General features: G+C 49.9%; 1 protein-coding gene across 3 annotated transcripts; it reads left to right on the top strand.

Moving 5' to 3' along the window:
• Positions 1-23,742: 23,742 nt before the first annotated feature.
• Positions 23,743-253,824, top strand: GLIS1 (GLIS family zinc finger 1). Of its 3 annotated transcripts, none has more exons than XM_060083707.1 (12): positions 23,743-23,810; positions 24,817-25,105; positions 140,845-140,925; positions 163,165-163,342; positions 167,630-168,512; positions 230,398-230,559; positions 235,629-235,739; positions 240,009-240,141; positions 245,064-245,220; positions 250,045-250,223; positions 250,729-250,896; positions 253,353-253,824. In XM_060083707.1, exons 2-12 carry the CDS (start codon positions 24,859-24,861, stop codon positions 253,508-253,510), a joined length of 2,457 nt encoding a protein of 818 aa, XP_059939690.1. In that variant the 5' UTR covers positions 23,743-23,810; positions 24,817-24,858; the 3' UTR covers positions 253,511-253,824. The 3 variants fall into 3 exon arrangements, with proteins under 3 accessions (XP_059939690.1, XP_059939681.1, XP_059939700.1); XM_060083698.1 differs by having other exon boundaries at positions 23,783-23,824; XM_060083717.1 differs by lacking the exon at positions 140,845-140,925 and having other exon boundaries at positions 23,783-23,824.
• The last annotated feature ends 2,765 nt before the right edge of the window (positions 253,825-256,589 follow it).

Genomic DNA, 256,589 nt, shown 5'->3' with positions numbered 1-256,589 from the left:
AGACTGACCATCCGTTTCTGAATGCCAACCAAATTCCTGTTTGAAAGAAATTAGCCTAAATGGATTAAGTGTCCAAGGGTCTAATTAGGCTTCAGGGACAAGGTCATGTAGTGCCAGCATGGCTTCTGAGAACTTACCTTTGTTGATCAGGATAAAGTGTCAGGTAGGGGCAGTTTCCAGAGTTTTCCAACATAGGGGACAGAATTTGGGATTCAGGGCCTGCAAAGAGGGGCTGGTAAGTCCCCTTGCTTTGGGTTGGAACCCCAAAGGGCTGCAACTTAGAAGGAAGGGTGAAGAGGAAGTCGATTGCATGAGCTGTAGTTGAGTTAGAATCCTAATTAAATTGAATTGCAGTAGTCTCTATTTGCCAGTGTTTCTAGCTCCTGGGAGAAGCTATCATAAATCATCTCTGGAGGAAAACAACATCCTGGGTCTCAATTATTTCTGCAAATGATTTTTCAGATATAATGTCTGCAGACAATTGAAAATAACCAGGCACAGGAAGAGACAACATGAATGAGAATAAAAAGCAATAGACAATAGAATAGACCCATAGGGACTCCAGGTATTAGAGTTATCAGACAAAGATTTTGAAAGAATTATGATTACTGTGTTCAATAAGATTAAAAAATGAAATTTTAATTCATTAGAGAACTGGAAACTACGTATGTATGTAGTAGAAACTACACACACATACACACAGATAATTTGAAAAAGTACCACAGAGAAATTCTAGAACAGAAAAATGGAATAAAACTAAGTCAATGGATAGGTTTACCTGCAGATAGACATAGCTGAAAAAGATTGACTTAGAAGATCGGTCAGAAGAAATTATTCAGAATAAAACATGGAAAGTAAAAAATATCAAAATACAGACGACAGATTAAGACAGAGATAATATAATGAGAAAGTTTGTAAATGTAATTGGAATCCTGGAAAGAGATGGTGATCTGATGGAACAGAAACGATTTTGAAGACTTAATAACAAAGAACTTTCTAAAATTGTTAAAACGTCAAGGCACAGATTGAGAAACCTCTCTGACCCCTAAACAGATAAATAGAAAGAGTGCACACTGAGGTACATCAGTGCTAAAAATCAAAGTGTTCAGAGTAGCCAGAAGTGAAAAAAAGACCATGTTTAAATGAGCAACAACTAGACAGCTAACATTTCAACGAAAACAATTGAAGAGAATGGAATGGAAATTTTAAAGTGCTGGAAGAAATTTACTAACCTAGAACTCCATATCCAGCATTAATCTACAAAAATAGTGGGAAATTCAAAACATTTTCAGACAAAAGCTGAGAAATTTCATCAACAGGTCACACTAAAAGGAACTTAATTTGTAAATATAGGGTTTTTTTGTTTTTTTGTTTTTTCAGGGATAAGAAAGAATAGAGAAGCAGGAAGAAATTAACAACAAAAAGGATAAATACGAATATTGACTTATGAGACATAGTAATGTCTGATGGGGTTTTAAATATAGAGAGAATTAAAGTACACAACATAATGACATATACGTTAGTATTTGGGATGTAAAATATCTTAAGGTCTTCATGTTGTCTGGGAATATAGAGAAAGTGCCAATAGACTAAAAGTAGACTTTGATATATTAAAGGTGTACATTGTAACTTAAGGATAACCTCTAAAAGAATAGTAAAAGTTTCAAATGAAGACAGGGAAAGAATGAAATAACAAAAAATGAATGAAAGGAGGAGGAAAAAAGAAATCTGAAATAGGCAGGACGAAGAAAATGCACATAATAAGTTGTAGATTTAAACCCAAGATATCAGGACTTCCCTGGCGGTCCAGTGGTTAAGACTGCACGCTCCCAATGCAGGGGGCATGGGTTCGAGCCCTGGTCAGGGAACTAAGATTCCATATGCTGTGTGGCCACCAAAAAATAAATAAATAAACCCAAGATATCAGTAATTACATTAATATAAGTAAACTAATATTCCACTCAAAAAGCAAAGATCATCAAACAAAAAACCAAAATTGAACTGTTAGCTGTCAACAACAGCCACAGTTAAAGAAAGATATATTGAAAATAAAAAAATAGGAAAGAAACATGCAGACACAAAAAGAAAGCCGGTATACTTGCATTAATTTTTGATAATGTATAAGGCAAAAACCCCTACTAGAGATAAAGAGGGGCACTTCAAAATAAAAGATTCAATTCTTGAGAAAGTTAACAGTTCTAAATGTTAATGCACCTAATAACGTAGCCTTAAAGTATATTAAAAAATATGGGCAAAAGATTAACAGGCACTTCAAAAATGAGGATATAGAAATGGCTTATAAAAGAAGATAGGTATTCAGCACCATCAGTTACTAGGGAAATACAAATTTATACTGAGATACCACTCAAAAAATAAGTGTGTGTGCACACCAAAAGTCATGTTTACAAGGATGCTTACAGCAGGGTTTTTCACAAAACCCCAAATTGGAGACAATTGTCTGTCCATAGTAGAATGGATAAATAAATTGTGCTACACTTTTACAATGCAATTTTACATAGCAAGCAAAAGAATGGACTACTGCTATGTATAACAACATGAATGAAGCTCATAGACATGGTATTAAGCAAAAGAAGCCAGACATAAAGGAATATATACTGTACGATTACGTTTTTATGCATTTCAAGAACAGGTAAAGCTTCATGTTATCATCCTCAGTCAGAATAGTAATGGAGAGAGGGGCAGCATATTGACTTAGAAGGGCATGAGGAAACCTGAGGCGCTGGAAATGTTCTAGATCTTGATTTGAATTATGTGGGTGTATACAGAAAAGACTTGTTGAACTGGATATGTAAGATTTGTGTGCTTTATATATTGGTATGTTATACCTTAATAAAAAATGCACAAAACAAAAACTGACAGAACCACTTACAAGGAGAAATAGATAAATCCACAATTACAACAAGATTCTTTACACACCTCTCTCAGTAACTGATAGAACAAGTAGATTTTAGCAATCAGTAAGGATGTAGAATATTTGAATGACACAATCAGCAAACTTGACCTAATGGACACATATGAAACACTGCACCTGACAACTAAAAAACAGGCATTCTCTTCAAGCTCACATTGAACATTTACAAATCTGGCCATATGTTGATCCATAAAGCAAGTTTCAACAAATTTCAAAGGATTTAAATGATTTAGAGTATATTTGTAAGGCAGTTAAGGTAGAAATCCATTAAAAATGATAATTAGAATATTCCATATGTTTGGAAATTAAGAAATAACACTTCAAAATCTCCCACAGAAAATGACACAGGTGGGAATTAGAAAAATGATTCTAAAGGAGTGGTAATAAGAATACATGTTGAAACTTGTGAGATATAGCTAATGCCATGCTTAGGGGGAAATTTATACCCTTATAATGCATTTATTAGGCTACTTCCCTGGTGGCGAAGTGGTTAAGAATCCACCTGCCAATGCAGGGGACACGGGTTCAAGCCCTGGTCTGCGCGGATCCCACATGCCGCGGAGAAACTAAGCCCGTGCGCCACAACTACTGAGCCTGCGCTCTAGAGCCCGCGAGCCACAACTACTGAGCCTGCATGCCACAGCTGCAGCCCTTGTGCCTTGAGCCTGTGCTCTGCATAAAGAGAAGCCACCACAATGAGAAGCCTGCACACCGTAACAAAGAGTAGCCCCCGCTCGCCGCAACTAGAGAAAGCCTGTGCACAGCAACGAAGACCCAGTGCAGCCAAAAAATAAATTAATTAATTAATTTTTAAAAATGCATCTATTAGGAAAGAAGAAAGGCTGAACATCAGTGGGCTGAGTAGCATCTCAAAAAGCAAGAAAGTGAATTTTATCACTTTTGTCTTTACCACCTCTATATCTTTTCAATGAACATGTCATAATGTATTATAATTAACCAGTTTACTTGGTCTTACTGGAAATGGTGATATATGAGTTCAAGGATCATGTCTTTTTATAAACCCAGTGCTTGTTGATAATTGTTTTAACTGAATTCAGTTCATCCTCAGTGTCTTAGGTTGGTCAGAAACCCAGGGTCTCGGGACTTCCCTGGTGGTGCAGTGGTTAAGACTCTGCACTCCCAATGCAGCAGGCCAGGGTTCAATCCCTGGTCAAGGAACTAGATCCCACGTGCATGCCTCACGCCACAACTAAGGAGCCCGCCTGGCACAACTAAGGAGCCCATGTGCTGCAACTAAGGAGCCCCCCCCCCCCGCTGCAACTAAGACCCGATGCAACCAAATAAATAAATAAATGTTAAAAAAAAAAAAAGTAAAAGAAACCCAGGGTCTCAATCTCGAGCTTACAAAAGCCAAACAGGTGATGTGATGAGTAAGGCTGTCAGGATGGGGAACGCAGCAAACCGGAGAGCACGTGCCCCATCTAAAGGAGCGACTGCTGAGTACTATTCCATTGTGTATACGAACCACGTCTTCTTTATCCATTCCTCTGTCGATGGACATTTAGGTTGCTTCCATGTCCTGGCTGTTGTAAATAGTGCTGCATTGGGGTGCATGCATCCTTTCGAATCATGGTTTTCTCCGGATATATGCCCAGGAGTGAGATTATACTCAGCCATAAGAAGGAACAAAATAATGCCATTTGCAGCGACATGGATGGACCTAGAAACTGTTATACAGAGTGAAGTAAGGGACTTTCCTGGCGGTCCAGTGGTTAAGACTCTGCGCTTCTACTGCATGGGGCATAGGTTCGATCCCTGGTCGGGAACTAAGATCCTGCATGCCACGCGGCGTGGCCAAAAACAAACAAACAAAAAAGAGTGAAGAAAGTCAGAAAGAGAAAGTCAAATATCATATAATATTGCTTATATGTGGAATCTAGAAAAATGGTACAGATGAACTTATTTGCAACGCAGAAATAGAGTCACAGATGTAGAAAACAAACTTATGGTTACCAAGGAGGGAAGGGGAGGTGGGATGAATTGGGAGATTGGGTTTGACATATATACACTACTTTATATAAAATAGATAACTAATAAGAACCTACTGTATAGCACAGGGAACTCAATGCTCTGTGGTGACCTAAATGGGAAGGAAATCTAAAAAAGAGTGGATATATGTATATGTATAGCTGATTCACTTTGCTGTACAGCAGAAACTAACACAGCATTGTAAATCAACTATACTTCAATAAAAATTAATTAAAAAATAAAATAAAGGAACCACTGCTGTTTGGCCCTGGTTGATTGTTGCTATCGGAGAGTGCTTGCCTGGTATGTCTAGATCTCCCCATTGGTTTTTAAGAAGGCAGAAATTCAGATTTTTGTGAAATCTCCATTTTAAAAATGTTGGAAACTAATTAATTAAAAAAAGATACAGTAAGTGCCAAATCAAACCACACAGTCCTGTGGTTGCCAGTTTGCAACCTCTGTTTTATTTCATACCTTAAGAGGTGGGAATATGTTTCATGTCTAAATATCTCAGCCAATAGACTCTTGGGCAGCCTATTCCATCAAGCTTATTTCTGCCTGAAGAAAAGGGTCGTGACTGCTTCCTAACTGGATTTCTGGGTCATATCTGTAAAAGGTTTGTAGGGTTTTTTAAAGCCTTCTTTGTAGTTGGCTGTTTACGCCAGCTGAATCATACATGTGTTCCCAAAGATTCTTTTCCTCCTTTTGTTGTAATATTCTTAATGATGCCTTCTGACTTTTTCACTCTGTTTTCTACACATTTGTCACCACTTCTGCTTTTGGATCATCATGTTGGAAAATCTGAGACTTACATGGAAGATTGATTTTTAATGCCCCTTGCATTGTTTTTCGACTGTAACATTTGCATGTAATTATGACATTTTAAAAATAGGAGACCATGGAGTTTGAAAAAAGAATCTTCTGGGCGGATAAGCAAATGGAAAGGCCAGCCTTTAATTTTGTTAACATCCCAATTACATTGTGGTAACCCTTGTGATGATTTCTGTACCTTGTAATGCAACACCTGGTTTTTGTTTCTGGGACACGGACCAAGCCTGGCTGACTCAACCCTTGCTCAGTCGCGAGAGTGGATTGGAAAGCTCATGTTTTCCACTGGCCAGCAGAGGTCACTATTTCAAAGTTGTCAGAGGAAAAATGATAGTCCACACCACTTCTCTTTTGTTTGGGGGAGGCATTATTCATAGAGTACTGGTGGGAGGTTTTCTATTCATACTTTTCTGTATTTTCCAAATGTTCTAAAAATCAATTTTGTAATCTATTACGTTTAAAAGTGCTGATGGCTTGCGTGGACTTCTGTAGACAGTTGTTTATGTAGGGATAACATTTATTGAGCACCTACTAGGTACCGGACCCTGTGCTCCACACTATCCACTCTCTTATCTTTAATAGCCATCTATCTTCTGGAGTGGTTGTGATGCTTACCTCAGTTTTCCAGAAGGGGAGCCTGAGGTGAGGAGAGGTCCAAGGGCACACAGTTAATGGAGATGGGATTCAGATGCAGGGAGCTCTGTCTTCAAAGCTCGGCTCTTCATTTTCTTGAGAGCTATACTTTTTCTTCAAAGAAGGAATATTTTAGCAGTCATCTGAAGCAAAGCCTCAGAAATAGCTTGCTGTTTTTCCTTGCAAATGTTCTTGAAGAAGCTAAACTTGGCTTCTTGGTCCTCTTTGAAGATGGGAACTGTGATGTTCTGTCAGCCTTTGCTCCTTCTCCACAGGAAAACAAATGTTAGTAATACATTGTCTCCAAAAATGTCTCAAGCTTAAGACCTATTTGGTGAGTAGTTTACTAAAAAGATTTCTAATTTCAATTTATAAATCCAATGGAAAAACTTCCTAACTTTGACAAGAAATAAGCTGTTTGTGAATGAAAAGATAAATCTGTTTTTAGTGGACTTTTATTTATTCACGTTTTAAAAAACATTAATAAATTATCAGGATTTTCCATAAAGCTGGAGAGTTATGAGAAGACAGCTGTGTTCATCACCAAATAACGAGTGGTCAATTTGACCCCGCCCTGTTCTCACTGCAGAGGTCATATGAGAACAGTAAAAAAAGGCTTTGTATCTCTTGGGCTGCTATAAAAGGACATTTGGTTCTGGAGTCAGTCTTACAAATTGGTCTGATGTACTGCTGTCCATCATTCTTATTTCAAAATTTTTAATGTTTTGTGGTTGCTGTTAACTGTAATAATAATACTTATTATTATTAGAACAGAAAACCATATTACCCTTATAGATCTTCTTAATTAACGAATAAGATGGAGCTGGCTTATTTTTGTTGGGAGCAAATATTTAACAAGTTTCCATGTGGATGGCAAGTTGCTCAGAGTAGCAACACTAAGGCTGTAGTGGGGGAGATAGACAATGAATATAAACAAGCATCGTGTGGTGGCAAGTACACAGGGGAACAATTAGACAGTAGATAGTTGGGGTGGGATTCTATTTTAGATAGGGTGGTCAGGGAACGCCATCCTGATAAAGTGATGTTTGGCCAGAGGCCTGAATGAGGTAAGAGTGGTGATATGTGGGTAACTGGGGGAAGAGTTCCTAAAAGCAGTGGACCTGGAGACCAGAGCATGCCTGATAAGTTCAAGGGATAGCAAAGAGGGCAGGGTGGTGGGGTTCAGTGGGTGAGGGGAAGAGCGGTAGCGGTGGTCAGAGACTGAGGAGGGGACCAGATCATGTCAGGCCTGGTAGACAACAACAAGGACTTTGCTCTTACTCTGAGTCAGGGGCAGCCACTGGAAAGTTCTGAGTGAAGGAGTAACGTGGACCAACTTATGTTTAAAAAAATTAAATCTGGGGCTTCCCTGGTGGCGCGATGGTTGAGAGTCCGCCTGCCGATGCAGGGGACACGGGTTCATGCCCCGGTCCGGGAAGATCCCGCATGCTGCGGAGTGGCTGGGCCCATGAGCCATGGCCGCTGAGCCTGCGAATCCGGAGCCTGTGCTCTGCAACGGGAGAGGCCACAACAGTGAGAGGCCCGCGTACCGCAAAAAAAAAAAAAAAAAATTAAATCTGGCTGTTCTATGGAAAACAGGTAAGAATGAAAGCAGGGAGATTGGGACTTCCCTGTCGGTCCAGTGGTTAAGACTTCGCCTTCCAATGCAGGGGGTGTGGGTTTGATCCCTGGTCGGGGAACAAAGATCCTACATGCCTCGCAGCCAAAGATCCTACATGCCTCGCAGCCAAAAAACCAAAACATAAAACAGAAGCAGTATTGTAACAAATTCAATAAAGACTTTAAAAATGGTCTACATCAAAAAAATCTTAAAAAAGAAAAAGAAAGCAGGGAGACTAGTTAGGAGGCTACTGCTGTAAAGCAGGTGAGAGAAGATGCAGTTAACCCTTGAAAAATGGGTTCAAACTTTGTGGGTCCTCTTTTTTTTTTTTTTTACTCCTTTTAAAAATTTATTTTATTGAAGTAGAGTTGATTTACAATGTGTTAATTTCTGCTGTACAGCAAAATGACTCAGTTATATATATATATATTCTTTTTCACATTCTAACTTTGGAATTCTTAATGATGATCCTCTAGATGATGGTGACAGCTCTGGGGATATGGATGGATGACCTTGCCTTTGAGAATATGTAGAGCCGGAGAGGGAAGAAGATCTAAGCCAGCATTTAAGGCTGAATAGAAGATGAAGAAAGACGAAGGGGCAGGAGTTTCCAGAGAAGCAAGAGAAAAACCAAGGGAGTGCGTGGGTCCTCTTACACGCAGCTATTTTTCACTAAATCTGTACTACAGTACTACACAATCAGTGGTTGGATGAATCCATGCACGTGGAACTGCGAATATGGAGGGCTGACTGTAAAGTACTATGCAGATTTCCCTACTGCACAGAGGGTTGGTGCCCCTGAGCCCTATGTTGTTCAAGGGTCACCTGCAGTGACTGGGACCAGAGCGATAGTGAAAGCAATGAGAAGCAGACAGGTCTGGGTCTATTACATAGAAAGAGTTGATGAGAATTGCTGGTGGAATGGTTGTGGAGTATGAAAGAAAACGAGTCAGTAATATGGACTCTGAGGTTTTTGGCCTGAGCAGTTGGTAGACTGAAATTGCCATTTGCCGAGATGGGAGAGGAATGGGTTTACGGTGGGGTAAGTATGATGGGTTAGTTAAGTTTGGCTGCATATAACTGAAAAACTCAAAATAATGGTGGCTTAAGTAACAGAAATTTATACTTTTTTTTTTCACATGAAAGGAGATCCAGAAATAGGCTGTCTCAGGATTGCCTCCTGAAGTTATCAGGGATTCAGGCTCATTCTAGCTCTCTACTTAGCTAGCCCCAAGGTGTGCTCCTCATCCTCATGGTCCCATATGGCTGCTAGAACTACAGCCATTATATCTGTACTCCAGGAAACAAGAATGAAGAAGAGAAGAGAGAATGGTGAATCCCCTCCCTTTCAAGGAGACTTCCTAAAAGTCCACACCCTTATCCTTGCATCTTATTGGCTGAAGCATAGTCATGAGGCCATATCTGGCTGCAAGGGAGCCTGGGAAATGTCTTTTAGAGGTTGTATGTAACTCCTAAATAAATTGGGATTCTGTTACTGGGGCTCTAAATGAATATTAACATAGGCTGTGAGCAGTCTCTTCTCTAGAGTTTGAAGTTTGATTTTGGAAGAAGCAAGTTCTAGTCTGGCATCATCTAGCTGTGTGACTTTGAACTAAGATTTCATCACTAAACCTCTATTTCAACTGCAAAATAAAAGAATTGGACTGAATGATTTTTAAGTTCCCTTCTCACTAATTTTGCATGAGTCTTTGAGTTTGTCACATAGTAAGGTAAGTATAGTTTTCACAAAAGAGATAAGAAGTCTTAGAAGAAAATACTATGGTAAGAAGATGTCTATCAAATGTCTTAAAATTGATTTTTGTAATTGAAAGATTCATTTAAAACTTAGTCACTAATACCATCCCATTCTTCTATTTTTCAGAATGCTTTCTGCCTATAGATATCGATGATTTTAATACTCAAAAAGAAGCATATGAATTACATAATACTAGTGTATACCGGATGAACTTGATATTTACTTTACCAAATTAAAATATTAATTAATAAAAATGTGAATAATCAACTATCTCATTCCTTACTCCATATATACATTTGTCATAGCCTCATTTGCCAATTTTTTGACCTCTTCAAACAATTTAGTACATGTGTTTAAATCCACACACCACTGATTATCTCTCATACACATAGAAAGTCTGTGCCTTCAAGGGGTCTATATAACTGGGTATGTAATAAGGCAGAAAATAAATGCTCTGAGAGGGGCTTTTTGTGCTAGTGTTTGGTTGGGAGGGGAAGCAGGTTATGTGGAGAAGGGGCCATTTGAGGTGAACCTTGGAGATCTGGATGGATCCAGGTAGGAATGGTCAGCCACAAAGGCACTCTGGATATTTTCAGAACAGATCTGATCATGTCAGTCTCCAACCCAAAGTCCTTCACTGATTTTGTACCCAGCTCTTTCCCTTTCCCAGTCTCACCTGATGCCTTCCCTCCTCTCACTCTGTGGCTCCAATCACACTGCCTCTCTTTTGCTGCCTGGAAGGAATATTATTCCTCTCATTTCAAAACATTTGCACCTTTTGCACGTACTCCTCCATCTTCTGGAAAGCTTTTCCTCAACTCTACGACAAGTAACTTCATATCTTCTTAGATTCTAGTTTAATCATCACCTCTCAGGGAAGACTTCCTTGACCCTTTAGACTCCGTCAAGCCTCCGAACCCCCTCCCCACTTCACATCCTCTCATAGCATGGGGCATTTCTCCTGGTTTGTAAGTATGCATTCATTTGTATGATTAGTTGAATACTTTTTTAAATTTTTATTTTATTTATTGGTTTTTGGCTGCATTGGGTCTTCGTTGCTGTGCGCAGGCTTTCTCTAGTTGCGGCGAGCGGGGGCTACTCTTCGTTGTGGTGCGTGGGCTTCTCATCGCAGTGGCTTCTCTTGTTGTGGAGCACGGGCTCTAGGTGCGGGAGCTTCAGAGTTGTGGCACATGGACTTAGTTGCTCCGCGGCACGTGGGATCTTCCCAGACCAGGGCTTGAACCCATGTCCCCTGCATTGGCAGGCGGATTCTTAACCACTGCACCACCAGGGAAGTCCTAGTTGATTACTTTTTGTCCTCCACCAGTCGGAACCTCCATGAATCTCTGGCCCCTAGGACAGTGCCTGGGACATTGTAGGTACTCAATCAATATTGTTGGACAAGGAAAGAGATTGGGATACAAACGGTGCTTCCTCCTTGCACTCTTAGCCATTGTCTTCTGACTTCTCTGAATGAGTTTCTTGAGGGCCTGCACATCCTTTAACTCCTTCATTAACTTATGCATTTATTCAACCATCATTCACTGAGTGTGCATGGATGGTAGGCCCTGTGCTTCGTACTAGAGCTACAGAGGCAAATGAAACAATTCCTGCCCCCAAAGAGCCAGGGGCACTCAGAAGGCTTTAAGCTAGGTGAGCAATATGGTTGGATCAGTGATTTAGAAAGACCACTCTGGTTGCAGGGAGGAGGATGGATTGGAAGGGCCAGGCTGGAAGCAGGGAGACCCAGATGAGAAGCTGGTCCAGTGGTTCAGGCTAGAGACGATGAGGCTTGCAAGGGCCACACATGTGGACATGGAGAGAAGGAGCACTTACAGAAGGTACATTGGAGGTAGGAATCAGAGGCCTTGGAGTCTGAACGTAGGTGAACAGAGAGAAAGGAGCCTAGGATAACTCCCAGGGTCCCAGCTTGGTGGTGTCATCATTCACATAAGAGAAAACACAGGATGAGGAGGGGAGAAAGGAGAGTGAGACAGGGAGAAAATGAGTTTAGTAGAACTTGGCTTCTCAAGCCGTTTAACAGTTTCTATTTCTAGAGAGAGTCTGATTAAACTGAAGCTTCATTCAGAAGAGACTACTTTTAGGAATAATCAACTTGACTTTTTTGTTTTAAATTTACATACAGTAAAATTCGATGTACATATCTACAAGTTTTGACAAAAGCATAGAATCATGTAAACACCAAGATAAAGAACAATTCTCTCACTGACCCTTCCTCCCTCCTTATTCCTTTGTAGTGAAATAGATAGCTAGTGGGAAGCAGCCGCATAACACAGGGAGATCAGCTTGATGCTTTGTGACCACCTGGATGGGTGGGATAGGGAGGGTGGGAGGGAGGGAGACGCAAGAGGGAGGAGATATAGGAACATATGTATATGTATAACTGATTCACTTTGTTGTAAAGCAGAAACTAACACACCATTGTAAAGCAATTATACTCCAATAAAGATGAAAAAAATTAAAAAATTTAAAAAAATATCTCAATTCTTAATTCCTAGCAACCATTGATCTGTTCTCTGTAATTTTGCCTTTTCCAGAATGTCACAGAAATGGAATCCATACAGTCTGTAGTCTTTTGAGCCTGGCTTCTTGTACTTAGCATAATGCATTTGAGATTCATCCACATTGTTATGAGTACCAATAGTTAATTCCATATTATTGCTGAGTAATATTCCATTCTGTGGATTTACCACAGTTTGTTCTTTCTGCAGTTGAGGACATTTGGTTTCCCATTTTTGAGGATTACAAATAAAGCTGCTAAAAATCTTCATGTACAGGTTTTCGTGTAAACATAGGTTTTCATTTCACTTGGGTAAATATTGGGAATGGAATTGCTGGATTATATCTGAGTTATATGACAAGTATTAAGTTTAACTTTATAAGAAAATATCAAACTGTTTTCCAGAGTGGTTGTGCCTTTTGCATTTCTACCAGCAAGGTATGAGAGTTCCAGTTGTTCCATACCCTTGCCAGCATTTGATATTGTTAGTTTTTTGTTTTATTTTTAAATTTTAGTCATTCTGAAGGTGTGTAGTGGTATCTCAATATGCTTATACTCTGCATTCCCTAATGATGAGCATCTTTTCATCTTTCCATCTTCATATTTTTTTGGTGAAATGTTTGTTTAAATCTTTTGCACATTTAGAAAATTTGTTTGTTTTCTTTTTATTAAGTTGTAAGAGGTCTTTATATATTCCGAATACAAGTCATTTGTTGGATAAATAATTTACAAATATTTTCTCCCAGTCTGTGGCTTGTCTTTTCATTCTCTTAACAGCCAGTATCTTTTACAGAGCAAAAATTTTAGATTTTTGATGAAGTCCCATTTAATAACTTTTTATTTTCTGGATTGTGCTTTTGGCATCATTATCTAACGACTTTTTAACCTAACCTGAGATCACAAAGATTTTCTCTATGCTTTTTCTAGAAGTGATAGCTTTGCATTTTGGTCCATTTGGGATTAATTTTTACATAATGTGTGAAGTATAGGTTGAGGTTCGTCTTTTTACATATGTATGTGCAGCCTTTCCAGCGTTGTTTGTTAGAGGACTATTATTTCTCCACTGAATTGCTTTTGTACCTTTGACAAAAGCATATGGCCATATGTGGGTTCCATAGAATAGGAGTATTCTGTTCCATTGATCTATGTGTATAGATTTTTTGCCACTATCACAGTCTTGATTACTGTAGCCTTATAGTGAGTTTTAGAATCAAATAGTGAGTCCTCCAATTTTGTTCTTCTTTTTCAAAATTGTTTTGGCTATTCTAGCTCCTTTCCAAATAAATTTTAGAATTAGTTTGTTGATTTCTATTTAAAAAATCCAGCTAGGATCTTGGTTGAAGTTATGTTGAATCTACAGATTAATTTGGGGAGAGTTGACATCTTAACAATATTGAATCTTTCAAACCATGAACACAATATACCTCTTCATTCATTTACATATTTTCTGTGATTTCTTTCATCAGTTTCATGGTTTTCAGCATATGGATTTTGCATGTTTTGTTAGATTAATGTCTAAGTATATACTTTTCAGTGTTATTATAAATAGTATTTTAAAAATTTCATTTCTAATTGTTTATTACTAGTATATGTAAATACAATGGATTTTTGTATATTAATCTTATATCCTGCAACCTCAATAAACTCATTTATTAGTTCTAGGAGGAACCTGTTTTTGTAGATCCCATGGAATTTTCTACATAGATGATCAGGTTGCCTGCCAACAGTTTTATTTTTTCCTTTCCAACCTGTACGCCTTCTTTTTTTTTTAAAAAAAAAAAACACCTTTATTGGAGTATAATTGCTTTACAATGTTGTGTTAGTTTCTGCTGTATAACAAAGTGAATCACCTATACGTACACATATATCCCCATATCCCCTCCCTCTTGTGTCTCCTTCCCACCCTCCCTATCCCACCCCTATAGATGGTCACAAAGCACCAAGCTGATCTCCTGTGCTATGCGGCTGCTTCTCCTAAGCTATCTATTTTACATTTGGTAGTGTATATATGTCCACGCCACTCTCTCACTTCGTCCCCGCTTACACTTCCCCCTCCCCATGTCCTCAAGTCCATTCTCTACGTCTGCATCTTTATTCCTGTCCTGGCCCTAGGTTCTTCAGAACCTTTTTTTTTTTAGATTCCATATATGTGTTAGCATACAGTATTTGTCTTTCTCTTTCTGACTTACTTCACTCTGTATGACAGACTCTAGTTCCATCCACCTCACTACAAGTAACTCAATTTTGTTTCTTTTTCTTTTTTTTTTCTTTTGTGGTACGCAGCCCTCTCACTGTTGTGGCTTCTCCTGTTGCGGAGCACAGGCTCCGGTTGCGCAGGCTCAGCGGCCATGGCTCACGGGCCCAGCTGCTCCGTGGCATGTGGGATCCTCCCAGACTGCGGCACGAACCCGTGTCCCCTGCATCGGCAGGCGGACTCTCAACCACTGCGCCACCAGGGAAGCCCTCAATTTCGTTTCTTTTTATGGCTGAGTAATATTCCATTGTATATATGTAGTACATCTTCTTTATCCGTTCATCTGTTGATGGACACTTAGGTTGCTTTCATGTCCTGGCTATTGTAAATAGTGCTGCAATGAACATTGTGGTACATGACTCTTTTTGAGTTATGGTTTTCTCAGGGTATATGCCCAGTAGTGGGATTGCTGGGTCATATGGTAGTTCTATTTTTAGTTTTTTAAGGAACCTCCATACTGTTCTCCATAGTGTCTCTATGAGTTTACTTTCCCACCAACAGTGCAAGAGGGTTCCCTTTTCTCCACACCCTCTTCAGCATTTATTGTTTGTAGATTTTCTATAATGGCCATTCTGACCAGGGTGAGGTGATACCTCATTGTAGTTTTTAAAAATAAATTTATTTATTTATTTATGTATTTATGGCCGCGTTGGGTCTTTGTTGCTGAATGCGAGTTTTCTCTAGTTGCGGCCAGTAGGGGCTACTCTTTGTTGCAGTGTGTGGGTTTCTCATTGTGGTGGCTTCTCTTGTTGTGGAGCACGGGCTCTAGCCACGTGGGCTTCAGTAGTTGTGACACGCAGTCTCAGTAGTTGTGGCACCCAGGCTTAGTAGCTCTGTGGCATGTGGGATCTTCCCAGACCAGAGCTCAAACTCGTGTCCCCTGCATTGGCAGGTGGACTTTCAACCACTGTGCCACCAGGGAATTCCCCTCCTTGTAATTTTGATTTGCATTTCTCTAATGATTAGTGATGTTTAGCATCCATTCATGTGTTTGTTGACAATCTGTATATCTTCTTTGGAGAAATGTCTATTTAGGTCTTCTGCCCATTTTTGGATTGGGTTGTTTGTTTTTTTGGTATTGAGCTGCATGAGCTGCTTGTATATTTTGGAGATTAATCCTTTGTCAGTTACTTTGCAAATATTTTCTCCCATTCTGAGGGTTGTCTTTTTGTCTTGTTTATGGTTTCCTTTGCTGTACAAAAGCTTTTAAGTTTCATTAGGTTCCATTTGTTTATTTTTGTTTTTATTTCCCTTACTCTAAGAGGTGCGTCAAAAAGGATCTCGCTGTGATTTATGTCATAGAGTGTTCTGCCTATGTCTTCCTCTAAGAGTTTTATAGTGTCTGGCCTTACATTTAGGTCTTTAATCCATTTTGAGTTTATTTTTGTGTGTGGTGGAAGGGAGTGTTCTAATTTCATTCTTCTACCTGTAGCTGTACAGTTTTCCCAGCACCACTTATTGAAGAGACTGTCTTTTCTCCATTGTATATTCTTGCCTCCTTTATCAAAGATAAGGTGACCATATGTGCATGGGTTTATCTCTGGGCTTTCTATCTTGTTCCATTGATCTATACTTCTGTTTTTGTGCCAGTACCATGCTGTCTTGATTACTGTAGCTTTGTAGTGTAGTCTGAAGTCCAGGAGCCTGATTCCTCCAGCTCCATTTTTCTTTCTCAAGATTGCTTTGGCTATTCAGGGTCTTTTGTGTTTCCATACAAAGTGTGAAATTTCTTGTTCTAGTTCTGTGAAAAATTCCATTGATAGTTTGATAGAGATTGCATTGAATCTGTAGATTGCTTTGGATAATATAGTCATTTTCATAATGTTGATTCTTCCAGTCCAAGAACATGGTATATCTCTCCATCTGTTTGTATCATCTTTAATTTCTTTCAACAGTGTCTTATAGTTTTCTGCTGTATGCCTTTTTATTTAATTATTTTCTTGCCTTACTGCACTTGCTAGGACTTCCAGTATGATGTTGAATAGGAATAGTGAAGGTAGATATCCTTACCATGTTCTGGATCTCAGGGGGAAAGCATTCAGTCTCTATCACTAAGTGTAGTGTAAGTGTGTGATGTTAGCTGTAGGTTTTGTTTTGTTTTTGTTGCTGCCCTTATCTAGTTAAGAAAGTTTCTTTCTATTCCTAAATTGGTTCTTATTCTCTAATCATATATGAGTTTACAAATAAAACATCATGTTTGGCCTCTTATGACTGTGTTCCGTATTGGGATTCTCCAGGTTTTTGTTTGTTTGTTTGATTTGGTTTTTATTTATTTTATTTTTTAAATAAAAAATTAAAAAAATTTTTTTGGCTGCATTGGGTCTTCATTGCCATGCATGGGCTTGTCATTGCAGTGGCTTTTCTTGCTGTGGAGCACAGGCTCTCGGCACGTGGGCTTCAGTAGTTGCAGCATGTGGGCTCAGTAGTCGTGGCACTCAGGCTCAGTAGTTGTGGCTTGTGGGCTCTAGAGCTCAGGCTCTGTAGTTGTGATGCACAGGTTTAGTGGCTCCATGGCAGATGGGATCTTCCTGGACCAGGGATTGAACCTGTGTCCCCTGCACTGGCAGGCGGGTTCTCAACCGCTGCAACACCAGGGAAGTTGCTGATTTGTTTTTTAAAAGAGCATCTTCAAGTTATAAGATGAATTCTAGAAATGGTAGGAGAAGTAAGTTGGGTATTTCATTAATCATCATCATTACCTCTCATTTTCCAATTGATTTTACCTTTTTCCACCTTCTCATTGAGTCTCCATGGAAGCCTGGTGGGTCAGGTACTATCACCTTTATTTAACAGGTGTAGTATTGAGGAACCAGGGATGGTGACTTGCTCGTGTCCCTCAGCTTGATAGCACCAGAGCCACAACCATTATAGAAGCTCTTCTATGGACTGACCCCAGTGAGAGCCCTGAAATGCAGTGAAAAGCCCAGGCTTTGGACTCAGGTAGATAATCTTTTAAATTTTAATTACATTAGAAGTTTTTACTGCAGTGAAATTCATATAACATAAAAGTAGCCATTTAAAAGTGAACAATTCAGTGTCATTTAGTACATTCACAATGTTGTATAATGACTACCTCTACCTAGTGCCAGCATTTTTTCGTTACCTCAAAAGGAAACCTATACCCATTAAGCAGATACTTCCCATTGGTCCCTCTCCCAAGCCCCTGTCAACCACTAATCTGCTTTCTATCTCCTATGAATTTACCTATTCTGGATATTTCATATAAGTGGACTCATACAATACATGGCCTTTTGTGTCTGGCTTCTTTCACTTAGCGTAAAGTTTTTGAGGTTTATCCATGTTGTAGCATGTGTCAGTACTTTATTCCTTTACCTATATTTTTTCACAATTTGTTTATCCATTCATCCATTCATTCTTTGAAGGACATTTGGATTGTTTTCACAACAATGTTCTTTTGGGCATATACCTAGACGTAGAATTGCTGGGTCATATGGTAATTCCATGTTTAACTTTTTGAGGAATTGTCAAACTGTTTTCCAGTTGTGGCTAAACCATTTTACATTCCCACCAGCAATGTATGAGGGCTCAGCTTTCTCCACATCCTTGCCAATATTTGTTATTTCCTGTTCTTTTGATTTTTTAAAAATAAATTTATTTATTTATTTATTTATTTATTTATTTACTTTTGGTTGTGTTGGGTCTTTGTTGCTGTGCGTGGACTTTCTCTAGTTGTGGCAAGCGGGGGCTGCTCTTCGTTGTGGTGCACAGGCTTCTCATTGCAGTGGCTTCTCTTGTTGTGGAGCACAGTCTCTATGAGCATGGGCTTCAGTAGTTGTGGCATGCAGGCTCAGTAGTTGTGGTTCCTGGGCTCTAGAGTGTAGGCTCAGTAGTTGTGGCACATGGGCTTAGTTGCCCTGCGGCATGTGGGATCTTCCCCAACCAGGGCTCGAACCCGTGTCCCCTGCATTGGCAGGTGGATTCTTAACCCCTGCGCCACCAGGGAAGTCCCTGTTCTTTTGATTTTTAATTTTTAAAATTATAGCCATCCTAATAGGTGTGAAGTGATATCTCATTGTGGTTTTGATTTGCATTTCCCTAATTACTAATAATGTTGAGCATCTTTTCATGTACATACTTTTTGGCCGTTTGTGTATCTTCTTTGGAGAGATGTCTATTCAAGTCCTCTGCCCATTTTTTTTAACATCTTTATTGGAGTATAATTGCTTTACAATGTTGTGTTAGTGTCTGCTGTATGACAAAGTGAATCAGCTATATGTATACATACATCCCCATATCCCCTCCCTCTTGTGCCTCCCTCCCACCCTCCCTATCGGTGCCACCCCTCTAGGTAGTCACAAAGCACTGAGCTGATCTCCCTGTGCTATGCGGCTGCTTCCCACTAGCTATCTATTTGACACTTGGTAGTTTATATATGTCCATGCTACTCTCTCACTTCATCCCAGCTTACCCTTCCCCCCTCCCCATGTCCTCAAGTCCATTCTCTATGTCTTTTGCTCATCTTTTTGATTGGGTTGTTTTTGTTGTTGAGTTGTAAGAGTTCTTTTTATATTATGGATACTAGACTCTTATCAGTTGCATGTTTTGCAAATATTTTTCTCCCATTCTCTAAGTTGTTTTTTCACTATCTTCATAATGTTCTTTGATGCACAAACGTTTTTAATTTTGGTGAAGTCAATTTATCTATTTTTTTCTTTTATGCTTGTGTTTTTGGTGTCACATCTAAGGATCCATTGCCAAATCCAAGGTCACATAGATTATCCCTATGCTTTCTTCTATGTGTTTTATGGTTTTAGCTCTTATATTTAGGAAGTTGATGCATTTTGAGTCACTTTTTGTATATGGTTTTGAGTCACTTTTTGTATATGGGATCCAACTTCATTCTTTTGTACATAGATATCCAGTTGTCCTAGCACCATTTGTTGAAAAGATTATTCTTTCCTCAATGAGCGATCTTGGCACTCTTATCAAATATAAGTTGGCCATAGATGTATGGGAGGCAGACACTTTTGACCGTGAGAACTTTGGCAAATCAATTTTGAGCTTTTATTTTTTTCATCTATAAGATAGGAAAGATATCCTCTTTTTCTCAGAGTTGTCAGAATTAAATGAGATTACATATGGAGACTATCAGCCATAGTACCCGGCACATAGTAGTTTCCCCAGTGAATGTTAATTCTTCCCTTGCTGCAAGAAATAGAGGTAGGGTAAGCACCATAACATCTATCACCTCTATTCCTTCTCCTTCCTCATGTCTCTAGGACACAGGAGACCCTAGACATACAAATGTCTATTTTTTCTGAGTATATGCTTATAAAGGTGGTGAGGGGGGAGGTCACAATAGGATGAAGATGCACTTAGCCAGAAATTCAGGCAAGCAAAGGAAGTAGTGGTCATTCTTTAATAATTCAATCAACATTCAATAAACACTTACCTAGTGCTGACTTTGTGCCTGAATCAGTTCTAGGCTCTGGAGTTACAAAGGCAAAAGGTGCTCCTGCTCTCAGAGAGCTCTCAGTCTAGAGGGAGAGACAGATAGGTCATTATAAATCAGTGTAACAAGTTCTGAGATAGAATGAAGCAGAAATTGCTGTGAGAATATGCAGGAAGAAAATAATTCTAGCCAGAGGATTCAGGGAAGTCTTCTGGGAAAAAGTGACGCTTGAGCTGGGTATTAAATGATTCTTAGGAAGGAGTGAACCAAAGGGAAAGTGTTAGCATAGCAAACATCATATACAAGGCTATGAAGGCATGAATATATGTTCCAGGTTCTAGGAGATGAAAAATATTCTAAGGTACTTGGAACAGAGGATAGAGCTAAGAAGTGCGGTGAGAAAATGGTTTGACTATATTTAGATGGCCATTGGAAGTTGTTAATGAGGCTTAAACAGGGAAGTGACATGGTCAGATCTATATTTTAGAGATTTATAGGGAGACCAGTACGGAAAATGAATGATTGGGAAGAAGATGAAGCTGGAGGCAGGAAGGAGAGTTGGGAAGAGATGTAGCAGTGAGGAGTGAGGATGGAGTGGAGGAGGACTATTAGGTGTATTCATGGCAAATCAGATACGGGAGTATGGGAGAGGAGGAGGAACAAAGTCAGAGAAGAAATAATGATGTTTGTTTTGGCAGATGGATACAGATGGAGACCATATGTGGGACCAGAGGGCAAAAATAAAAACCAAAGAGGGCTTCCCTGGTGGCGTGGTGGTTAAGAATCCGCCTGCCAATGCAGGGGACATGGGTTTGAACCCTGGTCCGGGAAGATCCCATATGCCGTGGAGCAACTAAGCCCATGTGCCACAACTACCGAGCCTGAGCTCTAGACCCCGCGAGCCACAACTACTGAGCCCATGTGCCACAACTACTGAAGCTCGCGCAACTAGAGCCCGTGCTCCACAACAAGAGAAGCCACCGCAATGAGAAGCCTGCGCACCTCAACGAAGAGTAGCCCCCGCTCACCGCAACTAGAGAAAGCCAGCGCACAGCAATGAATACCCAATGCAGCCAAAAATAAATAAATAAAATAAATAAATTAAAAAAAAAAAACACCCAACCCAAAGAAACCTCAAAACAAGATGGACTGTGTTGAGCAGGCACATTGGTTAGTGTAAAAAAGCACACATTATTGCCTGGCCTGCTAAAGGGAGAAGTGGATTTTATTTGTTTTGCTTTGTTTTGTTCTTGACAATTAAAATATTAATGAATTTTATTTTCATACTAAAAGTATAAAGAAAAAAATTACAGTCCGTAATCCTACTACTCTTAAATAACCCTTGTTGAAAGGGAGAGAGGAAAATATATATTGTTAGAAAATACAAACAGTTCAGAGAAGATAAAATGAAAAGTACAGGCTTCCCCCCAGTTCTCCATTCCCTTAACCACTGTTAACACTTCTTGTGTTTCCTTCTAGGAAAAAAAAAATGTATATACCCACTGGATTCTGTATATCTGCAAAGAGGTCCTGCCACATACTACGTTTAAGAGGTCTGTTCTATTGAGTAGATTAACCTTCTCATTGCTTTGCCAGGCTTCACAAACCCATCCGTCCTGGTAGGGTGGAGCTGTGAGTTCACTGAGGGAAAGGCAGGAACTCCATGTCCCTAGCTCAGGCATGGGACTTGGATCAGGGTAGGTGCTCAGCAAAGAATAACTAAATGAGCTGTTGCTGCAACTTGGAAATTTGGAGAATCTTTGCCTGCAGTTCCAGTTTGTTAAGTGACTTCTACAGCAAATGTTTCCTGAGTTCTGACTAAGTGTGCAGTGCTGTGTGTGTGGGTATGTGTGTGTACGTGTGGTGGGGAGGGAAGGCAGAGGACTTGGTGCCTGGCCTCACCGAAGAGCAGAACTGGAAAGGTCAGTGATCTCCCAGTCCTCTTGTTTGTTGAGGGGGAAACTTAGGTGCAGAATGAGGTCCTGATTTACCTAAAGCCGCAAGGCTTATTAGTGCCAGAACCAGCCCTAGAGCTTCAGAAGAGCAAGGGGCCGGGGGAGGAGCACCTGGTGGTGGGCTGGAGGCGTTGGTGAGCTACTCTTACTCCTTCCAACCCTTCCCCTCCTGCCATATAAGTAGCAGTAATCCCCAACTCCAGATCCTCGGGCAGAGGCAAGACCTTTGTGTTGTCTTATGCAGTCCATGGCCCTTGGCCTGTGTGCGATGGGTGGGATTGGCTGACATCCTGTACCTATTAGAGGCATCAGGCTGGTATAGAGGAAGAGTGCTGGACAGGAGTCAGGAAGCCTGGATTCCAGTGCCAGCTGTACCACGCCCCACCATATTGTGGGCCGGTCACATCCTCTCTCCTCTGAACGTGGGCGTGGGTCTAACGAAATCTCCAAGGTCCTTCCTACCTTTATTGCTCTCTAATTGTAAGATGCTATATTTAACCAATGATAGGAAATCAGATTTTAGGATTCTGTGATTCTGAAATCCTGGTTTTCCAAGAATCCGGGGATGCTGCCTGAGGTCTCTTACTCTGTGTGGACTCCTATGTTGTGAGGCCTGACTTGTTGAGTAGTAGGGAGGGGCTCCATATCCATTTTTCAATTTGAGACCAAGGCCAAAGAGACCAGACCCCTCTCTTCAAAGAGGGCGGAGCCAGGCAGGGTCCTTGGAGTGGACCCAGATCACCAGTAAACAGTGCGGAGCGGGGCAGGCCGACATGAAACGCAGAGACCATCTCAAGGACCTGGGTGGAAACTCCAGTAGCCTTGGCAAATAGACCTGGCCTGGGTGAATAACCCCATTTTACACAGGAGGAAACTGAGGCTCAGAAAAGGGAACTGAGCTACCTCTTCCAGTCGCCCTGAGGTCTTGTTCTTGGTCCAGGGTTCTTTGTACACATTGGGCCCGACTCACTGGGACACTGCTGTCTGTGAGGGGAGCCAGAATGCAGGGGAACCAGGTTGCAGGTCCTGGAGGAACTTAGAGGAGTGGGTCTCAACCCCCAGGGCTGTAAGCACCTCCTGGGGGCTCGCTAAAATTCGAGGTGCTGGGACCCTGCTCCCAGATAGATTCACAGATTCACTTGGGGTGTTTTCTAGTTGGGATCCGGGTATCTATTTTTGTTTAACTTCGGAATGAGGCCCTCTAGTCTGTTTCCTTTTTGGTGAAAAACACCACAGAAACAAAAACTTAAGACAAGTGGTCTGAGAGCCGTGGGTTCGGTCCCAACCTCGCCGCTGACCCTCTGCGAAAGCTGTGGGAGCTCTGGAGTGAGTGGGTTGGATTCTGCAAGAAAACTTTGAAAGCACTTTCACATCCATTGTCTCCGCGGTAGCAGGGTTGGCCGGTCCCATTTGACCAGAAGAAAACTGATGCTGGACAGGGCAAGAAGGGTCTTGTCTCAGCCACCGGGAAAGGTGGAGAAGAGCCAGGTTGAGCCCGGCTTTCCTGATACCCAAGGCGTGCGGCGCCCTGGCCAGCCCAGCCCCGACGACAGAGCCCAGGCCCTGCAGCCCGCGGCGCCACCCCGCGGGCCTGCCCTCATCGGCAGCCTGAGGAGGGAGGGGCCGCGCAGCACCGGGCGCCGCCGGCCGCCGCCTGTCAAACCCTCCGCCCAGCCTTGCGCCCGGCTGGCCCTGGCCCGAGGGCGGAGGCCCCGCCCTCGCGCCGCGATTGGCCTCGGCGCGGCGGCCGCAGCGAGCCAGTGGCTGGAGAGGCTGTCAGGCCGGCCGCGGCCCCGCCCCCGCCCCGGGGTGCCGCCCCGCTGGACTCTGCTGCTGCTGGGGCTGCGGCGCCAGTGGAGGCGCGCCTAGCCTCGCGCCCCGGGAGCAAGCTGCTGCGGCCGCCGCGAGGTGAGCTGGGCGAGGTGAGAGGGGGCGCGGCCCGCGGCCCGGGAAGCGGGCGGGCGCCCGGCCAGACATCCGAGGCTGGCGTCCCAGGGAAGGTGGAATTGGGGAGCTTTGGGATGGCGCGGGGAGCGCGAGGGGAAAGGAGAGTTTGGGGGCCCGGGGCCCTTTTCCAGGAGGGACGATGGAAGGCCCAAGGCTCTGTGGAAGGGCACGCAGCGCGCGCGCGCGGAGAGTGTGAGACCGTGCGGCTGCTAGTGTTGCTGAGAGTCTGAGCGGGTGAATGAGGGTAGTGTGTATGGCACGTCGTGTCCCCGAGTGTGCATTTGCGGGGTGTTTGGTGTGTGTGGGAGCGGGCGTGCATGGGCTACCGACTTTTTGCAGGTTTGCACGCGCGATAGGTTCGTTTTCTCAGCTGCGCGTGGGAGTGTGCGTGTGATGGGTTCGCGTCGCGGGAGTGAGCGCCCATCCTCCGACTCCCATTTTCGCAGCTTGGGTGGTGGTGGTGAGATCTCAGAGGGTCTGTCCCCCGGCCTGTGGGTGCTCAGTCCGCGGTCCCTGCGCGCAGCCGGCTCCCAGAGCGCCCACGAGGCGAGGAGTGCAGCGGCTGACCTACCCCGAGCAGTCTCCGCGGCTTCGCCAGAGCCCTGCCCCGGGAATCCCTGGTTGCCGCCCGCTCTGTATCTCACTGGGTGACGCGCACAGGCGCTGTCCCTTCTCCAGGCCTCAGTTTCCCCATTCGTCCAAAGAGGGCTTGGTGGGGGCGGATTGGGTGGCCGGGCCCTCCACAAGCCAGGGAAGGACGGCCAGCCGCTCCTGCGCCCTGGAACGGGCCTTTTACGCGGATCAGGTAGGTTAGGGTGAGTGTCACGTTAGGGTGTGTGGTGGCGCGAACCCATTTCAAAAAGGAGGAATAAACGGAGGGATGGTGACCTGCCCAAACCTTGGCCTCCGGACGAGAAGGGGACCTCTCCGCTCGTTCTAACGCGCCTGTGCTTTCTCCCCTCCGCAGGAGCCCGGCGCGACCTCCAGCGGTGCGCCCCGCCCCGGCGCCATGCACTGCGAGGTGGCCGAGGCGCACTCAGACAAGAGGCCGAAGGAGGCTCCCGGCACTCCGGGTCCCGGCCGGGGGCCCGCTGGCCTCGGCCCGCACATGGCCTTCAGGGTCACGGTGAGCAGCGGGGGCTGCGGGGATGGGGGTCCGCGTGACTTGCTGCCCGCGCCACTGCGCGCCCATGACCTCCTCGAGCCCCGGAGCCCGCGAGACTACGGTCCGTCCAAGGCTTCTGCCGCCTGTAAGGGTAAGTCTGGCCCCGCCGACGTGCCTGAGCGTGGGTGTGGAGAGATTTGGGCTCTCTGACGTTTCCACCGCAGGCCTTTGTAGGAATCCTCCGGAGAAAACTTGGTAGAACTTTCTCCGGAGTTCATCAGTTTCTCTCGAGTTGTTTGGGACTCGCTTGTCATTCTGAAACAATGATTGTTTAGGAAGCATCTAATTTAAACTCAGTAGCTTATACTGGGGGAGATGGGTGTATAGACAGCTCAGATTACATAATTTTGCTTCTGTATGTTTCTGATAAAAGTTGTGTGAAACTTGTCAAAATCTTATTATAAATTAGGATGAGTAGCAACTTGAGTATGTCTATCTCTGAGGCTGCTAAAGGCATCCTTTGAAGTATTCCAGTCTCCCTCAATAACAAAAACCAGAAGCCTTCAGCAAGACCCCTCGCCTGTTGGGACCTCAGTTTCCCCATCTGTCAAGTAAGGAATTAATTATACCAGATGATTTCTGGATTCCTGATGGAAAATTTTATGAATCTATAATCTAGCCTGAGTCAAGTCCCGACTTTAACAATGGCTGTTCTGTATTTGATGCTTCAGAAGAATAGTTTTGGGTCAAAAGTTAGTTTGCAATACCCTTCCTCTACCCAGTGAGGCTGGTGGGTATAAGGTGCAGGCTCCAGTATAATTAATGGGTCAAAGTCAGCGATGAGGCTGGATTCTCATGAACATGTTCTTCTCATCACAGTTAATTATTATTGAGCCATTATTTATAAGTTTCATGCTGACAGATAATTAACCAGAAATTGGGGAAATTGTTAAGGCACCGTGTCCTCCCCCCTGCCCCCACCGTTTTTTCCCTGGGAGAAACCAAAGCTTTGGGGTTTCATTATTTCAGTGTTTGGGACCTCTTGGTTCTATTTCCAGCCAATTCTTAAGGAAGGACAAAAAGTGTGTTTTATGGCTCTGTAGGCATCACTACTTTAGCATCAGCCAGCCCCAGCAACTTAGAAAAGGTAGGGTGGCTTGCTTTTAGAGATGAGAGCTCCTTTTAGGTTAAAAAACAAAACAAAACAAAAAAACCCAACTCCCCAATGCAAAGACTGGTAAAATGAAATAAATATAAACACTTTTTTCTTTTTAATGAAAACACCTGACTTTGTAGGAGAGCACTACTTCTTGTCTCGTTGTTTTAAATGTCAGTCTCTTCTCCAAGAGAGAGAGGTCATTTTTTAGAGGGTAGATATAGAAAAAAACGCCTTTAGTGTATTATTACTGGAATACACACATGAGGTTCTCTTTTACTAGGGAGAGAGAGGGCTGTGCAGCAAGACATGAGTAATATTTGCTGCCCTGAGCTCCCTCCCTTGCCCCCCTCCATACACAATCCTCCCTTAAATAGATGCCCTCCTGAAACATTTTGTGTTTAAAAAAAATAGCTGTCAATTGAAGATCGAGTTCCCTGCAGACCTAATAAATGGCTCTCCCAAACATAGCCTTTGTTCCAAGCCGTAGTTAGAGACCTTTCGTCTGGATGCATTGTGTACACCTTCTGACTTCCATTCCCCCAAATCCCAATTATTTTTATCCACACACTCTCAATGTCTAAAACATGAGATCTTTAAATCAGGATTATATTTGGAAGGGGCAGAGGAGGATAAAAGAATGCGAGGAAGCACCTCTTTCTTTGTACCTTAAGATGGTGGTACTGATTAAACTTTTTAAAGATGCTTCTGTTTGCTTCATAGCCCCCAGCAAGGCTGGTGGGGTAGGATTTGTCCCACCCATTTAAAAGATGAGGAAACTGAGACCTACTGGGTGCGGGGTTTCTGGCCAGCCCATTGCTTATGGACCTGGGCTTGAAGAGGTTTCCGACCTGGCCTCTGTCTCTCTATGCGAATTTTTCCCCATAGTCAAGCCAGGCAGTGGCCTGACACAAAACCAGAGCTGAGCAGCCCTCTTGAAAATGCCGTAAAGGAAACCTTCTTACGGCCGCCATTCCCACCCAAATATTCCCTAGACATCGCAACCCTTTGAATATTTGGTGTCTAGCTCCAAGTCTCAGGCTTATTGGAAACAGACAGGTAAGAATGCCAACTGAAAAATATTTATTGACCGTGCTGGAAATTGTAAGACTCTGCCATCCAGGACCTGTGGGACCCGGGGAAGTTATTTCCCCTCTCTGAGCCTTAGTTTCCTCATTTGTAAATCTACCCTGAGACTTACTTGGGAAGACTGAAGAGAGCATTAGTGATACGAGTGTGAAAGGGCCGCCTCAGTGCCTGGTTATTTTGGAGATTACTCTTGTAATGTGTTTAACGTTCTCAACTTCTGGTTTTCCATTTGCACAAGAGGTAATAATGCTTCCTCCCAAGGGAAAATGAAACAGTTGTTGTAAGAATACTTTATAAAGTAAGAAGGAAAAAGGGGTCACTTTTATTAATTCATGTAGGGCACCGTGTTATGGTCAGCGATACTTGAGATAAAGAGGGTAGGGTGAGGAGGGAGAGAGGTGTGATTTTTTTAAATGTTGACTTTAACGACTTTAACTCTGGTGCCCTAGCCAGAGGAAGCTGAGAGGAGCCAAGCTGCAGGTCTTTTGTGGCCACTGCTGCCTGGTGACTGGAGAGAAGACAGTATTGCTTGGTTTGGAATCAGGTTTCAAATGATCGGCCTTCCGTTTCGGACAGACCCTAAGCCGAGGAAGGGAGTGAGCTCTTGAATCCAGCAGCTTGTCCGTAAATGTTGGGGTCCTCTGCGTTTCCAGGTCTGGAGTTAGGAGGCACTGGGGATGGTGCGTCGTCATGGACTAACATTGTCATCATTTACAATAAGAATCACGATCTGTTTATGACAGAGTCCTGTTTATCCAGATTCCAAACAGCTGAAAAGGCCAAATTACCAGATGCTACGTTTTTTCTTTCTTATTATTAAATACCCGACACTCTGCTTTTGGAAGTCCTGACAAGGAAAGAAAGTAAACATCTGGACTTTATGGAGGCGGTCAGCTTTGTGGCGATGGCCCGATGATGCTCGCTCCCTGTGCACAGTGCTTTACAGTTTTCAGCGTGTGTCCCCCACACGTTCCCTCATCTGTCCTCATGCCAGCTGCACTCTGCCTACCTTGCGGGCTGTTCCGAGGGGACACATGTAGAAGCGCTGGCTTCTTATTACTGTGATTCCCATTTTATGGATGAAGACATTAAGGTTCAAGGATGTGCTCAAGGCTACTGACAGTAAGTGGCAGTTTCTAAGGCTTCCTGTTCCAAAGTTCGATTCTGGTTCCACAACTTGTACCTTCTGTGTGTGTGTGTTGGGGGCCGAGAGCTGGGTGTTCAGGACGGCCTCCCGAATGTTCCCAGAGAATTTAAAATATTTTTGCTTTTGGTATTTCTTCTGTCTTGAATCTTTGGAAGTTGGTAACTAGTATCTATGCCATCATTAGATAACTTCGTAGTTTACCAGAAGATTCCGTTTGACCAGAATTGCTGCTCTCAGACCAAACCAGATAATGAGCTCACTGTTTAATTCTCAGCGACTCAGTGGGCCGTTTTCATTGTGCTCTGAGACTAGACACGTCCTAGCAATAAAAAGGAGGCTGATGGTCATGACAAATGTGGACTCTGCCATTAGTAAAAGGCCATCATAACGTGGCTGAAAATTCCAAAAAGTAGTTAATCTTGTAACTTAAAAAAAAGTTAGTATATATATTTTCTTTAAAAATGAAAACAAAAAAGGAAAGCAGTTGTAGATTGCATTAGGGGCATTAGGGGCTGGTGGTGGAAAGTGAGACATGACAGTTTTGGTTGGCATTACCTGGTAGAGTTTCTTCATCTGAATCAGAAGCCACTGTGATGTTCTGGGGAGGCTTTTGAGGGGCCAGCACATCCATAATAGAAAGGTATGAGTTATTTTGAAAGCATTTACCCCCTCCGGCTCTAGTGGGCAATTTGCTTGCATTTCATCCATTTTAAAGTGCTGGTCCTGTGATCCAGAAATAATCAGATCCAAATTTTTTCAGTGCTTGAGGTTTCAAATAAGGGGGAGAAAAACCTGCTGGCCAAATGTCAGGCTCAGTGAGACAAAGAGAAACATGTATGTGTGTGGGTACACAAATAAGATAGAAACATGTTGCGTCTACAGTCCTAAGAATTATGTACCCGACAAATCTTTTATAGACATGTAGCGGAAATATAATTCCCAAAGATTCCCTAAGAACCTTGTGTGGCTAGAATTCCTCTTCCCTTCCTGCCTCCTAAGCTCTCTAGAAGCTGCTAAGACTTGGCGTGCAAAATGGAAAGGGGACCAGCACATGAGATCGTAACTTAATTTAGGCTTAGCTGTTTCTGAGTCGTTTACCTGAAGTGCTCAGCTGGCCTGAGGTCTCAGGACTGTCTTGGCTGCAGACTCATATCCATAGGCTGTGTTGCTCCATCTGTGATGAAAATACATGTTTCTTTATATGCCATGGTTATACGCCGTGGTTTTCCTTCACACTTCTCCTCCTTCTGAAAAGAAACAAAACCTCACCCCATCTTTGAGTTCTTCATCTCCCTGCGTTACAGTTGCATGAGAAGCGAAGTGAGCCAGCGCACTTATTTTTACAGTGTGTTAAACTCCCATTACAGGCATAAGTGCACAATGAATCATTTAAAAAAATATATTCTTATGTTCTTTGTTCTGAATGTTGCATAATTATCATCATTTTCTTTGGTTTTATTTTGTGGAGTTTGGCCAGCATCCTAGAAAAGGGGAGAAACTAAAGTTTGGAATGGGGTTTTCAACCCTTTTTTTGGATAGGAATAGGGAAAAAACAACAACAAACAAATAAATACCAACTTTATTTGTAAATTGACCAGTGACTGTTGCTAACGGTGACTTTTGCATAAAGAGGATAATCTCCCTTCTTTCTCTCAATTTTCTTAGAAAAGCAATTCCTTGCTTTGAAGCGGATATGGTAGTATTTCAACAACCTCACCTTGTATCTGTGATTATACTCAAAGTCAAATTACAGTGTGTGGTTTGCTATTTTTTTTTTCCTAATACAGATTTTAGTTGCAGTTAGTTTAGACCTAGAGACTTGCAGTTGTTTCTTCTGGTAGGGGGTAGTCTATTTTTGTGTTTAAAGAAACAAAGACATTCAGTTCAAGGGAGAGAAGAAATGAAACAAACTCTACCCTGGGCTTTGAAAAATTCAGCTGCAACATGCAGAAAGCCCAGCTGCGATACCAGGGCCAGGAAAAAAGAGCAACCTCCTGAAATATTTCTGCTGCTCGCCTTCCCTGTGCTAATGATTCTAGCAGTTTAAAAACGGACTTCTTGTTTATCAACAGCCGCTGCCTGAATTAATAGTTTACAATGAAAAAAAAAAATGCTTTGGCGTTAGAAGCAAAGTCCGGGACTGATAGCTGAGTTACTGAGTTAAGGGAAGCAGAAAAGAGAGGGGAAACGTTTTGTGGCTGCTTTGGTCTCCTAAAGCCTTATTTATAAGAAACTGAAAGAAAACAGAGACCTGGGGTGGGGTGGGGTGGAGAAAATACAACCCTAACCCAGTGTCTTTTAGTTTAAAGTCACTTGAAGCATCTGTTTTCTCCTTTTCCCCCGTCTTTCCCTAAACTCCAAAGGGTTATTCCTTCAGAAGGTTTCCGGTGGATTGAGGCGGATTGTGTTAGCATTACGAGCTGTGTTTTTAAAGTCAGCATTTGAGTCAGATGCACTGAGAGGAGCCCTTCAGTCCGCTCACTGAATAATGCATTTCCTGCATGGCCTGAATTTTTTTGGTGGTTATGGTTGGGACTGTCTGGAGCGAACACACGCGCCATTGTACAGCCTCAATGCATGTGGGCCATGCCCTTGGCTTTGAGTCTCGGTTTCCCCATCTGTAAAATGGGAAGCAGTTCCATAGGATGACCCATAGTCTCTTCCTACTCTGTTGCTCCGGGATTCTACATGAACTTGGCTGGGGCAGTTGGGAAGGATCTAGGGTATGGAAAGAGGTCAGGTTCTAGATTTGATCTCTCCTTGGAACTCTTCACTCCTGAAGTAGAGTACAGAAGGAACCGGAAGAGGGAGGGAGGTCAACTAATCTTTATTGAGCACCTACTCATTGCCAGACCGAGCAGTTTATAGCTGTCATTGCACTTAATAAAGCCCAACAACCCTATGAGGAAAGGAGGCATTATTCTAAATTTACAGATGGGGGAAATGAAGCTTGGAAAGGTTAACTGATTTGTCCAAATAATGAGCTTACGATTTAATTCACAGTGACTCACTGTATAGGTAGCAGGTAATAGAGGCTGGAATTTGAACCCAGCTCTGTCTGACTGCAAAGCCTGTGCTTTCCCCCTAAAGCACAGAGCTCTCACGGACAGCCCTTAAAACCCAAGTAGTAGCAAGGAGTCGCTGTGGCTGCAGAGTGTGCCCCGAACCCTGGGGGAAGGCAGCAGAAGGCCACAGGCCGGTCCGGATGACCAGTCCCCGGAGCAGACTTCTGAGTCTCAGCTAACAGGCCGAGGTGTGATTTTAGGGGGGGCTCTGCCTCCATTGGGCTCTGCCCACTGCTCTGCTGCAGAAGTGGCAGAAGGACAGTGGTTCCCGGTTGTGACATGGGGTCCTCAGGCAAGGAGTCCGAGACCGGAGGGCCCCTAGAAGCAGCCCCTTCTCGGAAGCAGCGCATACACGCATCCCGCTGGTTACTGCAGGTTCAGGGCCCTCTTTGAGCCTGTCATGCAGCTTGGGGAGCTTCATTGCCCAAGCCCTGGCTGCAGTCGCCCTTCTACCAGTTCTGAAGACATCTGTTTGAAGAGAATTCCTCATGATCGCATCACACGTCGTGTGTAGAATGCATGCTTCACTGGGCTTGATGGCTTGAGATCTATTAAATAATTATTTCTTATTAAACGCTTGGTGGGATGAAGAAAGGCTTGTGGGGAGAACAGGCCAGGGATCAGAGTGAACTTGAGAGTTTGTGGGAAATGGGTCTTTTGTGTCAAATGATGAATGAGTCAAATGACCCTCTATGGAAGGAAGAGGTCCCACGGCTGGGTTGTGTCTGTGGTCTGGCATGGGGGTGTGTGCATTCATGAGAATGTATGTGAGTGTGGACATTCTCAAGGGATCATACTTCTTCTGAAGTGGAAATTGCAGGAGGCTTTATTGCCCAAAGCTTCTTTGCCTTTGGATGTTGACCCTGGGTCTGAAAGGGAGAGTATGAAGGGATATCAGGGATGGCCTGCTTGCATTGTGGCCCAGTCTCTTCCTATTTGTGTCTTTTCTAACAGCCAGATTACTCTTTTAGATGTTGTTGCTTTTGTTTTTAAATAACAGGTTTGATGGCAAATAAGGCTTTAGCAAGAAACCAGGGCGTATTATAAACCCAGCTTTAAAAATACAGATCCCATTTGCTGTTTTAAGCTCTCCGGAGGGCCTGGAGATTAGGTTTATTTTGGAACGTTGGTGGACTATATGAATTACTTCTCTGAGGCTTGGGTATTTAATACCTAATAGAAGTTTGTATAAGAGTTGATGATGTATTTTGCCGACTTTCCAACCCTGTAAATAAATTACACGTGCCGGCAGAGGCTGCCAGGATCCACTGTGTCAATTGAAGCTTAATTTTTATCCCAAACCACTTAATACTTTTGTCCTAGTGAGCAGAGAAAATTCCCGGATTTCGCCCAGCAGCGGGCCCATTCCGAGATGTAGACGGTTTCACGAGCCTACGAACAGGCCTCCGTGGATCCACCAATCTTGACACAGTTTTCAGTGGTTAAGTAGCTTCAGCCCTCTCAAGTCCAACCCCCAAGGCAGAGAATGATAATATAATTTTAAGTGTATCGTAAAAATGAAACTCAATCGCTTCCACTCCCCAAACCTGTCTCGCTCCCCTTCTCTCTGGAGAAAACAGCCGTAATTGTGTGTTTAATCTCAAGACCGCCTGTGCATTTTATCTTATTTGAGTGCAAAGCCCAGGTAATAACGTTGGCATTTCCAGTGCGAAACAAAATCGGGTTTCTAATTTGGAGACACTATTAAATATTTCATGCTTCAACCAAACTCAATTCTTTTTTCCTATAATAAGTTTAAATATTAATTCTCTGGAATGTCAGATGCCTAAAGCTAGGCATTTAGTGATCTGCAGTTTCAAGTATCTCGAAGAAGGTTTATGAAACAGGATATTTCACTGGGAGGGATGAGTAGTGTGTTTCAGAGATATCTGAATTCAAGGCAGCGTCTTCTGATTTACTTTTTAAAGGGAAAAGGTCATAAAATAAGTTGCTTTATGTGCTGAAGTATTAAGTGGCTTAGGCTGAAATAACAGCAGAGACTTTACTGTTTTTCCCCGTTATATTTTAACAATGCTTTTTGGGGGAGGGGGTGGGTCATTTTCCCGCCTGCTTGTCTCCTCCCCCAGCCACCCCCCCCCCCCCCCCCCACCAACCAGATGGCTTTAATTCTAACGAAATCCCACGCTGAGGCCAAATGATTGATCAAACAGTCATTTGTACTTACGTAGCTCTCTTTGTGAGAATATCTCTGCATCGGAGCTTTTCGCCGGGCTCGGCTCATCTTTGGGACTTCAGATGGTTGATTTCCAGCCTGGAGAGGTGGAGGTATAGGGGTAGGTGGAGGGCAAAAATCCCAGACCTTCAATCCAGAGAATTCCTTGCTTAAAACCTTTTTGTTACTTCCCATCCCTGACAGCAGGGGTATCCAAGTTTTCTAAATACAAGGACAAAAATCGATCCCCTGTCCAGATAGCTGTTATATTTTTAGTATCTGTTGATGGAGAAAATACCTGGAGGTTACTAGTTTTAAGGGATCTTTTAAATAGATTTGTATTTTATCAACCACTCACATATCTGTAGAGACATCGGTTTGTTCTATAGACAGTCTTTGCCCTCAAGCTCTCCCCTGAAATTACAACTGGGCATGTAGACTCACAACCAGTTGACTGATGGAAGAAATCTGAGCCCCTTGGTCTGGCGTTCAAGGCCTTCCCACCAATCCAGTTCCACCTCTTCTAATGTCTGCTTTGCTTGTCCTCCAGCAGCGTTGGATTTTTCTTTTTCTTTTTTTTTCCTTATAAATTTACGTATTTATTTTTATCTTTGGCTGTGTTGGGTCTTCGCTGCTGTGCACGGGCTTTTTTAGTTGTGGTGAGCGGGGGCTACTCTTCGTCGCGGTGTGTGGGCTTCTCGTTGCAGTGGCTTCTCTTGTTGTGGAGCACGGGCTTAGTTGCTCCACGGCATGTGGGATCTTCCTGGACCAGGGCTCGAACCCGTGTCCCCTGCATTGACAGGAGGATTCTTAACCATTGAGCCACCAGGGAAGTCCCAGCATCGGACTTTTCCTTGTGCAGCTTCAGACCTGGAATCTTCTCTTGTCCTTCTGTCCTTACACACTTTGAGCTTCTTTTTATTCATTTTTGTGCCGTTTTAAATCATTTTTGGGACATAAAATAGTTCATATTCAAATATTCATCTTTGTAGCCTTATGTCCAGTACCAGGTCTGGCAAAGTATATATCTGAGAAGCAAATAGTGTGCTGGTTGGGGCTGTAGGTGTGGAACCAAACCACTATATTTGAACTCTGGTTCCGGGTACAAACTTCGGGATCTTGGGCAAGTTATTAAGCTCTTTGGGCCTCAATCTTCTTACCTGTAAAATGGGGATAATAATAGTAATAGTCTCAAAAGACTGTTATGAGGATGAAACGAGTTAATACATGTATAAGTGCTTAAATACAGAGATTGGCACATGGTAAGATGCTCAATTAATGTTGGGGTTATTATTGTTATTGTTATTGCTACCATGTAAATGTTTGGTAAACAGAGTCTCTTAGAAGGGCCTTTCTTCCCTTCCTTTTCACCAGTCTGACTCCTACTTATTCTTTAAGACCCAGCTCAGGTGCCACCTCTTCCTGGAAGCCTTCCCTTTCTCCCTTGGCCTGGTTATGCTAGAGCTCTGGCACCCACACCTTTATCCTTCCTTCTACAGTAGCACAGGTCATACTCTGTGGCGATTTTCCATTTACATATGTGTCCTTGAGGACAGGGGCAGAGTCTCATTATTCCTGCATCCCAGTGCCCAGCACAGGGCCTGGCTCAAGGTGGGCGTCAAGGAAGGTTGGGAATGGACTCCAACCCAGTCTCTGCCCTCAAGGAGCTTGTAGCCTAGAAAGGAGAAGCTGAGTTTTATGTCTTTGTTTTTCCTACAAGGTTAATCACATGGTAAGGTCTCAGCACATGTGAGACTCCAGTGAATGCACAAGGAGTTCTCAAATACAGACACAGCCCTATTCTCCTTCCCACACCGTCTTGGGGCACTTCACAACGAGGTCTGTCCTACTTTTCTAGGTGACATTGGGCAAGTCTTCTCACCTGTCTGGGCCTCCCTTTCCTCTCCTTTCTGGGAGGAGTTGGCTTCAGTGATCACAGATCTTTCTTGGTGGCTGCCAGGCCGTGGGCCAGGTGGAGGAGCTAGGGGCCTGACGGCCGTCCCGAGTGACTGGCCTGGATCATAGGCACACTTTGCCACACACCTGCCCCCCGTCTAGGCAAAGTCCCAGGTGCTTTAAAGTGTGTCTCATCTTATGGTTTAAAGAGCCGGTATTGGTGGTTGCAACACATCAGACCCAGATTTCTCTAAGATGAAGAAGAACCCTGGAAATGAGAGTGAGGAGCCAGCTCTTGGTCACCCTGCTGGGGTGGAGAGTGATGTATACACCCTGGATCCCCACTTCAGGACAGGCTTAGACAGACCCTGGGGGGATTGTGTTGGCCTCCTGGCCCCTCTCTGGGTACTGTTGTGGTTTGAGCTTTGTTAACTGTAGAGCTCTGCCCAAATCACTATTATTCATTCAATCCCCCTATGAACAGATGGGAAAACTAAGGTTCAGAGAGGTCATGTTACTGTGCAAAGGTGGCCACATGGCTTTTGGAGTCAGAACTGAGTTCAGATCCTGATTATACCATTTGCTGGAACTTGCTTGGGCAAGTTCATTGGACTCTGAGCCCCAATCTTTTTCATTTGTAGAATGGAGATAATGCCTACCTCATAGAGTTGATGAGGGGCTTAAGGTGAGGACTCTGTAGAGCACCTAGCTCAGGGGCTGGCACATAGGAGGTATGTGACACAGGTAAGCTGCTGTTACTGCTCTTACTGAGTGGCAGAGCTGGGCCTAGGTCCCCAAGCCTGACTTGGTCTGATGCTGTTTCTCCTCTACACTGTGGTATCCCATCCCCTTACTCTGGTGTTTTGTTTTGTTTTGTTCTTTCTTTCTTTTTTTTTTTTTGGAGAAATTAGAAGAATAAGGACTTTGGGGTTTCAGAGACTGAGGTCCTAACCCCAGCACTGGAGGACACAGATCTGAAGCACCTTGGCTTCACTTAGGGTTAGGGGAAGGTTAGGAGCTGTCTATGTCCCTTGCCCAGGTTGGCATGGGCTACCTCAGCACAACTGTCTGACAGGTCCTGGCCCTGGGGTCAGTCCAAGACATTCACTCAACCTGTGTTGGCTCTGGTGTCTGGCAGGAGGGGGCTGTTTCTGGGGTGGGTCAGGAGGTACAGACCTCCCTCCCCCTGTTCCTGGTTTATTGGGTTGGGAGTTGCCTTCGGACTCTAATATCCAGGTGAATTACCTTGCTTCTGCCTCCCAAACTCATGATGCTGTTCCTGTTCTGCTCCCACATCCCTGTGCTTGCGGGTCTCTGCAGCACTGTGGAGGCTTCCATTTGTTGGGCCCTGCTGTGAGCAGATATCCCCTGAAGCCATTCACTCCTCGTGAGGTATCATCACCCCCATTCTACAGATAAGAAATACTGAGGCCCAGAGAGACCAAATGACTTGCCCAAGGTTCTAGAGCTGGTAGGTGGTAGCTGTAGGCCTGACTCTAAGACCCCGCCCTTTCTCACACCTTGCCACCGCTCTGGGCCTTTCCCCAGGCCCTCTGAACTCTGCTGCCTTGGGTCCAATCTTCCTCATTCGTCTCGGTTGAGAAACTGCCTCCTCCAGCCAGAATTACCGTTGGCCTCCTTCATCTTCCACTGCCCTTTGTTACTTCCCTCCCGTTGAACAGTTGGGTATTGTAGATGCTTCCTCCCTGACGAGACTGTGAGCTCCATGGAGCAGGGTCTGTAATGACTGCATCTCTGACTTGCAGAAGGAGTGTGGACCAGAGAAGAGAATGAATGCAGGATCCCAGCAGAATTAATCTGTCCCTCTGCAGTCCAGGTGTGGCTTCCTGGGGAGTTCCCCAAGCAGAGTTTCAGGACAGCAACCCAGAGTGGCTCTCTATGTCTGAGCCTCAGACAGTGATCTCTGCCTGGCCAATTGTCAGGAGCATATGGGATGAAGTGTGGGGAAGTATCTTGAAAACGGAAGGGCTGCATCCGGGTTTGGTTGTTGCTTGCTTCGTTCATCAGTGTTTTGAATGGCTGCTATGTCCCAAGTATTGGGTTGGGCCCTGGGACACTGTGGTGGGCTAACAGATAGAGCCCGTGCCTGCATGGAGCTCTCAGTCAGGAGGGCTGGGGGACAGTGGGCAAGTGTGTGCAGGTTCCCTCCCAGCCTGGCCGGGTCCCCAGTCCTCACCTGTGCAGCTTCACCACCTCATCACCTGGCTTGCTGTCCTAAGCAGACTCCTGAGCTCCAGACAGTCTGAGACCCATGACCTCAGCCAGTCTCACGGATCCTTGGTTTGCCAGCTTATAAAATGGAAATATTTACTAGCTAGCTCCCCTTGTGAGGCCAGCGTGAGAATCAGTGATGTCGGCAGGGAAAGGGCTGACTGTGGGGCCTCTGAGGGCGGGCGGGAACAGGGGTGTGTAGAGCAGCCCTCTGCAAGGACACTGGTTGTGGAGCCACACAGATCACCCAGTCCTGGGGGGTGGGGACACCTTTGCCAGCCCTTTTCCTGCACCTGTTGCCACTTCCTGCTTGCGTAAGCCTTCCTCTTGGAGGGAATATCCTTTCTCCCTACCTGTGGCAATAAAAAAAGGCCAGAGGGGGCTTCCCTGGTGGCGCAGTGGTTGAGAGTCCGCCTGCCGATGCAGGCGACACGGGTTCCTGCCCCAGTCCGGGAAGATCCCACATGCCGCAGAGCGGCTGGGCCTGTGAACCATGGCCGCTGAGCCTGCGCATCCGGAGCCTGTGCTCCGCAATGGGAGAGGCCACAACATTGAGAGGCCCGCGTACCACACACACACACCAAAAAAAGGCCAGAGTTTTCCTTTTGCAACATGTTCAGAGTCTCTCCTGTCTCAGCCTCACACCCCTCCCTTCTTCTCACTCATCCCAGTCTTTCATTCTCCCAATGGCTCTGGCTGTTGGGTACTCAGAATACAGCAGAGCTACTTGCTAGGGAGTCATGGAGACAAGTAAATTCCCATTGTGTGATATTGGCCAGGTAGGTGGGGGCTTGGGGGCTGTTGGGGACCTTCCTTCTCTTCCCCCTCCTCCTCCTCATTTTCAGTATCCTGCCGTGATCATCTTTTGAGTATGGTAAGACATTGGATCATCTCTTTTTTTTTAATGGATCATCTTATAATTATCCTGTGATGTAAATGTTCTTGTGGAAGAACTTATGGTGATTTACATTTAGATTAGTTACAATTAAATAAAATTAAAAATTCAGTCGCTGAGTCTACTAGCCACATTTTAGTGCTCAGTAGACCCATGTGGCTAGTGGCTACCATATTGGGCAGCAAATATAGAACATTTCCATCACCAGAGAAAGTTCAGTTAGATGGTGCTAGTCTAGAGTATCTTTCTTTAGTTTATTCATTTGTTCGGCAAACATTTCCTGGAGCCCTATCATATACTAGACTCTCTGTTAGGCTCTAGAGAAGTAGGTATAACCCAAGCGCGGCCTCTGCTTTGGGGAGCATCTAGTCTAGAGGGCAGGCAGATAGACATACCAGCTTGGAGGTGGGGCCAGCTTACTGGTCACTGGGCTCCTGCTGGGGATGCAGACGTGAGTCTTAGGGTCTGCCTCAGAGAGCTCACAGGCTACCACTGACAAGACAGAGATCAGAGCAGCCTTCCTGGAAAGGTAGCATTTGAATGGCTGGGCCCTAGTGGCTGTGTTCTGCTGATTCTCCAGGAAGCAGTCCAGAGAGGGCAGATGGTTCATGCAAGTACATCTCTGAAGCTGGAATCACGCACAGGGTCTCCTGACGGCATCCTGCATAGCTACTTAGATAGGAATGGGTTCCTGCCCTCCAACAAATTACTTGATCTTACTCCTAATCCTTCTTTGGGAAGTGGCTGACCCTTTAAAGATAATTTAATAATCGTTATTTTCCCCACTTATATCAGTAGTATATACTTATTGTAGAAAATTTGGAAACTCTAAAAACATTTAAAGATGGAAATAATTTCACCCCCTGAAGTGATCACCATTTACATTTTAGTATATTTCTTTTCAGTCTTTTTTCTATGCTTATCTGTATATTAATAGTTTTCATTATCATTGGTATCATTCTGAATATAAAGCCTTGTGTACTTAAACTTAACATTCTAACATAATAAATCTTTTCCATGCTGTTAAATTTTTTGTAAACATTCAAAAACATATTGCATTTTACTACATTTGTTAAATTATTTTGAATAGGTAATACATTTAAAATTGTTCAAAATTCAGAAGACCCAAAAAAGGGTTCTTAGGAAGAGCCTTCCTTTTCTCCCCCCAACCCCCAGTTCCCCTTGCTGGAGGCAACTAGTAACACCCCCTCTTCCTTCCCCCATTTTTGTTTAGCCTCTCAGATAGTTGATGTGAGTACAAGCAAATATGTATATGTATTACTTGCGTGTGCATGATGCTTAGAGTTTTTCACCTTTTCCCTTAGTATAGATAATGCTGCAGTGACTATCTTTCTGCAGTAATCATCATTTGCATCTATGATTGTTTTCTTAGGCTAGATTACCAGAATTGAAAATTACTGGGCCAAAGGCTAGTGGCATTTGACACACATATTACCAAATTGTTCTTTAGAAGGTTGCACGAATTTTCACAACTGCAAGCAGTGTCTTAAAGAACTTACTTCCCTGAATCTTCACCAGTGTTTCCAAAGTAATTTCCTAATTGGAAGGTGGAAGTGACAACTGGTTATTGTTTTATCTTACGTTTATTTGATCCTTAGTGTAGTGGAATATATACTGTGTATTGATTCACAGTTCATAGCTCCTCTTTTGCAAGTTGGTGTCTGTGTTGGGGTCTGAACATTTTACGTATAAAATGTAAAACTTTACATATTTTAAAGTGTTCAGCAAGTTAGGAATGTTAATATTTTGTTCATATTTGTTGCTAATATTTTTATGAGTCTGCTGTTTAAATGTTTTTTATGATGATTTTGAAACAAAAATTCAAAATTTTTATATAGTCTTAATTCCAAGATTTTCTTTTGTCATTTCCTCCATTGCTTTTCTTTTTGTCATTGGCCAAGTCCTATTGTTTGCTATTATTACTATTTTGGGGAGCTTGTTTTATTAACATTCTAAAAATATTTTTATTTTCAGCAAAATAATGCTAAACATAGTTTTAAAATCATCTAATACTGTAAGACTTTACAGGGAGTTAGTCCCTTGCCTTCATTGTCACTCTGCTGAGAGGCAGCTGCCTTCAGCCAGGGCTGCTGGGATGCTCACTTCCAGTGGGCATCACTTAACCCCATCTATGTGGATAGTGCTCCCTGGACTTGCGCAACACAGGGGTCCTGCCTTCAACTCATTTTGTTGTCATTTTCTAGTGTTTTCTTCCATTTGTCTCAGTTACAAAAATAAAAGCGATAATAGCTAAACATTGTGCTTACTACCGTGGTCCAGTCATGCTCTAAGAGCATTCCGAACATAATGCCTTTGATTCTCCCAACAACCCCATGAAGGAGTTGCTGTTATTATCCCTGACTTGCAGATGAAGCAACAGACCCAGAGGAGGGAGCCATGTGTCCAAGGTTACACAGCTGGTGAGTTGTGAAGCCTGAACCGCTAGGCTGCACAGCCTCTAAGTAAGACTTAGGCTGCTGTTTCTGGATCGGCTGTATTCATTGGCTGCTGGCTTCTTGTATGATGGGTGAGGATTTAGTTCTCTTGAACTACCCCCCCTCCACCCAGTTCTTATACCGCTCGTGCTGGCCCTCTCCTCCCTCCTGCTCTGGTTGTAGCAGTTCAGCCTGTGCACAGGTGCGACTGTGGGTAGCAGGATGCCAGTGTGCGGATTTTGCTTGCTTGGTTCTGGCTGAGCCCCAAGACGATGGGTATTGATAATAGGCATTGGCTGCGACCTTCTAGAGCAGGATTTCAGGTGCCTAAACTTAACTCTGGTTTTGAGATCCTTAACTGGCACACACTTTGAGGGTGTCAAAGGGTTGAGATGGAAGAGACGAGGGAGGGCATTTCCTTAGAGAGAGCTGTTGAGGAAGCTGTGCCACTTGTTCCCCCGTGCCAGGTGGGCGGGGGGGGGGTTGCTTTCTCCTCACCCGGGACTCAAGTGAGAGGGGCTCTGAGAGCCCCACTCAGAGGAACGACGTGTTTTTCCATGCCTGAAGGTATTGAAGATGAAAGCTGTAGTTGGAGCCCCTGCCTGGTAGCAGAGTGAAGGGGGTGGCTGCACTGTGGTTGTGATGGACAGAGGGTTCTGTTCCACGGGTCCTGCCTGGTGGTCATTTTCAGACCCACCCACCCTGCCAGAGAGGACCTCTTGCCAGGCAGAGGGGAGAGAAACTGGAGGTGTCCCATGGGACACAGTGGGGTTCTCTCCTGGGAACCCACGGAAGTGGGCACTGAACACGCAAGTCCAGAGAGCTCCCCTGGTACCTGGCAAGTGAGTCCCTTCTTGCCACTCCAGTAGACAGAATAAGGGCGCTGGAGACATTGCCCCTCCACCCCTGCTCAGGGGCCCCAGCAGGAGGCAGGCCCGAGCTGGGGGAGGGGAGGAATTTGGCTGTAAATGAAGCTCAGAGTCAAGATTATTAATCTGGACGGGACATCTTAATAACTAAGATGAGACTGTTCTTAGGACTAAAAGTGTCTGGAAGATGTTTTATGATCCAAGAATGGTTCAAAGAGTTAAGGGAACTTCTAGAGACTTCACAGGGCTGGGGAGTGGGGATGGGGAACAAGTCTTCAGATTGGGTTTTAAATAAGGGCCGGTGCGGTCGGGTGGCACGGGGTAATGACATTGTTTCTGGAGCACCCTCTGGGGTCCACTTTTTCAGTGTAGGGTTGGTTACGTTTGAAACAGGATGTTGAATTAAGTCATGCACTGTGGGAACTTTCCCTTTGGGGTATAGCATTTTGTTTTCCTGGGGTTAAATAGGGTCTCTTTTTTCATTTGCTTAGTTTTATATTTATGTATCTATTACCACTTTCCCCTAAATACCCCATCAGTTTTGTCAAACATCTGTCAGTCATACTTTCTTAAATGCTCAAATGCATCAGTTTATCTTAGTTCCATTTCTCATGCACCCCAAAGAAGTGGGGGGCACTTCTATTGCACCTCCTGGGATTGTCACTGATGCTCTCCTATGTAGGATTCCCTAATCCTTGCCTCACACATGTATCACATTATCTGGCTGATTCAAGCAGAAAAGAGATTTTATTAAAAGGATGCTGGGTGGCTCTCAGAATTACTTACTAAGGTTTGGAAGGTACGTAGCTGAGAACTGTACCCCAAAGTCCGCCACAGGGCTGTGAAGCAAAAACAGTGGGTGCCAGACATTGGCAGCAGAGCCCCATCCCTGGTCACTGGCTGTCACTGACTCCTTGGTTTTGCTTGTGTAGACGGATTTGAGCCATGCCCCTAGGTTTATGCTTCTAATTGGCAGAGCCTGGGCCATGTGCCCATGCCTCATCTCCAAGGGAGGCTGGGGAAAGCACAATCTTTTCATGCAACATAGTTTTACTGCGCACCTGCTAGGCACCCTTCTAGATGCTGGGAAAACAAGCAAACAGGCAAGAATCTCTGCACTTACATTTTAGAGGGGGAAGATACAATGATCAAATAAACAATCAAATATAATGTTTACCAAATGATGGTACATACTTTGGAGAAGAAGCAGGGAAGAGGGCCGGGGACTTCTGCTGAGCAAAGACAAAGTACATGAGGGATCTGACACTTTCAGCTTCTGTGTGCATTTTCAGTGTGCGTGCGTGTGTGTGTGCGCACATGCGTGTGTGTGTGTGTATGTATGTGTGTGTTGGGGTGGAGTGGGGGTTTTTTGCCTTGGAAGGTGAGTGATTTTCCCAGTAGAAGAAAGGTGTTCAGATGCTGAGCACCCAAAAGAAAGTCAAATGTCCTTCGCATTGTATTTTCCTTTTTCTTAGTTTAACCCTATAATTTGCTGGAGCCCATCCTCCAATGACTTTGTAAGAAAGGTAAGTAAGGGTGTTTGTCTGAAAAGTGTCTCATTCCTGATTCATAGTTTGGCTGGGGAACTTTAATAAGAAGAAGAACTAATCTTTAAATGCTTATTACCATGTGCCAGGCATAGTTCTGAGTGCCTTACATCAGTTAATTCATACTCACAACAGACCATTGACTGTTATGCCCATTTTACAGATGAGGAAACTGAGATCCAGTGAGGTTAAGTAACTTGGCCATGGTCACACAGCTAGTAAGTGTCAGGGCCAGGATTTGAACTCAGGCTGTCTGGCTTCAGAGCTGATCCTGTTAAGAATTTTGATGATAGTGTCCCATTGTCTCCCAGCTTCCCTCATTGCTGTTGAGAAGTCAATGCCATGGTGATTCCTGAAACTCCACGTAGGTCCCCTTCCCCTCCAATCTATTTTCTAGCTTTCGGGTTATTCTTTTCATCCCTGATGTTCTGAAGTTTTCTAGTGATGTGCCTTGATGTGGGTTTTTTTTTCTATTAATTGGACGGAGTACTTGTTGTGCCCTTTGTTTCTGAAGATCCATGACCTTCAGTTCTAGATGTTTTTATGTAGCAGGTCTTAGAAGTTTTTTTCCATGCCATTTGTCTATTTCTTTTGCTGGAAATTCCACTAGTTGCATGTTTTGCTTTCTGTATCAATTCTCTCCTTTTCTTATCTTTCTTTAATATGTAGCTCTTTGTCTTTTTGACCTGCTTTCTGAGAACTTCCTTGACTTTCTTTCCCATTTTATTTAAAAATTGTAGTTATTTTTGGTTTGCAGAAGTACTTGCTTGGTCTCCAACAGTTCCTTTTCATGCATTTTATCTCTGGTTATGGATGCAATATCTTATACCTCTGTAAGGAGATTTTAGGATTTAAAACCATCTTTTCTCATATCCCCTGTGGATTTCCATTTGTTACTGTTTGGTCTCATTCTTTCAGGTTGGGGATTTCCTCCCATGCTGGTGACAATGACCTGATCTTATGAAGACATCTTGTCTACTAACCCTATCTCTTTTTTGCTGCCCATTGCCCCTTGTGTCTGCCCTCCTTGCCCAGCTTAGAGTCCATCCTTATACTTATTCCTTTCCAAGCAGCTCTTCTCACGTCAGGCCCCAACCCTGGTTCAGACTTGACCACCTGAGCCTGCCTGTTGATGGGTGCTGGTGGAGACAGCCGTGCTGAGCGGTCGGGTCTGCATCCGTGAGCTCAGCTGCAGAGGGCCTCTCCGCAGCCCGGCCACCCGCTCCTCCTCTCTGTGTGCCTGCAGGGCCCCTGCTTTGGTCAAGGCCAAACTGTCCTTACTTGTTCTTCTCATCCTGTTCTCTCTCATTTTCCTCACAGACTTTGCTTCTTCACTTCCCTTTCCTGCAGTGTGAATTTTGCCCTCTCTAGAGGTCATTCCCATCAGCATACAACCTGCTCCAGAACCTTCCAGCCTGAAAAGCAGAAGAGCTTCCTTGAGCTCACACTCCCTCCTGCTACAGCTCCTTTCTCTGCTTCTGCTGAGGCTGAAACTTCCAGAAGGAGTCACCTCGGTTTACAGCCCTCCTTCGGTCACGTCCCAGTTTCTGTCCTCCCCTGTCTGCAGACTGCTCGTGTCAAGGTTCACGTGGCCGGAGCTATCCATTGTGCCCATCTCCATCTCACTGCTCACGCAGCAGCATCAGTGCAGTGACCGCTCCCGGTTCTCCCTGGCTGCCCCCCTGCTCTGGCTGCCCCTTCTCACTGCCTTTGCCGGCGTCTCCACCTGCAGTGCCCAAGTTCTAGAGTCTCTGGGCTCCGGGCTCAGCCTTGCGGCTCCACCACCTGGTCTGTGCCGCTCCCTGGCACCCTCTCCTGGGAGTTGCAGCAGTCACCTCGCTGGCCCCCTGCTGCCACCCTCACCTCTCTGGCATCCAGTGCAGGTATGAGTTAAAATGCGAGTCACGCCACGACACTGCTCTGTTTAAAGCCCCCATCGGTTTTCTGTTCTGTCCAGGCCCATGAGGCTGACGTGATGTCGCCCTCATCCTCTACATCCTCTCTGCCTCCCTCACTGCACTCTAGCCACACTGACCTTTCTGTCCTGTGAGCACGGTAAGCTTGTCCTCTCGTGAGGGCCTTAGCACGGCCTGTTCCCACTACCTGGCTCGCTTTTCTAGTTCTTCGCACGGCAGACCCAGGCGTCTGCTTAAGGGTCACCTCCCAGAGAGGCCTTCCCTGACCACCCAGTTTCTTTGTGTTATTTTACTCGTGGGTTTTCATTGGAGCACTTGTTATTACTCCATGTTTTCTTTTTTTTTTTTTTTTGGGGGTGGGGCAGTGTTGGGTCTTCGTTGCTGCACGTGGGCTTTCTCTAGTGGCGAGCGGGGGCTACTCTTTGTTGTGGTGTGTGGGCTTCTCATTATGGTGGCTCCTCTTGTTGCGGAGCACGGGCTCTAGGTGCGCGGGCTTCAGTAGTTGTGGCACTTGGGCTCAGTAGGTGTGGCTCGCAGATTCAGTAGTTGTGGCTTGCGGGCTCTAGAGCGCAGGCTCAGTAGTTGTGGCACACGGGCTTAGTTGCTCCGCAGCATGTGGGATCTTCCCGGACCAGGGCTCGAACCTGTGTCGCCGGCATTGGCAGGTGGATTCTTAACCACTGAGCCACCAGGGAAGCCCCTACTCCATGTTTTCTTGTTCATGGTCATCCTTCACTCCCAAGAAGGAAAACTCCACGAGATGCAAGGACCCCACAGGGCCTAGAACAGGTGGGCAGAATTCCCTCCCACTGCTCCTGTCTGTCTCGGCAGCGGTCACACTGTGATGTCCGTCTCCCAGGGAGGCAGGGCCACGCTTCATCTACCTCTGGGCCCATCTTTGCACGGGGCCTGTGGCTTCCACAGAGGCGTGGCCACTTTTTGTAGGAAAAAAATGCATTTCTTGTTAATCCTGTGTGGGCCTTAGTTTTGATGCTGCCTGCAGCTGGTAGAGTAGAAAAGGTGGGGGCCATTGTGGACCTGAACATCCATACTGTCTTGAGCACTGGGGGCTGCCATGGAAGATCTCTCAGTTTTCTCTTCTGTGAAATGGGGCAATAATCCATGCCTGGGCTCCCGTGAGGCTCAGGGGAGAAACAGGATAGGAAAGGACTTAAAAAAAAAAAACAAACCTAAAAAGAAGGCGTTTGTGTAACCCATTTTGCAGTTCAAATGCAGTGACCATTTATGAAGCACCTACTGCGTGCTGTACTAAGGGGCTGTTCTCGTGTTTACATAATTCATTTAATCTTTCAACACTCTTGTGAGGCTCCTGGTGATTTTGCACCTGAAGAAGCCGAGACTCCGAGAGGATGAATGACTTGCTGATCATTTGTAGAGCTTGTGATACCTGTGTTTTTTTAGGCTCAGCTCAGTTTCCTACTAGTTTTGGACTTTGTCTTTAGACCAAAAAAAAAAAAAAATTCTAATTGCTGTTTCCAGTTTCTTTCTTCATTTAGTAACTTTACGGGGAAGGGGGAGGATTGGGGAAGGTAGAGGGAAATGGAGAGATCTCAGGACTTTCCCTGTCCAGCCACATACCCCAAATCCCATCCCAGCATGAAGAGGCTAAGGCCCTCAGGGGACCAGACATCCTTTTGTGAGGAAGCTGTCATACCCCCTCTGGATTCATGTCCTTTCGGGATGAATTAGCTATAATCTTAGGGGCTGTCCCCTCCCCCTCCCTTTTCAAAATTCTCTTCTCCCCTGTTTCTCTTCTCTCCTGCTCCTGAGCATGTGCTCTCTGTCTATGTACTTGGTCCCCTCTTCTTTCTGTGGCCGTCCCTATTTCCTTCCTTTTTGGTGTCTCTCTTTATACTATCTCTATTTCTGACTTTCCCTTTTTTTCCTTCTGCATCCTTCTATGTCCTTCTATCCAGGCTTCTTTATGGCTCACTTTCTGTGTTTTTTCCTTCCTTCTCTCTGGTGCTGCCTTTCTGGGTCCATATCAACATTTAGGCTCCTGCTACCTGCTATTGCTGAAAAGTGCCCCTTTGGAGTTGTGTTACAAAGAATCCACGTGGTGGCCCACGGCCATGGCAGCTCTTCTCTGCACCTGAACTGCCTGGAAACCGGCCCCAGTGGGTAGGTCTGAGAACGACCCTGCTGCCCATGACCATAGTCAGCTGGGGGACGCTCCTGCCCCTCCCTCTGTGCAAGTCCTGTGCTGGACACCGGGACGTGCCCCACCCTCAAGGGGCCCTTGCTGGGGACACGGACGGGGAAGCTGCTTGTTGTCAGCATCGCTGGGCGGTGATCATCAGTTCCACACACAGGAGTCCTGCTGGGGCTTTATGAATCCTGCTTTGGGTGCAGGTGTCTGAACAGAAGGGTTGCTTGAGCCAGGCTTTGAAGGGTGAGGAGGCCCTTTACTAGGTGGTGAGCAGGGAGAAGGCATTCTAGGCCCTCACTACTCAAAGTGTGATTTGCGGACCAGCAGCATGGGCACCACTAGGAGCTCCTTAGAAACGCAGAATCTCAGCCCTACCCCAGACCTGCTGAACCAGAATCTGCTTTCTAACAAGATTCCCAGGTGATTCATGTGCGCAAAATCTGGAGAAGCACTGCACCAGCCAAGACTGTGTAAAGGTCTGGTGGGAGAGAGCCCATGTGTTGGGCAATGGGGAGGAATTTGGTGTTGCAGGACATTGGCTGAAAGGGGCCAGAATGCAGCTAGAAACAGAAGATGGACTCAGGTTGTGCTGGGCCTTAAATAATCCACTCAAGATGAGGACAGAGCTGGAGCCATGCTTGCTGCTTCACAGTACCTGCCAGACCCACAGACCCACAGGCCACCGTTTCAGTGAAGCCCTTTAGGGCAGGGGTCCCCAACCACCGGGCTGAGGACTGGTGCTGGTCCCCGGGCTGCTAGGAACAGGGCTGCACAGTAGGAGGTGAGTGGAGGGTGAGCGAGGGAAAATTCATCTGCTGCACCCCATCGCTTGCATTACTGCCTGAACCATCCCCTCTCCCTCCACCTCGGGCCATGGAAAAATCATCTTCCACGAAATTGGTCCCCGGTGCCAAAAAGGTTGGGGACCACTGCTTTACGGATCATCAGGTCCTGTCTTCTCACGAGATGAATGGGGAGACTGAAGCCCAGAGATACCAAGTGACTAGCTTAAGATCACACAGCAAATAAAGATGAGGGATGGGATGAAAAATCATGGCTCCCAGACTCCACAGTTCTCTGACTCTTTTGGGAATGTGTTTGCTCGTAATAAGAATGACTACTGCTGGGACTTCCCTGGTGGCGCAGTGGTTAAGACCCCACGCTTCCAATGCCCAGGCGGCCCAGGTTTGATCCCTGGTCAGGGAATTAGATCCCACATGCATGCCACAACTAAGAGCCCGCATGCCACAACTAAGGAGCCCGCCTGCCGCAACTAAGACCCAGTGCAACCAAAATAAATAATAAATAAATAACTATTAAAAAATAAATGCATAAATATGATAAAAAATGACTACTGCTTATTAAGGTCATGCTATGGGCCAGGCGTGGAACTAAGTGCTTCCCATTGGGTTAATGAAATAGTTCATTTCCCTATTGTGATCTACATTTAACACGCAAGAAACTAAGGCTCTGAGAGGTAAAGTCATTTGCCTAACGACAAGTGACGTAAGAGACAGAGCTGGGCTCTGAAATGATGTGTGGCTGATTCCAGGGCCTGCTGCTCTACCCACCTGGAGGACAGGCAGAGAAATGTGAGCTTTATCCTAGAGGGGATGGGAAGTCATAGAGGCTTTTGAGCAGGGGAAGGTGCTGGTCAGACCCGGTTTTGGGGAGGCTCATACCAGTGTGGCAGTCCCTGAGCTCTTTGGATGGCCTTGGGTGAGCAAGTCCCTTCTTAGTTTCTTCACCTGTTGGGTTCTAGTAGAGGCTCTGGAAGGTCCATCCTGAGTCTGGCTTCGGGTGTGTCATGCTGTGACTGAGAGCTGCTGGTGGGTGGCGTGGCCCTGGACCTACCAGCGTGTGGGTCGTTTCAGTCCTGGGGTGGGAGGTGGGGGGAATGTCGTCAGAGAAACGCAGAAGGGGTGGTGGTTGTGCCCGGGGGAGACTGACCAGCTTCCCCTCCAGCTCAGCCACCATCGCCAACTCCGACCCACATGTGATTCTGATTAGGGGGCCTGTGTAAAAGTTACCTAAACACCACTCTAATTACCCTGTTTAGGAACATTCACATGCGTGGGAGGGTTCCTGGCCCTGGCTTCCCACATGTGCTGGGGGTCTGCGAGGAGGCACCACGTCTGCACGAGCATGAAGGTGCTGTGTTGGAGCTCCGCAGCCGCCCGGGCACAGGGACCCTGCAGGACCCGCTCAGGGAGTTCTCCCGGGCCCTGGCAGGCGGAATGGTGGGAGTGACTGGTCTAGGCAGCCGGTTGTAGAGGAGAGCTTGTTTAGAATCTCTCATCCTCCCGTGAAATAGGTGGTGTTGTCCCCGTGAGGAGTGAGAGACAGCCTCGGAGGAAGGTATCGCGACAGCACGGGACTCGGAGTCGGCGAGACAGCCCTCTCACTGTACGACCTTGGGCAAGTGCCCTCACCTCTTTGAATCTCGGTTTCTTGGTTTGTCTAAGACCACCTGTCTTTCAGGCTTGTTGTGAAGATGAGATGAAGCACGTGAGAGGACTTGAACTGTTGTCTGACCGGGGCTGCCGTAGCTCACAGCTTCCCCGGGCTCCACTTGCAGTGAGAGTGCACAGGCTCTGCGGCCACACACAGCTCCTGCGTGTGACGTGTAAAAGGCCGTGGGGCTGTTTATTTCATTTACAGCCTGGTCGGGGAGACAAGACACCTTCCGGCCGAGTATGCTTTAGAGCGCCCCCTGGAGGCGGAGAGGCATGGCATTTGGGGGCCTTGGGTGAGCAGAGAGCTGCACCCAGGACTCTTTGGAGCTTCAGGAAGAAGGAGCCCCCCTCCGAGCTGAATGGGTGGTCCCAGCGGGGGTTTGCAGCTAGTGGGCTGTCAGTGTTTCCCTATTCCTGTAGGGTTGGATGAAGGGGTGTGGGCAGCATGAAAAATGATGACATAGAAAAAGGTTTCTTGTACCTTGTGCTTCCCTTGCCCAACCTCCCTGTTCTTCTGTCCAAGGATTCCCCTCCCATCCTTCTGTACATCTGTGGGTACTCCCCTGTGCCTCCACATCTGTCCACCCACCATTCCCCCAACAATAAAGCTTCCAGATACCCACTGTTCTTTTGCCCACCCAGCTCCATATCCATCTTCATGCCTCTTTGTGTGAACACCCATCAGTATTTGTATCCATCTTGCTAGTCACCCATCAGCCAACATTCACCAGGCCCCAATCATGAGCCCTGCCCTTGCTCTGTACTAGGTTATATGAGCTGAATCAGATTTGCCTCTGTGAGGAATCATTGGAGGTGGTGGTGTCTTTTTGTCTTTGACATCAAAGAAGACCATAAACTCCTTGACCTTCCTTTAAAGATGAATCAGATCAGACAGTAAATCTGAATGAGTCTTTCCCTTCCACCTTTCCTTTCCCTTCCACCTACTTGTCCATTTACTCATTCATGTATCCATCCATCTTGCCATCTATCCACCCACCTACCCACTCACCCATCCATCTATATAACCCACCATGAAGCCATCTAACTGCCACGAACTACCCAACTATCCTGCGATCCATTCAGCCACCCAGCTACCTATCAACTCATTCACCTTTACACCATCAACAAATCTATTTTCAAGATCCCAATAGGTATGTATGAGGTACTGTATTAGATTCTGGAATACTAGCCTGATATATGCCCTGGGTCAGTTGAGTTACTGGGATTTGCTTTTAAAGTCCCTTCCAGCTCTGACATTCTGAAATACATAGAAGCACAAGACATACTCCCATTTATTCAGCAAATCCACATATTCAGCAGTTGTTGAGTGCCTACTGTGTACCTGATACTTTTCTAGACACTTGGGATACTGTGGTGAACAAGACAGATAGTCCTCAACCTTGCTGAGTTTACATTTTAGTGGGGGAGACAGACAGTAAAGGAGTAAATAAATTGCAGTAAGTGCCTCTGTGTGCCAGCTGTGGGTGAGGCTCCCTCAGGGAGCTTCTAGTCTAGTTGGCAGTGAGACAAGTTTGGACAAAGATAAAACTCCCAGACTCTGTCTGTGTGTGCTGTGTTCCAAAGTGGGGTGCACCTGTACAGCAGGGACTCCAGGTGGTCAGAGGGGTAGCTGAGGAGGACCTCCCGGGGAAGGGAAGCCAGAGTTCAGCCTAGGACGTTACAGTACCTGGGGACCTGCCGAAACATGCAGATGAAGTCCCTCAGTGCCGTCCGATTCCCGGATCCAGTGTTCAGTTCACTAAACTTGCTGGATGAAGCCAGAGCCTCGCCCACTCTGAGCCCCCAGCCCAGAACCACAAAATGAAGGGGTGGGATGAGATGAACTGTAAAGTCTTCTGGACCATGACTCTGAGATCTATGAATTTAATTAGTAGGGGAGACATAGTTATGCCACGTTTTATGGTGGCATTCTTTTTTTTTTTTTTTTTTTTTGCGGTACGTGGGCCTCTCACTGTCGTGGCCTCTCCCGTTGCGGACGGAGCACAGGCTCCGGACGCGCAGGCTCAGTGGCCATGGCTCACGGGCCCAGCCGCTCCGTGGCATGTGGGATCTTCCCGGACCGGTGCACGAACCTGTGTCCCCTGCATCGGCAGGTGGACTCTCAACCACTGCGCCACCAGGGAAGCCCTATGGTGGCATTCTTGAATATACCATTTCGAGTAATAATCCTTGTAACAATCTTGTGAGGGAGGAAGCGCTACCCCCATTTTGCATATGAGAAACTTGAGTCTTCCCCCTCTATCGAGCCGCCTTTTAGCCTTTGATTTCCTTTCAAAGCTTCAGGGAGAGCTTCACTGCTGGGTGGATGGACATGTGTGTCTGGAAGCACCTGCCCTGAGTAGGGCACGTGTTAAGGGGTACAAGAGCTCTGCCTTCATCTATAGGTATCATCTTTGAAGATGGCAAATGCTTTTTCATTTCTTTTTGAGGGAAGAAGTCAATAAATGGTTTCGATGTCTTTAATAGCAGGAACACTGGAAAAGAACATATTGTAATTAACTGCTTTCCTATTAGATGAGGGTCACACAAGATGCTGGCAGTGGTCACTTGGTCCAAAGTGGCAGAACTCGGACTCAAACCCAAGGCTGTTTGACTCCCCAAGCCTCATCCTCTTTCCCTGTCTCCATTTCAGGGCTTTCTGAAGAGCCTGGGAGAGTGCCAGGGAGGAAGAGGATTGAAAGGGAAGAGGGAGGGTTTTTATCCTATCACCCTCCCCTGTATTTTCCCTATGAGGAAAATGGGGAGTAACACTCCTTCTTTTACAAATGAAGCTTCTTGGGCCCTCAGAGTCTTTTTGCAGTGGAGATAGCCAGTTTTTGGTCCAGCTAGGAATGCTTTGGAATGATTTAACAGGTGCTGCTGATGCAGAATCTTTTGTTGAAGGGCTCTGCGTGCACTTTCATTATGCACGGGACCAGCTCCAGTCTCTCTATTAATTATGAACATTTAGAAATGTTCCTCACTATACCCAGAGTTCCCGCTTGTGAAACTCCACACAGGTCAGAGGCCACACATGTTTTGATTTTCTTATTTGAGGTATTATGTGTTCAAGGTAGATTTATGCTGCAACCTTTGTTTATTGACTTGTACTTTTCCCTGTGAACCTAATGGAACATGACAGATGATATTTACAAGGCACGTGTTTCCGATTAAATCATGTGAGACATTAAAGCCCGATAAATGAAAGCCCCTTTGAAAGACCAGGTTCAGAGAGAAGGAGGCAGCCCCTGATGGGGCCTGGATGGTGGAGTCGCCCCTCAGCTGGCTGCAGGAAATGCGGAAGGTGGCAGGCAGTCCCTTTGCTAGGGTGGGACCCATTTGTCGCGATTTCCCACATAGGGATCTAGGCTTCACAGAGGTCTGGAAAAAATGGTCACAGAGAGCCCCTCTTACTCTCAGCCGCCTGAGGAGGAAGGAAGGGAAAGAGTGCTCCTTTCTGGAGCGCTTACTGTGTGCCAGGCTCTCTTGCAGAATGCTTTCCTGCAGAGTCTAGCTGAACCTCGCGACAACTCTGAGGTTGTTACCTTCCTGAAAGGGAATCTGAAAGGCATAGGGTTGAGAATGTTGACTGCAGCCCACAGGGACTGCTTTCAGGTCCTGGCTCTGCCAATTCACTGTCACTAAGCCTTGGTTGCTTTACCTATCAAGTGGAGACAGTAATACCAGTATTGTCTGTGCTCCATGGTACATGAGCCAGTGTTATCAAATGGAGGCACCGAGAGGCTAACTTGTCAAGGTCACTGTCAGTAGGAGATTACAGCCAGAACCCAGACCTTCAGGTTCCAAAGCCTTTCCTGATGCTGCCCAGGCTGCTCTGACGGGGCTGTGCCGGGCAGCAGATGGCCAGCAAGGGCCTGCCTGCTGACTCCTGCACTGGGATGTAGGGTATTCCCTTGGCCTTCCTGAGACTTCCCAGGAGCATTAATGGGAAAGCTTGGTAGGCAGGATTAGCCTAATCGGGAGTCTTTCCATGGAAGTCAATTAAAGGATTTGGGTAAATATAAAAAGTGGAAACAGCTTGGGATGGGAGGCTTTCCCTGCCCCCATCTCCCTCCCTCTCTCTCCCTCCCTTCCACTTCCTCCCTACTTCTGCCTCAGGAGGGATGGGGTGGGAGTGGGGGGGTGGCTGCTGACCTGTGGGACTGAGCACAGCCAGAAGACTCACCTTGTTTTCCTTTTCTGGACACCTGGTGGCAAGTGACCTGAGAACTAATGAGAACAGGATTGGATATTTTTCATATTTAAAATTTCTTTTTAGGACCTCTAACTAGCTTAGCTGCTTTATAGGAGCAGAGACTGACAAAGAGGAGAGAAGGAAAGATGCCAACCCCCCTCCACTTCCCATAATAGAAAAGCTTGCTTTTGGAAACATTGATTTCCTTTCTGTGTAAGAGCCTTTATGGACTGTCATTGGCCATTTCCCTGGAGATTAGACATCTGATTTTCATCGCGATGCAGGCGTAAGGCAGGGATCTGTGAAGTAGTGGGGAGGCTGGATCTGGAACCTGCCCGCTTGGATTTACCCCCCTGGCCTTGCCACTTGCCAATTGAGCATCTTGGGCAGGTTGCTTTCTCCCTCTGGGCCTTGGTGTCCTCATATGATAAATAGTTGTTATGGGAGTCAGATGCCATAGTAGATGTGAAGGTTCTGGACTGGGGCTGACACCACGTTAGAATTTGCCAGATCTTCCCGGGAAGCAGCAGGGACCTAGGAGAAGCCCTGAGGAGCCAAAGCCTCCTTCATTCACTGCTCAGTGCCGTAGGTGTGTGCAGGGAGCTGGTGTGAGTGCAAGCTCCCCTGCTCATTTCCCCTCCCCTGGCCTCCCTTTACTCATCTGCAAAATGAGGATGAGAATCCCTCTTCTGCCTCCCAAGAGGTAGCTCTTATGAAAGTACTTGGAAAACTGCAGACCCTACAAATAAAATAATGATAGCAATGATCATGCTTCCCATGGAAGGTTATAAAGAACAACCTCCTTTAACTTCCCTGCACTCCCCTGGGGTGGCTGTCATCTCTCTCACTATGAGGCAGTGCTGGGAGGGGAAGTGATTTGGGGACTACGAGGTCCCACAGAGCCAGGAGCTAACCTGAGGTCTGTCCTACTGCAGGTCAGGCCTGCTTTGTCCCCTCTTGCAGAGACCCTGGATGCCTGGAGTTGGAAGGACTCATTAAGCAGGAGGTTCCTCTAGTTCCCTTTATCCTAAATGAGCTCTCCTCTTCCCCCTCCCCCTCTTCTCTCATCCTTTCCCCTCCCCCTTCTTCTCCACAGTCCATCTACTGACCCAGGCTTAGGGTGGTGTGGCTGAGTGGTGCAAGACGGGGAGTCCACTGAATTAAAACGTCTGTGTATGAACAGGTGAATGACCCTGCCCCTAACTCTATGTGTCTTTGGGCAAGTTACTGTCTCTCTCTGTGCCTTGATTTCTCCAATAGTAAAATAGGATTGATAACATCTGCTTTATTCCTTCCACAAACTTGTTACAGTGGATTAAAAGTAGTGCCCACAACGTGAGCATGTGGGACCCAGTTAAAGGAGTTGTCGCACAAGGTGCCCTTATGGCACGTTGATCCTGGGAGAAGACCCTGTGTCTGCAGCCTCGGCTGTGACCAGACATTTCTAAGTGGAGAGAGAAGGATTTTTAAAGGCCACGTATGGTCTTTTTTTTTTTTTTAATTTATTTATTTTATTTATTTATTTTTGGCTTCATTGGGTCTTCGTTGCTGCACGCGGGCTTTCTCTAGTTGCGGCAAGCAGGGACTCCTCTTCGTTGTGGTGCGCGGGCTTCTCACTGCAGTGGCTTCTCTTGTTGCGGAGCATGGGCACTAGGACGCGTGGCCTTCAGTAGTTGTGGCACACGGGCTCAGTAGTTGTGGCTTGCAGGCTCTAGAGTGCAGGCTCAGTAGTTGTGGCGCACGGGCTTAGTTGCTCCACGGCATGTGGGATCTTCCCGGACCAGGGCTCGAACCCGTGTCCCCTGCATTGGCAGGCGGATTCTTAACCACTGCGAGACCAGGGAAGCCCCCACGTATGGTCTTAAATGCGCAAGTGGGACCGGGAGGGGGGAGAAGAGTTTTATTTCTTTAGTAGGTAACACTGATTCTCGGAACAAGCTAAATGAATCCCCCCTTACTGAAGAATGTTGCTCGAGGCTAGGCTTGATTAGAATCGGAAAATCTAAGAGGCTTAAACATGTGCGGTTTGGAGGGATCCGGAGTGCTTTCCCTGCCCTGCGTCTCCCTGGCCATGGTTATAGGATCAGGAGGCCGCAGAGGGTCTGTGGCAGTGATCAGCCCATCCAGCACCACAGTGGGGAACTGGAGAGCCTTCTCCCTGGGCAGGCAGAATCCATAGCACCTCCCCTGGCTCTGGATGCCCCGGGTCGGGAGGTTTGTGTTGAGGGCTGCATGGCAACCAGTTTGCTCTGTGGACTCTTTGGAACAAGGGCAGTCCCGTTACTCTCAGGAACCCCAAGCCCTGCCCCCATCCACTCAAGGAGAGAGGGCTCATGCTTTGAGCAGCTCTAGATGCCAGGCGTCCTGCATACGTGTCTCCTGTACACCTCTCTCTGTCTTGTTTCTTCCTCTGTAAAGTGGGGATCCTGACAGTGTCTACTTCCTAGGGTGGTGGTGAAGGTAAAGTGAGTTAATACATAGAAAGAGCTTAGAGCAGGGCAGGGCACAGGGTAAATGCACAGTAACATCAGCTCCCGTGAGGACCCTGCCAGGAGGTTTGAAATTACTTTTTTTTCTCTTGCATTATGGTTTATTTCAAGATATTAAATGTAGTTTCCTGTGTTATACAGTAGGACCTTGTTGTTTATCTATTTTATATATAGTTGTTTGCATCTGCTAATCCCAAACTCCTAATTTATCCCTCCCCCATCCCCTTTCTCCTGTGGTAACTGTAAGTTTGTTTTCTATGTTGGTGAGTCTGTTTCTGTTTCATGACTAAGTTCATTTGTGTCATATCTTAGATTCCACATATAAGTGGTATCATATGGCATCTGTCTTTCTCTTTCTGACCTACTTCACTTAGTATGATAATCTCCAGGTCCATCCATGTTGCTGCAAATGACATTATTTCATTCTTTTTAATGGCTGAGTAATATTCCATCATATATATATCTATATATATAGAGAGATATATATATATGTCACATCTTCTTTATCCATTCATCTTATGATGGACATTTAGGTTGCTTCTATGTCTTGGTTATTGTAAATAGTGCTGCTGTGAACATTGGGGTGCACGTATCTTTTCGAATTACAGTTTTCTCTGGATATATGCCCAGGAGTGGGATTGCTGGATCTACTTTTAGGTTTTTTAAGGAACCTCCATACTGTTTTCCATAGTGGCTGCACCAGTTTACGTGGAATTACTTTTTATGTTGAATGTGGATGAAGCTGACAGAGGTGAAGTCATTTGTCCACGCTGGTGAGTGGCAGAGCAGGAGTTCAAGCCTGGGTCTGGCCGATTTCCAAGCCAGAGAAGGTCTGTTGGCAGACTAGAGCTTTGACGCCACGAGGCATCTCTGGCTGCAGGGACATCCCCACAAGGGACGCGCTGTGTCCAGTGCCACTTCCCCCGCGAGCCCTGTGGGCAGGCTGGGCTTCTGAGGACAGGATCCCGAGCGTGTGGGAGGGCTTTAGCAGACTAGTCAGGGCTGGCGCTTTGCTTAGAGTTTTATGGCCACGCAGAGAATGCGGCCAGAATCTTCTGTGGCTGAAGTCCTAAGGCAGATGATCCCTTGCTGACAATTGTTCCTCATTACTTGTTCAGGGCAGACTGCCAAGTGGAGAGCAGCCCGCACCCTTGCACTTCTGCTACCTGGGGTTGCCAGCAGGGGTGCCCTGATCTGGGCTGTGAGTGTGAATCGGGTTGGGGGTCGGTGAGAAGAAAGCTGGCCCGTGGCCGGGTGGCTCAGGGTCGGCATCTCTCTCTCCTCTGTTCCTACCACAGCCAGGAGGCCCTGCCACCCACTCCCCCGGGCTGAAGATCTGTGCTCCCCACACTTTGGAGAGGGGGCAGATGCACGGGAAGCCTCCCTTGTGGGAGCCGATGGTTACTGTACATTCGTCCCGAGCCTGGCTCTTTTCTAAGCTCTTTCTCTGTGTCAACTCACTTAATCTTCACCGTAACAATGTGAAGTAGCTGCTATTGTTACCCCATTTTACAGGTGAGGAGAGAGCCTTGGCATCCTCCTGGAGAGGCTGCCTGGCGAGGGGAAGGAGTACTGACCTTGGAGCCAGGACGGAGGTCTAGCGCACGTCCTGTCTTGACCCTGTAGCCCTTGATGGAAGGGAGTGGGAAGGAATTTGAGGTAGAAGCAAAGCTCCGGGAGCAAATGCAGGGAGGGAGGAATGTGTGAAGTCTGCCTGTCTCCTATAAACATTTACTAAATGCCTACTGTTTGTTGGGCATTGTGTTGGTGGCTGGGGCACTGGGCTGACTGCAGAGGAAGCTGGGCTTTATGGTAGCAGTGATTGCAAGTGGTGGTGCAGTCCTTTAGTTTCCAAACCAAGTGTGTTCCCAGCATTGTCTTTCTTGACTCAGGAGGCAGAAGATCCCAGTGGTTAAGAGCCAGCCAGGTCTCTGGAGCCAGACTCCTAGCTTTGAACCCCGATTCTACCACTTACCAGCTTGGGTAATCACTTCTTTCTGTGCCTCAGTTTCTGTATCTGTACAATGGGGATAACAGCAGGGCTTAGGACAGTACCTGGCACATTGTGAGCACTCTCGGTAAGTGTGCCTTTTTGCAGGAGAGGAGGGTGTGGAACAGGAGGGAGAGGAGGTGGAGCAGATTCTGGGAGCCTCTAAACCCCAAAGTTATTCTTAAGCGGGGAAGAGGACTATCCCTGAGTCAGGAGTTCACAGCCCTGCCTAACCACAAAGAGGTGCCGTGGCATACCCACTAGCATGGCTCTGGTAAAAAAGGCAGATGCCAGCGAGTGTCAGGCAGGACGTGGAGAAACCGGAATCCCGTACCCTGGTGGTGGGAATGGAAAATGGTGCTGCAGAAAACAGTCTGCAGTTCCTCCAGAATTTAAACATAGAGAGACCATAGGACCCAGCAGAATGGAAAACATGCATCTACACAAAACTTGTACATGAATGTTAATAGCAATATTATTCATCGTAGCCCAAAAGTGGAAACAACCCAGAATGTCCATCGGCTGATGGATGGACAAACAAAATGACGTCTATCCATACAAAGGAATGCTATTCAGCCATAAAAAGGATTGAAGTACTGATTATGCTACAGCATGGATGAACCTTGAAAACGTTCTGTTAAGTGAAAGAAGCCAGACACAGAAGGCCCCATATTATGTGGTTCTATTTATAGGAAATGCCCACAGTAGGCCAATCTATAGAGATAGAAATTAGATTAGTGGTTGCCAGGGGCTGGAGGGGAAAATAGGGAGTGACTCTTAACAGGTATGAGTTTCTTTTTGGGCTGATGGAAATGTTTTGGAATTAGACAGAGGTGATAGGTGTACAGCTCTGCAAATATACTAAAACCACCAATAGTACACGTTAAAAGTGTTAATAATAACACTTTAAAAATAAAAGATATCTCAATTTTTAAAAAGCAAGAAAAACAAAACCCCTCCCTGACTTGACCCCTTCACTCGCTCTGGGGACACATCTCGCTCTGCGCTCCAGGCAGTAAGATCTGGTACAGCCAGGCCTGTGCTCATCTGGTTCTCCATCCCATTCCCCCTTGGCAGGCTGTCTGGGCCAGAAGTAAACACTTCATAGATGATATCTTGGGAAGAAACCCACGGCTTTGGAGCCACCGAGCCTTGCATTTTCCCATTCACGCCCCTTCTTCTGAGTCTCAGTTTCCTTACCTGAAAGCGAGGAGGATAGAATCTCTGGCGTAGGACTCTTGTGAGGGGGGAAATGAGGGCAGTCAGCGGCTTGGGGTAGGTATCAAGAGCAGGAGCATCTGAATTCTCCATCGTGCATTAGTTCCTCCAGGTCAAGTGCCTTGTGCATGGTAAGTGTTCCAGAATGTTTGGTGTAAGGTAGGACAGTGGCCGAGGCCCTGGGTGAGCAGATAGCTGGGCTCTGCCATCACCTGATAGAGGCAGCCCCAGCTCTGAGTCCCAGCTGTGGGTCAGGAAGACCTCGATTTGAATCCCAGCTCTTCTCTTCCTAGCTGAGTGACCCTTTGCAGATGGCTCAACCTTTCTGTGCTTCAGTGTCCTCTGTAGTAGACACGGGTTGTGGTAGGCATGCTTTGGACTGAATTGTGTCTTCTCTCCAATTCATATGTTGAAGCCCTAACCCACTAATGTGGTGATATTTAGAGACAGGGCCTCATCTAAATCAGGTTTAGATGAGGTCATGAGGATGGGGTCTTCATGATGGGATTAGTGCCCTTATAAGAAGAGACACCAGAGAGCTTTCTCTCCTTCTCTCTCTTTCATCTTTCTCTGCCATGTGAGGACCCATCCAGGAGGTGGCCATCTACAAACCAGGAGGAGAACTCTCACTAGAAATTGACTGACCATGTGCCAACCTGATCTCAGACTTCCAGCCTCCAGACTGTGAGAAATAAATGTCTGTTGTTTAAACCCCCCAGCCTGTGGTAACTTGTTATGGCAGCCCGAGCAGACTACAAGAAGACATTAGAAACAGTAGTGGATGTACAGTGCGGAGTGCAGTGCTTGGCATGTGGCAAGCATGTCTGCTATTACTCTCAGGTGTCTCCATTTATGACTGTGATGGTCACTAGTAGCTGTGGGGCCTTGGGCGAGTCACTTGACTCTCTGAAATGTTGTCACTTCCTCCTCTGTAGAATGAGGTCAAGACGCTGCCCGCTCAGGGCTGCGGCATGGTCAGATAAGATAATCTAGGTCGAGGGGCTCGTAAACTGTGAGATGGCATGCCTGTCGAAGGGGCTGGGTGTTTATGGAATGGAGCTTGGCAGACAAACGTGGGTTGGAGTGTTGAGCAGCACCGTGATGCAGTGGGTCTGGCAGGCACTCCTGGCTGGGAAGCTCTCCGTGTGGTCCTTTCAGGAAGTCTCTGTTTTGGCAGCAGCATCTGTCTCTACCTGTACCCAGGTGGCTAAGCAGAAGTCCCTAGGCTTGGTGTTCTGGGCTCAGTGTCTCGTCACTGAATGGGGAGCCAGGTGGAAGGGAAGAGGGGCCCGTGCCCAGAGGCAGTGGTGTGTGCTCAGGACTCGGGGTGGAGGAAGACCTGCAAACAGCTCATGACCTTGCCGCTTGGCAGTGTCAGACCCTGAGTAGGGGAGAACCCTGGATAACAGGGAAACCTCACAGGCTGAGTCCAAAAGCTGCCTTTGGGGAGCTGAGGAGACCTAGAAGCACCAGCCGAGCTGGCTCCTGATCCTGCTCTGTGACATCAGGAACTCGGAAGTCTTCGGATGGAAAAGCACTGTCTGGAACTCCTTCTGCGTCATCCTCTGGAGCGCGTCCCGAGGGGCCCTAGTCCATTGCATTTGTCTTCAGAGCTGTGGGCTGAGGTCGTTCCCCAGCTCAGACGTCCCACACCGGGCGGCGGGAGGGGCGTGTTCCCGGGAGAGTTTATAGGATTTTCTGGTTGGTTCTTTAATCATGTCCTGTTTGTTTGCTGTCTGGTCTGGGGCTGTGGGGTGGGGAGTCCTCGGAATGTTGGCCTGGGCAGTACAGAAGGCCTCTCTGGGGCAGAGGAGGGCAGACGTCAGAAAACGGATGTGGAGACAGGGAGGTTTTCAGACATAAGGGGTAGGGGGTTTGGTTGCTAGAATAGCTCTGGTCCAGCCACACCCCATAGGTCCTTGTATTTCAGAGAGGCGTTGGCTGTAGTGGTTAGAACCACTGGCGCTGAACCCAGTTCCACCGCTGATGGGCTCTGTGACCTCGGCAAGTTTCTTAACCTCTCTGTGCCTCCATTCCCTCATCTGTAAAATAACAATAGTAGCACCTATCTCATAGGTTGTTGTTAAGATGAAGTGAGGTGATACAGGCAAAGCATTTAGAACAGTGTCTGGTACAGAATAATGCTAAGTAAACCTTCACTGGACTGTGCAAGAGGCATGGAGGACAGGGTGGTCCTTCCAGAAGAACTGTTTCTCCTTCTTCCTCTGAGTTCCTGTTTAGTTCAGCTCCACTGATGCTCATTGAGCCCTTTGCAGGGGTAAGCACTCTGCTGGGAGTGGATTCAATCCTTTGAGCCTATCTGAGAATGCTCACAGCTTGGGTAAAGGGAGGCTCAAGAACAGACAGTGGCCCCCCAGGGGAGGGAGGGATTAGGGAGGCGATAGTGGGCTCTGTTTTGAAGGATGGGTAGGAGTTTCCTAGGCAGAGTGGAGGGGAGCAATTGCACTTGTAAGGCAACTAGGTTCGGAAGTGCAAGTGGAGAATTGGGTGACGAGGCTGGTAATCTGTTCACAGAGGGCCTTGAATGCCAAGGTAAGGAAATCCAAACTCTGCCCAATAGGCAGGGGAGCCATTGAGGGATTTCTGGTGTTGTCTTCCCCTTATTTTGCTTAGTGAGCCATTGCATCTTTCTCAGGGTTGTACGCATGTGGCTGTCTCCCCCACTACCTGGTTAGTGTCCCGAGGGTCCTTGTCCTGCCTCCTCCCTTCCTGGTCTTGAGGGGTATAGGCCTCAGTGGTTATGGAGTCCACCTCTTAGTTCATGCAGTGGAATTGGATGCACCTCCTGTAACATTCTGGGCACCATGCCAGGCACAGTGGAGGGGTGTGCAAAGATGAGTCAGTTGCAGGGTGGTACCATGTTGAAGGTGTTCGGTTCTAGTCAAGGTGGCTCTCCCAGGAGGCTATCACCCGAGGCCAAAAGGAGAAGGTCTTCATGAGACAGAGAATGCTGCTGGAGTTCCATGAGTGGACGACCTGCTCCAGCTCAGGAATCGGGCATTGGTGGGAAGGGAATTCCAGGCAGAGCCGTTGGTACGGGCAAAGTCACGGAGGTGGGAAAGCAGAGGGCGTGCCTGAGGAGCAGCCCTGGGTTCTGCTTGGCTGGAGAGAAGGGTCTATGGAGGGAACAGAGAGAAATGAGGTTGGAGGGCCTTGTGTGCCAGGGCAAGAGGAGGGGTGAGGGGTAAGGGAGTTTTGTTTGTTTGTTTGGAGAGCTTTTTGCTCTGGTACCCTTAATTTTTATAGACTATGATTCTTTGGAGAAAGGGCAAGGAGTGAATTTATCGGTCTTTAAGATGGGGGTGGGTAGAAGGGTAACTTGTAATGAAACCATTATAAAAATCCTCAGAGATTTCTGCCTTAATGAAGGAGGCAGGTCGTCTCCCACAGATTCTTTAAAACTTTGGTTTCAAGGGGGGAGTAGCGATACATAATTTATTTCTCCTGGTGCTTGATCTGAGATCCCATGGGAAAGAATAGGAAGGAATTAGTGAGCTCTATATTACAATTTAATTGCTTGGAGAAAAAATATTATTTTTTATTGTTAGCCATTAGCTGCTTCTAGTTTTATTAAATTCAACCCTCTGCTGAGCAGAGCATTAGCCATTTGGAGCTTGCCAGGAGGAAAACCCCCAGAATGGTCCCACCTTGTAAAGCAAGGGTTACTGCTGGGATCCAAGTGGCCCCGGGGATTCTGGCGTTTCAGGCATCTCTGTACTTGGAGTGCAGCCTCCTGACAGTGGGTTCAGCCCTCGTACTGTCCCCTGATACCGCGAACAGAGGTCGAGGAGGGCTGAGAAAAGGATCCTGGTGCCTGGGTCGGGTCTGGGTCTCTCTTAAGAGGGGTGAACTTGGCTGCGTTGCTTAAGCTCACATTTTACAAATGGGGAGTTTTCATTTCTAGGGGTAATTGATAGGGATAAATGAGACACTCTATGTAGACAGAATACTCTAGTATTCAGTGGTGCTCAATAAATGCCAGTTAATAGGTCCTAGTACGGCACACTTCTCCAGGCTGTTTCCCCTCCTTTGTTCTGACTCCAGGCTCCAAGCTCTTGCCTACCAGAGCTCTGCTCCAAGGGCCAGTTCCCACCCCACTCCCCATGCACAGGGCAGAGGGGAGAGGCCCTGGCTCAGTTTGACCCCTCCACCGTGCTGGGCAGTTCACTCCCTGATGCCTGCTTTAGACAGGCCCCTGCCCTAGACAGGCCCCTGCCCTAGACAGGCCCCTGCCCTCAGGGAGCCCCCAGCTGGATGGATGAAGACAGGTGAGTGAACCACCGTGATGTGCGGAGTGGCCAGGCGGGACCTTATCCTGCCTGAGGGACGGTGGAAGGTTTCCCGCTCTGAGGGACCAGGAGGAATGAGCTCGCTGCGGGAGACTGCCTTCTTGGCTGTCACAGCCCTGTGGCGGCCACCTTCTGGCTGGAAGGTGTCTGCTCACCCAGCCCTGAAGGCCTCTCCCTGACCTCCACTTCGTCCCTCACCCAGCTCCTTCACTCTTCACCTACACCTCCTCCGCATTCACACACATCTTCTCGGTGGACTTTCACCTCGACCTTGGAGGCTTCTCACCCACCCTTTACGGGCGGGAGGTCACCTAGATGGGCATCTGGCCGCAGTCTGGCAGAGGGCAGCAGAGCCTGGGGCTTTCCTAGGCCCCAGCGACCCTAGCAGACCACTCAGTGGGCTTTTTAACAGATATGGGCCTACTGTGGATTGTCACGTTTTCACTGACTTACCTTCCCCATTTACTAGGAACCACTTGCTCCCTGGCCTTGGTCCCTCCCATAGGGGGTGGGAGAGAGCCAGCTTTTTTTTGCAGAGTGGCCCTGAGCAGCCTTCCACTGTGGTTGCCCTCTCCTTCGTCCCTGCCCCATGACTGTGGCTGCCCTCTGCATTAGAGCTGCTGCCCGCACAGCATCTCATATTTATCGAATGACCCTATGCCTGGAGTTTTGGAGAGAGCCTCAATTTACTCAGATAGTGAGAATTTACCTCCCACTCCCAGACACTTATGGTGCGTGCAGGACTATGCTGGATCCTTGTGTAACCTTGTCCACAGCAGCTCCCTTTACCGCAAGTCCGGGGTCTGAGCCTGGGAGCGACTTGCCCGAGGTCACACAGCCGCTACGAGGCACAGCCGGGGTCCCCACAGCATCTGTCCAGCCTGGGCTTTCTCCCTGGGTGGCATTCCTGCCTCATCCGTCTCCCTTTGGCATCATCTTAATTAATGGGCGGGTCCCAGTTTGGAGCCCAGAAGACCGTGTCAGCAGGGCTCTCCTGGAACACTGGGTCCCAGCCCAGGGAGCAGAGAAGGCAGATGGGGTCCAGGCCACAGGGAGACAGCTTGTAGAGAAGGAGTGCGGAGCCCTGCGCTTGGACCTGAGTCCATGGGGGCATGCGGGGTTGGGAGCATACTGTGTGCCTTGCCCTTTGCTGCGTCATTCCTCCTTGTCACCTCTCCAGCACCCCAGCTCTCCTTACTGTGAAACCACCACACTGCCTCCATCTCCATGTTTTTCCCCACACCCTGCTCTGCCTGGAGGGCCCTCCCCTCCTTCTTGATTTGGCTAACTCCCTCTGGTCTTTTAAGACGCATTGCAAGACCCGAGGAGACCTGCCCTGACCCCCAGGCTGGGTTGGAGCTCTTTCTCGGGGCGCCCACAGTCCCCGGCCCATCCTTTCGCAAAACACTGACTCACCTGTGTGGTGATTGCTTGTTCACGGTCCGTCTCCCCCACCAGGCAGCAGATCTTGGGGGCTAAGACTGTGTTTATTCCTCTCTGGCACCCCCACCCCAGTGCCCTTCATTAGGCCTGGCACACTGGGGGAAGGCTTGTCCAACTTGATTAGTAATGATAGTCCCCTCGTGTTTGGACTGTATTGTCTTATTTTCCAAAGCATGTTCACGTCCATGGTCCCTTTGAGCCACACAACTGTTGGAGAAGAGTTAGGTGAGGCAGCGGTGATAAGGTTCGGAAGCAGAAGCTCAGGAAGCTGCCCACGGTGATGGTGGTAGAGCCTGGCCTCCACGTGCAAGGCTCGCTGCACTGTCTCCCCCCACCGCATGCGTGTGCCGCGATGGCGCCCACACCCTTGGCAACCCTGAGTCCAGGACTGCTTGTAATCAGATTGCCTTCCTCCCCACTGAGCTCATGCTGCTGAGGGAATGGAAATTTGCACCAGAGGGCGGGGGTGGCTTTGGCTCAGGTGCTGGGGGACCAGGATGAGTGGGGGGTTCTGGGTGAACACACCAGAACCAGACTTAGTGGTTCTGGCCTTCGGCCCTGGGGGCTGGTGAAAACCATCCTAAGTGGTTGGCCAGAGACCTGCTGCATGCATCTGGGTATCCAGAAGGTTCTGGTTGGTCAATGGCAGCAGGGAGGTGGATCAGACTTCTCTGGTCTTTTGAGGTTAGGTTGGCTATGGTGGTGGCCTTCAGGCACTAACTGCACCAGGGAGACCTGGTTCAAGTTCTACCTGGTCGGTAATGCCACTGACTTGACCTGAGGCTATGCAAGTCACTTCCCTTCTCTGTGCCTCAGTTTTCTTACATATGACGGGGATAGTAGTAATCTCAGAGGGAGGATTAAATGATTAAACAGTGCCTGGAACATACTGAGTGGCACAGTTATTTCCTTTTCTGGGTAATGGCCTTTTACCCTACTCTGGTCATCTCCCTGGGTTGTTGTGAGGTCCACATGAAGCGATCTGTACCCTGTGAACTGCTGTGCACCTGTCTTTTCTTAGAAAGAAGCAGGGTGGATGTGGAGGACAGACCCCTGGGAGCCAACCCAGGGCCAGGCTGACAAATGGGCCAGTCCAGCCAGCAAAGACTGGGCATCTCTGGCCAGAGTGCAGGCAGGCAGTTGGTGGGTTCCAGGAAGAGCTGGGGGGTTTCTCAGGGTGGCAGTGTCCGTCCGTCCAGAGAACTGGGCCTGCAGGGATTCCCGGGCCAGAGTGTGCTTCCAGCCCAGTGAGGAGAAAGGAGCCTGCAACTGGGGTGGCCTGGATTTCTCTAACTTCCCCTCTCAGCCCTGCTCCTGACTGCGGCCTCTAACCCTAAAGCAAGGACAAGAATAGCACCCACCTGGCAGGGTTGTTGTACCAGTTACTATAACCCTGTGAGGTCATGGAAGTAATATGTGTGGAGCACACAGTAAGTGCTCAATAATTGTTAGATTATATATTTTTTGTTATTGTTACATTCTTCACATTATTGCTCCATTCTTTCCACGCACATCCCAAGTACATTGGATACCACTTGCTGTTTTATGGTTGGGCTGAGTACTTTTTTTTTTTTTTAAAAGAAGATGTTGGGGGTAGGAGTTTATTAATTCATTAATTTATTTTTGCTGTGTTGGGTCTTCGTTTCTGTGCGAGGGCTTTCTCTAGTTGTGGCAAGCAGGGGCCACTCTTCATCGTGGTGTGCGGGCCTCTCACCATCGTGGCCTCTCTTGTTGCGGAGCACAGGCCCCAGATGTGCAGGCTCAGCAGCTGTGGCTCACGGGCCCAGTTGCTCCGCGACATGTGGGATCCTCCCAGACCAGGGCTTAAACCCGTGTCCCCTGCATTAACAGGCAGACTCTCAACCACTTCACCACCAGGGAAGCCCCAAGGGCTGAGTACTTTTATCCTTCAGGCAATGGAGAGCCATGGAGGGCTTTTGAGCAAGGCTGTGACATAGAGCTGGGCTCCAGGATGATTAACCTGGCAGTGGGTTTAAGCCTCATTATGAGGTGTGGTTAGCTCAAAAAGGGACTTCTTGTTTTATGGTATTTTAAAAATGACTTTTCAAATCCTCTCCTATTTAGTTGAGGGGAAAAGAGAGGTTGGAGGAAAAGGAAAAGAAGGTTTGTGTTAAGAAAAGAGAAAACAGTTGGAGGAGGTCAGGTATTTAGCAGAGAAGGGAAGACCTGTCGAGTGGGCTGCAAGACTGGGCCTGGGGTTGCCAGTGTCCTCAGGTCAGACTGTGGTATGGAATCTCCCCACCCCATCACCCCCATACATGTGGGACTTGAGAATAATCAGAATGTAAATCATCTCTGTGCCTTCAGGGATGCAGACAGCTGGGGTGGGGCTGCTTTGAATTCGGAACCTCGTATTGCTCATGGGTGTGACTCTGGATTGGGGTGGGAGGAGGAGGGAGGTTGGGATTGACCATGAAAGGAATATAGAGGCCATTTAGAGAAACTGGAAGTTCGATAAGGTGGGGCTGTGTGGAAATGACGAACCCCCCTTTTTTTTTTTTTAGCAACCCTAGAGCCGGGCTAGTGTATGATTTGAGGCTGGCTGAGCAGGCTGCAGGGAGTGGGCTTTGGAAAAGGCAGAGGGGAGGCTGGAGGGTTGTGAGTGGAGGGGTGAGGGAGGAGGAGCTGAAGAGGGAGGGAGGGAGATTTGGGAGGTTTGGGAGGTGGGGGTGGGGGTGAGCAGGGCACTCAGCTCCTCTGAATGTGTGTGCATTTGGGACCCTGGGCCTAGGGGTCTTCCCAGGCTCCTTTCTTGGTGGTTCTGACTCAGGGAGTCCAGGGTGGACCCAGAAATCTGCATTTTCAACATGATTCTGTGGACAGAGGCAAAGACCAGACTCTGAGGAACGCTGATTTAGGTCCACCTCCGGCCCCCGTGGTGGGTAGAGGGATGATGTGGCAGGCAGCAGATGTTGAGAGGGGCTGAGTCTGGGCATGAGGGGCTCCCAGTGGAGGGATGGAAGGGGTGGACCTAGCCTGGGTGGAGGAGAGGGACCCTGGCCTGGGTGGCTGGGAGTGAGCCTTTAGAAGGCTTTGATTAGAAGCTGGTCGTGAGAGATGGTAAAACGGGTGTGTGTGTGTGTGGATCCATGAGTTGGATGGGGACTGGAGGGGGGTCAGACCAGGGAATCAGATTTCAGGGGGGTGTCGAGGAGCAGGGGTGCACAGTTAGGGAGACAGAGGCAGGACCAGAGCCAGCCTGAGGATGGTGTGGATGGTGAGGACACAGTGGTCTTTCCCAGAGAGATGGGCTGAGGTCAGAGCAGGACCAGTAAGTCGCCCTGGGCTCCTTACTCTGGGTCCCTTAAAACCGTCACCAGCAACTGGTTGGATCCCAGAGCCTGGGAGGGGATGAGTGTGCTGGGCTGGGCCAGTAAGTAGTCCCAGCCAGTGGTGAGGGCTGCCGGCGGGGAGCTAATGTTACAGATAGGGGGAAATGCCGAGCCTCTCCATTCGTTCATCCACGTGTTTGCTCATCAAATATGAATTAAGGGCCAGGCGCTGAATAGAGTGCTTTCACATGCTCCTGTACTTCTCAAGAGGCTTCTGGAGCCTGGGTTTGCTTCGTTCTTGCTCCTTCCCCTGCCAGCTGCCTTGGGAAAGGTACTTGATCTTTGTGTTTCATCTGTAAAAAGGGGGAAGTAATTGCCTCCACCTCAAGGGGCTGTCATGAGGGTGAAAGGTCTAAAGCCATGCAGGGTAGTGAGAGTGGTACCCGGTTTTGATTGTTCTTGCGCCAGGCGCACCCTTGGACAGCCCAGGCATCGTCACCGGTGTCTCTTCCTGCTGATGCCGGTCCCTCTGCCGCAGCGCCCTCTCTTCCCAGCTCTGCCTGTTAAGGCCCAGGTCGAGTGTGCTGCCTTCTGACTCATTTCCTTAGCTGTCAAAAGGGGCTAATCATCCCTGTCCTGCTGCCTTGGCGGGTGACAAAGGGAAAAGACAGCCTTGGCACACTGCACGGTGCTGGACGACGGAAGCTGCTCTGCAGTCTCTGACTTGTTTTCCCACGTCCCTTTCAAGGTGAGAAGTTGAGCCTGAGAGGTGCTTACTGTGTTAGAGTCCCCTCCATCCAGGGGTTTGGCAGGTCAGTTCAGGCAGAGGGCACTTTGGTATTTGGTTCTGGGAGGACACCCTGCCGTGTCCCTATGAGACCTGCTGAAGCTGTCCCAGCTGCGTCCCGCATTACAGACCTTCGGTGGGCCTTGGACATCACACCTTCCCAATCATGGTGCTGTCGGGGGGACTGGAGTCAGGGGTGTGAGATGACAGACACAGCCCATCCCTGCCTGTGGCGCTGGAGATGCTCCACCATGGTGCTGAGTGGGGGAGGCTCACTTGCCCGATGCCTTTATTACAGCACATGACTCAGGCCTCAGCTGGACCTGCCTCTCTCTTTTTTTTTTAGATGTTGAGGGTAGGAGTTTATCAATTAATTTATTTATTTTTGGCTGTGTTGGGTCCTCGTTTCTGTGCGAGGGCTCTCTCCAGTTGTGGCGAGCGGGGGCCACTCTTCATTGCAGTCCGCGGGCCTCTCACCGTCACGGCCTCTCCCGTTGCAGAACACAGGCTCCAGATGCGCAGGCTCAGCAGCCGTGGCCCATGGGCCCAGTCGTTCCGCGGCATGTGGGATCCTCCCAGACCAGGGCTCGAACCCGTGTCCCCTGCACCAGCAGGCAGACTCAACCACTGCGCCACCAGGCAAGTCCGACCTGCCTCTTCTTGATGCCTGTTCTCTGCCCCTTCTGGCTACTGCTGGATGCTGGGGACTCAGAGACAAATCAGATCCAGGCCTGTCTCGGGGAGCTCACAGCTGAGGGGTCAGACAGCCGGGTGTGAAACGATGACCACACAGAGTGACTCAGGGTCGGTGAGCCCAGAGGGAGCCAGGCCCAGGGCAGGACACGAGAAAGCTTCGTTCCAGAAGAGGTGTGCTGCCTGGCGGGCCAGGAGCCTGCTGTCTTCCCTCCCTCGCTCCCGCTAATGTCTGCACCTCCCGGCCTGGCCTGCCTCTGCAGGTGGGCTCCTTCTGCCCTCTCCCCGGGGGGCGAGGACCCGGCCGGGCACACCGTGCCTGCTGCACTCTGCCTCGTTTGTCTTGCTGCCTTTACTCCAGTCACACTGAATGGCGTGCTCTTCCCTCACATGGCTGTGCCTTTGCCTGTGCTGTTCCCTCTGCCTGGGCTGCCCTTCTTTATGTTGTTGCCTGTTTCCTACCTGCTTTTCAATATCCAGCTTAGCTGTCACCTCGGTGGGGCCTTCCTTCTAACTGGGCCAGTGGCCCCCCGGTGCTCCCACCAGCCCCCTCCTTTCTCGGTGTCTGTCTGTCTAATTCACTCTCTTGAATTAGACAAGTGGATAAACTGTGACTTTGGGCTGGTCTCTTAACCTCCCTCATCTCACAAGGGTGGCGACTTATGGAGACAATGAAATAACCCGAGAGACGGCACTCAGTGTCACACAGAGTGCTGTTAGAGCCCAAGGCAGTGCTACTGTTCCTGACATTCGTGTTTTATGCCCCCTCCATGCCTGGCATCGAGTTGGCCCCTGACCTGGGGGTGTGGATGGTGCCATGTGGACCCAACTCCTGTGCCTTTGAGGGCTCTGCCAGCAGGTGCCCCTCCAGAGTCCTCCAGGTGCTCACCGAGTGAATTCTCTACCATTCAGTAACAACGGGAAAACTGTCAGAGAGAACATTTATTTATTGACTTACTCATGAACAGGGTTTTCCTTACTGTGGTACGTGATACTTTATGGGAGCTGTGGGCCTGCTGTTGAGGAGCTTGTGGTCTCGGGGGGAAAGCAAGCGTCAGAGAAAGGAGGAAGCTCAGGGCAGGAGGGCGTCATTCCCAGTGGGGGTGAACCCGGGAAGACTTCGTGGAGGAGGGGGCATGTGCGCATGGCATTAAAGAATGGGAAGGGTTTTAGGGTTGGTGATGGGAGGGAGAGCAGAGGGCTAGGGGGAGGCAGGCACAAAGGTGTGAGGAGGACTGGGGGCTGCTTGGCAGCCCCAGCAGGAGCACCTCCTCTCCTCCCACCTCTTCCCTCTTCCCCACCTTTCCCTTGCTAAGAGCTCAGAGCACGTGTTGTAGGGACTAGTCAAAATACAGACTCAGACGGACTTATCCCCCGTGAGCCCATGGTCGCATTCCTGGGCACAGGAGGGGCGGCGGGCCCGTGGAGATGTTTGCAGAGAAAACAGAGCCTAATGAGAGTCTGATGAGGGGGCTCGCCGTGAACCAGGGGTGGGGCAGGCATCTCCTGCCACACACAGGGCCGAGCTGGCTGTGCAGGAAACTCTGCTTATCTGGCAGTAGGACCACTCTGGCCTCCGGTGGGGCGGCCCACAGTTCCGCAGCCTTGACAGTGTCCTGATGGCACGAGGGAGGGCGGGAGGCTGGGGTTCTCCAGGCTTGAGATGGGGCTGTGTGGCCCCAGGTGGTCTAGTTTACCTCTGTGACTGTTTCCTCACCTGTAACTTGATGGAAGCGCTGGCCTCCCCGAGTCAGGGTGAGAGTTAGATACAGCGAGGTAAGCCCCTGGCCCAGAGCCTGCACCTGGGAGGCTGTCAGTGTCTCCTGCCAGTGGAGACTGATCACCATCACCTGGTGATGTGGGGCTGCCATCAGGGCCTGGGGCTGCCCACCTGGTTAACTGTAACCCCCATTAGCCAGCACCCCTGCCTCACCGTCGTCGCCATGCAGAGGAGGTGACCAGATGGTGTAGAAAAGACCCCTGGGCTGGTGGTGGGAGGTGGGGGCTTTGGTCCAGCGCCGTTACTTCTTCTCTGGGTGGATCCATCATTTGTTGAGCAAACCTTGTGGATTGAGGAAGAGAATAAACAAACACATTCTCTAGCTGGGCGACCTTGGCTTGTCATTGGGGTATGGGTAACAGGGATATAGTGGTATCTCCCACGAGGCGTTCCTGTGGGGATTAAACCATACAAGGGCTGACACAGGGGCCTTGAATTTTGGTAAAAGCAGGGTCGATGGTTGGACCAGGTGGTAGATGTTGCCTCCAAGTCTCCTTGGAATGGCTGGGGATGAGTAATTAGTGAAAGAACCCTAAGGGAAGGCCTTAGGAGATCCTCACTTTCTTTCCTCCTGCCTGAGAGAGTCTGAGAGATAAGGCGGGTGGGCTTTGGAGGGTGTGAGAGGTGATTCGAGCTGGGCCCACCCCCTCCGACGTCTGTCGAAGAGGCCGCCTTGCAAGTCCAGCTCTCCTGCCTGGCTCTGGTTCTGGCTCCCACCTCCCCTTGCTCATCTGCCTCCATCCTGGGAACTTCTGCCCTTAACTCTGGAAATGATGGGTTCCAGCCCAGGCTCTGCCCCTTGCAGGCTGTGTGACCTGGGCTAAGTCACTTGGCTTCTCTGAGCCTGTATCCTCACAGGAAGGATCCTGGCATTGGGAGAGCTCTCAGGAGTTCTGTATACACAGCTCTGGAATCCTTTGCATACAAAGGCAAGGGAAAGGCTCAACACTGTCAGGAAGTTCAGTTCGTGGCAGACATAGTGATCCTGCAGGACATGGTGCAAGCTCCCGCAGGCCCTTCATGATCTGGCCCCAGTAAACTTACCGCTCCGCCGCTGCTCCATTCAGGCCACCCTGAACTTTTTCCATTCTCTGAACATACCATGTGCTCTCGTACTTCTGGGCCTTTGCACGGTCGCTCTTCCCTTGGCTGGAGAGCTCCTATTTATTGCTCAAAACCCAGATCTGATGTCCCCTCTGAATCCTTCCCATCTCTTTCAGGCAGTCCGTTACCCTGACTAGGTACAAGCAGTATTTCCCCCATGTTCTAGTTTATCTGCTCCTCTCTCTGGTTCCCTCAATAGGCTTTGAGCTTCCCAGGGAGAGGAAGAGGGCCTGGTCCAGACCCCTTCTGCACCCAGCTCAGGGTCCGGCACAGACCAAGCAGGACCATATTCTTCTGCTCATGAGGAGTTTTGCTCCATTCCCACCTGCTCTTCTTTTTCCCTTTGGAGGAAGTAGCACTGTAGGCGAGAACAGTGTCCTCTGTCTGGGAGGCATAGGAGCTGGTGGAAAGTAGAATGGGGCTGAGCCAGGGAGGGGAGAAGTGTGCTTTGTGGAACTGAAAGGTGAGAAGGGGCCAGGCTTTGACCACCAGTGTGCTGCCTCCATAGTGGGCTGCAAGGGGTCTCCATTCATTCATTCAGTGAGCATTTTGTGAGTACCTGACTTCATGTCCAGCATTACTCTAGTTCCCAGGGAAACAGTGGAGAACAGGAGAGAGACCCTGCCTAGAGGGGCTCACAATCTGGTGGGAGAGATGGAGGAAACAGTGACCATAGGCGGGGCGACTGGGAGGCGGAGGGAAGCCCCCAGGACCCGGAAGCTGAGAGGAGCCAGCCGGCAGCCTGGTGTGAGAGCGAGGCAGAGCCAGGCGTGTGAATGATGGGGAGATGTGGACCAGACCAAGGGTCCGGTGGAGGGGAGGGTGCGTTTCCGACAGAACCTGTGGATGAGAGTTGGTGGGAGGTCGCAGGTCAGGCTGGAGGGGTCAGCAGGGAGCCGTTCCTGAGGCCGGACGGCTGGGAAGGGGGGTGGCTCTGGTGTGGCTGTGGTGTGGGTTGGAGGGGCAAGGCAGGGCCTGAGGTGCAGACTGGGACAACCTGGTTAACCATGACCAAGGCCAAGGCCACCGGAGAGAAGGGGATGGGTCAGGGCCCGCTATTAGAGACTTGGTGACTGACTGGATGTGAAAGATGAGGGTGAGGGAGACAGTCACGGGCAAGTGGGGAAGTGACAGTTGTCTCAGGAAATAACTCGTTGGAAGAGAGGGGAAAAACACAAAGAACTCAGCAGGGATCTCTGCAACTCAGGGTAATTCTGGCTTTGGAGAGCCAGCCCTGCTAATCAGATTGTAAAAATCAGGTACTGGGGTTTTTGCAGAAAATGAAGCAGATCAAAGCCAGGGTCGATTAGGCTCTGATTAAACATGGCTGAGGAGGGTCAGACTCATTACGGAGGAATGTACACAGGCCGGCAGCGCTGACGGGGGATAATAACAGATCGCACCCGGCAGCTCAGACACCACGGCGCTCTGGGGACACAGCGCTCCGTGGCGGGGCGGCCACAAGGAATGGTATGTCCGCAGGCTCCAAGGGGAATGAAGGTGACAGGGGTCGCGTGTGCAAGTCTCATCCCCTCTCTGTGGCCTGTCTCTTTCCGCAGCCTCTGCGTGGGGACTGCTCCATCGGCACAGGTCAGAGCGCTCGCCTTGCTGTTTTCCACCTCTGTGAGCTTGCTCATGCCCCTCCTGCTGTGTCGAATGCCTCCCTCACCCTTTCCTGTCTTCTGTTTCCCTCCAGGACACCGCTTGCTTGCACCTCCTCCAGGAAGCCTTTCCTGACCCCCAGCCAGGTCAGGTGTCTCCTCTGGGTCCCCACAGCCCCCATCACTCAGGGTTGTCATCATCTGTGTCCACATGTGTCCCCCAGTCCCCTCCTGACTGTGAATCCCTCGATGGCAGCATGCCTCTCCATGTCCTATGTGTCCAGCTCAGTGCCAGGCACAGAGCAGATGTCAGGATGTGTTCACTGGTGTGGGCAGAGCCGAATCTGTGACACCGCACAGCAGGGCAAGAGCAAAGCAGGGTCAGGCTCCACCTGCCTGCCGTGGGAGTAGTCCCAGGACTCCTGCCCAGAGGTGCTCATGGGGTGGGGACGGGCTGCAGGCCAGGGGAAGGTGTCCCCTGGATCTCCCTTACCTGCTGCCCAGCCGAGGAGAGGCAGGTGGCTCCACCAGGCTGAAGTGCATGAAGGAGACGCGCTGGAAGGGATGATGGGAATGTGGGTGCCAGGCTGAAGAGCATGGACTTGACCCTCTGGATACTGGGGAGCCATTGAAGATTCTTGATTTGGGGCAGTGACAGAAACTGAGCTTCAGGAGAAGCCCAAGTTTCTTCTGCTGTCAGATGGGATCCCTCTGCACACCTAGCTGCCCTGGTGGATCTGACCCCCACTAGCTGCTTCACCTCGCAGTGCAAACTGAGGCACACCTGCACTGGTCTCCATGCATGGCCTCAAGGGGCCTGGCCTGGTCCTGATCACAGAGAGGCCACTTCAGCCCAGGAGTGAGAGGGAGCAGGGCTGGACTAGCCTGAAATCAGGCTGAGCTTGGTTTACACACTCCAGAAACACTCACCTACTGTGTGCCACACCTACTGTGTGAGTCCTGGGGATGCTCTGAGGTTCTGGCAGCCTGGCTCCCTCCGGAGATGGGAGGAGGAGCTGGACTACAGAGGTCTGGGAGGGGGACGCCCATCTGAGGGAGACACGGATGCCCCCAGGCCTGGCTGGAAACGTTTGGGGTTTAGAAGGAAGGAACACAAAAGCCCTTAACCTCCCAGCTGGAATGTGGACACTTCATCCATCCTGCTCTTCCGTCCCTCCTCCAGCCCCATAAACGTCCAATTTGGGGAAAGGATTCAACTCTAAGCCCTGGCAGAATAAGGTTGATTAAGAAACTGAGCTCCATAAAATTGTCCTTGCTCTGGCAGGCTGGTGGGTGGGGAGAATCACTGGAGCTCAGGCCTGGAAAGGACGGTACAAAGCCCTCCTCCTTCTAATTCAGGCCCTCCCAGTGCCCGAATCCTTTCTGTAGCAGCCCCAGCAAGTGACCACCCGTGTGTGCTTGAGGATCTCCGCCCACCCCCACATGGTGTGCCCACTTCAGGACTGTAACACTCATTACTGGACAAGCATTTACTGGGCACCTGGGGCGTTCCTGTGTTCCACATACCTGCCCTGTGCCAGGCCTTCCCAGCGTTGGAAACACAGATTTGCTCTGGCCAGGACTGGCTTAGATCCTTTGCACACCGTGAGCCAGACACGGTGCTGACTGACTTGTGCGATGCTCTCGTTTGATCTATGTGGGGACTCTCTGTGGTAGGTGGTACCATCGTATCCCCATTTCACAGATGGGGTCCACAGAGGTAGAGTAACTCACCTCAGGTCATGCAGGAAATGAGAAGCAGAGATGGAGCTTGAGCCCAGGATTCTGACCCACAGTCTCTGCTCTCGGTCACTCTGTACCATGGCTTGTTGAGAGGGGGGGCCTTTGGTGAGGGGCTCAGGCTCCGGAGACTTTCTGTCTGGGTTACGGTCATATCCACCAGATTCGAGGGCTGTAGAAAGGGAGTTATGGGTGTAAGTGCTTAGAAGAGGCCCCGCACTTGGTAGATGCTTGCAGGTGTTAGTGGCGTCTACCAGCAGTGCAGGTAGAGGAGCAAGGATTCGGACCCCAGACTCCACGTGCCAGGACTGAGCTCGTCTGATCTTCGCCTGGTGTTTCTGGCTCAGTGGAGGGCGCTGCCACCAATACCTCAGAATTGTTCTTGAGGGCAGCTCCCTACTCCCTATTCCCAGTTCCTCTGCAGGCTCTATCCTGTAACCTCCTGGGTCTCTCTTGAGTGTGTCCACTTGTCTCCATCCCCACTGTCACCACCCTAGTCCAAGCCTCCCAGCTGGACTCCCTGTCTCCCCTCTAGGTTGTTTCCCTCCCTGTAGTTAGGGTGACCTTTTATTTTATGACACAAATGTGATCGTGTCACATACCCTCAACCTGCTTAAGACTTCACCTGTTTGCTGCTGTTTTCAGAACAGCCTCCACGTTTTGCACTTTGACCCACAGGTCCTGCACAGTCTGGCCCGACTGCCCCCGTGGCTTCATTCCTCCCTCGCTGCCCCCTCACTGTCTGTACTCCAGCCACACTAGTTCCCTTTCCTTCCCTCCCAACGCACTGTTATCACTGCCTTGGGGTCTTTGCACAGGCTATTCCCATGGGCTGGAATGCTCTTCCTTCCTCTTCTGAAACCTTTGCTCACTTAATATTTACTCATAATTCATGTCTTGGTTCAAATGCCACTTCTGCAGGGAAGCCTTCCCTGATTTTTCTCCTGTGTTCTCATTGCCCTGTCCACGCACTTCGTGCCACTAACAGGGTTTATTCTGCATCTGTTTGTGCGATTCTTGGTTACTTTAGCATCCTCCCTAAGTGCTAAGCTCAAGGCAGGGACATGTGTTTGGCCCATCATTTTGTCCATAGTGTCCCATACATAGTAGGCCCGCAACCAATACTTGTTGAATATAAGTTCAAAGAAAAGAAATCAGAGTACCTGGGACCTTTGGGAGGAGAGGAAGAGGCTCCAGTGAAGCTGGCCCGGGTCTCAAGGTGGTCAGCGTTTCCAGGGACCCTCCCTGTGACAACTCCACTTCTTCTTGGCACCTTACTGGGGAGCTCGTGGGCTGTGGACCAACATCCTCCTCCAGCTGCTGGGACCTTTCTGTGGCGGGCAGGGGCAGTGTGGACTAATGAAGCTGGCTTCAGCCTTTTTGCTGGACATCACACCTGGCCTCCTGTCCAGGTCCTGTCCCTGCCTCTCTGTGAGGCCTGGGGTAGCCCCTCTTCTTTTCTGGGCCTCAGTCTTACCATCTGTAAAATGGCAGGGTTGTCTGAGACAGTCTTTGAGGTCCCTTCCTACTCTTTCATCGTATGATTTAATGCATTACTCCTGCACTTTTTTCGGGGTAGAAGACAGGTCCTCATAGATTAACCATTGGTAAAAAGGCCTCTCCTAATTCTTGTCCTCCTTGCCTGCCTTCCTTGGCTCTGTGGTTATTGCTTATGAAGAACCAGTTCACAGGAGGTAGATGTATTCTAATAAGTGATGCCATATCCACCCTGGTGAAAAGTTACCAACCCGCAGCACCAGCACTCGGGGTCACCGCTAGGGCTCTTGGCATCTGCTTGTGCCCCGACATTCCTTATGGGGACACATGTGGAAAGGTAACCCACAGAGGAAGGCCCTGTTCTGATTACGTGAAGTTTATTTTAGCCACATCTATAGGGTGAGAGGTGCATAGCCCTAGGCCATCCCCCCCAGAGCACACTCTGAGCTCCTTGTGCAGGGACTTGGGGACCGTGCCCAACTCACCTTGCATCCCCGGCCTAGCCCAGGGCCTGCCGCCAGGTGTCAGCTCTACGGACGACTGTTAGCTGCGCGGCTCAAGGAGAGAACGAATGGTTGCAGAGTGGGTCCCGCCGTGGGGCTTGTTGAAGGGGTTGCAGAGAAGGAGAGAGTCTCCCCACCTTTACAACAGGAAGCATCTGTGCAGAGTTGGTGCCGAAGCTGCCTGGAATGGCCCCCCGCCGGCCAGATGCCAAGAGTTTATTGCAGGCAGCCTAGCAATTTCAAATTTCCTTTATTCTTCAAGAGCTGATGAATTAGTTGAAAGATTAAGAACACTTGCAAAGTAGCCGACAAAGTGGTTTAAGTTAGTGTAGAATAAACTCAGCACAGGAGAGTGTGTGTGTGTGTGTGTATGTGTGTGTGTGTGTGTGTGTGTGTGTGTGTGTGTGTGTGTGGAGGGGGGTGACAGTCAGGGAAGGACCCCGAGAGGAGGAACAAATGGCTGACTGGGTGCTTGTGGTTCTATGGAAAGAGATGATGGGAGATCGGAAAACAGGGTTTTGAGTCCCAGTTCCACCACCTACCAGCCATGTGACCTGGGGCACTTCTCTTACCTCTGAGCAGTTTGGGAGGAGGTGGGACGTCTGTCGTAAGTTCCCTGAGGGCAGGGCCATGTCGGGGCAGAGCGGGCGCTCCACATGTGTATGTGGGACGGCGGTGGGCCCAGGCCCTTCTACCTGCTCCTGCTTGGTAGTCCTTGAAAAGCAGTCAGCCTCCCAGAGCTCTGGAGGTTTTGGGAAGTTCAGCCTCTCACTTGGTCAGCAGAGACAATGTGAATGTTCTCTTTCTTGGCCGCCTTTGATTGGAGACATTGGTCCAGGCGGGCGGCATCCATTTCTCTTACTTTGCTCACGGTTTTACAAGAATTCTCCCAAGTCTCTTTCTGGGTCCCAGTCCCTCCTCCCGCCCCGGCTCTGATCAGCATATTCCACCCCACTTGGTGTCATCCCTGGAGCAGTGAGGGGACCATCTCAACAGCCCAGACAAGAGGCAGCGAGGCTGTGCAGCTCTGCCTCACTGGTCTTTGCCCCACGGCTGCATTCCTGGTTCTGATGCAGTTTGTGCCATGTGCCCATCCTAGTCCATTCACAGCCAGAACACATCATGCAGCCATGAACTTGGAAGAGAGCCCTGCTCTCCTGGTGCAAGTGTAGATCCCAGGGCAGCTGGAAGAGTGCTTTAGTTTTCTTCTTTGACTTAATTTAGGAGACTTGGGGCTTGGGTGGCCCCAAGGCCGGGAAAGAGGGGTGTGCACGCCTCCCTCTGACACCGACAGATGCTATCAGTGCAGTCAGGCCCCAGGCCCAGGAATCATTTACCCAGCTGTGTCCAGTCTTGAGACGATTGGGCCAGTGTCCGCTGCAGGGTGAAAGTGTCAGATGGTGGCGATGTGTGTGCCAACTTTTGGAGAACTTCACCTTGGGTATGGAAGGGGTGAGGCTCTTGCCCACAGTCAAATCCAAGTCCTCAGGCATCTCACCCTGCTCTTTAAATGCAGCATGTATGTGGGGGTGGGGTGGGGGGGATTTCCTGGTGGTCCAGTGGTTAGGACTCGGAGCTTTCACTGCTGAGGGCCTGGGTTCAATCCCTGGTCGGGGAGCTAAGATCCCACAAGCTGTGCAGTGCGGCCAAAAAAAAAAAAAAAAAAAAAAGGCAGTGGGATTGGATATTTTATTCCTACTGCTATTAGGGCTAGTTAGTCTTGGCATGCATTCAGATGGCCTGAGGAGCTTTGCCTTTGGAATATCATTTATTTATTCATTCACTCAGCCTGTATGAGGAGCATCACACACACTTGCCTATATCTAACCCTTCCCCGAATAAGATTGATTTGTTTTCTGATCATGTGAGTTTTTTTTTTTTTTTTTTTTTGCTGTACGTGGGCCTCTCACTGCTGTGGCCTCTCCCGTTGCGGAGCACAGGCTCCGGACACACAGGCTCCGCGGCCATGGCTCGCGGGCCCAGCCGCTCCGCGGCATGTGGGATCTTCCGGGATCGGGGCACGAACCCGTGTCCCCTGCATCGGCAGGCGGACTCTCAACCACTGCGCCACCAGGGAGGCCCTGATCATGTGAGTTTTAAAACTTTCTCTGATCATAACAGGATGGTGGCCCCTCACGTTTCCATGCTGTTTACATTTCATGGGGCATCTTCCCTTCCATTATTTCATTTAATGTTCACGAGGAGAGGGTGATTTATTGTCTCTATTTTGTAAGAGAAGGAAACCAAGGCTCAGAGAGGTTAAGTGTCTTGCCCAGGGTTATGTAGCTCGGTCAGTAGCAGAGCTCTGTGGCTGTCCCCTCTCTCTGCACTGTCCCTGTCTGGTACTGGTGCCACTGGGTGAGCAGTTCCCATGCTCACGACACAGGTAGCATTCACTTCCTGCCAAAGAACAGGGATTTGTGGACAGGGAAGTAAGTTCCTAATCTGTTTGGGCCTCAGTGTTCCCATGATGATACCTGTGTGATGGAAATCTCTCTCCTTGCCTTTCCTTATGAGGACATTAAGGGCAAATGTTGTAATTGACAGGAAAAGGTTTAAAGCTATTAGCTGAGACTTGATGGACAGTCAGACCCTTCCTGGAGTGAGTGGAGGCTCCCTCCCTCCCTGCCGTCTCCCTCCTTCATTCAACAGAATGTCTGGGGACCACTGCTCTGTGTCCAGCTCTGGGCTAGGACTGGGGACCAAGAGAATCCAACCTGTACCTGACCTTGAGGAGTTCATAGAATATGGCAGTGGCCCTTCTCAGGCCAGGCTGCCTCAGGTGGGTAGCCTGGGGGTCGCTCTTTACAAGAAAAGACCAACAGGCTGGAGGGAGAAGTAGGGAAGTGGGCTTGTGTTGCTGTCCTGGAGCCCCCTGTGGCCAGCCCTGGGCCAGGGCCTTTCTAGATCTCCCCGACATGCAGGAAGTGGGCGTGTGCTTTCCAGCTGAGGAGGTAGGCTCAGAGCAGCACAGTGACTTGTCCAGGGCTGCACAGCTGGCATTTGAACTTTCATCTCTGAGATTCTGAAAGCCAGACTTCTTTCTGGGACACCTTGCCTCTGAGTAACCCTCTGCATCAGTGGAGGACGCTGACAAACGGAGCTGGAACGCTGGCTTTCTGGGCCCTGGACGGCCTGTGGTTTGGGGCAGGGGCCTGGGTCTCTGGGTCTTCACTGTCTTGTTCTGGGCAGCCCCTACTCCCCAGGCGTTGCAGGGCTCCTGCCGGAGCAGCAGATGCTGCAGGTCAGACGTTCAGCCTCACATCTGGTCTCCCTCCTACTTTCATCTGAAACCCAACTCAGATTGTCTCAGTAAACAAACAGTAAATTCAACAATACAGTCTTCTTGAAATGCCTTGTAGTTATTTTAAGGCTGTTTGGGGGTTACTTTAATTGCGGGCCCAGCTCCCACAGTCATCCAGCTGCTGCTGGGGGCATTCATGGCTGCCGCCTCCCTCCCCCGTCCTTGTGGGCCCCTCACCTTCCCACCAGGGGCCCAGGGTGGCCTGGAGGTAGTGGTGGGAGATAAAATGAGGTGTCAGGCCGCTCCCTCCCAGGTCGCTGATGCATCTAAGAACTCGAGGGGCTGCAGTGGCCAAGAGGGCAGCTTTGGACCTGGGCCTGTGGGAGGAAGACACAGCGGAGGGGGGATGACCTCCCAGGCTGAGGAGGGGTCGCTAGGGAAGGAGCAGTCCGGCCGGTTGTAGGCTTACACTCTGGTTACCAGGACCACAGTCACACCCCACTTTATAGCAGAAATGGGCTGGAGAGTTGGGTCTAAATAAGTCAGTTTCTGGCTAGGGTAGGGCCCTGGGGGTTATCTTGTCCAGTGCTTTCCTTTTACAGTTCAGGAGACTGAGGTTCAGAGAGCGAGGGGCTCACTTCCCCAGGCCCAGAGGTTTCACTCTTACTCTGCTCCCAGCTACCTCTGTCTGTGTCCCGGCTGATAGCACCAGGAATGACTGACCCCATGCACACCCTCAGTGATGTTCCATTCAAGTGAGTGGCTCTGGAAGCCAGAGCCTTTAAGTCCCAAGGGAACTGGGCACTCAGGGTGGATGTTAGTACTTGGACAGGCTGTGAGCCAATGTGCCATCAGCGCGTCCTGCGTTGACCTCCCCATCATGACTTGGGGTGGCAGGTGCCAGCTCTTTCTCATTGGTGTGAACTGGAAACTATTGGGACTGGGAGTCTAGAGACCTGGCTTTCTCTGTGATGCCAGGCAAGTGATCTCACCTCTCTGGGCCTCTTTTTCTTCTTCCGTGTGGTGGGGAACAGCCCGAGCTGCCAGACCTGATGGGCAGTCTTTGTGTTTGACGACAACTCCACAGCAAGTTTCCTGACAACAAGGCCAGCTCCCTCAGGGGTGTAGCGTGGGGTACGCGGTGTGGATCCCCAGGAAGGGGCGCAGACTGTCTCCAGGGCCTGGTCTGGTGGGGAGCACAGGAGTGATGGGGGTGCTCACTGCCCCAGGAACTTGGGAGGACAGGCTTGGCTGAGCTTCCGGTGATCCACAGCCAGTATGTTTCCCAAGGACCTGAGGGTGCTGGGGAACAGTGGGGCCGTCTCCTAAGTGCCAGGCTCTATGAGCAGGGACTTCAGGTGCTTTTGTTCTTGTAACACCTCTGGCAGGAAGACATCATTTCCCCCATTTTACACATGAGGAGACTGAGGCCCCCCTGAACCTCATAGCAGGGAGGTGGGAGGCAACCACCAGAGACCTTGCTTCCCCCCTGGGGCAGGGGGAGAGGGACTGCGCAGTTCTTGAGGTGACAGCAGAGAAGAGGGTGGGGAGGGGAGGGGTGCAGCAGACCCCAGGGATGGCGCGAGAACGAGCGAGAAGTGAGGGTACTCCATGTGGCGCCCTGTGCCAGAGCCAATCAGAGCGGGGCCCAGGCCCTCGGAGACGTCTGGTCTGGGCCTGGCCGAGTCCCCTCTATTTATTTGTACATCACCAGATGTAAACTAATTTGTTTAGCAAGAAAAAACACATTTTTATTGCCTTCTAAACTGGGCTGTTTTTCCTCCGGTCGGCTGTCGCACGTTGAATGGCCGAGCTGGGAGCAGAACTTCTGGGAACACGCTGAGGTGTTGGTGAGGAGGCCAGGCTGTCATTTGTGGGGTGTTTCTCCACGGTGGACCCCGGAGCCAGCACCCGGATTCCAGCCCCAGCTCGGTTGCCGCTGGCTGTGAGACTTTGGCAAGTTGCTCGGCCGCTTTGTGCCCTCATTTTCTCACCTGGGAGATGGGGATGACTGCATGTCCTGTGCAGAAAGGGACTCTGGTACCACCAATCTTGTTCATTGGTGAAAAGCCGTTTCAGCTATCATTAACTCCCATTACAACTAATCCACGCTCTGCACCCTGTAAATGGAACCATCAGCCCCAGAGTGAAGCCTGCTCTACCCCCATGTGCATTTGTAATTACGAGCTGTGGGTAGCGGCGTGCCCTGTCCTCACATGCAGAAACAAGGGACTGCGCCCTGGGATGGAGGAGGGGAGGAAGGAGAACTGGGGTTTCCGGGGTACCTACTATGTGCCAGTTGCTCTGCTGGGTGTAATCATTAAGTGTTTGTTTGTTTGTTTGTTTTTGTTTTGGCTGCACCGTGCGGCTTGTGGGACCTTAGTTCCCTGGCTAGGGATCGAACCCTGGGCAGTGAAAGCCCAAAGCACAAGTCTTAACCGCTGGACCGCCACTGAATTCCCAATCATTAAGTGTTTTGGAGACAACTCCACAGCAAGGTTCCTGACGACAGATAGGCTCCCTCGGGGGTGTAGTGCTGGTACGCGGTGTGGATTCCCAGGAAGGGGTGCAGAGTGTCTCCGGGCCTGGTCTGGTGGGGAGCACAGCTGGGAACGATGGGGGCACTCACCACTCCAGGAGCAAACTAGGTATTATTGATATTGAGACCCTGCCAAATCCGTATTATTGATATTCAGATTTTGCAGATAAGGCTCAGGGAGGCCAGAGGGCCTGCTCAGGGTTGCATGACTGGCAAGTGAGATTTGGAGGCATGTTTGTCCAAAGCCCATACCCCTTCTGGTGTGAGGCGGGGGGGAGAGAGAAATTTTAATAACTTCAAGCTCCTCAATGAGGCCAAGGAAGGGGTTACAGCCCTGGACGGCTCAGCCTGAGGGCTGGAGAAGGACTGGGCACCTTGCTTGTTTCAGCTTGATTTTTCTTAAGGAATGTGTCTGTGACAGGCCCAATGGGTAGGTGATTTCTGACTGAGAGCCTGATGTGGCCAGGCCTGGGCCTGGCACGGGGACCTGCTCGCAGGGGCCCCCAGTGCAGGTGGGAGGTGGAAGGATCGTTGAGAAGACCAGGGCAGGCCGAGGGGGGGACGTAGTTGGAACCCTCAGGCTCAGAGGTTCCAAATCGGGTGGCTGTACCAGCGTCGTCAGGGGCAACGCTGGGCTCTCCTGCGAGCGGCCAGGAGGCTGGTCCAGCACCCTCCTTGGCTGGAGGAGGAGATGGAGCTGGGCAAGGAGGGATGCTTCTCAGTCCAGGCCTGGACTGCCTGCTCTTAGAACTTTAAGGAGAACCGGGACTCCTGCCTGAATGGTCTTTTTTTTTATTCCCTGTCCCTCAAATAGAGCCATTGAGGCTGGTGCCTTTGGGGCCTGTGGAATGAGGTATCCCCAATTGTTGCTTCCCTCAGACTTGACCAAAACTTCAAACCCCAAACTGGAGCAAACGGTGCTAATGTGCTGGATCCCACACCAAACCCAAAGATGAATTTTTTTTCCTTGAACTGTGAACCAAGTCTCCAGTTTCTTCCTCACAATAAAAGAAGGTTCTGTTCAGGAAGTTTTGCCTCTTAACTGTGCCTCTTTTTGCCCTTCTGCTTTGGTCTGGGGTTCCTTGGCCAGGGTCTTGGTAGCTGCTGGCTCCAGGCTGGATTCCCTGGGCCAGGTAGGGAGAGGAGGTGGAATGGGTAGGGTGGGAGGGCCCTGTGCCAGCAGTGGTTATGGGAGGAGGTTTGGTGAAAGAGGCGTCAGGACAGTGACAGCCCCGGTGGAAGGAAGGCGCCCGGCCCAGGAGGTCAAGTGCGGGCTTTGCTGTGGCACGTCTATCTGAGAGCTGTGCGTCTCAAAGCCTCTGTTGGAATGGGGGAACTATCCCTTGCAGGGTGGTGAGGAGAGATCCCCTGCAGGTGTCTGTCCTTGCAGCCAGGGTGAGAGGTGACCAGGCAAGGACTCCGCATGTTTTCACATCTCCTTGTTTCCGTCTTCTCGTTAGATTTCTCCAGACAGGCCCGGGAGATAGATGATATTTTCCCTGCTGGCTTTGGGGCATCTGGGCTCACTAAGATGGAACTGTGATTTGCCTAATCTGGAACCTAATGTGGGGCTAAGCCAGGCACAAACCCAAGCTTCTAATTCGGGGAAGCAGCAAGAGCACGGGTGGAGCACGAGCTTTGGTGTCAGACCACCCTACTCCGCCTCTCTTGAGCTGTGTGACCACAGGCACGTCATGTAACCTCTCTGAGCCTCATCTCTAAAAGCACAGTGATAATCCCACATGAATGATTTTCTTGTGCTTGCTGGGATTAGAGCCACCTGCACAGAGCCTGCCGTAGGAGGTGCTCAGAAAGTAATTGTCAAATGACTAAATGAATGAATGTGAACTTAAGAGTCAGAGTTGGGAAAAGAGGCTGCTTTGAGGAGGAATTCCAGGTTGCTGGAGTTATCTGGACCCCCACTTTTAACCCCAATCCAGCAAAGCTGGGATGCTGTGGCTCCTCAACTTGAATGTCAGCTCATGTGAGGCTCCTGGCCAAGAGCAAGTTGGCCCCTACTGTATGCAGGTAGCCTGTCCCCACTGCTCTTGGGCTGAGGTGAGTGAGGGGGTCCTGCAGTGGGCACTTCCGCTTGAAATCTGCTGCAAATAGAAGCCTGCATCCCAGGCTGGGTGACCTCAGACCAGTCTTGCCCCTCTCTGACCTCAGTTTCCTCCTGTACAAAATGGAACCTGCAGGTTCCTGTAGGTTCGTAGTATCCTTTATGGGGACAGCTTCAGCTCAATCCTGGGGGCATCTGGGTCAGCTGGGAGGTTTCACTCACGTGACCCCAGCCACACTGCCAAGCACGTCATTACACCCGCCTCGGTGTTACGTGCCTTTATCCCGAGGCTGAGCTCTGGCGCACAGAACTCCGGAGAGCAGGCTGGGCTGTGTCCCTCCCAGGGCCTCCCGCGGGCTGTCGCCAATTAGTAACAACAGCCTGCCTGCGACTCTCCTGAGCACATTTACATGTATTGTACCCGCATTGCAGAGGTCAAAACGGCAACAGAGAACTTCAGTAACATAGACCTATGATCGAAACTAGTGTTTCTCAAACTTTCCTATGCAGTAAAATCAGCTGACAGGCTTGTTAACATCCAGACTCCTGGGCCCCATGTCCATAGAATCTGTTTCAGTAGGTCTGGGGTGGGGCCTGGGAATTTGCATTTTTAGCAAGTTCCCAGGTGATGCTGATGCCGATGGACTTTGGCCCACACTTTGGGTGGCCCCAGTCCAAACCACCCTCACACTGGTATTTGCAGTGTTCTCACTCGCATCTCCGCTGATCTTTACCACCGTAGGAGTCAGGCCACTCAGCTTTCCATTCATTCCTGCCTTCAATCAGCCGTTAGCATCCACCTTGCACCAACCATTGTGCTTGGCACTAAGGGTATAGTGGAGGGAGGCTCAGTTCTTGTTCTAAAGATGAAAACTAGGCCCAAAGAGTTGAACTTTGTTTGTTCTTTGTTTTTCTATCCGTCTATCCATCCACCCATCCGACAAGAGCCCACTGCTCTGCCCCAGGCCCTGAGCTGAGTGTCCCTGACTGGGAAGGAAATCCCAGTGAAGTAGGAGATGCATGGGAAGCTCAAGGAATTGTTGGTGCCCATAAATAGGGGCTGGTCAGGGGCAGGGGGTGGATCAGGGAAGGCTCCCTGGAGGAGGTGACTTGCCTAAGACCACACGGTTGATAAACATCGAGTCAAGGCTTGAAGCCAGGTCTCCCCTGCACTGTGCTGCCTCTCTATAAAACCCTTTTGGCTCATTTTCTCAACATAGTCTAACTGGAGGCATGGATTTATTTTGTTTTTCCTCTGTGTCTGGGGCTGGGTTTTTTTCCCTGGGCAAGTGGCCCCAGTGTTAATCCAGGCCCTTTTTAGAGTAATTTTATCACCACTATCTCTCGAGACTACTCCAGTGTTCCACTAATAAAAAAAATTCTGTAGGGATGGTGTGGACAGGAGGTTAAAGACATCAACACTTACGGTCCTAAACTGAGCATGGGCTCAGGGAGCTGGACCTCAGTCTGGGGACCCAGACTGGAACGAGGCTTCCATGACCACTGGCGCCTCTCTGGCCTTTATAGGCTTGAGATTGTGGGGAACATGGCGTGCTTGCCAGCTCAGGAAATAATGCACCCAAACTGGAGTGACCTGGCTGGGCAAAGACCTGGGGACAGTCTGGCCTGGCTGGGCCTGGGGGAGGGCCCTGTGCTGCTACAGCCTGGTGGGTGGGGTAAGGAGTGGCCAAGAGCCAGGCGGCCAGTCCCAGTGGAGAGGAAGGGTAGGGCCACAGCAGCTCCAGGGCACTCTCGCTGCTGTGCACAGATAGATTTTGGGAGGTGTGGTCCTATTACGTGCCCGTCCCTGAGCTAGGTACTGGGGGGCATAGAAAGGAGAGAGAAAACAGCGTTTGTGTGGGGGAGGCGGGGTGAAAGGAGCAGGAGGAAAAGCTGCTCTCAGAGGCTGCAGGGAGTTTCCACAGAGATCTGCAAATGCCATGCTGGTTCTGGGTTGGCAGAGAGGACTTGTTGTCAATCCAGCTTATCAGTCTGTGCAGCTGGAGACACACAGCACCTGCTCCAAGGCCCACAGTCACATAAGTAATCCAGGGATAAGGGATGTTCTGAGTACTAGAGAAGAGCAGAGTAACTCACTCTGGGCCCAGGGATAGGAAGTGATCAGGGAAGTCTTCACAGAGTAGGTGACTTTGGGGCTGGGCCTTAAAGGACGTGTAGCAGTTCACGGACAGGATAGTGAGAGGAGGTTCGGGCAGAACTGCGTGCAGCTTTGAGTTGGGCCAGGTAGATGGAAAGGTTCCATTTTGCACAAAGGAAAGCAGGGCTCAGGAAGATGGAGTGGCTTGCCCAGGGTGATGGAGGCCAGACCTCCTCCTGATTCCTCATCCGATGTTCTGCCCACTGCCCCACACTGTTTCCTAGGTCCACTCTCAGGCACTGCAGCAGCCCTGGGAAGGCTTAGGATGTGCCCTGGGTGTCTGTTCCACTTTAACTCCTGGACTAGGGGGAATGGCTGGGCAGGGTGGCTTCAGGGCTGCTTGGAGGCAGGGCCTGACCCCATTGGCCTTGGCCCTTCTACCCTGCAGGTGGGCCGCTGCCAGCTTGGCCAGGGCCTGCTGTGTTCCCGCCACCACAGCTCATAGATGGAGAAGTTGAGAATTGCCTCATCTTACAGGAGGAGGAAGTCTGAATGAAGACTAGAGTGTATTTTTTTTTTTTTTTTTGCGGTACACGGGCCTCTCACTATTGTGGCCTCTCCTGTTGCAGAGCACATGCTCCGGGCGCGCAGGCTCAGCGGCCATGGCTCACGGGCCCAGCCGCTCCGCGGCATGTGGGATCTTCCCGGACCGGGGCACGAACCCATGTCCCCTGCATCGGCAGGTGGACTCTCAACCACTGCGTTACCAGGGAAGCCCTAGAGTTTATTCTTGATTATGAAGGAAATATTTAAGAAGTTAAAGGTCAGAGTGAAGGGAAGGAGCTTTGGAGTTGGGCGGATCTGGGTTCTAATTTTTGCTCTGCCTTGGCTGGCTTTAAAAGCTTGAGCAAACCATTTTACCTTCCAAAACCTCAGTTTCCTCATCTGTAAAAATCTATGAAGATCCCATGAAATAATATGTATTTAAAGTGTATTCCAATTTATACAGGTGCTGAATAAATATAAGTTCTATTTCCCACAGCCTGCATGAAATTCATCTGCTTATCTCCCTAAAATATTCCCAGACTGGAAAATATTCTCCAGTCTGCCCTGAATACCCCTAGTGATGGGGGAGCTTTCTACTTTCAAGACAGTATTGAGCAAAATCTGACCCCTGTAGCTTCCCCCACTGATCCTGGTTCTGCTCTGTGAGGCCTCAGGCACTGGAGGCCAGTGAGCCTTCCCTTATCCAGGAGCCATATCCTTGGGGCCATCAGCTCTGGGCATCCTTCTCAGAAGGCAGGGTTACCCACGCTGCTTTTAGAATTTGTTGCCAGAAGCTGAGCCTGGTTCCCCAGGTAACCTAGCTGGGCCTGGGAGTAGAGTTTTACACCTGAATATTTGCAGCAAATGCAGCTTGAGATCTCAATTTGTAAACTCAGTGTATACAAGCATCTCCATCCCTCAAAACCCTCTATCCTTTAAAGACATCCTCTGCTATTAAGACAGCTTTCCACCTTCTTGTTCTTCTGTAAGTGATTTTTTAAAAAAAATTCTTCACTGATAACACTATAGCAATAACTAATTCCAAATGAGATGCATTTTCCCATCTGAGCCCAAGGCACTTCTAGAGTTTGCCCAGAATTACTCTTTTCATCCTCATGTAATTATTAAAAGAGTCCCCTTTCACTGTCAGAAGTGTTCCTGGCGGGAACAAGTTACAGTAACTTCCTAGTGTGAGTCCTTTTGGTTTGAGATAGGGAGGAGGTGGGAGGGAGAAGGAAGCAGCAGATTGCGGCTTGGGGGAGCAGTCTCACTTTGGGGGGATTTACAGTCAAAAGGTTTGTTGCCTTGTTTGATATACCTCATGCTGCCCAAGTTGCTCCGTCTGTTTGGCCCTGCACTGTGTGACTTGGGAAGCCATCTGCCCTCACTGGAGATGTGGGTTTGGGCTAGGAGAGAACTCAGTTCTTGTCAGCTGAGCCATTCTTGGCCAGAGCTGGTTGAGTATTGAATCCAGAAAGAGATCCAGTCCAGAACTAGGATTCCCGCCTGGGCTGTGACTGCTGAGCAGCTTTGGTTTTATGCTTTGGGTCACTTAGATAAAAGCAGGTAGGGACTTCCCTGGTCATCCAGTGGTTAAGACTCTGTACTTCCACTGCAGGGGGCACAGGTTTGATCCCTGGTCAGGGAACTAAGATCTCACCTATTGTGTGGCACAGCAAAAAAAAAAAAAAAGCAGGTAAAAAGCTTCAAGTGTCTGCTGCTGGTCTGACAAAGCAGCGCTGGGCTGCAGGCTGCCCTGGTCAGGAAGTCCTCTCTGGAGCAGACAACGCCCCTCACCTCAATCCTTGGATGCACTGTTTGTTCATTTCAACCAGCAAGTTGTCCTTCAGAGCCAGGCTGGTGCTGGGTGCTGGGTGTGGGCACACAGGGAGGAGGTAGACCCCACCTCTGCTTTCAGGGAGCTCTTGGTTCATGTGGGGCAGATACTTACCAGGCAGTGACCAGGTGGTGGGAGGAGCTGGGACGGAGGGAAGTATGGGGGCTGTGGAGCTGGACATCCTGCCAGCCCGTAGGGTCCATGAGGGCTTGTTCTCCACAGTACCTTCGGCCCTCCATGCTGCCTGGCACAGAGTAGATGCCCAGTAGATATCTGTGAAATGAATAACTAGGTAGCGCCTAACCCAGCCCAGGTATGCTTGTTAGGGGGGAATCAGTCATCAACCCAGTCTTACCTGGTAGGAAACAATCTTCCCTCCCTCTCTTTGTCTTTCCTTTCTCCCTTTCTTCCATCTATCCCTTACTGAGCTCCTGCTGGGATCCAGGCCCTGTGCTGGTAACTGGGTATACAGAGGGCACCCCCAGGCAGGAGAACATGGAGCCCTGCTCTCACCCCACCCCATTCCTGTGGGTCCTCCATCATAGCCCCCATGACACTTCAGTGTACTTCTCGGTGTCTATGCCTCCCACCTCGAGCTCCTCCAGGATGGGCAAGGGCTTGAGCCCAGGACCAGCAGTGGAGAAGGGATTTGGGAAAGTGCTCTCGATGGCATGGGGGTGGGTGTACATGATTATTGCCACCATCCAGGGGCTTGCCTGGGCTCCGTGCCTCTCTGTGCTGGGCTTTAAGTCTGCCGGACCAGGGTTTGGATCCCCAGGAATGACAGCAGATGGGTGGGAGGTGGGGCAAAAGATGAAGCTGGAGAGGAAGCAGGCAAGACTCTGCAGGGACCCCAAGAGCCGCCCACAGTGCTCGGACTCTGTCAACCAGTGGGATTTGTGGGCCCCAAGTCAGGGGTTGGCCCTGTCCCTGCCTGAACAGAGTGTCCAATCCAGTGGGAGCCGGGATGCCATCCTGGAAGCTATCAATTAAGGGCACAGGCATTGGAGTCACCCTGACCTGGGTTCGAACTCCGGCCTCACCTCTTGCTAACTCTGAGCCCAGGTTTCCTCATTCGCGAGGTGGGAAATCACAACTGACCTGAAGCTGGTGGAGGGAGGTGCAGTGCCGTCTGGGCGTTGTAGTGAAGAGCTAGCCCTGGCACGTGGCAGGTGCTCAATAAACAGGCGGCTGTATGTCTGTAGGAGCGAAGGATAGCAAAGCAGAGTGGGTGAGACCAGAGGCCCTCGGGCCACCTTGCCCAGCTTCAAAGCCTGGCTGTGTGACCTTGGGCACTCTGGTTAGCCCTCCCTGAGTCTCTTTTGTTTTTGTTGTTTTTAATTTATAATGATGAGAAAAATCGTACTGACCTCCTGGAATTGTTGTATCAAATGAGTTAATGCCAGCTTTCTCTCTTCCCATTCTTTTTTTTTTTTTTTCCTTTACGCGGGTGTCTCACTGTTGTGGCCTCTTCCGTTGCGGAGCACAGGCTCCAGACGCGCAGGCTCAGCGGCCATGGCTCACGGGGCCAGCCGCTCCGTGGCATGTGGGATCCTCCCGGACCGGGGCACGAACCCACGTCCCCTGCATTGGCAGGCGGACTCTCAACCACTGCACCACCAGGGCAGCCCTCTCTCATCCCATTCTCTTTGAATCCTCTTCACTCAGGCTCTCGCCGCCATCACAGGAGTCACCCAGTCAGGGTCAGCAGTGCCCTCCGTGTTGCTGGATCTGGGAGTGGTTCATCGTAGTTGACCTTTCTGCAGCATCCGACACAGTTGCTCACTCCCTCCTCCTTGAAATACTTTCTTTGTCTGCTTCCAGGACACCTCTTGGCTCTCCCTCCTCCTCCCTCCCTGGCAGCTCCTCACTTACCTCTGCTGGTTCCTCCTCCTGATGTCTGAATGTCCCTGTGCCCCAAGCTTCTCATCTCTGCATTCACCCTTGGTAATCTCCTCCACGCTCATGGCTTTAAATATCATTGGGTGAATTCCACATTTATACTTCCAGCTTGGATCTCACCTCCGAACTCCAGACTGCCCTGCGTTTCAACTGGATGTGTCTAATCGATATCTCAAACTTAGCACATCCAGAGCTGAACTCCTGATAACACCCCAGCCTCCCCCATTTTCCTGCTAGTTGCTCAGGCCCAAAGCCTTGGAGTCCCTTCTCTCACCAACATCCTACGTCAAATTCCTCCTCCTCTCTTGTTGGCTCTGCCTTCACTGCACAGGCAGACTCTGACCCTTGGCATCCCGTCCTTTCCTTGCTGCCATCCTGGCTCACACCACCATTGTTCTCACCTGGATTATTGTCGTTGCCTTCTCTCTGGCTTCCTTGCTTCCACCCTGTCCCCCTGTGGCCAGGGTCCTGTTCTGACAGGAGCCCAGTGATGTCACTTCTCTGCTCAGAACCCCCCAGTGACTGCACACCAGAATCTCCAGTGAGCTGGGCTCTTCCAGCTACTGGGTGGACTCTGTCAGGATATTTCAGACTCTGGCTGGGGCCTGACTGAGTGAAGAGCACATTCCAGTTGTCCCTCTTTTTCTGAGCTGGCTTTCCTGCCCCCTCCCAGTCAATGCGCTAGGGGAAGGGAGGGGGAAGGGAGGGCAGGCTTGGGATGGGGCCACCCGGGCTAGTCTTGTGCTGCCCTCCCGGCTGCTTTAATAGGTGTCTGGAGCCACATCAGAGGAGGCTTTCCTTATGACCTGAGCCCATAAATCATGACTCCTTGTAAAGGCCAGTGCCTGGGGCTGCCCGGCCGCTGGCCCAGAGGGAGCCACAGCTCCGCCTTGGAACATTTTGTCCTCCTGACCCCTGGCTCCGGCACCCTTCCCCAAGAGAGACCTCTGTGGAGTAGGGGCAGCCAGCGTTGCTCCAGCTCTAGCTCCATGACAGAGCTGCGCCAGCAGCCCATTGATGTGCACTCCTCCAGCTGCTCCGACCACCCTTCAGGAAGGCATGGCTCGCCCCGCCGGACAGACGAGGAAACTGAGGCACAGCACAGCGAAGGGCCGTGAGGTGGGGCTCAGAGGTCAGCCTCATCTCCCATCTGAAATCATGCTCGTCGCTCACCTCTGCCGTCCAGAAGAGAACTCTCCAGCTGGTGGAAAGGAAGGAGCCTGGATCTGCCCAGTGGCACAGTTGTACCTGGAGGGGTCCTCACGTGAATGAAATGGGGTGAGGCGTGGAAAGCACTCAGTCCATTCCTGGCACCCACAAGCCATCCATTTGCTGCCTGTGGCCCCCGCCCCAGCCTTAGCAGCCCCCAGGCTGCCCGAGTGGGTTTGGCTTGGTTCAGTGTACTTGGTGCTCCTTGATGCCAGCCTGCTTTGGGCCCAGCCTTGGGCTGGGCCCAAATTTGGAAGCCTAGAAAAGAGCCAGACAGGTCCAAACGCTTGAGTTACTCACCCTGGGTGTGGCAGACAGGTGGTCATACGGGCTGAGGTGAGAGGTGCTGGTGGCCTGGACTAGGGTGATGGCTGTGGTCACAGAGTGGAGATGTGAAATGCATTTAGGAGACGGGAGAGGCAGTTTGTTGGCTGCATATTGCCTCAGTTCAAACCCTGGCTCCATTATTTACCAGCTGTGTGACCTTGGGCAGGTTACTTACCCTTTTTGTGACTCTGTTTCCTCAGCTATAAAATGGGGGTGTTAACAGTGCTTTATGAGCTAGGGGAGATGGCCTTCAAAAAGGCTTAGAGGGGGCTTCCCTGGTGGCGCAGTGGTTGAGAGTCCGCCTGCCGATACAGGGGACACGGGTTCGTGCCCTGGTCCGGGAAGATCCCACATGCCGCGGAGCGGCTGGGCCCTTGAGCCATGGCCGCTGAGCCTGCGCATCCGGAGCCTGTGCTCCGCAACGGGGGAGGCCACAACAGTGAGAGGCCTGCGTACCGCACAAAAAAAAAAAAAAAAAAAAGGGCTTAGAGGATCCCCACATATGTGGTGCTCACATTAGCTGTCATTATTACTGGTGGCTGATCAGATGGGGGACTGGGGCAGAGGGAGGCATCTAGGATGATGCCTTGGGTATCCGGAGGTGGGAAAGGAGGAGCAGGTCGGGGGTGGGGTCAGAGGGAGCTTGGCTGAATCCGGGGTACCTGTGGGGCATCCCATGGAGATGCGCAGGCCCTTCTGGGCTTGGCCAGGGCTGCTGAAAATTGCTTCTCAGCCACGTCCAAACCAGGAGGCTGATGGCCCCATAGGTGACAGGTCTGCTTTCAGAATCTGTGGGTTGATTATTTTTGGCCGCTTGGGGTCCCTGTGGCTGGAGATGGGAGAACAGTGATCATCATCACCATCACCACCAGCATCATCATGATAATGGCAATGATAACAACTACCATTTGTATGGGGATTTACATTTTACAAAGTGCTTTCTCCTCCATTACCTCATTGGGAACACATGGTTCCAATAGAAGGCAAGGATGCATTTCTCTTGGGTCCTGTGGGGCCCACTCCTCTGAAAGTCTGTTTCAAATGATAATAATGCCGTGCATTTTTATAGTGCTTTGTACTTTGCCAAGTGCCCTCACATCCATGCTCACATTTGGCTCTCACTATGGCTCCTCACAAGGCCCATCAACCAGGAATGAACATCCTGTTTGACAAGAAAATCTGAGGCCCTGAGAGTTCCAGTGACTTGCTTGAGGTGACCCAGCTTATGAGGCTGGGACTTAAGTGGTAAAATGAGGGATTTGTGGGGTCTTCATTTTCAGTTTAGCCTTCCATACAGGGCAGGCCTCCCTTCTGTAGCAGCAGCTCAGCCACTTGATTACATACTTCTAGGGATGGGAAGCTCACTACCTGAGTCAAGCAGAGGTCTGTCCCCCAACCCATGATTCTCCATCCCTCCCACTGGTCCTAGCTGGTCTGGCGATGCACAGCCTGGCTGAGACATCAGGACAGGAGGTTTGTCTCTCCTGATATGCAGCCCTGGGCTGAATGCCCTTTCAAATGACCAGATGTTATCTAGGTGTTCCCCGCCTCCCCCCGCCGTGTCCCACTATCCCTGCCTATCTTGCCCCCTATTAGGACACATCCTGGGGCTGTCCCAGAAAGGGGGCAGGATAAAGACCACGTGGGGAGTGGTGTGCAAAGGAGCCTTGGGCTGGGCATCTGGGGATCTGAGCTCCGCTTGATCCTGGCACGTCAGTATCTTCCTAGTCCTCCTTGAATCAGAAGGTCTTTAAGGTCCCTCCAGAGCCCAAAAACTCAGTCGTGTCCTCTCTAGCCCCTCCCCTTTAAGGGCCTTCCACCTGTGTGGGCCTGTGTGGAATAGTCTAGGGGAGCTTGGAAGACCAGGCATTTGGAGGGGGGTTCAGTGTTGAGGGATTGTTTTTGATAAGAGCAAATTAGGCTTTTTGGGGAATTTTGTTTCAGGAGAGAGCTCAAATGTGTAGTCAAGCAAACAAGCCATCGTGGTGGGGCTGGCCTGCCTTTTCAACCCTTCCTTTGTCTCTCTGCCCCAGCTCGCTGCCCTCAGTCTCCCCACCTCCATGCTCCTGTGCAGCTGAAATACCGCCTCCTCCAGGAAGCCTTCTCTGACTTCCTTGACTGGGTGAGAGGCCTCTTTTGGGCTCCTGCAGTCCTCAGTCATCTCTCTGTCACCAACCATTTGCTTTCCTATCTTCTCAAAAGTCAGGGACACCAGCCTTGTCCCTGACTCCCAAAAAGTGTTAGTATTTCTCACTTGGTGCCTCTCCCAATATCCCATGAGCCAGGCAGCACTGAAGTATATATACATGTTCGCCCACATATGCATTTATCTCCTTGCTCAATCCTACAACCTGTGGAGTGGGTATTGCCCACGTCCCCTCAGTGGGCAGGTCACAGAGCCACATTCAAACATGGCTCTGCACGTTCCACCCAGCCCAGCCACCTCCCCGGGGAATTGCCCTGTGGCTGCTGAGTGCGGTTCACTCTGCCCGGCTGGGAGAGTGGGCTCGCTGGTGGACTGAGCTTTGATTTGCAGTGACCCACTGCTCGCTTTGTAGTTGATCCTCCCCACTGAGCCCTGGGGGGACACATTCCTGTAAACTTGAGCATCATAGGGAGCCCCTACCTCCCCCAACCAGCCAGATGAGAAGATGAGAGGGAGGAATGTCCAGGCTGGGCTCAGCTCAGGGGTCCAAATCTGCATGCATCCCCTGGGGCCCCGCTTTCCCCTCTCCCTGCCCCACTCCAGGCTGGCCCAGGATCTCCCCTTTTCTCCACTCCTGGCCAGCGGTCAGGTTCAAGGGGACTGTGGTCTAAGCTCTCTCCCTCTTCCTGGGGTCCTGACTCAGCCTGGGGTCCCAGGAAGGTACCTGAGGGTGGAGTGTGTGCTTGAGGTCCAGTCCCTCTCCTGCCACCTTACCAGAGTGGCCAGGGTCAATGTGACCAGGGGCCAGTCAGTTCCCCTCTCTGAGCTGGCTTTCTCAGGGTCAGACGGGGTACGCTATCCCCATCCAGGAGTGGCTGTGACAGTTAGGTGAAATTACATAGGTGAAGGGCCTGGTGCCCAAAGTGCAACATAGTCGATGCTGAATAAATGTTAGCTCTTTTTACTGCATTCATTAGAAACCAGCCTCTTTCTTGCTGAGAATGGGGGACGGCGGGGTGAGAGAGGCATGGGGGCGGGGTGCACGTGAAGTGAGCCAAGAAAGACCTTGCCAGAGGTCTGGAAAATGGGAACAAGGCAGTGGCTCCCTGGCCTCCTAAGGAAGGCCCTAATGCTTTTCGGATGTTTCCCCAACCTGAGGTGTCTGGAAGAGGGGCCAGGCTTCTCCTATGCTAGTGAGATGGCTCCCCAGCTCAGAGAATGTCTGGGAAAACCTGAAGTAGATGTGAAGAATTTTTGAGCTGGCTAGGACCTTTGTGATCGCTTACACAAATTGCTCACTTTAGATGAGGCAAAGGGACTCAGAGAGGGAAAGAGGCCTTCCTAAGGCCACCCAGCCAGAAGGGAGCCGAGCTGGGTCCTTTCCATTCCAGTGCCTCAAATGGTTTAAAAAAAAAAAAAAAAGGCAACAACTGACATTTATTGAGACTTTGCAACATACTGGGCCTGTTCTGAGTGCTTTTTATCTTTTATTTTGTTAGTCCTCACACAAACCCTTTGAGGTGGGACCTGTTATTATTTCCATTTTACAGGTGAGCGAACAAACTGAGGCTCAAAGTCACTGAACAGCTTTCCCAGGGTGGCACAACCCTCTGGGTGCTGCAGAGCCTTGGGGTTAGGATTTGGCATCAGTGGGAAGGGGCCTGGGGGTGGAGTTTGCCTATAGGCCCCCTCATAAGCATCCCTGGCTCTCTGGGTCAGCTGAGGAGGGTCTATGGGGAGTGCTGTCTTGATTGGGAGTAGGGAGGACAGAGTGCAAGTCTTGCCCTGTCACTAACTCACTGTGTAACCTTGAGTGAGGTCTTTTGCTTCTCTGGGCCTCAGTGTCTCCATGTGCATAATGAGGAAAATTGGAAGACTCTCCAGACGTGAGATTCTGAGGTTACCTGATTGCTAAATGTCTTGTGATGGGCAGCTCACTACCTGTCCAGTCAGCCCACCCCAGTGCTGGACAGCTCTCCTCCATGTGGAACCAAACTCTGAGTGCTCCAGAGTTTCTCTGCTGCCTGTTGCCCTCCTGGTTCCCCTCAAATCTCCCCGAGTGTGACAGCCAAGCCTGGGGCCTGACCCTTGGCTGCGGCTTTGGAAATGTTTCCATCCCTTTCCTGGGCCTTCCTTGTCCAGAGGCCTTCTCCAAGGGGCCTTCAGGGCCCAGGCTCATCCCCTAGCAACCCAAGAAGCTCAGACTCGTGTCTAGTGGGCATCAGTGTGCACTACTCTGTACCAGGCGCTTATGCACTAACCTGCCACCATCCCTGGTCCCAGAGGGGTAGCTGTGGGCTTGCAGGTCAGTGCCCTGTGGCTCCTTGGTGCGTTCTTCAGGCCTCTCTGACCCTCCTCCTCCCCCAGTGCCTCCCTAACCTCCCCCTCATTCATTCAGCAACTAGCCTCTTCCTGCTTGCTCTGGGTGGGTCCCCCTGCTGGTCCCTGTCTCTGAGAGGGAGGAGAGACAAGCAACCGAGTTATGATGCCCTGGTGGAGGTCAGCTTGTCCCTAATCCCCCAGGCTGGGCGCTGTGGATGCAGCAGTGAGTGGGGAGCAGGGTGCATGAGCAGTACCCATGATGCAGTCAGGCGAGTGCAGCTAGTGGGAGTGCAGAGGGCAGCCTCATCACGGAGGAGGACTCTCTGGAGGAGCTTCTGGAGGAGGAGACTGTGACATCAGCATGGTCTTCCTCTTCCAGGAAGTCCTCTCTGGCTACTTGGGCCCCAGTGTCCTCTGCCTTCTCTGACTTGAACCCTTAATCTCTGCTGTTCTGCTTGTTGGCATTCTTTGTTGGAATTCAACTTATCATGTTTTCCTTTCCTCTAGACAGGTTGGGCCAGGACATGTACTGAACTTCCTGCATCATGCATTTATTTTATTAACTTATTCAATAAAACTCTATTGGATTCTATGTCAGGTGCCATGTTAACACTGGGCAGAGAGGAACCCAAGAGTGTCTTCCTTTTCTCAAGTTGCTTTTATAATGAGAGTCAAGCGTATAATGACACTACAGGATGGTGAAGGCTAAAAATTCCCAGGGGAGGGAGCTAACAAATGCCCTGGATTTGAGCTGGGCATTGAGGGATGAGTAAGAGTTTGCCAAGAGACAACAGGGAGCCGGGCATGAGGCAGAGGGGACAGCATGTGCAGCAGCAAGAGGGGCTTTCAAGAGTGTGCTCCCTCTGTGGAATGATGAGTCTACAGGTGGGAAAGGGAGTAGTAGGCAGGGTGTTGGAGAGGTGGTCAGGACCTCACAGGGCTTTGGGCACCAGTGAAGAGGGTGGATGTGATCAGAGCCTCAGCTTATTTAGCAAGGTCACTGGAGCCAGAGGGATCTAACTAGTAGGAGACCAGATAGGAGGCTGGGAAGCCAGGCCAGGGCAGCTCTCCAGGCTGAGATGATGAGGATGAAAGGGAGGGAACAGTGAGTCTGGGGAGGAAGGGGGCAAGGGTGGATGACTCACATAACGAGCCACCCCAAAATATAGTGGTTTAAATCACCAAACATTTCACTGTGTCTCACAGTTTTGTGGGTCAGGAATTTGGGGTCAAGGCTCTTCTGGGTGAACTTTCCCACATGACATCGACTGGGGTCACTTTGGTGGTATTCAGTTGGCATCTGGTCTGATTGGAGGGTCCAGGACAGATTGGTCGTGTGCTGATGCATGGATGAGGGTGGCTGGGAGGCTGGGCTCAGCTGGGCTCTTCTGTCTCTCTGTGCAGTCTCCATGGGGTGCCTCCAGCAGGGTAGCCAGACTTCTTATGTGGCGGCTCAGGGCTCCAGGAGACCAAGAGGGAAGCCACTAGTCCTTAGAAAGGCAGGCTCAGGAACAGGCTCACTTCCACCAGGCTCCATTGGTCAAGGCAGTCACAGGCCAGCCCACATTCAGAGAGGGGACACAGCCCAACTCTTAGTGGGAGGACTAGCAAAGAATTTCGGCCACCTTCAATCCACATGCAAGCCCTCTCCTCCATGTCCATCAGAGAGACTTGAGTCCCTCTGAGGACTGGGGAGGTGAAATCTTCCAAATGCTGGGTGTCAGGCACTTGGTAAAGAAGCTTAACTCTGTAGCACAGATTTGAATCTCTGACCTGTTAGCACACACCTCAACTCCTGAACCATTCCACACACTTGAACCTGGAGCTTATTAGCATATATCGAGATCATTAGGAGTTTAAAGCACACCTGTTTCCTTCAATGCCCGAGCAACACACCACTGGTGCTCCAGCCTCAGCACACACCCTGAGGCCCCCCAGTGCTTGAGCCCAGGGCTGGCAAACAGGTTTCCACTCTTAGCTCAGCTTCAGTCACTTGCTAGTGCTGCCTGGAGAACTGTGTTGAGCAGGATTCTGAACTTAGCAGGAAAGAGATGGTGTGAATTAGTGACGTCTGCTTTGTGCAAGACAAGGGGAGAAGCAGTATCACTGTCCCTCAGCTCACTGATTCTGTTGGCCTCTTTCCCCTTAGCACCTCCAGGACCACTGCCATTGTAAGGATCCCTCTAGTCTAGCCAAGTATACCCAGAGGGTCAGCAGATTTGCAAATGCCTGTCCCTTCGAAAGCCTGTCAGCACCCCTCTGCCCCCAACCCATCACCACAAGCTGGACCTCCAACCCGATGGCACGTGCCTGGGTTTCGGATGCACCAGCGCACCTAGACCCTCCCCTGCCAGCTGGTACCTGAGCAGGGCAGACGCCCAGCTTGACAGTTGCTAACACCAGCCTTTATCAGCCTCACACCACATTCCTTAACTTCACCATCTCCCTCTAGCCCCCTCCGACCTCTTTCTCAACCACGGAAGGTTTAATTGTTGCAAATGGAATCCGTGTTCTACAGAAGTCCAATAAATCTGCAGTCTGTCTTCCTGGTAATCAATCACAGATTGCAAATCGCACGAGGAGAAGTCTATAAGATATGTTCTTCATGTCTAGTATGTTGGGTTATTTTCATGTCTTGTGGTTTGAATTTGGCCACTGTCATTTTAGAGGAATTTCCTGCCATCTGCGTTCAATTGAATTTTCTCACAGATTTGTGCTTGCTTGTAAATACTAGGGGCTGGCAGAAAGGGGAGCTTTGTTCTTGGTGACATTTCAGAAATCCGTTAATGCAGGCTTGCCAGCTGATCTGTAGCTCGGCCGGGAGGGAGGCGTGAGATGAAGGGAAGGTGCAGATTCCCTGATGGCAGCGACACGTCTCTGGCTCCGGCCAGGAGGCTGGGTGGAGGGGGGCGGGACGGCCAGGTTAGGGTCTCTGTCCCCTCCAGTCTTTCCTGCCTACAGCCAGGCTCCATTTTCCTCTGTGCTTCTTCTAATTATGAGGGGTGTGTGCATTTGCCCAGCTAATCCTTCCTCTTCTGCTGGGGGGCTGGGGGACAATCAAGCTAAGAGCCAACCCTTGCCCCCCAAAGAGCCAGCATTCGGGCAGTATATTCTGGCTGCATCTCTGTGATGGGGAGAGGCCTCTACTAGCCAGGGCACTAGGCATCCGGCTGCCCCAGCGTGGCCCCAGCTCTGCTCTAACTTGCTCTGTGACCTTAGACCAATCGCCTTACCCCTCAGAGCCTCAGTCCCTCCCATTGTAAGTGGAATATCAGTCCCCACCTCAGTGGTTGGTGCAGGGATTAAGTGATGTGCGGCTCACGGTTGGGCCTCAACAATGGTGAGTCTTAATTCCAGCAACAGTTTGTTGCCCACTTGCTGTGTGCCAGGCCCTCTGCAAGGCATTGGCGTTAAAAGGATGACTAGATGCATGGTCCTGGTCCTTGGGGACCTCGTGGTGCGGCCCGGTGATCACTAAGGTGGGACACCAAGACCATGAAGAAATATTAGAGAGTGATTTATGTTTATGACATAGCTCATTTCTGGTATAGTGATGTTGATGATCTTACATGTCAGGCACCGTTCTGAGCACTGTTTGTGTTTTTGACTCATGTGGTCTTCACAACGAACATATGAGGTGGAGCTCTTATAATCTCCCATTTTATGGATGGGGAAACTGAGGCACAGAGAGGTTACTTGGGCCACGTGCCCAAGGCTGCACACCTAGCATGTGGTAGAGTGTTTTTGATAATACATATAAGAATAGTAGTTTATGTCTATGATTTAGAAATGAATACATTTTCTCCTGATAGGGATATGAGATAAAAAAAAGTCTGATGCCTGCTGGCCTAGAGCAGTGATTGTCATACTTCTTTGTGGGTGAGAAACATCTAAGGAGAAGGCTCAGATGCAGATTCCTGCCCCACTTCAGTGGGTAGAGGAGGTTTTTGAGCAGGGCGCAGGTGAGGAAGGAAGGAAACTCCTGGGTGACTGTTCTGGAGGTGCAGGTTAGCCATTTCCCCTCAGTGTCCTCATCTGAAAAATGAGGACAGGTCCCCCTGCCCACCAGCCTGTGGGATGTGTGGGCGTCAGACAGACTGTGCACTATAGCCCTTCACCTGCTCAAGGACGTGGCCCCAGCAGGCCTCTTGCTCCTGCCATGTCAGCTCTTCCTTTCTGCTGAGTCATTCCCAACCCCACGTAAGCAAGCTGTTTTTTCTACCATATTACAAACAAAACAAACCTCTGGACCCACTTGTCTCTTCAGATACCACCTCAATTCTTTCCTTCGGAGCAAAGCTCTTTGAAAGAGTCGGCTGTGCTCTTTGTCCCGTTTCTCTTCTCTTCTCTCTGGGCCTGTGCTAGGCTTTCACATCCACAGCTGTACTGCTGCTGCTCCTGTCGAGGTCCCTGTGACCTCCGTGTTGCCCAGGCCACCATCATCTCTCAGTCCCTCTGCCCATCAGCAGTGTTTGCCTGTGCTCACTCCCCCTCCTCACTGACCCCATGCTCTCCTGATCTCCCCACCTCTCTGCTGCTTCTGGCCCCCTTCCCTGGGTCCTCATCTTCTCACTGACCTTTCTCCCTCTCTCAGTGACCTCATCCAGGCTGTGGCTCTGAAGAATATCCATCTGTTGATGACTCCCCATTGTATATGCCCAGCCCAGACCTTCCCCTGGAGCTCAGACGTGTACATCTGGCCGCCTTCCCTGCATCTCCATGTGGTTGCCAGTGGTTGATTATGTATGTTGCTTGTTGTCCATCTCCTCCACTACACTGTCCATTCCACATGGGCAGGGGTTTTTGTCCATCTTGTTCCCACTCTATCTAGGTTCAGGACCCAGAACCATGCCTGGCACAGAGGAGTGCTTAGTAAGTAACTGTTGAATGGATGGGTGGAGTGTCAGGACCTTGGACATTATGAAGTGCTGGCCTATGTGTGCAGGTGACCAACACTGCTGTTGTGCTGAGGGGTTCTCAGCCCCAAGCCGGGTGGGTTTGGTGCTGTCCCTCACAGAAGGAGCCCCCTGCTTCTGGCCAGGGTGGTGGTACTTTGTCTGGGAGCCCCTTAGTGAAAACTAAGCCCAGTGGTCCCATGGTACCCATTCATTAGGTTCTGGTCCAGGTGGCACCCTCTCCTTTGTGTGCCCCCCTTCCTCCTCACCCACTGCTGGCAGCCAGGAGGGCTGGGCCAAGGAAGTGACAGGGGTGGGGTGGAGGTGTGATGCGTGGGTAGGGTGGGGCGTGGCAGGGACGCTGGTCTCCCCCTGCTTTGACCTGGATCACAGCTGGGCTTCAGGTCATGCCCCCTTTCAACAGGGATGTCTGCCTTGCCCTTATCCTCTCTCACTGCTTACAAGCAGTGTCTCCCTGGATAAAACATCTGCAGACACACCTGTGCCGGCTGGAAGCTAGGCTTTCACAGGGGGACTGGGAAGACAGATGGGCAATGGGGTGGAGGGAAGGAGAGAAGAAAAGAGAAGACAGAGAGAGGCCGAAAAGAGAGGCAGACGCCAAGAAAGATGGATAAAGATACAAACCTACTGAGAAAAACAGAATGAGACAGAAAGTCAGAGAGTGAAGGAACCGAGAGATGTCCAGGAAGAGACAAATAGGGACAGAGTGGGAGGCAGACACGTGGGCTGGGTCTTTGGGCTGTGATGCACGCTGTTTACAGGCCTTATCATGGGGTCACCAGAAGAATGTGGGCCTGGGTGTGGGTTTTTGAGGACAGGGCATAGCAGACTGCCTCCATGGGAGCAGGAGGGACCGAAAACTAGAGGTTTGAGTTGCCCACTCCTTCGTTCATTCCTTCGTCCCCAGCCATATGTCCATCCCTCCGTCTATTTATCAGTCCGCCATTTACTAAGCTCCCATTCGAGCCACGCACTGTGTCCACTGCCACCTTTTCTTTCCCTCCACCTTTTCCAGGCTTGGTGATGCTCAGGACCCCCAGTGGCCTCTAGGCTAGCCTCCAGCCTGGGCTCATCCCCCAGGCCACAGAGCCTTGCCCACAGTAGGTGCGCAGTCGAAATCGGTTGTGAGATAGAGACAGAGAGAGCTGGAGAGAGACGGGAGCCTCCTGTGTGCCCAGCCCTCCTCATTCCCTTCTGTTAGGTCATTTGGTCCTCTCGGCAGCCCTGGCAGGCAGAATGGCTGCTTCATCATCCCCACTTACCCGTGAGGAAGTGGAGGCTCAGCCCCCTCCTCCTTTTTGGTGGCCTTAGCCAGTCCTTGTGTCTCCTAGGACTGGCCCCAGCGTCGTGGTTCTTCTGCGACACCTCAGTTTTAAGAGGCCTGGGAGGCCTGTATCGCACGGGGATAAATGCTTCCACCCAGGATGCCCTCCGTCCTGAACCACAGGAAACATAGGGAAGATGTCGTTGGGGGCTCCTTTGTTTGTCAAGAACCATCACTGAGTTTCTGTCTTTTCCCGGCCTGGCTGGGCACCGAGGACTCAGAGATGAGTCAGACACTGTCTTCGCCCTCAGGGGGCTGATGGTCACAGGGCCTGAGGGACATGGACATATCAACCATCCATCTCAGGATGGCCTGGGGTTCCTGGAGGGTCCTTGGTTGTGTCTTCCTGGCCTGGCTTCCTCAACTGTCCTGCCAGCCCCATTCCTGATCAGCACTGGTCTGAGTGGCCAGCAGGTGAGGACACCCCTTCAGGAATGGCACACGTGGGACTCACCCCTGAGCCTCAGATCCCAGCCTCCTCTGCCCCTGAGCTCCCATGACATGCCATGCTTCCCGCTCCAGCGAGCTGGCTCTCCACCGGGAGCAGTGACCGATACTTGTCTCTGCATCCTCAGCACAGAGTTGGCTCAGAAGGCGAGAAAGGGCCCAACATCAGATGACACCCTGCTGCATGCCGAGTGTGTGCTGGATTCTGTATTGACAAGGACACATCAAGTTCATAGAACAGCCCCATGTTACAGATGAAGGCATTGAGACCACGGAGCTAGGACGTGGCATAGCTGAGATTTAATCCATCTGTCTGACTTCTGGTCCTGCAGTCTTTCCCCTTGACCAGCTGCCCCACCGCGGGTGCACCGTCAACGCTTGCTGACCGCATGTCCCTGGAGAGGCCTTGGGGACTTGTGTTTGTCTCATCCACTCCTCGCTACTCGGGTGGAGCCCGGGACCTCGTGTGCCTCGCTCATTCACAGATGGTTGAACAAAGAGAACAGCACCCCATTCACCAGTCCGTGGCACCACGAGGCCGCTGCCCTGCCCAAACCACCTGAAGGCAGCATCATGGGGACTTGGGTCTCAGTTTTGAGTGGATCTGCCTGCTCCTCTGGGCTACGTGTTTCAGAACAAGAACAACAAGGCTGGGAAAATGTTCTTGGAAATTACGTGGTTAATTTCGTGTTTTTGTTTAGGCAGGGCTGGGAGTGGGAGCCCATAATTATTAGTATAAGTTTGGAAAAAATACTGAGGCATTCACGGCCAACTGCTTAATAGTTTTTACTGAATTAATTTTAAAATGAGAACCTTGTTTCCCTTATTTAATAGTGGAAAACGACTTCCACATTCTGCCCAGTAACAGCCTGGGTTACGGGCTCTCCACAAACAATATGCACATTAAAGGCATCACTCTGCCCATATGTGGAATGAATAATTTTGTGCAAACTATTTATTATAAGCACACAATGCACTTAAACTTTTTTTTTTTTTGATTTTGATTTTTTACTGTCGTGGTGACAGATCTAGCCCAGAACTGGACCGTTAAAAAAGACTCTTGACTCTTTCAGGCTGTGAAAAAATGGACTAACATTTGAGAAACGCCATAGGGTTGAAAGGAAATTGTTAACTCACTTGGCCCAACGTCCAGGGCTCCCTGGGCTGGTGTGTGATGCTGGAGAGAGGGTGGCGAGGGGGTTTGAATAGAGGCTGCACTAATTAGGCCAGTGCTAGCTGAAATGAAACATAAGTGTGGGGAGAGGATGCTGGTGGATGGATGGGGTGAGACGCTCACTGAGGGTCATGTCCTGCTTCACCTGTGGATTTGTCCATCTGTCTTTCTTTTTTCCAGTTTTATTGAGATACTATTGACATATAACCCTGTGTAAGTTTGTGTGCAACATGATGATTTGATATATGTATATATTGCAAAATGATTACCACAATAAGCTTAGTTAAAATCATCACCTCACATAGTTACAGACTTATTTTTCCTGTGATGAGAATTTTTAAGTTCTGCTCTCTTAGCGACTTTCATATGTACAATGCGGTATTGTTAACTGTAGTCACCATGCTGTACGTTACATGCCTAGGACTTATTTATCTTAAGAGAACATCCATCTCTTCATGCAGAAATTATTTATTGGAGATCTGTCTTGTTCTACATGCTGAATACAAATTTAAAAAATAATATTTATTCCAGCTTTAACAGAGCACGACATCACTTACTTGTCTCATGACCCCATGAGGTAGGTGGTGGTGTTCTGATTCCAATGATTTCCTCCTGGAGTGTGGTCCTTTTTAGGTATTTATGTTTTAAATTTTAAATGCATAGAATTGGATTAAAGCCCATTATTAGTTTGTGTCACTGTCTTCTTCGGTCCGTTAATGTGCTCACCTCTCTCTCTTCCCCTTTCCCTCCTCCTCACTGTCCTTTCTCCTCCCCCTTCATTCGACCACTAATAAGAAAATACATTTACCTGTGTGCTCTCAGTCACTTTACTGAATTCTGTTCCTGTTATTCCATTTTAATTGTGTTTTCATTGAAGTAAATCTTAGCTGTAGAAAAGTGCACAGCTGTGTACAGTTTGATGAATATCACAATGCGGACATAACTGTGAGACCAGTACTTACTTAAGTCAAGAAATGGAATATCACCATCACCCCAGAAAGCTTGGCTCCTCCCAGTATCTACTCCCTGCCTCCTGCCCAGGTGAATACAGGCCTGCTTTCCAACACCACAGCCTGGTTTTCCTTGCTTCTGAACTTTATATAGCTAGGGTCGTATCGTACATTCTCATGTTTAGCTTCCTTCACCCAAAGACATGTTTCTGAAATCTGTTCATGTTGTTGTGTAGCTATGGTTTACTTGTTTTTATAGATGTATAGTATTATAGTTTATTGATCTTTTCTTTTTTAAAAAAAATTTTTATTGGAATATAGTTGATTTACAGTGTTGGGTTACTTTCAGGTGTACAGCAAAGTGAATCAGTTATACATATACATCTATCCACTCTTTTTTAGATTCTTTTTCCATACAGGCCATTACAGAGTATTGAGTAGAGTTCCCTGTGCTATACAGTAGATCCTTGTTAGTTATCTATTTCATATATAGTAGTGTGTATATGTCAATCCCCATCTTCCAATTTATTCCCCCCCGCTCCTTACCCCCGGTAACCATAAGTTTGTTTTCTACATCTGTAACTCTATTTCTGTTTTGTGGATAAGTTCATTTGTACCCTTTTTTTTAAGATTCCACATATAAGCGATACCATATGATGTTTGTCTTTCTCTGTCTGACTTACTTTACTTAGTATGGCAATCTCTAGGTCCATTCGTGTTGCTGCAAATGGCATTATTTTGTGCTTTTCATGGCTGAGTAATATTCCATTGTATATATGTATGCATCCTTTTTATCCATTCCTCTGTCGATGGACATTTAGGTTGCTTCCATGTCCTGGCTATTATAAATAGTGCTGCAGTGAACATTGGGGTGCATGTCTCTTTTCGAATTACAGTCAATCTTGGGCCTCCCTGGTGGCGCAGTGGTTAAGAGTCCGCCTGCCGATGCAGGGGATACGGGTTCGTGCCCTGGTCTGGGAGGATCCCATATGCCGCGGAGCAGCTGGGCCCGTGAGCCATGGCCGCTGGGCCTGTGCATCCGGAGCCTGTGCTCCGCAACGGGAGAGGCCACAACAGTGAGAGGCCTGCATACCGCAAAAAGAAAAAAAAAAAAAAAAAATTACAGTCAGTCTTTTTATCTGCTGGCAAACATTTGGGTTGTGTGTGGTTTGTGACTGAGTAACATTACTATGAATACAGGTGTACATGTGTTATGATGCACATACACTTGTGCCTCTGTTGGGTATATACCTAGGAATGGAATTGCTGAGCTATAGGGTTCAGATGTGTTCACTTTTAGTGTGTAATGCCATGTGGTTTTCCATAGTGACCACACCATTTTAACTCTCCCGTCAGCAGCAAAACAGAGTTCCCATATCTCAACATCCTTGCTAACACTTGGTGTTGCCTGTCTTAAGTTGTAGCCATTCTGATGGGTGTGTGGTGGTGTCTTACTGTGGTTTTGATTTGCATTTTCCTGATGACAAATTATACACTCAGCACTATTTCATATGTTTTTTGACCATTGAATATTCTCTTTTGTGAAGTGTCTATCCAAGTCCTTAAAATTTTTTTTCAGGGGTGATAATTTACCTTTTTCTATGTAGAAGATCTTCATTCTATTTTTTTTTTTTTTTGCGGTATGTGGGCCTCTCATTGTTGTGGCCTCTCCCGTTGAGAAGCACAGGCTCTGGACGCACAGGCTCAGCAGCCATGGCTCACGGGCCCAGCCAGTCCACGGCATGTGGGATCTTCCCGGACCGGGGCACGAACCCGTGTCCCCTGCATCGGCAGGCGGACTCTCAACCACTGCGCCACCAGGGAAGCCCAAGATCTTCATTCTAGATCTAAGCCCTCTGTTAGTCAAGTGGGCTACAGATATCTTTTCCCACTCTGGCTTGTCCTTTTCCTCTCTTCATGGTGCCTTTTGAAGAGTAGAAGCTCTTAATTTTAAAACAGTCTGCTTTATCAGTTGTTATTTTTATGGTTAGTGCTTGAGTCCTAATTAAGAAATCTTTGCCTACCTCAAATTGTGAAAATAGTCTCTCGTATTTTCTTCTTGAAGCTTGGATGTTTTACACCTCATATTTAGATCTATAATCTATCTGGATTTTATTTTTGTGTACGGTGTGTGGTAGGGGTCAAATTTCATTTTTTTAAAAATATGGAGTATAATTGGAGTATAATTGCTTCACAATTATATAATTATTGGAGTATAATTGCTTCACAATACCATGTTAGTTTCTGTTGCACACCAAAAAATCAGCCATATGCATACACATGTCCCCATATCCCCTCCCTCTTGAGCCTCCCTCCCGTCCTCCCTATCCCACCCCTCCAGGTCATCACAGAGCACTGAGCTGATCTCCCTGTGCTATGCTGCTGCTTCCCAACAGCCAACTATTTTACATTCGGTAGTGTATATATGTCGATGCTACTCTCACTTTGCCCCAGCTTCACCCTCCCACCCTGTGTCATCAAGTCCATTCTCTATGTCTACTTCTTTATTCCTGCCCTGCAACTACGTTCATCAGTACCATCCTTTTTTTTTTTTTTTTAAGATTCCATATATGAAATATATGGTATTAGCACATGGTGTTTGTTTTTCTCTTTCTGACTTACTTCACTCTGTATAACAGACTCTAGGTCCATCCACCTCACTACAAATAACTCAATTTCATTTCTTTTTATGGCTGAGTAATATTCCATTGTATATATATGCCACATCTTTATCTGTTCCTCTGTCAGTGGACATTTAGGTTGGTTCTAGGTCCTGGGTATTGTAAATAGTGCTGCAATGAACATTGTGGTGCATGTCTCTTTTTGAATTATGGCTTTCTCAGGGTATATGCCCAGTAGTGGGATTGCTGGGTCATATGGTAATTCTATTTTTAGTTTTTTAAGGAACCTCCATACTGTTTTCCATAGTGGTTGTATCAATTTACATTCCCACCAACAGTGTAGGGGGGTTCCCTTTTCACCACACCCTTTCCAGCATTTATTGTTTCTAGCTTTTTTGATGATGGCCATTCTGACCGGTGTGAGGTGAATACCTCACTGTAGTTTTGATTTGCATTTCTCTAATAATTAGTGATGTTGAACATCTTTTCATGTACCTCCTGGCCATCTGTATGTCTTCCTTGGTGAAATGTCTATTTAGGTCTTCCGCCCATTTTTTAACTGGATTGTTTGGTTTTTTGATTTTTTTAAAAACATTTATTTATTTTATTTATTTTTATTTTTGGCTGTGTTGTATCTTCGTTGCTGCGTGCAGGCTTTCTCTAGTTGCGGCACATGGGGACTACTCTTTGTTGCGGTGCGTGGACTTCTCATTGCGGTGGCTTCTCTTGTGGCGGAGCACGGGCTCTAGGCGTGCGGGCTCAGTAGTTGTGGCGCACAGGCTCAGTAGTTGTGGTGCATGGGGTTAGTTGCTCCGTGGCATGTGGTATCTTCCCAGACCAGGGCTTGAACCCGTGTCCCCTCCATTGGCAGGTGGATTCTTAACCACTGAGCCACCAGGGAAGGCCCTGTTTTTTTGATATTGAGCTGCATGAGCTGTTCGTATATTTTGGAGATTAATCCTTTGTTGTTTCATTTGCAAATATTTTCTCACATTCTGAGAGTTGTCTTTTTGTCTTGTTTATGGTTTCCTTTGCTGTGCAAAAGCTTTTAAGTTTAATTAAGCCCCAATTGTTATTTTTGTTTCTATTTCCATTACTCTAGGAGGTGGGTCAAAAAAGATCTTGCTGTGGTTTATGTCAAAGAGTGTTTTTCCTGTGTTTTCCTCTAAGAGTTTTATAGTGTCTGGTCTTATATTTAAGTCTTTAATCCTTTTGGAGTTTATTTTTGTGTACGGTGTTAGGTAGTGTTCTAATTTCATTCTTTCACATGTAACTGTCCAGTTTTCCCAGAACCACTTATTGAAGAGGCTCTCTTTTCTCCATTGTATGTTCTTGCCTCCTTTGTCATATAAATTAGGTGCCCGTATGTGCATGGGTTTATCTCTGGGCATTCTATCCTTGATCTATACCATTGATCTATAGTTCTGTTTTTGTGCCAGTACCATACTGTCTTGATTACTGTAGCTTTGTGGTATAATTTGAAGTTGAGGAGCCTGATTCCTCCAACTCCATTTTTCTTTCTCAAGATTGCTTTGGCTACCTGGGGTCTTTTGTGTTTCCATACAAATTGTAATATTTTTTGTTCTAATTCTGTGAAGAATGCCATTGGTAGTTTGATAGGGATTGCATTGAATCTGTAGATTGCTTTGAAGTTTCATTTTTTTAAGTATAGAAATTGAGGGAGCCAGCAGTTTTTATGAAATACCATGTCCTTTCTCCACTCTCCCTTAAATCAATTCAGTGAGTGGGTCTATTTCTGCATTTTCTGTTCTGTTCCATTGGTCTGTTTCTTTTTTTGCCAATTTCACAGTCTTAGTGCAGTTTTCCAATGAGGCTTGATATCTAATAGTGGATGCCACTTCATTTTTCTTCACGATTACCCTGGCTGTTCTTGGATGTTTGGATTTTAATAAAAATTTTAGAATTAGCTTGGTGATTTCCACACATGAAAAGACCCTGCTGGGATTTTGATTTAGATTGCATTGACTCTCTAGATAAATTTGAGAAGATAAATGTAGAATTTGCAAATTCATGTTTGGGATCTTTTGGTGCATGAATATGATATATCCCTCTTAAGTCTTAATTTCTCTCAATAATGTTTTGTAATTTTCTATGTGGCAGTCTTGCACATATTACATTAGATTTATCCATAGCTTTTTGATGTTATTGTAAATGCTATCTAAAAAATTTCTTTTTCTGTTTATTGCAGATTGACACCCAATTGATTTTTGAGGATTCAACCTATGTGTACTGACTTTGTCAAGTTCACTTATTAATGTTGATCATTTGTTTCTAGATTCTTCTTGTCATCTGTGAATGCTAACAATTTTCTTTCTTTCTTTTTAATTCTTACATATTTTGTTTCTTTTATCCCTACCTAATGTAATTTTATGTTTGTTATTCTATTTCCTTAAAATAGTTTTATCCAAAAAATAATTTTCATCACATACATATGTGTACCTAAACAACATATTGTTTAGTTTAGTTGAATATGAACTTTAATCTATATGCTGGGACTCATTTTTTAAAATCCAGTGTTACGTTACTGGTCATGGCAGGTGCCTCTAGTTCATTCATTTTCACTGCTGTGTAATGTTTCATTGTATGAATATACCATTGTTATTATCCACTCCAGTTGATGAGTATTTGGATTGTTTCCAGTATTTAGGCTGTTTTCCAGTCTTGACTTGAGTTTCCTTCTAGTCCCAGCTTCCTAACTCACGAAGAAGGCCTTATGTCATCTGACTCCTAGACTGAAGCATTCACCTCCGGGCCTTTGCACCTGCTGTTCCATGCATGAAATACTCCTCTTCACCTTGCTCTCCCGCCATCTCCCTTGTTCACTGCTGAATTCCTCAGGACCAAGCACAGGGTCAGGCATGGCCTGGCAGGTCAATAAGACTTGGACTGAATAAAAACTGGAAGGATTAAATAGTCTCGGGTTCAAATCCCAGCTCTGCCATCTCCTAAATTCTGTGATTATGGGAAAATTACTTAGCTTCTCTGAGCTTCAGTTTTTCCTCTTGAGTAGAACAGAGATGATGATACTTAGTTTGTGTGGTTACCATGAGATAACTTTATTAAACCACTTACCATGGGATGGCACGGCCCTTCATTCTGCTCTGGCCTCTGTCTCCAGGCTTATGGTTAACAGGGGGTCTTGCTGTTGGACAGGGGTTCCTCACCATCGCTTGTTGCCCTGGCCTACCATCCTGCTCACTGAGGTTAGACGAGGGAGCAGGCAGGAGGGATCACTCCCTCATTCAGCAAACATTTCCTGGGCTCCTGCTGTGTGTTAGCAACTGTCCTAGATGCTGCAGCTCGATCAGTGAGTAATATAGACAAAAGTCTCTAACTTCCAGGAGCGTATTTTCTAGTGGGTGGAGACAGTAAGAAAGGAAAATAGAGAGTATGTCATTTGGTAACAAGTGCAACAGAGAAAAAAATGAGCAGGGAAGAGAGATGGAAGTGCTGGAGGGGGTATTTGGCATACCTGAGGAAAGGCCTCAGGGTCCATGTGATGTTTGAGCAAAGGTCCGAATTGTGGGAATAAGCCATGAAGATATCTGGGGAAGAGCATTCTGGGAAAAGTGCACAGTAAATGCAAAGACCCTGAGGCTAGAGCGTGTTTGGCATGTGTGAGGGCTAGCCGGGAGGCAGGTGTGGCTGGAGCACTTGTTTGCTTGTTTGGTCAGTCATTTCACAGACATTTAATGAGCACCCGTATGTGCCAAGCTTTGTTCTCGGCACTGAGGAGATAATGGTGACCAACTCAGGTCAAGTGCTGCCCTCAATGATCTCATATTTTTGTGGAGGAGACGAACAATAAACTAACAAACAGGCGAGACAGTCTGCTGTCAACACAGCAGCCCGAGTGATCCTTTTATTCTGTGAGTCAAATCTGTCTCTCCTCTGTCATTGATCCTTGCTCTTGTGAGATGACTCCCCGTTTCACTCAGAGCAGGAGCCCGAGTCCTCACGGTGGCCTGCAGTATGATTCTGGAGCCCTCTGACCACAGCATCGTTTACTTCTCTCCTTTTTACTTCCTCCACTCCAGCCAAGCACACTGCAGTGTGCCCTCGCACTGTCTGTTCCCCTGGTGGGGCATGCCCTTCCCCCAGATATCTGTGGGACCAACTCCTCCTCTTCTCTGTGGCGCCCACCTCAACACCCTATTTTAAAATGCCCCCCTCGACCCACCCTGTCATGCCTAATCTCATTACTCTGCTCAGTTACTTTTCAAATAACTTCACATTCTAACAGCCTATACAGTTAACTTATTTATCCTGTTTATGATGTATTATTTGTCTCCCCTTCTGGTATGTAAGCTCCAGGAGGGAAAGGGTTTTTGTTTGTTTTGTTCATTTCCCAAACATCTACTACAGCTTCTATGTACATAATAGGTACTTAGTAAGTATTTGTTGAATGAGAAAAAAATTGATGTTGTGTCTGGTAGTATGATATATGGTGATTTATAGAAAAGGCAGGGTGAGAGCCTGGGGACTGACAGGGTGGAGGTGCTATTTTGGCTGGGTGGTGATGGGCTCTCTGGGGCAGTGGCATCTGAGCACAGGCCTCAGTAGAGTGAGGGAGGGGCCCAGTGCTCTTCAGGGAACAGGCAGCCTGACCGTAGTGGGAGCTAGCGACTAGGGTGGGACAGAAAGAAACAGAGGCAGGTCTGCTGACCCTAAGTGGTGTCTTTTAGGCACATCTTCCAGTATATTTGAGTCGACCTTAACATGGATCCTTGGCCCCTCCTCCACTTTGCCTCTTTTTTCAAAACACGTTGGCCTGGAACATTCTGTGTCAGGGGAAGAACATGGGGCTTGGCATTGGGAGTCCAGGGCTGGGCCCCCAGCTCACTGGATTATAAGCGAGTTAGACCCCTCTTAGGCCTTGTTTCTCTCATCTCTTAACATGGAGATAACATCATGTACCTCCTAGCTTACTTGAGGGATACACTTGGACAATAGATTTGGAAGGGCCTCGTGTCCACTTGTCAGCATCTGTCGGCTGAGGACGGTGGGAGAAGACCCACGGGAGCAGAATGTGGGGCTCCCTGTGTGCAGAGCGCTGGTCTGCACCCTTCTCCAGCACAAACCCCCGTAGTGCTCATGGCAGCTCTTGACACAGTTCCTGGTGCCGTCCTGACACTGTTCCCCCATATTAGAGATGTGCAGAGTGAGGCAGAGAGCCTCAATAGCTTGTCCAGATCACATAGCTAGTGAGATTCGAACCCACGGCTGCTGTTATACTGCACCCTTGAACATTAGTGGTAGATCTGGCCTAACTTCCTCCTTCCCTAAGGCCATTGTACAGATGGGGAGACTGAGACCCAGACTGGGGAGTAGCCTGTAAAGCCACACCCATGGGCATAGCAGAGTCTGTACTAGAACCCGGGTCTCTGGGCCCCCAGCCCTCTCCGGGCCCCATCCATTGCACCTGGTTCAGGTGACTCGACCTACAGGGTTACCGGGAGGGCAGGAGCATCTGGGAGCCCCTTCTCCTCCTGAGTCATAATGGGCCGTTTCCTGTTGCTCTGAAGGGTTGTTCCAAGGGCTTGCTGGGGCAAAGGTAAAACTTTACAGAGCTTCTGGAAAGAAGAAACCTGAGTGTAAATCAGGTTTATGGCCTGGATAATAAAGTGTCTATTCCAACTGATACTTTATTCCTCAGTCCTCTTGATTCCTTCCATATGAAGCCTTCTGTGCTTGGGTCATGGCAGCCCTCGGTGGTTTCATTTGTCAGTTATTAGGAGCCGGGGCTTGTCAGTCGGAGAAGACAGAATTCAGGGGATTCAGACCACAGTCTGTGGGCCTCAGATTGTCCTGCCCGTTGACGGTTTGATAGCGAGTGAATGCACGTCTTCAGCACACATTCTCTGAGCTCCTGCTGGGTTCCAGGCTGGGCACTGGGGACAGAGAGCTTCTAGGTTAGGATGGGACACAAATGTGCAAACTGACAATTACAACACAGTAGGCAAGTGTAGGTAGCTGGGGGGGAGGGTGGGGCAGCACCCAAGGCAGCCTGGCAGCAGATCAGGGAGGGCTTCCAGAGGAGATGACGTCTAATCTGAGGCAAGAGAGGTGAGCTGGAGTTACAGCTGCAGGCAGAGGAACCGGCATACGCAAAGACAGGAGAAAAGATGGAGTTTAGCTCATGTGAGGCTGGAGAGACAGGTCTTACAGCAAGAGAAGGGAGTACTTTACTGTATGGAGTGCTCAGAAGGCTTCCGGGAAGAGGTGGCATTTGAGCTGGGTGTTAGAGAATGGAAAGGACTTCATCAGCACGCAGATAACCTTCGCAAAGGCCGAGAACTGTGAAGTGACGTGGTGAGTGTGGATAGCAACGAGCAGTTCCAGTTCTAGCGGGGTGTTGCGAAGGCAGGGGTGGAGGTGAGGAAGTCGGCGGGATCCCACGGTGAAAGGCCTCGTGTGCCATGAAGCAGCTTGAAACTCCCTAGCAGTGTGCTGGGAAGTCGGAGCAGAGGACCCTGGCTCCTCCTGCCTCCGATGTCCAGAACAATCTAAATTGAGCCGTGCTGCTGCTTGCCCCCCATCAAAGCAAGGTGGCTCCCCTGTTCCCAGATTGCTGAGCTGCTGATGTTTATAATTACAGCATCCCACCGTCAGAATCTTTGTTCATCAGGCTTCATGAGCCTGATTTGTTTGACGGGCACTGGTCCTCGCTTATAATGGGGAACAGAAGCAGGGCGGCACGCTGCCCGGGGATTCATCAGGGTGGGTGTGGCCTGGCCCAAGGGGCTCCGCTGGGCCCCTGAGGTGTCCTGGCCCTGGCCAGGTAGCCCCAGGAGCAGCCTGTGAGGCCCCATGCCTGGCAGTGCCTAAGGGGAGGCTAGACACGTGGTCAAGGAGAGCTTTGGACGCAGCCTAGAGTGGGAGACGCAGAAAAGAGAGGCTCTGGGGTGGGAGCGCCCTGAGCGTGAGACCTGGGCCAAGCATCTCACTTCTTGGCATCAGTGGCTGATGCTTCCTGGGGCTGGGGGATTAGCTGAGGTGCTATCTGTGGCAGTTCCCAGCACAGAACAAGTGCTCAGTGATCATTCATTCCCCTACTTTTTTCTAGCACAGGTGAGCAGACTGACTATTCCGTCCCGGGAAGCTAGAGGTGAGGTAGACGTGTGTCAGGAGGGCGTGTTAGGAACATCACCCTCACTCCACCACTGAGGTGGTGCCTGTCCCATCATCATTCCTAGCCCCGCGCATTGTCCTTATCTATTTAAAGCTCCATAATTCACAAAGTGCCTCTGTACTCTCAATCTCATTTGACCTGTATGACAACCCCACAGGGCAGAATTTGTCACTCATGTTTTTTTCAGGTGAGGTGCCCAAGGCCCCAGAGAGGGGAATAAAGTTTCCCAAGGTCACACAGTTGGCAAGTGATGGAGTCAGGACTCACCCCCAGGACCTTTCCCAGAGTGCTTGGGCTCCTCTGACCTTCTCTGCCCTCCTCCTTCCCCAGACACCGCTGGAGCACCTACTGTGGGAGCTGGGACATTCTTGCCTTAGAGGAGCTAATGCATGGGTGTCAACAGGTGGGCAGAGTTGTTTCACACTCTTCCACGCAGGGCATGAGAGAGAGGACACACAGGAGCACAGGAGAGGGGTCAAGAAGTGTGTCTTGGAGGACGTGCACACTAGAGCAAGACTCCTAGTAAGAGAGGGGCTTCTCTGAGGGGAAGGGCTTTCCTGGCAGAGGAAACAGCATGTACAAAAGCAGGAGGCCAGCTTTTGCTGAAGGACCTTGGCCCTTTTCGTTCATGGGAGGAAAACTGACATTTTCAGGACATTCTGGTTTTGCTGCTCATAGATCCCTTTGGGGTAATGGCTCAGGAAGGCAAGTAAGGCTCTTTGTCCTGATGGATGGGGTGGACCAGGGCAAAGGCAGCAGGGTTCATACCAGGTCTGGGTTCAGATTGTGCCAGCTCCACGACTGACCTGTGTCTTTGGGCAAGTCTTCCTGCCCCTCTAGACCTCTCTGTGAGACATGAGGTCGAAGAGTCTCATGCGGGAGGGAGTTATGGTCCGAGCTGCCATCAGGTGAGGCTCCTGGATTTTCCCAGGGCTGGGTTGCTGGGATTCTTGGGCCTTTGGTTTTAGATTTCTCCAAGTACAAAGTGTTTCTGAGCTGCTCCAAAGGGAAATGGTTGGCCAGATGCTCCCAGGTCAGGCAAGGGAACAGGCAGGAGGGTTAACAGGGCTTGAGTTGGGAGGCATTTCTGACTTTGTCGGGAGGAGAATAGAGAACACGACAGTTTCTCTGGTTGAGTGGGGAGGGAGTGCTGGGTGTGTGTGTGATGGAGTGGGCACCTGACCCCCTGAGGATTTTCATTCTCAGAGCCCTGAGGATGTTGGATCGGGCAGTTTGCTTCTCCTGTCAGAAAACCTACCCTCCAGGAGTTTTGTGCTTGAACCTGCTGTGGCTCCCTATTGCCACCGATAAGCCATAAGCACCTTGAGAGGCAGGCAGCAAAACGGCAAAATGACAGGCACTGGGGTCAGACAGACCTGGGTTTGAGTCCTGGCCTGACCTCTTTATGTGGAAAGCACTTCACACAGGAACTGGCTCTGAGTGTTCATTTTGAGGGTCCATCTGTTTGTCCAGAGCTCACACAACCACAGCGACCCTCTGGAGCCAGGAGGCCTTGATGCCGCTGGTTGTCGAGTCCCAGCTGGGCCGTTGATTGTTCAGAAGAGCTGGGGGCTCTTTCAAAGGAAACTGCAGTCAATTAGTGGAGAGTGGAATTTGAAAGGCCCAAATCCCTTTTTTCCCCCAAACTTCAAATCTGGTTTTCGTCAGTGGCTTTGAAAACAAATACTGAAAGAACCCTTTTTTTGATTATTTTTTTCCATCTCCCCTTTTCCCTACCCTCCTTTGCATGTTCTTGTTTCCCAGGCTTTTATCTCTTTGCAGAGTCAGCTCTGGCAGCTCAGCCCGCCTGCCTGCCTTGGCCACACTATGGTGGCCAAGCAGGTGGCCACTGGGGTGGCACAGCCCCCTCCCTCCCAGTGCTGGTGGTTGCTGGGAGAACCCCGTGTGACACTTTTACCTGTGAGTTGCAGTCCCTCCTGAGCCCCTCTGGTGCATCTCCATGTTCCCTGGGCCCAGTCCAGAGAAGGGGTCAGTACGGGTGTCCTAAAGGAGCAGTGGGAAGGAGGTGGATGGACAGAATGCCATCAGGGAGCAGAGAGGACTTCACAGCGGGAGAGGCACAGAGCTGGGTCTTCAGGGAGGTGTTCTGGCCACCCATCACTGCCTCATCCATCTGCTGAGTTACTGACTCATTCATGCCACAAACATCCACTAAACATCCACTGAACATCCACTGACCTGGGCCAGCCCCTGTGCTGGGGACCCCAGGTGAACAGACACAGCATTAGCCCTAAATGAGCCAGAGCCTGCTGGAGGAGAGTATGTAACAGCTGTGTCCACCCAGGGTGAGCAGGGCTGGGATGGAGAGAGGAGAAGCCAGAGCTAGAAGAGGCACCAGCCTAACCTGTAGTAGTCAGAAAAGGCCTCCTGGAGGAAGTGGCTGATGAACTGAGTCCTGAAGGATGAGTTAGGAGTTTGCCAAGGAAAAGGGTGAGGAAGGACATTCCGGGCAGATAGGTTCAGAGAGCAGAGGCCCAGAGTCAGTAAAGAGCCAGACTGCTCTGTGGGAGGTTGGGGGTAGCTGTACCCTGAGAGCAGGTCATGGTGAGAGGTGGGCAGAGGCCAGGCTGAGGCCTGTGTTGTCTGCATCTTGTTGTAATTCTCTATGCTTGACTGTCCCATTAACTCCTAAGGGCAGGGAGGCTGTGTCAGGTTCGCCTCTGAAACCGTATGTCATCTGGTGTAGTTTAATCTATAGGACAGCCTTGTGAGGTAGTTGTTATCCCCATTTCACAGATGAGGAAACTGAGGCTCAAAGATAATAAGGTCACAGTCCTGCTCTGAATCTCAGCTGAGCCTAGACTCTGGGAGCTGCCTCAACATAGGCGGTGTGTGTGTGTGTGTGTGTGTGTGTGTGTGTGTGTGTAGGTCTGTTGTATAATGGGACAGGGTAAGGGTAGGGGCAGCAGAGTGGCTGAGGGGCCAGACTGCCTGGGTTTCAAATCCTGCCATTACTTCTTTGGTGACTTTGGGTCAGTTACTTAACTTTTCTGCCTGATAACGTTCCTCCTCTGTGTAGTGGGCACAGTGCTGGTGCTCCCCACCTTATCAGGCTGTGGAGAGAAGGGAGGGAGACAGCATGATGCCCACACATAGCGAGTGCTCAGTAAACCCTGTGGTGGTTAGACTCTACATACCCATCCGACAGGCAGGCTCAGATCCAGGCCCCTCAGACAGATGGGCAGAGCCCTGGGGATCTCAGAAACCTGCCATCAGATGAAAAGCTGAGATCCAGGGAGGAGCAGGTCGGGATTTTAGCCAGAAAAGGTGTGTGGGGACTGGCCTGTTTTTAAACCAGATGCGTAGCTTTTTTATATTCCTTCTCTTTGGTTACAACAAAAAGTAGTTGAGTCATTAACTTGTTCTGGATGCAGACTCAGATATTTTCCCTATTTACTGGACATTCTTCATGAAGGGAGTTGGTGTTTGCCTGGCCTGAAGCCTGGCTGCCCGAGGAATGGGCTGAGTTGTGCTGGGTAGGCACCTCAACTCCAGCTTCCGGGTATCACATCCCTGCCTCATGGGATGGGGCCCAGCACAAAGGCACACCCATTGTGGTGTATCTTCTTTTCCTTTTCTTCTCCTTGACTGGCTGCCCTGGTGCCCCCTGTACAGTGGGCTGCAGAGAAAGCCATGGAACCAGCTGGAGCAGGCGGCTGACCTCCTCCACACGACGACGACATGGTGTATGACATAGGATAACAGGGTCTACAGTATGACCTTGTCATAGGGCTAGCTATCCCTTCTCTGAGCACTCAGAATATTATTAACACTAACAGTGACAGTCTATTGAATATCTAAAATGTGCTGGTCCTGGGTAAGCTATTAACGTATATTATTTTAATTTAAATCTCACCTTTCTATGATTTGTCAAGTGTATTATCCCTATTTACAAAATAAAAATGTAAACTGAGGCTTGGTGAAGTGTCAGACCTGGGGCTCGAATCTGGGACCATCAGGAGCAAAGCCTCAGCTTTTAGCCACAGCTACCCTCTGCTGGTTTCCTCAGGCAGAGCCTGGTAGGGAGCTTGAGGAAAATGGAGTCCTATGGGGGAGGGCGTCTGCACACTGGGAAGCCCGACAGCAATGCTGGCCATCCTTGCTACTGGCTTCCCCAAGCCTGGGGGTCTATAAATATGCACTGAGTAAACCTGGGTTTGCTGTCAGCCCAGGATAGAGGGCTGGAAAAAAAACCGCACCCTGTCTCCGAGGTAAGACAGGAAAGAAAATATTATCGTCACCCTCTGGTGGATCCAGGCTCGGCCCCGTCAAATTGTGAATCACCTGAGAGTCTGGTTTCATGGCAACCGTAGGAAAGAGCCAAGGTTCCAAGCAAAACAACGTGTGTGCATCTGCTTGGAATTTATTGATTGATTTATAGGGAGCCTCCTGCCAGCCCTGAGGAGATGGACAGGCCTTCTCAGAGTTGCCACCCTGTGGGCCAAGGGGAGAGGGAAGGAGATAACCCACCGGGACCAAGGAAAACGCCTCCAAATGTGGTGAGAAAGCCCAGCTGTGGGCTGGAGAGGCTTCCCCAGAAGCCTGGCCGGATGGCCGCAGACCTGGTGCAGCTCAGAGGGGCAGCAGGGGCCTGGCAGAGCCCACAGACCACATCCTCCCTTAGCCTCCCCTGGGGTCATGCTGGAGAGTGTGGTCATTGTCAGGTAGCTACTCTGCGTCACCTGGTGTAGTTCAATCTCTAGAACAACCCTATGGGGGTATTATCCCCATTTTACAGATGAGGAAACTGAGGCTTAGAGAGAATAAGGACTTGCTTGAAGTCACATAGTTCCCAGTGGCAGATCCTGGTTTCAGTCCTTTGTTATTCAGGCTTGTGCTGTCAGTGTGAAGCTGAAAGACCCTGGACGCAACCGGTCCAGCTCACTCCTGCTGACCCCAGTTTGTGGATGAGGAAGTCCAGGCGCCAAGGTGGGACGTGACTTGCCTGAGCTCTTCTGGTGAGTCAAGGCAGCCCCTAACCACAGCAGCCACCTTCCCATTGCTGCCTCTGTTTTCTAGCTGCCTGGACCGGCCCTGCCTCTTCCAGTGGCCTTCCTGACCGGTTCCTCCATGGTCACTTCTGGTTTTATGTCCGTTGGCTCCTTCTGCCTTTTGGCTTCTGGGTGTGTGAAATTTTAGGGGTGGAAAGGAACTTATTGACTGCCGTCTGGCCTGAGGCTGCAGTGAGAGGAGCTGGCTAGGGCCACACGATGGTGGCAGTTGGGACGTGGACACGGGACTCCCGGCTCCCAGGCTCTGTGCTGCTTCAGTGGCCCACTGGGGTTCGGAGGCAGCCAGGCTGGGGAAAGAGGGAGGACAGACCAGGTTTAGGACTGCCGTGGCCACTTATAGACTCTGTGACTCTGCAGTGGCCCCTGGTTAACCCTGTGCAGGTCTTGGCCTTATGTGTCTGCTGAGGGAGGGACCTGGACTCCTGACCAGCTGGGCCTTTGCTGACATGGAGGAAACCTGTCCTTTTAGGCCAATATCTGTTTCGCTCAGTCTTTCCTTCCTGCAGCCAATGCCCAGTGTAGTTGCTGTGATGGTTAACAAGCCGGCAGGCACTCTTTCCTTTGGATCTTTGGTGTCCATCACCAAGCAGGCCTGTAGTTGTTATCTGTCAAAATGAAAAGAAACACAGAAACCCCCCTTTCCTCAGTGATGCTCTCCCTGGTTCCCCTGCCATGTACACTGCCATGTACACATGCCATGTACAAGGGGTCGGGCACCCCCTTGGACATAGCATGGCAGTTACCACCACGGTTACGGATCCTTCTTCACACCCAACCAGAGTGCGCTCTCTAAGCCTAAACTGGATGCTGGCTCTCTCCTGCCCTCAGGACAGCATCTAAGCTCTGGGGTCTGGCCCACAGGGGCCAACTTCTCTCACACATGTCCAGTCAGCATCCTGGCATTGGATCCTCCAGCCAGGCCCCCCTGAAGCACGAGGTTCTTTCATGCCCATGTCCTCTGCTCACACGTGTCCTGTTTTAGGAACTTTCTTCTCTTTCCTGTCTGCTTGGCACACGCCTGTCCATGCCTGCTTGAGTGCTCAGCAATCTTGGTGGTTATGGTGCCGCTCACGAGGGGGATGGTGACATTTCCTTCCCAGTGATGGGGTCACTGCAAGGCCTCTGTCCGGCATGCTCTGCCCAGTGCTGGCGAGACCCTCGCGTATTGGATTGAGTGTCTGTTCCAGCCAGGAGGTCAAGCTTGGCCCTGGGGGGATTATTTTGGATCTTGGCCAAGGTCATGGGTGAAAGGGGACAGCAGTGGAAGCTCACTTGTATCTTTCTTCCACTAAATCTGGAACAGTTCGATTTTGCCATCCTCAGGATATAGCCCAGATTCTTAGAACCCTGGGGTCCAGGGTGGGCTTCAGTGTATGTGCACAATCTTATGATGCATTCATGCATTTTTCTAGCAGGAGGGTTCACAGTTCCACACATTCTAGGAGCGACGTCTCTGGTCTCACTGTTCCCTGCTGACTCTCACTGTGCTCTACCCGCAGGGACCCACTTGTAGCTCTTCAGCCCCAAACATCCTCCCACCTCCAACCTCCTTTACACAATAACACCTCTCATATTCTGTAGCTCAGTTTAGAAGCCCCCTCCTCCTGGAAGCCTCTCCTGATCTTACAGGCTGGGTCAGGCACCTTCTTGCTCCCAGTGCTTTGTGTGGCCTTTGTCAGCACACCAGGGAAGGGCTGGGTCTCGGCGTGCCCCTTTATGTCCCCAGTGCCCCCAGCAGAGGACCAGTACAGAGTAGCTGCTCAGTGCAGGGCAGCGGGAAGGAAGGAAGAAAGGAAGCAGCTGAGAAGCCCTGCCTGGGAGACAGTCTCGCGGCTGCTGTCACCTTCCATCTGCTCACTCGTCGTGTAGTAAGTGGGCTGGGGCATGCTGTGTGTGAGGGGCTAGGAGCCCAGGTGGATCAGAACTGGTCCTGCCCACAAGGAGCTGAAGAAGCTGAGGTCGGGACAGTGCAGCTCACAGAAGAATCCAAGAGTGGTCCTGGCCCCCCGCATGCAGTCTGTGAGGAAGCGTCTTCAGAAACACACCACAGGGCAGAGCAGGGAGAAGCAGAAAATGTCAGGTGACCAGTGGGTTCACAGAAGGCCCAGCAGGCATTCGCTGAGGGAGTAGGGGGAGGATTGAAGACTGGTGAAATGGAAAAAAAAAAGAAAAGACAGGTAAAGCGCAGGTTGGAATCAGAGATGGGAGTCCTCTGTGTGAGCTGGAATCAGAGAAACCTGGGTGTGGATTTCAGCTGTATTCATACATCCTAAATCTTTTTATTTCTTTTTTCTGCCTTTCCATTCTGGCTAGGACCTCCAGAATATAATATGTAAAATTTTTATATAGCACATACTATGTAATATAGTTGGACTGGAGGCTGGAGGATGGAAGTCAAGGATGGAGGGCACCGCTTCTGCTTCCAGTGTCAACGGGAGGTCTTTCAATAGCTTATCACTAACTGTGAAATTGACTGTTAACTTTTTCTAAATACTCTTTATCATAGTAAGGAAGTTCCTTTCTTTTCCAGATTGACTAACAGTTTTCTTTTAAAATCATGAATGGGTGTTGAATTTTATCAAATGCTTTTTCTGCAATTATTGAGATGCTCATTTTGTTTTTAAATCTGTTAATGTGATGAATAACATTAAATGATAAACCAACTTTGAATTCCTTGAATATACCCAACCTGGTCATCATGTAGTTTTCCTATTTATGTACTGTTAGATTCAGTTTATTAATATGTTATTTAGAATTTTCCCATCTATGTTCATGATTGAAATTAACTTATAGTTTTCCTTCCTCATACTGTCTTTTTTTGAGGCTTGATATCAGGGTTTTCCTAGTCTTATACAGTGAATTGTGGAGTATTCCCTCTTCTAGTTTCTGGAAGAGTGAGTATAAGATTAGAAGTATTTCTTCCTTGAACGTTTGGTAGAAATCACTGGAAAAGGGATCTGGGCCTGGAGTTTTCTTTGTGGGAAGATTTCAGACCATTTATTTAATTACTTGAATGCCTATAGGACTAATCAGGTTTTCTATTCCTTCTTTAAAGTTTTGTTAAATTATATTTTCCTAGGAATTTGTCCATTTTGACTACGTTTCAAAATTATTGGCATAAAGACATTTAAAATATTGTCTAAGTATCTTTATGTTTCCTGTAGCATCAAGTGTTGTCTTGTTTTTCATGCCTGGTATTACTTATTTGTTCCTCCTACTTTTTTCTTGTGATCTGTCTTGTCTGTTGTTTGTCAATCTTACTTTTGTTTTCAAAGAACCAACTTTAGGCTAATTTATTGATCCTCTCTATTGTGTATGTGCACATCTGTGTATATTTTCTGTATTATTGATTTCTGCTTATATCTTTATTATTTCTCTCATCCTGCTTTATTTTGCTCTTTCAAAAAAAATCTTGAAATGAACATTTAAGTCATTAAATCTCAACATTTCTCTTCTGATAAATGTGTTTAAGACATTAAAAACCATAAAGTTTTCTTAAGTACTGCTTTAACAGTATCCCACAGGTTTGATATGTAGATTTCTTATTATCAATTACTTCAAAATATTTTCTAATTTCCATTCTATTTTTTGACCCACAGTTCCGGGGCATCTTTTCAATTTGCAAACTTATGAGATTTCGAGTTACCTTTTACATTGTGGTCAGAGAATATGTTCTATTCATTTCAGTCCTTTCGAATGTGTTCAGACTCGCTTTGTGGCCCAGTTTTGTAAATATGACTGTGGAACCTCCTCTCACTTACTCAAGGACAGCACTGCTCCAATGATTCTCCACTCTTTCCTGCATCAAGTTTTGCCTTCCCCCTGGATCATTCCCATCAGCATACATGCCTGCTGTTATTTCTAACGTCTTTAAAAAAAACAAAACCCAAACCCTCTCGTGACTCCATATCCACCTCCAGCCTCCTTCTCCTCTCTCTCCTTCCCATTTGTCTTAGCCTGGTTTCCCCCGACAGCAGAGAGTTTCATGCTCTGGGGCAGGTAGTTTCCTTGGGAGGTGATCCCAGGGAACAGGTATGAGAGCTGAGGGAATGAAACAGAGCGGGGAGGGGACGTGGGGAGAGCCAGTGCAAGAGTTCATTCCTGCAAACTGGTACAGCCACTATGGAGAACAGTATGGAGGTTCCTTAAAAAACTAAAAATAGAGCTACCATATGATCCAGCAATCCCACTCCTGGTCATATATCCAGAGAAAATCATAATTCGAAAAGATACATGCACCCCAGTGTTCATTACAGCACTGTTTACAATAGCCCGGACATGGAAGCAACTTAAATGTCCATCAACAGAGGAAGGGATAAAGAAGATGTGGCACATATATACAGTGGAATATTACTCAGCCATAAAAAGAAATGAAATTGAGTTATTTGTAGTGAGGTGGATGGACCTAGAGTCTGTCATACAGAGTGAAGTAAGTCAGAAAGAGAAAAACAAATACCGTATGCTAACACATATAAATGGAATCTAAAAAAAAAAAAAAGGTTCTGAAGAACCTAGGGGCAGGACAGGGATAAAGACTCAGACGTAGAGAATGGACTTGAGGACATGGGGAGGGGGAAGGGTAAGCTGGGACGAAGTGAGAGAGTGGCGTGGACATATATACACTACCAAATGTAAAATAGATAGCTAGTGGGAAGCAGCTGCATAGTAGCACAGGAGATCAGCTCGGTGCTTTGTGACCACCTAGAGGGGTGGGATAGGGAGGGTGGGAGGGAGACGCAAGAGGGAGGGGATATGGGGATACATGTATACATATAGCTGACTCACTTTGTTATACAGCAGAAACTAACACACCATTGTAAAGCAATTATACTCCAATAAAGATGTTAAAAAAAAACGATGTGGTATATATATACAGTGGAATATTATTCAGCCATAAAAAAGAACAAAATAATGCCATTTGCAGCAACATGGATGGACCTAGAGATTGTCATACTGAGTGAAATAAGTCAGACAGAGAAAGACAAATGTCATATGATATTGCTTATATGTAGAACCTAAAGATAAGGTACAAATGAACTTATCTACAAAACAGAAATAGAGTTACAGATGTAGAAAGCAATCTTATGGTTACTGGGGGGTAAGGAAAGGGGGAAGGATAAACTGGAAAATTGGGGTTGACATATACACACTACTATATATAAAATAGATAACTAATAAGGACCTACTGTATAGTAGCGGTCCCCAACATTTTTGGCACCAGGGACTTGTTTCGTGGAAGACAATTTTCCCACGGACTGGGTTGGGGGTGTGAGGGGTGGGGGGGATGGTTCAGGGGGTAATGGGAGCGATGGGGGGCGGCAGATGAAACTTCGCTTGCTCACCTGCCGCTCACCTCCTTCTGTGCAGCCGGTTCCTCACAGGCTGTGGACCAGTACTGGTCAGCGGGCCCGGGTTTGGGGACCGCTGCTGTATAGCACTGGGAACTCTACTCAATACTCTGTAATGGCCTATAGGGGAAAAGAATCTAAAAAAGAGTGGATATATGTGTATGTATCAATATAACTGATTCACTTTGCTGTATACCTAAAACTAATACAACATTGTAAATCAACCATACTCCAATAAAAAAAAAAAAAAGAGTGCCTTCCTGAGCTGCCTCACCTTCCAAGGGGTCTTTAAAATTCCTCTCAGGGACTTCCCTGGTGGCACAGTGGATAAACTCCATGCTCCCAATGCGGGGGGCCCGGGTTTCATCCCTGGTCAGGGAACTAGATCCCACATGTATGCCTCAGCTGAGGAGCCCGCGTGCCGCAACTGAGATCCCGCACAACCAAATAAATAAATAAATATTTAAAAAATAAAAATAAAAAAATAAAATTCCTCTCAGAGCACTGTCTAGGGGACAGTATTTATTCATGGGCATCCATACCCACTGGTCAGGGGCACAGCAGAAGCATTAACCAACCCGCCACCCACTTTAGGGTCGTTGTCTGAGGTTGCCTGGCATGCGTGTGTTTTGTAGGAGACGCCGTCAGCCTGCCCCTGCCTGAAGCCGGGAAGCATGCCTGCGCCCGGCTGCTGTGGCAGTGAGAGCAGTAAGACGCATGGCCGAGAGGGGTCTGGGACGTCATTTCAGCAAAATGAAAGAGCTGCCTTTGCTCAGCGTCTTACATTGCTCTCCTCCAGTCAAGCCCTCACTCCACACTCACCTCCAAACTGCTCTTGGCTCTAGCCAAGTTTTCTAGTGCCTTCCATGGGGCCCAATGGACAACGCTCAGCCTTGGATGCAGTGGACCACTCTCTACTCCTTGCAGCACCGCCCTCTCACAGCTTCAGGACACGGCTCTTGCTCTTCTACTACTCAGGCCGCTGCTCGTCAGCTCCCTGACTTCTAGCACTGGCGGCCCCGGGCTTAGTCCTTGGACCGCTTGCTTTTCTGTTTATGCTGTCTCCCTTGGTGGGCTCATCTTGAGTCACTTCGTGTCAAACACCATCGACTTGCTGCTGATCCGGAGTCATGTCTTGGGCTCTGATCTGGGCTCTGAACTCCAGACTTGTCAATCTAGTTGCTCTTCAGGGTCTCCATTGGCATGTCTCAAACATACATGACCAAAACAGCTCCTGGAGTGTCCCCAAACCTGGTTCTTCTTCTGTCGTCATCTTGGTAAATGGCAACTCCATCCTTACATATCTTCAGGATCAAGCCCTGGTGTCATCCTTGACTCTTCCCTTTCACTCCCTATAGCTGATCTGTCAATAAATCCTGGTGCCTCTACACTCACAGTATATCCAGTCCAGCCACTCCTCACCACCCTGGCTGAAGCTACTACCATCATCTCTCACTGATTGATTGCAGTAGCTGCTCAGTTGGGTTCTGTGTCTCTGCCTTTGCCCCCATCAGCACAGTAGTCAGAGTGATCTTGTTAAAGCAGTGGTTCTCAACTGGGGACATTTTGCCCCCTGAGGAACAATTTGGCAGTGACATTTTTAACTGTCACAACAGGGTGTGTGTGTGTGTGTGTGTGTGTGTGTGTGTGTGCACGTACATGCACACATGTGAGCTACTAGGGATGCTGCTAAACATCCTGCAATGTACAAGACAGCCTCCCAGAGCAAAAAATTATCCAGCCTCAAATGTCAGCAGTGCTGAGGTTGACAAACCCTGTGTTAAAATATTAGTGATGTTGCTCTTCTGTTTAAAATTCACCAGAACTCTCATCTCATCCAGATGTGGGGGTAAAGCACAAAGGCCTGGGAGGTCCTACATGATACACACACACACACACACCCTTATTCCTCTGGCCTCAGCTCTTCCTTCATGCCTTCAAGCCTGCTCCACCTCAGCCACGCTGGCTTCTTGCTGATCCTGGAACATGTTAGGTCTCCTGCTGCCTCAGCGCCTTGGCACTGGCTGTTTCCTTTGCCTGGATGTCCTCCCCCTACAGCCAGACATCATATGGCTCAGCCCCCCACCCAGGTCTTTATCCAAGTGATACTTCTCAGTGAGGCCTTCCCTGAGCATCCTATGTAGAAGTGCGTCCTCCCCTCAAATACTTTCAATCCCCCTTCCTTTATATTTTTCTCATTATCACGAACATCCTGTATAATTTACTTACTTATTTTACTTCCCCCATTAGAAGGTGTGCTCCATGAGAGCAGAGATTATTATCTGTTTTATTCACTGCTGGATTCCTAGCACTTAGAATAGTCCCTGGTGCATAACAGGCACTCAGCAAAAATGTGATGAATGAATGATAAATGAATAATGCTTTGTAAAGTGTAAGTGATACATGTGATATTTGTGATTATTATTACACTGTGGTGCTACTAAGGGAGATGGTAGAAACCCTGCCATAAGGGTCTTGAAAAAAATAACACAGATGGGGACAATTGGTTAACTATTTGAGGAAAAAAATAAAGTTAAATCCTCACCTACATTATCCTGCAAAATACATTCCAGATGGATTAAGGAGTTAAGTGTGAAAAATGAAACCACACAAAAAATTAGAAGGTATTATAGGGAAATATTTATCTTATGTCTGGTTGGAAAAGAACTAGCTTTACTTAAAGCCCATGGAAGTGATCTCAACTAAAGACTGTTGGATTAGACTACTTGAAAATTTAGAACATTTTTATGTGTAAAAATTTATAAACAATAATGAAAGGCAATAAGCAAAATGAGAAAAGTATGTAAGCCTGATGTATTTAATACCTAAGAAAAGCTCCCCCAAAATGATAAGAAAAATGCAGAAAGGACGGGAACAGGCATTTGACAGAAGAAATATGGATAGCCAAAGATATTTTCAAATATTTGCCCCCACTAGTAATAAAATCCAAATAAAAATGAAGTCTGACTTCAGTCTCACAAATTAGCAAAGCTAAAGGAAATCCTGTTGCTTATTGTTGCAACGTGCAGTGAAGTTGGCCCCCTCACCAGTCACTGGTGGGAATGTAAATGGGGACAGTCTTTCTGGATGGCAATTTGACAATACGTTCTGTGAGCCTGGAAAATATTCAGTCCCTTTGACCCAGGAATTCCTCTTCTTGGAAGTTGTCCTGAGGAAGCATTCAGAGATACAGACAGTGATTTATGTTCAAGGGTGCTCATAACAGCATTATTTATAATAGCAAAAAATTGGAAACACCCTACCTAAATGTCTAACAATGAGGAATAACTAAATAAGTTATGGTGAATTCCATGATGGAATACTATGCAGCTGTTCAAAGGGGGCTTTTGAAGAATCCTTAGTGACAAGGGAAAAAATGCTCATGATTTGATAGTTAGTGTTAGAAATACTAAACAAGTGTCAATATGTAGTAAAATGTTAAATATGTGTGTGTATGTGTATATGCACAGATACAATCACACACATAGGTGTAGTGGAAAAAAATGAACATTTTAAAACCTAAGCAGTCTGAGGAAGCAACTCAAGTGTCCATCGACCAATGAATGGATTACCGAAATGTGGTATATACATACAATGGAATATAATTCAGCCTTAAATAGGAAGGAAATTCTGTAATATTCTACGAGGTAGATGAACCTTGAGGACATTATACTAAGCGAAATAAGCTAGTCACAAAAAGACAAATACTGTATGATTCTACTTATATGAGTGGTCAAAACCATAGAGCCAGAAAGCAGAATGGTGGTTGCCAGGGGCTGGCGGGGAGGGGAGAATAGGGAGTTCTTGTTTAATGGGTACGGAGTTTCATATTTATAAGATGAAAAGAGTTAGGGTGATGGATGGTGGTGATGGCTGCACAACAACGTGAATGTATTTAATACCATGAATTGCACACTTAAAAATGGTTAAGATGGTAAATTTTATGTTCTGTGTATTTTAACACAATTTTTTAAAAAAGAAAGAAATCTAAGCTGTCTGAGAGATAGGGTTATGGAATTTAAAACAATTTTTTTTTTTTTTTTGCGGTACGCGGGCCTCTCACTGCTGTGGCCTCTCCTGTTGTGGAGCACAGGCTCCGGACGCGCAGGCTCAGCGGCCATGGCTCACGGGCCCAGCCGCTCCGCGGCATGTGGGATCTTCCCGGACCAGAGCACGAACCCGTGTCCCCTGCATCGGCAGGCGGACTCTCAACCACTGCGCCACCAGGGAAGCCCTAAAACAATTTTTGAAGATATTTTGTCCCTTAAAATTCATGACACATGAACATGGTGAGTCAGATAAGAGAGGAAAACCCAAGGCTCACATAGGAATGGTCTAGGATGGCTTTCTCAGGCCTGTGTGTGTGTACGGGAATGATCAGGAAGGCTCTCCAGGCTTTCCAGAAACCACTTGATTTAGCAAATATTAGTCCCTGCCCCATGGAGCTTGTGTTCAAATGGGGCAGACAGATGTGAGCAGCCAGAATACTATGTAGGCAGTGGTATGTGCTAAGAAGGGAGATGAAGCAGATGGGGGGTTAGTGAGTGGTGGGGCCTGGGGGCGGTCAGGCAAGGCCTCTCGTAGGAAGGGAGGTCTGAATGACAGGAAGCAGGCATCCTTGAACCTGGGGCAGAGGAGACAGCTGGTGCAAAGGCCCAGAAGGAGGAGCAACCTCCCCGAGTGGGACGAGGCCAGCGTGTCTGCAGTGGGGCTGGGACAGTGGAACAAGGAGCCCGGTGATGCCTCCCCTTCTCCTCTGTATCTTTGGGTCATGGCCTGTTCTCCGAGACCATCTCATGCCTTGTTCATTTCTAGGACACTGTTCTGAGCCAGGTGCTGGGCCAGGGAGTCAGGCTGGCCGGAGAACTGGAGAGAGGCCCTGAGGAGCCAACCGTCCAGTGATGGGGATAGCAGGGGCCCAGTGGGGGCTAATTCATGAGGCTGTGAGGCACAGAGGAGATCCGGGAGGGCTTCAGGGAGGAAATGTTTGAGCTGGACCTTGAAAGATAAGTAGGAATGAATTCCCCAGGTGGAACTGGGTGAAAGGCATTTCGGGAGAGGGAACGGCATGAAGCATGGGGTGTTGAGGGCTTGCACATTCAGGGCTTATCAGGGGAACGGTAAATAGCTGTTAGGCCTGGACTATATGGGGTGTGTGTGTGTGTGTGTGTGTGTGTGTGTGTGTGTGTGTGTGTATAGTCTTGGAAGATAGACCAGAGGAGTGGTTTGGAGCCAGGCTGTGAAGGGCCTTGAGTGTGCCAGGCCAAAGAGGGAGACTTTCTTTTAAAGTTTGGTGGTGGCCAAACACTAGGCTGGCAGCAGGATCAGCTCAGCAGGATCCGCTGGAGCACTCATACAAGGCAGCTTCCCTGGCCATATCCCACATGATTCGCATTTGCTATGTCTAGGGCAGGGCCCAGATATATTTTTCATAAGTCCCCCAGGTGATTCTGATGTGCCACAGAGTGTGGGGCTCACCGCTGTGGACGAAGAGTCATTGAATTGTAAAAGGGAGATCCGGGACCCTGTTTTGTTCTCTGCCCTGGGAGCCTTCCCTGATGGCCGTCCCTTCTGACCTCTCAGGGTGTTGCTTGTCCCCCTAGGTCGATAGGGTTAAATTAGTTTATAAGGTGCCTGGTACTCAGATGTAAGTTCCATGTGGGCACTATGTTTGGTTCACGATTCTATCCCTGGTGCTGGTACAGAGAGGGCACCAAAAATGTGTGAGGTGCTTCGTGAATATTAGCGTCTTGCCTTGGCCATCCCCCTGCCCTTGGTAGATGTGATGCTCATATTCAAGGTGCTGGGGCATCAGGGAATGATAAAAACAGCATTGAGCATCTCCTGGGTGGCCATGGGAGGATACAGGAGTGGATACGGTCATATTTATTTGAGGGAAGCCTTCTAGGGATATATAACACAAATATAAAACTGCTATAATTCAGGGCACTCTCTTGAGGGCAGAGACCCAGGCTGGGTCCTGACATGATTGTGAGCTCAGGACGTGACCACTGAAGGCACCCCAGGCAGAGGGCACAGCAAGACTGAAGGACCAGCAGTGGAAAAGGGCACTGATCCTTGGGGCACTGGCCCCTTGGGGTGCAGAAGCTCATACACTTGCTGTCTGTCTGTCTGTCTCTCAGGTGCTCTGTGCTGTCACGTTGGGCCATCTGTTTTCCTGCATTCTTTCGGGTGGAAGGAGTAGAGCTTTGGTGTCAGGGAGGCCAGGCTGTGTGGCCTGGAACAAGTTATCTTGGAGTATCTTAGAGTCTTCATCCATAAAATGGGAACAATATTATCTTCTTCACATGGTTGGCTTAAACCAAACAAGTCACTCCAAGCCCAGCGCCTGGCACACAGCAGGTACATAATTAATGTCGGTTCTTATGTCCCTCCTCCCTTCCTGTCCCACCTCTTCTCTGGTTGATAATCAGCCATAGGAAGTCCCGGTGGATTTCCCAGCCAGGCGCGTTGGCCCGGCATTCTGCTATCTCTTCGAGATAATAAATATACGAATAAAACCGAAATCCATTATTAGCTTCTTCTAGACTGTCTGCATGATTTATGGCTTCAAAGTGTCTCTAGTTAATCTGTCGAAAGGGATTTTAAATTTCATCTGTCTTCCCTGCTGGCAGCCTCCTCTACCTTGAATTCAGCTGTTTGACATGTCTAGTACCGGGGTCCCATTTTAAAAACATTTACAGTGGGCCGGCAGGAAAAAAAATCAGAGATGGAGCAGCAAGCAGGAGGCTCAATTTGGCACATCTGCTTTTAATTCTACGCATCTCCAAAAGTGCAAATAACTTGAAAGTTCTCCCAGGGAAGAAGTCCGCTGTGCCCACGAGGGCTACCTTAGGTGACTTTAAAGGAGAGAGGGATAATTACTGAAAATGAATTGTCACTGAAATGGAACCCTCCCGATTGGCCAGGCTGACCATCTGCTGCTCACATGTGCAGGCAGCTCTCCACACCCCCTCCAGGACTGCGGAGCACTCAGCTCTGTGGTTTTCTTAACCTCTGCCTCCTGGCCGCTCAGATAATGAGTTGTCCGACTCACACCAACTGAGGTGGGGGCTGCACAGGGCCCATGTGTGGCTGTGACTATTGGCCTTGGAGTTAGGGCGCAGGCAGAACTGCCCAGAATTCAGTTCAACAGACCGTGCGGTAAGGCCCTGTGACTGTCAGGCCCTGGAGTATGTGTGTGTGTGCGTGTGCGTGCATGTACATGAGTGCCCGCTGCACTCTACTGTTGACAAAGCCCTTTTACATTTATCACAGGTGGGGAAGCTGAATTGCATTCATTTATTTATTCAGAGAAAATGTGTTCATTCAACCCCTGAGGCGTACCGGTCCCTACGTTAGGTGCTGGACACAGAGATGGATCAGCCACAGCCCGGCCTCTGGGCACGAGTGGGAGAGATTTGGGAGGGGTTGGTGAGGTCTGCACCTCTGAGAGATCTGAGCAGAGGTGTCCAGGAAGGTTGCACTGAGGCGACGTCACTTCAGCTGGGCCTTGTGGGATTCATGCACGTGACAGTTGAATTGTTGAATTCCTATTATTCTGAGGCAGTGCTCTCAGATCTAGGTGGTGATCAAAACAGACCAAGTTTATGAGAGCAGAAAATAAATAGGTGAGTAAAGAAACAAGATGCTTTTAAATAATGATGAGTGCTATAAAGATGGTCAAACTGGATGAGGTGAGGTTCCCAGAGCATCAGTCAGGGAAGCCCTCCCAGATGAGGTGGCTTTTGCTCCAAGATGTGAATGGGGACAAGGAGCTGCACAGACATGAGAGAAGAGAGGCCAGAGAGACTAGAAAAGCAAAGCCCCTGAGGTATGTTTGGGGACAGGGCATGTGTCTTAGCCGTTCAGGCTGCTGTAACAAAAATACAACAAACATTTAATTCTCAGTTCTGGAGGCTAGGAATTCTGAGGTCAAGGTACTGGCAGATTGAGTGACTGGCGAGGACCCGATTCCTGGTTTGTGGGTGGCCATCTTCTCACTGTGCTCTCATATAGGGGAAAGTAGAGGGAAGTACGCTCTCTTCTGACTCTTAGAAGGGCACTAATCCCATACGTGAGGGCTCCACCCTTGTGACCTCATCTAATCCTAATCACTTTCCAAAGGCCCCACCTCTAGCACCATCACACAGCAGGTAGGGTTTCAACATGTGAATCTGGGGGGACATAAACATTCAGTCCGTCACAGTGGGTGTGGCAGGAGCAGAACAGTGAGGGGCTGATAGGCAGAGAAGTTAGCCCGGCTAGCCCGGGGATCCTCTGGACACAGGCTGGTGACCATCAGGCCTGGGGAATGAGGGCCACTGAAAAGGGTTTGGAGCAGAAATGGGGGTCCCTGGGGTGAGGTGGCAGTGTGTAGAGCCTGTGGCTGCCAGGCTGTGGAGGACAGACTTGGCGGGATCTCCAGAGAGAGGTGTGGGGAGCTGTCTCCTGGGGAAGCTATGGGTTGTGTCTGCTGTTTGTTTGACTTACTTCTAGATGGATTAACAACTAGCTGCAGTACTGGGAACTTCAGTATTTGGCCAGGGTCTGGTCACACCAAAGGGAGATGTGGGCTAGGCATGGAAGAGGCTGGACCTTGGCACCATGCCTCCTTTGCACTCTGGGCCTGGTGTTTCCACCAGGAGGCAAAGGGACAGAGCATCTGTTGTCATGAGTGGCTAGAGAGGGGAGTCCGTAAGACCAAGCTGGTGCCCTCCCTACAGCTCCATGGTCACTCAACCTGGGCATGTTGGGGCTGGCCTGGACCTCTGTGAGGGAAGGTGGCTCCCCCTCTGATGGGAGAGGCAAGTCATGGGCAGACAGGTGTGAGCACTCAAGGACAGCACTGGGAACACCTGTGCCCCTGTGCTGGTTACAGGGCCTGGCCTGCAGCCTGTACTTGGGTATTGTTTCTGCACAGATGGATGGATCAATCTGAATGGGGGTTTAGGAATCAGATAGGCCAAGGTTTGAACCAGTTTCTTCTCTGAGCCTCTCATTTCTTCATCTGCAAAATGGAGAAAACATGAAAATTAAATAAGATTTTGCTTATATAGTATTGGGCCCAGCACCTGGCACCTAATAGGAGTTCACTCTGTAGTGGCTGTATATCCCAGAGAAAGAGCCAGGGCTGAGAATGCAGTGTGCTCTCTAGGCTGGGGAGACAAGAATGTCAACAGCAGGTGCCCAGTAAATGTTTGTTGAATGAATACTTGAGTCAATGAAGAACGAATGGATAATACAGTTTTCATGTTGGGACTTGGTCCAGAACTGGACCAAGTGATAGAATCTGTGACTCCATCATGATAGAGGATAAAGTCCAAGGTTACTGAAGTGGCCCACCGGGCCCCACCTGCTCCAGCCCCTGCTCATCTTAACTCTTGGGCTTCCAAATCCCAGCTCTGAAATACTCAAAGCTCCTGATACCTCCTGATCTTGCATGTCTGGTCCTTGCATTTTTGATGCTCTTCATGCCCTGTCTTCCTGGCAAGTAATCTTTCAGTATTTAGCTTGAGTCATCTCCTCTAGGAGGTTTTTCTGACTTTTTCCTGCTCGGAGGAAAAGGAGGTCCATACAAATGAAGCCAGGTGTGTCATCCAGACCCGGAGCTGCAGGAAGCTGGACTTGCATTTTGTTTTCTCTTCAGAACTGGCCAGCAGGAAGACAGTCCTTCATTATAGCAGCAATCATTAGCCCTTCAGTGAGTGTCCAGTTACCCACATTCCAATAAGCCAGTGTTGCTATTGTCCCCTGGTTTTACTTTAATTTCCCTGATGATTAGAGATGCAAAGCATCCTTGGATCTTCCTATGTGCATATCTTCTTTTGAGAAATCTATTCAAGTCCTTTGTCCATCTTTCAACTGGGTTATTTATCCTTTTATTATTGAGTTGTGAGAGTTCTTTATATATTCAGGATACATGTCTTGTTAGGTATATGTGTAGGGAATATTTTCTCCCATTATCTGCCTTGCCTTTTCATTTTCTAAATGGTGTTTCTTAAAGAACAAAGATTTTAAATTTTGAATCAGTCTAGTTAATTGACTTTTTCTTTTGTTTCCTGCATTTTTAAAGAAACTTTTGCCTGTCTTGAGGTATACTCTATTCTAGAAGTTTTATGGTTTTAGCTTTAAATTTAGGTTGATGATGCACTGTGAATTAATTTTTGGGTACAGTGTGAGATAAGGGTCAAGGTTCATCTTTTCCATACAGGTATCCAGTTATTCTAGCAACATGTGTTGAAGAGACTTCTTTCCCTTATTGGTTTGTCTTGGCATTTTAGGGAAAAATCAGTTGACCATATTAGTGTGGGTTTATTTGTGGGCTTTCTGTTTTTTCCACTGATCTATGTGTATTCGTCTATTCTTATAACAACATCACGCTATCTTGATGACTGTAGCTTTATAGAATGTCTTGAATTGGATAGTGTGAGCCCCCAACTTTGTACTTGATTTTCAATATTGTTTTGGCTATTCTAGGTCCTTAATATTTTCATATATATTTTAGAATTAACTAGTCAAGCTTTACCAAAAAACCAGCTAGAACTTGGATTAGGATGACATTAAATGTATAGATTGACTTGGTTAGAATTGACATCTTGACAATATTGAGTCTTCCATCCATGAACATAGTATCTCTCCTCATTTATTTAGTTGTTGATTACTTTCTCTCAGAGGTGTTAATAGTTTTCAGTGTAAAGGTCTTACAAAACTTTAACTTTGTTCCTAAGAATTTTATGTTTTTTTGATGTTATTATATGTGAGATTGCTTTTTTTTTTTTTTTTGCGGTACGCAGGCCTCTCACTGCTGTGGCCTCTCCCGTTGCGGAGCACAGGCTCCGGACGCGCAGGCTCAGCGGCCATGGCTCACGGGCCCAGCCGCTCCGCGGCATGTGGGATCTTCCCGGACCGGGGCACACACCCGTGTCCCCTGCATCGGCAGGCGGACTCTCAACCACTGCGCCACCAGGGAAGCCCCGAGATTGCTTTTTAAATTCTATTTCCCCATTAATTCCTCTAGTATGTAGAATTATAATTGTTTTTACATGTTGACTTTGTATCCTGTGACACTGCTAAATTAATTTATTCTTTCCATGTTTTTCTTTTTGGAGTTTTCTTAGGAATTTCCATGTAAGTAATCATATCATGTGACAGTAAAGAGTTATGCTTCTTTTTCTATTTTCATGCCATCTTCTTTCCTTCCCTATTTGTACTAGCTGTGGGACCTCTAATATGTTGAATAGAAGTGGTGAGTATGGACATCCTTATTTTGTTCCCAATCTTAGGAGAAAGCATTCAGTGTTTCACTGTTAAGCTTGATGTTAGCTGTAGTTTATCATTGATATACTTTATTATATTGAGGAAATTCTTTTCTATTCCTAGTGTGCTGAGAATTTTTATCGTGAATTTTTTTTCTGCATCAGTTGAGCTGATCATAAGGCTCTTCTCCTTCATTTTTTTGATTTAGTGAATTATGCTGATTAATCTAGAACCTTACATTCTGAGGATAAACCTCACTTGGTCATGATGAATCATCCTTTTCATATATTGCTGGATTTGATTCATTAGTTTTTTTAAAAGAGTTGGTATCAAATTTGATACTTTAACCATAAATGTGAAATTGTAAAGAGTAAAAGAAGTTGGCTGTAAACCATAAAAAGTACTAAAAGATACTTAAAGTAATAAATAAACTAAGAAGTAGCGAAAGCAGCCCTATCACTATTGTGTGTTAATTGCTAGAAACAGACAAGCTAAAGTTAACAAGTTTCTTGAGAAATTAGCAAAAGAATCCCCCCCCTCCAAAAAAAGTAAGAATAGGCAAAACAGAAAATGACATTAAATAATGATGAAAGAAATGTGTATTAGTTTCCTGAGGCTGCCGTAACAAATTACCACAAACTTGGTGCTTAAAAAACAACGGAAGTTTATTCTCACAGCTGTGGAAGATTCTGGCATCAAGGTGCTGGCTCTGGAGGCTTGTGGGGAGCATGCATTCTTTGCTGTTCCAGCTTCTGGTGGCTGTTGCCATTCCATGACTTGTGGCTGCGTTGCTCCCGTCTCTGCCCCTGTGGTCATGTCGTCTCCTCTCTGTGTCGCTCCTCATATGGATCCTTCTCACTGGATTTAGGGCCCACCCGGATAATCTCTTCAGCTCAAAATCTTTCATTTCATTACATCTGCAAAGACCCTTTTTCCAAATAAGATCACATTCCTGGTTCCAGAAATTTGAAATGGACATGTCTTTTCAGGACCCACCATTCAACCTACTGCACAATGTAACTTCAAGATTTCCTGTATGAAACACTGAAATTTGATAACTGATAATGAAATACACTGAATAGTAAATACTAAATAAGAGGACTATATCAACCCATGATCCTTGATTTTGACCAGCTTAATCTTCTTTAAAATGCTGCTCTGAACACAAAATCAAAACTTATTAACTAAAACTAAAACCATCTCCTCCAACACAAATGGTTGTCATCTTTATAAATGGCTAAAATAAATAAGTTTGGGGTAACTGTTGAGGTAATTTGGGAATGTAGCCACTTGGCGAAGTAATTTGTGGCTAATTGGCTTTTGATGAATTGGTCATTTGACACATTGATTTTCGGCCAGCTGGCACTTGAGAATTGATGTTCGTCAAGTTGGACAGCCTCCCACATGGGCCTGGGGCTTGATGTCTGGGGCCAGGCTGTGAGGCCCACATGGGCGCCTGGCAGGCTGAGCGCTTGGTCAGGGATCCAGAGATCATCTTGGACCGGGAGGGGAGAATCCAGAAGACCTGGCCACTCCCCAGCCTTGGCCACCCGCTTCATCCTGAGAGCCTGCTCCGGGCAAGGCTCTGTGAGATTTGGGGCATACAAATCCTAACAGAATGAGAGTGACCTTTTATTACTGCATTATAAAACACCTGTGAGCATTGTCTCATTTGCCCCTCACCACTGCCGGTGCAACAGGTATGATCATTTGTATCTTACAGATAAGGGAAGTTCAGAGAGGTTGGGTTACCTGGCCAAGAACACGTCAGTGGGTGAACGGCAGAGTTCGGATTCCAGACCAGGTAAGTTGTCTGTCTCTAAAGCCCATGCTGTTAATCACTGGGCCAAAATGGATCGGATGTAGTTCTTGTCCTCAAGCAGCTGCTGGTGCAGTCAGCTCCTTCATCAAGTATTTCTGAGGGCCTCCTTGCAGCCGACAGTGGAGCCCTTTCCTGTTTCTCCAGATGAGGAGGCTGAGGCCTGGACAAGGTGTGAATTTTGTCAAAACAAAAGTCACCCGGTATCTGCGTCAGAGCGAAGATTGGAACCAGGCGGGGCCTCGTTCCTCCCCACCCGGCTGCCTCCACCTCCAGCCTGGCTCCTGGATTTCTGTCTTTGTGTTCTTGTCTCCGAAAGTGGGACAGACCCCAGCGGCCTCCTGCCTTCCATCCCCCAGCCCTCCTTGTTTATGTCCATGTTAATGGGCCTTTGCAGGCTGGCCCAGCTGCCGAGCGCGAGCCAGCGAGCCACCTGGAGCTGCGTCTGCCACAGAATGTTTACGGTGCACGGAGCCGAACCGAAACAACATCCATCTTGTTGACTGGTCCCAAACACTGCACTCATTCACGGCCTGTCCGCTGACGGGGTCCCTGTGCTTGGCAGTAAGCTGCCGCGGCTCACCAGGCAAAACCTGGCAGTGCGATGGTGAGAAGAAAGCAGGAGAGCTTTGGGGAAATCACGCCCTGAGCCCCAGGAGGCCCTCTGGCCCATTTTCTGTTCACCCCATACTTTAACCAGATTCATCCGTCAGGATGGTACACTGTGATGTCAGGGTTGGTCTGAAGAAAAGATGCTGGGCACTGAGCTGGCATCAGGAATGCAGGTCAGTGCTAGCCACAGGCCTCGGTGAGGACGGATGAGATCATCTGTGTACACGCGAAGTGCCACGTTGTGGAGGCCAGCAGCCCAGCACCCTGGAGATGGCCGGGGCTTTACCCCAGACAGACCTGGCTTGAATCCGAGCATGGCTCTCATCACCTCCCAGACTCAGTTTCCTTATCTCTCGATGATCCCTACCTGGCAGAGCTTATGGGAGAAGCTTTAAGATACACTCATAAACCAAGTTGTCCCGTGAATGTCCCATCTCTGCCAGAACACTAGGGAGAGTGTTACCCTCTCCAGCTGCCTTTAAGAGGTAGCAGTGAGGTGCCATGGAGTGAATGCCTGATGGAGACTCTGGAGAACTGGGTCTGATCCTGACTTGGCCACTGGCTGTATAAATGTGGACAAGCCCCTTGCTCTCTGTGGGTCTCAGTATCCCTTTTCTGTAAAATAGGAGGCTGAGATTAGATTATCTTCCAGGGCCATTTTAGCCCTGACATCTTACAATAGAGTAACTGAGGGATGCTCCTCAGGGAGTGTGCACTTCCTTCCCCCTTGGAATGGCCTCTCTGGGCCTCTGGGCAACCCTGTGGGTGGGGTGTGGGATAATCACTGCAGCCCTTGCTGAGGACTGTAGTCTGGAATCACCAGCCCTGTGATTGAATCCTAGGTCCGTTTCTTTCTAAGTGTGATACTCAGGAGAAGTCATTTTGCCTTCCTGGGCTCAGTTTCATCATCTGTAAAATGGGATAATAGATCTATCTAGCAAGACTGCGGAGAGGCTTGGATGAAACATTTAGCTCTACCCTCCAAGGTATGGACACATCACTTACATCGTATGGTAAGGGCTGCAGGGGAGTGATTCCCAGAGTGCCTGGGAGCAGCCAACCACGTGAGGAGAGAGTGGCAGAATCAGGGAAGGCTTCATGGAGGCAGTGGCCATGCTAGAGGAAGGATAAGAGGAGGCAGGTATGCTCCTTCATCCTTGTAGAGGGAAGAGGAGTGTGGACTTCAGTTCTGGCACGGATCCATCCCAGAGTCTTTTTCTGTTTAAGGGTTCATGTCACTCACGAGACTATGGGCTCCTGAGGGAAGCACCAGTGTCTGGCTCACCTCTGTGTCCCAGTGCCCAGGCCTGGCACACATAGGAGCTCAGAGTCGGGGGGTGGATGGGTGCTGACTTCAGCCCATTCCAGAGAAAGCCGTGGGAAGTGGCAGGCCTGTCAGGTAGTAAGGAGTCCCGAATGCTAGGGCTGGCGGGAGGGAGAAGTCAGGGTCTTGTTCAAGACCGGCCCCCACTCTGGGTCATGAGGCCTCTTGACAGGGCATTCATGATGGCTCTTTGGGGTGAGAAGAGAACAGGAACATTTAGAGACACCTCCAGTCCACTCCCCTTGTTTTACAGCAAAGGAAACTGAGACCCAGGAGCTGGGGGCTGCCCAAGACATGTAGTGAGTCCTCTGGGAAGCCCAGAACACTGGGCTCAGCTTCCCTGCCCAGGGGACCTTTCCCTGGACTCTTAACCTGAAGTGTGAAAAAGGGGCTTGGGGGGCTTCCCTGGTGGCGCAGTGGTTGAGAGTCCGCCTGCTGATGCAGGGGACACGGGTGTGTGCCCCGGTCCGGGAAGATCCCACATGCCACGGAGCGGCTGGGCCCGTGAGCCATGGCTGCTGAGCCTGCGCATCCAGAGCCTGTGCTCCGCAACGGAAGAGGCCACAGCAGTGAGAGGCCCGCGTACAAAAAAAAAAAAAACAAAGAGGGGGGGCTTGGGACTGAAGTCGGGGGCTACTGCACCAAACACACGAGCACTGATTCATTTATTTTGGATTGAGAACCCAGCTCCCTTCTCGTGGAGTGAAGTGTGACCTCATGGACCTTTCTCCTCTGTGACATGTGTTGATGGTATGTGCCTGAATAGGCTGCCCCGTCAGCTGTATCTTCCTAGACACCCTCCCTTGCAGTCTCAGAAGTCAGGGCAGTGTGGTCCTGTTTGGGCCGGGCAGTCCAGAGTAGAGCCCAGGCTGGGCCAGGGCTGGACCTGCAGTCTCCCCACTCCTCACCGGGGCCTGCTCCTGTTTGGAATGAAAACACTTCTAGGTGCTGCTTCAAGTTCCCTCAATCATGTTTTTGGAAATGTTCCTTATGTTTCCATCCCCCACCTTTCCAGGGAAATCAGTGAGTTTCAGCCAGTAAAGCTGTAATGGCTGGAGTGGAGTCTGCAGCCTGACCGGCACCCCCTTCCCCTCCCTGCCCCCACTAGGAGCCTGTGTCTTTGAGGAAAGGCTTCTGTCTGTCTTGTGTTTCTAGGTCTCTCTTTCCTGGTAGCAGAGGTTCGAGTGTCATTCAAGGCCTTTCTCAGCTCTCCCCTGATGTATTCTTCTCTGCATTTGTCCTTCCAACTGTCATTTAATGCACTTATACATGGGCCACACACACAGTGCAAAGGGAGCTGTGACGGGGGCCGCATGGGGCTGGCGTAGCGCAGAGGGAGTAGTGAAGGCTGCTCCACAGGGAGATGGCAAGGGCAAGGGCAGTACTTACAGGGCAGGTCTGGGGGGCTGTGAGCAGCCGGGTGCAGCTGTAGGCTGGCGGTGTTGGGAACCTGCAGGAAAGGGACTGGACAGTGGGAACAAATAGAAGGTACAGGGTTTTGTTTGCCTGGCTTAGGCATTCAGAGGGTATCTTGTGGGTAGTGGGAGCCACGGAGGGTTAGGAACAGGGGTAAAACCGGACAGATTTTTGAGCTTTGGAAAGATCACGCTGGCTGCAGTGGAGTGACTATGTCACGTCTAGGTGAAAGATGGTGGCGGTTTGAACTGAGGCAAAGATGGTGAGGACGGGGAGGGAGGGATGGATTGAGAGCTGTCAAGTGTCGGGCATGGGGGCTGAAGGTGAGGAGAGAGCTGGGTCAGGGGGCACAGCAGGAGAAGGGGAAGGTATAGGGTGGGGGGAAAGGGAGTGGGGAGGTGAGCTTGGTCCCAAAGTCTCAAGCCTCAGACTCTGCTCCCAGGCCTGGGAGACTCACCTGCCTGAGGCCCTCTGTCTGGCCTGCCTCTCCCAGGGCTTCCAGAGTCAGCCTGGCACACCCACACCTCCTGTCCCTGGCACGGGGCCTGGGCTGCCCACTCGTCTTCTCTGGGGAGCCCGCATGGGAATCGTGTGCCTGCCTTCCTGGGGGTCCTTATGGGCCCAGGGCTCTCTGTGTGTCACTGAATCCAGAAACAGGTCCTGGGAGTCAAAGACATCATACCAGGCCTATCCTCGGAGTGTCTCAGGGCTGCAGAGTCAGACACACCTGGCTGAATCCCAACCCCCCCATGCTCACCTCACTATGTGACTTTGGAGGACACCTCCCTTTCCCCATCTGGAAAACGAGGAGTTGGCCTGGTCAGTGGTTCTCAGCACTTCCTTTTTCTAACAGGACCCTCTTTTACTGCCTCCTGTACACTCTTGAAATGAAATTGGTAGATAATGGAACCCGTCGGCACCATAGTTCTTAAAGATTCCATATAATATTTCAACTGTATTATAGAGAAGAAATGAAAGGGAAGAAACCCTTAAGTCATGTGTGCTTCCCCATATAAGCGCCTAGAGAAGTTGCCAGTTGTTCACACCTGTGACCGGCATCCCTGACCAAACCTGCCAGCTACAGACGCATAGACGTCACAAACGGAGGGACTGAGGGTGACCTCATTTTCTGAAATGGTGAGCAACTGGTCAAGTTCCAAACAAAACATGGTACCATCTTTCCTCCATGTACATTGTAAGTAGTTCCATTCCTGGAAAATTCAGTGTATGTTAAAACCATGAAAAAAATACTTTGTGTTTATGTTTTACATAACATATGGGGCTATGTTCTAGACTTAGATGACCCTCTTTATGGGGCTATGTTCTAGACTTAGATGACCAGGTTGCTTGCTTACAGATATCTTGAATATCTGGCAACATATTCAAAAGTTACTGTAGGGCTGACCCACCCTGGGCAGTGAGTTGGCCATCCCTGGCTCTTCCCCACTAAAAGACAGTGACTCCCAGTCATTGTGACACCAGATATCCCCCCAGGGATTTTCAGTGTGCCCCCTGGAGCAGAACCTCCACTCTGGGGAATCCCTGTTGCAATGATGGCTGAGGGAGGGTGCCTTGTGCCCTGGTGAGTAAAAGGGTGCAGCCTGGAGCACTGGCTGTGGGTCCTTGAGTAGGGCAGAGGAGGAGAGCAGAAAGCCCTATGGGATATGGCTGATCAGGGAGGGCTTCCTGGAGGAGGGGCGCTGGGAGCTGAGTGATTTCAGCTCTGGGGCCCAGGAGGGGGGATTTTTCATAAGCCAAATCAACATCTATGACTTCCTCAGTAAGCTTTGCCAGCCTTTCTGGCCACACTGTGGAACAAATGATCTTTTCCAAGAGTCTAGAAACTCTGAGCCTCTCTGAGGTACAAGGAACCATTCTCACTGCCTGCTCCGTGCTGCATCTCTGGATGCACCCTTTTATTTTGTTGCGGTACGCAGGCCTGTCACTGTTGTGGCCTTTCCCGTTGCGGAGCACAGGCTCTGGACGCGCAGGCTCAGCGGCCATGGCTCACGGGCCCAGCCTCTCTGCCGCATGTGGGGTCTTCCCGGACCGGGGCACGAACCCGTGTCCCCTGCATCGGCAGGCGGACTCTCAACCACTGCACCACCAGGGAAGCCCTGGATGTACCCTTTTCTGAAGGTTGGGACATCTTCCTTGGGATGGTGGTATTTTTTCAGTCGTAACAACTGATCCTTCCCCAAGGACCCGAGATGGAGGGAGGGGATTTTAAGGTGTTGGCATCTTGTGTGCCCAGACCTGCCTGAAGCTGCCTGGAGCTGGGCATTTCTCCTCATTGCCTGTATGTCTTCCTTCTTGCTTTATAGATATTTTTAGCAGTTTGAGGGGATGTTTCATCAGTTAGGGGGAAAAAAACTGACATGGGCATAGGAGTTAACTAATTAGCTTGATTTAAGGGGAGGGAGTTAAGAAAAAGGCCAAACATGAAATGTTAAATATATGCCTGACATAAATATTTATGGTCCTGTATTTACTGAAAAAACACAGATGGAATATGTTTGTCTTTGAGAAGTTTTTATAGATTTTAACAGCCATTTCCTCTGGATTTCTTGTCATCCCATTACTTTCTTGTTTTCGTCTTGGACAAAAACAAAGGGGTTTTGGTGACCATAATTATTGCTCCCTGATGATTTAGGCCAGGCAGGGACTGATGTGGGGTTCAGGGCACCCTAGGAAGTAGCAGGCTTTCCGATCCCAGGAGCATGGGTTTTTACACCCTTGGAATCAGAGAATTTCCTTATGTCTGATCCATAACATCATAGACTCTTAGAACCATAGTAATTTAAATGCTTAGCTTTATAAAATTACATCATCTCAGAATGAGAGAGGCATGGAATTTTAGAATCCCAGATGCATGGAAATCTCTAATCTTAAATTTTAGAACCATGATGACTCAGTATGATGAAATGTAGAATCTGAGAATTTTAAGGGCTATCAGAGTTTATTTACTAGACCCCGCTTCCCTTACCCCTGGGAAATACATAAATATGCTGAATATGTGCAGTGCTTTGTTCTGGCAGCCCTGGGGCCCCTGCTTTGTGTTGCTCCCTCCTCACTAACTTACTCACTCAACCTGGAATCTGGTGTGTGTGTGTATGTGTGTGTGTGTGTGTGTATCTTCCTGGGCACTCCAGCAGTCATTTACACCTAGTGTAGGTGCAACCTTTCCAGGGAAAGATCTGAGAGGAGGGGGAGGAGGGGGAGGAGGAGGGAGACTGTGAGGAACTGCAGTAGGAACAGAGAGAGGACAGAGGCTCCGGCAGAGCAGCCTGAGGAGGGGAAGCCCTGGGTCCTGAAGACTCACTGGGCTGTGCATCTCTCCTGTCCACCGTCTTATCTCATGTGAAGGCGCCTGTCTCCTTAGGGCTGTCCTCTTCTGTGAGCCTTCAAGAGGAAGGGTACCCAGGGGTCCTCTGGTCCAGTGTGGGGAGTACCCACACTCCCCCTGTCTGGAATTGCTGGTGATGGGCTGGGAAGGACGGGGCCTGTTCACAGATCCATGTGCTGGACGATGGTCCATGCCGAGTTAGGGGCAACAGTCTATCCCAGCTCTATCTTTGGTCTATTCTCAAGGACGGATTTTGGCACATTTTTTAAAATTATTGAAACAATATGAAATATTTTGAAATATGTAATACAGAGATTTTTAAATCTTTTAAAATTTATGTACAGTAAAAATCACTAAAACAGTGTGTGTATGAACAGTTCTGTGAGTTTTGATAAATGCAGTCATGTTATCACCATTACAATCAGGAATCAGAATAATGCACTCAATCCAAAAAAGGAATGGAGGTTTTAGGAAGCACTCTGATAATAAAGCCACCACTCTCCCCGCAGCTACTGTTTTTCTTCTAAAGTCTTTTTTCAACACAAACTCAGACATCCTTCCACACCATAAATCAAGTCTAGTCTCTCACCCTTCCACGACTTTCTGCTACGTTGGTACAAAACCCAGAGCTTCGGGAATTCCCTGGTGGTCCAATGGTTAGGACTCTGTGCTTCCATGCAGGGGACACAGGTTTGATCCCTGGTTGGGGAACTAAGATCCCACATGCCGCGCGTGGCATGGCCCAAACAAACAAACAAACAAAAAACAAAACAAAAACCACCAACAACAAAAAGCATAGTGAAAAAAAAACCCTGAAGCCTCAACAGGACTCTCAAGACCCTGCTGGTCAGACCCAGCTGGGTCTCATCACCTGCTTCTCTCATCCTTGCTCACTAGGCTCCAGCCACACCTAGCCTTCTTGTGTTCCTACCCTGGAGAACAGTCCTACCTCGGGGTCTTTGTACTTGCTGCTCCCTGTGTGAAAACTCTTTCCCCAGGTGTCCACATAGCTCCCTTCTTCCCTTCACTAGGGCCTTTGTGTAGATGTCCACCCCTCGGAGAGACCTGCCCCGACTGTCCCCATCTCTCTGCACTTTCTAGCTTCTTACCTTTAATTTAATTCACATTTATCCCTACTTGATATTATAGTATATGTTTATGTGTTTACTTTTGAAATTGTCTTCTCTCTGATCAGAATGTCAACACCATGAGAATAGAGGTTTTTCTTTCTTGTTCATCATTGCATTCCTGTGCCTGGTGCCTGGTCCTCGCACAAAGTAGGTATTCAATAGACATACGTTAAATGAATGAATGAGTGATTAATGTTTTTTTTTAATTTATTTTATTATATTTTATTTTTGGCTGTGTTGGGTCTTTGTTGCTGTGTGCAGGCTTTCTCTAGTTGTGGCGAGCAGGGTCTACTCTTTGTTGTGGTGCGTGGGCTTCTCATTGTAGTGACTTCTCTTGTTGCAGAGCATGGGCTCTAGGCGCGCGGGCTTCAGTAGTTGCAGCGCACAGGCTCTAGGGCACACAGGCTTCAGTAGTTGTGGCGCGTGGGCTCAGTAGTTGTGGTACACGGGCTTAGTTGCTCCGTGGCATGTGAGATCTTCCCAGACCAGGGATCGAACCCGTGTCTGCATTGGCAGGCAGATTCTTAACCACTGCGCCACCAGGGAAGTCCGTGATTAATATTTGATGTATTGATTTTCCTTTTTTTTTCTATTCAAGTTAGTTTCATGCATGTGGAATTTTGAATCTTCTTTTTATTTAATTCTTATAAATATTTTCCCTTGTAATTAAAACCTTTAGTAAATCCAATAAAACTCATGATAAGATACCTTGTGATAAGATGTCTTCATATAAGACATGGCAGTAGCTCCTGTCCCCTGTCCAGCCTCTTCACAAAAGAGTTCTTCTTTTCTCTGGAGGTTGCAGGGGATTATGGGTTAGAAAGTGACTGCATCATAACCATTTGAGGTTTTCTTAGTTCCTTGTGTAGTGTGTACTTTGTGATAAGTGGGCTGTTTCTGACATATCTAATAAATGAAAACATCTTTTTCCCATATATTAACTGGAAAAAACACAAAAATACCATTTAAACTCTGCATTTTAAAGGAATTGAAGATTTTGGACCACAGTTAATTGCATTATGATGGAATTCTACTATATTTAATGGCTACACAAAATTTCTGCTGAGTAACTTTATGTAATCATTTTTCTATTATTCAATATACAGACTATCTCCTATTCTTTTCTATTATAAATCACCCTGAACTGTTAAAGTAACAGATTTTTTAAAAAATGAGAATACCTAGAGTGGTGAGAGTGTAAGGAAACAGGGGCTTTCCTGCACTGCTGATGGTATAGATTGATATATTCCTTTTGGAGAGCAGTTTGAATAGCAGGTAGTAAAATTCTTTAAAATCTTGCATGTCCTTTGACTCAGCCATCCGTCTCACATCTAGGAATTTATTCTAAGGCTATAAATATGGATGGACATGAAGACAGGTCTGTAAGGACATTCATTACATGATAGTTTCTAGTTTTAATCTTTTTAAACAATATAAATCCTAACTATGGAGGATGGATTAAATAAAGTATGTACAAGCATATTATAGAATACTATGCAGTCATTAAAATTATATGTTGGAAGGGGCTTTTTGCATCTGTTTTTAGCAAATAAGCTTATATCAGACTAACCTGCCCTCTGAATAAAATATAAAACCCAACTGTTTGAAAGCATCATGAACTACCAAGACAACCAGGACTTGAGGCACCAACACCCTGAAGAGAAGGGAAATACACTGACATGAATCTGACACTCTGCACAACTTCTTCCTTTCAGGCATTTGCCAGATTGCAAGTTGTATAGGACCAAGAGTTGGAGAAATGAACAGAGCTTTCTGAAGCCTTACCATGCTGGAGATACAAAAACTGGAGTTTAGGGCCACCAAAATAGGCAGATTTTGAGGGGCCAAGATTCCATGGAGATAGGAAGTGCCAAAAAGTGAACTGAACATTAAGTGTTGCGTTTCCTTCCAAGATATTTGTTGATTCTTAAGTGGCATAGGCTATATGGCTGAGAAATCAATAGTGTGGCAGTTAAGAGGTTGAGGAACTAAGCGAAGCTTTCAACAGCCTCAAGTTCTGGGAACTTATATTGAAGTTCAGTATCAACCAGGGAGGAGTCCGGGCATCCCAAGCTTTCACCTGGGGACCCTGAAGGGCAGCATCCTAGGAGAAAGGATGAACCAGAAAGAGAGCAACCTTTACAAAGCCTAAAACTGAAATCCTAGAGTGGATAACGATCATCTTCCCCTCTTTTAACTGCCTTTGAGAAGCAAAAGAAAATCCTCTCTGGAGGAAGATATCATCTGGAGCCTGTACAGACTTCATACACAATGTTGGGCATTCAGTCAGAAAGTACCAGGGATACGACGAGGCAGGACCAATTGGGGGGGAAAACATACAAAAACAGACTCACAGGTGGTCCACGTGTTGGATTTATCGGGTACAAGATTTAAAATAACTGATTAATGTGTTCAAGAACATAGATTACCAAATGGGGTATTTCAACAGATATCTCTGAAAGCTATAAAAATTAATCAAATGGAAAATTTTAAACTAAAAAATAGAAAAATTTAAGAACTCAAAAGATGGATTTAATAGATTTTTAAAAAATTTTTATTGGAGCATAGTTGATTTACAACATTGTGCTAGTTTTAGGTGTACAGCAAAGTGAATCAGTTATACATATACATATATCCACTCTTTTTTAGATTCTTTTCCCATATAGGTCATTACAGAGTATTGAGTAGAGTTCCCTGTGCTATACAGTAGGTCCTTATTAGTTATCTATTTTATATACAGTAGTGTATATATGTCAATCCCACTCTCCCAATTTATCCCTCCCCCTTTCCCCCTGGTAACCATAAGATTGTTTTCGACATCTGTGACTCTATTTCTGCTTTGTAAATAAGTTCATTTGTACCATTTTAAAAAGATTCCACATATAAGCAATATCATATGATATTTGTCCTTCTCTGTCTGACTTACTTCACTCAGTATGACAGTCTCTGAGTCCATCCATGTTGCTGCAAATGGCATTATTTCATCCTTTTTTATGGCCAAGTAATATTCCATTGTATATGTGTACCATGTCTTCTTTATCAATTCCTCTGTTGATAGACATTTAGGTTGTTTCCATGTCCTGGATATTGTAAATAGTACTGCAGTGAACATTGGGGTGCATGTATCTTTGCAAATTAGGGTTTTCTCAGGGTACATGCCCAGGAGTGGGATTGCTTTATCATATGGTAGCTCTATTTTTAGTTTTTTAAGCAACCTCCATACTGTTCTCCATAGTGGCTGTACCAATTTACAGTCCCACAAACAGTGTAGAAGGGTTCCCTTTTCTCCCCACCCTCTCCAGCGTTTATTGTTTGTTTTTTGATGATCACCATTCTGACTGGTGTGAGGTGATACCTCATTGTAGTTTTGATTTGCATTTCTCTAATAATTAGTGATGTTGAACATCTTTTCCTGTGCTTTTTAGCCATCTGTATGTCTTCTTTGAAGAAATGTCTATTTTTAAAATTTTTATTTATTTATTTTTGGCTACATTGGGTCTTCGTTGCTGCACACAGGCTTTCTCTAGTTCTGACGAGTGGGGACTACTCCTCATTGTGGTGCACGGGCTTCTCATCGCGGTGGCTCCTCTGATTGTGGAGCACAGGCTCTAGGTGCGCAGGCTTCAGTAGTTGTGTCTCACAGGCTCTAGAGTGCAAACTCAGTAGTTGTGGTGCGTGGGCTGAGTTGCTCCACGACATGTGGGATCTTCCCGGACCAGGGCTCAAACCTGTGTCCCCTGCATTGGCAGACAGATTCTTAACCACCGCACCACCAGGGAAGTCCTGAGAAATGTTTATTTAGATCTGCCCATTTTTTTGATTGGGTTGTTTGTTTTTGTTATTGAGCTGCGTTAGCTGTTTGTGTATTTTGGAGATTAATCCTTTGTCAGTTGCTTCGTTTGCAAATATTTTCTCCCATTCTATGGGTTGTCTTTTTGTGCAAAAGCTTTTAAATTTAATTAAGTCCTATTTGTTTATTTTTATTTTTATTTTCATTACTCTAAGAGATGGATCAAAAAAGATCTTGCTTCAATTTATGTCAGAGAGTGTTCTGCCTATGTTTTCCTCTAAGAGTTTAATAGTATCCAGCCTTACATTTAGATCTTTAATCCATTTTGAGTTTATTTTTGTGTATGGTATTAGGAAGTGTTCCAGTTTCATTCTTTTACATATAGCTGTCCAGTTTTCTCAGCACCACTTATTGAAGAGACTGTCTTTTCTCCGTTGTATATTCTTGCCTCCTTTGTCATAGATTAAACTATAGATGTGTGGGTTTATCTCTAGACTTTCCATCCTATTCCACTGAACTATATTTCTGTTTTTATGCTAGCACCATACTGTTTTGATTACTGTAGCTTTGTAGTATAGTCTGAAGCCAAGGAGCCTGATTCCTCCCGCTCCATTTTTCTTTCTCAAGATTGCTTTGGCTATTTGGGGTCTTTTGTGTTTCCATACAAATTATAAAATTTTTTGTTCTAATTCTGTGAAAAATGCCATTGGTAATTTGATAGGAATTGCATTGAATCTGTAGATTGCTTTGGGTAGTATAGTCATTTTCACAATATTGATTTGTCCATTCCAAGAACATGGTATATCTCTCCATCTGTTTATGTCATCTTTGATTTTTCATCAGTATCTTATAGTTTTCTGGGTACAGGTGTTTTGCCTCCCTAGGTAGGTTTATTCCTAGGTATTTTATTCTTTTGGATGCAATGGTAAATGGGATTACTTCCTTAATGTCTCTTTCTGATCTTTTGTTGCTAGTGTATAGGAATGCAAGAGATTTCTGTGTATTAATTTTGTATCCTGCAACTTTACTGAATTCACTGATGAGCTCCAGTAGTTTTCTGGTAGCATCGTTAGGATTTTCTATGTATAGTACTATGTCATCTGCAAACAGTGACAGTTTTTCTTCTTATTTTCCAATTTAAATTCCTTTTATTTCTTTTTCTTCTCTGACTGCCATGGCTAGGACTTCCAAAACTATGTTGAATAAAAGTGGTGAGAGTGGACGTCCTTGTCTTGTTCCTGATCTTAGAGGAAATGCTATCAGTTTTCCACCATCAAGAATGATGTTTGCTGTGGGTTTGTTGTATATGGCCCTTATTATGTTGAGATAGGGTCCCTCTATACCCACTTCCTGGAGAGTTTTTATCATAGGGACTTAATAGATTAGATGCAGTTAAAGAGAAGATTGATAAATTGGAAAATAAGTTAGTAAACAATATCTAGACAGAAGCATCAAAGTTAAAAAAAAGATGAAAAATTAAGAAAAGAGCATAAGAGAGATATAGAACATGGTGAAAAGTTCTAACATACATTGTTGCCCCAGAAAGATAGATAACGGGCAAAAGTAATATCTGAAGTGATCATGGCTAGTAATTTTTCAAAACAGACAGTTTTGCATGTAGGGGAGTGGAGGCTGCTCTTTCTTTAGTGTCAGAGAAGTTCCAGGCCTCTGTCTAATTAACCCAACTTGCATTACATGCCTATCTCTGAGCCCGTCACTGTGGCACTGTGGCTGGGGAGATGAGACCATGCTGATGGTCTAAACTACCCTGGAAAATGAATAAGAACAACAGAGAGAGCAGACACTTATATAGTGCCTACTGTGTGCCAAGTGTACTGTTCTATGTACTTTACATTTGGTATATAAACCCATTTTAACTTCATAAACTGTGGCACAAAGAAGTTAAGCCACTTGACTTAGACAAGGTCACAGCTGGTAAATGGCAAAACCAGGATTCAAACCTAGTCAGTTAGGCCCCAGAATCTGCATTCTTATCTGCTGTGCTATACTGTCTCTGCTTCTCAAGCCCCATAGATAGATATGGAAATATGGGACCCTATTAAGGTGAGGAAAGGAGGGAATGAATATTAGGTGTTATGGACTGGATGTTTGTGTCCCTCCCCAAATTGAAGCCCTAACCTATGTTGAAGCCCTAACCTATAGTGTGGCTGTATTTGGAGATGGGGCCTCTAAGGAAGTAATGAAGGTTAAATGAGGTCATAGTGGTGGGGCCCTGATCCAATAGGATTAATGTCCTTATAAGAAGAGATACAGCACATGTGTGCTCTCCCTCTCCTCCCCCCCCCACCTCCATGCATGCACTGGGAAAGGGCATATGAGGGACATAGTGAGAAGGTGGCTGTCTGCAAGCCAGGAAGAGAGCCCTCACCAGAAACCAAATCATCAGGGACCTTGATCATGGACTTCTAGTGTCCAGATCTGTTAGAAAATACATTTCTGTTGTTTAAACCACCCAGTCTATGGCCTTGTGTAATGTCAGTCCAAGCAGACGAATACAAGCAATCAGCTGCACTGACCCTAAATTTCTTAATGATGTGGAGCAATGTCTGGGTCACCACTGCCTTCCAAGTCTGAGAGAGCTGAACTTACATTTTGATTCCACCATTCAACAGATGCATGACCTTGGGCAAGTCACTTACTCTTCCTCTGGGAAATGGCATTAGTAATTCTGGCATGGAAAGAGCCTAGTACTGTGCATGGCACATAATCAGCACTCTATAAACTTTAATATTCATGATATATTACTAAATGAAAAAAGCAGAATACAAGAAAATAAGTATATCATCCTTCTTTTTGTCAAAAAATTATATGGATGCTTAGGGAAATACCATAGAGGTTTATGTGTCATCATGTCTGCTGTGGCTCTCTGGTTTGTGGTCTTACACATGATGTCTATTTTCTAATTGTTGCCTCAATACATTTTCTAATTTTTTCTACAGCAAATGTGGGCTAATTGGATAGCAATAAGAGAGTCTGAGGGAAAACTAGGCCCACATATGTGTTTATATACTTACCTGCATCTCCACGTGCAGCCAGCCTTGGGCTGCTCACTTCCTGGCCCTGGATGGGACAGAGTTGCAGGCTCACTCTGGTTTCTCTGTGGCGCCTCCATGCTGCTCAGGTTTTAGTGAGCCTGAGGTGAGCCTGCTCAGGTTTTACTGGCCTGAGTCCCCGTAAATCTAGCTTAGCTTTAAAGGGGAATTTATGGAGTTTTTTGTGACCTGGGATAAGAGACGCCGGGCGGCCATAAGCCCGGCGTGAGGCCTCGAGCATCAGGCTCTATAGCTCCAGAGACCCTGCCAAGGTTACAGACCCCCTGATGGGGCCTGGGACACCCCAAGACAGCTCTGCATTGAGCAGCCCATCTCGCTGGACTGTGGAGACTGGAGAAAAAGCTCCACCTTCCTGCTTCTCCTCTTTCAGAAGCCCCCACTTCCTGCTGATTGCCAGGCCTTTGGGTTTGATGAGGAGGGAAGAGAGGGGATGACGAGGAAGCACGGAGGCGGAAGGGGCCCTGGAGTGTGGATGCAGCACAGGCTTGGCATCTGCTGAGCATCCTTAGAGAGCCAGCGCTCACCTCCCTGGGCCTGAGAATGGAGCCTGATATTCCCTGCTGTTTGGGGTCTCTAGTGCCCCTCCTGCTCGGGCCTGGCACTCCCACTACTCAGAGGGGAAAGCTAAGGCTCAGAGAGGGGGCCTGCAGAGCCCAGGCTCAGACTCAAGACCCCGTTGGCCTGAGGCTGCCCTCTGTGGCCCCTGGGGCTCACTGCCTGGGAAAGTGGGCCACTGTTGCTGGAGAAACACTACCTCAGGGTGCTGTGACCGTGTGTCTCCTGCCTGTCAAGAAGGCAGTAGAGGGACTTTTACTAAAGTGCTGACTGTACCAGGCACCACACTGCTACATGTATTATCTCATTTACCCCTCACAGCCACCCCTTGGAGCTGAGATTCTTATCTCTGTTTTACAGATGAAGGAACTGAGGCTCAGAAGAGTAAGGTAGCTCATCTAGGTTGAAGCAGCCAGAAAGTTAATAGTGGAGCTAGGGCTTCAACCTAGGTGTGTGTGTGCAAAAGCTTGTTTTGTTTCCCCAAGTCACGGTGTCTGATGTAGAGGAAGCACGAAAGTGAACTTTGGACAATCCTCCCAGCCACCCCGCCCCCTTCCCAGTGTTTCCAAGCACCTACTGTAGTTCTAACCATGTGCTAGGAATGAGGGGAATATCCCCAGTGGGGCCCAGGTGTTGAGAGAACCTGCTTGCTGTGTGACTAGGACCAGCCTCTCCCCCATCTGGGCCCCTGTTTTCTCTTCTGTATGTGAAGTAAGTTGAACAAAATCATGTGTCAGAATGCACTGACATTCAGCCGCTCTGGAGCTCCAAGACCTTGTCCTGAAGGATTTCACAGACTCTAGATGAGGCGGGACTTTAACTGCACTTACAAGCGTCAATGTGGCCATACAGAGTATTATAGTCCTCACCTTGTGGTGATGTTGTGGAGATTTAGAGATCAAACATGTCGAGTATTTGGGACTTCCCTGGTGGTACAGTGGCAAGTTAAGAATCCGCCTGCCAAGGCAGGGGACACGGATTCGATCCCTGTTCTGGGAAGATCCCACATGCCACAGAGCAAGTAAGCCCGTGCGACACAACCACTGAGCCTGCGCTCTAGAGCCCAGGAGCCACAACTACTGAGCCTGTGTGCCACAACTACTGAAGCCCGTGTGCCTAGAGCCTGTGCTCCACAATAAGAGAAGCCACTGCAATGAGAAGCCTGCGCACCGCAGCAAAGAGTAGCCCCCGCTCACTACAGCTAGAGAAAGCCTGCGCACAGCAACGAAGACCCAACACAGCAAGCAAGCAAGCAAGCAAGCAAGAAAGAAAGAAAGAAAGAGAAAGAAAGAGGGAGGGAGGGAGGGAGAGAGAGAAAGGAAAGGAAGGAAGGAAGAAAGGGAGGAAGAAAGAAAAAGAAAGAAAAAAAGAAAAAGAAACGAAGGAAGGAAGGAAGAAGAAAGGAAAGGAAGAAAGAGGGAGGGAGGGGGAGGGAGGGAGGGAGGGAGAGAGAAAGAAAGGAAAGAAAGGAAGGAAGAAAGGAAGGAAGGAACGAAGAAAGGAAGAAAGAAGGAAAGAAAGAAAGAAACCACATGTCAGATGCTGGGTTAGGTGCACCCTAACAGGCAGCTATTCGCAGGGGCTGCTGTGTGCAGAGGTGGGGAAGCTTGGGGGAGGGCGGGAGAGACCAAGGAGCGTTCCAGAAGGAGATGCACTTCTGCTGAGCTCTGAGGGCCCAGAGAGATTTGGGAGGTGTCAGGCACCCTGACTGGAGGGCTGGGGTGTGTACAGTGCAGCAGCAAAGCACTGTGGGAGTGGGAGGTAATGCCCAGATAGGGGGTGAGCCCAGGCTGTGGGGACCCCTGAGCCAGGCTGATATCACCTCCATTTATCAGGTGCCACCAGGGGCTGGCCCTGCAGTCAGAGTCGACAGTGGTTTTCATGTCGTCAACACCCATAAAATGCTCCTTGTTTTATAGATGCAGGAAAGTCTTTCTAACTGCAAAGCCCACCTCTAACTGCTGCACTAGATTGGGGTCAGCATGTTACAGCCCAAGAGCCAGTGAGCTCTTTTTCTCAATAAAGTTTTATTAGAACACAGCCCAATCTTCTGTTTACATGCTGTCTATGGCTGCCTTTCATGTTACAACAACAGAGCTGAGTAGTTGTGGCAGAGAATGTATGGCCTGTAAAGCTTAAAATATGTGTTATCTTGCCTGTTACAGAGAAAGTTTGCTCTCTGAGCCCTACACTTGCCATGTGAGCTTGGGTAAATTGCTTGCCCCCTCTGAGCCTGTCTGGCCAATTTCTGACGGTTGTAGCAAAGCTTATAGGTGATGGCTATGAAATGTTTTGTGGACTGTAAAGTGCAGTACCCTATCACCAGCCTGGCACCTGGCAAGCACTAAAAGTCTGCTTGTCCATGAATGAGGAGCAGTCATCATGTAGGCCTTCCTGGACCCAGCCAATGGCTGCTTCTGGGACAGCAAGGAGGCGGCATCTGGGCCCGAGATGCTGAATGCATCATTGTCCCTCTCATGCAGACTTGGCAGTTTTCAGTGTAAATTAAAATTCCTGTGGGGAGTCACCTTATATGTGGTACCACTTTATAGCCAAGTCATTACGGTAATTTGCAAAGCTCTGTGGTGTGTAACTGGAGCCATTTGCTTTGGATTTGCTGGCTGTGACCTCATTCAGGCTGCCTAGTTCTGCATTTGGTGACCCCTGAGACTTGGGGGCTTGTCCTCCTGAGCCTGGCCTCAGGGTCATCCAGACCTGACCTTCTTGGGGATAGAATACTTCTCATACAGGGCCCTGCCTCCCAGCCCCATCCTGAATTCAAGGATAAATAGAAGAAGTAATTAGCATTATGATCATCATAACTTTTTGAGTGCTTGCTGTGAGATAGGCACCATGCCAAATGCATTGTGTTTGTAATTTTACTTAATTGTCACCACAACCTTGTGAGGTAGGTGTTAGCACCATTTTACAAATGAGAAAACTGAGGCTTGAAGAGGAAACTAAACCAAACTCTTATTACCTAGCCCTGGGGGTGCCAGTCCAGGTTCTGCTATGGATTTGCTGTGTGATTAAAGCAGTGTCTTTCCCTCTCTGAGCCTCAGTTTCTTCATCTATTAATGAAATAGTCACTCAGTCCCAGCCCTGACATTCTAGGTTTTCTCATCAATCTGTAAAAATGAACAGAGGACCTTCTCATCCTCCAAGCCTCCAAAGAAGCTTAATGTATGTGGGTAGAGTCAGGTCCAGGGTCTGCTCTTGGCCCCCTGTGGCACAGAGGGAGGCATGGCTGCTGGGTGCCAGTCCCTTTTCAGGGCACCCCCAGCCTGCCTCAGGGCAGCAGGGCTGACATGCCCCTCTCATTCCCCTGCCTTCCCAGAGAAAGACTCTATCCCTGCTCCCTGGAGATAGAGAGTAAGCCAGGGTGGGTCCTGTGATGCCCTTGGGGACAGAGAGGCAAGATGTCAATGGGCAGGAAGGCAGTGGGAGGGCCCAGGGTTGAAGAGTGACTGTAGCCACATCTTTCCAGTGGTGACAGCACCGCTGGGACAAAGCCTCTGGTTTAATTTCCAGGCGTTAAGAAAGCAGGTGGCCTGGAGCAGAGTCCAGCATGGGTTTGGGGAGACCTGGGTTTGGACTCAGCTATGCCAGCAATTGCCATGTGACCTTGGGTGGCCACTTGCCAGCTCTGGTGCTCATGTCCTTCCCTCTGTGAGGCGGGGAGGGCGATGCTTTCATCAGGGTGCTGTGAGAGTCACATAAGACAAGGGCTTGAATGGGCTTGGATCCCCGAGCAGTGCCAAACTGTGACCTAAGGGGCTCCTTCCTCCCTCCTTCCCAAAGCTGTGTGTTTATTTTTTGTAGGAAGACTTCTTACTGTATCCAGTGGAAAAGAAGCCAATAGTCCCCAATTGTTTGTCTGGTAATGACTGTTTCTTCCCCCAGAGGTGATGAGTTTGCATTCCAACTGAGCCCTTACTCCCTGTTTGACCTTGGGTAACCCACTAAAGTTCTCTGAGCCTTTGTATGCTCATCTGAGATGGAGTGGTCTTACCGCCTGGCAGAGTTGTTGCAAAGATTGAAGTTTAGCAGTCATTGTAATGGCTGCACTTTGACTTCCCCAAAGGCTCCCCAACATGATCTTATTGGAGTCAAAGGTGGGGATGCTTGTTTGGGGGTCCCCAGTCGTTCATCAGTTGGCTGAGAGGCAGCGGGACAGGACTTGAGCTTTGAAGTGTGAGAGATCTGAGTTTGCACTGTGGCCCCGCGTCTTACAGACCCCAGAGCCTGGTGGGAGGCACCTCATCTCTCCAAACTTCAACTTCTCTCATCTGGAAAGTGGCTGTAATGAGCCCACCTCACAGGGATGGACACTTAAAAGAATCAAATGTTCCTGTTGATCAAACAGGAAGGGCTGATGAATAGGGCTTGATACATGCTGGGCTCCCTGGCGCCTTTCTGGGGCCCCGCCTTCCATCTCTCCATACATCCTCCTGTGGGAAGGAGGGGTAGGTAACCCAGAGGTCCCCAACGGGCCTCATGGGTCCTTGAAAGAAGCTTGGAACCATGTCCCTGACCCAAAGACGCTGGAAGAAAGACGCTGGCAGAACAGCCCCATGTGGTGATGAAGCTCTCTTTGCGCCAAATGCTATTAACGGTCATAAAATCATCCACAGTTTTCTCAGGCCCAGTCCCAGGGTTTGCCTCAATGGGACAATAAAATCACAAGCAGAAACAATTTGGAAAAGGCAGAGACCGCCTTGCAGAGGAGGAGTTAAATGAGCGGCAGCCGGCTCTCATTAACTCAGGCCATTCACATTTGTTACCAGGGATTTCTTTTTAATTAAAAAACAACCAAGTTATTAAAAAATAAGCTTGTGAGGGGCTGGCCAAGCAGCAGCCAAAGCCAGCAGGAGTGAGCGTTCCTCACAGCAGGACATTGGCCCAGTGCTTGGCCTGGGAAGGTGACCAGAGGTCCGCTTCTGAGGAAATACTTCTCTGGAGACTTCTCACCTGCCCCGGGACCTTGAGAGCATGGCATTCTCATCTGCAAACTGTAAAGTGCTCGGCAGGTGAATGCCTAGTGCCTGTTCAGAGCTTTGGGCACTTGGCGAGTAAGCACTGAGCGTCTGGCCTTCTGTGAAGGGGCTGCCTGGGGGTGGGGTCCAGCTGGAATTAGGGTTGGGGGAGGTGGATCCTTGAGGATGAGGTTGGACTTCTGTCTTCCTAAGAGGCCACTTTTTATTACATAGTGATTAAGACATGGGTTTGGGTCTGATGGACCTGAGCCAGAGATCCAGCCCAGACTCTTACTAGCTGTGTGATCTTGGGTGAGTAGTTTAGCCTTCCTGAGCCTCTGCTCTCTCCTCTGTACAATGGGCATAATACTGACCTCTTCCTCCGAGGGCTGCAGGGGGCCCCAGTGAGGCAGTGGGGTCAGGGCCGCACATCCTGCTTAGCTTCAGGGCTGATCGTGTGCTGGTGTCAGCCCTTTTCTCATCTTAATGGTTTATCTCGCTCAGTGTTGACAGTCCCTGGACAATCCTTGGGCCTGTTAATAATGTTTTATTGCATCTGTCAGACACTTTATACTTTTCAAAGTGCCCTTTGACAATACAAGCACTTTCCACTCTGGGTGCACCACCTACTAGGCACCCGCGCTTGGCTAGGGCTCTGCACCTCAGCTCTCAACACCTCACAGCATCTCTGGAGAGCTGGTGTGGCTGTCCCCCTTTGACACAGGGGGACTCAGCCTCCGGAAGGGACCTGTCCGAGTCACAGACTTGGTTGGGGGCAGTAGGGGCTCACACTGGGCCCATCAGGCCCCAAAGCCCTTTCCTCCTTAGCATAATAACCCTGCCAAGTGACTGGGCAGAAAGCCCAAGAAGATAGCCTTCAGATTAACCCTCCTCACACTATAGATGAGAAAACTGAGGCCCAGAGAGGGCAAGTGGCTTATAACAACCATGTCTAACATGTTTGTTATACTTTATATAGGTTTTAAGGGCTTTCAAGGGCTTTATGTAGATTTCAAGACTAATTGAGGCACGTCTGCCTCAGTTTGTCTTCCTAAAAATCCCAGGAGTGGGGCACGGCAGGGCATCTGATAGGCTGTCAAATATGTATGACTGATTCACTTTGTTATAAAGCAGAAACTAATAAAAAAAATAGATTGGAGGAAAGAAAAAAAAAAAAAAAACAACCGTGGAGGGTAAGCTGTGACAGAGCGAAAGAGCGGCATGGACATATATACACTACCAAACGTAAGGTAGATAGATAGTGGGAAGCAGCCGCAGAGCACAGGGAGATCAGCTCGGTGCTTTGTGACCACCTGGAGGGGTGGGATGGGGAGGGTGGGAGGGAGGGAGATGCATGAGGGAAGGGATGTGGGAACAGATGTATATGTATGACTGATTCACTTTGTTATAAAGCAGAAACTAATAAAAAAATAAATTAAAAAAAAAAAAAAAGAACCGTGGAGGATACAGAGGCGTGAATGACTGTATACGGTGCTTCTATGGGGTAATGCAATTTGGAAAACAATGTGGATTCAGCTTCAGTGATAAGAAGGACTCATGCTGTTTGGTGAGCACCTCCTCCTTGACCTACAGATGTTAGTGATGCTCACTCGGCCTGCTGGGCAGCCAGCCCCAGCCATGGCCTTGCATCTTGTCAAATGAGCGCCAGGATCATAGCTTGTAAGCTCCAAGAGGCAGGAGTGTGTGTCTAGCTCACCATGTTTCCTGCACCCGGATAGTGTCTGGTACGTTGTAAGTGCTCTGTTTGTGTAAAGATCAGTTACCCACTGGAACTCAGCATCTGCATCTGAGAACTGGGGATTTTATTATTGATCCTGCTGGTGATTATGGGAATTAATAGGTGTCCCCAGTGCCTGGAATGCAGCAAGGGTTCAGTTAGTGTTTCTCAAGGGCACTCTGTCCCACCCGGTACCCCAGTGACTGCCCTCTGCAGGCCATCCCCACTCACTTTGTCTCCTTTTCCTGTCTCTCTCTGCATAGTGAACGGGAGCTACGGCCACTGCACTCCGGGCTCGGAGAAGAGTCTACTGGACCTGGACCTTGCTGAAGGCCCTGGCCCCCCCTGCCGCCAGGGCCTGTTTCTCCCTGCAGGAAGCCCACCACCCCGGGGCCACCCCTCAGCCTGTGAGAGGCTGCTGCATTTCCCCCACCCCAGCAGGTATGTGCTCCAACCCCATGCATCAGCTGCCTTCTGTGGACGGTAGCTGGGAGCCACAGATCTAGGGGCTCCAGACCTCACCTGGTCTGCCTGGCTTGTGGGACACACAGGGAAACTGAGGCACAGGAGGGCCAGAGACCAGCCGGAGCCCAGTAGCACGTGGATGGCTGCCTGGTCTAGGCTCTGGACCTCAGCATTGCAAGGCCCCATGAGAGACAGGAGTGGCTTTATTGAGGTGTGTTTCCCTGTTGCAGAAGCTGAGCTGACTTTACAGAGAATCAGTCATTTCAGAAGAAGAAAAAGATTCAGAGGATGGGGGGAGAGGTTGGGGAGGGAAGACCCAGCTCAGGGTTCACGCATGCTGTAGTGATGAACCCTGGACTGCTCCGAGAGCCGAGGGGGGTCCCTCCACCCAGGCGTCTCCTGCCCCAGGAAGCCATCACCCCATAGAACTCTGCCAGGTAACCATCATTCAGTGCTGGTGCATTACCAGTGATGTTCACCTCTGGACAGATGTTCTGCCAGATTGCATATGGGGCTGAACTCTGCCTCCTGTGGCTTCTCCCAGGATCCAAGCCATGCCTCTGTGCCCTCTGGTTTGCGGACAGGCAGAGGCCAACCACAGACAGGCCTCTGCACCCACCTGCTCAGCCCTAGGGCCCTGAGCCAGTGCCTGGGGCTGCTGGCCTGGGGCCTGTCTCACAGATCACAGAGTCTAAAAACTGGCCCAGTTGCCTGTTTGCAATTGGTTCCTTCACCAGTCATTTATCGGGGGTGGGTGCCTTGGTGAAGGAAGCAGAGATCTCCCCGACAGAGTTTACTTTCCAGTGGGAGCTCCATGGTGGGAGATATTACTGATTAGCAGGATGCTTATTCTTCCCACATGGAACCATTTTTCTCTGAGAATGTAGATTCCCTGTGGCTTTCTTTGGTATTAGTGAGACTTCTGATTTACAGGAGTGTGTTAGTCTGCTTGGGCTGCCATAACAAAACACCTCAGGTTGGGGGGCTTAAACAACAGACATGTATTTCCTCACAGTTAGGGAAGTTGGAAGTCCAAGATCAAGGTGTCTGCAGGTTTGGTGTCTCCTGAGAGCTCTCTCCTTGGCTTGCAGATGGCCACCTTCTCACTTGCTGTGTCCTCACATGGTCTTTTCTCGGTGTGCACACCCCTGGTGTCTTTTCTTCTTACAAGGACTCCAGTCTGGTTGGATAAGGCCCCACCCTATGACCTCATTTAACCTTAATTACCTCCCTGAAGTCCCTACCTCCAAATCCAGTCACAAAGGGGTTTAGGACTTCAACCTGTGAATTTTAGGGGGATACAATTAAGTACATGATGAGGATTCAGCAAGCATCCTTTAGACTTGGAGCTGTGCATTGTTTGGTGACAGTCAAATGCATTTATCTGCTTGATTGTTCACTGAGTCCCCCCTGGCAGCATCCAGTTTCTCCAGTGAAATTCTATCTCATGGCAGAAGCTACACTAACCTAGTGAAAGCTAAGGAAGTAGATTTTTGTTTTCTTTTCTCTTTCGGTAGAGACGATCAGAAACATCGTTTGTCATTTTGAATGTCATTTGACAGGGCACAGGAGAGTCTGTACCCAGAATCCTATGCCAGCATCAGTCTGAGTTGCTGCCACCTCTGCTGCTGACCTGGCTCTCCCAAACTCCCTCATTTTCCTAAAGAAAAAGAGGGCCCCAGCCCCTATCCCATACCCAGTTGGATCCTGTGCCTTCTCCCTCCCGCCAGATTGCCTTGTGTTTGGGGTCTCTCCGTTCACGCGGCTCCCTCTGATTCAAACAGATCCAGGTTCACATTCCTGCTCTATCACTGCCTGCCTCTGAGGGCTTGGGCAAGTTGCTTCAGTTTTCAAAAGTGTCAAACAGATAGTAGTCTCTCCCTTGGAGAACTTGGCCATGCCTTCAGCTACCATGCACCGTTACACTGTTAGGATTTATGAGACGGCCCCTGGGAAAGCACCTGGAGTTGTCCACTTTTTCTAGGGACCACACTCACAATTTCTAGAGATGTGATGGGATTTGTCTGGGGTGTACAGGGCTCAGCGGCAGAGCAGGGCCAGAACCATTGCCTGGTCTCACAGGGACACTGAGGGCAAGGGGAGGGCCTGCCTTAGCTGGCATTCGGAGCCAGGAAACCCTAAGGCTTGAGCTGCCCCCTCCCTGCCTGATGCCATTCAAGGTTTTGCTGTTGATTATTTGGATAACTTCAGTCACAGAACACCACAGCTGTTCTCTTCTGGTGTTGGGTGCTTTAAGCTGGCGCTGTTTTTAAAGCAGTTGCTTCAAACAGATGCTTACCTGGCTGCCCTTCCCCATCCGTGCCCACCTCTGCCAGGCCCAGGATCATGACCACGCAAGGAAGAGCTGTGCACTTATTTTTTTTTAACCTCCACAAAGTCACAGCTTCAAATCCGATCTTTAAGCCCCTCAGAGCTTTCTGCTGGCAGTGGTGGGCCCAGGATCCCCAGCCCTGGAGATGGGGGGTATGTGTTTGCTCCTTCTGATTCCACCTGGTGACCATGCTCTGGACAGCAGAGTTTCTGGGAGGGAAGAGAGGTCTCTGGTGAGTGAGGCAGAGAATTGTTCAAGTGTAGTTGAGAACCAAACAGAAGAAGAGCCCCTCCCCCAACCTCCTATCCAGGGAGCACTTCAGGTTAGGTCTACACAGGAGAACTCTACACCTGGGAGGGAGAAGGGGAGCCTGGGTTCTGGTCCCAGCCCTGCTGCTGGTTTGCTGCTTGTGACTGCAGTGAGCCCTGTGCCCTCTTGGTAGCGATGGGGTTGGAGCCAGTGCTCTCGGAGGGCTCCGGGCTCTGACTTTCCTTCTCCCCTGTCCTGTCCCCTCCCTTCCACCTCAGGGCTGGAGGGGAGGATGCCACAGCTGCAGGGAGCCCGAGGGGGAGGGGCTGGGGCTACAGGGCCACGCTGGGAAGCAGAGGGACAGGTGATGGCGCCACAACCCCCAGCTGCAAAGAGCCCCAGGATGGCAGTGTTAATGATGGCAGTGCTGATTGCCCCATTCACCCTGCTGTCCTCTTCCCAGAGGGCTGTCACAGCATCTGTTTCCTCCCTTGATCCTGGCAGCCTCCCTCTGAGGTAGGGAAGGTTAGTCCTTATTTCACAGGTAGGAAGACTGAGGCTCGGATGGGGACAGGTATGAGGGCACGTGGGGTATACTAGTCAGACTTTGGGCACATAAGCAGGCCTCCTGTTCTGCCCAGCCAGCTCCTGGGGCTTCTCGGACCCTGAGCCCAGTGTCACCTTGCTGGTCTCTCCCCTTCTCAGAGTCCTCTGATGACTGGCAGGCCCTGATATCTCTTCTTGCACTTATTTGTCCCACATTTGGGAGAGGCCTCTTCTAGGAATGCATGTACCACATGTGTGATGATAGCATCTTGGCCAGCTGGGTCCTGCCCATCACCATCCTCACCCTCAGGAGAACCATTCGACGCTGGGCTACAGGGAGAGGCCCAGACCACATTGCTAAGTAAGGTTCGCTGAGCTGCGAGTGGCTGAGACCTGAGGGTTAAGAGATGTTAACCCAGGTCTCTTGCTGCCCCACCTGGCTTGCCTGCCTACAGCTTCATTTTGGACATTCATGACCTTGAAATTCCGGACATTCCCCCCAAGAAACTTTTCCTCAGTTCTTCCTAGGATGACCCCTCACTGTGATTGTGATTCAAACCCCACCCGCTGATGTTCACAGTGGAAAGAACAGATTGCTTGGGGCAAAACATCACGTTTTTAGAAATTAAGAAAGATTACAAGAATTAAGAGAGATTTAAGGGACAAGTAAGCAGAATTTAAAACAAACTGGACCTGGTGTCCCTCAAAGAGCCATCCTCAGCCTTCTTCCTCCAGAAGTCACTAGAAGGTCACGGGGAGGGGGACAGGGCAGACCCAGGGAGGCCTCAGTGGCAGGACGGATAGCACTTGGGCTGGAGAGGGTGGGCTGGAGTTAATAAAAGGATGAAATGCGCTCCTTTCTGGCATCCTCCTCGGCACATTCATGTCTTCAGACCTCCTGCCTCTCTTGAACCTCTTCCCAGCCCCCTCCTCTTCCTCTCTCTCCCCTTCTCCCTCCACATTCTTCCCTGCTGACCGGGCAACCAGTCCTGGTCTTTCTGCTGCCAGCCCTCAGCCTCGCTCTCTTGTTCTGGGCTTCTCCACCCCTCGGTCCTCAGGCTCCCCACCGTCCCCTGCCCGGACCTCCCCACTGTGGAGTGTCCACCCTCTCATGACCCCTGTGCACTGTCTTCCAGGTCGCCCAGGCCCCAGGCCACCTATGTGAACGGAGGCCTCCCAGCCACACAGCACATCAAGCAGGAGTCCCTGCCTGACTACCGGGCCATGACGGAAGCTCGCGCACCCCTGTCTGCCCACTGCCGGGCCCCGCCAGCCACGGGCCTGCACACAGACCTGGACCTCTCGGGCCGAGGCCCCGCCAACCCCGCACCTTCCTGCTACCTTCTGGGCAGTGAACCCAGCTCTGGCCTGGGCCCCCCGCCTGAGGCCCACCTGCCCGAGGGTGGCCTGAAGCGCTGCTGCGTCTTGGGCCTTCCCCCTGCATCCTCAGCCTCCGCCGCACCCTGCGCCTCCTCCGACATCACCTCCATCATCCGCTCCTCCCAGACAGCTCTGGTCACCTGCGTAAATGGACTCCGGAGCCCCCCTCTGCTGGGAGACCCGGGGGCCCCTCCCAAGAGGGCCCGGCCCAGCCCTGCGTCCACAGAGAGCCACGAGGGCAGTCTGCAACTTGAAGCCTGCCGGAAGGCCGGCTTCCTGAAGCAGGAGCCCGCGGACGAGTTCTCAGAGCTCTTCGGGCCTCACCAGCAGGGCCTGCCGCCCCCCTACCCCCTGTCTCAGCTGCCGCCTGGCCCGGGCCTTGGAGGCCTGGGGCTGGGCCTGGCGGGCAGGGGCGTGGCTGGGCGGCAGGCGTGCCGTTGGGTGGACTGCTGTGCAGCCTACGAGCAGCAGGAGGAGCTGGTGCGGCACATTGAGAAGAGCCACATCGACCAGCGCAAGGGCGAGGACTTCACCTGCTTCTGGGCGGGGTGCGTGCGCCGCTACAAGCCCTTCAATGCCCGCTACAAGCTGCTCATCCACATGAGGGTGCACTCGGGCGAGAAGCCCAACAAGTGCATGGTGAGTTCCCACGGCCGCCGGGCTGTGCCCCCGCCGCCCCCAGCAGAACAGCACCCACCTCACTGCCCTGGGAGAGCCCTGCCTAGGCTCCTCACCCTGGGGGCTGGCTGGGATGTGGCCACTGGTCACAGTGGTCAGTGCCCTGTCACTGGGAACCTTGGCGGAGGGCCAGGTACCCCATCCTCCACCCTCCATAGCCTGTTGTCACACACACTCGTTCAGGTGGTGACACACGTGCTCTGAGGTCAAAGCGGCTCGGCCAGCCTTCTCTCTTACACACAAATGCTGTGTCACACCTGCCGATGGCCAGGTGAGTCATGGAGAGTACGCTCTCCCCCAGCACTGGCTCTTCACCCAGAGTCCTTCCCAGGGAGGCTCTGGGGCCTCCTGGAGCAGCCACAGGCTTGATTTCCTCCAGAGAGCACCGAGTCCTCACAGGCTTTCGGCTTGAGAGCTGTGGGTACCCAGGGCAGGCTTTGGGGTAAGGCCAAGGGTTAGCAGATAAGGCCCTGGATAGCACCTGCGGTGTTCTGGCTGAGGCTGAAACTAAGCTTTCCAGGGAGAGACACACACACACACACACACACACACACACACACGCACGCACGCACGCACGCACACACACACACACACACGGCACCCAGGCCTCCAGCCCTTCTAAGTGGTCATCTGCATGTTCTGCTCTCACTGTGGTGGAAATCCGTATCAGAGGTTAGAAATTTAGTCTTAGTCCCTGATATCTTTAGCCAAGCCATTGTGCCTACCCACAGGGCCCAGCCAGCCACCAGGACAGGCGCCTGCCTGGGGTTGGAAGGGCTGATGGAGCCACCAAGGCCCAGCTCTGTCTTCCCAGCTGCTGGGGCTTGGGTAAGGCAGAGGAAGGAAGCAGTGTGTTTGGTCTTCAGGGCCAGTGTTGTAGCCAAAGTTGAGTTCTTCCAACACTTGTGTGCTGTCACTGGGCCCTGCCTCATGGAGAACTCAGTCTGGGAAGGGGTGCAGCTTGGGGAGAGGTATACCTCTGTCCCTGCTCAAAGTGCAGGGCAGCATTTGCAGGACCAGGGAGAGGCAACCAGCAGCATAAACTCCATCCTCCTGGGACCAGCTGCTCACCCTTGGGGCACATCTGCTTGTGGAGCTGTGAGCTGGGTACCCACTGGACCAGCTTATTCAGCTTTGAGGAGGCTGGGTCTTGAGGATGACAAGGAATTCACTTTGCAGACAAGTGAGGGTCAGGGTTGGCATGCTGGGGTCGTGGGGAGTGAGCAGGCTGAGAAGCTGACTGTATCGTGTGTCTTTGGGCCGAGAGTGTGCTGGAGGCAGAACTGGTGGCTGGGCCGGTTCCTGGCGATGCCCCTGTTCCTTTGGGGTGTTGTGACACGTGCCTTGTGGGAGGGCACGCCCCTGCCTGGAAGGAGATGCCCAGCGGACGTCGCAGGGTAAGGCTCCTGGACCGCAGACAGTCCTGTCTCTCTCTGAGATCCTGCAGTTGACAGCTGCCGGGCTACAGTTCTCCTTCATGTCTTCTCTCCTGGGGTGATCCCAGTGGTGTACGCAGGGTCCTCGAAGAGGCTGCCTGGCCTGAACCCTGGTGTGGCGTGGTCAGTGGCCTTCTCGCACTCAGGCTCCCGTGTAGAATCGCGGCATCCAGGAGTTCCTGTGTTAGACATGAGGGACCTTGGAGATGATCTAGGCCTTCCCTGTCGATTTTCCAGGTTGGGAAATTGATGCCCAGTGAGTGGGTCACAGAGGCTCAAATCACTCAGAGCAGTCTCAGGATCTCTCTGTAGGGTTTCTTCTCTGGGGCCAGCCTGCCAGAATCTCTTTTGCTTCAGCAGATTCCACAGAACACTGGCTTACACCTGGCTCTGGAGACAGACCTGGACCTGCCAAGATCTTTGCCTGAGGGCACTCACAGTCAGAGATGCGTGGGAGATGGGTGACAGGGTCTGGGATGGAGTTTGCATCGGCCCAGGGAGGAGAGATCTAGAAGGGCTTCATAACAGGAGGTGATGTTCAAGCCATGTCTGTACTTACCCATGGTTGTGTTTAATCTTTACAAGAGTCCTGTAAAACCAAGGGTTTTTATAGGTGAAGAAACAAACCCCACATTGGGGGTCAGTAGGGTCCAGCTGGCCTTCCACCTGCTGCTGTGAGAACACTTCATCTTGCCTCTTAGGGGGTTTAGGATTATGGTAATAACAGCAGCAAGCAGCTCCTGAGTGCTGACTGTGTGCGGGGGCTATTCTAAGCACCATGGTCCTCCTACTCCATGTGGTCCTCACAACAACCCTATGGGGCAGATACTATTAATCCCCATTTTACAGATGAGGAAACTGAGGCTCAGAGAGATGGCATAATTAACCCCAGGCCACACAGCTAGTTAGAGACAAACCATAACAACAATAATAATAGAGGCTAATAATCACGATAGTAATAATAGTATTGATAAGAACGATAAAAATAACTTGCCCAGGGTTACACGGCTAGTAACCATTGGAGTGGAAGTTGAACTCACATCTTTCTAAGCCGTGATGCTCTTGTTTGTGTATATCTTCTCCTGTTAAACTGATTATTCTCTGGGGTCCAGGTACCAGCCCTGCCGGGTGCCATCCTCTGGAGATGGTAGCAGAGATCTCTGAGCTCCGCCCTGCCCGCAGTGGGAGTGCTCCCCCTTCCTGCGAGGCTGGTGCAGTAGGTAACCCAGGGGAAGGGGCGGGCCCTAACCTGCACCCCAGATAAATACAATCTCCCTTCCCTGTAAAATTATTAATTTCTCATGACAGGCCTCTGCTACCATGTGCTGTAATAGACAAAGGAATTTTGGACCCGGAGCCTCTGGAGAACAGGAAATAGATGAGACACTTTGATTGCAGAGTAAATGGCCCACTAAAATAGCAGTTAATCCTTTTATTATCTTTCCAGCAGCCGTTTCCACAGTTCTTTCATGAGGTAAGCCTTCCCCGCCCCGTCCAACTGTAACACTCCCATCCTCACAGCTGGTTCACATTTAGCCTGCGGAGCCTCTGCTTCCGCACCGGGCGGGCCTAGAGGTGCCTGGAGGAGCCCAGCTCCCCTCTGCCCAGGCCGTTCATCCTCAGGCTCAGCCGGGGACCCAGGACTCGCCTCACTGGCCCACAGGGTGCACCGCCCGCCCCCCACCCTGCCCTTTCCGCAGCCCTTCCACGCCGTCCAGCGGAAGCCCCTTAATCTCTTTGCAATATCCTGTTATGTTTCTTACGTTGTCGGAGTCGTCTTAGCCTTATTATATTTGGGGTTTCATCTGTGTTACGATAGCAAGGGTACGTCCAACCCAAATACTGACGCGACGCCTCGAAGACGTTAACTTTGAAAAGATTACTTTCTTGCTTTCTTAGGTTGGCCCTCTCAGACGGTTGGAATTCTGATTGTCTGAGACTGCAGAAATTAGTAGACTCTGAGTTTGCACTTCTCCACATCGAGAAAAAGACAGGTAGAGGAGAAAGAGGAAAACTTCTTATAACCTTGGGTTTTATGAAATAATCATGACAGCAACCCCTGACTTTTGTGAAGAGCTTGACCAAAGCTGTGAGCGCAGCATGAAGGTGTAAAAGGCAGGTGAAAACCCAAGTCCGGAGTCACACCGACCTCCGGCCCTGCCACTTACCAGCTGTGTGACCTCAGGCAGGTGACTTAACCTTTCTGAACCATAGTATATACTCAGTTGTAAAACGGGGTGATAATAGTACCTACCTTTTAGGACTGTCGTCATTAGGATTAAAAGAGATGACATAGGGAACTGCTTAGTTAATTCTCATCTTCCCCAATCACACTCTTCACACTGATGGTCTTGGGACATTCATACATTAGCCCTAGGAGTTAGGACAGGATCTTTGACAGCTATTTTACAAATGAGGAACCTGAGGCTCAAAAGAGCCAGTCAGGAGTGGAACCTGGACTTGAGGTCAGCTAACTGCTGCAGCCTCTGCTGTTGTTGGTGAGGTGGGCAGAGCTATCACATGTGCTGGTGGCCTTGTGGTCAGGTGTCTGCCAGCGATGCAGAGCCCCCGCTCGGTGCCAGACAGTGGCTGTTCGGGGTAAGAAGGGGGAGCCAGGGCAGAGGCACAGGGAGGAGGCTCTAGTCCCTGCCCTCCAAGTTCTGATGCACAGCTGGAGCCTTGAGGCTGGACTTAACATCCTGCCCGGGTTCCTCTGGCAGCTGCAGCCGCACTGACCATCGGTCTCCATCCCTTACCCCGCCCAGTCTGTCCTAGGTGCCACTGGACCTGGGACCACGGGTATACCTCAGAGAGAGGCTTGACAGGGGGTCCGGGATAACATCTTATGGAAAGTCCTGAGGGAGAAGAGACCTAATATATTCTGAGACAGTCTCTCTCCAGCCAGGGATTACCATGCCCATTTTACAGAAGAAGAAACTGACATTCAGAGATGCAATGGCATGCTCTGTATCACCAGGCACAGCTGCCTGGACCATTCCACAGGCCACACTGCCCTCTACCACTCGCCTTTGCCCAGCTTCTCTATTCAGCAGAGTCGAGTCCTCGTGCATCTCACATCACAGTGTGTGGGGGTCCCAGGGCATCTGCTCCTTCCGGCCCCCATGTCCTGAGACCAGCCTAGTGGGTTGGGCACATTCCCAGGCCAGCTGACACCCCTGACTCATCTCAACATCTCAGGCTCATCCCAGGGAATTATCCGGGAGTTCGAGATGTCTGAGCTGGGGCTTTACCAGTCCATCCTCATCACGTAGGGAGAGGGCACGGGGAAGACAGGCCCTGAGAGGATGGGGGTCCAGGATGGCACAGTAAATAGGGCAGCTTCAGTGGGCAGGGGGTTTCCCGAAGGGGCCGGTAACCAGAAGTTGGGGAAGTTAGACTGTGGGAAACTGACCCTCGACTGAGGGAAGAATCCTCCCCTTGAGACACTTGCCTCACTGGAGGGGCAGCAGCCTCTCCTGTGTGCCAGGAGTCGGGGGTCCAGAGACAAAGATGATGCGATGTGAGACTTCTAGCGCCGTGGGAAGGATTCTGCCCTTGAATCTTGCGATCTTATTGCTGGATGATGGAGGGAGGGAGGGAAGCCAGGAGCTGAGGATTTGAGCCTGGCTGCTTAAGCTTGTTGGAGTCAGTCAAGGGGGGACAGGAACGTTATTGAAATACTCATTGGGTGTTTTTCAGTATTGAGGGCTTCCACACATGTGTGATCTCAGCACTCAGAACATTCCTGGAGACTGAAATTATCCCCATTTTACAGATGCGGAAAGGAGAGTCCAGTTCATGCCCAAGTTCAGGCCCCAAGTGCATCATGGGGTCAAATTTGAACCCAGGTCTCAGCCTGACTCCAAGGACTGTGTGCTAGCCATGACCCCAAGCCACCTCCCAGGCAGAGAATCATCAGTCTGCTTGCAAATGTCGAGAGAATATCCAGATCTGAAACTTATTTGGCAAGCGGACACCGAGCACCTCCTGTGTGCCAGGCCCTGGTGGGCCGTGGGGTCACAGAAGGGAATCAAAGCCAGCCTGGCCCTGTGGAGCCCTGATGGAGCAGGGAAACAGATAGACGTCTGCATTTAACTACTTTTCCCAAGCCAGCGCCCCATCATCTTGAGAGCCTGCAGGTCCCTGCCCTGCTGACATGATGGGTCTTTTGTCCTATATGAGAGGAGAGAACACTCATGGGATGAAGAATAAGACATTTTACCTTTTAAAAAATAAATAAGTCACCTGAAAACAGTCTCCGTTTCTGGAGGCTGGGGTTTCTGGTAAGATTAAAAGGCTGCAAAATTGAATATGGTTTTAAACCCCTTGCCCTGGAGGAGCCTGCTGTACATGAGCCCATAGAAGCCAAGCTGTTCCAACCAGGTCAAGCCCACCCACTTTGGAAACAGAGGCCTGAGCCTCATCTCGTTCTGGGGGTTGGGGGCGGGAGGGTCTGGGTAGGAAAACCTTTCTGAGCAAAGGCAGCCATCTAGTTTGCATCCAGATATGCCCTCGTTAACAACCCTTACTGAAGTCCCTCCTCTGGGCCTTGGCTTTTTCTGATACCTCTGCCTGGAATGCCTTTCCCAGCCCAGCAAACTCCTAACCTTCCTGCACAACCCAGTCCAGTGTCCCCTCCTCGGCACCCCTTTTCTCCGTGTGTCCTGCTCTCCCAGCACTGTTGCCCCATTTATAACGGTGCTCCTGGTATGGCTGAGTGTCTTGGGGACCACATGCTCTTTGGCACCTGGCCTGGCCTTGGAGGCAGAGGAGTTGAGTCTGCTCCCGAGTACAGAGGCTCTGCCCTAGTGGCCATCTGTGCTCTCTGCTCCGACACTGTGTGACGTCGCCCAGACACTGCCCTCCAGAGCCATTTCCCATAAAGTTACAAGAATGCAGGGACCTTAAAGATGGTCACATCCATCCCTAATCTGGTGCTTGAAGTTTTCCTGCAAGAAAGCCTTAATCTGAAACCTGGCTTTGCCACCTAGCAGCCTATGATTGTGTGCAAGTAACTTGATTTCTCTAAGCCTCTGTTTTCTTACCTGTAAAGTGGAGGGAATAGAACTGTTGTGAGGCTTCGATGAGGTACTATACATGAGATGTTACGTACTGCCTGGCACACAGTGAGTGCGCAACAAATGGTCTGACTGCTCTGGGCACTTTGCGTTAGGAAAGGAGAAGAGGGAGGGTCTAAAAAGCACAGGGGCCATGCAGTCATGAGCGTCCCTAAAGGAACAGAAAAGGCTGTAGTAAGTCCCAGCTCTGCCATGGATGTGACCTTGGATGGGTCACTTGGCTATGCTGAGCCTCAGTTTCCTGAACTGTGAAATGGGTTTAATGCCTAGCACTCTGTGTTCCTTGGGTGCTCAGCAGATGCTAATGCCCTTTCCCTCCTTGAAGCCAACGTTCCAGCTCTACAGATCTTGGCTTACACTGGATGCCTTCCTATCTCCCTCAGTTTTTAAAAATCAAACTCAGGGACCTTCCTAAGGAGAGGCTTTCTGGAAACTCCAGCTTTGCATTCAACTCAGAGCCCTGAGGGCCCCCTCTCATCACTGTACAGAGGGGGAAACTGAGGCCACAGATGGAAGAGGCTTGCCTGGGAAAGAGGAGAGAAAGGAGACAGGTGGAGCTGGAGACTCATCCCAGCTCTGCTGCTCACTGACTGTGCCACCTTGGACAAGTCACTTCACTTCACTCCTGAGCCTCTGTTAATGTATCTGTACAGTAGGGCTTCTGATGCTCACCCCAGAAGAGTCTCTGTGAGGGGTGGACACCTGTGGTCCACCAACTGCAGAGGGCTCTGCAGAGGGGACCAAGTTGAGTCCCCATCTCCCAGTCCAGTGCTCCTGCCTGTAACCCGGCCCCAGAGTACACAATCACCCTCATAGGCGTGTCCCTCCCAGATGGGTTTCCCATCGGGCACAGAACCTTTTAGCCACATGCTCCCCAAATGCAGTGCTTGGCCTTTAGGCCTCTGTCTGCAGCTCTTCTAGCTTCCTCCTTCTCTGCTTCGCAGTGCCCCCATACCTCCCCCCTCTCCCTTCCACCCCTATCCCCCATCCCTCCTACTCCCATTCACTTCCCCATCCCTACCTCATCTCCATCCCTGACTCCCCGCCCTCCGTCTTATTTGAATTCTGAGCCAGAATTTGGTGAGCCAAGGTGGACCAATGGCTAAAGGTATAGGATAACTGTTGGGGTTCAAATCTCTGCTCTGACCCTTAACCAGCCGTGAGACCTCAAGCAAGTCACGTGGCCTCTTTGAGCCTCAGTTTCCTGTCTGTGTAAAAGGGAGAGTGTTGTGAGAATTAAATGAGATCATGTATATGGAGCACTTACCTCATGCCTGGCAAAATACTCCATGCTTGAAAACAGGAGCCCTTGTTCCTTTTTTTTTTTTGAGTCATCAAACCCAAGCTCTCATAGAATTGAGAATTCCTGGGAGCACCAAACTTGAGGGTACAGGAACACTGGCCAAGTTTTGTGAACTCCACACTGCTTTATGGAATATGAAAAAAATTAAGGATAAAAAAAACACAGCCCTCTGAATTGAATTTAAAATAATAAAAAGAGAGAAAGCTTTTGAATTTAATGTAAATGGAATTGAAATGATTCTCTTATTGGACTGAGAAAGTCAGATAAAATCAACAGTGACTTGAAGAAAGTGTCCAGAACATGTTTTCTAAGAGGGACATCCTGGAAATGGTAAACTTCATGATTGAGCATTAATAGGCTCTGTCTCCACAGGATGGCAGATGGGTTCTCCGAGCCAACTGCACGCGCCTCACTTGGCCTGCTGCAGTGACTGACCTCATCCATTAAAGGGGTGATGGGCCGCACCAGCGCTACGGCCTCAGTCACCTCCAAGACCCAGGACACTCAGCTTACCTGTTCCCCTCCCTCGGGAGAGTGCCTTGGGCTCAGCTGTGCTGTCTCCCCCCATCACATCTGCCACCTTTTCAACACAGCTTTGTTGACACCCATACTGTGCCAGGTTTGATGCTAGAAGCGGGAGGCGCAGCCTCAAAGGAGGAATGGTCTGGTGCCGCAGGAATTAACCAAATGCTGCAGAGGCACAGAGGAGGGAGAAGGCTTCCCCCAGGATGTCATGAGAGCTGGGCTTTGAAGGGAGGGTAGGAGCTTTCCAGGTGCAGACCATGAGGAAAGGCATTTCAAGGAAAGGGAACAGCCTATGCAAAAGATGTGACAGTCTTGGCCCTTGAGGGGAGCATAGGTAGCCTCTTGTGCTTGGAGTGTGTTCCGTGCATGGGGGCTGGGAGTAGAAATGGCAGCTGGAATTGAACCTTAAAAGGCCTTGAAGTCCAGTAGGAAGAGCTTGGACTCTGTCCTGAGGCCAAGGGAGAGAATGGTGGAAGGGTTCTGAGCAGGAGAGTGACACGATCAGCATTAACGTTTAGAATGTTGGTCGTGTGGTGGGTGCGTGCGAGGGGGAGCAGCAGCAGGCAGATGAGGATGCAGAGGCCCAGGAAGGAGCCTTCTTCCCGGGTCCACCAGAGCAGACAGCAGCACCTGGCTGCCAGCCAAGGCCTGGGCACCGCAGGCCAGGCCAGCTCAGCCCAGCGAGCCGTGCCGAGCACAGTGTCTGTACCTGATTGGGTACCGGAGCTCAGTCCCCCTTTGGAAACAGCATCCAGCACATTTACCAGTGGGAAATGGGAAAGGCATTTCCCATAATGTGGCTCCGTAAAGTTTGCACAACTGTTCTTTGTTTTCCGTCCATCCCCACGATAAATCTTCCTCCACTGCCAGGACTGGGGCCTCCGTGGTCTGTAAGTGATTACAGCGCTGACTTGTGCAGTGCTTGCCCCCTCAAGATGCATTCTTCTGACGTGGGTAATGATAAAATGAGAGTCCATCACTGAGACTCACGGCCTTGCAAGTGGCCATTTCCAAACAGCTGGGAGGTGGCCGCCTGATGGAGGGCAGCCTGCTCTTGCCTCCTGCACGTACCCCCCAAGCCTCCCTTGATAAGTCTGCCACGTTGGGAGCATGAGCCTTGGAGAGCAGAGAGCGTGGTACTCCTGGGCTGTGTGTTTCTTGGGGATATCGGTCTCTGCTGGGCATGGAGGAAGGCAAGTGCCCTGTGAGTGTCCAGCTGACGTTCCATGAGCCAGCCTCTTCGTTGTACTGAGCCAGAAAGTGTAGGGTTTTCGAGCTGAAAGTGACATTTGTAGCTTCCCAGGGCATGACCAGGCCCTGGGGTGCAGTTTTGATGGGTGTAGTTCCTGTGCTCAGGGAATGCACAGGCAGTGGCAGGATCCCTGTTTTATAGTGGGCTCGCTGAAATCCACGGAGGGGAAGCTACCTGGCTGGGTGTCACGCCTGGGACTCCACCTCCTGTCCCTGGCTCCATGCTCTGTCATCTTCCCACTGCCCACAGCTGCCTCCTGCACCCCTATTTAACCACAAGTCTGTGCTCCCCAGAATCTGCTGAATCCCTCATTTGGGGAGTCAGTTTGGCCTATGGGGTCATTTCTGACCAGGTTTAGTTGCCAAGGAGCATGATAGCAATTGGAAGTCAGGAGAGTTTGGCCCCAGGAAGAAAAATGAGTCTGCTGTGCCTCCAATCTTCCCCAAGATCCCACCCCCCACTGACTGCTCCCGTTGCTTCTCCCCAGGCATCCAGGACCAGAGGAGGTGGCCTCGTGGAGGCCATAAGTCCGAATGCCTGTGTTTGCACTTTTGCCGTTTGCTGCTGTGGGAACTGAGGCACGTAGAGAGGGTTTGGCTCATTGAGATCACGGAGCAAAAGAACCAAAGCTCAGGTCCCTTGCCTTCTGGGGCAGTGCTCGTCCCGCTGTGCAGAGCCGCAGAGTCTGTTGAGTACCTACTATGTGCCAGGCCCTGTGTTGACAGCTGACTTACGTTGCCTCCACCTGTACCATCACCGCCTCCCAAATTCTGGAGAACGCTGGCTTGTGTTGTGTTCGCACTGGGGAAGAACCTTCCAGGGAACCTCATCTGATGCTGCTCCCAAGCCCTGCAGCACCTTTTGACAAATGGGGACTCGAGGCCCAGGGTGGGGAGACAACCCCCTGGAGGTCATGCAGAGGAGATGGCTGGCAGCTTGTGCAGTCCACACGTGTCAGAATCACCTGCCCTCCCAGCAGGATCGGGTTCAGGCAGCACTGTGCAGCAGGCTCCAGGGAGGCTGTAATCAGCAGTGGGTTTCAGACATCACAGCCCCTTACGTGCAATTAGAAAAGCACTACGACTGATTGCCGTGGGTGTTAGGCCCAGAGGAAGCCTGGCTTGTGCAAAGGCCCACACGGGTGTGCACCAACAAGAGTCTGCAGCTCCTCTACCCACCCCCACCCCTGCTTCATGCACACGCAGCCACCTGGACTTGGGCCTCAGTTTCTTCACGCGTGTGACAAGGACTTTGATCAGTCCCAAGCCCTTAGGTTTTCTGACCCTGACTCCGGCAGTCTGGGTAGAGACAGCGTGGGCCAGGGCTCAGCGCTCGGTTCCCTCCCCAGCTCTGCATCAGACTGCCTAATGGCTCTGGGAGAGTCACCAGACCCTATGGGGCCTCTGTTTTCTCATCCATAAAATGAAAGAACTCCAGAATCCCTAAGATGCTTTGAACTCAAGACAGTTACCTTTCCACATTCCTGGCAGGGCCCTAGGGGAGGAGGAAAGCGGTGAAGGACAAGGAAGGGGCAGCAGCGGGCCTCCGCTGAGCTCTCTGACCTCCGTTCCTTCCACACTCCTCTCTCGCTCTGCTCCAGCCACACTGGCTCCTGGCTGTTCCTCACACATGCCAGCTTCGTTCCCACCTCAGGCTCTGCATGGCTCTTCCCTCCCTCCAGAATTCTCTTGCTCCAGCCCCACCTCCCTTCACTCAGGCCCATGGAGGGCGTTCATGGAGGTCCATGTCACCTCCTCCAGGAGGCCTTCCCTGACCACCTGTCTAAAGTAATATCTTCATCCACTCTCTGCCCTTCATACTACCCAGCACTGTGTGTTTGTCTCTGATCTGTTCCCTCCACTCAACCGTAAGCTCCATAAAGTCTAGATCCTTTTATGTTTTGTTCCCTGTTACGTTTCCAGGGTCTTGAACAGTATGTGATTGACAACTGTTTCCTGAATGAATGTGATTGAGTAAAAAGGGAGAAAGCCGGACTCAGTGGGGCAGAAGTGATGGAGTGTGCTGGGAAGGGCCCAGGCTGAGAATCAGGAGTCTTGTCTTGTAAAATGAAGGTTTTTGCAGCAAACTCACAGGGCTGTGGTGAGGACTGCATGGCTTGCTGTCTGAGGGGCATTTCTGGATTAGGCTAGATGGGTAGTGTGCCCAGGGGGCCCAGCCAAGCACCTGATGTACAATGTTAGTTCACTCCTCCTACCCCATCCCCACCTTGATTTCCCTCCCTCCTTAATCTGCAATATGAGGGTAAAGGAGAGTCTGCACCCCAGGTCCTCCAGCTCATGGAATGTCAGACCCAGACAAGAGCTTAGAAACCATCAGCTTGGAAACCATCTGGCTCAATCCTGTTTGTGGATTTGGAAACTGAGGCCTAGAGAGGAGGAGTTCTTGTCCACATTCCCACGCTTGGAGAGAAATTTACAATCAAGCCCTCCACAGAGTAGAAGCTCTGTAATTAGCTGCTGCTGCTGCTGCAGCTGTTTATCATTAATTCGGTCTCCACAGATCCTGTTTTTATGACCATGGGCACAGAGATAGAGTAAGAGTACAATTTTGCATTAATTGACAACAAAAGGACTATTATAGCCAAGAATGCAGCAGAGGAAATGATTAAACTACCCCAAAGCAGCTACTTTAAAGTGTGAGGAAGGAGGGAAAGTGGCATTTTTTAAGGTATGTGCTCTTCTCCAGATAGCAGATTAAGCCCTTTGTTTTCTCAGTGAATCTTTTGATGTTGGCATTACTGTCCCATTTTATAGATGAGGAGACTGAGGCTCAGAAAAGTTAAGTGCTGGGGTTCCAATCCCCGGCCACCCACTGCTCCAGGATGTCCTCTGTGTCAGCATGTTTTTCTGTAATTGATCATGAGCTGATCACTCCCTGTTTTCATTGAGCTCAGCCCAGAGAATGCCTGTCAAGACATCTTAATTAGTTACTGTGACTCCTCAAAAACAATCCCAAGTAATCTGGACTTTGCATGGATCCTTGCACTTAACCTACACTGTTCGGGGGTGGGGTTTGCTTTATCCAGAATTAGCACCATGAGCCCAAGGCATCCTTTGCCCCACTTCCCTGGCTTCTTGTGCAGGGAGACAGCGACCTCACAGGTTAGGGGAGGCGTGTAGGGGTCAGAGGAAGGGAGGGGTTCGGGGGCAGCTACCTGGGGCTCCATCCCTGAGACCGGGTAAGAGAACCAGGTCGGGCTGGAGGCCTCTGTGGCCCATGACTATGTACACGGGGCAAGAGAGAGAGTGTGGAGAGGTACCACAGCCAGTAAGAGTTGGAGTCGGGATTCGAATCCAGGGAGGCCTGAAGGCATAACCGCTCCTCAGGAAGAGCTGAACCCTACCTTCAAGGCTTCTGGAATCCAGTTCTGATCCCTTATTCACCATGATGTTGGCTAGGCAAACGATTTCCTTGTTCTGGTCTCAATTTCCTTCTGTTTAGTGGGAATGATAATCCTGCTTCCTCTGCTGGAGGTTGTTTACTGCCCGTCATCCCATGTCATCCTCACAACAACCATTGCCCCATCTTTCCCAGTGAGGACGCTGGGACCTGGTGAGGCAGGGTGACCAGTGAAGGGTGCCCAGGGTCACACGGTGCGTCAGCGGTAATGCCCGGGGTCACACGGCGTGTCAGTGGTGATACCCAGGGCAGGCTATTCCCCTGCCGCCCTCTCCTCTGAGTTCCACTGCTGCTTGTACCCCAGGTGGGATGGTGGTATTTGTCAGGCCAGCTCTGCTCGCGCTGTGGCCCCCGCAGTGAGCCCAGCTCGTGAGCTGGGGAAGACGAGGTGTGGTCCTGAGCCAAGCAGAACAGAGGGTCTGCGGCCTGCAGTCAACATCTCTGTCAGGAAGTTCGCGGCTCGTGCCTTCCAAGTGCCAGCCCTTTCATTGTCTCCATGCTTTGAACCCAGGAAGGTTTGTCCTGACAACTGGTTGGCAAATTCAGCCAGGGGAAACGCCTCCACCCCGCAGCCAGGAGGTGGTTTTGGCCTTTCAGGAGCTCTCTGAGGTGCTTACTCCCGGGCATAAATTAGATTCACCTGGCAAGGCCCCACTTCCCACTAGAATCTTCATGAAGACGCTCCCTTTGGATCCCGTCAGAGAGGGAAGTGTGGAGGAGGCCTGGGTCCCCTGGAAGCCAGCAGGTGGAAAGTAGAAGCTTCCGGGACTCATTGGTGAGATGGGTAAAGCGAGCAGGGCCTCATCATGACATTTGCTGACCCCAGCACTTTTGGCTTCAGCCTCTTCCTCCATAAAAAATACTAAAAATTACATTTTATGACAGCATTGGTTTAAAGACAACATATTAATTTGATGTATTAAAACATTTTCTTTGACCTAAAAGTTCCTTTTTTCTTCTGATTATAAATTAAATTCATACATTTTCAGGGGCTCCTAAAAGTATTGTGGACTCTATGTACTGTGTATGCTGTGCCTGGTGGACAAGGCAGCCCAAAAGCAAGGCCTGCAGAGGCTGGGAGCACTTGAGGTGCAGTCCAGGCCTTGCCTCCCGCTCCCCTTCTCTAGACTTCAGTTTCATCCTCTGTGAAGAGGAATGAGTGGAGGAAACACCGGAAAATCCTGCTGTGATGTTCTACTATGTCCCATTCTGTTCTAGTCCATTTTATTCCTAATCATTGAGTTCTTGTCTTTCATTAAGAATTCACGGGTATTTACTACAAAAGATCTATATGCAGTTAAACTGACATAGAGAGAAGGACATAAATATGTGAAAAACCTAAGCTCACTTGGTTACCCTATATTTACTGGAGCTTCCTGGAAGCCAAGGCAAAGAAGGCAAGTTGTTGAATTGTAGAATTCTTATTGTCTGGGAAAGGAAGAAGAGCAGCCAGCTGGTGTGTTGGGGCCAGTTTTGTCTGGATATCAAATCTTTATGAGGCCTGATGGGAGTCACACAAGTTGATTGCTGGAGGAAGGCTGTACGAATGATTGATGATGATAGAGTCACTGAACAAAGCCATAGACCTTGTTTTCACAAATAACTTTGCTAATGTTCTTTGAGAAAAGCCGGGGCCAAGTAAATACTGGCAATGAAGGAACCTCACCTGTGTCTTGTAGTCTATGTTATATTCTTAGTCTGTCCGTACAGCAGCCCTCTGAGGTAGCTGTCATTATTCTCACTTTACAGATGAGGAAACTGAGACTCAGAGAAGTTAAGTGACTTGACCCCGATCACTCAGTGGGAGCTGACTGCTATAGCAAGTGGCCTCTCTCTACAGACTTCACGGGTCAGTCTGTTACTTGGGGCAGACTCGGCCCCTTGCTCAAGGAGCTCATAGCCTAATGGACTCTGCAGATCTTAAAAAGAAGAGGGCAGGGCTTCCCTGGTGGCGCAGTGGTTGAGAGTCCGCCTGCTGATGCAGGGGACGCGGGTTCGTGCCCCGGTCTGGGAGGATCCCACATGCCGCGGAGCGGCTGGGCCCGTGAGCCATGGCCGCTGAGCCTGCGTGTCCGGAGCCTGTGCTCCGCAACAGGAGAGGCCGCAAAAGTGAGAGGCCCACGTACCGAAAAAAACAAAAAAAAAAAAAAAGAAGAGGGCAACACCATGATACATGCCTTGAGGGGTGCTCAGGGGTGATGGGGCCTAGTAGAGGGAGCATCTGTCAGCCAGGACCTAGCATGGGCCAAGAGGTAAGGCAATGAAGCCTGGATCTGGGTGGTGGCAGAAGGGAGAGAAGCAGCTGCCTGCTGAGTTTCTTACTTATAAGCAGCAGAAACCAGCTCTGGCCATAATGAGCCCTGCATCCCCTCCCTCCCCACCCCAAGAATTTATTGGCAGGCCCTGTGACCACAGACCATTTGTCTAAGGAAAGAGGAGCAAGCTTTGAGGACAGGCAGGATCCCAGGACCCCAGGGGCCTAGAAGCAGGGAACCTAGACCTGCTTCTCCCGACACTAGACTATCCAGACACCACACTGGGGCCCTCAGCCTTTGTGCTCTTGCTCCAGGGCCAAAGCTGTAGCAGGGCATCCCACTGACCAGGCCTGTCTTGGGTTCCCCCCACCCAGGTTGACGGAGGTTCCCCCCCCACTTTGTGGGAGGCATAAATGTCCTCCCTATTCACTTCCCATACTGAAGGATTCTTTAACATGGGGAAACTGGGCAACCAATCAAACTGGCACATCCGCAGCTACAGAAATGATTGGATCTGAGAGAGATTCAGGAGAGACAGTGGACAGAAAGGGATGGGAAGCCTGTTACATGTGGGGTTAGAGGAGGAGCTCAGGTTGGTGCTCCACTCTCCCGCCTGCGTTCATTGTGTGGACATGAGTACAAGCCCTGGCAGCACGAGGGAGAAAGGTGTGAGTTGGTTTCAGGTGTGCTGGGTAGGGAGGTGCCAGCCAGAGGGCCCCAGGGGGCTAGAGATGTGGGAGTCTGGGGCTCCTGAGGCAGGAGATGGGTGTCATCAGCCTAGAGGTGGGCCTGAGAGCATAAGGGGCTGGAGGATCTGGTCAGGGATATGGGTGGGGGGCGAGGACTGGAGAGAGCCATCACCCTTCTGACTGCGCTTGCCCGTGTCTCCAAGAAGAGATAGCAGGCCAGCAGGCTGGGATGCCTCGTCCTGCTGGGATAACAGAGGGCCCTGATGAAGTCCTCCTGTGCGGTGGCTCCTGCACCATCTCCAGGGGCCCAGGCTGGCACAAGGGCCAGCTCAGAGCAGCCTCTGAGCGTGTGCAGCTGAGCGTGTGTGTGTTCATTCATTTACCACCACGCGCCTGCTCTGTGCTCTGCCTTGTCCTGCCCTGGAGAAGCTCGCCATCTTGGGGGGGGGGCAGTCTTTGAACCCGAGTTACAAAATGCCATGATGAATCCCCTGGAGGAAAATAAATGGGAACTCAGAGGAAAGGATTTAATACCGGGTGGGGAGGCCTCCAGAGAGAAGGTAGGTAAGAGTTATCCAGGTGCAAAAGGATGGGAAGGGTGTCCCAAGGGGAGGAACAGCATAAGAAAAGCCTGGAGGTGAGAGTTTTGAATGGCTCAGTGATGGAGTGATGGAGAGAGTGATGGAGAAGTGAACAGGGCTGGTGACAGAGGACCTTGTGTATCAGATGGAGGAGCTCGGGCTCTGTCCACAGGGTTGCAGAGACCCGAGGGTGAGTTAGAGCAGGAGGGGCCTGAGGTGCGTGTGAACATAGATGTGTGTGTGCTTCCTTTGCCTCTCAAGGACCAGCATGCACACAGTCATGCCATCACTAAAATCTCTGCCCAGCTCGTGTTAATTAACAGGTAATGACTTAATTCTAGAGGCTTTTCTAAGAACGGAGTTAGTGCCTTTGGTTGCAGTTTCCCAGGCCTCAATGACCCCTTTCCTCCAGATTTATATAGGCTGCTGGAGAGCACTGCACTTGCAAGCAGTTTTCCAACTTGGCCCAAGAATCCTCTGTGCTGAGCCAGGGTGTCCAGTGAGGGCCCCTGACAAGATATCAGGTCCCAAGGGGGGCCACCACTCTGCCCCTGGACTGATCACACTGTTTATGGAGACACTCCCTCTCAAGGAGCCCGAGGTCTGGGCCGGCTGAACGTCCCCGCTCCAGCGGGCCTGTGGTCAAACCCTGGCTGAACTCGGCCCTCCTCTTCTTAGACATATTCACATCTAGACCCCATGGCTAGGTGGGGATCACAGCGCCCCTTGATAATGGCGCAGCTGGAACCACGAATGTGGCTTGGACACAAGGGCAAAGTAGGGCGGCTTCCTTTACCTGGATTAGGGACCACCAGACATTAGGACCTCACCAGCCTCCCAACCAGAGGAGGAGTGGGGGGCTGCCTCCCCAGAGCTAACCCCCAAGGGCAGCTGTGCTGTGTGACATTGGGAGAGTTCCTTTACCTTTCTGAAGCTTCCATTTCCTCATCTGTAAAATGGCATTTAGGTGGATGTCCCAGAAGCAGACCCTGAGAGGAAGATTTGTGTACAAGTGATCTCCCAGGGGAGACCGGGGGTGAGGGTCTGCCACAAGTGGGGGTAATGATGCCTGTCTTCCAGGGTGGGAAGGGGGTTCATTCATTCATTCCACACTCTTTTTTTTTTTTTTCTTTTTGCGGTATGCGGGCCTCTCACTGTTGTGGCCTCTCCCGTTGCGGAGCACAGGCTCCGGATGCGCAGGCCCAGCGGCCATGGCTCACGGGCCCAGCCGCTCCGCGGCATATGGGATCCTCCCAGACCGGGGCACGAACCCGTATCCCCTGCATCGGCAGGCGGACTCTCAACCACTGCGCCACCAGGGAGGCCCTCATTCCACACTCTTATTTAGTCTTTGAACTATGCCTGGCATTGAGTGAAGTGCTGGGGACAGAGGTGAATGGGACCTGGGAGAAAGGCAGGCTTGGTGGAGAAGCTGCAGGGGAAGCTGACCAAAGGCCCAGTGACATCTGGGAAAACTGAGGCTCAGAGCTGTGCTCCACCAGGGCCTCACCCAGCGTGACCTCAGAGCAACTCAGAGCCAGGACCACAGAAGTGGATGTCAGAAGTGCAGACGGTCTCACTCGCTGGGTGAGGCCCTGCTGGGGTCACAGCATCCTGCTGTCTGGAGCACCTGGAGTGGACTGCAGGGGTGGTGTGGGGAGCAGTGGGGTCTCTGTTTGCACAAGCTAACCAGCCTGCGGCAATTGCTGCTCTGTCATTGTACTGCAATTTGTGCGACAATCTGTACGGCATGGAATGGAGCAGAGATTATGCCCTGAATGTCTGTTTATGTCATCTCTAAAAATGCCCCTCAGATGCCAGGCTTGCTGAGCAACCAACGGGCGACCTGTGGTCTCCAGCATCAGCCTGAGCTGCCCCCCAGGGACGTGTCCAGGGTAAATCAAGTCCATTTCTAGGAAAGCACAGAGCCCTCCCCAACAAGGGGCTCTGACCCTGGCTCCCCAGCTTCTGGAATTCTGAGAGCCCATGCTCATGTGTGTTTTCCTGTCTCTGGGTGCCTGTCACCAGGTCTCTGTGTGCTTGTGGGGTGTGTGTGTGCACGCGTGTGCATGCATGCACCCTCGCAGGCCTGTGTGTTAGTGTCTGTAGGCACGTTTGTGTTGAATGTGTCCCCAAGGGCCAGGGTGTTGTGTGTGTTCCTCTGAGCGGGTTGATTTGTAAGTGTGTATCTGGGGTGTGTGTCTGTACATCTCTGCGTGTCCATGCAGCATATGTCTGTGAATGTGGGTTCTACAAGCCTGAGGAAGGTGTCATTCCTCCTGGTCAGGGTGGTCAGGGGAAGCACCACTGAGAAGTGCAGACTGGATTTGGGCCCTGGAGAGTGTGTACAAATGGGGTGTGCGGGCGCTTCTCCTCCCCACTGTTCTTCCCCTGTTCCCAAAACTTGGAGGGAGGCAGCTGCCAGGAAGCACGTTGAGCCCAGTACCAGGAAGGACTTTATAGCACGCAGGACCTTCCCCAGTGGAGGGAAGTGCGGGAGCAGAGGCTGGCCTGCCACTTGGCAATTTCATTCAGCAAACATTCCCTGAAGCGTCTTAAAGCGTCTTATTCTTTATCAGGCCTTGCTCTGGGCCCTGGGACAGACAGAATTCAGGTTGAGTTCCAGGACCCACAGACTAATGATATTAACCCTTGAGACTGGGTCCCAAAAGGCATTAATAGCAGTTAAAGTGATGGAGCTCTTACACTGCTGGGCACCACTCTAAACTTGCTAACACATTTGGGCCAGGTGCTGTTTTACAAATGAGAGACGGAAGCCCGAGTGTTGAAGCAGCTTGCCTGGGGTCCCTGCAGCAAGCAGAGGCACAGCTAGGATTGGAACCTGCATCCCTGAGTCAGGAGGACTTGAGCTGCCAGCCCCCCTCCCTTGCCCCAGCTCTAGGCAATGGTGCTGGCCAGGGCCTAGAAGAGGCTGGTTTCTGCCCCCAGAGCTCATGTGCATCCAGGAGGTGCCTGTGCCATCCTGCCTGTTCCCTGCCAGCCATGCTCTGCGAGCTCTTAGCGCTAGGCCAGGTTATTAATCAATAAGACCCAGAGGCCACCGCAGTGCTGGCTAAGGATTTCAATCCAGCAGGAATGTAAACGTCCCCTGATTGCATGGGGCTGTTGGCCATGGTGCTGCCTGAATCAGTTGCCCCTCTGACAAGGCAGGAAAGAGTCACCCTGCTGCAGCCCACAGGGGTCTGGGGGCACCAGGCAGAAAGGACAGCATAGAAAAAGCACTAGATTGGGAGTTGGGGGTGGCCTGGGTCCCTGCCCTGCCACTGCCTATGTTTATCACTATTTCTTTTTTTTTTTTTTTTTTTTTTTTTGCGGTAGGCGGGCCTCTCACTGCTGTGGCCTCTCCCGTTGCGGAGCACAGGCTCCCGTGCGCAGGCTCAGCAACCATGACTCACGGGCCCAGCCGCTCCGCGGCATGTGGGATCTTCCCGGACCGGGGCACGAACCTGTGTCCCCTGCATCGGCAGGCGGACTCTCAACCACTGCGCCACCAGGGAAGCCCTATCACTATTAATAGTAATAATAAAAATAGCAAACCCTTACTGAGTGCTTGATACATGCCAGATACTGTGCTAAATTAGGATTGGCTCTCAACACCCCAGGAGAGGGGTGTCGCTAACCGCATTTTACAGACGAGGAAACAGAAGCTTTGGAAAGGGAAGGATTTGCCAGGGTCACACATTAGGAAGTAGAGACAACCAAGATTTAGACTACATTTAAAAAAATTATATCGTATTTGATACATTGAAAATAATACATGCAAATATGTGTAAATAATAAGGCATAGCAAAATGAACATCCATGAATTTCTGGAACCACTGTTTATTTTCTGTTTAGGATCACACATATATATCTATAAACAATGTATTGTTTAGTTTTGCTTGGTTTAAAACTTTACAAAAATACTATCATACTGTATGTGGTCTTTGCCATATTTTCACTTAATGTTATATTTGATTGTATCCATATTACTGTGTGTAGCTATAATTCATTCATTCTTACTACTGTGTAATATTACATTGTGTGAGTAAACTTTAATCATTTTCTTGTTGATGGACATTTGGGTTGTTTCTGTGTTGTGCTAGCTCACAATGCTGCTGTGAACATTCCTCTTCATGTGTCTTTTTGGACGAGTGGAAGAGTTTCACTAGAGTGTGAGCCTAGAAATGGAATTGCTGGCTCAGAGAATGTAAGATGATGCCATATTGTTTTCAAAAGTGGTTCCACCAGTTTACACTCCCACCCACATGGTGTGTAGAAGTTCTGTTGTTCCACAGCCTCAAAAGGATTACGTAACTCTGTCAGTCTGGTGGGTGTGAACTGGTATCTGGTGGTGGTCTTAATTCTCATATAGGTGATTACTAATGAGATTGTGTACCTTGTCCTAGTTTGTAGGCCATTCATGTTTCCTCTTCTGTGAAATGCCTTTAATGTCCTCTGCCCATTTTTCTATTGGTTTGTCTTTTTCTTATTGATTGATAGGAATTCTTGGTATTTTCTACCAGTTGGTGACTCATTTTTTCTTTCTTGATGGTGTTTTTCTTGAACAGAAGGTCTTAGTTTTAATGAGTTGAGTTTATCAACCTTTCCTTTAATTGCTTAAATCTTTTCTTTCTTAAAAGAAATGCTTCTCTACCTTGATGTCACAAGTAAATTCTCTTGTATCATAATGAGAGGATTTATTTTTAAGTTTTTATTTTTAAATTTTTTTGTTTGTTTTTCTTTTTTCTTTTTTGTGGTACGCGGGCCTCCCACAGCTGTGGCCTCTCTCGTTGCGGAGCACAGGCTCCGGACGCGCAGGCTCAGCAGCCATGGCTCACGGGCCCAGACGCTCCGCGGCATGTGGGATCTTCCAGGACCGGGGCTCGATCCCGCGTCCCCTGCATCGGCAGGCGGACTCTCAACCACTGCGCCACCAGGGAAGCCCTATTTTTAAGTTTTTAAAGTCTTACTTTCATTTAAGGTTTTAATCCATTGGAGTTAGAGGGTATGGTGTGAGGTAGGAACCCAATTTAATTTTTTTCCATCTGGGTAGCCATTCACTGAATTGCCCATCCTTTGTCCAGAGATCTGCAATACTGCCCTGTCATATATGTTTTTATTAGTCTGTTTCTAGGTGCTTCTGTTCCATTAGTCAATTTTTTTTAACCCTGTACCAGTATTACACTATCTTAATTACCATAGTTTTGTAAGAAGTCTTTGCTAATATCTACTAGGAAAATCTATCCCCCTACTCTCACTCCAGTCTTCTTTAGGTATTCCTTGGCTATTCTTAGGACTTTACTCTTCCATATGTATTTTAGAATCAACTTTAAAATTTCAAAAACTTAACATTTTTTATTGCAATTCTGCTTACAGATCAACTGGGGGAAATGGACCTCTTTATGATATTTATTCTTTCTGTCTATAAACATGGTCTTTGTTAATGATTTTCTGCAAGATTTTATGTTTCTCCATACATGTATTGCATGCATTTCTTTTAAGTATTTATTCATAGGCTTCTTTTGATTTTTGCTGCTAGTGTGAATTATATCTCTTTTTAAATTATCTTTTTTGTTTGTTCCTGGTGTATAGAAATACAATTGCTTTCACTATATGTATCTTATACCCAGCTATCTTGACAAATTCTCTTATTATTTCTATTAATTTTTATGTAATAGATTCTTTGGGGATTTCTATACAGCCTCTCATATATGTGAATAATGATGGCTTTACTTCTTCCTTTTCAATCTTTATACTTCTATCTCTTTGAAAAGAAACAATGATAGTGGATATTGTTGTCTTGCTCTTACTTAAAATATTTCTAACATTTTACCATTAAGTATAAAACTTCCTATAGAATTTCTGTACATACCTTCTATTAGATAAAAGGCATTACTTTTTAAAAAAATAGATTTTATTTTTGAGGGAAGTTTTAGGTTCACAAAAAAATTAAGTGGAAAGTACAGAGAGTTTCCATCTATCTTCTGCACCATCCTCCCCCTGCCCCAGTTTCCCCCACTGTCAACATCCTGGACTAGAGTGGTACATTTGTTACGATCAGTGAACCTACACTGACACATCATTATCACTCAAAGTCCATAGTTTATATTAGGGTTTACACTTGGTGTTGTACATTTATGAGTTTGACAAATGCATAATGACATGTATCCGCCATTGTGGTATCATACAGAGTAGTTTCACTGGCCTAAAAATTCTCTGCTGTGTCTAGTCATCCCTCCCTTCCCCCTAGCCCCAGGCAACCACTGATCTTCATAATTTTCCTTTTTCCAGAATGTAATACAGTTGGAATCATACAATATGTATCTTTCTCAGATTGGCATCTTTCATTTAGTAATATGCATTTAAGTTTCCTCCATGTCTTTTCATGGCTTGATAGCTCATTTCTTTTTGGAATTGAATAATATTCCATTGCCTGGATGTACCACAGTCTATCCATTTATTGCTTCCAAGTTTTGGGAATCATTAATAAGGTTTCCAAAAATATCCATGTGCAAGTTTTTGTGTGGACATAACTTTTCAACTCATTTGGATAAATGCCAGGAGTACAATTTCTGGATCACACAGTAAGAGTATATTTATTAATTTCGTGAGAAGCTGTCAAACTGTCTTCCAAAGTGACTGTACCATTTTGCATTCCCATCAGCAATGAATGAGAGGTCCTGTTGCTCCACATTCTCTCCAGCATTTGGTGGTGTTAGTGTTTTGGATTTTAGCCTTTCTAATAGATACGTAGTGGTATCCATTATTGTTTTAATTTGCAATTCCCTAATGACATAGGATGTGGAGCATCTTTTCATATGCTTATTTGCCATCTGTATATCTTCTTTGGTGAGGTTTCTGTTCAGATATTTTGACCATTAAAAAAATTTTTATTTATTTTTTATTTATTTATTTTTGGCTGCATTGGGTCTTGGTTGCTGTGTGCAGGCTTTCTCTAGCTGCAGCAAGTGGGGGCTACTCTTCATTGCGGTGCAAGGGCTTCTCATTGCGGTGGCTTCTCTTGTTGCAGAGCACGGGCTCTAGGCACAGGGGCTTCAGTAGTGTGGCTCACGGGCTCTAGAGTTCAGGCTCAGCAGTTGTGGTGCATGGGTTTTGTTGCTCCGTGGCATGTGAGATCTTCCTGGACCAGGGATCGAACCTGTGTCTCCTGCATTGGCAGGAGGATTCCCAACCACTGCGCCACCAGGGAAGTCCATTGCCCATTTTTTAATAAGGATAATATTCGTTTTTCAGATATGTCTTTTGCAAATATTTTCTCCCAGTCTGTGGCTTGTCTTCTCATTCTCTTGACAATGTCTTTTGCAGAGCAGGAGTTTTTAATTTTAATGAAGTCCCATTTATTCCAATTAGAATAAATTATTTCTTTCATGGATCATGCCTTTGGTATGATATCTTAAAAATCAGTGCCAAACCCAAGTTCACCAAGATTTTCTCCTATGTTATATTCTGGGAGTTCTATAGTTTTACATTTTTTATTTAGATCTATGACCCATTTAGAGTGAATTTTTGTGAAGTGTGTAAGGTCTGTGTATAGACTTTTTTTTTTTTTGCATGTGGGTGTCTAGTTGTTCCAACACCATTTCTTGAAAAGACTGTCTTTTTGCCGTTGTATTACTTTCTCCCCCTTTGTCAAAGATCAGTTGATTGTATTTATGGGGGTCTATTTCTGGACTGTCCTGTTCCACTGTTCCATTTGTCTGTTCTTTCACCAATGCCACACTGTCTTGATTACTATATCCTTAGAGCAAGTCTTGAAGTCAGGTAGTGTCAGTTCTCCAACTTTGCTATTCTCCTTTAATATTGTGTTGGCTATTATGAGTATTTTGCCTCTCTTATGTAAACGTTCAAATAAGTTTATCAATATACACAAAATAACTTGCTGGGATTTGGATTGAGATTGTATTGAATCTATTAACTAAATTGGGAAGAACTGGCTTCTTGACAATATTGAGTCTTCTTATCCATAAACATGGAATATCTCTCCATTAATTTAGCTCTTCTTTGATTTCTTTCATCACAGTTTTATAGTTTTCCTCATATAGATCTTGTACATATTTTGTTAGATTTATACCTAGGTATTTTATTTGGCGGGGGTGTGCTAATCTAAATTCTATTGTGTTTTTTATTTCAATTCCATTTTTCATTGCTGACATATAAGAAAGTGGTTGACTTTTGTATGTTAACCTTGTATACTGCTATAATCACTTACTAATTTTGGTAGTTAGTTGATTCTTTTGTATTTTCTACATAGACAATCATGTCGTCTGCAAAAAAAAGACAGTTTTATTCCTTCCTCATCTGTATTCCTTTTATTTCCTTTTCTTATCGCACTAGCTAGGATTTCCAGTATGATGTTGAAAAGGAGTGGTGATAGGGGACATCCTTGTTTTCTTTTAAGGCATTCCTTTTTATTCCTAATTTGCTAAGAATTTTAGAATATATGAGCATTGAATTTTAATCAAATGGTCTTTTTAAATCTGTTGAGGTTACCATATATAGTTTACTTCAATTTGTAAATATGGTAAGTTAAATTTATAGATTTTTCGATGTTAAATTGTTCTTACATTCTTAGAATTCACCCAACTTGGTTATGGTGTGTTATCTTTTCTATATATCACTTAACTCAGGATTTTTACATCTTTGTTAATGAGTGATATTTGCCTGTAGCTCTCCTTTCACATACTTCTGTCATTTGATTTTGGTATCAGGGTTTTATTGGCCTCATAGAATGTGTTGAGGAGTAGTTCTCTTTTTTCTATCCCTTGACGAGTTTGTATAAGATTGGAATGATATGTTCTTTGAATATTTGGTAAAACTTGCCTGTAAAACTGAGTCTGGTGTTATCTTTGTGAGAAGATTTAAAACTACTGTTTCAATTATCTTAATTGGCATAGAACTATTAAGGCTTTTTTTTTCTTCTGAAGTCAGTTCCCCTACCCCTATCCCTCATTCTTTTAAAAAATTTAAAACAATAAAAACCTGCAGAAAAGTTGAAAGTACAGTATAAAAAATTTTTTCTGAATAATTTGATAATAAGTTGCCAAATGATATCCTATCAGTCTTGAATTTTAGTATGTGTTTCTTACAAAAAAGGATAAAAGCTAACCATCAAAATCAGGAAATTAATACTGATACACTGCTACCAACTAATCCTCAGGCCCCATTCAAATATCACCAACTGTCCCAGTAATGTTCTTTTTTTTTTTTTTTTTTTTTTTTTTTTTTTTTTTTTTTTTTTTGCGGTATGCGGGCCTCTCACTGTTGTGGCCTCCCCCGTTGCGGAGCACAGGCTCCGGACGCGCAGGCTCCGGACGCGCAGGCTCAGCGGCCATGGCTCACGGGCCCAGCCGCTCCGCGGCATATGGGATCCTCCCAGACCGGGGCACGAACCCGTATCCCCTGCATCGGCAGGCGGACTCTCAACCACTTGCGCCACCAGGGAGGCCCCCCAGTAATGTTCTTTATTAAAAAAGGATCCAGGTCAGAATCATTCGTTGCTCTTTTATATCTCATCTGTTTTGTTTCCCCCAGCCCCCAGACTTTCCTTGACTGTCATGTCCTTGATACATTGGAAGATTACAGGCTGGCTGTTTTATAAGATGTGCCTCATTTTGGGTTTATCTGATGTTTTCAAATTTATTGTCATATAATTGGTTATAGGGTTCCCTTTAATTTTTAAATCTTTGGTGGATCTGTAGGTATGTCTCCCTTTTTTAATCCTAATATTACTCTTCTTGTATGCCTTTTCTCTTTTTTTCTTAATTCATTTCACCAGAGGTTTGTCTCTGTTATTAGTTGTTCCAAGAACTAATTCCTGGCTTTGTTGGTTCTTTCTGTTGTATCTTTGTTTTCAACTTTATTCATTTCTGCTTTTATATTTATTATCTTCTTCTTTTTATATTTTTTAGTTTATTTCACTGTCCCTTTTATAATTTCTAAAATGGATTGCCTAACACATTAATTTTCAGACTTTCTCTTTTTCTAGTATAATCATTTGCAAAATAATTTTTTAATGCTACTTTTACTGCATCTCAGAATTTCTTATATGTAGTATTGGCATTATTGTTCAGTTCTAAGTAAATATTCTAAATATCCATTATGATGCTTTGATTGACTCAGTAAGTCTTTAATTTTCCAAACATAGGAAAATATGTTTCCCTTTTGGTTATTAACTTGTAATTTAATTTTACGGTTATTGGAGAACATTTATTTATATGATATCACCCATTATGACTGTAATTATGACAGTTTTCTGTAAATGTGCCATGTGCTTGAAGAGAATGTGTTTGTTTTATGTTCAATAGATCAAAAGTCTTATATTATTCAAAATTTCTATAACTTTACTAATTTTTTCTCTGTTTGACCTATTAATAATTGAGAGAAAAGTGTTGAAATCTCCCACCAAGATGGTAGGCTTTGCATTTCTATCAGTATTTGCAACATCATTAGATTCCTAGAAGTTTAAAACTTTTATCATTAGATAACTCCATACCTAATAATTTTTTGGTTTAAATTCTACTTTATCTAATATTAATAGTCTATAACATCTTTTGGATAGCTTCTGCATGATATATCTTTTTCTCTCCTTTAACTTTCAACTTTTTCACGTCCTTATGCTTTAGGCGTGTTTATTGTAATTAGCACATAGTGGGAGGTGCGATTTGTTTTGTTTCTTTAGTTCATTCTGATGTGCTCTCAAGTTTAGTCCATTTTCAGTTATGATTACCAATGTATTTGGACATGTTTCTGATATCTTACATTTTGCTTTCCACTTCTGCTTTTTCTGTGCTTTTTTGTTTGTTTTGCCTTAGTTTTTTTGTTGTTCATTTTATTTAGCTTTTTTGATTGATTACGAGAGGTTGGGTTTTTTTGTTTTGGTTTTTTTTTACTCCATATTACTTTTACCTCTCTCTGCTGGTGTGGAAGTTATACTCTTCTATACTTCTATACTCTAGAAGTCTAATGTTAATACCTTAAGCCTTTCCCCAGCGGTACAAGACCCTTAGAACACTACCTCTAATTCCTCCATCCAAACTTGTTCCTACTTTTGGACAGTATTCTAATTCTGTCCTTGTTTCAACTCCACAAATTAGAGAACATTGTTATTTTATAAAACAATGTTTTTTTAGCTCCACCTCCATGTTTACATATTTACAAATTTATTTGCCCTTCATCAATTCTTGCACATTTTATACCTTCCTTCTGGGATCATTTTCCTTCTTCTGAAATTTATCCTTTAGAAGTTCCTGGAGTAAGTTTGTCTCATTTGTTTATCTGAAAACATCTTTTCTTTCACCTTCATTTTGAAAGATAGTTTTTGGAGTACCCATTCTATGTTGACAATTATTTTCTTTTTCTTTTTTGGAATTTTATTTTATCTATTTTCTTATACAGCAGGTTCTTATTAGGTATCCATTTTATACATATTAGTGTATATATGTCAATCCCAATCGCCCAATTCATCCCACCACCACCACCCCAACCCTGCCACTTTCCCCCCCTTGGTGTCCATATGTTTGTTCTCTACATCTGTGTCTCATGACAGTTATTTTCTGTCAGCACTTTGAAAATACTAGTTCATTGCCCCTTGTTTCCATTTTGTTGTAGAAAAATCTGTTGATATAATTGGCATTCTTTTGTGAGTTTTCTCACAACACAGGTTTTCTCTCTGTTATTTCTATATAAAGATCTTCTACTTTGGTGTTCTGAATTTTCACTACCCTGTAAGTAGAAGGGGATTTCTTTAATTTTTTCTTTCCTCCTTGTAGCGCTTGACAGTTCTCAGCCATTAGCTCTTCAAATATTGCTTCTTTTCCATTTTTTTCTTTGTTTTTGAAACTTTGATTAAAGGTATATTACGCCTTTTTTACTCTGTCCTCCGAATCTCTTATTTTCCAGGTACTTACTCTCTGATCTGAATTCTGTGAAATTTCTTCAGCTTTTCCAGTTCAGCTGTGTCTAACCTGCTGTTTTATCCATTTTGGTTTTAAAAAATTTATTTTAGCAATTACATTTTTAATTTCTAGAAATTCTGTTTGATCTTTTTCAAAGGTCACTGGTTATTTTTGATAGTCTCTTACTACTTGCTCATATTTTGTGATTCCATCCTTTATTTCTTTAAACATTTCGCCCATATTAGTTTATATTCTAGATCTGATAGTTTTAAATTTGAAATCTTTGGGGTGGCAGATGGCTACTTTTGTGATCCTTTGTCTCTTCGGGTTCTTCCTCTGCTTGTCCCCTTGTGTGCCGGGTAGTTTTGAGTGTGAGGATGTGTGGGTAATCTTTATCTCTGGGTACCCCGGAGGCCTGAGATGAACATGCTTGCCTCCCTAGAGGAAATCCAGAAGCCAGGAGCCCTCAGAACCAGGTTGCCCTAAACCCCGGCCAGGTCCCCAAGCTCGGTGTAGGAGTTGAAGGTCTAGCCCCCGCTACTTGGCTTCAGTCTAGTGTCAACACCTGCTTCAGGGCAACCCCATGCTACAGCAGTCTATTTTTAGCTCATGATTTCCTCCTTTTGTCTCCCCTAGCCGCTGAGATTTTCCTTACCTTCTAGGATACAAACAACTCAACAAAAACCATGTTTTATATATAATCTGGTTATTTTGCAGCAGAAAGGCCCAGAAACAAAACCTCAGTTTCCTCATCTGTAAAAAGGTCACCAGTCATAATAACAATAATAGTAACAACAACTGCCCCACGAGTTGTTACGAGAATCATAGGAACTCAGATATGGCAAAGCACCATAAATGTGTTATTTTAAGAATCGGCTATTGATACGTTGTTGATCTTTTACAGTGCTGAGTGCTTTCCATGCATTATTTTATTTAATCCTCCAACAGATCTGGTTCTGTCATCATCCCCGTGAGGAAATTGGTTTCAAGGGGTTAAGGGTCATGTGCCTCACCATTGCCATTATCATGATTGTTACGTTGTTGGAGGAGGGGGAAATGAGAATACCTGTGGGCAGAGCGGGTCCAAGGGAGTGGGGCGGGGTGCCTGCCTATTGGTTGAAGGGCCGTGCGGTGCAATGGGGAGTGCTGGGCTGGGACTCCGGAGAAAGGGTGGGTTCTTGCTGGGTGATCTTGAGCCAGCTCAGCTCATGGTCTGGGGTGCTGGCTGCAGAATCCCAGCCTGCTCGTCTCTTCGGAGCAGAAGGGTGCGTTGTGGGTGCAGGAGCGTTTCCATACATTGTGAGTCACCATGGAGGTGCAACCCCAGTTGTTTCCCAGGTAGGATTATACTCCTCTGATGTCCCCAGGTTTCTTCTGTGTTTCATCTCTGTGTGCAGTAGAATTCTTGGTGCCCTGTTTTCTGTTCACCACTTAGCTCCTTGAGTGGCTGAACTCCTTGAAGGCAGGCACTGATTCTACTTGGCTCTTTGTGACCTGGCAGGGGCCTGGCACACCGCAGGTGTTCAGCAAATGATGATGACAGGAATTCATAATGGATCTTCTCTACTGCATTGTGCACAAACCCCATCTACCGAATCTTTGTAAGCCTCTGTTCATTCATCTCTGGGACACTCACTCCTTTCCCCAGTATTGTGTTCTGGCATCATCCCACATTAACATGCTCTGTTGCGTTGCCCTCATAACCACACTCATATTTGTCATTCCTGGGGGACAGATTTTGGGTTTGGCAAATATGATCTCTGTTACCTGTGTGCTCCAAGTCCTCTCCTCGTGTGTGACATGGAAAAAGTCTTTGGAACTCGGCAGCCCTGGATCCAAACTGGCTTCTCCACTTGCTGGCTCTGTGGACAAATAGTGTAACCCCGTGAGCTTCAGTCTCCCTACCTCTAAAATGGGGAGGGGGAAGCCAGCCTCCCAGAGGTGGGGAGAGATTCACGTGCTGTGGGCTCATGGTGAGGGTAAGTTCCCTCCAGTTTCCCTGGCCGGCCTCTGGACCCGCTCCGTTTGCTGGCGTGCTCCACACAACCAGAGCACTGTGGCTCCCATGGGCCTAAAGCCCCTTTTACTCCACACTTTAGGATGACAACTCCATGAACTGTTGGGCCCACTGGCTCCCTTCAGCCTCTGCCAAGCTCAGCATGTTCTGTGGCTTCCTGAGAGCTGTCTGGGCCCCAGCCCCAGGCCCATTGCTCTAGTTCTTGGCTGGCCAGGAGGCAGCTGCCAGCCAACTGTTTACCTTGGGAACGTGGTGTCCTCTCCGGCAGCATTTGCCAGCCATGGAGCGAGGGCAGATTTATGAAGTTGGTCACACAGAAACTATTTAAGGCCCTGGTTGGCCAACAGTAATGTAAAGTTATACAGTGCCTGTTTGCAAAAGATTGCATTTAGGTGCCCACACTTTGGTCTGATATACAGCATAGGCCAAGGCTCCAATTAGCAGTCATAGCCATCTTTTAGCCAAAACCTAGCGCCTTTCAGGATTATGCAGACTTTCCAGGGCCTGGCCTATGATGAAATTATAGCTAGAGGCTTGTAAATTCATGCACCATTTATAAATGCAGTATATTCTTAATTGCCCTGCTGCTCAGCTTACCTGCAAGGCCGGGGCCCCCGTGGCCTAGCTGCTTGTTAAAGTGGCCCTAGGAGATTATTGGAAAGTGGGACCTGGTTTCAATCCTGGCTCTCTATTCCTTGCTGCGTGACCTTGGAAAGTGGTTTAGTCTCTCTGATCCTGAATTTCTTCATCTACAACTTGACTAGTGTGACAGGATGGGACTTGGGAAAAGTAGTAGACACTCAGCTTTGTGGGGATCAAACAAACTGGGTAACAGCTATAGAGAACCCATCACAGTTTCTGGCACATAGTAGGTGCTCAGTGATGGCGTGTACGTTAGAGTTCCTAAAAGGGACAACAATCCAAGATGGGGCTGGCCTCTTCTATGGTACTCTGGCTAGCTGCCTGGCAGGGGTGGGGGCAGGAGTGGGGACAGGCAGCAGAGTGTTATCTATTGCCTGTGGTCCTTCAGGCAACAAGGCCTGGAGTCCTGAGGGCAGGGTGGGTGGTCCACCCTGGAGTGAGTCCAAAGACTCATCAACATCACAGGCTGCATTTGAGCAGTCTACTGAGCAGGATGTGGCCGAGGCCTTCTTAAAGCACTTACTGCATACACTACTGCCCCAGTGCCTAGCCCCATGCTGGACTCATAGCAGGCCATCAACAGTACTTGCCCCAGGCTTGGTAAAGCCAGGTACGCTGATGTGCCCTTAGGCCAGCTATATGCTGTCTCCAGTCTCCCCTGCGCCCCACCCCATCATCCTCCCTGCAGCTTCTGCCCTCATGGGGAGGGGGAGGGCTGTCTGATGGGTGTCGGAGGGGAAGCTGACGTCAGGTCAGCATGTGGACAAGTTTCTCCTAATAAAAACTGTCCACAGGTAGAAACCCTGCCCTTCAAGCAGGGAGTGAGCTCTCATCCTGGGTAGGCTGAGTGCTGTGAGGGGATTCCATCACGGGGAAGATTAGCAAAAGGAGGGACTGACACAGGGCTGAGGACCAGGCCCTTACGCCACATGAAGGTGATCGGGCTTGACCCTGAGGACAAGGGGAGCCATGGGGTGAGAATGGGTGGGAGGAGTAGGCCTGGCAGCTGCATACCAGTAGAAGCCTGCTGGCCATCCTCCCAACCGTCAGTAGCATGGGAGGATAAGGACAGGGGCCAAGCAGATGGAGGGATGTTTAGAAGGACAGTTACCAGGACTGAGGTGTTGACAAGCAGTCAAGGGAGAGGACAGAGCCCTTCTAACTTGGGAAGTCTAAAGTCCTGGGCCAGTTCTGGGATTGAACACATGACAAGGTAGGGCTGTGGCCTTGTGGGCTCTGGGGTCTTGAGGTCCTCTCTCCAGTCATCAGGCCCCAGTGCCTGTCCACTCGGTGCCAGTTCAGTCTCTGAGGGGAGTGGGCACAGCCAAGAAAGACTTGGTCCCTGCCTTCAGAGAAGCCAAAGTCTGAAAAGACAAGGTTTATACAAAATGGCAGAGGCCAACAAAGCCCACTGCATTGTGCGTTACTGTTTCTAAGAAGCCCCAGGTTTCTAAGACCTAGAAAAATTTTCAGGCCCTTCTAGCTCCGGGTCTGATTCTTCTCTCTACTACAGCAAACCCTCATCAGTTTGGGCTTTGCATCTTTCCTGCTTTTCAGTTTCCAGGATGGCACAGACAAGTCCAAGACTACGCTCCGTTTACCTTCAGGCCGTAAGACACTATGACAGGTTCTAGGTGGCCCAGAAGAGCAAAGAAGTACACACTAAGGGTGTCCTGCACATACAGGGTCCTGAATCAAGCAAGGTAAATGGCTCACCCGAGGGGAAGTAGGTGTTCCTTCACTCATTGACTCAGCCTTTACCAAGAGCTCCTCTGGACCAGGCCCTGGGCTGGTGCTGGGCACCATGACATGAATGGGCCACCCTTCTCAACCCTTGTCCCAAGTCTTGGGGGGAGCCAAACACTGGAGCAAGGGGAGTGAGCATAAGCATTGGCCCAAGGCAGGGTGGAGTTTATTAGAAGGAGAGGTGGAGGACAATGTCATGTTCTGGGAATGCCTGGAAGTTTGCTGGGGCTGGAGTAGAAGGCCTAGGGTGGAGAGCAGCAGACGGGAAGGTTGACTGGGGCTGGATCACATAGAGCCACGCATGCAGAGGAACTGGGACATTATCCTGGAGATCCACTGAGGGCCGCTATCATCGGCGGCTGCTTTCGAAAGATCACTTTGATAATGACAGGTGAGGGACTGAACCCCAGGGGATGGCGCTCAGTATGACCCTGGGCCCGCCTCGAGGGGTCATTAAGCTACCCCGCTAAACTGGACCCTTTGAATGAGTCCCTCTGCCTTTCCACCCCACCTGCATGCTGTCGCACTTCCCAAGCCCAGGCTCCCATCACATTGCTTACACACCTTATGCGTTTGACAGTGAGCCCTTACAGCCTGACAAGCAATGCCCACTGCAGGCCTGGTGCTGCCAGCCCCCGCTGGCCTCATCCCATATTATCCGGAGCCCCATTCCCCATCTAATCAGCGGCTCTGTCCTGCTTTGATTTGGGGCTCTCCTAAGGACATTTGATTGGCAGTAACTGGAGTCAACCATAAGCTCATGCAAAAGGGCAGATTATTTATGTGTTTTCTGCTGTTCTGTTAACAGTGACTTCAGAAGGGCATATGGAATGGATAAGGGATTATTTAGAAATCAGAAATCTGCAGGAGACTGGAAAGAACTTGATAAAAACCATTTAGGTACTATAATGTGCTTCACTTAAAAAAAGGTATATATTTACCTCGTCTGTCTGATTATACAGGAAGTGAATTAGGAGAGGCATTCAGAAATGTTGTTGGAGTGACAAGATGTTTCATGGAAGCTGCTGCACAGCACCATGTGAGCATGTGCTCTGCCACGTGTCTGTTTCAAGGCAGACCTGATGGGCTCAGAGGGTCGGTTCCTCCCCAGCCGGCCTCAGCCATGGGATGTGGTTGCTCTGCATCTGGATACCTGCTGCTGCCCCCACCCCCTTCCTCCACAACCCCAAGAGGCTTTCTGGATGCTTTCTCACCTCCCTATGTTTCGCTGGTTACCAAGTGCTGATGACTTGGACTCCTAAACCCCTCTGTCCAGCCAGACTGTCTGAGTCAAATCCTACCTGCTACTCCAGTCATCTCTGTAGTAGGGACTCCCCAGCTAGCCCACACAGATACCAAAATCTGCGGATGCTTAAGTTCCTTATATAAAATGGGCTAGTACAGTCGACCGTCTGTATCCGTGGGTACCATGGATGCAAAGTTGGTTGAATCCACAGGTGCGAACTGATGGATGCAGAAGCAGAGTGTATTTTCCATCTGAGGGAACAGCGGCAAGTTCCATAATGCTGTGTGCTTCAGTTTCTCCATCTGTAAAGTAGGGGCCATGATGATATCACCTACCATTGGGGCCATTCTGGGGACTTGATGATATAATGTACAGTGTCCAGGCTGGCACAAGCATGACCGAACAGATACATTTTGTTTCCAGTCCCAGCCTGGGGTTTAGGGAGGTAAGCAGGTCTGGGCGCTGGCCCCGCACCGCTCCTGTGCTGGGCACAAACCACCCTGATCTCCAGGCTGGCTATGAGTGATGGATGAACAAGGTCTGCAGCGTACTGCTCTCCTCCCACACCTGGGAGTAAATGCTTCTTGTTTTGACTGATTGCAGCTTCCCAAGGTGCCTTGTTTCAGAGTTGAGGGGCTTTTGTTGCTCAGGCTCTCCCAAAGCAGGACAGCACAGCCCCAAGCCCACTGGGGCAGGGTAACCCGGTGCCCTCATGTAAGCACGCACTCACCCGCACACCCTCTTCAGGTCCCCTTCAGTCCTGCTCTGTGCCAAGGCCAAGCCACAAATGAGGTCTGAGGCAGAGGATTTTCAGAATGAGGGTGGCCCAAGAGGCCACTGACACACTGCTTTGTAGGGAAGACAGTGACCTGGTCACCTGAGGCAGGGGGAGGGGTGGCCAATCTTTAGACCTGAGAGTCCCCGTGGAACTTTCTGGAACATGCCAGCCTTTCCTATCTGAGCCTAGAGAAGCTACCCCTGCATGGCACTCAAGTCTGCCCAGAGAGACAACTGCCAGTCCCTCTCAGATCCCCAGGTCCCCTGCCCTCCTTGTGAGGCCTTTTCCATTCTGCACCCTAGAGAATGTTTCCTTCAAGCCTCACAGGCCCTGACGGAGCCTGGGAGGATGACAGAGTGTCCTTCACTGGTGGCTTCAGCAAGACCAGAGGGGATGTCAGGGGTGGGGAAGCCCTCCTGAGCCCCGTGAGACTGGCTCTTGGGATTGTCCCCAGCTTCTCAGAGCTGGCCAGTAGGGCCTGGTAACAGGTCAGGACTGGTGGGGCCTGTGTCACTGCCTCCCTGATGTGACCCATCCCCACCTACACCCTTCCCCAGTGTCCCTATTGCAACAGACTCAAACCTGAGTCTGGATCGACAGCAGAAGAGGAAACTTGCCTGAACTAATGAGCTGCTTCATTAGTCCCTTGGTGCCAGACTTGAGTCAAGTCTTGGCTCCTTCTCAGATTTGCTGTGTGACCTTAGGCAGTCATTTACCCTCCCTGAGCTTTGGTTCTCTAGTTTTATAAGCTAATATATATAAATAACCTGGCACTTTGCCTGGTCCCTACTGCCTGCCCCTACCTCAGTTATCCAAACGTTACCCCAGAGGGCTGTGGTTGGGTTGGTGGGATCCTCTGGATACCCCAGAGAAGGGCTTGGATTCAAATCCCACTCGCTGTCTGACCTCAGATGATAGTTCTGCCTTCTTTGTGCTTCAGTTTCCTCATCTGTCAAAAAGAAGTTGTCATGACTCTCCCTCCCTTCCTTGTTTTGAGGATGCTCAGATGGGACTGCAAATGTGAAAGTCCCACAAGGGCAGGTAATGGAAGGTGAGATGTTATGTCCAGGAACTCAAGGTAGGGTCTTCTGGCCTTGTGGGTGCCCGAAGGCAGTTCTCTGCACTGACAGGAGTCCTTGAGCCAGACTTTGGGGGAGGCCCAGTGTACTGGTTTCTCTTTAGGGACATCCAGGGAGGGTGATGCTGCTCCATCTGCTGGAACACTGGCCAAACCCTCGTCTGGCCAATAAGGCAGGCCCATCCACCTCTCTAGACCCTTCTGGCCATCCTCCCCCTTGCCCTCCCTACTCCACTCACACTGGCCTCCTTGCTCTATCTCTTTTCCTACCCCAGGGCCTTTGCACTGGTGTTTCATCCTACCTGGGATTCTCTGTCCCTAAAGCTTAGTGTGCCTGGCTCCTTCCCATTCTTTTTTTTTTTTTTTTTTTTTTTTTTTTTTTGCGGTAGGCAAGCTTCTCACTGTTGTGGCCTCTCCCGTCGCGGAACACAGGCTCTAGATGCGCAGGCTCAGCGGCCATGGCGCACGGGCCCAGCCGCTCCGCAGCATGTGGGATCTTCCCAGACCGGGGAACAAACCCGTGTCCCCTGCATCAGCAGACGGACCCTCAACCACTGCGCCACCAGGCAAGCTCTCCTTCTCATTCTTGAGGTCTCAAGTCAAATGCCACCTCTTCACAGTACTTCTGTCCCATCACAAGGCCAAGTGCTTTTTCCCATAGCACTCACATGGTCTGACTTTATCTTATTTACTTACTTGGCTGGTGTCTGTGTCACCCCAATAGCATGTTACCTGCACAAGGGCAGAGGTCTTGTGTGTCTTGTTCACCACTGTGTCACCATCAGCTGGAATGGTACCCAGCATCTTGTAGGCACTTAACATTAGATTAGATGGGTGAGTGTGTGGATAGATGGGTCACGGTTGGATGGAGAGGTGGTGGATGGATAGGGAAAGGCTGCCTCAGATCCGGGGTACCATCTCAGCAGGTGTGTAAACCAAGGGGAATGGTCCCTGGCAGGGGGCCATGGAATGGATTCCTATTCTTGGGGAAAGTGGATGAAGTAATCCCACAAGTCCCTCCAGCCTTGGCTGTGCTTTCCTGGTGTACCCCACATCTGAAGGACAACCTGTATTCACCAAGGCTTCCAGGGGTGGGGTTGGCTGCAGCTGCCAGACCAGCCAGTGGGGGAAATGTCTTAAGAAAGGCAGACCTACGAGAGCATGGACGTGAGGATATGGGGAGGGGGAGGGGGAGGCTGTGACGAGGTGAGAGAGTGGCATGGACATATATACACTACCAAGCGTAAAGTGGATAGCTAGTGGGAAGCAGCCACATAGCACAGGGAGATCAGCTCGGTGCTTTGTGACCACCTAGAGGGGTGGGATAGGGAGGGTGGGAGGGAGGGAGACGCAGGAGGGAAGAGATATGGGAACATGTGTATATGTATAACTGACTCACTTTGTTATAAAGCAGAAACTAACATACCATTGTAAAGCAATTATACTCCAATAAAGATGTTTAAAAAAAAAAAAAGAAAGGCAGAGAAGGTTGGTGGTCCCCTTGCTTGGGCTGTGGAGTCAGCTCGAATACCAGCTTTGTGTTGCCTTGGTTGGGGCCTGACACCAGTTGAGGACTGGAACAAGTTACTTATTACCTCTAATCTCAGTTTGTTCATATGTAAAATGGAAATAACATAGTACCTACCCGGCCCCCAGGTTGTTAACTGTTTAAGAGGACCCATTAAGCCAACAGGAGTCTTCGGTTCTGTTGCTGAGGAAGTTTGTCTCTGCCTGCCCAACTCCCTCCTCTAGGGTTGATGATAAAAATAAAAATAGAAAACTTTCATAGAGATAGTCTCACGTGGGGCTGCGGCCCAGGGTCCAGTCAGGTCCTCCCTCCGCCCCTTGGCCTCCAGGCGGGAGGGAAGGGACCGGAGGAACCGTCCTTGCGAATGAGCTGAGCAGGCTGAGAGGATGGTGAGCAGAGGGGTAATGTTTCTATTAGGCTTTTGGAATGTTTTCTTTTTTTCTCCAAGAACTGGCTGTGGTCATGTAAATCACCCTGGAGGAAAATCAGAGGGTCCCCATACGCATCTGTTGGTTTTGGTTTTTATAAAAAAAAAAAAAAAAAGACGAAGACAACAATCTTTGCGGTCTGCTTAAAAGTATTTTAATCATCAATGAACAAGGGAAGAGTAAACCCCTGGAGCAGGCAGGAATGTGGCCAGGGGACCTGAGGAGGCAGGCCCCGTGGGGCTGCCCATCCCCCTGCCACCTGGGTCCCTCTGCACAGAGCCAGCCCACGCATGGGGCTTGTGTGCAGGCTCATGGGGTCCCTGCCTGGTTCCACTCCCATGGGGTCTGCCCTCCACCCATAGAAGTTTGGGGTTGGGGTGTATGGTGAGGCCCGGAGAGCAGGTAGGAGAGAGTCCAGGGGGTTCCATCTTTGGGTGTGGGCAGGGGGTCTGTGAGAGTGTGTGTGTCTGTGCGTGATTGCCTGTACCCGGGTGTGTGTTAAGCACTGGGGGTGTTGGGCATACGTGTTTTATGAGTAGGTCTGTGTGGTGTGTGTGCGGGTTATTCGCAGTGTGATTGAAATGTGTGTGGTTGTAGAGCTCATGTTTGGGATTGGGATTGGGGTGTGGGGGAGGTTTGGTGTGGGATGGGGGTGTCCGTGCAGTTAAGTACATACATACTGGGGTTATGGTTAGGGAGTGTGTGGCAGAGATAGACATATACCCACTGCACACCCCGTGTATCCCTGTATGTCAGCACCCACAGCATACGCAGACACTCCCAATGCCACACCCGTGCACACATCCAGCACACTCCCAGAGCACACTCTCCAACACCTTCCTCCGGTAGATGTGCATATGTGTGTGTGGTTAGGTGAAGTGAGTGTGAGTGTGCATATGTTTGTGTGGGGTATGAGTTTGAGTTTAAGTTTGGGGGTGGGTGGTCATGGTCTGTGCTTGTGTTGCGGGGAGTAGTTTGAGTGCTTGGGTGAGTGTTATACATTCAGCATGTGTATGTCAGGTGTATGGTGTTGCATTGGGCGTTGACTGTTTTGGGTGTGCACGTGGTCAAGGCACACGTGTGTTTGGAGGAGTGTATTTGAAAATCTGTTTGCAGTACGTGCGTATATATTGGGTATGGGCATGTATGTTGGCCTTGGGTTCGTGTGTGTGTATTTAGGTGTGTGGTAGGACGTTGGATGTGCGTTGGGGGGTGCGTGTGTGTCGGGTGTAGGTTGAGGGAGTAGGGCTCACACTGGCTGGGAGAGATGAGTCTCCTACCCAGCCCAGGCTGTGATTTGAACCCAGGAGCCTGTAGCCCCTACTTCGTCCTCAAGCTGAGGACCATGTGAGGTGCTGAAGGGGGCATCTGGGAGAATCTTGGAGGGAATGAGATTGAGCAGGGCCTGGAGTGGTGAAAAGAGCACGGTATCCAAGGACTTTCAAGGCAGAGGGACCAGGAGGCAGATCAGCCTCCTGGCTGATCAGGAAAGGAAAGGAGTGGAGTGTAGGGGGAGGGAGGGCAGAAGGAAGTGAGGCTTGGGCCATGGCATGGTGAGTCTGAATGTCAAGCCCAGGAGTGGAGACTTGATCCTGTGGGCAGAGGATGGAAGAGATGGAGCAGGCATGACTGCAGAGCTCACAAATGGAAGAGGCCCTAGTAGGGGCAGTCATGCCAACAGCACTCTCTCAGGTACTCATGGGGTCCCTGAGAAAAGCAGCCCCTTCCTGAGGCTTCACCTTGGTCCCCCAGGGCTCTGAGCTGCCTGCAGTAGATCACTGCTTGACCTGGCCTCCTCCCAGCATGCAGGGAGGCAATAGGGCAGAGGTTGTTACCCCATTTGGCAGATGAGAACACCGGACCAGAGGGGAGGGAGGAAGCGGCCTGAGGCTCCTCCCTCCCCACCTGAGCATCTCCCACTAGCTGTGACAGGCCTCCATCCTGGGGACCTGGGGTTTGGGTGCTGAGTGTAGGTGGGCTGCCACAGTTTCCAAAGTGCTACATTGTGACGTCCCAAGGGCTTCCTTGCATCCCCAAGAGGTGGGTGTTTCGGGGGTTCTGAATTTCTCTGAGTGTGACATAATCATTTGCTAGAAATTTTGCAAAACCAAAAAGAACATATGACTCAAACCACCACAGTGGAATGTTTTCTTTGGTCATGAGCCCATCCACGTATGACATGGTGCTTAGCACAATGTCTGGCGCATGGTAAGTGCTCAACAGGGGTGATTTCAGATTCATTACCAGGATTTTAGAGTGAGAAGGGTCCAAGCTATGGACCAGTCCAGGCCTCATCTCAGATGAGGTGCTTCACTGCTCTGTGCCTCAGGTTCTCAATGGGGTTGTTGAGAAGATTATTAACAATAATGAGCGTTGATGAATTCCGCTCTGGGGCTAAGAAATTTCCCATGATTCCAGGTGCGTCATCGCGATCATTTTTCATAGCCGTCTTCTAGTCCATCATGAGGACTGTGGTGCAGTCTACTCAGCTTTTCTCCCACTGTTGGATATTTAGGTTGTTCCTAATTTTCCACTATTCATATTTGGTAACAAGAATGTTTCATTCACCACCTTCTTGCACAGAGTTTGTCTGATCTTTAGCCTGGGTGGGCGCCCAGAACCCAGCTGTCAAAGAGCAACGGAACCTGGCTCTGTGTGAGCCAGTGTTCGTTCTGTCCACCGTCACATCTAACCCTCCAACCCCTGGGGCAAGGCTTTCCCCCTCTGAGCCCTATGTTCCACCGGCACCACCTCCTTCCTGCCCAGGCCTACTGCAGAGAAAGGCCAGGGAAGCTCGCTTGCTAATGTGTTAATGGGCTGGGCTCCCTCTGGTGCTAATGGCTGAAAACATCACCCATGATTTGCAGTGGGTCAGTCTGCAATCTCCACCCAATTTGAACATACATGGCTGAAGGAAACTGAACCTTCCTGAATAAAACTGAACCCAGAGTCCCTGAGGCTGGCAGAGGAGACAGAAAACCTTGTGAGGTGGGCTCAGTCTTGTGGCCCTGTCTCCTGTCCCAGGGTTGAGTCCCCTTTTAGGGGTCCCTGGCTGCTCTGCCCTATAGCAGTCCAAGGAGGCGTCACTTCCCAGTTTGTCCCATGGCTCAAGGGTTTGCCATGACCTTCCCTTAGTACCCCAGAACTTCTGCTTTGCCCCTTCCTAGATGGGTGACTTGAAAAGGATACTGCTCTGTGACTCTCTTTACTCATCTGTAATGTGGGGATGATAACAACAATAAAACCTACCTTGTGGAGTTGTTGTAGGGATTAAAACACTTATTGCATGTAAAGCACTTGAAACAGGGCCCAGCACATGGTAAGCACTCAGTAAATGTTAGCTGTTGTTGTTTTAGCTCAAAAATGACTTTACTTTTGCAGTCACTTTTCTGATAAGGGGCTTGTACCCAGCATATATTAAGAACAATTCAATAATGAAAAAGATAAATAACCTAAGTAAAAAATGGGCAAAGGGGCCTCCCTGGTGGCGCAAGTGGTTGAGAGTCCGCCTGCCGATGCAGGGGATACGGGTTCGTGCCCCGGTCTGGGAGGATCCCATATGCCGCGGAGCGGCTGGGCCCGTGAGCCATGGCCGCTGAGCCTGCGCGTCCGGAGCCTGCGCGTCCGGAGCCTGTGCTCCACAACGGGGGAGGCCACAACAGTGAGAGGCCCGCATACCGCAAAAAAAAAAAAAAAAAAAAAAAAAAAAAAAAAAATGGGCAAAGGACTTGAATAGACATTTCTCCAAAGAAGATACACAGATGGCCATATGAAGAGATGCTCAACATCATTAGCTGTCAGGGAAATGCAAATCCAAACCATAATGAGATACTACTTCACACCCACTAGAATGGCTATAATGAAAAAGATGGGCAGTAACAGGTGTTGACAAGGACATGGACAAATTGGAACCCTCATACAGTGAGGATGGGAAGGTAGAACAGTGCAGCTGCTTTGGAAAACAGTCTGGCAGTTCCTCAAACAATTAAACATAGAATGACCATGTGATCTAGCAATTCTGCTCCTGGATATATACCCAAAATAAATGAAAACATGGGTCTTCACAAAATTTTGTACATGAATGTTCACAGCAGCATTATTGACAATAACTAAAAAGTGGAAACAACCTAAATATCCATCAACTGATGAATAAAATATGGTGTATCCATAGAATGGAATATTATTTAGCCACAAAAAGCATGAAGCACTGATACACGCAACAACATGAATGAACCTTGAAAACATTATGCTAAGCAAAAGAAGCCAGCCACAAAAGACCACATACTGGATGATTCTAGTTACATGAAATTTCCCAAATAGGCAAATCTATAGAAATAGAGAGTACATTAGTGGTTGTCAGGGGTTACAGAGAGGGAGGAATGACTGCTAATGGGTATGGGGTTCCTTTTAGGGATGATGAAAATGTTCTAAAATTGATTGTGGTAATAGTTGCACAACTCTGTGAATATACTTCAAAACACTGAACTGTGTACTTCAAATGGATCGATTTTATGGTTATGCGAATTACATCTTAACAGAGCTGTAAAAAAAAAAAGAAGAGAAAAAAAAGACTTTATGAAGGGCTCATGGAAGACCACAGGGAAGCAGACACACAGAACGACATCGCCCAAAAAACCTGGCCCACCCTCAGCATTCCTCTTGGTCTGCTTTCATAGGGCAGAGGCCATCTAATCCTCATCTTGCCATAGCAGGTCAGCAACTTCTGAACTCATGAAATCCTGTCCCCAAAAGCCAGGCCCAGAGTTGTGGTCACAGTGAAAGACAGTGTAGTCAAGTGGTAGGACCCTGAGCTGGGATTATGTTAACGTGACACCATTGTCATAGGATTAGCAGAAGTCATAAGCGTAAGCGTGTGGCCCAGAGCAGGGGTCCACATATCATGTGTGGCCCTCCTCCCCTGCCCCTTACTGCCATGCGAGTGCCCCCCCCACACTCCCACCCATGATGGACATGGCAGTGCCAATGGCAGCATGCTACAGGTCTGGCAGATAAACACCTACTCAGTGCTGCACAGAGACCCCAGTTCTCCAATTAGAGACATGCACAAATAGGGCCTTTTGCTGGAAAGGGCAAAGTCCAATGTTGGTGTGAGTAGGGAGGCCCTCAGAACTCACCCCTGAGCCCTGCCTTCAGGTGCCTGGCGGTGCACACGAGGTGTGGCATGCCAGAGCCAGAAGGGGTCTGTGAGACTATCTTCAGTCTCTTCCCCTTTATTTTATTTTATTTTATTTTGTGGCCACAACATGCATCATGCAGGATCTTAGTTCCCCAACCCAGGGCCAAAACTGTACCCCTTGCAGTGGAAATGCCAGGGAAGTCCCCCTTTATTTTATAGATGGTTAACTGAGGCCCAGAGAGGTGAGGTGGTACAGCGGAAAAGAGGAAGTGCATTTTTGCATTCAGGTCCCAGTCAGCCAGGGACTCCTGTGGCGGCCTTGGACAGGAGTCATCTTTAAAAGGTGGAGTTGCTGAGAAGGTAAAGCCAGCAGACACAAGGTTCAGTTAGAGCTTGGCAGCTGGAGGGGAGAGATTCAGCCCGTGTTCAGCAGAAACCAACCCCGTACAAAGGAGCAATGAGAGACAGGCCAGCAGGCAGAAGTCGGAGAAGCAGGAGGATTCTGTCCTTGAGTTTTTAAAAATAAATATTTGTAAAAGTTTTTATATGCTTGTTGCAGAAAACATGGAAAACACAATAAGCATAGACTTATAAGAAAACAAAAGTCCTCTCTGCGGCTCCCTCACAAAGAGACTCTCTTTGGGCTGTTCCTGGCTCCTTGAGGAAAATGGAAATGGACTTTATGAAACACATTTTGAATGAGAAATTACTGTCATTCTTCTCTGGTAATCCCCGGCAGCCCGGCTTGGCTTGCACAAAGGGAGAGGCAACAAATAGAATTTGCAAGACCCAGTCTGAGCCCGGATCACTGAGTTTGTGTTCCAAAATGCACAGTCATTCAAAACACAATGAAAACCCATTGTGTTGCATGCAGTTAGCAAATACGTTTGAGGGGGCCTGCGGGGTCCACTGGAGGGCTCCCTGGTGGTGAAGTTCTGGGAGTTACGTGTGTCGTGTCAGCGGGACTGCCTGGGTTAGGGCCTGAGAAATGGGACCTTACAGAGATAAGCAACACCTTCCATCCATTAAAGGCAGGAGCATGAAAGGTGGAGAAGAGCTCGGGACCCAGGAGTCAGGAGCTAGTTCTCTGCGGATGCAGGAGAGGGAGGGGCCACAGATGAGGACCCACTGTTGTTACCACCTTCAGCCCATGTTGAAACTGGAGCTGCTGCCTTTTTTTCTGGGTGGGAGGAGGAGAGTGCCCTGAGGCCAAACGTCAGGGAGCAGTGGGCTGGGAGCCTGGAGTCTGGGCTCCCTGTCTTGGTGTCACCATTGACTTGCTGGGCAGCCTTGAACCGGTTTCTTCTCCTTCACCAGCCTCAGTCTCCCCAGTATAAAATGGGCAGACTTATTCTAACACCTGTTCCAATCAGACCTGTGATTTTAAAAAGAGCCTTTTTCTCCTTACCCAGGGTGGGATGGGACATGGGTGGCTAACCCCAGTTGAGCAGATTGCTGCAGTAAGCAAACATGCCCTGAGCCCCTGCTGTGAGTACAGTCTACTGCTGGGCCCTGGGTGAGAGGCCAGCTGGTGGGACCAGCACTATTCCATGTCTGAGTCACAGCCCCAGTGATGGGAGCAAGGGACCCAGAGGCAGACAGTTACGATCCTGAGTCCTAGGGTCTGTGATGAGGGAAGGCCAGGGCTGTGGGACCCCAGGGGAGCCTTGCCCTAACAGTAGGGGAATCAAGGAAGGCTCCCTGGAAGAGGTGGCATATGATCTGAAACTTGGAGGATGAGCAGGATTTTGCCAGGTGAAGTGGCAGGAGAAGGGCACCCTGAGTAGCAAGTGATGGGAGCAGAGGTATATCAGCGCAGGCTGCATGGAGAATGACACCCATGCCTGGCATGCAGTAGTGCTGGGACAGGGGCCTGTGCACGCCCAGAGGTGGAAGGCCCTGTCATCTCCCTCTCTCTTTTTAATGTTTTAAAGTATTATTGAAATATAACTCACAAGATTCATCTTTCTAAAGTATACAGTGTTTTGAGTATATTCACAAAGTTGTGAAACCATTATTACTATCTTAATTCCAGAACATTTTCATCATCCCAAAAAGAAACCCTGTACCTGTTAGCAGTCACTCCCATTCTCCCCTCCACCCAGCCTCTGGCAACCACCAATCTACTTTCTGTCTCTATGGATTTGCCTATTCTGGCATTTCACATAGATGGAATCATACAATATGTAGTGTTTTGTATCTGGCTTCTTTCACTCGCCATAATGTTTTCAAAGTTTATCCATATTGTAGAATGTATCAGTGTTTTACTTCTTTTTATGGCCAAATAATATTCAATTGTATTGATATACTATTTTTGTTTATCTATTCATCACTTGATGGGTATTTGGGGTTTTTTCTATATGATTTAATAGATTTTAAAAATTAAACGTATTATTACTGATTCACTTGTAGGAGTAAGAAATGATAGATCCCATGCAGTCTCTTATCTCATTTGGCCCTTACAATAAACCTACAAGGAAGGAGTGTTAACTGTTTTCCAGAGGACAGCTCTGGACCAGAGCAGCTAAGTACCACGCCTAAGGGCAGGGGCCAGTCAGCAGCAGGGCTGGGACTTGAACCCAGCTCCGCCTGCTCTAAAGCCTGCAGCCCATCCAGCTGGCTCAGAGATGTGTCCCCAGACATTCAGCTGAGGCTGCAGAGAAGGACGTCGAAGGAGCATTTGCTCCCCACGGCGCTCTGTGGCTCATGGCTGCTGCTGTGGCGTGAAATGCAGCCTTGCCCACCCCCGTGCAGTCTTGTGGCTTGGACCTGCCTGTGTGTCCTCTGCCCTAGGAGTGAGCTTGTTTGTGTCCACTGTTTACTTAAGCTGGCCGCTCTGTCTCCTGAGACTCCTCAGTCATCACTGGTCACCACATGTGAAACAGCTTGGCGATGTCACTCTGTGAGGAGGCATCCCTCAGTGCATCCCATGGGGTGGGCCTGGGTTCCCTGATGCAGGCACACAGCTGTCATCGTCATGGGCTGTGTCACCATCCATGAAAGTTGGTCACCATCCATGTCTTCCTTGATCCTCAGATCCCCTCTGGAGGTCATCATGTTGTTCCCATGTATTTGTGTGGAAACTGAGATCAGAGGGAAGTCCTTCGCCCACATCACATAGGACAGGGGCAAGTGTCGGATCCAGACCTGACTCAGATCTTTCAGGCTCCACATCGAGGGTGGGTTGTGCAGGTCCTGTTATGCAGGACAACTCACCCAAAGCCACGTGCAGAATTAAGAAGGAAGTCTAGTTCTTCTGCAACTAGATCTATCTATGAAAGTATCACACTGGCCACTGTGAATTTTTTTTTAAACTTCAACAAAACAGAGTAGTATAAAGTATAAAGCAAAAGTATAATGTATCAAGAGGTAGAAAGTAGAGAGTAAAGTATAAAGAAAAAAGGAAAAGTTACCTCTAACTATAGTACTCAGAAATAACCACTGTTTAACATTTTGGAGTATTTTTCCAGACTTCTCTGTGTATGTGATAATTATACTCTTTACAGGAATGGAATCATACTAGATATGTTGTTTGGTAATTTGCTTTCTTCAGTGCAGTGTATTTTGGACACCTAGCCATGTGCACTTAGCTGAGTGAATGAATGAGTGAGGAAATGAATGGATGATTTGTCTGCTCTCTTGTGCCACTGGAAAAGTCAGGCTTTGTGAACTCTGCCCAGACTACCTTTCCAGAGCAGGGAGCCTTCATCTCCATCCTGTCATTGATTCCCTGTCCTCTGTAGCCTTGGACCTCGGTTTCTCTGTCTTCACAGGGGGTCACTGGTGGTGACCGGTGGTGATAGAGCAGAGCTTGGTGCCGATTCTCCACAGCCCTGGGAGTGGGTAACACTATACCATCATTTCCATCCTTGCAATGCCAACAAAGATGCTGAACCCCAGAGAGATTAGGTGATTTGTGCCGCTCATAGAGTGGAAGGGATTTGGGATTTGAACTTCAGCCTGGATGACTTCAGAGCATCCAGGGGTCCAAAGCTGGGGGCAGGGGCAGGGGCACCCATGCCCTCTCTGGGCTGTCATGGTGTCCCCACCTATAACACAGGGGCCTCCGAGGGCCAGCCAGTCCTGACATTGTGTGAGTCTCAGGTCCCCACGCAGCCCAGCCCAGCCACCTTGCTGTTACCCCTGAGCCTAGGAGGACCCAGAGAGGAGTCTGGCCCAGGACCTGCCCCCAGAGCCCAGAGCCTCTGCAGAGGAGCCACCATTGGCGCTGAGCCCTGGTGCCTGAGGGAATTCCAGGCTGAGGGAACAGCATATGCAGGAGCACAGAGGTTTAAAGTTCCAAGAGCCCAAGTAGTCAGTGTAAGTGGAGACCAGAGAGGGAGGATGGAGCCTGGGGAGCCAACCACCACTGGAAGGCCTGCAGGTTCAGATGGTGGGAAGCTGGAAATGCCAGGCTGTGGGCCTGGGCTTGTATCCTGAAGGCAGTAGGGAACCGTCGATGGGTCTGAGCAATGTTGGGGGCAGGTTGCCATTTAGGAATCTCTCTGGCTGCAGGACAGATGATGGATTTGGGGGCAGTGGCCAGGGTGGAGACAGTGAGGAGAGTGGCAGGATTGGCATATAACTGGCACTGCCAGAGGGTGTGAGTGGTTGGAAGACCTCACCTGGGCCCCACCCAGGCTCCCAACTTGATTCCCCCAGGACAGAGCTGGCGACTCCGCTCTCTGTCCTCAGCCCCTGCTAGCAGGGCCCCAGTGTAAGGCAGTGATTTTTTTTTTTTTCTGTAAATTATTGGTGCCCAAGTCATAGCTGAGTGGCTCAGCACAATGGCATCCTTCTCTTTTTGTCCTCCTTAATTTTAGAATCCAAAGCTAAATGTTTTAATTTTACATTATTCCTGACATAATGCTAATGAGTTCCAGGTGTCCCCCTGAGTCAGGCTGTGCAGCCAGCCATCTGGGCGGGGCCCTGCTCCCCAGGACGCCCCTCCTGCCACCCTCTCGGTTCTCAGAGAAGTGCCTCGCAGCGTGTTCCTCCTTAAGGACCCCTTCCTGCTTTATCATATGGTTGTAATTTTTTTCAGTTTACTTGGTCGTTCTTTTGTGTGGTGACCACAGGGTGATTCTCCCTTGCTCGAAGGACGGAAGGAGAGTCGGACAGCTTGCCTGGCCCAGCAGAAGGCATGCTTCCTTTTCAGACCCCTGAGGCACCAGGCGCAGGTGAGGGGTGGGATGCCTCCCCCAGACCCTTCCAGCGCTTTCCAACCTGTGTTGGACTGAACATCTGGAGAATCTGTGTTTCAAGGGAAATAAACACTCTCAGGGGATCTGAAAAAGTGTGGTGGCTATTATCGCTAGTATTGTTATTTTCTGGTGACGTGAAACATTTCATTCTTTGTTTCTAGTCATTTCTTGCCCGTGGCCTAATGTTTCCTAAATCTGCAGACCCGTCTGCTTTTTGTTGAATGAGATGTGAGAACAGGGACAGGGCTTTGGTATCCGACAGCCTTGGGTTCAGTCTGGCTGCTGCTCTTAACCCCTGGGCGCCCTGAGCACAGGCTCTCTGGGAAAGAGGGTGATAGGGCACCTTCTGTCCAGGGTGCCCCGAAGAGCACAGACGGCAGTGCACAGAAAAGGGGCCACACAGGCCGACTCAGAGGTGCGCGCCTCAGGAGCAGTTTTCCTCCCTTCTGCCTTTTCCACATCCTCGTGACAGGGCGGACAGTGGTCTCTATTTTATTTATGTCAGGTCTGAACCTGAAGTCCACAGACATGAGTGTGAGAGAGTGTAACTTGAAAGTCTTCCTTGAACTCCCATCCTGTTCTGAGTCTCCGTAGCTGAGTAGCAAATCTCAGGTAGTTCACAACCCCCTGCACCAGTTCTGTGGGTGGGGGGGTGCTTGCACTGAACCAAGGGGTACTCAGAGTCATTTCTCACGCTGGCATCTTCTGAGCCGTCCAGCAGCCCACCTCGTCTTTGGCCAGAGCCCACCAGTCTCCCATCCATCTGAAAGGCTGCCTTGGGGCCAGCTTGGACTCAACATCTGGGTGTGGGACCTCCTGAGAGATCCAGAGTCCTGCCCACAGGGGGCCTCGGCCCCGCCTGGAAGGAGCCCTGCTTCATTCAGGTCCCACAAGCCTAACTGGGGGTGCTATCAGCACACCAGAGCCTGGCCCCAGGGTGAAAGGGCAGAGCTCTGAGCCTCCCCACTTTGAGGGAGCCCTGCCGTCTCCCCGTGTCTTGCTTTCCCTCCAGCGTCCCTTTCCCAGCCAGACATTTTCCAGGGGTGGGAACACAGGAAGCTTTGCTCTTCCTCCCGCCTAGGCTTCTCCTGGACTCCACTAATTTGGAGTCTCCCTGCCCTGCTCCACACTTCCCTCGAGGTTCGTATGTTTGTTGCTTGCTTCTTTCATTCATTAACAGATATTCTCACACAAGCCCACTGTGTGCCAGGCCTGTGCTGGGCACTCTCAGATGGGTTTATGGCAGAAAATCATTTGAAATATTTACCGTGCCTGACTCATCTCTGTCTCCAGAGTTCTTTCCATTCGGCCCCGAGACCTGAGATTTTGAAACCCAAAAGCCAGGAGTTCACTCCTGTCTGCTCTGCTTTCTGCCAACTTATCTCCTCCAGAAGCACTTGGGTGGAGGCACAATGCTATTACTACATACCCATTTGACAGATGAGAACTGAGGCCTAGCAGGGAAAGGGACGTTCCCAGGACACCTGGCCCAGGGGAGTCCTCTGTGGCTGAACCAGCCAGGTGCACAGCTCACAGCTGGATGTCTCTTGCACAGTGGGCCAGTTGGGGGTTGGGAGGCATGAGCAGTGGCTCCCAACCGCCGAGAAGCCCCAGAGTGAACCTGTGAGCCTCAGTCCTGCCTCTGGCGGGGTTGCCGTGATACTAGTTAGACCAGGGAAGAGAGATGTCCTGCAGACTGAGGCACTTGGTCACTGGAAAGGTCTGCCCTGTCTCTTCCTGTCTTCTCGTCCTTCCGTAGGTTGGATTTCATTTGTTTTGTTGTTGTTGTTGTTTGTGTGCTTGGTTCCTAATGGCAACTGACCTTCCTTCATCAGCTCGAGTTTGAAAGCTGGGCTGTCCTCGTTCCTTCCATCCACCATTATTAGTGAGTCCAGGCACTGGGTTCAGTCAGGGGCAGCAGCGAGCAATGTGGAGCCACGTGACCCTGTTCAGTGCATGGCCCTAAGTTGCCATCACAGGGCCTCCCAGAGGATCTGTGGCGGGTGGGAGAGTGGTGACAATGCTGAGGTAGGTCAGCCTGGCCTGTTTATCCCACTGGGCCCCAGGTGCCAGATCCAACCCAATTTAGAGCCATTGGATATCCCTGAAGGTAACTTACGAACCATCTTGCACCCTCCAAGCAGCCCTGGTGAGCATGCAGTCACCCGACTCTGTTCCTGAGCACCTGGGAATGGGTCACTTATGTCCTCTCCAGTAGGGCTCCCCCTGACTGAGCACCGCCCTCTGTGGCTCCCCACACCCTCACTACGACGTCCACAGGCCCCTGCTACCCCAGAGCTACACACACCAGCGGTCTGGCCCAGCCGTGCCCCTGCCCCCTCCCAAGGGGCCCAGAGCCTCACGGGACATTCCTGGTGGGAACTGAGCCCCAGATGCACATGGGGCAGGTTGCTCCCACCCATGACCTCAGAAGGGAACTTTGCACGTGTACATTTGTCATGATTCGCACTGACCCGACATGAGGTTTCCTTTCAGGTGATGGGTGGAATGTCTTGGATCTCCTTTCTCCCCGGGCAGCCCCAGGGTGCTGCGGGTTGTACAGGGCTTAATTCATGCAGCCGCCACCTGTGCACTCGCCAATCCCGGGCAGGCGGCCCCGGGTAATTAAGCCCAAGGAAGGCAGGTGACTGGTTTAAGGTCACACAGTAACCTGTGACAGAGCCAGGGCTGGAATCAGGTCTTCAGACCCTAATGTTTTTCACATCATGGACCCATCCTCTGTTGTTTCTTCTTGGAATTCGGGAGAGGAGCCGAAAAGAGGACTGAGAACTTGTCCTGTGCCCAGTACCAGGGCCACACCCTGATGTCCATAATAGGCTTCTGAGGCCAGGAGTGTTTCCCCCTTTGCAGGGAGCACACTGAGGTTCACAGGGGCCAGGAAGAGGAGGAATTGGACCTGAGACCCAGGCTGTGGGCAAGGCTTATTTGGAGGAGGGTTGAGGCTGGAGAGAACCCTTTCATTCATTACAGTCCCTCCCCTCCTCCTCCTGGAGCAGCGCTCACCTGCCTTACCCCCAGCTCTTAGGATCAGATGTTGACGCCCCTGGAAAGGTGTCTCCTCAGCAAATGGGCCAGGTACTTCTGCTTCTTAGTTGGCTGTGGAGATGGAATGGGCTGCCGTGTCGCTTTCCCACCTGTGCCTGCCTCCCCTCTTGTGGGTGAGCTCTAGAGGCCGGGCAGCATCTGGCAAGGCCCAAGGGGTATGCGGCGTCTGCAGAGAGGACGAGCAGTGAGAGGCTGTCCTGGCCTCAGTGCATCAGGGTGGTGTCCAGGCGCTCAGGGCAGGGTGGGAACAGGGACGATTAGGGAAGGCCTGGCACAGGAGGAGGGGAGGGCTGAGGCTTGAGCCAAGCCCAGAAGGGCAGGGAGGACCGGACAGGCGGAGGACACTGCATGGGCAAAGGCCTACGGCTGGAGCTTAGGAAGGGGGAGTGGGCACTGGGCTAGAGGTCAGTGGGACCAAAGGGTGGCCTGCGGCCCTGTCTTGGAGTTCTCTATGGCCACATGTTCCCTCCCCAAAGCCAAGCCAGTCCAGCTGCTGTGGGAAAATCAGGAGGTACAGTGGGCTCAGCTGGCTCTTCCCACCTGCAGCCTCCTCTCCTGGGCAGCCTGAAGCCATGGAGAGGCACGTGGGAGTGTGATTGTCCATGGGTCTGGCTGTGTTGGGTGTGGAGATGTTGGTTTGAGGACTTGTCTTTATCCACTGGCCTCTTGGAGGAAGCCTTTGCTGGATTTTGTCTCTGGGTGTCTCTCTCTGTGCACACACAGAGCACCATGAGGCCATCTGTGTTCTGATACGTGAGCCAGTTTCTGCTGTGCTGTACATGGGGCTGTGTGTCAGTTCATCTAGAGTCTGCGGAGTTTGTATGTTTGTGCCTGTGGTGGGGTCTGGGCTTGGGTGTCCTTGGGTATATGTATGAGTGTGTGTGTGTGGGGGGGGCATGAGTCATGGTGTGTGTGTGTGTGTGTGTGTGCATGCACTGTGTGTTGGTGTCCTGGGGTTCTGTGTCTTTGACGTGTGGCTTGGTTGGCAGAAGAGGTGTTAGAGTGTGTGTGTGTCTGCATTTCTGGGTCTGCGGCTGGTGGCTTGCTATGTGTGTGTGGGGGGGTGTCAGCCATTCTGCACAGTCTCTGAGCCCTGGCCCCTAGCTGAGCCTCTCTCCACACCTCAAGCCATGTGCCAGCACAGGGAGCCCCCTGGATCCCACCTGTCTACTGGGTGAGCAGACTGAACCTCCCCGTGTACCTCCTACTCTGGGGAGCTCTGCGTACCCTGGAAAGGTGGCCTAGCCCTCTTGTCTCTCTCTGGCTGGGAATAGGAACCTGTTTCTTGCCCAGAAAGGGGCTTTCTGCTGGAAAAGGGCCCAGCGCAGAGCCTCCAGCGCAGTCCTGGTGAGGAAGAGATGGGGAATCTCCAGCCCACACCTCGCTAGCTTGAGAAACCTCCTCCCAAGGGCAGGCCCATTCTGACCAGCTCTGGAAAGGAGGCCTGTGGCCCCCTAGCCCAGTCTCCCTCTGCCTTTTGTGTGCCTCCAGCTTCTCTAGGTGGTCATGAAGGCCTAGAGAGCTGAGTGATGCTCGCCTTGGATCTCACGGTGCCCCTCGGTCCTGGCTGCCTAGGACAAGAGTGGGCCCAGGCACAGAAGGGCACTGGAGGCAAACCCAGGCTCCATCCCTCATGAGCTCGGGGTCTCTCTCACATAAACTCCCTGGGCCTCAGTTTCCACTTCTGTAACAAGGGGACCTGTCGTGCTGGTTAATGGGACTAAGGAGACGTGTTTAGGGAGAGTTTGGCCCAGTCCCCCACCTAGTAAATGTGATAGCTGCTGTTACAGTCATGGTCTCCCTCCTGCCCCCATCTGCCTGTTCATTCATTCACTCAGACGGCACTAGGTACCCGAGGCTGGACCAGACCCTCACAGCCTTCACAGGGCACAGTCCAGGCCAGTGCCATCCAGCCTCACCTCCCAGGACTCTCCACTTTCGTCCCTCCCCTTATTGCCTCCACCTACCTCTGAGGACCCTCAAAGCACAAGGCCCTGAGAAGACCCTCGTGGAACACCCATGAGGTTCAGAGGACAGTAACTGCAGAGCAGCATCCCTCTCCCGGGGTGCAGGGTGAGGCATGGACCTCAGCTCCCGGCTGGCTGGCCTTTCAAGCTGGCCAAACAGAATTATTTGACATCTTGGAGAAGGATCTGGCACCGTGCAGCTCTCCCATCCAAATCACTGTTGTAAAGTAGGTTAAAAGTTTGTACGAAAATGAAAAGTTGATCCCCGAATGGCCTGCCAGACTGCTGAAACCCAATATATTTTACCCTTAAACCAGAAATGTGTTTGTTTAGAAGCAAGTCATTGGCAAAGGCCAAAACTGGAGGCATTTCCTCTCCTGCCCCCACCCGTGTGCCCTGTTCCCCCAAACCTCCTCCTTGCCCTTTGTGTCCAGATCCTTAGCCAGAGCATGAGAAAAGGGCCTCCCTCCTCCTTGGCCCATGTCAGCCACAGGGAGGAAACTTGACACTCCTCAGGGACTGCTGTGTGCCAGGTCCCGTGCTGGGCATGTCCTTTTATTTACTTTTAGCAGCCGTTTGTGGTGGCCCCATTTTAGAGAGGAGAAAAATGAGGGCAGAGGTGGGACATGATTTGCCCAAGCTCGTGGCGGTCGGTGGTGAGTCCCCGGCACAAACTTCTGTCTGCGACACCTTGTGGCCTTCGGCCTATGGCACAATGTCCCACACTTCACATGTGACACAGGGCCCTTGATCATCCCCCAAGGCCCAGAGGGAGAGAACAGGCGTGCCCGGCACCAGCTGGCTCCATGCCGGGGCTGCCCTGAATGAACTCGCTCCGCCCTTTCACAGGTGCGAGAAAGGCTCAGAGACAGCAGCTCGCTGAGTGGGGTGAGCCCAGCCCTGCAGATTCTGTTGCCAGACCCAGTGCCCTCTCCTTCCCCCAGCCAGAGTTTGAAGGGTCCTTGGGCTTGGTCTGGAAGGGAAGAGGGTGCCCCCTCCCCAGCTCCTGGGACGGCTCCTCTCAGGCTTTCATCTCCTGCCCTTGGTTCTGTGAGCTGCATGCAGTGGTAATGGATTGCAGTGGACTTTTTTCAATTAGGTTCTGATTTTCCCCTGCCTGTTACTATAAAACTCCAGATGGTCTAGGGCTTCATGGTTCCCGGGGTATTTTCCCCCGTTATTTGAATCTTCTTTTGTAACACGCCCCACATGTGGGAACTGGGCCTTTCAAGACTCTGTGCCTCAGCCGGGCTCGCTCTTCTCTGCTGTGTTGCCCCGGCTTTCCTTTTTGTGTGGTGGCATCTCCTCTCGGAGGCACCGGGAGGAAGGAGGGTGTCCCCTTTGCCCAGCATCAGCTCTGCATCCAGGGCTGGGCCTGATTTTGCCTGGGAAAGGAACCCAGGATGTGAGCCCAGTTGGAAATCATGGTCATAGTTCCCGAGTACCAGCCTGTTTTTGGTGCTTTCTGTAGGGGTCCCTGAGGCGGTAGCCGGAGCAGTTAGGGACACATATATACAGACTTGCACATCAGCCAGACCTGAGATCCAGTCCCAGCTCTGCCACTTACTGGCTGTGTGACATCACCTAGGGCCAGTGATGTCACTTTTCTGAGCCTCAGTTTCCTCATCTGCAGAGTGGCGCTAGAAGGGAGCCTCACCAGAAGAGCATGTTGTCACAATTAAATGAAGTACCACACAAAACACATATGGCTCCCGGCTCCTGATAGGTGACTGAGAGGGTGTCACCCAGTCACTAAGGTCATTCTGAATTCACCCCAGTTTCATCTTAGTACATATTTTAATGTTTATGCCTTCTAAGTAAATAAGAAAAACCTAGCACTCACTCACATTTTTCTAGACTGTCAGACATCTCTTCTCTTCCTTCTCCCCTCTCCGTGTACACCTTACCCACAGTAGCGACCCTCTCTGTTGCCCATGGCATGTGAGCCTTTGCTTCTGGCCAGATAAATCTGTTGTGTTTGGTTATGTGAACTGGTGTGTTGCAAATTCATCCCGAATAAGAGATGCCTGGGTAATCCTCTGGGTGCACACAGTTGGCATCAGGGCTCTGGCCACAGGAAGCTGCATATACCCTGTGGCTCACAGAGAGCACCCACCCACCATGTGCCCAGGTGTGCCCAAGTGGATGCCCCCACTTACAGAAAAGTCACCTGAGCTCTGACAAGTGAAATGAACTTGCCCAGGTCATCCAGTTCAGAAGAGTGGATTTGAACCCAGGCCAGTTTGATGCTGAAACGCAGTGGTGAGGGGGTGGGGTGGAGGGGGCAGACATCACCAAGCTGTTACCAGGGCCAGGTCGCACCAGCCAGAATGCTGGGGTGAGGGTTTGTACTTGCCGAGGCACTGGGGAGCCATGCAGGGTGTGAGCGGGGGTGGCGGGGAAAGTGGGCTCAGACACACCTATAGGCTTCCATCTTTGTTCTAGATACTGGATATCATGTGGGAATGAATTGGGAGGGGAGGGTGGAGGCAGGATGGCTGGTACAGTCACCTGGGTGAGCAGTGCTGGGGTGTGGACCAGAGTAGTGGGCGGATGTGAAAGATGTTTAAGAGGTGGCATTTCCCTGGCTTAGCAGATGGTTGGATGCAGGGGCCAGGGAGGAGGGAACATGTTTCTGGCTCAAGCATCCAGGTGGAAGGTGGGAGGTCAGTGGCCGGGGAGCCCACCCAGCAGAAGTGACACCAGAGTTCCCCAAGTGAATAGCCCTGTGCTGCACCGTGGGCTGGGCCATGTGAATGGTTGCACAGGGCAATTTCTGTGGACAAACAGAGTGGAGGGCATAGGCAGACTTGGAGGGGTGGTGTATATTCTGGACACAGCTAAGCATCTGCTGAGCCGGAATGAAGGGGAGGAAGAGAAGGAGATCTAGAAGTAGAAATGGGAGTTTCTGGGCTTCCCTGGTGGTGCAGTGGTTGAGAGTCCGCCTGCCGATGCAGGGGACACAGGCTCGTGCCCCGGTCCGGGAAGGTCCCACATGCCGCAGAGCGACTGGGCCCGTGAGCCATGGCCGCTGAGCCTGCGCGTCCAGAGCTTGTGCTCCGCAACGGGAGAGGCCACAACAGTGGGAGGCCCGCGTACCGCAAAAAAAAAAAAAGAGAAATGGGAATTTCTGAGGGTCCCTTCATTCAAACCCATGGGGTGGTGATTCATTCTGGAGCAGGTGAGTTTGAGGATGTTTTGATCCCAAGACTCCACACTTGGGGCACACGAGTGACTTTCAGAGCTGTAGGGTTTGTCTGACATTGCTACCTTGTGTTGAAGATGGATGGGTCACTTCTTTCTAGAAGAGACGGCAGTTCTGACTGCAGCCGAGCCCTGGCTTCGCGCCCTCTGGCACAGTGGGGGCAATTACACCTCCTTGCCCCCTTGCAGTGGGAGCAGGGGTGTTCCAGGAGGTGTACTCTGCAGGTTATACACCTGGACATGGACAACAGAGAAGAGGGGCCTGTCCAGGGCAAAATCTGCCCTAGAACCTCAGGAGACTGGAGTGTTGGGGGAGGAATGTTAGGAAGGCCCCACCCTAGTGTTTACCCCGTGGGGTGCAGACCCTACGGAAGCATCATTACACCCTTGGGTCACCATAGCATTGCTTTAAGGCCCATCCTCCACCCCCCTCAAGCAAACTGAGACCCAAAGCCCGGATGTGCCCGTTGACTCCATTTCTGTTCCAATAAGACCCATGTTTCCATTCTGGCAGCATCTGTACCCCATGACATAGCAGTGGTGGGGCACCTCTCCCTGCTGTCCCCCCAGACCCCACACAGTCAGTGCATGGGGCCCCTTCAAGCCATTCCCGTCCCAAAAGGCAGCCTCACTCTCTTTGGAGGTGCCCAAAGGATACTCCACGGGCTTGGCATGGAAAGAGTCTTAAGGCCACACTAATCAATGGCAAACACATCACCCAGGGCCTCCTGTTCTTTACTTCTGGGGTCAGTAAAACCTGCCCCACAGGGGTGTCCTCCCTCAGGGCAAGACACCACCACCACCACCACCACGATAACAGTGACAGCATTGATGTCCTGCGTGACACGCAGATATGCACATTGCCCCACTGCCACAACTCTGTGAGCTGCTTCCTCGCATCTTCACTTTACAGAGAAAGAAACTGAGCCACAGAGAGGGCACTGACTTGCCAATATTACAGAGCCATCTGCTTGCCAAGTTTGCACCCTTCACCCCAGGCTCTGACACACCAGACCATGGAGGGCATTGAATGCCAGGCTGAGGGTTTGACCAGATGTCAGAAGGCACAACGAGCCCTGGAGGGTCCTGAGCAGGGGTGACCTGGTTAGATTTACAATTTAAAAATGGACTCATAAAGCATTAGAACTGGAGGGGTCTTGGGGGCTGTCTGGTGAAGCTGCCGCTGTAAGGCAGCAGAGAAGGACTCATGAGAAACTCAGGTGCCCCAGCTCTATGATTCCAGACCAGGCCCTTCCACCACTGTGTGAGCCCTGCCAGGTCCTGGCTCCCCAGGGTACAGATGAGGGGCTTGGTGGGGGAGCAGACCTGTCCAGGGCACCTGTTCCTTGGAGATGGAGCCAGGACAGCACTGAGATAACTCCCCATCACAGGAGGTGCTGGGGCACCTGGCCCTCCAGACTGTTCCCCAGTCCCCAGCCTGCTCCAGGCCCCAGGAGCAGGCTGACACCCCTTTGATATGCCTGAGGCCACGGGCTGGAGAGCCCAGGGTGTGTTGAGAAGGTTAGTCTGGATGTCAGGCTGGAGGAGGAAGATGGGGAGTGAGGTGAGTGAGGGGTTAAGGAGTGAGAAGTAGAAACAGGACTTTGGGGGGACTTGAGAGCCCACCATGCCCAGCAGGACATCACACACACACGCATACACACACACCCTTCCAACTCTGCAGAGGGCCAGCAGGCCCGGGAGTTGCCACCCCAGGCAGAATGCCACTCCACTACTTACCTGCTCTGTGATCCTAAATAGTAGCTACAGTGACGGTATTGAGCAAGAACCTGGTACCAAGGTGAGCACTTACTGTGCAGTCCTCACAGCCACCCTCTGAGGTTGGTAGAACTCACCCAGTTTTATGATGAGGAAACAGGCTCAAAGAATTGAAGGGACTCACTTTGGATCACTCACAAGTGGAGCAGCCAAGACACAAGCCCTGGTCGTCCCACACCAGGGTCCATGTCTGTAACTTGTGCTGATTCCCCCGAGCCTCAGCTCCTGACAGTGGGAGAGATACTTGCCCCGAGGGCTGTGGAGAGGATACTCGATCACGCTAAGGACATTACCAGGCCTAGCAGAGTGAGCACACAGGTGCTGAACCCACGAGTATTCCCGTCCTCTTCTCTCTGCCTCTGTTAGCCCATCTCTGGGGTTGTTAAAGGGCGAGGATCGTGGGGACCTTGGCAAGCAGCTGCAGGCAGAGCCCATCTCTCCTCAAGGCCCTGGCATGCCTGGGATGCTGGCTCTGCTGGGGGCGTTACTCTGCCATGTGTACCTGCAACATCCTCGTCCCAGACCTGTCCTGATGGGGCAGTTGCTACCCCACCTGCTGCTACCTCTGGTTCTACCTTGAGGGACGGGTCCCCCATCATGGTGCCCTGGCCAGCTGCTTGTTATACCCCAGCCTGGGACTCAGCTCTGGGAAGTTCCAGTGGGGTAGGGGTGGGTAGGACAAGCTGGGCCGACATACACAGGCATGGCATGGGCACAGCACACATGCGCAGATATGGGGTACCTTGATGAACACGAGGGAGACGTGTGCACCCCTAGGCTCCAGAACCCCTATTCTTTTTTTTTTAATATATAAATTATTTATTTATTTATTTTTGGCTGTGTTGGGTCTTTGTTGCTGCGCACGGGCTTTTCTCTAGTTTTGGTGAGCGGGGGCTACTCTTCATTGTGGTGCGCGGGCTTCTCATTGCGGTGGCTTCTCATTGCGAAGCACGGGCTCTAGGCGCGCAGGCTTCAGTAGTTGTGGCACACAGGCTCAGTAGTTGTGGCTCGTGGGCTTAGTTGCTCCGTGGCATGTGGGATCTTCCCAGACCAGGGATTGAACCCGTGTCCACTGCATTGGCAGGCGGATTCTTAACCACTGCGCCACCAGGGAAGTGCCCAGAACCCCTGTTCTTAACCACCATTGGATCACATTTCTAACTCACCCTTTGCCCCATAAGTGAGATGCTAGCTCTGCCCGCAAGGAGCTCCCAAACCCTTAGCCTGGAGGCATGGAGAAAGGGCAAAGGATGTGCAGTGAAAACCTCAACACAAGCTCAGGGTGTGACCAAGGAGGAGCAGGAGGTTGGGAGAGGCTTCTCCAAGGAGGTGGTGCTTGGGCACCATGAGCAGATGTCTGCCAAGTGAGTGAAGGAAGGAAAGGCGTTCCATTCCAAGGGAACAGCTCCAGCAGGCCTGGGGGCATTCAAGTTCCTGACACGTTCGGGGTCTGATCACTCCCGTGTGGCTACAGCATAACGTGTGGGGTGTATGCAGATGGGAGAGGCGTCCAGCCGTGCTGGAAGACCGCGAACACCAAGCTGCAGATCGTGAAAAGTGTCTGAATTGAATTGTCAGTGAATTGGAAGGGAAGGTGTCCCAGGAGGGGCACAGCCCGAACAAAGGCATGGGGGTGGGGGCAACGGTGCTGAGACGGACGGCTGGCCAGGTAGGCGCACAGACCGGGTGGGGAGATGATATATGGATCTCCCGGCATGCGGCACGTGAGGAGTTATTGCCCCTCCGCCTCAGATGTCCACGATCCCGGCTCGGGCCAGAGAGGAACAAAGGGACCGGCTGGGAGCCGAGAGGCAGCCTGCTCTTCAGCCGCTGCCCCACCTCACTGTGGGTGAACCTGGCACCGGCCTTGCAGGAGAGCAAGGGGGGGCGTGGCTTGTGGCCTGTTTACTCCCCAGACAGGATTTCCTTCTGGTTTTGATGCACGGAAGAGGCATAACATCTGGAAATAGGAAGCGGAACAGCTTCTAAAACCCAGCTGCGGACAGCTTGCCTTGGACCAGCCCCAGCAGAACACGGCCCGCAGTTGTGGCCGGGTCTTCAAGGGAGAGGCTCCAGGAGAGCCTGCCCCAGACCGTTGTCTCTGAGTCCTTGTTCTGACGTCTGCCATGGCCTGAGGGATGGAACCAATGGCTCATGAGAGGAAACCCAGCCTCCTCTGATCTCTTCTTCCTCAAAGGTCACCTCCCCCTGCCCCCCTGCCCTGGGAAGGCAGCAGGCACAGAGTAGCCACCTGGGCTTTGGCCCCAGATGTGGTCTGCCTCTTGTCCCAACACTGTGCTCGCCCCTGGAAGCCTCTGTCTCTGAGGTGGGGACATCGAGGCCGCACACTTCCCGGTTGTCATGTGGTTAAACAGCCAGCGCCACAGCTGGACGGATGGAGCCGGTGTAGCTCCTCCTCCTGCCCACAGCGAGCGCCGTGGGAATGGTGGCCAGTCACACCAGGACTAGGGCGTGCTCCGGCGGGCAGTGTTTGAAGGATTTTGAAGGCTGAAGGGGGTTGGATGCACTGTTATGAGATAGGACATTCTTTGCTGAGTGCCTTTCTAGTACAAAGGCTTGAGATTGCCTGGAGGACCCCTGCTGTTTCAAGCCTCTGGTGGGGAGTCAAGAGGGGCTGGAACGTGTGGTGGGCTGAGTGTTTGAATGCCAGGCCCGCAGGACTTCAGGCGGAAGCAGCAGGGTCCCTTTCCTACACCAGAGGCTCCTGGGGTAGCTGTGTAGAGAGTAGGGAGGGAGGAGTTTGAAGTTAGAGGATTCTGGGGAGAGAGATGGGAGCTGGGCCGAGGCTGCTGGGATCAGCACTGTATTTGTTGCTGTCTGCTCATCCCCACCCTGACCAGGGGCATCACATGTCTGTGCTGTACCTACTGAATGCCCACTGCCTGGCATGGGGCCTAGTGCATACTTGGTGGATGTTAAACAGATAAACAGCCAAATGATAAATCAGAGACACTGCGTTTACATATGTGGTCATTGTTCTGACAGCAATCAGCATGGATGCTGTGTTCCAGGTGGGCAAAGCCCTTTGACAGTCAGTGTCCTACCCCTTGGGACCTTCATATCAGCCCTGAGTGGTGGCCACACAGTCTTAAGTTTGTAGGCAAGGAAATAAGGCACAGGGAGGTCAAGGGCACTGCCCAAAGCCTCACTGGGACAGAGCCCGACCTTGGGTTCCAAATCCAGGGCTGTCTGCAATAGATGTGTACCTACATCCTGTCCATTCAGGGCAGGGCTGCCATTAGAGCAGCACATCATTTCCAGATGCCGATGGAGGGCAAACCAGTCCAGATCCAGAGTTGGAAAGACCACTTTTTTCTCAAGCCCTAGTGGCCATTTGTAAGTCAGGGGTGTATTTTTTTCTGGACCTACCAGGGCTTCCCAGATAGAGTTTGGGTCCTGAGCACTTCATGGGGAGCTGAACTGGGGCAGCTGGAGGCCTCGGGAAGGGTCAGGGGGCTGGTGGGGGAGAGGATGCTGGGTCCCACTTCCAGGCTGGGCGGTGGGCCTTCCGGGGGCTGCAGAGCACCCCTCACCAGGCTTTCCTGCAGTTTGAGGGCTGCAGCAAGGCCTTCTCGAGGCTGGAGAACCTCAAGATCCACCTGCGGAGCCACACGGGCGAGAAGCCATACCTGTGCCAGCACCCGGGCTGTCAGAAGGCCTTCAGCAACTCCAGCGACCGCGCCAAGCACCAGCGCACCCACCTTGACACGGTAGGCCCAAGGGCAGAGGCTGAGGGTGGGGTTGGAGGACACGCACTCTGCCCCCACTTGCCTAATGCAGGGCAGCAGGCGGCTCCAGGCAGAAACGCTGCCTTCATCCTTGAGCCCTGTTGACATTTGGAGCAGGACGATTCTTTGCGGGGAGAGGGAAGTACTGTCATTATAGGATGTTTAGCAGTATCCCTGGCCTCTATCTATTAGACAGGAGCGATTTCCTACTTCCCAGTTATGACAACCAAAAATGTCCTTCAACGTTGCCAAAAATCCTGGGGAGGAGGAATTAAACTCTCCCCTAGTTGAGAATCACTGCTTTAGCCCAGGGGTACCGGCCCGGGCACTAGTGTGGGCCCCACTGAGAGGGTGGGCTCACATCCTGCATCCTATCCCCAGGCCTGTCAGTCACCCCCAGAGCAGGTCCTCCCTGCTCTTCCCACCCACTCCCTCCATGGAGACAGGCCAGAGGCTCTCCAGGGCCATTCTGTATCTCCCAGGCAAGGTGGGTGAGGAGTTCAGGTGAGCAGGGCCTAAGACTCAGGCCCCTGGAATAGTGGCCTGGGCCCCAGATGCCCGTGTGTCCACCTCCTTTCCCTTGTTTGTGCCAGTGTGATAACCTGCAGCTCCATCACGGCATCGGTCCAAGCATTCTCTCTTGTGCATACAGACCTCAGCGGTTAGCAGAGCACATCCTAGAACATCGTCTGCCACGATCTCACAATGACCCTGCCAGTCAGGGGGTCACTAGCCCATTTGACAGATGAGGGAAGCGGGGCTCTGGCCACTTCACTACTCAGCTGGAAGGTGGCAGAGCTGACTCAGAACTGGGCCTCACCCCAGTCTCATAGGGCCTATGTGGTGGGATGCACCCAGCCTGGGAGGCCCCCAGCCCCCATATGCAGCAGGAGACGGGTCCGTAGCCAGATTCCACGTCTGGGCCACTGGCCTGTGTCTCTGCATTTTGTGCAAATGTTTGGGGAACTCTGCTGGTCGGGGGCTGGGAGACCTGTGTGGCCGTCCAGCCCAGCCTGTCCAGTATACAGATATACAGATGAAGAAACAGAGGCCCAGGAGGGCGACTGACCCCTCCGGGGTAAGTTGGAAGCCACATAACAATAGAGGTCAGAGCTAGAGGCCCTCTGGGGTTTTATAGCTGGGAAAACCAAGACCCAAAAAAGATGGGAGAAGTGGATAGCAGAAAATAGCAGGGAAGTCAGATTTTGGGGCCAGGCTCAGGCCCTGGGCAGAATGCTCTACATACCTCCCCTCTCCCCTAATATTACACACGCTGTCCCCCAGTTTAATCCTAATGACAAACCACAAGGTGTAGGGGCCTATCCCCATCTTGCAAACAAAGAAACTGAAAGTCAGAGATGAAGTCATTGACTGTCACACAGCTGGTAAGTGGCGGAGCTGGGATGCCACCCAGTCTGCCTGACCCCAAGTCTGCTGCCCCTTGCTAGAAAAGGGGAGAAGGGCCGAGGGGAGAGGGTGGGAAGGGAGAGCCCTCCCCCCAACCTGAGCCCGACCACTGTCCCCACCCCTCCCCTCTCAGGCTCACTGTCACGGGGGTTGGGGACATGAAGTGAAGAGGTATCTTCTTCCCAAATCCCTCTGCCTTTGTTACCTCCTCACATGCCCAGCCCTTGGGGCCCTTGGCACCTGTCCCAACCCTGAGAGGCATGGCTTGTGCCCCAGCACCCTGGTTACATCTCCCAGAGGCCACAAGGCAGCCTCAACAGCACCAGGCCTCTCTGTAGCCCCCTCCTCCCGAGCGACGTCCCTCCAGGATCTCAGGGTCACCTACCCTGACTCACCCCCTTCCTCCCTTCCCCTTACTGCACTTCCTGGACCCAGCCCCAAAGCAACACGCCTCTGGCCCCAGCTTGGTGTGTGAACAGAGCTCCGAGGGCTGGGTCGGGTCAGGCCCAGAATGAGCCCGCAGGGTTGTCTCAGGCCTGCATCTCCCCAGAAAGTCCTGGTCAAGCCCGGGAGGTGCAGCCACCAAGAGCAGCCCCCACGTACTCCAGCCCCATGGAGACATGCAGGCGGACCCCACCCCGTGACTAGTTTGCTTTCCCAGCGCCCGAGGCTCAGGCCCATCGGGTCAGCCCCATGTAGGCTGGGCCTTGTTTTCCAGAGAGGACCCAGTCATGTCCCCAGCTCCCCTCTGGTGCCAGAAAACATGGGATTCTCTCCGTGAGCAGGAAAGCAGCTCCTGGAGAGAACCAGCCTGGGTTCTAACCCTGGCCCTCCACCTGGTCCCGGAGGTCCCAGGACCGCCACCCATCCTCTCTGGCCTCAGTTTCCTCAAACACCTACCTCACATGAGAGGGATAGGGGATCAACTGAGGTGACAGATGTGGAGCCCAGACACAGAATCTGCACAGCAAACTTGAGTCCCTCCTTTCTTGACCTATGACTCACTGAATGCTGACTAAACCCTGCCATGTCCCAGGCGCTCCATGTGGGGTTCGTGTCCCGACTGCCACAGACCATCCTGCCCTGGCCTCCATTTCCTTATAGGGAAGAAGGGGGTGATAATCTCTCCTTTGCCCACTTCCCTGGACCCTTCAGGGCTGCAGAAGAGAAGGGGTACCCTAGCAGAGTGTCACGGGCACGCCACTCACTGTGAGATCTTGGGCAAAGCATCAGCCTCGATATCCTCATTGGCAAAGTGCGGGTGCTTCTCACGGGGTGGGTGTGAGACTGAAAGAAGATCGTGGGTGGCCAACCCCGAGCACGGGGCCTGCACTGTGGGGACTCAGTAGGTGAGGAGCTGTCTTGAGCACAGATCAGGAGGGCTCTGTGAGGTGCTCCACGCTCACAGCATGGCCATGAGCGTCCTGCTATTAATGAGGCTTTGGAGCTGGTGTGGTGACTCCAGGCCCGGGGCTTGGCTTCTGCTTGGGACAGCCACAGGGTTTCCTGAGGGCTCATGAGGGAGCTGGGCCAGAGGAATGTTCTACACACGTCAGGCCCTGGAAAAACAAACACAGAGATGGGCCTTGTGCCCTCTTTCCAGGCGAGGGTGCCTGCACACACGGAGCTCTGTTTGTTTGCTTTTTGACAAAAGCGTGTGGATTTGTATCAGTGTCCCCAGGGGACCGGGCCTGGGGCAGGGCAGGGTAGGGCCCATGAGAGAAAGTGTGTGTGTGTGTGTGTGTGTGTGTGTGTGTACGCACATGCACGCATGCGCGCCTATGTTGGGGTAGGGAGCAGGCCTGTGTGAGAGGGACCCTGTAGCGTGTTGGTCTGTGTCTCTGTGTGGTGGTGTGGGGACAGGTCTGAGGCCTGCCTTCCACCCTCCCGCCCGTACCTTCCTTTCAGCAAGGCAAGCCTCTCACTGCTCTGTCTCTCTCTTTTTGCTCTCCTCCGTTTCTTTAACCTGGCACCTCTCCGAAGCAGCACCAAGGTATGGCCGTCTCTTTCTGCTTCCCCCTCCCCACGAGGTCCAGCGGGGCTGACTCGCCTTGAGGTTTGGGGGGCAGTTCCAGTGGGCGTGTCTGACGGGGACATAGGCATCACCTCCAAACGTCCCCTCCCCATGACATCCCCTGCAGTTGCTGGAGGCCAGAAGGCCCCGAGAAATCGGAGCCCCTAGATGTGTTCAAAAAGGGCGCCTTAGGGCTTCCCTGGTGGCGCAGTGGTTGAGAGTCCGCCTGCCGATGCAGGGGACTAGGGTTCGTGCCCCGATCCCGGAAGATCCCACATGCCACGGAGCGGCTGGGCCCGCGAGCCATGGCCGCGGAGCCTGTGTGTCCGGAGCCTGTGTTCCGCAACGGGAGAGGCCACAGCAGTGAGAGGCCCACGTACAGCAAAAAAAAAAAAAAAAAAAAAAAAAAAAAGGGCGCCTTAGGGACTTCAAGTAGCAGCTGGAGTCCCCAAGCAAGGTCTTGTGGAGGCCCCTACAGAGAGCTCAGAATCCAGTTAGAGCCACAGGGTCCCTGCCCTGGGTCAGACCCTGGGCCCTGAGATGAATCAGAAGGGAGCCTCCCCTGAGGAAAACTCACCACTGAACAGACCCAGCAGCACAGGTGGACAGCGCTGCCCGTGGAAGCTCGGGAGGTGGCAGTGGGAAGAAGACTCGAGGAGAGGTTGGAGAGGAGGTGACGAGGGCTGGGCGGTGGGTGTGCAGGGGCAGGGGGAGGAGTGAGGACTCAAGCAGGGCCCAAGTCATAAAGGGCCTTCAGTGCCCGGACATGGGCTGTATCCAAGGGCACCAGGGAGCCAAGGGGGGTTAGGTGGGACCATGGCCAGGCCTGTGAGAAAGGCCCTCTGGCTGTGAGTGTGAGGGGAGGTTGTAGGCGCAGAGAGCAGGGTAGGGTCTGGACAGGAACCAGGGGAGGCGGTGGGCATGCATTCGTTCTAGAGGAGGGATGGGGCTCTGAGGGGAAGGGATGCAAAGGGCGCAGATGGAGGCCCAGCCTCCCCAGGGCTGTGTCTGAGATCCAGTTCCCTCTGGTCTCCCATGACTGTTGGGTCAAGGACCTGAGATTCTGGACCCACGGCAAGTTTTGGTCAGTTGCTCCCAGCCCGGGCCCTGCCGTTGTGCAGCTTGGCTCCATGTTTGTGCCCGCCCTGCCCTTTGCTGCCCCCTCTCCCCCATCTCCCTGCCCTCCTCCTCCTCCTCTCCAAGGCAACAGCCTCAGTTTACTCATTGTCCACTTGCTGCTTCTCTGCAGCCACGAGCCCCAAAGGGTATATTTTCTCCGAGCTAGTGTTAGAGCTGAAAGAAAGAATCCTTAGAACTCAGTTGGCCCCATTATGCAGAGGAGAAAAGTGAGACTCAGAGAGGGGAGGCAACTTACCTGAGGTCCCAGCATGAGGCTAGAATGGAGACACAAACCCCCTCCTTCACCGCCAGGCCAGGCACCTTCCCCGCACCCATCGGCAGGCCTGGCTGTGTCAGACCCCTCCTGGCCCAGGACACGGAGGGAGGGACAGGGTGTGAGCCTGCAGCCGCCCCTTGCCCAGTCGTCCTCCCCACTGCAGGCCATGCAGCGGTACCTTGGGCCTGGCAGGTGGACCCTCACTCACCCCACCTCTGCCCTCTGATGTTACAGAAGCCATACGCCTGCCAGATCCCTGGCTGCTCCAAGCGCTACACAGACCCCAGCTCCCTCCGCAAGCACGTGAAGGCCCATTCAGCCAAAGAGCAGCAGGTGCGTAAGAAGGTAAGAGGGCTCCGTTCCAGGCCCATCTCTGCAGATGCCCCCACCCGGCCTCCCGGCCACCCGCCCAGCATCAAGGCAGGTACAAGCCACACTGCTTGCGTGCATTCAGCCTTCCACATCCAAGGGTGCCGCTGTCCCCTGCCCTCCATCTGCCTCCCGCCAGCCCAAGTGTCCAGACAGTCCCTGACTTACGATGGTTTGACTTATGATGGTTCAACTTACAGTTGGTCAACTTTACGATGGTATGATGGTATTTTTACAAATTCAGTAAAAGCGTACTTCGAATTTTGAATTTTGATCATTTTCCAGGCCTGTGATATGCAGTAGACCCTCTCTCGTGATGCTGGGCAGCAGCAGTGGCCGCAGCTCCCAGTCAGCTGCACAATCACGAGGGTGAACAGCTAATATGCTAACAACCATTCTGTTCTCAGACCTCCATTTTGTTTTTCACTTTCAGGACAGTATCCAATATGTTACATGAGCTATTCAACACTTTATTATAAGATAGGCTTTGTGTCCGTGTAAGTGTTCTGAGCACATTTAAGGTAGGTGAGGCTAAGCTATGGTGTTTGGTAGGTTAGGTGTATTAAATGCATTTTTGACTTATGATATTTTCAACTTACAATGGGTTATTGGGGATGTGGTTCCATTATAAGCTGAGGAAGATCTGTACTTCCTCACCCTCAGCCAGCGGACTTTTATCCACCCACAGACTGTCCACCAGCTCCTCTCTCATCCATCTGCCCACTGGCCATGGCTTGTTTATAAATATTTGATGTTAAGCATCAAGGATGCAAAAATACAAAACCATGGTCCCCACCTTCAATGGGGACCTGGCAGTGAGAGACAGACATAAAGAGATATGACAAAGACTGCAATAGACGTGCGCAGAGAACAGTCAGGGCACAGAGAAGGGGCTCTAGCCTGTCAGGGTGGGAATGGGAGGGTCGTGGAAGAAGTGACATGGGGCCGGGGGTGGGGGCAGTGGTGTGTACTCTGGCCAGCCTGCGGGCTCACCGTTATTAGCCCCATGGCCTCGGGCACGTGTCTTAGCACCTTTGTTCTTCATGTCCTCAGCTGTCAGATGGGGCAAAGAGGACTTGCTTTAAAGGGTTTTCATGAGGATTAAATGAGTAAATCTATGTCAAGATTTTTGAACAGTACTTGGCCAAAGTAAAAGTTCAGAACAGAAGTCAGTGGGTGTTGTCATTAAGTCTTGAAGAAGGAGTAAGCATTGGGCCAGTGAAGACAGTGCGCAAGAGAGGAACTGAAGGGCTTCCCTGGTGGCGCAGTGGTTGAGAGTCCGCCTGCCGATGCAGGGGACACGGGTTTGTGCCCCGGTCCGGGAAGATCCCACATGCTGCGGAGCGGCTGGGCCCGTGAGCCATGGCCACTGAGCCTGCGCGTCCGGAGCCTGTGCTCCGCAACGGGAGAGGCCACAGCAGTGAGAGGCCTGCGTACCGCAAAAAAAAAAAAAAAAAAAGAGAGGAACTGAAGCTTAACTCACTATGCGAGGACCAGTGGGCTCCCTACCTGTCTCGGAGCTGAGCAGCAAGCCACACAAAGGGGAGGCGGGGGGGACAGGGCGACAGGACAGCCCAAAGCCCTGCAGAGGAGTCTGGGCTGTCCTGAGGACAGGGGGTGCCATCGAGGGGTTATAAGCAAAAAAGGGACATGTCACCCTGAAAGATGGCTCTGGGGCCTAGTGGCGAATGAATGGATCGAGGTGGTTGGAGGGAAATTCAAGGCAGGGAGGCCACTGCTGGGGAGCAGGGGAGACAGTGGGGGCTGACCTGGGGCAAGGTGGGAGGGGATTGGGTTTGGTGACTGCTTGGCTGGGCAGTGGGGGGACTGGCTGAAGGGCATCAGTGTCAGACGTTTGGGGGCAGGACGGATGGATGGATGGTGGTCCCCTTCACCGGGAAAGAGAATCTAAGAAAGAAGCAGGTTTGCAGAAGAAAGCAGCAGGTTCTGTTTTAGACAGGCAGTGTGTGAGCTGCTGCGTTTAACCCACATCTCCTGAGGACCACCGGGGCCACGGGTGCTTGAGTGCCAGGGAGGGTGTGGAGGGAAGAGAAACACCAGGGGCCGATCGGGGGACGTGAGCATGACAGAGGAGGACAGAGGGGGAAGAGCCCATTGATTTGTTCGGCAAAGGTTTATGGAGCAGCTCCTGTCCTCCAGGCACTGTTCTCAGAACTGTGGATACGGCGTGAATAAAGCAGAGCAAGGCCTAGAGGCTGGAGAAATAGACTGTTGTAGTCTGTGGGATGGGTGTATACAGAGATGAGGTGCTAGAAGCAAGCAGGCCTCAGTGGCAAAGACAATGAGGAGGGGACAGACAGGCTTGGGAGCCGCTGGAAGCAGTAGAGCAGAGAAGGGACATGTTCACAGCATGGGCCACGAGCTCACCGTGAACACACGTTCACCCTGAGAAAGGAGAGACAAGCCTGGTGCTTCACAGACTGTATCTCATCTAGTTCTCACTATAACCCTCACTATAACTAGGAAGTGGGCAATTTCCCCCCCATTTTAGAGATGTGGAAACTGAGGCTCAGAGAGGTAACAAATCTGCCCAGAGTTGTTCAGTGTGGGAGTGACAGTGCCAGACCCATCTGCTTCCAGGGCCAAGCTCTCTCCAGTGCTCTCAGGTTGAGGGGCTTGGGCAGGGACAGGGAATGGCCCAGGCTCCACGCCAGGGGGGCTTCTGTCCCAAGCGGACTGGTGCCCAAGGACCAGAATCCTGCCCTGGTTTTCCCAGGCCCTGTGCTTGGCTTGCATTGAGCCCCAGGGACCTGGGGCCGCAGATCTGCAAACTTCCCAACAATAAGCATCCATTAAAAGCCATCGGGGATGATGTATCTTTCTGGGTAAAGCGACCCTTGTATTATGACAGCTCTTTGGCAGCCCTGCTGCGTTTCAGAGAGAATTAGAAATGCTTTTCTTCCTTAATTCTCCTCTCCCGCTGCTCCTAATCCGATCGACATTGCGGTCTGTAAGAACATGCCTTGGCCCTCTTTTGCCAGAAACTTAACTTACATGGAAAACAGCTGCTGGGTCAGGGAGCTCAGAGCCCATTGGGAGGCTGGGCATGCCTTCCCAAAGCCTGGGTGCTGGCCTAGCTGGCCTGAGCAGGTAGAAAACCCCTCAGGGCTGACTCCCAGCTGCTGTGTGACATGCGACAAGGCTCTTGCCTTCTCTGGGTCGGTTTTGTCCCAGATAAAATGAGGGTTTGGACAAGTCAATCTTCAGGACTCTGATGGTGGTCAGGTTTAGGATTTCCCTGGGAGAAGGGGCCCTCCCATCCTGGTGCATGCCACCCCCCCTATTGCCCAAGGGCCCCAACCAGCCCCTCCCTGTGCCCATCTGGCCCCATCTTGAGACGTGAAGATGGTCTGAGGTGTCGAGCTCAAGTCTTTAGGGACAGCTGAGGGCGGTTGGCCAAAGACTCGCCCGCCCAAGCGTCCTCTTAGCCAACACCCTCGAGGCCAGGTATCGACCCAGTGAGCCCACTGTCATGTGAGCCTGGGGGACTCTGCCAGTGGGGCCAGCCAGCCCTTGACACAGCACCTTCAACAAGCGTTCATGCCCATCCTCTCATCACTCCTCACAGCAGCCTGGCCTGATGGGTATTGTTGCTTATTACGGGCAGGGGAGCAGAGAGCCAGAGAGGAGACACTTAGTGCGCGTGCCCCCTGTATCTTACTCCATGGCATCAGTCACCCCGGCAGCAGCCCCAAGAATGGGCCTCACAGAGCTCCAGCTACCTGGAAGGCCCCAACTGCTGCACTTTGATGCCCTCTCGGCGTCTGTGCCGAGGCCACCCCTCCTGCGGGTGCTCCCAGCCAGAGACTGAGCCCGGCAGGCCCTGTGGGGATGTGAGACCAGACCCCTTCCTGGGAGACCTGGACCCCCCTGACTCCCAGCAGACTTTGGCTCCCTGAGGACTCCCTGGTACCTAGGCTCGCAGTCGAGGAAGCTTCCTCTCCCTCCCTCCTTCCCTTGGTCTGACGGCTCTCCCAGTTTTCTCTCCCTATTAAAACCCTTGCATGTTCAATCTTCCCTTAGCATCTGCTTCTCAGCCCTGAACCAACACAACCTTCACTGTGTACATAACTAGCTCCATTTGACAGATGAGGAAACTGAGGTACAGTGAGGGAGGGATCGTGCCCTGGGGCCACTGTCCTTCCTGCCCTGTCCCCTAAAGCGAGGGTTGCCGGTGGGCAGGTGGTCTCACGCTAACACTCTCTCTCTCTGCTCACTCCCCAGCTGCACATGTGCCCTGATGCTGAGGCCGATGTCCTGACCGAGTGTCTGGCCCTACAGCAGCTCCACGCATCCACACAGCTGGCTGTCAGCAACGGGAAGGGTGGCCGCACCCTGAGCCAGGAGCTGCTCCCAGGTACGCAAGCAGGGAGGCGGGGCTAGGCGCACAGCCCGGAGGGGCCCCTTCCTGGACCCAGCCCTCCAGGAGGACGGCCAGGCTCTCTGGGCAGCAGGGGCCATGTGGGCATGTCCTGCTGGAGGGCACCCACTCCTTGGGTCTTACTGACTCTGCAGCTTATCTGACCAGGCATGTGTTCCTTCACACTCCTCTGTGGCTCCCCATTGCCCATGGGATGAAGCTCAGGCTCCTCCCAGCTGGGCCTCCCAGGCCTCACTGGGCCTAGGCACTCCTGGCGGCCTCCTGCCCCAACATTGGCACGTTGGACGCCGTTCCCGAACACCCCATGTTCCCTCTTGACTCTGAACCACTGTACACACCGTGCCAGCCTCCACTGCCCTCCCCTTCACGAAGGCAGCTCCTGCACTTCCTTCAGGACCTGCCTCAGGGCTCAGGCCTGGACCCCAACTTAAAGTCCCATGGACTCCCCACCACGACTCCTTGCTTCAGAGGAGAAAACCGAGGCTCTGAGAGGGTGGGCAGCTTGGCCATAATCAGTTCCAGCTCATCATAAGATAGGGCCCGCCAAACCCCTGGAACCCTGCAGCCTATCCATCCGGACACTCAGAGCCTCTGGTCCAGCCGAGGCAGCCTGTGTGTCCCTCCCAGCTGCCGCGGGCCATGGAGCAGGTCTCAGGCCCTGGCAGGAATTCCTGGATGCTTGGGAATCCAGCCCAGAAAAGGGCAGTGTGGCCTGTGGATTCCAGCTGATAATACTTGTGCTCTACCCGCTCCCCAACCCCCAAAGAAACCACAGTATCAGAGCAGAAAGCTTTTCCCACCCTTCGGGATTTCTTGAATTACCCCAACCATTTTAAACATATTTTGTTTTCTAGTTTTTTTTAATTCTCCCCCCACAGCCTTAGAGTTGCAGCAAATTTAAAACTGTGTCAAAGCACTTTACCAAACAACCTCGGGAAGAGAAAGTGTTTCCCCTTTCTCTAGGTAGCCCTTCACAGGGTCTGTGCTCATACAGGTCCACAAAGGTGAGGACACCCTAGGAGGATGGTCCATGGAGGAGGGACCACACCCACCTCCCTAGGTGGCTAGGGGGCCCATCTGCCATGGCTGCTTCTTATAGGGTCAGAGTTGCTAAAATAGGGACCCTAGTAGAGAAGAGACCCTAGGGATGACCTAGTCTAGGGATAAAGGTTTGCAGCTCAAGTGCCAGCTGCCTGTGGCTGGAGCTGTGTGTTGAGAAGGATTCTGAGGCTCAGCAGGAAAGAGGGCTGAGACTGATTAATAATGGCTACCCTGGGGTTGAGGTCCTGCAGCTGCATCATTTTTACCCTGGGAGGACTCAGGTCTGGGCAGGAAAAGGACTGACCCAAGGTCATCCAGAAAAGTCAGCAGATCCAATTTGGAAGCCTGTTCTCCCAGATGCTATCCCAAGGCTTGTCCCAGGGAGAGTGGTCGGAACCAGCAACAACCACCTCTTGAGCACCTGCTTGGGCCGGTCACTTTACAAACATCATCTCATCCAGTCACCAGTGAGCCCATGCTGCAGATGAGAAGTGAAGTCACTGTAGCAGCATCGTGGACGGGAAGGGCACTGGGGTGATACCAAGCCTGCCCAGACCCGCCCCAACAATGAGTGAGGGGTGTTTCCCCTGCCCCGAGCCTCAGTTCCCTGCCCCGTCCCACACCTGCCGTGGCAACAAATGGGACTGTGGATGTGATCCCTTATATGAACCCATGTGACTGAGAATTTTGCCATTATTTTTGTGTCTCATGGTGAAGGAGAAGAGTAACTATTTACTCATCCATCTCCTAATAATGCAACAGCCAACATTTATTGAATATGTGCTGCCAGGAGCCGTTCTAGGGCCTATACATATGTGTGTTCACTAACATAATCCTCACGTCAGCCTCAGAAAGTACATGCTAGTATGCTCTTTCTTTTCCAGATGAGGAAACTGAGGCCTTGAGAGCTTAAGTAACTTTTTGCTGAGGTTCCACAACCAGTAAATGGCAGAGGCCAATTTCAACCCAGGCCATCTGACTGCAGTCTGTGCCCTCAACCCAACCGTCTGTTGCCTCCCTGCTGCCAATGCTACACCTCACCATACTGAGCACCTACTGTGTGCCAGGCTCTGTTCTAGTCCCTGTCCTTGAGCTGCTTCCAGCACAGTGGGGAGAAAAGGACCAGCCAGGCAAACCCAGGAGTCCTGGGTCCCTCTGGGATTCGGCCGTCAGGTTCTTCTGCAGACCCTACAGCAGATAGATGCCTGAGGCACGGTTGGGAACAGATGTTGGGGCCAGAGGTTAAGTGCTCACGGCTGGTGATTGATGATGCTGCTTTACAGCCTGAAGTGGTATGTTCTGGGGAGAGAACGGGCAGGCCCCATGTCCACATACTCAGCCGGCTACCATGTGTTCATCCTCAGGGGGCTATACAGAGAGGGACCTGGACCAGGCAGGGCAAAGGCAGGGGGAATGGCACAGATTCGATGAGTGTGGACAGAAGAGTCCAGAACAGAGCGGTGAGGTTAGGGAGGGGCTGGTGAGGGCGGCCTCAAATCTTCATTTGTCTGACTATAGGAAGCCCCCTCTAGCTTGTCTCTCATCAGGGAGGACCAGCTCTCTTTACAGGAAACCCTCGGGAGCTCACCTGGCAGGTGTCCCTCAGCTGACCCTGGTAACACGATGGGCAGTGAGGACATGAGAAGCATGAGGTCAGCACAGCTGAGGGAGAGGGAACAGGATTTATCAGGATTCTAGGCCTTCCCAGCTGTCAGACTCCCAAATGGGTTCAAGATGGCAGGTGCGGAGGTGCCATAGAGAGCGGTGAGTGGAGCAGGCCGTGAGCAGTGCTGAGCCAGGCCCCATCCGCAGAAACCCGCTCCTGTGCCTTCCTGACCAAGCTGGGAGGGATGTATGGCCGAAGGAGACTGCTGATGGATGTTGCCCGTGGGAACAGAGGTCCCCGAGATGGAGAGGGAGGGACCGGGGCTGAGAGGCAGAGGCTCCCGAGAGCCCATTCAGAGCCTGGGTCTCACAGGCAGCCCACAGTGAAGCCTGGACCAGAGGCCCCTAGCCAGACATCCAGGCTGCAGCCTGAGCTGGAGCCCCAGGCCGTTTCCCAGGCCTGGCTCTAAATGGACTTTCTCTTGGTATCACTTGGGAGGCCTGATTAGCTAGCTGCCCATTGCATGACTTTTGACAAATCACTGAAGTTCTTAAGACTTAGTTTCTTCATCTTAAAATGAGATCATATTATCTGCCCGATTGACAGTTGCTGAGATGCTTAAACTTGATAGTGTGGAAAAAGAGCTTGACGCATAGTATATTCTTAATTAACTGTTGTTAATAATAGATTAGAATTTCACCTAATGTAACCCTTCCATAGGACGTCTGTTGCTCTAACTCCTGGCCAGGGGTTGCAAACTGTTTGGTCTACAACCTATGTGGTGCCACAGTACCCTACCGTAAACCCTGCCGGTTCATTTACTTTGCTCCCTGCCGTGCCACCTAAGGCATTGAGTTTGCAATCCCTGCCATAGCCCTGCTCAGTTCCTGGTAGTAGTTCCCTGACTTGCAGGCCTGGGGTGGGCTAGGCTTAGAACCACCTAAGAAGGTAAAAGTGCCTCCTTTACTGCATCCATGAAAAGAGTGTGGTGTGTTCTCAGATGGTCCTCATGAGGTGCTAAGAACCTTGGGTCTGGATCCACGATGACCAGAGTGATATTTGAAATGTAGCTGCTGACAGTCAGAGTGGACACTGCATCAGTGCAGCTCGGGGCACAGCCCCCAGGTCCACAGAGTCCTCCCAGGGCGTCAACTTGATGAACTGATTTCTGGGAAAAGGATGTCAATTTCTATTAATGTTCAAATAAACATGGCCAGATTAAAGAAGGGGTGCAAAATTGGCCTCATTTTTTTTTTTCAGATGAAATAGGGAATGTCGAAACTTGCAGCCTTTGCTGTGACCTTCTCAGGCTCTAGTCCCAGAGTTGGGGTTCATTCTCCCCTCTAATTGGGGTTCCTTGGTGAAGGCATTTGGGAAGCAGTGGCCTCAGTAACTACTCTCAGACCCTCAGTTGGGACCCTGGACTGACTAGTGTTCCCCATTTGATTCATTAGCCCACCTGTCTTCTTAACAAGGGTAAGACCCTTGAGAGTAAAAGGTGATAAAAGGTGGTACCACCCTGCAGGTGTCTTCTAGCGGTTTAGAATCTGAGACTAGAGCATGGCTGACACCTCTCCTCGGTTGGGACCCTTGTGCAGTGTACAGCCTACACAGCCATCTGTGGTATCCCTTCTCCCAAGTCTCCCAGGCCAGCCTGCCATCCAGCTAGCATAGTCATCCTCTCTCTAGAACCCCTCACAGCAGACATCCCGGCGCTGCTTGCACATCTCTGGGGTTGGGTAGTTAATTTTCTCCAAAGGCAGCCTGTGACCCTACAGCAGCTCTGCCTGTTAGAAGGACCGGCCAGGCCTGGAGCTAAAGTCTGCTTCTCTCAAACTTCTCTTCATTCCAGGGTCTCTGTCTACTGGGGCTACACAGAGCAAGCCCCTTCTTTCCCAGAAGAGCCCCAGAGGTTTGAGGCAGCCTGCTCCATTCAACACCCCTCTGCCCCAGTAAACACACACGTGTGCACACACACAGCCCGACCACCCCCTGCCTCTGACAGCCCCTGTCAGTCCACCTCTGCTCTCAGCACAGACCTCAGCCCCGCACACAGCCCTTCAGCTACAGCATGAACAGAGCAGAGTGGGGCCATCATCTCCCCCGTTTGGGCCCCTAACCTTCTGTGAATACAACCTCGCTGGTTTCCCTTCTTGTCTTTCTCTCTCCGCAGGCACACAGCTTCTGGGGCATCCACAGCCATCTCTAGGGAGTGGCCGAAGCCCAGTGATATTTGTTTGCTTCCCTGCAGGCATGTATCCTGGCTCCATCACCCCCCATAACGGGCTCGCATCAAGCATCCTGCCCCCTATGCACGATGTCCCTTCCAGGCACCACCCACTGGACGCCACCACCAGTTCCCACCACCATCTGTCCCCTCTGCCCACGGCTGAGAGCACCAGGGATGGGTATGTACAGCAAGCCAGTCCTCCTCCGGGACAGCAGGTGGGCACCTGCACGGGCAGCAGGTGAGGGCAGGCGTCCCGCACACTCAATGGTTGTTACTAATAATGAAAATAGCCAGCGTTTATGCAGCGCTTACATGTACTGCGCTCTGTGCACGATTTCATCAGTGCCTTACGGTAACCCTACCAGGTGGCTGATATCAGGACGGGGCTTCTCGGTGCCTCACCTCGTGCCCCTTCCACTCCCTGGGGGGCGGCCCTGGGAAGATGCTGCATCCCCACCTGACCCTGCATTCTGGGCTTCCACAGCCAGGCCTCCTTGGGAGCCTCACCCTGACTTCTCTTTGGCTTGCACTGTGTATTTGGTGAGCAGACTACCCACTGCCCACTGCAGAGAGGCCCGCCTGGTCTCGTCCCCACTTCTGGCCGATGCAGCTGTGACCGTTGGCCGGCCCGCCAGGGCTGTCCAGAAGCCCTTACTGCAGGATCACTGCAGGGAGGGGGCCTCTTCCTGCATTCAGGGTGGTTCCCATTGTGGCCATTTTATTGGCTGGAAACGAGGAATGTGCTAATTGCTGGCCCCTAATGCTTCAGAAATCTGTTTTCCTTGCAAGCGGGCAGAGGGAAGCCTCACAGAAGAGGGAAGCCTCACAGAAGAGGGAAGCCTCACAGCCCTACTGCCTGCCCTCCCTGCCACTTTTGCTTGATCAAAACTTGTCCCCCAAGTTTGACTTGATCAAACTTGTCCCCCAAGGCCTGATCCCATCACCTTCCTCCTCCCCTGCCCTTCCTTCTCAAGGCTGCAACCGTGGCCTGCCTGTGTGTGGGGCCACCAGCCTGAGTTCATTACCAAATTCGCTGTCCAGGGCTCCTCTTGCTACTCCCTCATCCGTTCATTCAGTGTCCAGTTATTGAGCCCCTGATGAGGGCAGGGGCTCCTGGGCCTGGTGCTGGGGCCACTGATGCCCCAAGCCAGCCCTGCTGAAGCTCCCTGTGATAGACCTACAGGGATTGATGACGCGGGGCAAGTGCCCTCAGGGAAGAAAGCAGAAGGGGCTGTGGAAGCCCAGAGAAGAACCCAGTGTGGTGGGGGAGGATGTCAGGGAAGGCTTCTTGGAGGTGGTGTTAAGCCGGGCCTCCAAGGTTAAGTAGGAGCTGGCCGAGTGGAGAGGTTGGGAGGAAGGAGCAGCCAGAGCGTGGGCAAGTGTGGTGAGAGCTTAGTGAGTTCTGAGAAGCCTGAACCTTCGTGTGGGGTGATAAGCTCAAGAGAGCGATCACCAGGGCCAGATCACGGGGCCTGTGACAGGACTCTGTCTGAAGTGTGTTGAGCAGTGAGCAGGTCAGGTTTGGGGATGAGAAGGCACAGCCTGCAGTGTGGGGCTGGACTGCATCGTCCAAGGTGGGTGGATGGCAGCCTGAGCCAGCACCTGTGGGAGAGAGGAGGAACGCTCAGAAGGCATGAGTGCCATGGAAGGAGCAGGACTTGAGGACACTCTGGCTGGGTGGGGAGAGGAGGGCTAGTCAGAGATGAACCCCTGGGTGAGCAGGGAAGACTGGCTACGAGTAGGGGAAGAGCCACAAAGAGGCAGCATGATGGAGTGCAAAGGGCGACCCAGAAAACCAAGCCCTCCCCGAGCCTCAGTTTCCTCTTCTGTAAAATGGGCATTAAAATACCCTCCTCTAGGAAGGTGGTGAGGATCAGCTACACATGCCTGACATTGTATGTGTCACCCGGTACAGGTTCCTTGGACACTACCCCCCTGTCCCCCACCCACTGGCTCAGGCCACCTGTTCACCCACAGCCAGCCCCAAAACATCGCCAACCAAAGAAAAATAAACCACAGAGGCCTTGCCCCTCTCAGGCCTGTGCACTCTGCTCCACCTCATTCATCACCTCCCTGCCGCCTGCATAAGTGCCCATCAAGGAGTCCTGCAGCGAGAGGCAGAGTGATGACGGGACGGAGATAGGACCCCAGGCCCGCTCGGCCACCCGTGCCTGCAGGAGCAACGGGCAAGCCATCCCCCCAGCCAGGTGCCCAGGCTCCCCTGGGCTGCCCGAGAGAAGGGCCGTCACGCCTGACACCAGGCCCAGGCCCAGCTTGAATGGGTTTCTTTTTTCAGCCCCTGAGAAGAGGCGAGGAAGGGGGGAAGGCCTTCAGCCTCCCCGTCCTGCCAAAGTCAACATGGAAGGCCACTCGCAGCTCCCTGGTGGTTTGCTGGGAAGTTAAATAGCTTGACAGAATTATCTGATTCACTCAAAACTATGCTAAGAGGGCCTGACTTCATGACCAGATTTGTTTACCCTGGCTCAGAGAAGACGCTCAATAGGGTGGTTTTTTCTCCCCGGCCCTGTACGAGGTATGAAGCCCTAGTCTGCCAGGCCAGTGAGGTTTTATATTAATTTTTATAGGTTCCAATTGAAGCAAAAATATTTGACTTAGGGATCATTTGCATGACTCAGAAGAGGAGCTCCAGATGATCTTTTTTCCTTTTAAAGAGTTCAGGTAGAGCAGTATAACCTCAGCCTTCACGTCTGCTGAGGGGAGAGTCGTGTTCTGTTTAATTTCACTGGCTGTGAGGGTGGCAAATGGGAATTTATGGCAGGTTTGAGACAGGAGAAACAAACTTTGAAAATGCATGTTTTTTCCCCTTTGGATCTGGTTCTCCTTAAGTCTGCAGTGCTGTTAATCTCTGGATTTTGTAGCTGAGTGATTCAGAAGCCCATTTGTTAGTATTTATCAGCTGTTTGCTATGTGCCAGGCCCGGTGCTGAGCAGGGAGTAACTGAGAGGACCAGGCCTGGCCCTCCCCGCAGAGGCTCCCAGGGGAGGGGACTGACAGGAAGTCAGGGAAGAACTGGGCTGTGGGTGCCAGGATGGGGTGGGCATAAGACAGGAGGGTACCACCCAGCAGGCTGGAAGGAGGAAGACCCACCCTCCTGGCCACACCTGGACCCAGCCTCAGCCGAGAGAACTGGTTATGAGGACCCATGCCTTGTGCACAGCCCTACACAGTTTATAGAGCACAACTGTAGACCCTCTCGATGGCCCTGTGAGACAGGTCTAAAAATATACATGTTGATGATAATGACAATTAATTCATGGAGTCTTGATGAAGATCAGTTTCTCAACTTATGGAGGCTGACGTGTACCTCCAGGGCCTTAGATGCTAGGCCTGGGGACGAGGGACCCAGCATGGAAGCCCCTTTCTGCTGTCTTCAGCGTACTCACACAGTGGTGGGGGTCCCAGACATGGGAATGATGACAGTGCAGTGTCATCACAGGGGCAGTGACAGCAGGAGGCCCAAGTTAGAGCACATGGGGACCCTGCAGAGCTACAGACGTGAAGCCAACCAACCTTTCCCCAAATCTTTCCTTGTTTTGAGACAGTCCTGTTCCCCTCAGAGAGAAGCACTGATCTGTCTGTTCACACCTCTTCATGTGTTGGAGGGTGGGCAGGGGTAACATGCCTAGCCTGAAAAGGTTACCTGGAGCTTCACCTGGAGCTGTGACATTGAGTTCATAGGCTATTCTAACGCGAATGGTCCAACATAACCATTAATGCAAACAAGAAAATAAAGACTCTGAGCCCTCACACTCATCCTCTTTCTGCAGTGCACATAACTGCTTCATAGGCTGTGAGCCTTCAGCCAAGTTCCCCTGACCCCAGGGTCACTTGGGTTCCTGTGAGCAGACCTCAGAGGCTTAGGAAGGCGGCAAGAGGAAGGAACCTGGTGTACAGTGACATGAAGCCTAGTTAGACAGCCCACTGGGGCTCAGCTGGGTTCAGGGCGGCTGCACAGCTCTCAGCCGCTGCAGGCTCGTTTCAGAACGTGAGCTTCCAGAGAGTATAGGCTGAGGCCTACACCCCTTCAGGCTATGTACGAAGGGAGGTGGTGAGTCCCCCATCACAGGATGTGTGCAAGTGGAGGAGAGCTGGCCAAAGTTGGAGACAGAAGGTCCCTAAAAGTACACCATGCAGAGGACTAAAGGCCAATTTGGACATCAGATCTAAGTGCTAGTTTCCCTTCCTTTCACCTTGATGATAATGCTGATGATTCACAGTGTGGCTAAGAATGTATGTGACATCATACTGGGTGCTTTGTCTACATTGCTTTACTTAATTTTATCCTCACCATAACCCATGGGGTCAGTGCTGTGTGGCTGGGACTAACTTGGGCAACCTCTCTGAGCCTTGGTTTTCTGATCTGTGAACATCTCTCACAGGGTCTGGAGCAAGGCAGAGGTTCAATGAGTGAACGGTGACTGTTAGTGCCTTGGGATGTTCTCCTGCTGAGAAACTGCCCCGGCTTTCAGTGGGGCTGTTCCTGGACTCATCCTGCCAGTGGCCAGAGCGGCTTGCACAGAGTTAGGGTGTGGGGATCCAGCAGGGGTGGCTGGGTAAAGAGTTGCAGTGGAGTTGCGAGGTGGAGAACACAGCAACCCTGTGAGGAAACCAAGGCTCAGAGACATTAAGCATTTTGCCCAAAGTCACGTGGGCAGTGAGAGCAGATGGGGTTTTAAACAGTTTCGTTGACTCCAGAGGTTGTGGTTATAACCAGTGGTCTTGACTATCAGTCCTAAATACCAAATAGAAGCTTTTCTTTACTGGTTCCTTTGGACTCTAAAGCTTACAGGATTTTAAATTTTGATTCCGGTTTGAACATAATCAGAAATAAAAGCTTCCTCTTCTAACTGCACTGTTGTAAGTTAGAGCAGGTCAGTGAGTGAGCTCACTGTTGCTGGAGGGGAACAAGAAGTGGCAGGCATGCCTGTGGCCCCCACATCCCCCAGAGCCCATCCTGCTAAGGGCTGTCTCTTCTCTCCAGGTTGGGACCCGGCCTCCTCTCACCCATGGTCAGCCCACTGAAGGGGCTTGCGCCACCGCCCCTGCCACCGTCCTCCCAGAGCCATTCTCCAGGGGCCCAGTCCTTCCCCACGCTCCCCAGCAAGCCACCCTACCCGCCCTTCCAGAGCCCTCCATCCCAGCCTCTGCCCAGCCCGCAAGGTAAGCTCTGGCCAGGGGGCCCTCTCCATAGGTACCCACCGATTCCACTCAGGCTGCCCGAGAGGCAGGAGACACTGGCCTGGGGGCGGCAGGTGGGTACTCGGAATGAGGGCGGGCACTGAGGGCCACACTGGGAAAAGCCGGGAGGCGGGGCTGAGGAAGAGTTTGTTCCATCGACCAGGCATCAAAGGGAACAGCGTTCCCTTTGATGGCTGGGGGTGGGACTGGCCTGCCGCTTGGAGGAACAGTGAGAGATGGGGTATCTCAGAGGGGAAGTCGGGGGAGGGCCCACAGTCCCTTCCCCCGAAGCAGACCACCTCGCCCAACCCTATGCAGGGCAGGACCCCCCGCGCCTCCTCCACCCTGGGGCTCTCTTCACTCATTCACACCCCCCATGCCCACAGGACAGTGGGGGGGGGGGTGCTGAGCACTGCAGTGGGGGACCGTCCCCTCCCTCCCTGGGCATTTTCCCTCTGAATGCAGCCCCCGCTGCCTCCCCCTGCAGGCTACCAGGGCAGTTTCCACTCCATCCAGAATTGCTTCCCTTATGGTGACTGCTACCGGTCAGCCGAGCAGGCCGCCAGTGGGGACGGACTGGCTGGGGAGGCCCACGGTTTCAACCCCCTGCGGCCCAATGGCTACCATGGCCTCAGTGCACCTTTACCTGCCACAGGTAAGCCCCGCCTGCATGCCTCCTTTCCATTCCTGTGCCGCGTGCTTCGTGCGTATTGTCCTGCAGCCTTGGGACGGCCCTATGAGGTAGGGTCATCCCCACTTTACAGAGGCGGAGCTAAAGGCGCAGGGAAGTCCCAGGACCCCACAGAGTGGGGATTTGCACGCTGCCTGACCCCAGCCTCAGTGTTCCTTCCACGCTCTCACACAGAGAAGAATCAGACTAGGAGCTCCCTGTCTAGCTGATGCTTCCCTTTAAATATTTATTGAGCACCTACTGTGTGCCAGGCACAGTTGTAAACCCTGAGAATACAGCAGGGAATGAGACAAATACTGATCCCCATTTAACAGATGAGGGAACTGAGGCCCACAGAGGCCACACTGTAGGAAGAGACAGAGCCTAGAGGTTGTGCTTGTTCCTTATGCTGCACATGTGTCCCCCTCAGGGCCCTGGGCCTTCCTTGAGTAATGCCACCAGCTGGGGTAGAGAACCCAGTGAGAGGGGAGGGCTTCGCACAGCCCGAGTGGAGGTCTCAGACCCCAGGGCCAGGCCTGGTCAGAGCAGGGGCATCAGATGGGTGGTACCGCAAGTCCCCAAGCCAAGCCCACCCCAGATCAGCCTCGGGGCTCAGATCTAGCTGGAAGCTGTAAGGCCTGGGCAGGATGGTGGAGCCCCAGACAAAGGGGAGCCTGAGACCCTTCCTGGAGGCCCCTTGGGCAGCTCTGGGTGTGTGCAGCTGGGGGTGGAGGGATAAGGACTAGGGACAAGCACCAAGGCCACAGCCGAGCACACACAAACCTGTGGGTCACCTGCGTGTGGACCCGTGTGTTCCTGCTCACACACACGCTCCGGGTCTGTGCATGTCTTCTTTCTACACGTGTTTGTGGGGCCCGTCTTTGTGGCCATGTGCATGCATGTGCATGCAGGGCCAGCACAGTGGGTCTCCGGTAGTGTGAGCGCCCCATGTGTGTAAGGAGCTCGGTGGCACGGCACGTGTGTTTGTGTCTGCAAACATGTGCTCCACATCGTGCTTGTGCTGATGTTCATGCCGTGTCTGTGCACACGCGTGTCCTCCTCCTGTGATTCCCCTCTTGTGTGTACACGTGTGTGTGCATGGTTGTGTATTAGCATGTTTGAGCCATTTCATATGAGCATGCTTGTGTGCAGGTGTGTGCCTGTGTGTTCGGGTACGGTGTACATATCTCTGTGAGTGGACATGTGTCACACGCATGCACGAGCGGCAGATGTGAACCTGACCACAGGTCCGCGGGGGGCGGGGGGGCGTGTTCCGTGTTTGTTTGCACGTGGGTTGGTGCGTGATTAGGCGCCCGCCACCGCCGTCTCCGGCGCTGCCAGCTCTCACCACCCCATGCTCCCCCTGGCCCCATCCAGCTCTAGGTGGGATTTTCTTGGTTTAGCAGCAAGACCTGAAATAAATAGCTCTGAGCGGGGGCGAGAGGCAGCTTCCATGCCCCCCACACCTGGGTAGGGGGTTCTTTTGGCCTCCCCTCTCCCTTGCTGTCTGGGTGGCAGCCCAGCATCCAGTGCCCTTGCCCACACCTCCTCTGCCAAGCTGAGAGCAGACTCACAGGATTGAATCCGGACCAACAAGGTAGGGCCATGGGGCCTCAGCATTAGTTTGGTCTGATCCCACTGCATAGACAGGAAGACTGAGACCCACCTGTCTCAGGTTATACAAATTCATGACAGCAGCTCAGGGACAGAGTCCTTAGGGCAGGGACTGGATAAGATGCCCTCTCTAGGCCCCTTCTAGGTTTCAGACCCCCACCCCAGAGACAGCGTGTCCAATGGAAGAGCCAGGTGTCTCGGAGCCAGATGCACCTGGGTTCAAATCCCCGCTCCCCTGCTTACTATGACCTGGGACAAGAAGCTTGCCTTCTCTGAGCCTGTCTTCTCACCTGTAAAATGGGATAATGAATCACACCTCATAGGATTGTTGTGAAGCTTAAGTGAGACAAGATTTAAATGAGCTTTTGGTAAACGCCCAACGAGTGCTGGCCCCCTTCTTTGGGTTTCTTGTGTCTGCTGGGGCATAGGAGCCTGAAAGGGTGGCGGTGGGCTGGGGTCCTTCTGCCAGGAGAAGACCAGCCCTTGAGGGCTAGAGCTGTGATGTTCCCACCTCGACCTCCCCTTCCTCCCCACATTCTGCACCACAGTCCAGCACTGGGTGATGGACTGCCCCACGCCAGCCCTTGCCTCTCTCCCCAACTGCCCTGGGCCCCTTGGGGGTACAAGGCCTAGGGAGCCTCCTCCCAAGCCCCCACCCTGCCCACCAGCTCCCCCATCTGGAAGAGCAGAGGTCTCAGAGCACCCTGCTGAGGGGACACCGTGATGAGGGACCCTGGGCAGGAGGGTGGGGTCTGGGAGCAGGGAAACAATGACAAGGCATGGCCCTTGAGTTCTCCAGTGTGGACCCTGTCCCCCTACACCCACAGGCTACGAGGCCCTGGCCGAGGCCCCTTGCCCCACAGTGCTGCCACCACAGCCAACGGAAGATGTCGTGTCCGGCGGCCCCGAGGACTGCGGCTTCTTCCCCAACGGGGCCTTTGACCACTGCCTGAGTCATATCCCCTCCATCTACACAGACACCTGAAGGAACGCCTCCCACACCTGCCTGACTTCCACCGCAGACGCTCCCTTGCCCACCCCGCCGTCTGTTCCCACCTTCGGGGCACCCAGCCCGAGCAGCCAGGCCACTGCTCCGCAGAACGCAGGGTGCCTGGTCTGCGGCAGCTGCGCAGCACTGGCCGGGAGTGAGCCTCTGAGCCTGAGCCAGGTGCTCAGAGGTGCCCGTCAGGATCCGTGACCTGTGGCATCCCTTGACTGTGTCTTCCTTTTGTTTCCCCAATGGTTTCAAAATCACAGACCTCGTGTATATAAAATGTACAGAACTTGTTTTCCATTCCCCTGCCAGTTTTATATTTTTGGTTTTACAAGAAAAACATTAAAAACTGGAAATGAGACCTGGGGGAGCCCGGTTCTGCTTTGTGATTCAGCCTAGAGGCCGAGACCAGGAGAGCAGTGGAGGAGTGTGTAACAGAGCCGAGGTGCGGAGCCCAGCTCGGTCCCCGGGTTCCCTCGGCAGGGACGGGGGCCCGCATCACAGGGCCGCCACCACGTGCTGTGGGCCTTACAGACACCAGCACTGGTCCCAGGACATCAATGAAAGGCAGGCTCATCCCCGTTGGCAGACAAGCAGATCAAGGCTGGGACTGAAATTGGAATTCCTATATGACCCAGACCTTTGCTCTCTGCACTGACTCCTCAGCTGGTGGGAAAACGTGCTTCAATTCTGGCACTGGCTTTGGGTAAACAGGGGAAGCCAGGGGAGGGCAGAGCAGGCCTTCCAGGGACAGAGCCCGAACAGCCTCCAGAGGGCAAGGTGCAGAGGCAGGGCCCCTACAGGCGGGCGGGGGTGCAGAGAACATCCTTTTTACATAGAGCCCCACCCACCCTGAGTGGCCCAGGAGGGAGGGAAGCGGAGGCCAGTTCGGAGGGCACCAAGGCTCCCACAAGGCGGCTGCCCTTCCCACAGCCCAGGCCTATGCAGGTGCCCTGGACAAGTGTCCTGTGTCTCACCATGTCATCCTGAAGGTCAGCTTGTTAAAAGCAAGTCCTCAGGGAAAATTCCTGCCTCGTTACTGCTGAAGTGAAATAAAGCAAGGGAGGTCATGTTTACTGAGCACCTACTTTGTGCAGGGCTCTCCTCCCACCCCACCCCACCCCGGCTCTGGGAAACGGCTCTGTGGAGGGTCTTTCTATCCCCATTTAGATGAGAGGAGCAACCAGGATTCAAACCCAGGTCAAAGGGACACCTCTTCCTACTGCATGGCTGCGTTAGGCAAAGCAAGATGGAAAGATCCAGCAACCCCTTCTTTATAAAGAAGAGAGGAAACTAGGATTCAGAGAAGCCACCCAACCAAGTGGCGACAGAACCTGTGACGCGTGCCTGGCTTCCCCCCCCCACCCCGCCAACCTATCTCTGGGGCTCCCTTCGTGCTGGCTCCCGGCTGGCTGCAGCCAATGAGGAGCCCAGCATGGCAGGGAGGGCAAGAAGGAGGGTCCCCGGCAGGCTATATCTTCCACTGAAGGTCAGGGGCCCTCTCACACGGCCCCCAGCCTACCTGTTCAGGCAGGGGCTGACACTGGAATTGCTCCCACTCTTAGGGAAGTCAGCACACTGCGCTGTCTCTTGCTTGCCTGACACCCGGCTCACAGCCTTGTGTGTAGTCCCTTCATTGAACCTTCCTCAACTGCCCAAGACTGAGAGGGCCATCTGCTTCCTGCCAGAGCTGGACTGACAGTTCCTCCCATTTTACAGATGCAGAAACTGAGGGACAGTGAAGTTAAGTCACTTGCCCTCACAGCACAGCCAGCAGATGGTGAGCTGGGATCCCAACCTAGGCTTCGGGCTCCAGAGCGTATGCTCTCACCCAGTGCACCTCTGACTGCTTGAAGACTCGGGGTGACCTGGCTCCCACCTCCTCTCCCAGCTCCAGCCTCCCGGAGCAGGCCAGTTCCTCCCCAGTGACATCGGGAGGAACGGGCACGATGTCACTCAGCACATTGGCATTATGGGATGGAGATCCAGGGCTCTTGACTCCCACCCAGGCTCCCCTCGTCCCCTGGTCCCGTCCCCCACTGGTTTTATGGAACTAATTAGGTCGTGGTAAAATTCCTTTAACAGGGATGCTCAGGAATCAATACTGCATGTCATTGTGAGCACTTAATCCACTCCAGATAAGCAGAATTAAGCTGTACAATGAGGACATATTTCTATTAATAATGAAAAGGGCTGAGTCGTGAGCAGGAGAACACACAGGGAGCTGGCAGTTGGATCCTATTTAATTTCAGAGAGCCAGAGAAAGGGAGAAAAGGAGACAAAGGCAGGAGAAGCAAAGGACAAAGAAAGAAAAAAGACAAGTGAGCTGGGGACCAGGCGGGTGCTGAGAGCCGGCACGCAGTAGGGCTCAGTAGGTCATAGCTTTCACGAGCGACCATGAGCTAGAAATGTGATTGCTCCCCTCCCCTGCTGGGATCTCCTCAGAGCCTCCGCTCCTCCTCGTGGCATCCTCAGGGGATCCTCTGCCCTGATGCCCCAAGCCTGCAGGGTCCCTCCAAGTCTAGGGGAGCACAGCAGGCAGGGCCCTCTGGGAGACTGGACCTGAGCGCCTTCCCAGCCAGTGCTGTTTGCATCCCTTATTTAGAAAACACAGAGAACTGTGGCCCCTCCTGAGCTCTGACCCTGTGCCAGGGACTCCGCCGCAGGAGTCACACCATCACAGGGGACATGGGGGTTACCGCCCCTAATGAGGAGGCGTGCCTGCTGCCCACCCTCCCAAGGGAGGACCCGGGTCAGGTGGAAGGCGTGGTGTTTTTCACTTGGGGAGCCCGTCCAGGGTGGCCAAGGCTGGGGGCCCTGTGGGGTCTGTAGGGCAGTGGAGCTGAGTCAGCCCAGGGGCCCTCAAGGAGGACCCAGAGTGCAGACACACAGGCCTGCAGAGACAGTGACCACGCTCCCCTTCCAGCGCAGCCACTCCAGACAGCCCCGCAGCCCTAGCCTTTGTCCAGGCCAGGCTGAGACTGCCTGCCTCCCTTATGCCTGGTCTCTGTCTCCATCGGGGCCCTCTGTCCTCCATCTCCCTGTCTCTCTGCCCTCCGTCTCCCTGTCT

This window comes from Mesoplodon densirostris, chromosome 2 (assembly GCF_025265405.1).
Source record: "Mesoplodon densirostris isolate mMesDen1 chromosome 2, mMesDen1 primary haplotype, whole genome shotgun sequence".
In the NCBI taxonomy this organism is placed as follows: domain Eukaryota; kingdom Metazoa; phylum Chordata; class Mammalia; order Artiodactyla; family Ziphiidae; genus Mesoplodon; species Mesoplodon densirostris.
The sequence above is the reverse complement of the archived record's forward strand: the minus strand, read 5'-3'. Positions and strand labels throughout refer to the sequence as shown.

Coding starts and splice junctions, on each gene's coding strand:
- GLIS1 (XM_060083707.1), top strand. CDS start 24,859: ATGCACTGCGAGGTGGCCGAGGCGCACTCAGACAAGAGGCCGAAGGAG. Junction 163,343..167,629: donor CATTTCCCCCACCCCAGCAG/GTATGTGCTCCA, acceptor ACTGTCTTCCAG/GTCGCCCAGGCCCCAGGCCA. Junction 168,513..230,397: donor AGAAGCCCAACAAGTGCATG/GTGAGTTCCCAC, acceptor GCTTTCCTGCAG/TTTGAGGGCTGCAGCAAGGC.